Here is a 264,997-nt window from a genome sequence, read left to right as displayed (position 1 = left end):
CCCAAGCGCATCCCGCCCCCACGCCTCGTGGGGCTGCCCTTGCAGCCGCGGGGTCACGGTTGTGTTAAGCTAGACCGCTCCTCCCACGCCTCGTGCGGACTCGGAAACCACTCCGCCCGCTCTGAATTGGGGTATCTGGTGCGGCAGAAACAAAGGCGGAGGCGGAGCGTCCCCGGGGAGGGGGCTGGCTCTCCGGGCGGAGCTGGGTGCGCCGCAGGCCGCCACCAGGAAAAGGGGATCCTAACACGCCCCCTCCGGTGCGCTTAGCACATCTCATGTTATGCTGAAGGCGACCACGTGCACTTTGAACTCTATCCCTCTTGACCGCGGTCTCCAGGGCTTTCCACCCAGGCACCCACTGCGGTTGCATCCTGAAGCCAGGTGTTCAGAACACCTGACGGCTAACGCCACTCCTTACGTTTTACAGTGGGGGCACCTGGGTGACTCTGTGGGTTGAGCTTCCCAGCTCGGTTCCCGCCCAGGTCACGATCTCAGGGTGTGAGATCCAGCCCTGCGAAGGCTCGACGAGGAGCCTGTCTGCCCCTCTCCCTCCAAAAATGTAAATAAAATCTTTAGGGGGAAAAAATGTTTTAGGGGAGCCTGGGTGGCTCAGTGGGTTAAAGCCCTTGCCTTTGGCTCAGGTCATGATCTCAGGGTCTTGGGATCTAGCCCACATGGTGGGGGTGGCGGGTTCTCTGCTCAGCAGGGAGCCTGCTTCCTCCTCTCTCTCTGCTGCCTCTCTGCCTATTTGTGATCTCTCTCTGTCAAATAAATAAAATAAAATCTTTTAAAAACGTTTTTTTAAATGTGGTAAAATATACATCACAAAAAAGTGACCATGTTAACCACTTTTAAGCGTAGGATTGGGTGGAATTAAACGCATTCACGGTGTGGTGCAACTGTCACCACCGTCCACCTCCGGACGGTCTTCATCTTCTCAAGCCAAAAGGCTACCCTTTAAGCACTAACTCCCCATTCTCCCTCTCCGTCCCCAGGGACCTTTATTCTACCTGGTACCGGATGTAAGTGGATGGTAGGACATTTGCCCTTGGTTTGTGGTTCATTTCACCCCATACAGTGTTTTCAAGGTCGACCCTCCTGGTAGCATATGTAAGTTTCCATTCTTTTTCAAACTGAATAATATTGGTATGTGTATATACTACATTTTGTTTATTCATTCATCCACTAGTGGACATTGGAGTTGGGTTCCAGCTTTTCAGCTATTGTGAATAATGCTGCTTTGAACCCTGGGGTACAAATACCTGTGAGATTCTCAGCTTTCCTTTCTTTCAGCCATCTACCTAAGAGCGGGAATTGCTAGATCATACGTAATTCTATGTTTTCCTTTTCGAAGAACCACTGTTCTTTCTTTTCTTTCGCTAGATCCTGAGTCACTTCAACATTCCCACCAGCAACGCCCACGGCTCCCAGATTGCCCACAGCCTCAGCAACACTCGTTCTTTTCTGGCTTTTGTGTTTGTTTCTGTATTTTTAGAGTAGCTGTCCAAAAGAGTATCTCATGGTGGTTTCCATTTGCATTTCCCTAAGGAATAGTGGTGATGAGCATCTTTTCATGTGCTTAGTGGCCATGCCTCTGTTTCCTTTGGAGAAATGTCTATATGAGTTCCTTGACCACTTTTAATTTGGTTGTTTGTTGTTGCTGTTTGTCAATAAGTTTTAGGGGTTCCTTATGTATTGTGGATATTAATTCCTTATCAGATATATGATTTGCAAATATTTTCCCTTTCTGTGGATGATCTCTTACATTTTTTTAGAGAGATTTTATTTATTTGAGAGAAAGAGAGAGAGAAAACTTGAGGACAGGTAAGGGTAGAGGGAGAAGCAGACTCCCTGCTGAGCAGGGAGCTGGGAACTCCATCCCAGGACCCCAGGATCATGACCTGAACTGAAGGCAGCCACTTAACCGACTGAGCCACTCCAGGCGCCCCTGTCCCTGTCCTTTTTTTTTTTTTTAAAGATTTTATTTATTTATTTGACAGAGAGAGATCACAAGTAGGCAGAGAGGCAGGCAGAGAGAGAGGAAGGGAAGCAGTCCCCCTGCTGAGCAGAGAGCCCGATGTGGGACTCGATCCCAGGACCCTGAGATCATGACCTGAGCCGAAGGCAGCGGCTTAACCCACTGAGCCACCCAGGCGCCCCTGTCCCTGTCCTTTTGAATCTTTGTAAATTCATTCTCTTTTCAGAAAGTTCTTTGACCCGTTGCCCACTGGCTTCTCACATATACATTCATTTCACACACTCATTCACCCAAAAAATGTTCCAGTGCATTCCATACACCATGCTCTGGGCTGAGCACTGGAGGCATAATCCCAGGAGAAAAGATCCCTGCCCCCAGAGGAGCTCACAGTTGAGTGGGGTAGGTGAACAAAACAAGAAACAATTCTGCATTTCACTCCATGACAATAATGTAATTTGGGGTTGGGGAAAGTGGCTGAGAAAGTGGCACCTAAACTGGGATTTGACTGGTGAGAGGGCCTGCTTCAGGGCAGAGTGATCTGGCAGAGGCAACCCAGCTTTGAGGCTGGGAGGCCTAAGGCCAGATATGGTTCAAGGCTCACACTGCACAGCGATCCAAAGAAAAGTCCAAAGACTTTTCTTGCTGTGGGGCTGCCACTAGATAAAGGACTCCTCCTTCCTCCCCCACACAGCTCTCACCACATCCTGCCTTCCACCCACAGACAGGCACCCTCTGACCCAGTCTCTGTCATCCCTCTGTCATCTGATGAGGGCAGTTGATCTCCTGGGCTATCCCCTTGTCCTTTGCCTGGTCACTTTCAACACAGAGTGATTTTCTTTTTCCCTACTGAGATATAATTCACATACTATACAATTTTTTGGTGTAGTCACAGACTTCTGCCCCCATCACCACCTTCTTAGTTTAGAACATTGTCCTTGCCCACAAAAAGAAACCCCTTGCCCATTATCAGTCCAGAGTGATCTTTCAAAAACTGCAAATCAGATCACAAAACTACCCTGCTTTGAATTCTTTGGGGGCTCTCACTGGAGTTTAAGGTAAGTCATTTCTTTGCCATCATGGGACTCCTGTGTACCTCCCATCTTCTCAGGATCTCTTCACCCGCTTCCCAGCAGCACTGACCTCCTTTCTGCTCTTTTCCATCACAGGCCTTTGCAAATGGGGATTCCTCTGCCCAGAGCATTCTCCCCCAGATGCCATCAGCAGCAGCTCCTCCTTTAGGTGTCTTGCCATCAAATTCCTCTCTTTGAATCAGTCATACCTTTTCTATACCCTGTGATCATCTTGTTTATTTATGTGATGACTTTTTCTTGGCTGCTCCCCACACCAGAATGTTGGTTGCCTTGCTAGCACGGGGACAGAGTGCCTGGCACGTAATAGGCATCAACAAATGAGTGTTGGACAAGAGAAGGATTAAGGAGAAGAGGGAGAAGGACATGTGAAGACCAGTGCCCGGGAGTGGATGAAGGTGCCATTCGCTGAGATGGGGAGGGCTGGAGGCAGGCAGAAAGGAGGGGGCATGTCAGTAACTCCATTTTGAACATGCTCAATTCCAGATCCTCCAAGATAGCCAAGTGGAAATGTCATAGGAGCAGCAGGAGTTTTATGAGTTTAAAGCCAACAAGAGTCGTCGAGGCTGGATATAAAAATCTGGATGTCACTGGATGTAGACAGTATTTAAAACCTTAGGGATGAATAAAGGTGCTTACCCTTGAGAATGGTATTCCATTCCAACATCAGGCATCGCATGAGCTCAAGATTGGGAGGTTGCGTCAATGAAAGAAAAGGAAGAAAGAAAAAGGAGGGAAGGGAGGGAGGGAGGAAAGGAGGAAGGAAAAAAGGAGGGAAAGGAAAGGAAGACAGCAAAGGAGGCTGAAAATGAGTGGCTAGAGAGATGGGGAAAGCCTGGGAAGTACAGGGTTCTGGGTGGAAAAGTGCAGCCCACAGCATCGAATTCTAGTGAGAAGACTCAGATGATAGAGAAACAGAGACCCTGGAATCTGGCAACACGGAAGTCACTGATCCCTTTAGCAAGAGCAGGCTAGGTTGAGCAGAAGGGGTAGAAATGCCTGGGTGGCACAGTTGGTTAAACGACTGCCTCCGGCTCAGGGCGTGATCCTGGAGTCCCTGGATCGAGTCCCACATCAGGCTCCCAGCTCCATGGGGAGTCTGCTTCGCTCTCTGACCTTCTCCTCGCTCATTCTCTCTCTCACTATCTCTCTCTCTCTCAAATTAAAAAAAAAAAAAAAAAGAGAAAGCAGAGCAGGGTGCACAGGAGAGTAAGGGAGGGCACCCGCAACACCCACATACTCCCAGAGCCACTGGTTTGTGGTAATTTCACTGCTTGTGGTTATAGCAGTAACAGGAAAACAATACAGGAAGGTATTCCAGGAAATAAAGAGGGTAATTCATTTTCTTGCAAATCAAGGAGAAAAATCTTGTGATTATATCTATGGATGTGCAGAAAGGCACTTGATAAAGAAAAGGAAAGGAAAGAAATGAAGGTACTTGATAGAACCCTCTATCTTTTCATTTTTTAAAGATTTTAGATATCTATTTAACAGAGAGAACAGCAAACACAAGCACGAGGAGTGGGAGAGGGAGAAGCAGACTTTCTGCTGAGCAGGGAGCCCGACACAGGGCTCCATCCCAGGATCATGACCTGAGCCAAAGGCAGACGTTTAACAGCTGAGCTACCCAGGTAACCCTCCTCTACCTTTTCTTAATAAGCTAAAAAGGAGTAGAAGAATATAGTTAAATAGGATAAAGCCTACTTCTCAGAATCCAAAAATTTTTTTTAAGATTTTATTTATTTATTTGACAGAGATCACAACTAGGCAGAGAGGCAGGCAGAGAGAGAGGGGAAGAAGCAGGCTCCCCACTGAGCAGAGAGCCTGATGTGGGGCTCGATCCTCGACCCTGGGATCATGACCTCAGCCGAAGACAGAGTCTCTAACCCACTGAGTCACCCAGGTGCCCCAGAACCCAAAATTATAAAACAAATTAAATGATATATCCAATTTGTTTCTGCTGAAATTTGGACAAGACAGGGGTTCCCCCTTCTCTTTAAGATTGTGTTGGGGACGGTCACCTGGGTGGTTCAGTAGGTTAAAGCCTCTGCCTTCGGCTGAGGTCATGATCCCAGGACCCACATCAAGCTCTCTGCTCAGTGGGGAGCCTGCTTTTTCCTCTCTCTCTCTGCCTCCCTCTCTGTCTGTTTGTGATCTCTGTCTGTCAAATAAATAAATAAAATCTTTTTTTTTTTTTTAGATTTTATTTATTTATTTATTTATTTATTTGACAGACAGAGAACACAAGCAGGCAGAGAGGCAGGCAGAGAGAGAGGAGGAAGCAGGCTCCCTGATGAGCAGAGAGCCCGACGTGGGGCTCGATCCCAGGACCCTGAGATCATGACCTGAGCCGAAGGCAGTGGCTTAACCCACTGAGTCACCCAGGTGCCCCCCTAAATAAATAAGATCTTAAAAAAAAAAAAAAAGATTGTGTTGGGGGGCACCTGGGTGGCTCAGTCATTAAGCGTCTGCCCTCAGCTCAGGTCATGATCCCAGCGTCCTGGGATAGAGCCCTGCATCAAGCTCCCTACTCAGCAGGGAGTCTCCCTCTCCCCCTCCACCTCCCCCTGCTTGTGTGCACACACTCTTTCTTTCTCTCTCTGTCTGTCAAATAAATAAATAACCTAAATTTAAAATCTAAAAATCTGAAATCTAAAATAAGTAAAAAATGCATAAATAAAAATCTTTAAAATAACAAAACACCAAAATACTTCTCTGATGCCTTGAAAATATCATAACAAATATTTAAATAAAAAACAATATATTAGAAGGAAAAAAAAAAGAGTAATATTTATATAACTTTGGAGTGGAAAAAACCCTGCTAAGTAAGTCTGGAAACCAGAAAGCCAAAAGGGAAAGATACATTTGACTGCACACAAATTTTATTTTATTTTATTTTTTTTTTAAAGATTTTATTTATTTATTTGACAGAGAGAGATCACAAGTAGACAGAGAGGCAGGCAGAGAGAGAGGAGGAAGCAGGCCCCCTGCTGAGCAGAGAGCCCGATGCGGGACTCGATCCCAGGACCCTGGGATCATGACCTTAGCCGAAGGCAGCGGCTTAACCCACTGAGCCACCCAGGCGCCCCACAAATTTTATTTTATTTTATTTTATTTTATTATTTTTCTTAAAGATTTTATTTTTTTAAAGATTTTTATTTATTTATTTGACAGACAGATCACAAGTAGGCAGAAAGGCAGGCAGCGAGAGAGGGAAGCAGGCTCCCCACCGAGCAGAGAGCCCGACGTGGGGCTCCATCCCAGAACCCTGGGATCATGACCTGAGCTGAACGCAGAGGCATTAACCCTGAGCCACCCAGGCGCCCCACAATTTTATTTATTTATCTGACAGAGACACAGAGAGAATGGGAAATGCTGAACAGGGAGCCCAATGTAGGACTCGATCCCAGGACCCCAGGATCATGACCTGAGCCGAAGGCAGATGCTTAAGGACTGAGCCACCCAGGTGCCCCTCTGCACAAATTTTAAAGTTTCCTAGAAAAAGTCTAAAAAATATATATAAAGCAAATGATAACCTGAGAAAATAGTTACAAAATATGCGAAAGACAAAGAGTCAACAACCTTAATATGCAATTGAGGCCTGAAACCATAAAATTCCTACAAGAAAGCATAGGCAATCATATCTTTGACATCGGCCAGAGAAATATTTTTTGAGATATGTCTCCTCAGGCAAGGAAAACAAAAGCAAAACGAAATGACTGGAACTATACCCAAATAAAAAGCTTTTGCAGGGGGTTGTCTGGCTGGCTCAGTGGGCAGTACATTCGACTCTTCTTGGGGCTGTGAGATCAAGCACCACATTGGGTGTAGAGTTTTCTTTAAAATGTATATATAAATAAATAAAATCTGGGGGCCCCGGGTGGTTCAGTTGTTAAGCATCTGCCTTAGGCTCAGGTCATGATCTCAGGGTCCTGGGATCGAGCCCCGCACTGGGCTCTCTGCTCAGCACGAAGCCTGCTTCTCCCTCTCCCACTCCCCCTGCTTGTGTTCTCTCTCTGGCTGTGTCTCTCTCTGTCAGATAAATAAATAAATAAACCTTTAAAAAAAAAGTAAAATCTTAAAAGAAATAAATAAAGGAAAATTTTTAAAAAAAAGAAAAAAGAGAAAAAGCTTCTGCACAAGAAGAGAAACCATCAACAAAATACCAGTGTGTAATCTACTCAATGAAAGAAGATATTTGCAAATGATATAACCACTAAAGGGTTAATAGCCAAAATTTACAAAGAACTTATACAACCCAACACCAGCAATAATCATCATCATCATCATCCCATTAAAAGATGGGCAGTGGGGGCACCTGGGTGGCTGAGTTGTTAAGTGTCTGCCTTTGGCTCAGGTCATGATCCCAGGGTCCTGGGATCAAGCCCCACATGGGACTCCTTGCTCCTCAGGAAGCCTGCTTCTCCCACTTCCTCTACTTGTGTTTCCTCTGTGTGTGTGTGTGTCTCTCTCTGTCAAATAAATAAATAAAATCCTTTTAAAAAAAAAAAAAAAGATGGGCAGTGGACTTGAATAGACATTTTTCCAAAGAGGACATATAAATGGGCAACAGACACATGAGAAGAACTCAGCATCGCTTACCATCTGGGAAATGCAAATCTTAACCACCGCGAGCTATCGTCTCACACCCGTCAGAATAAAAAGACAAGAAATAAGTGCTGGTGAGGATGTAGAGGAAAAGGAACCCTCATGCACTGTTGGGGAGAATGCAAACTGGTGTAGTCACTATGGAAAACAGTATGGAGTTTCCCCAAAAAGTTAAAAATAGGGCGCCTGGGTGGCTCAGTGGGTTAAGCTGCTGCCTTCGGCTCAGGTCATGATCTCAGGGTCCTGGGATCGAGTCCCGCATTGGGCTCTCTGCTCAGCAGGGAGCCTGCTTCCCTCTCTCTCTCTCTCTGCCTGCCTCTCCACCTACTTGTGATTTCTCTCTGTCAAATAAATAAAATCTTAAAAAAAAAAAGTTAAAAATAGAAGTGCCATATGACCCAGTAATTCCACTACTTGGTATTATCCCAAAGAAAACAAAAATACCAGTTCAGTAAGATATGTGCGCCTTTATGTTTTTTGCAGCTTTGCTTGTCATAGCTAAGATATGGAAGCAACCCAATCACCAACAGATAAATGGATAGAGAAGAGTGATTGATCTATCTATCTATCTATCTAATGGAATATCACTCAGCCAAACGAAATGATGAAATCTTGCTATTTGTGACAACATGGATGGACCTAAAGGGTACAATGCTAAGTGAAATAACCAGAGAGAGAAAGACAAACACCATATGATTTCACTCATATGCGGAACTGAAGAAACAAATGAACAAAGAAAAACAAAAGAGATGAACAATAAAGATTCTTTTTTTCTTAAGATTTTATTTATTAATTTGAGAGAGAGACAATGAGAAAGAGCATGAGCAAGGAGAAGGTCAGAGGGAGAAGCAGACTCCCCATGGAGCTGGGAGCCCGATGCGGGACTCGATCCCAGAACTCCGGGATCATGACCTGAGCCGAAGGCAGTCGTCCAACCAACTGAGCCACCCAGGCATCCCTAAAGATTCTTTTTTAAAAATTTATCTGAGAGAGTGAGAGAGAGCACAAGCAAGGAGGAGGGCAGAGAGAGAGGGAGAAGCAGGCTTCCTGCTGAGCAGGGAGCCTGAAGTGAGGCTCCATCCCAGGACTCTGGGATCATGACCTGAACCAAAGCCAGACACTTAACAAATCAGCCACCCAGGCACCCAGATTCTTTTTTTTTTTTTTAAAGATTTTATTTATTTGAAAGAGAGAGCATGAGAGGGTGGAAGGTCAGAGGGAGAAGCAGACTCCCCATGGAGTTGGGAGCCTGATGCAGGACTTGATCCCAGGACTCTGGGATCATGACCTGAGCAGAAGGCAGTCACTCAACCAGTTGAGCCACCCAGGCACCCCAGCACCCAGATTCTTAAATACAGAGAACAAAATGGTGGTTTCCAGAGGGCAGGTAGGTGGAAGATAGGAGAAATTAGATAAAGATTAAGAGCATACTTATCACGATGAGCTCTAATGCATAGAATTATTGAATCATTAAAAAAAAAAAAAAGAAGGGGTACCTGGGTGGCTCAGTGGGTTAAGCCGCTGCCTTCGGCTCAGGTCATGATCCCAGGGTCCTGGGATCGAGCCCCGCATCGGGCTCTCTGCTCAGCAGGGAGCCTGCTTCCTCCTCTCTCTCTGCCTGCCTCTCTGCCTGCTTGTGATCTCTCTCTGTCAAATAAATAAATAAAATCTTTAAAAAAAAAAAAAAAAAAGAAATGTGGGGCGACTGGGTGGCTCAGTCAGTTACACGTCTGACTCTTGGTCTCAGCTCAAGTTTTGATCTCAGGGTTATGAGCTCAAGCCCCATATCGGGCTCCGTGCTGGGCATGGAGCTTACTTAAAAAAAAAAAATCGTGAAAGACAGTTAAAAGCCCTAATATGCAATTTTTAACAGTCAAGCAAGAAAAACAAGACACATAAATGGCCCAAAGTTCTCACAAGTAGCCAGAGAAATTCAAATTAAAGTAGCAAAAGGGTTGGCCAAAATGAAAGAGCAGTTCATATCCAAAATCCCTGATCTTCAACCCCAACTTCACAGAGTCTTGAAAACCAGAGAGATGTTTGGCTTTGCTAAGTCTGAGGCCAATTCATTCAGCAGCATGACTTTAACCTCAACTAATTTGAGGATATTTGCAGTCTTTTTTTTCTTTTTAAGATCTTATTTATTTATTTATTTGATAGAGCTAGAGAGCACAAGTAGGGGGAACAGTAGAGGGAGAGGGAGAAGCAGGCTCTCCACCGAGCTGGGAGCCCAATGTGAGACTCCATCCCAGGACCCTGAGATCATGACCCAAGCCACAGGCAGATGCTTAACCAACTGAGCCACCCAGGTGCCCTGAGGCTATTTGCAGTCTTGACTCATTTTTTTTTTATAATAATTGGTTGTGGATATTTTTTTTAAAGATTTTATTTATTTATTTGACAGAGAGAGATCACAAGTAGACTGAGAGGCAGGCAGAGAGAGAGAGAGAGAGAGAGAGAAAGAGAGAAAGGGAAGCAGGCTCCCTGCTGAGCAGAGAGCCCGATGCGGGACTTGATCCCAGGACCCTGAGATCATGACCTGAGCCGAAGGCAGCAGCTTAACCCACTGACCCACCCAGGCGCCCCCGTCTTGACTCATCTTATTTGGTGAGAATATTTTTTATATTCTGCTGCAGAAGCATTAACAAAAGCATCCGATTAGGATGGGCTGCCTCAGAGCCTGCTTGGCAGGGAGGGGAGGGGGTGTCATATAATTTCCTAAAGTCGGAAAGGTACTGTGTTGTGAAACCCATGTAAGGATTTTGAGTAAGTGCTTACAGCTTTGTAATCTTCAGGTGCTCACTTCAGCAGCACATATACAGCTTTGTAATCTTCAGGAAACAGAGTGACAGAAGCATGCACTGGCCAATTTTCAAATATTAAAACAACCTTGCATTCCTGAAATAAATCCTGCTTTGTCATGACATGTTACCCTTTCATGTAACATTGGGTTCAATTTGCTAATACCTGACAGGGATGTTTAAGGCCATATTCACCTGGCCTAGTGGTCTCTGACTTTCTTTTGTAATCTCTTTGCCAGCTTTCTGTCCTGGGCTATGCTGGCCTCAGAAAAGGAACTGAATGGTCAGTGTTTCCTCCCTCTCCTTTACTCTCTGTGTTCATGAGACACCGTCTGGGTCTGGATTTTTCTTCCCGGAAAGGTTTGGATAAGAAATTCCATTTCTTTGCCTGTGTTTCTTTTTTCCAGCATACCACAAGGCGACATAGATATCCTCCTGTCTGACCCTGGGTCAGAATTTGTGTCCCATGCTCCGCCCCAGCCAGCCACAGGCAGGGAGATGGCTTTGCTGGGATTGAGTTAGACAAGTCAGGATTGATCCCTGGACTTGAGCAAGGGGCTCCCTCTGCAAGGGTGGGACCCAAACAGTCAGGGTTCTGGTGGCAGAGGAGCCAGGGACAGGGATGACGCAGGGGAAAGGAAGGACATTTGAAAGATGGAAGACCCAGAAGAGACTAAAATAAATTCAGAGAGTAAAGAGTAAGTTTGCTATTCACCATTAGTAGAAATAGGGCTCACAGCATCTGGGTGGCTCAGGTCATGATCTCAGGGTCCTAGGATCAAGTCCTGCATTGGGCTCCCCACTCAGCGGGAAGCCTGTTTCTCCCTCTCCCTCTCCTGCTCTCTGTCAAATAAATAAATTGAATGTTAAAAAAAAAATAGAAATAGGGCTCAGAGCAGGGGGTGCTCACAAGTCAAAAACCAAGTTACTTTTTTCCCATTGGAGTTGCACTTGCCCCACTTGAGCTCACCCTCTCCCCTTACACACACGCTGGGGTGGATGGCAGTATTGGTGAAGGCTGCGACCACTGTTGACCATCCACTTGGGAATATGAGACAGAAGACCATACAGGATAGGGATGAGGCTTGACTAATGCGGCTGGAGGTAGGGAGGAGCAGGCTCTCCCTGGGGTGGTGTGGAATGGCCTGAAGGCTCAGAGAGTCCCAGGCATGCGGTGCAGATGAGTACAATGAACCCACCAGTCCTAACTGAAGGACTGTGACCTTGGCCTCCAGGCCACAGCAGATAAGCTCACACCATAGTATGGAGTGCCAGCCTTGATTTGAAGATACCTTGACCTGCCATTCATTGTTCAAGAATAAATTCTAGGGGCGCCTGGGTGGCTCAGTGGGTTAGGCCGCTGCCTTCGGCTCAGGTCATGATCTTGGGGTCCTGGGATCGAGCCCCGCATCGGGCTCCTTGCTCAGCGGGGAGTCTGCTTCTCTTTCTGCCTCTGCCTGCTTGTGATCTCTCTCTCTCTCTTTCTCTGTCAAATAAATAAATAAAACCTTAAAAAAAAAAAAGAATAAATTCTAGATTCTCAGGGTTTATGGTCTCAAAGGAAACAGTACTCTGCCTGCTTGCTAATTTGCCTGTATTCTGTTTTGTGCCAGAAAGGAGTTAGGATGCATTAGGCAGGATGGGCTAGGAAATGCTGCAGTAACGTCCCCACATCTCAGGAGTTTTACATGACAAACTTGATTTCTCACAGCTCAGACCACACGGCTCATTCATTAAGTAAGTCACATGGCCAAACCTTTCTTCAAGAGGCCAGGAAATGAAACTTCCCCATGGTCCTAGAAAAAGAACCGAAATCTCCATGAACAATAGGAATGACCATCCTGGGGGGGGGGGTCTGTGTTTATATACACACCTAGAAGAGGCAATGCCTCTTGCTGTAAAAATAGAGCACCTGCTTGGTAGAATCGACAAGTTTCATTTAGCCTTTGCAGGCTTTACCTCTGCCAGGATCTGCCCAGTCAATGAATCAATCAATCAGTCAACCAGGGGAGGGCCATTAGCATCCCCAGAAAGACTGGCCCCATCAGTAACCCTGCACCAAAGCCCTTCCCTTTTCCCCTTCCACATCCTTCCTCTGGGTTTTCCCCAGTCAGGGCTGACTCTGCCAACTGATAAGATGGAATTGTTGGGGGAGGGAGGGTCCGCCTGGGTGGCTCATTCTGTTAACCAATTAAGAGACTGCCTCGGGCTCAGGTCATGATCTCCGTGCCCTGGGTCAGGCATCCTGCTCAGCAGGAAGTCTGCTTCTCCCTCTGCCTGCTGCTGCCCCAGCTTGCGTCCTCTCTCTCTCTCTCTCTCTCTCACACACACACACACACACACACACACACAATACACATAGTTGTTGTGCCCTGGCATTTGGCAGATAATTGTGTGATTACAGAGTCAAATGAGTCTGAGTTAGGTAAGACATCGCTTGGCCCTGAGCTAGAAGGAAAGACACAGGCAGTCGGTGGTTAAGTTCAAGGGCAGGACAGAGTCACTCTCAGTGGGAGGGAGGGCTGTGGGGAACTTCCCAGATGAGCAGAAAGAAGCACTGCTGGGGAATGACAGTCAGGAGCTGGGGGCCTGGGTTCCAGGAAGAAAATGGAGAGCGCACAAAGTTCAGGCAGCTGGGTTCAAGGGCTGTTTCCGAGTCAGCACCCTCCCCTTCCTGGGTGCTTCGCATCTCTGTCCCTTGGGGCCTCTTAGCAGTCCCAAATCTGCAAGGAACAGGCTCAGAGAGATGCGCAGAGATCCAGCAAGCGGGCAGAGCGGACCTGGACTCCAGGCCGGGTCCAAGTCCCGCGTCAAGCGCTCCCAACACTCCAGCTTGTCCGACAGCTGAGGGCACCTGGCCCCTGGCCCCTGCAAGCTCCAGGGAAAGCAGTGGGAGGCGCACTTCGGGGGCACGGGGCATCGCGGGGAGAGGACTTGGGCTCCTTCCTGGTGAGAGTCAGCCACCCCAGAGAGGCGGCTGCCGCCTCTCGAGCGGAAGCGTGCAGAGCACGCCCAGCCCCAGAAGCGCCGAGGAGGGTGTCCCGCTCCGGGAGGGACCAGCGGCTCCGGCATCGCGTGACCAGCAGGGGGCGCGCGATCCCCTTCCGAAACCCGGGAAGGCGGACGAGAGGGCGGTGCCTGGGGAGGTGAGTTCAGCCCTCCTGAGTAAGGTCCTCCGCTTGCTGGCTAGCTGGCTCCTGCATTGAAAAAAGGGCTTGGAAACGGTTCTTACCTGTTCCTTCTGTGGCATTGCACCCGGGCAGGGTGAGGACTCCGGATTTTCGTTTTAAACCCTGCTCTTTAAACACTAAACACACTGTTTGACACATGGGCAAGCTCGTAATCATTTGACGGAGAGTGCCTGCTCTGTAGCTGATTTGACCTGGGTCCCCCAGAAAGCAGAGCCTGGGGTGGGGGAGTTGCTTTGGGAGATGACACGGTAAGGAGCGCGACCGGGAGAGGAGAGAGAGCTAACACAACTCCGCATTGCCGAGGTGGTCCTTCCCCGCTCCGCCTCCCAGGACATTCCCGGCCACTTTCCAGAATGTCTCAGAACTACCCTCCTGAGGAGGAGAGAAGAATTTATCCATTGCCTACCAAGACCCCCTCCTCTAGCACAGGCCTGCGGGAGAGTCTGTCCAGTTCATGGGTGCAAAGCCTGGTCAGGACACTCTCCCAGCTGGAGCTGGATTCTGGATAAGAGGGCTGAAGGGGGGCACATGACCTCAGAACCCCACCCGAGAAAGGGACACAAAGGGTACAAGGGGACCCTAAGGAAGTCATTCACAGTAACTACCCAGACTCTTCATCTCAGGACTGTTTATACTAAGGTGTGTGTCTAAGATTCTGGGAAGTGGGATTGCTTGGTGAAAGGGGAAAGGCACCTGCAATTTTGCTACATGTTGTCAGATCTTGATATGATGGGGTTGTACCATTTGGCACCAACAACTTAGTGAGCTGCTTCCCCACAGCCTTGCCAACAGAGTATGTGGCAGACCTTTGTGTGTTTGCTGATCTGACAGGTGAGACATCACATCTTAGTGCATTTTTATTTAGTATTTCTATTATCATGAGCAACACTGAGCATCCCACCTTATACACAAGGCTTTTCATTGCAGTATTATTTGTAATAGGAGAAGACAGGGAACACAAAAGCACAATGAGATATCACCGCCTCATGACCATCAGAACGACTATTAAAAAACAAAACAGGGCACCTGGGTGGCTCTATCGGTTAAGGGTCTACCTTTAGCTCGGGTCATGATTCAGGGTCCTGGGATTGAGCCCCACATCGGGCTCCCTGCTCAGCAGGAAGCCTGCTTCTCCCTCTGCCTGGTGCCACCCCCTGCTTGTTCTCCATCAAATAAATAAAATATCTTTTTAAAAAATGGTAATTTGCATGAAAGCTGGATTTTTTTTAATGTGGTGTAGCGTATGGGAAATATAATGCAGACATAAAAAGCATTCTGACATTCTGACACATGCTACAATATGTAGGAACCTTCAAAAGGACAGGTACTGTATGATTCCTCTTATATGAGACACCTGGAGTAGTCAAAATCATAGAAAGTAGAGCCGTGGTTGCCAGGGGCTGGGGAGAGGGTGGTGGACTGGGAAGTTGATGCTGAATGGGGACAGAATTTCAGTTTTGCAAGATGAAAAGTGTTCTGGGATGGGCAGTGGGGATGGTTGTCAAAGAATGTGTGAAAGGACCTCTTGCCACTGAGTAGTACACTGAAAAATGGTTAAGATGGTAAATTGTTATGTGAACTTCACAATGTTTTAAAAAGAAACCAAAAACAGACAAGAAACTTTGAATTCATAGAGGAATAGATCAAGCTACATTCACCCAGGGTACAATGCTGCTATTTAAAAGAAAGAAAGAAAGAAAGAAAGAAAGAAAGAAAGAAAGAAAGAAAAGAGTGAGGAGTGGGCACCTGGTGGCTCAGTCTGTTAAGTGCCTGCCTTTGGCTCAGGTCATGATCCCATGGTCCTGGGATGGAGCCCTGCATTGGGCTCCCTGCTCAGCAGAAAGCCTGCTCTCCCTCTCCTTCTGCTGCTCTGCCTGTCTGCACTCTGTCAAATGAATAGATAAAATCTTTTTAAAAAATGTTTACCTAGTGAGCATCCTATCAGGCTAGATGGGACAGAGGTGCAGCTGGACTTCTCCATATTCACTTTTTTTTTTTAACGTTTTATTTATTTGAGAGAGAGTAATAAGCTGGGGGGAGAGGGGAAGTGGAGAGGCAGACAGAGAGGGAGAAGCAGACTCCCTGCTGAGCAGGAAGCCCAATGTGGGGCTGGATCCCAGGACCCTGAGATCATGACCTGAGCCAAAGTCAGATGCTTAAGCACCTAAGCCCCATCTCCGTACCTATCTTGTTTTATACATCTGCATTCAGAAACATGTAAATGTGCACACAATTTTTTTAAACCTTAATTAGTATAGAGTTTGTTGGATTTTCTCTGCAATCTCCATAAGCACAGCCTTAGAGGGTCTAATGTTTTTTTGTTTTTTGTTTTTGTTTTTTTGAGAGAGGGTGCAAAAGGAGGAGGGGCAGAGGGAGTAAGAATCGCAAGCAGACTCCACACTGACCGCACAGCCTGACACAGGACTTGACCTCACCCCCCCGATCATGATCTGAGCTGAAACCAAGAGTCAGACGCTTAACCAACTGCACTACCCAGGTACCCCTCTAAGATTTTATTTTTAAGTAATCTTTACACCCAACCTGGGGCCCAAACTCACAATCCCTGAGATCAGGAGTTGCATGTCTACTGACTGAGCCAGCCAAGTGCCCCCAAAGAGAGTTGGTGATCTTTGAGATTTCTCATACATTAAAAAACAAAACAAACAATCCCCTCCACCCCATGAAGAAACGAGTATGAACTTAGCTTTGAAAAAACCAGAACACTCACACATTGCTAGTGAGAATGTAAATGGCGTGGTCGCCTCTGAAACAGTCTGGCTTCCTCAAAAATTGAAACAGAGTTAACATACCCAAGAGAAATGAAAACACATGTCCACACAAGGGCTTTAACACAAATGTTCATAGCAGCTTTATTTAGATTAACCCCAAACTGGGAACAACCCAAATTTCCGCCAGTAGAGGAATGGATACATTGTGGTATTTCCACAGGATGGCATACTACTCCCTAGTAGAAAGGCTAGCCGATGTGTCTAACGACATAGATAAATCTTGAAATACTTGGGAAGAGAGAGAAATTAGACTTTCAAAAGTACATCCTGTATGATTCCATTTGCAGAAAATTCTGGAAACTGAAAAGTCATCTATAATGATAAAAAGGAGATCAGTGGTGCCTTGGGGAGGGGGAGAAGGGCAGGGGTGCCCCTTAAGGGGCATGAAGAAACTTTGGGGGTGTGATGAATATGTTCATTGTCTTGATTGCGGATGGTCTCATGGGTATAGAGATACATAAGAACTTGTTAAATTATACACTTTGGGTTTCTTAAAAAATATTTATATTTTTAAGATTTTTTTTTTTACTTTTTATTTATTTGTCATAGAGAGAGAAGCGAGAGCAAGCACAGGCAGACAGAGTGGCAGGCAGAGGCAGAGGGAGAAGCAGGCTCCCTGCCAAGCAAGGAGCCCGATGTGGGACTCGATCCCAGGACACTGGGATCATGACCTGAGCCGAAGGCAGCTGCTTAACCAACTGAGCCACCCAGGCGTCCCAAAAAATATTTATATTTTTAGAGCACAGGTGCGGGAGGAAGGGCAGAGGGGGAGGGTGAGATTCTTAGGCAGACTTCCCACTGAGCGTGGAGTCCAGCGTTGGGCTCGATCACACAATCCTGAGACAGTGAGCTGAGCAGAAATCAAGACTCAGACATTCAACTGACTGAGCCAGCCAGGCGTCCCTAAATTATACACTTTGAGTATTTGCAGTTAATTGTTCACAAAATAGGACGAGACGATAAATAGTACTTAAAAATTTTAAAACAGGGGCGCCTGGGTGGCTCAGTGGGTTAAGCCTCTGCCTTCAGCTCAGGTTGTGATCTCAGGGTCCTGGGATTGAGCCCCACATCGGGCTCTCTGCTCAGCAGGGAGCCTGCTTCCTCCTCTCTCTCTGCTGCCTCTCTGCCTACTTGTGATCTCACTCTCTGTCAAATAAATAAATAAAATCTTAAAAAAAAATTTTAAAACAATGTAAGTTCTTGGACGATCTCTCTTTTTTCAAGATTTTATTAAGTAATCCCTACACCCAGCGTGGGGCTCGAACCCCGAGGTCCAGAGTCACATGCCTCACCGGCTATGCCAGCCAGGCGTCCCAATATCTTCTATATAGTCAGAAATTCCTTTCTATTTCTCGGTTTTTGTTAAGAATTCTTTTCAGGTGGAGGGGTACCTGGGTGGCTCAGTGGGTTAAGCCTCTGCCTTTGGCTCAGGTCATGATCCCACGGTCCTGCTCCCACGATCTCTCTGCTCAGCAGGAAGCCTGCTCCCCCCACCCCCCAGTCTGCCTTTCTGCCTACTTGTGATCTCTGTCTGTGAAATAAATAAAATCTTTAAAAAAAATAATTTTTTTCAGGTGGAATATCAAATACTTTTTTGGCATCTACTATATGGTTTTCCTCATTTAATCTGTTTTATTTATAGATTCTCTAGCACTAATTCATCTCTGTATTCCTGGGATAGATGCAACTTGATCATGATACACCGTTCTTTTAATATGCTGCTGAAATTGATTTGCTAATAATTTGCAGGGTTTTTTTTTTTTTTTTGCCGTTATCTTTTTATTACTAGCTAATTTAATTGCTTCCGTTGTCCTGGTGAGAATGGCCCGTGTCCCTTTCTTTGGGACACAGTTTACTCTCAGCTATACTGGTGTGTGCTAAGGAACGTGTTCTCCTCCAGTTCTCTGGAAAAGTTTGTTCTTTTATGGTTGAGATGATGGGTTCCTTGCCAGTTTGGTGGACTCCGCGTAGGAAGCCAGCTGGGCTCGGTATTTTCTTTGTGGGGAGATTTGTAAGACTAATCAGATTTCTTTAACAATTCCAGGGAAAATTCAGGCTTCTCTTTTTTTCCTTTTGAAAAAAAAAAATATATATATTAAGATTTTATTCACTTATTTGACAGGCATAGGTCACAGGTAAGCAGAGCGGCAGGCAGAGAGAGAGAGAGAGGAGGAAGCAGGCTCCCTGCTGAGCAGAGAGCCCGATGCGGGGCTGGATCCCAGGACCCTAGGATCATGACCTGAGCCGAAGGCAGAAGCTTTAACCCACTGCGCCACCCAGGTGCCCTGATCCTTTTGAAAATATTTTATTACAGAAAATATCCACCATACAAGTAGAAAGAATGGTATGGTAAGCCCTCAACCAGCTTCGAAAATCAAGCTTATAACCCTATCTTTTCATCTGTACCCCCACCCACTTCCCCTGCCCACATCCTAGATCACCTGGAAATAAATTCCAGACGTCCTATCATTTCATCTGAGGGTATTCCACTAATTTTCTCCAAGAGATAAGGATTTTATTATTTTACTGTTTTTAAAAATATTTTTTATTAAAGATTTTTAAAAATTTATTTATTTGACAGAGAGAGATCACAAGTAGACAGAGAGGCAGGCAGAGAGAGAGAGAGGAGGAAGCAGGCTCCCTGCTGAGCAGAGAGCCCAATGCGGGACTCGATCCCAGGACCCTGAGATCACGACCTGAGCCGAAGGCAGCAGCTTAACCCACTGAGCCACCCAGGCGCCCTGTTTTTAAAAATATTTTATTTGAGAGAACACAAGCAAGGGGGAGGGGAAATGAGAAAGGCAGGCTCTCCACTGAGCAAGGAGCCTGATGTGGGGCTCGATCCCAGCACCCTGAGACCATGAACTGAGCCAAAGGCAGACCGAGTCACCAAGGTGCCCCAGAAGATAAGGATTTCAAAAACACAAAACGTAACCCTTATATACAAACTGAACAATTCTGTGGTATCATCAGTCTGTTTTTATCTATCCCCAGTTGTCTCATGGGTTGGGGGTTGGGGTTGGTGGTTTTGTTCATTTCAGTTAGTTTATTTGAAAACCTGGAGCCAATTAATGCCCATACATTGTGACCAGTCAATGTGCATCTTCAGAGGCCTGCCCAGCATGTGAGGGTTCATGCTCCCCAGGCGCATGTTTTCATTTCTCTGGCCATGCACAGGCCTCCTCCATGGTCCTCCACACCACCAAGCCACTGACTGGCCCTGCACTTTCCCCAGGAGAATAGTGCACCTGCTGGCATAGCCCCACGACATGGGTGTCAAAAGTCCATACCCAGCCCACCCCCAGTGAGCCCACAGAATCCCCGAGACATTACTTTGTCCCCGGACTTCAGTTCAGCTCTGGCTGATCAGAACTAGGACAGGGACCAGTTGAAAACGGACTGAGTAGGTGATACTACGGTATCGCTAAATATATTAGGAGGGGACAAAAAGCAACAGACAGGACATTGGTGGTGGTTCCCAAGGGGTAAGGGGCCAAGGCTCCTGCTCTGTGGCTCCAGGGACAGCAGTGCCAGGGGCAGCCCTAGCCCACTGTGGTCCCCAGGGTCCCCTGCGAGGCCTCCTCTCTCCCTGACATTGCTGTTCCTGGTGACCATGCAAGTTCTGTGGGCCTTTGCTCCCTCCTCAGTCCCCTCTGGTTGCCACAGACTTCTGTGGTATACTGTCCCATGTGTGTGCAGATTGCACAAGGGACATTCTGGGCACAGGCTTCTGAGTGTGCTCCTTCTTATTCTGGACAAGCCTGAGGGCGGACAGCAGGCCAGGTGCTGCTGGCGGATGGCCTCCCAGACTGCTTGGGGGAGGAGGAGTGGCCCCCGGAGCAGCAGAGGGCACTGCTAGGAGTGGCCTTCCGAGCAGCAGAGGAGACATGCCTGCGTCCAAACTGATGGGTGAGGCAAGAGCTAGGGTAAAGTGACAACTATGGGGCACGGAGCCAGAAGGAAGCAGGACAAGTAGAAATTTCGCTGGTGTGAGGCTGTGGCCACTTCCAGACACCAGGCAAGCAGCTGGTTGTATGGGAAACACCCAGCTTAGGCTGGGTCCCCTTTGGAAGGCGGGGTGGGGTGGGGTGGTGTACAGTCCTATCCTAGCCAACATGAGGCCAGTGCACTGGCCCCCCTGGACACAGGACTGCTGTCTGTGCTCGTGCAGTGGTCATGTCTGCTCCTCTCCCCTGTAATCCTACACATATTCTCGAAAGCACGTCTGTCTGGGAATTGCAGGCTGTCTTCCGGACAGATACTATTTTTCAGATAGGCTGATTCTCCTCTTCGAGGTTGTGCGGCTGTTCATGATCCTCTGGCTAATATTCCATTCTGGACCCCAATCTCTACACACCACGTGTTCCTCCTTTTTCTGGCCGTAAGATACATGGGACAAAAAACTGACCGTCTCCAGAACTTTTCCACGTACCGTCCAGTGGTTTTAACTACATTCACACTATTGTGCAACCATCGCCACGATCCATCCCCGGATCTCTCTTCTTCTGGTTCATATGGAACGGCCGGGCATTTTTACCGACTGCTGTTACAGCCCAGCTGCCCTCCGTTGCCTGGACTGGTGGCGTGGGTTGAGAGGCAGGTCCTGGGGCTACTCACTGCTTCCTGCTGATTCTGCTTCTGATTCTGGCATTTGCCTCCTGTTATGGACACAGTCCCCAACTCCCCCAAATTCATATGGCGAAACCCTACCCCCCAACGTGATGGCATTGAGAGGTGAGGCCTCGGGAGTTCAGGGTTTGAGCAGGTCCTGACATGGAGCCCTTGTGATGGGATTAGGAGCTGTCAGAGAGCTTGCTTCCCTCCTCCGCCGGGTGAGGACACAGGGGAAGAGGTTCGTCTGCAAGAAAGCCCTCACCCTGTCACACTGGCACCCTGATCATGAACTTCTCGCCTATTTTGGTCGCATAAAAGCCACCCAGGCTGTGGAATTTTGACAGCGGCCTGAACAGAGACGCACCCAAAGGGGCTGAATTTGTTCCCTCACAGTCACACTTCTCAGAGTCTCATACTGGCCGGCCTCCGTGTTAGGCTGTGTAGGCAGGACTCCACATATTCAGGGCTGCACAGACTGCAGTTTTACATGTTTCTCTGTAACTTACTCTGTTGTCAAACCTGCCGCTCTACTGCAGTGGTGTTCACTACACTTCAGTGTGGGGTTCTCCCTGCCTTTCCCTAGAATGCGTCTAAATCCTGACCTGTAACGAAGGCACGTTAACAGCGAGCCAGTCAGATCTCTGCAGGTGGGTCTCTCTCGTCCTTACTCCCCAAACCCTTCTACTGCTCACTCTCTGCCTCCTTCAGCTGCTCATTTATTTTGCCCCTATGGACATCATGGCGTTGCCAGAGAGCTCTGAGAAGCAACAACCCCCCAGCGGCCGCCCCAATCTTGCTGCGAAGTATGGTTAAGAATGCCCTTCTAGGGGCGCCTGAGTGGCTCAGTGGGTTAAAGCCTCTGCCTTCGGCTCAGGTCATGATCCCAGGTCCTGGGATCGAGCCCTACATCGGGCTCTCTGCTCAGCCGGGAGCCTGCTTCCTCCTCTCTCTCTGCCTGCCTCTCTGCCTATGTGATCTGTCTGTCAAATAAATAAATAAAATCTTTAAAAAAAAAAAAAAAAAGAATGCCCTTCTAGGGCGCCTGGGTTCAGCCTCTGCCTTTGGCTCCGGTCATGATCTCAGGGTCCTGGGATCGAGTCCCGCATCAGGCTCTCTGCTCGGCGGGGAGCCTGCTTCCCCCTCTCTCTGCCTACTTGTGATCTGTCAAATAAATAAATAAAATCTTTTAATAATAATAATTAAAAAAAGAATGCCCTTCTTGGGTGCCTGGGTGCCTCAGCGGGTTAAGCCTCTGCCTTTGGCTCAGGGTCCTGGGATTGAGCCCCACATTGGGCTCTCTGCTTGGCAGGGAGTCTGCTTCCTCCTCTCTCTCTGCCTGCCTCTCTGCCTACTTGTGATTTCTCTCTGTCAAACAAATAAACTCTTTTTTTTAAAAAAATGAAAATCTGCTTAAAAAAAAAAAAAAAAAGAATGCCCTTCTATCTTCTGTTAAGTATCACGTCACCATCATCCAAACAGTTAAATGCCATTTGAAGGGCGTCTGGGTGCCTCAGTCAGTTGGGTGTCTGCCTTTGGCTCGGGTCATGATCCTGGGGTCCTGGGATCAAGTCCCACATGGGGCTCCCTGCTCAAGTCCCAGTCTGCTTCTCCCTCTGCCTGCCGCTCCCCATGCTTGTGCTCTTTCTCTCCAAAAATAAATAAATAAGTAAATAAAAAGAAAGGAAGGAAGGAAGCCATTCGAGAATCTCACCATTTCCAATGACACTAGGAAACCTCATTCCACGGCTGCATCTCCTGTTAACTCTGGCCCACAGGGGTCAACCACCAACAGCTTCTCCATGACTCAATGGCCCCCTCACTGTCTCGTCCCCTACTGCCTTAGCAGAGAGAGAATCCTCTGGGCAGCTGCCAAAGAACAAAAAGTATCTGACTTTGGCTCAGGTCATGATCTCAGGATCCTGGGATCAAGCCCTGCATTGGGCTCCCTGTTCAGCAGGCAGTCTGCTTCTCCCTCTCCCTCTGCCCTCCCCACTGCTAGTGCTCATGCTCTCAAATAAATTTTCAAAAAAAATTTTTTAAAGAATTTTTTAAAAAAGATTTTATTTGTCAGAAAGAGTGTGCACAAGAAGGGGGAGAGGTAGGCAGAGGGAAAAGCAGGCTGGGACTTGATCCCAGGACTCTGATCATGACCTGAGCCGAAGGCATTCGCTTAACTGACTGACTGAGCCACTCGGGCATCCCAAATTTTAAAAAAATCTTTAAAAAAAGGGGAAAAAATGGTGAATCTTCCAGTTTAATGTAACAAACTCATTCTCAGATCCTCACTCCCTTAAGGCTTCTCAGATCCCCACTCCACTTCTTCAAAACTCGCCCAAGGCAATCCTGGCATCTCCAGCTCATTGACTGAGGCCACCATTGTGTCCAAACTCCTGGAGTCATTAGAATAAGCTCCGGGTGTTCTTGGCAGGACTTTAGGTCTTGAGTCATGGGAAATGCCCCCATATCAATCAACTCACTGCCCAATATTAGATATCCCACCCCCATCAATACCCTTAAGATCCACTCCTGCATGTGCTCCCCTAGGTCCTGTGGTTAGACCTGTCCTGCATCTTTTTGGGGGACTGAACTATTTCCTCCTAGATCACGGATTGTGCTTCCCTGCTGAGGCTAGGCTGAGACCCAATTCTAGTTGCTGATCCAGAGGCAATGAGCGGAGGTGATCTCAAGAGAGTGATTAGCATCATTTCATAAGACACTGAGCCCAAGTGAGATCTCTACATGGCCTCCATGCAAAACAAGGCTACTTTTCTTTATCAAGGGGAAGGGAGCAGCAGCTGCTGGCCAGGAGGATTCAGGGGCTCTGGAGCTCCAGATTCTTAGGTATGTCCACCCAAACATCCCCATGATCCCCTCAGGATCCTGTCTTCCCTCGCTACCCCTCCAACCCCCAGTTCGATGCCTTGACTTTATAGCACAGGAGAATTGTTGAGAAAGATGGGTCTTGTCTGCAACTCTGCTGCCCTTATGATTCCATCGTGGGCCTCACTGTCAGCACGTTCTGCTTCCTCACTGCAAAAGTGAGCATTTCCTTATGTTGCTTCAGGAGACTTTTTGGCTTTCCTATCATGGGCTCCGTCGATGGGGTTCACCTGAACCTGACGTTCTTTCTGGAAAGTTTCTAAAGCAGGTATAGAAAAATAGCCACCTCCATAATCCTTGTAGCTACAGCTGCCTTTCTTTCAAGTGCCAAAGCCACTTCATAAGCCCAGCTCTCCCTTCAACTTCTATCTCATTCCAGTCTACCAAAGGTAAGAGTAAGAGTAAGAGTCTTACACTCCAGGCCAATGGTGGTGAGAGGTCACTGTTGCCTTCTGAATGGTGGATGCCATAGTTCTAGACTCCTATCCTTAGTCTCCCTTCTAGGGCTACTTCCCACTGTTTTAGCTTCATTCCCATAAAAGCAGAGCCTGAGCCTTGAACATGGGTGCAGCTCATTTTGGTAGATGAATCCAGGAAATGGGAAAGAGGGAGTGAGGAGAATGACACAGGGTGGAAGGAAAATTCGACACTGTGTATTTTGGCTCCTGTCCCTTATGGGCTGAAAGCATTCACTCACCTGCACTACAGCCTAGGCCTGCTGGGTTGAGAGAGCTCCTAAGGCTGAGGAGAAAGCCATAGTAGATGCTGGAAATGAGGCACTGCCAGTGTCCACAGAGCCATCTACCCTAGCTGTGGCTGGGGTCAGAGTGGGCTGATCGGGCAGAACCAAAAGTTCCAAAACATCTAGTATACCTTTCTTGCCTTAGAGGGGATCAGAAATCTGGGACAATGCCGAAGGCCAAACACCATTGGCTCCCTGGGACTCAGGTGCCTGCCACTGTAGACCTCTGTGCATTCTAGAAATATGTAGAGTGGGCCTACTCAGTGTTCTACACTGAGATACAGGAAAGAACAGAATGAAAAGCCCTACAGAGCATACGTCCTAGTGGTGTGGGATGGGGGTGTGGAGGAGACTGACAATAAAACAGACAGCGTGCCAAGTGGTTACAGATGTTAGAAAACAAAACAGGAAAGGAGGACCCGTTGTCCTGCTTTGGTTGGGATGGGGGAGAAGATGGACTCCTCTAAATAGAGTCATTAGGGAAAACCTCATTGAAAAGGTGACACTGAAGCAGACACCTGAAGGAAGTGAAGAGAGTAAGCCAGACACTGAGGAATGCGGAGGGAGGAGGGAAATAGTGCCCAGGAGCTCGTAGTGCCCAGGAGCTCGTAGTGCCTTGGAAGCCAGGTGAAGACAGTGTTTCCAGGAGGAGGAGCAGGAAATGTGGCTGATGGACCAAGACGGAGGATGGAGAATTGGCCAAAGTCACTAACACTGGAGGACGATGGCATCTGTGAGGAGAGCACGCTGGGGGGAGTGGAGGGTGAGACACCCAAACTAGAGAGGGATTAAGAGAGAAGAGGGAGGGGAGGAATTGAGGACAGTGAATACAAGTAACTTTCTGGAGATTAGTGACAAAGGGAAGCAGAGAAATGGGGCAGTAGCTGCAAAGTCTTGTTGGGTCAAGAAAGGACAGGTTTTCCAAGATGGAAGATCTACCAGGTTCTCTACTCCCATTTCCCTTCATCTTTCCTCTGGCTGTCGACAAATCTGTGGCCTTTTTGACCTCCCTCTTCAAGCCCAAAAATATTTTTGCAAAGCTCTGATCCCCAGAGAGTGCTGAGCTGTAGGAGGGGAAAGCCACAAAGAGTCCTTTGTTCCTGCTTTCTGCTCTGTCACATCCCTCCCTGGGGCAATGAGCTTGGCTGCCTTCGTCAGGGGGTGAAATTCCACAGCAGAAAGAACAAAGTCAGATATCTCAAAATATCACCCTGCTCCATTTATTTCGGGCCCTTTAGCCACTTGGATGCCTTTCACTAAACATGGGGCTGCCTGCCTGCCTGCGTTCCCGATACTCTATTTATTTTCAAGGAGTCTGGCCAAATATTCCCTAAACTTTAGGCATTCTTGGATCGCCGTTATGATTTTGGCTATTTTCCCATACCTCATACAGTTTTTACTCCATGTTTTTATATAAAGCACTTTCCTTGAAATTTTGTTGTGGTGGTGGTGGTAAAATTTGCCTAACATAAAACTCATTAAAGCACACAATTTGGGGGCGCCTGGGTGGCTCAGTGGGTTAAAGCCTCTGCCTTCGGCTCAGGTCATGATCTTTTTTTATTTTATTTTTTAAAAAGATTTTATTTATTTATTTGACAGAGAGAGATCACAAGTAGGCAGAGAGGCAGGCAGAGAGAGAGAGGGAGAAGCAGGCTTCCCGCCAAGCAGAGAGCCCGATGTGGGGCTTGATCCCAGGACCCTGAGATCATGACCTGAGCCGAAGGCAGAGGCTTAACCCACTGAGCCACCCAGGCGGTCAATAAAATCTTTTTTTAAAAAAAGCATACAATTCGGTGGCTTTTAGAACATTCACAATGTTGTGCCACCATTACCAAACAGTTCCAAACCCTTTTTCATCACTCTAAAAGGGAACACTGCACCTGCAAAGCAGTCCCTCCTTCCTTCCCACTGCCCCCAGTCCTTGGTAATCACCAACCTGCTTCCTGCCTCTATGGATTTGCCTATTACAGGTATTTTATTTAAACAGAATCATGTATGGGTGATTCTCAGCATCTGAGCATAGGCTGAGCATCTGCCTTTGGCTCAGGTCATGATCCCAGAGTCCTAGGATTGAGCCCCACATTGGGCTCCCTCCTCAATGGGGAGTCTGCTTCTCCCTCTCCCTCTGCCCCTCCCCATGCCCTGCTCATGTAGTCTTTAAAAAAGATAAAAATAAACAGAAACATGAAATTCATGATCCTTTGTGTCTAACTTCTTTCACTTGTCTGGTTTCTCCATTAGTCCCTTCGCTCAGGTTTGATTTTTTTTCTAGTCTATCATTTTGATTCCCTTCTCATTCCCTTTTTTGTGTATATTTTTTCTTATTTTATTTTAAAGATTTTATTTACTTATTTTTTATGATTCAGTTGAAATAGAAAGAAAGCAGAAGGGGGGAGAGGCAGAGTGAGAGGGAGAAGCAGACTCCCTGCTTGAGGGTGGTGGGGAGGCTTGACTCAAGGACCCTGAGATCATGATCTAAGCCAAAGGCAGCTGCTTAGCTGACTGAACCACTCAAATGCCCCAAGAATTTATTTTTAAGTAGTCTCTACTCCCAATGCAGGGCTCAAACTCCCCACCCTGAGATCAAGTGTCACTTGCTCTTCCAACTAAGCCCATCAGGCCCCCCTGCTTTCCTAGTTGTTTTAAAAGGGGAATTTATTTCACCCTCATAACTATTTTAAGTACTTTAATCTATGTTAATGTAAATATATAATTATTAAAATACAAAAAAGCATTGCGAAGAAGAAATGTTTCTCAACTTTGTGTCTAATGACATGCTTTGTGTTGTTTCGCTGCTTGAATAAGGCCACAATTTCATACAAAGTAGTTGTTTAGTAATCCCTAGTTTACTCCTGAAACAAAATTGGGCTGAGGCAGGATACCCACTTCTCTCACAACTGTCAAATGGCCCTCGGGAGATGGGTCCCCCCCACCCCTGGTCTCAAGTTTCACTGGATGCAGAAATGCACTGTCTCTATTCCAGGGAAAAGGTTAGATATTGCAAGGACAAATGTCATCACAAGTACAATACACTTCCCAAAGCACCTTATGTAATACCTCGTGTGTATGGAGGTTGGGGAAATGGGCTCCCCACGTCCTGGGAAAGAACACTGATCCAGAAGGGATCTAGGAGGATATCCAAATCAGACACCCGCAACAAGCAAGGAGTGAAGCAACCAGCAGGGGACAGCCACACTTCAGCTCAGGAAACTGCTGGCTGGACAGAATGGAGGTCCAGGTGGTGGCCAAGTCTCTTTTTCAGAACACAGGATATCTGGATATTGAATGTGAAATCTCCGAATTCTTAAGCGTTGGCAACGAATGCAAAATATTTAAGCAACGTGGGTGGAGCAAATCCTATCTGTGTACAGGTTTTGCCCTGGAGAGTGCTTGTTTGTACTCTGGGGGAGACTACGGAGGAGAAAAAGGCCTGTAATAGAGAAGCGACTCCCCAAATACCACACAGCCAGGTGGGAGCGGCTGCGCTCACGTTCGAGAAAGCCGAGTCAAACACACTGACTTTGGACTGAGGCTGAAACCCCCCCACCCCGGCCCGCGCCGCGCCTCTAGGTCAGGGGGGAGCCAGGAGCAAGGTCCCCGACCCCGTCCGCCTCCCAGCCTCACCGCACCCTCCATCACCGAGCGCCCAAGCTTTCGTGGCCTCCCCGACTTGGGACAAGACCTCCCTCGGTCGCTTGGGACAAAAATGCCACTGCCTGCCCCGGCTAGCCGTCCTCGCTCCCCTTCCCCTCTCCTCTGCAAGTCCGGCTCCCACCCCGCATTCCCAGCGAGCGGACAGCGCAAACACCTTCCGCCAAGGCCCTATCGCGCCCTCCCGAGCCCTTCTGCTGGCTGAGTCACCCGTCCACACTGGTCACTAAGTGACGGTCCCTACCCGCGAGTCGGGAGCCCTGGACAGGCCCACTCCGCCGCCCACGAACTCGCCCCGACAAGGAGAGAAGTGCGCGTGCGCCGCCTGGGCTTTATTGCGTCACCGCGACTCCAGAGCGCGCGGCTCGATCATGAGCACGCCGCTCGCGCCTTCGCGTTTGCGCATCTTCCTCTGCCAGGCGCGCGCCGCCGCCGCCGCCGGGCTGGAATCGGTGTCCAGCTTCTTCTCCAGCAGGTGCATGCGCGCCGTGGTCTCAGTCAGCATGTCCATGAGCAGTTCCTGCTGCAGCTTCAAGTAGTTGTTCTCCTCCAGCAGTACCTGGCTCTTGACCCGCTGCACCGGCGGCTCCCAGCCCGAGATGGTCGGCGGGGACAGCGGCGGCCCCGACCGCAGGGGGAGCCCCTCGGCGGTCCAGCGACCGCCGCGGAACACAAAGTCCTCGTCGCTCAGGCGCGTGCGCGGCGCGCCGTAGCTGAGGCCCAGCTCGGCCTGGCGCGTCCGGTGGTCCAGCAGGTAGAAGGTGGACATGGAGGAGATGCGGCGTAGCGGCGGGCGCCGCGGCGAGAAGCGCCGCGAGAAGTGGTCGACCCAGAACTGCCGCAACTGCTCCCACAGGCGGCCGGCGTGGCCCGACGCCGGGCACCTGAAGGCCTCCAGGTCGAGGGCCTAGTGGGCCTTGTCGGGCGTGCGGGTGCCCGGTGCCGAACCTCGAGGACTTGGGCGACCGGGGCTGCGCCCTTGCCTTTGGAGACCCGGTGTCCAGAATGATGAAGGCGAGCCAGGGGCACTGCTGGGGAGCAAGAGTGCGGGTGAGCAGCCTGCTTGGACAGGCTGTCCCGTCAAACCGCGAGAACCGGTGGACAGAGCTTAGCTTTGAGGCTGGCACCAGGGCTAACCAGTTGCTGGTCGCCCAGGAGCCCATCCCTGCACGCTGCCGCTGACAGTAGTCTCTGAAACGACCTTCCCCAAAGACCGCTCTGAGTCTGGCGCAGGGGATGCATTTGCGTATGAATGACCGCATCCCTGCCTTTCTGAGCCTTGGGCGGGCTGTTGGAAGGGATCGTGGGCCCAGGAGAAGGAACGGTGGAGCCGCTACTTAAAAGTTGAGCAGGGCTTTGCTGGGTGAATTGGGGGTAGATAAGAGAGAGAGCCTCTAGGCAGTGTTAAGAGCCAGGCACAGCCTGAATTTCCCAGATGTGAGGAAGAGCTTGGAGTAGGGCTGGTGTGTGGGACTCTGCTGGGAATACAAGAGGAAGCCAGAAAGGAGACCAGGGCCTAAACTTCATCCTGGTACTGCTGCATTACAAAGCCAGGGCTAGCTCTGGATTCAGAAAAGTATTCAGTAGGATGTGTAAAATAGCCAGTGGCATAACGGGCTGTGGGCCAGGCCTCGTTTGGGCACGGGTTCTTAGTCTTTGCCCATCCTCAAGATGCTACTCGTCCGGCTTGGAACGCAGATGTGTGTGTAGATGACAGTAGTTCAGTATAATCAGTGACATCCTAGGGGCACGTGCCACGGAGTAGGACCTATGCTTAGGATTCAAGGTCATAGCGGTTAGGTAGACTACTTGTGACTTTTCTCCCAAGCAGACATCCTCAAGCAAGCTGAAGGACAGATAACAAGTCTCATTCTCTGTCTCCCCCAAAACCTGAAAGTGCTGACTCTATTCTATGGGAAAAGGGCTATATGTTCTCTCTTAAATTCCTCTTCTCCCCCATGGAAGGTGAAGAGGGAAAGAACACTCTGTCATGCCTACATCAATCTAGTACATGCATATTCCTCTTGCACATAGCTAGGCTGAGCGGATGGTACTATCACCTAGATCTGACTCACGGCGACATCTCTGAAACCCCTAAGAGGGCCCAAGTGGGTGCAGCCAGGCCCACCCTTAATGCTGCATCTCCTAAAGGGCCTTTTCCCAGGAAACCTCACTGCAGGTTGTGCCTCACCTGGAGGGTGTGTTGGAGGTGCTGAGCTGCTGTCCCAGGCCTGGCCCCATCTCTGAACCCCTCAGCTGCTGTCCACCAGCTATGACTCACAATGCCTCCAGGCCGGACTAGCCCAGGACAGAAGGGGTGCCCAGAGTCTAGCTATATAACAGACTCTGGGCTCTCGGCTCTCCCCATATTCATTCAACACATGTATTGAGTGTTTGCTGTGTTCCAGGTACAGCTCTGCAGAGCTGGAGATAGGAATTTGATGTAAGGGAACGAACAAGGTAGTCCCTCCTGAAGCTTGCCTAGGGTGTCATGGGTCAGGTTCCCAGAAGCAGAGCCAGAGATGAGAATTCTTGTTTGAGTGATTTACTGAGGAAGTGCTCTCAGGAGAAGGGTGTGAGGGAAACAGGGCAGGGCAGGGCGGGAAGCAAACGAAAACAAGCAGGAGAGTGGCCTCAAGTGGAAACTAGCTTCAGACCTGTCCCACAGGTAACTGCATAAATTACACCACAGAGTTAGGCCCCCTTGCCACAGGAATGCCAGTCTTTCTCACCCACTCCCTTCTCTTCCACCCCTCATTTCCCATCAGTTACTGGTGGAGAAGCTGTGAGCGTCAGCCAACACTTAAGGCACATATGGGGTGGGTGCATCACCAGGAAAAGGGATCTGGGGCCCCAACTGCATAGAGGAGGGAGGAAGAGAATAAATAATAAATATAAATAGAAGGGGCCCCTGGGTGGCTCAGCAGGTTAAGTTTCTGCCTTTGGCTCAGGTCGTGATCTCTGGGTTCTGGTATCAAGGCCTCTGTCTTGGGCTCTCTGCTCAGCGGGAAGTCTGCTTCTTCCTCTGCCTCTGCCCCCCCCACACCATGCTCGCTCTCTCTCAAATGAATAAATGAAGTCTTTAAAAAATGAAAGTAAATAAATGAATAAGAATTTGACTTTGATATACAGAATATAAAAATAGAGAAATACAAAAAGTGACGTTAGCACGTCATATTCAGTGAAGGTGCCAGACATTCAGGCTAAGACCTAAATGATGAGGGGACTACAGGAAGATTGGGGGCTGGAGGCAGAAATGAAATGGGCCTGTTGGAGGGACAAGCATCTTGTGTTGAGAAAATGGGAAGTAACAAAGTCAACTGTACCTGCCAAGCACATCAGGTTGACTGCCGTCACCTCAACTTGGCATTCCTGACCCCAAAGTCCTTCCCAGTTAATTCAGCATGGCCCTCCAAGGAGTCAGAACCAGCTCCAGAGGAGCGCATATCCCAGAGTAGAGCCAGATGTATTTGTAGCACTGCCTCCTGGGAATTTTTTTTCTTGAACAGTCTTTGAAGGTATCACTGACGAGGGTACCTGGCTGGCTCAGTCAGAAGAGCATGCAGCTCAGTTTTGGAGTTGTGAGTTCAAGCCCCATGTTGGGTGTAGAGATTACTTGAAAAAATAAAATCTGGGGCGCCTGGGTGGCTCAGTGGGTTAAGCCTCTGCCTTTGGCTCAGGTCATGATCTCGGGGTCCTGGGATCGAGTCCCGCATCGGGCTCTCAGCTCAGTGGGGAGCCTGCTTCCCCCACCTTCTCTGTCTGCCCCTCTGCCTACTTCTGATCTCTGTCTGTCAAATAAATAAATAAAATCTTAAAAAAAAAAAGAAAGAAAAAATAAAATCTTCTTTTTAAGAGTTTATTTGAGAGAAAGGGAGAGCTCAAGTGATCTAGCAATGGGGAGGGGCTAGGACAAGCAGATTCTGCTCTGAACGTAGAGTCCAACACAGGGCTCAATCCCATGACCCTGAGATGACAACCTGAGCCGTAACCAAGAGTCGGAGGCCCAACCAACTGAGCCACACAGGCGCCCCCCCAAAAGTAAAATCTTAAAAGAGAAAAAAACCTTTTTTTGGAAATTTAATTGACAATAAATAACCTTTATTTCAAAGAAATTTCAAGTAACAGGTGTCTGGGTGGCTCAGTTGGTTGGGGGGCTGCCTTTGGCTCAGGTCATGATCTCAGGGTTCTGGGATCACGCCCCATGTCAGGCTCTTTGCTCAATGGGGAGCCTGTTTCTCCCTCTCCCTCTGCCTGCCACTCTGCCTACTTGTGCTCTCTCTCTCAAATAAATTTAAAAAAATTTTTTTAAGATTTTTTATAGTTTATTTATCTGACAAACAGAGATCACAAGTAGGCAGAGAGACAGGCAGAGAGAGAGGGAAGCAGGCTCCCTGCTGAGCAGAAAGCCCGATGCGGGGCTCAATCCTAGGACCCTGAGATGGTGACCTGAACCAAAGGCAGAGGCTTAACCCACTGAACCACGCAGGTGCCCCTAAAAAAAATTTTTTTAAGTAAGCTATATGCCCAGTGTGGGGCTTGAACTCATGACCTTGAGATCAAGAGTCACAAGCTGTACCATGCTTTACCAACTGAGCCAGCGAGGCACCCCATAGACAACGTATTTATAATGTACAGTTTGGTATGTCTTTATAACTTGATGTATGAAGTCATCACCCAAATCAAGATAATGAATACATCCATTACCTTCAGAAGTTTTCTCAGCGCTCATCACTACATAATCGTTTACATTTTCTAGAGTTTTATATAAATAGAATAATTTAGTATGTCCTTTTTTGGGCACCAACTTCTTGCAGCATAATTGAGATTTATCCATGGGATTGCATTCATCAACAATTTCTTATTGATGAGTATTTCCCATTGTATGGAAATACCACAGTTTGTTTTCACATCTATTTGATGGAAAATTGGGTTGCTTCCAGTTTGGGGGCTTTTACGAATAAAGCTATTATGAATACATGTGTAGAAGTCTTGGTGCAGCCATATGCTTTCATTTCTCTTGAATAAACACTTAGGAGTGGAATGGCTGGGTCATATGGTAGGTGTGTGTTTACCTCTTTACAAAGCTACTGGACTTTTTCTAGAATGGTTGCACCCCATTCCCAACAGCCATGAAAGAGTTTCTGTTCTTCCCCATACTTGTCAACACTTTGTATGGTAAACCTTTTTAATCCTTGTCATCCTAGTGGGTATGTCTAAATTGTGGTTTTAATATTTCCGTAATATCTAATGATGTTGGTCGTGTCTTCATGTGCTTCTTTGTTACCCTCTTTGGTAAATTAAGGTCTTTTGCCATTCTTTCTTCTTTTGTTTTAACTGGATTGTTTGTCTTTTTGAGTATAAGAAGTTCTGTAATGCTAGATAAAAGTGGATATGTGGATATGATGGATATGTTTTGCAAAAATTTTCTCCCATTCTGTGGGTTTGCCTGTCAAAGTGAAAGTTCTTAATTTTGATAAAGTCCAGCTTATCAATTTTTTCTCCTGTAATTCCTGCTTTTTGTTTCATATCTAGGAAGTCTTTGCCAAACCTAAGATCACTAAGATTTTCTCCTCTGTTTTCTTCTAGAAGTTACATGGTTTTAGCTTTACATTTAGGTTTGTACTACATTTTGAGTTAATTTTTTAAAAATATTTTATTTTATTTATTTATTTATTTTTAAAGATTTTATTTATTCATTTGACAGAGAGAGATCACAAGCAGGCAGAGAGAGAGAGAAGGAAGCAGGCTCCCGGCTGAGCAGAGAGCCCGATGCGGGGCTCGATCCCAGGACCCTGATATCATGACCTGAGCCGAAGGCAGCGGCTCAACCCACTGAGCCACCCAGGCACCCCTAAAAATATTTTATTTATGAGAGAGAGAGAGGGGGCATGAGTGGGTGGGGGGGCGGGTCAGAGGCAGAGGGAGAAGCAGACTCCCCAATGAGCAGGGAGACTGACATGGGGTTGGATCCCAGGACCCTGAGATCATGACTGGACCTGAAGGCAGACCCTTAACCAACTGAGCCACCCCAGGGCCCCTTGAGTTAATTTTTTGGAGATTAATTTCTTTTTTTTTTTTTTTAAAGATTTTATTTATTTATTTGACAGAGAGATCACAGTAGGCAGAGAGGCAGGCAGAGAGAGGGGAAGGGAAGCAGGCCCCCTGCTGAGCAGAGAGCCCGATGCGGGACTCGATCCCAGGACCCTGAGATCATGACCTGAGCCGAAGGCAGCGGCTTAACCCACTGAGCCACCCAGGCGCCCGGAGATTAATTTCTTAATCTTCAAGTGGGAAGGGCAGAGGGAAAGGGAGAGAGGATCACAAGCATACTCCGCACTGAACTCGGAACCTGACATGGGGCTTGATCTCATGGCCCTGAGATCACGACCTGAGCTGAAACCAAGAGTTGGATGCTTAATAACTGACTACACTAACCAGTTCCCCCTTTTTGAGTTAATTTTTGTTTATAGTGTGAGGTGAGAATTGATTTTTTTTCATACAGATGTCTATTTGACCTCACACCAATTATAGTAAAGACTAGGCTTTCTCCAGAGTTGCAGTCATTCTTCCTATGACTGAGTGTTTCTGGGCTCTCTGCTCCTTTCCATTGATCTCTTTATCTATTCTCGCACCACATCACATTTTCTTAATTATTGTAGCTTACAGAATGTCTTAACATCTGGTAGTATCTGCCAGCAATATTCTTTTTTTAAAGATTTTAGGGCGCCTGGGTGGCTCAGTGGGTTAAGCCGCTGCCTTTGGCTCAGGTCATGATCTCAGGGTCCTGGGATCGAGTTCCGCATCGGGCTCTCTGCTCAGCAGGGAGCCTGCTTCCTCCTCTCTCTCTGCCTGCCTCTCTGCCTACTGTGATCTCTGTCTGTCAAATAAATAAATAAAATCTTTAAAAAAAAATAAAGATTTTTAAAAATTTATTTATTTTTAACAGGGATCACAAGTAGGCAGAGAGGCAGGCGGAGAGAGAGAGGAGGAAACAGTCTCCCTGCTGAGCAGAGACCCCCCCCCCCGATGTGGGGCTCGATCCCAGAACCCTGGGACCATGACCTGAGCCGAAGGCAGCGGCTTAACCCACTGAGCCACCCAGGAGCCCCCCAGCACTATTCTTTAAAGATTACTTTGGTTTTCTAGGTCCTTTGCAATTCCATATAATTGAATTTCCATCCTAATTTTAGAATTTGAATGTCAGTTTCCACAAATAAACCCTTGTGTTCACTGTTCAAAGCTCTCTCTTCCTATCACGAGGACAAACGAGGACACTTGAAAGCTCAGATCAGCCCTCAGAAGGTTGTCTGATGGACGCGGAATCAGAGCCCAGGAATATTTTAATCGAGCCAGTGATTCATTCTCTCTGTCTCTCTCTCCAAATTGTGTGTCTGTTATTAAGGCTCATTTTCATTAAGAATTTCAGTATTTCAGATGGGTAATGCATGGCCATAGTCTACAGTAACTTTCATTTCCCTTATTTCCTTATGAAAAAGGGAACGCTATAAAACCCAAGGAAGTCTTTGTTTGATTATTCGATTAGGAGAAATTTAGAAAGATAAAGAACAATTAACACCTTAACCCCTTTTACAAGAAGACCTCGGTTCTGAGGAATTAAGAAACTTTGTGTTGATGTTAACACTGAAAAAGAGAGACCTCAAGCCCTTTAGGAAAGGAGTGCCAGGTACTGACAGGTCTGAGTTTAAGGACATAAAGTTCATTCTAAGGGGACAGAGGAAAGGAGAAAAGGATGTAAAAATGAATTTTCATTTCCTCACACCACATGCAAATGCCATAGGAACTGTGAATGTCCATGATCCCTTCTCTTGGCAACCAAGATGAATACTGCCAAAGCCAAGAGGTAAACTTGTTTTGCCCCATGGCTATTTCACTTGGTTTCTGAGTCACTGTTAGTGACATTTACCCTTTCCTGAAACAACGAGATGTTCTCTGTGCTAAGATAGTGAATTGAAAAAAAAAAAAAAAGAATTCTGCTTATATATAAAACATGGCAGAAGTCATTTGTATAGTACGGGTGAGCCTGAAGTGGCTAGGTAGGTTAACAGTTGAACTCTTGGTTTCAGCTCAAGTTGTGATCTCAGGGTTGTGGAATTGAGCCCCACATTGGGCTCTGCTATGGATGGGGAGTCTACTTGAGATTCTTTTCTTTCCCTCTGTCCATCCCCTCCCCACAGGTGCCCTCTCTCTCGCTCTTAAATTTTTTTAAAAAGATTTTATTTATTTGACAGACAGAGATCACAGTAGGCAGAGAGGCAGGCAGAGAGAGAGGAGGAAGCAGGCTCCCCGCTGAGCAGAGCGCCTGATGTGGGGCTCGATCCCAGGACCCTGAGATCATGACCAGAGCCGAAGGCAGAGGCTTTAACCCACTGAGCCACCCAGGTGCCCCTTAAATTTTTTAAAATTAACATATGACTTTTTATTTGTTTCAGGGGTACAGGTCGGTGATTCATCAGTCTTACACAATTCACAGCACTTGCCATACCACATATGCTCCCCAATGTCCATCACCCAACCACCCCATCCCTCCCACCTCTCTCCCCTCCAGCAACCCTCAGTCTGTTTTCTGAGATTAAGAGTCTCTTATGGTTTGCCTCTCTCCCTGGTCCCATCTTGCTTCATTTTTCCCTCCATTCCCCCCACAACCCTGCGCCCTGCCTCTCAAATTCCTCATATCAGAGAGATCATATGAAAATTGTCTTTCTCTGATTGACTTATTTCGCTTAGCATAATACCCTCTAGTTCCATCCTCGTCGTTGGAAATGGCAAGATTTCATTTCTTTTGATGGCTGGATAGTATTCCATTGTATGTATATATCACCTCTTCTTTTTTTTTTTTTTTAAGATTTTATTTATTTATTTGACAGAGAGAGATCACAAGTAGACAGAGAGGCAGGCAGAGAGAGGGAGGGAAGCAGGCTCCCTGCTGAGCAGAGAGCCCGATGCGGGACTCGATCCCAGGATCCTGAGATCATGACCTGAGCCGAAGGCAGCGGCTTAACCCACTGAGCCACCCAGGCGCCCTATATCACCTCTTCTTTATCCATTCATCTGTTGATGTACATCTAGGTTCTTTCCATAGTTTGGCTATTGTGGACATTGCTGCTATAAACATTCGGGTGCATGTGCCCCTTCAGATCCCTACATTTGTATCTTTAGGGTAAATGCCCAGTAGTGTGATTGCTGGGTCATAGGGTAGCTCTATTTTCAACTTTTTGAGGAACGACCATACTGTTTTCCAGAGTGGCTGCACCAGCTTGCATTCCCACCAACAGTGTAGGAGGGTTCCCCTTTCTCTGCATCCTCGCCAATATCTGTCATTTCCTGACTTGTTAATTTGAGTCATTCTGACTGGTGTGAGGTGGTCTCTCATTGTGGTTTTGATTTGTATTTCCCTGATGCCGAGTGATGTGGAGCACTTTTTCATGTGTCAGCTGGCCGTCTGGATGTCTTCTTTTCAGAAATGTCTGTTCATGTCTTCTGCCCATTTAAAAAAAAATTTATTTTATTTGTTCGAGAAAGAGACAGAGTATGAGAGGGGAGAAGGTCAGAGGAAGAAGCAGATTCTGCATAGAGCTGGGAGCACAGCGCAGGACTCGATCCCAGGACTCCAGGATCATGACTGAGCCATCCAGGAGCCCTCTGCCCATTTCTTTTTTTTTTTTTTTTCAATTTATTTATTTTCAGAAAAACAGTATTCATTATTTTTTCACCACACCCAGTGCTCCATGCAAGCCGTGCCCTCTATTATACCCACCACCTGGTACCCCAACCTCCTACCCCCCCGCCACTTCAAACCCCTCAGATTGTTTTTCAGAGTCCATAGTGTCTCATGGTTCACCTCCCCTTCCAATTTACCCAAATTGCCTACTCCTCTCTAACGCCCCTTGTCCTCCATGCTATTTGTTATGCTCCACAAATAATTGAAACCATATGATAATTGACTGAGCTCATTTCCTTTTTTTTTCCCAATTTATTTATTTTCAGAAAAACAGTATTCATTATTTTTTCACCACACCCAGTGCTCCATGCAAGCTGTGCCCTCTATAATACCCACCATCTGGTACCCCAACCTCCCACCCCCCCGCCACTTCAAACCCCTCAGATTGTTTTTCAGAGTCCATAGTCTCTCATGGTTCACCTCCCCTTCCAATTTACCCAAATTCCCTACTCCTCTCTAACACCCCTTGTCCTCCATGCTATTGGTTATGCTCCACAAATGAGTGAAACCATATGATAATTGACTCTCTCTGCTTGACTGATTTCACTCAGCATAATCTCTTCCAGTCCCGTCCATGTTGCTACAAAAGTTGGATATTCGTCCTTTCTGATGGAGGCATAATACTCCATAGTGTATATGGACCACATCTTCCTTATCCATTCATCCGTTGAAGGGCATCTTGGTTCTTTCCATAGTTTGGCGACTGTGGCCATTGCTGCTATAAACATTGGGGTACAGATGGCCCTTCTTTTCATGGCATCTGTATCTTTGGGGTAAATACCCAGGAGTGCAATTGCAGGGTCGTAGGGAAGCTCTATTTTTAATTTCTTGAGGAATCTCCACACTGTTCTCCAAAGAGGCTGCACCAACTTGCATTCCCACCAACAGTGTAAGAGTGTTCCCCTTTCTCCACATCCTCTCCAACACATGTTGTTTCCTGTTTTGTTAATTTTGGCCATTCTAACTGGTGTAAGGTGAAATCTCAATGTGGTTTTAATTTGAATCTCCCTGAGGGCTAATGATGATGAGCATTTTTTCATGTGTCTGATAGCCATTTGTATTTCTTGATTGGAGAAGTGTCTGTTCATATCTTCTGCCCATTTTTTGGTGTGTTTTTCTGTTTCGTGTGGGTTGAGTTTGAGGAGTTCATTATAGATCCTGGATATCAACCTTTTGTCTGTACTGTCATGGTCCTCTCAATTGATGCAGAAAAAGCATTTGACAAAATCCAACATCCGTTCCTGATTAAAACGCTTCAAAGTATAGGGATAGAGGGAACATTCCTGAACCTCATCAAATCTATCTATGAAAGACCCACAGCAAATATCATCCTCAATGGGAAAAAGCTTGCAGCCTTCCCATTGAGATCAGGAACAAGACAAGGATGCCCACTTTCACCACTCTTGTTCAACATAGTATTAGAAGTCCTAGCAACAGCAATCAGACAACAGAGAGAAATAAAAGGTATCCAAGTTGGTAATGAAGAAGTCAAACTCTTTCTCTTCGCAGATGACATGATTCTTTATATGGAAAACCCAAAAGACTCCACCCCCAAACTACTAGAACTCATACAGCAATTCAGCAGCGTGGCAGGATACAAAGTCAATGTGCAGAAATCAGTGGCTTTCTTATACACTAACAATGAAAATACAGAAAGGGAAATTAGAGAATCGATTCCATTTACTATAGCACCAAGAACCATAAGATACCTGGGAATAAACCTAACTAAAGAGGTAAAGGATCTATACTTGAGGAACTATAGAACACTCATGAAAGAAATTGAAGAAGACACAAAAAGATGGAAGACCATTCCATGCTCTTGGATCGGAAGAATAAACATTGTTAAAATGTCTATACTGCCTAGAGCAATCTATACTTTTTTTTTCCAATTTATTTATTTTCAGAAAAACAGTATTCATTATTTTTTCACCACACCCAGTGCTCCATGCAAGCTGTGCCCTCTATAATACCCACCACCTGGTACCCCAACCTCCCACCCCCCCGCCACTTCAAACCCCTCAGACTGTTTTTCAGAGTCCATAGTCTCTCATGGTTCATCTCCCCTTCCAATTTACCCAAAAGCACATACCCTCCCCAATGTCCATAACCTTCCCCCCTTCTCCCAACCCCCTAATGCCATTCCGATCAAAATTCCACCGGCAGGGCGCCTGGGTGGCTCAGTGGGTTAAGCCGCTGCCTTCGGCTCAGGTCATGATCCCAGAGTCCTGGGATCGAATCCCACATCGGGCTCTCTGCTCAGCAGGGAGCCTGCTTCCTCCTCTCTCTCTCTGCCTGCCTCTCCATCTACTTGTGATTTCTCTCTGTCAAATAAATAAATAAAATCTTTAAAAAAAAAAAATTCCACCGGCATTCTTCAAAGAGCTGGAGCAAATAATCCTAAAATTTGTATGGAATCAGAAGAGACCCCGAATCGCTAAGGAAATGTTGAAAAACAAAAATAAAGCTGGCGGCATCACCTTACCTGATTTCAAGCTTTATTACAAAGCTGTGATCACCAAGACAGCATGGTACTGGCATAAAAACAGACACATAGACCAGTGGAACAGAGTAGAGAGCCCTGATATGGACCCTCAACTCTATGGTCAATTAATCTTCGACAAAACAGGAAAAAATATACAGTGGAAAAAAGACAGTCTCTTCAATAAATGGTGCTGGGAAAACTGGACAGCTATATGTAGAAGAATGAAACTCGACCATTCTCTTACACCGTACACAAAGATCAACTCAAAATGGATAAAAGACCTCAACGTGAGACAGGAATCTATCAGAATCTTAGAGGAGAACATAGGCAGTAATCTCTTTGATATCAGCCTCTGCCCATTTCTTGATTGGCAAATATTTTTTTTTAAAGCCATTCAGATAGTATAGAGCACGGAGAACACAGTTATAAAGAAGGCACATGCTTCACTCTGCCTTTTTAGGAAGAGCAAATTAAACAGGAAAGGAAGTCCACCTGTCACCCTTCCCTTGGCCTTTTTCTTCCCTAGCTTCTCCTTCAGCTGTCCTCTGGCACTTGGCGGAGACAGCCTTGGGGAGTGGGGAGGTGGGGCAGCACTCATATAGACCCCCGGTAGTGGTCCAGAGGTGGCTACTCCCTTTGCCCCTCTTCCCCATGCCTCTCCAAAGCCATCGTATCTTAAAATTAGTTCCATGCATGTTCTTTGGAATCTGTAAGCACTTTATGAAAAAAAATGTTTAAATTTTCTGTTTTAATTTTTAAAAAAATCTGGAAAAAAAAATGTCATGCATATTCTCTCCGCTCTAGGTAACCACCTTGTAACCAGGAAGTATCACTGAACGGGAGAGTCTGCATCTGGGTTCGAGTGGTGGAGGTTAAGGAGAGGGGAAGGCGAGCAGGCAGGCGTGGGAACGCCAAGCTCCAACGGTGAGTGGAGTTCAACCTAAGAGTCAAAAGTAGACTGAGCAGGCGCGTCATGTCTCAGCGCACAGAGCACTTACCTGTGGCGCCCCAAACCACCTGCCTTGGGGCACTGGAGCCAGATTGGGCACGCAGCTCTTATTTCCAGCAGGGAAAAAAAAAATTTTTTTTGGTTATCCTACTTAAATGTGAATTTGAATATTTTTGGTTACTAGGTAATTTATACATTTATTATACTTTTATACTCAAAAGTTGGAAATGTTGGAGCGCCTGGGTGACTCAGTGGGTTAGGCCTCTGCCTTCGGCTCAGGTCATGATCTCAGGGTCCTGGGATCCAGCCCGCATCTGGCTCTCTGCTCAGCGGGGAGCCTGCTTCTCCCTCTCTCTCTGCCTGCCTTTCTGCCTACTTGTGATTTCAATCTCTGTCAAATAAATAAATAAAATCTTTTTTTTAAAGTTGGAAATGAATGTATGGTAAGTTTATGGGTTTGTTGTTGTTGTTGTTGTTGAGTGATTTTATTTATTTATCTGTCAGAGAGTGAGAGCAAGCACAAGTAGAGGGAGTGGCAGGCAAAGGGAGAAGCAGGCTTCCCGCTGAACAGGGAGCTACAAGGGGTACTCGATCCCAAAACGTAGGATCATGACCTGAGCCAAAGGCATATGCTTAACCAACTGAGCCACCCAGGTGTCCCGGGAAGTTTATGTTTATAGGCATTTGAACAAGATTGTGAGGTGAGTTAATATTTTGGAATAGCCCTTGTATAGTTTGCCCTAAATAGTTCCCTTTTACACAGGTCCCTGTTACCACTTAAATGAAAGTGAGGCTTTTGTGGAAAACAAAGCAACTTTCTGGGCTTTCAACTTCCATATCAGCCTCTGAACAATTTCATTGGATTGTGAAATCCTGACTTTTTTTTAAGTTGTAAAGCTGAAAAATATACAAGGAGGGACACCTGGATGCCTCAGTCGGTTAAGCAACTGACTCTTGATTTCAGCTTGGGTCCTGATCTTAGGGTTGTGAGATCAAGCCCTGCATTGGGCTCTATACCAGGCGTGGAACCTACTTAAGATTCTCTCTCCCTTTCCCTCTCCCCTTCCCTCCATCCTCCCTCCCTCTCACATATGCTCTCTCTTCCCCCAAAATAAAATTAAATTAAAAGTAAAATCGGGCGCCTGGGTGGCTCAGTGAGTTAAGCTGCTGCTTTCAGCTCAGGTCATGATCTCAGGGTCCTGGGATGGAGTACCGCATCGGGCTCTCTGCTCAGCAGGGAGCCTGCTTCCTCCTCTCTCTCTCTGCCTGCCTCTCTGCCTACTTGTGATCTGTCTCTGTCAAATAAATAAATAAATAAAAGTAAAATAAAAATCATACATAGAACACCTGTATACCCTTTATCCGGATTCCCCTATAGTCAACACTTTACACTATTTCCTTGATCATTTCTGAACCATTTACATATATCATGAGATTTTGTCCCTAAATACTTCAAATACTTCAATCTTGTATGGTCTTATATGACCACAGTACAGATATCAACCCAATGAATTCATTTCACTACAAATTACTTTAATCGTCCATCCATGTTTCAATATAATCTGCCTCCTTATAATGCCAGTAATGGCACTTGGCACTAGGACAATAATGCTAGTAGTGTTTTTCAGTGCAGGAGACCAGCTAGAGACAGGTGTTGCATTTAAGTATTGTGAGGGAGCTCTCTATACTGTGGAGTTAGACACTCTAAGACCATGTAAGTATCCTGCTCCTCATCAAAATTTCCTTCAAAAAAAAAAAAATTTCCTTCCATGTTTAGCCTCTGGTGGCGATTCTTACCTCAGCTAATCTTTACCATTATACTTGCAAAGTGATGCTTTTCCAATGCTAGCACTATCTTCATATTTGTCACTTAGCTCTCAGCATTCTACTATATGCAAGAGGTCTCCTTTCTCTATCAGTATCATGAGATCATAGAAAATCTATATACTCTCTGTACTGCCCCCCCCCCAATTCCTGACACAGGGTTTCTAAAACCCTTTAATTTCCTATGTGGTAACAGGACTAGGTGCATCTTTTGCTGTCATATTTGATCTTTGACCCTTCTTTCGGATACAGACCTTCCAAATCTCTTGGAATTTTCCCAGGTAATAGCTATGTCTTTTGTTCTAATGAAGTAGATGTTGGTGGGATCCTGCATGGAGGCTGGTCACCAGAAAGACCAAGCCATGATTAGAAGCTTGGCACTTTCAGCTCCATCCCCCATTCTTCAGAGGGGGCAGAGAGGCTGGAAATAGAGTTAACTCCCATACTTTTAGGGGTTCAGAGAGCTTCCAGGTTGATGAGCACATCTGTGTGCAGGAAGGATGGCATATCCCCAAAACTACAATGTGGAAGTGCCTTTGCTTGGGACCCTCCCAGACCTCGTCCGATGTATCCTTTTAACTGGTTGTTCCTCTGTATCCTTGATCACATACTTTCATAAGGTGGTAAACATAAATATTTCCCCGAGTTCTTCAAGCTGTTCTAGCAAATAAATCAAATCCAAGAGGAGGTCGTGAGAGCCTCTGATCTGGAACCAGTTGGACAGATGTTGTGAGTAACCTGGGGACCCACTACTTGTGACTGGCATCTGAAGTGTGGTCAGTCTCATGGACTGAGCCTTGCATCGGGGGGATCTGATGCTAGCTATCTCCAGGCAGATGGTGTCAGGACTTAGTTAAATTGCAGGGCACCCAGCTGGTGTCACAGAATTGCTACATGTGGGAAAAATTCCCACATATCTGGTGTCAGAAGGGTTGTGAGTATGGTACTGGTGTGAGTAAAGGGGAAACATTGGAGTGTAGGGTAGTTTTTGTTGTTGTTGTTTGTTTGTTTGTTTATCTATTTTTAGGTTATCTCTACACCCAATGTGGGACTTGGAACCCATGACCCTGAGATCAAGAGTTGCATGCTTGTCCCAGCTGAGCCAGCCAAGTACCCACTAGGTATTTTTCTTTACATTTTATTAATTTGTTTTTTCTTTTTAAAAATTTGTTGACATTTTAATTTTTCACTGGCTTATAATTATTTTGAATTCCAAATGGCTGTGCTCTCCCCCTTGAGATTCTGATGTAATGTTCTAAGGGTACAGCTTGGGCACTAGGATTTTTTTTTTTACAAGATTTTACTTATTTGTTTGACAGAGAGAGAGAGCACAAGCAGGGGGAGAGGCCAAAGGAAAGGGAGAAGCAGACTCCCTATAGAGCAGGAGAAGCCCGATATGGGACTCGATCCTAGGACTGTGGGATCATGACCTGCGCTGAAGGCAGTGACTTAACCAACTGAGCCACCCAGGTGCCCGGGCACTAGGATTTTTATAAACTTTCCAAGTTTTTCTAATGGCAGACATGGCCCTTGCAATGCGAAACATAGAGACCAATGCAAGAAAACAGGAAGAAAGCAATGTCAAGGGAAGACATACAGAGGGAAAAAAATCTTCAACTAAAAGTATATGGCAAAGTGTGGAGATCAACAATTCTCTCTCCAGGAAACAATGATAAAGTTGGAGGAAAAACATAAATCCAAAAAACCATTTAGGGGCACCTGGGTAACTCAGTCATTAAGCTTCTGTCTTCAGCTCATGCCATGATCCCAGGGTCCTGGGATCAAGCCCCACATCGGGCTGCCTGTTTCTCCCCTTCCCACTCCCCCTGCTTGTGTTCCCTCTCTCACTGTGTGTCTCTCTCTCTCAAATAAATAAATAAAATCTTTTATTTATTTATTTTTTAAAAAGATCTTATTTATTTATTTGACAGAGAGAGATCACAAGTAGACAGAGAGGCAGGCAGAGAGAGAGGAGGAAGCAGGATCCACACTGAGCAGAGAGCCTGATGAGGGGCTTGATCCCAAGACCCTGGGATCATGACCTGAGCCAAAGGCAGAGGCTTAACTCACTGAGCCACCCTGGAACCCAAATAAAATCTTTTTAAAAAGAAAAAGAAAAAAAAAACCATGTAGGGTTCTGGAAATAGACAAAAAGCAAAGGACAAATTGAGGGGCATTTGTCCATGAAAAACCACTGAACTCTGGGTGAGAACAGAGTCTGTGGTATTCTTGCCCGGGGCTGCTTGAATTCCCCCAGCCTGGGCAGCAGAAAGGCAGCCGACCATGACTGGGCGGACTGCACCATCCAACAGCTTTGCTGCCAGAAGGGGCTCACTGCATTTGGAACAAACCACAGTGAGATGCTCCTACATACCCACTAGAAGGGCTACCAACAACAAACACAGACAATAGCAAGTGCTGGCGATGCTGCAGAGAACCAAAACCTTCCGGCATGGGACTGTGAAATAGCACAACTACTTTGGAAAACAATTGGGGAATCTTCTTTTTTTTTTTTTTCTTAAAGATTTTATTTATTTATCTGTCAGAGAGAGAGGGAGAGAGAGCGAGCACAGGCAGACAGAGAGGCAGGCAGAGGGAGAAGCAGGCTCCCTGCCGAGCAAGGAGCCCGATGTGGGCTCCCTGCCGAGCAAGGAGCCCGATGTGGGACTCGATCCCAGGATACTGGGATCATGACCTGAGCCGAAGGCAGCTGCTCAACAGAGCCACCCAGGCGTCCCACAATTGGGGACTCTTCTAAAGCTAAACACAGATCTACCGCAGAGATAGGCAGTTCTACTCCTACAGAGTACCCAAGAGAAATAGAGATGTTTGTATAAAAACTTATATACAGGGGCGCCTGGATGGTTCAATCTTTAAGCGTCTGCCTTTGACTCCGGTCGTGATCCCAGGGTCCAAGGTCGTGATTCCAGCGTCGAGGGATTGAAACCCATGTCGGGCTCCCTGCTCAGCGGGAAGCCTGCTTCTCCCTCTCCCACTCCCCCTGCTGGTGTTCCCTCTCTTCCTGGCTCTCTCTCTCTGTCAAATAGATAAATAAAATCTTAAAAAAAAAAAAAAAAAAAAAGCTCATATACAGATGTTCATGACAACATTACCTACGATAGCCCCAAACTGAAAAGAATCTAAAGGCCAATCAGCTGTTCAATGGATAGACAAATTGTGGCCTAGCCTTGCAACAGAATATTTTATTTTATTTTTTAACATATAATGTATTATAAGCCCCAGGGGTACAGGTGTGTGAATCGTCAGGCTTACACATTTCACAGCACTCACCATAGCACATACCCTCCCCAATGTCCATAACCCAACCACCCTCTCCCTACCCCCCCACAACCCTCAGTTTGTTTTGAGTTAAGAGTCTCCTATGGTTTGTTTCCCTCTTGATCCCATCTTGTTTCGTTTTTTCCCTCCTTACCCCCCACGACCTCCCGCCCTGCCTCCCAAATTCCTTATATCAGAGAGATCATATGATAATTGTCTTTCTCTGACTGACTTGTTTCACTTAGCAGAACACCCTCTAGTTCCATCCATGTCGTCTCGCAATGGAATATTATGCAGCAATGATCAGGAATGCATTCCTATACATGCTGCTAACATGTATGGGAAGACGACTACATATTGTATGATCCCATTTATTTTTAAAATTTCTATTACTTTATTTTTTTAAATTTAAATCCTATTAGCCAACATCTAGTACATCGTTAGTCTCAGATGTAGTATTCAATAATTTATCAGTTGCATAAAACACCCAGTGCTCATCACATCACATCACATCACACACCCTCCTTAATGCCCATCACGCAATTACCCCATTCCCCTCAGTATGATTCCATTTATGTGACCTCTCTAGAAAATGGAGATCAATAGAGGGAGAAAGCCATTTAGCAGTTGCCTGGGGTTGACTGGGAGTTGACTGCAAATATGGACAAAGGCTCACATATCCTGAACTTGGATTGTGGTAATGGCTGTAGAATTCTCTACATTTACTAAAAATTATTGAATCATTTACTGACAATAGGCAAACTTTATGGTATGTAAATTATATATCAATAAAGTTAAAAAAAACCTATGTGAGGGTAGAATAAATAGATTTCTTAAAAATATTTATTTACTTGAGAGAAAGCTAGCAAGCATGAGTGGAGGAAGCAGCAGAGGGAAAGGGAGAAGCAGGCTTCCCACTGAGCAGGGAGCCTGATGCGAGGCTTAATCCCAGGACTCTGAGATCATGACCCAAGCAGAAGGCAGATGCCCAACAGAACAGACTGAGTCACCCAGGTGTCCCAGAAGATTTTTCTGGTATGTAAGATTTCAACAAAACCTTACTCCATAGTCTTGGGAAGCACCAGGAAGATGAAACTACCAATCATGGTAGTAAACCACCAAGAAAAATGGAAGATGTCAGGTTATTCAGAGAACATTAAAAGAGATGTCTGTACAAAGAGTCCATAGCTATTTTATACCATAGAGCCCCAAATTCGAAACTGCCCAGATAACTGTTACTTGGTGAATGGGTAAACAGATAGGCATCCTCATATGATAGAATGCTACTTAGCAAGCAAAAGGAACAAATTTGTGATAAATGTTACTGTATAAATGAGGATCCTGGAAGACTTTGTTGAGTGAAAGAAGCCAGACACAAAACACTATATACTCTATGGTTCTATTAATATGAAGCTCTAGAAAAGAGAACTCTGTAGTAACAAATCAAGTCAGCATTTGCCTGAGGCCAGCAGTAGGGATGGGTTGGGAATTGCTATGAGGGAATGGTAGTGTAATAAAAATTGGTCTTTGTTCTGGGTTCCTGGTGCACAGCTCCTAAAATCCTTGGAATTTCCTGAACGACAGGAGCATCTTTTTTATTTTTATTTTTTAAGATTTTATTTATTTATTTGACATGGAGACAGAGATCACAAGTAGGCAGAGAAGCAGGCAGAGAGGGGTTGGGGAAGCAGGCTCCCTGGTGAGCGGAGAGCCGATGTGGGACTCGATCCCAGGACCCGGAGACTATGACCTAAGCCAAAGACAGAGGCTTAACCCTGAGCCACCCAGGCGCCCCTTATTTTTATTTTTTAAAAGATTTTATTTATTTTGAGAGAGCGAGAGAGCAAGAGCGGGGAGGTACAGAGGCGGAGGGAGAGAGAGACACTTTCAAGCACACGCCACACTGAATGTAGAGCCTGACGCTGGGCATGATCTCAGGACCCTGAGATTACGACCTGAGCCAAAATCAAGAATCGGACATCTAACCTACTGTGCCACCCAAGTGCCCCAGGAGTGTCTTTTGTTATCCATAAGGACCCCCTTTCGGCCACACCTGAGTTTATGCTATTCAGGTGATTATTGGTGGACCCCTAGAGAGCTTCCTGTTGGAGGCTGGTTACTAGCCTCACCAGTAGGAAAGAACTAAAGAGGAATGTACAGTGCTCCCTCTGGCTGTGTGCCCCCTTTTTCTTTCAAGCAAGGGAAGGAGGGGATAAGCAAGAGTGAGGGCTGCTTTGCAGATAGGTAGAGGGCAAGTTAAGTTATAAGAAGCAATTGGGGGGCACCTGGGTGGCTCAGTGGGTTAAAGCCTCTGCCTTCGGCTCAGGTCATGATCTCAGGGTCCTGGGATCGAGCCCCGCATCGGACTCTCTGCTCAGCAGGGAGCCTGCTTCCTCCTCTCTCTCTGCCTGCCTCTCTGCCTACTTGTGATCTGTCTCTCAAATAAATAAATAAATAAAATCTTTAAAAAAAAAAAAGAAGCAATTGGATAGGAAGGAGGGATTGGTCAACAATTTCGTTTACAATGAGTTTTAAACATTTTATTAAATTTTTTTAGAATTTATTTGCCACAGAGAGAGAGAGAGAGAGAGCAAGCGCATAGCATAGGGAGCAGCAGGCAGAGGAAAAGGGAGAAGAAGTCTCCCCACCGAGCAGGGATCCCACTGTGGGCTCCATCCTGGGTCCCGGGTATCCTGACCTGAGCCAAAGGCAGATGCTTAATGACTGAGCCACCCAGACATCCCTAAACATTTTATTTTTTAAAACTAAACACAAAAGCAGACATTTATTGATTTTTAAGTAAGCTCTACACCTAGTGTTGGGGCTTAAACTCATAAGCCCGAGATTAAGAGTGACAAACTTTACCAACTGAGCCAGGCAGGCGCCCCCCATTTATGTGATTCTTCACTGAAAAAATAACATACACACATTATGAAAAAGCCTCCTTTTCACTTTTCACTCACGGAACCCATATATTGCACAGGAAGTACCTGAACCTAAAGTCAGAAAATGAGCAAATCCACAAGTGTGGTTATGGCAAAATCAACAAGGGCCAATTGCCCTGACAGATAACCCTTGGATTTCTCCATCTCTTGGTAAGTATGGCATTATCTGCATGGGGGATCTGATTGATGAGATCTTCACTGCTGGAAAACATTTTGGAGAGGCAAACAACTTCCTAAGGCCCATCAGAAGATCATTTCCACGAGCGGAATCAAGAAAAAGACCACCCATTTTGTAAAAGGTGGAGATACTGGCAGCATGGAAGACCAGACTTGCAGGCTTAGTAGAGGGATGAACTGAGCAATTATTTTTGTAATCTGGTCAGTTAATCAACAGTGACTGCTTTTAAATTGGGGGCGGGCGGAATATATTCAATGAGGTTTGTCCTTTGCCGCCGCCTCCTTCTTCTTTTTAAGATTTTACTTATTTCTTTAGAGAAAAAGACAGCACAATTTTGGGGGGGGGGCGGCAGAGGGAGAGGCGGAAGCAGGCACCCGGCTGAGCAGGGAGCTCTACTTGGGTCTCCATCCCAGGGTCCTGGGATCATGATCTTTTTTTTTTAAAGAACGTATTTTTTTTTTTTTTTAAAGATTTTATTTATTTGAGAGAGAGAGAGAGACAGTGAGAGAGAGCACGAGCGAGGAGAAGGTCAGAGAGCGAAGCAGACTCCCCATGGAGCTGGGAGCCCGATGCGGGACTCGATCCCAGGACTCCAGGATCACGCCCTGAGCTGAAGGCAGTCGTCCAACCAACTGAGCCACCCAGGCATCCCTGGGATCATGATCTTAACTGACTGAGCCACCCACGTGCCCCTTACTTCTTCCTCTGAAGAACATTATGCTTTAGCCAAAAAAACCCCAAGCAGGATTCTTAGCAAGATCTCCAGTCTTGCTCTGTCTTTGGCCCAGAGAGGATCCCCAAGATCAGCCAAGCTTGAATTCCCTCTTTTGGGGGGGCTATCCAGTTCACCTCCAGTCACCCAGGCTCACACTCCCAGTGTTGGCTTTGATTCCTCTCTTTCCCTATCCTCCTGAGTCCAATGGACCATTCTTCAAGCATCAACATTTAATGCTTTTGTTTCTATACATGCTGCCTTTCCCTAACACTGCCTTTAAATCAGCTCCAAGAAGAGGCTTCCTAACTGTCTTCATAGTCTCTCTGTCTTTCAGAACTCCCTGGAATAATACTGAAATAATCTAAAATCCAAACCATCTCCCTGCAGACTCCTTGGCTAGGCCTTCAAGGGTTAGCCCCAATCCTAGAGCTGACATCCCATTGCTTTCTTAAACACCTTTCTCCAGCCAAAGAAATAAAATCTTTTAAAACACTCCAGCCTAGGGGTGCCTAGGTGGCTCAGACGGGTAAAGCCTCTGCCTTCAGCTCACGTCATGATCCCAGAGTCCTGGGATCGAGCCCCACATCAGGCTCTCTGCTCAGTGGGGAGACTGCTTCCCTCTCTCTCTCTGCCTACTTGTGATCTCTGTCAAATAAATAAATATAAAATAAATATAATCTAAAAAACAAAGCAAAAAAAACCACTCCAGCCTAAACACACACTACCCATTTTCCTTTGTTCGCATATGCCGTTGCCTCATCTGAGGAAGACTTCAACTCTCTTCCAGCTCTCCATCTACAGAAATCCTGCACACCTTACCAGGTCCAGCTCAAGTCTTCTTCTTTCCCTGTCCATTCTAGATGAAAGCGGTTCCAACTCAAAGCTACATTACTTTCTCTTTCTTTAAAAAAAATTTTTTTTAAAGATTTTTATTTATTTGAGAGATAGAGCAAGAGAGATCACAGAGAGAGAGGGAGAAGCAGACTCACTGCTGAGCAGGGAGTGGGATCATGACCTGAGCGGAAGGCAAACTCTTTTAACAACTGAGCCACCCAGGCACCCCTTCCCTTCTCTTTACTTTTTGGCCCCTTTACTGGAGTAGCTCTTTTGCTTGCATACAGTTTCTATAACTACATTTTAAGCTCATTGTTTGGAACACGTGGCATAAGGAATATCATAAGTAAAATTCTCTTCCATAGATCTGGGGGTTGAACTGGAGAATACTAAACTCAGGCAGACATCAAACTCTGTCTCCTCTTTTGTCCTCACAAGCGCCAGGAGGGAATAATGCTGGTTCTTAGGATAGGATATTCCGTTTCCTAAATCAGAGGGAAAGAGACTTAACCGTGGCTGATTGTAGTTTTTTCCATCTTAAGATTCAGCCTTTGGGTCTCCAAACAAACGGAAGACCGAGACCAGGACCTATAAAGGCCGAGAGAAACCATTTTCTGAGGTTCTCAGCATATTAATACTGAAGATGTGTCTGAGGTGGGTTACAAAAACTGTGATGTGTCTGACATCTTCCCATCCTATTCCCCGAACGCCGTCAGTCTGTCTCCGGGCCCTTACGTGTAATCTTATTCAAGGAGACATCCTAAACTGAAAAAGGAAATAACCTTGGGTTATAGTATTCTGGACTCTGTGCTGGGTAAGGCGGCGGCAGGCTGCTGCGCCCAGAGAGATGACTCTGCAGGAACGGTGGCGCCGGGTTACATGCACAGCGCTGCGCAGTCAACTCCAGGCCAGGCCAGAGGAGCCCGCGCCAGGTTCCGTCCCGGGTCCGCGTATGCCGCCTCCGGGAACCGGCCCCTCCCGATGGCCCAGCGGAGCTCCCACCCGGTCTGCCGGCTGCCATTCGCCCCTAAGCCAAGGGAACGGGATGCCCATGCCGGGGGCATGGTCCAAGCTCCGGCGGCGTAGGAACCGAACAGCTGGGGATGAAGGGCCGGGCAGCGGGCCCACTAAGGCACCAGGGCAACCGGGCGCCGGAATGCCGGCCGGGCCAGCCCCGCCCCAGGGCGCGCGCGCTCGAGGTTCCCGATTCAGGGGCGGCCCACCTCCTTCCCTCCTGTCCAATCAACAGCCACTTCCTGCCTCATTCCCAGCCAATCCTCACACTCCACGAAGAATAGCCCTAGGGGGCGTATGGGAAGGTGCATAGAGCGATGGCCGCATCGGCCAACCAAAGACCGGAGCTTGTGCGAGGGGGCGGGACTTGGCGCCGGCCCTAGCTACTCAGGAGCGAGGGGCGGACGCAGGGCCGGGCTTCGCGCGGTGGGGCTCGCTCGCGCGGCAGCGGCTGTAGCCGAGGCCTCTTGGTTCTGCGGCACGTGACGGTCGGGCAGCCTCTGCCGCTGTCTCCACTGCAGCGCGGGGCCAGGTGTGCGGGCGGGTGGAGACGCTGGCACCGCCGGCGGTCCCGTAAAACTCGAGGTGAGGCAGGAGGCCCACGCGTGTCCTCGGGCCTGTGAGGACCACGGGGGGCCTGGGTGCGGGGCGCGGCGGCGAAGGGCCGGGCGTGGCCAGGGCGAGGGGGTCGGGCTGGGTTTGAGGGCCCAGGCCCCAGCAGACGCGCCGGCGGTGAGGGACGAGGCCCGAATCTGGGCTGCTCGGCGTGGGGAGCCAGGCCCTGGCAGCGCCGCCGGGGGCGGGAGGCGTGGCAGGTGCCCTAGAGGCTCCCTTGACCTCTGGGTGGCTAACTTCTTCCTATGGCTTTGCTTCTAGGGCTTTCTGAGGCCTTTTACTGGCTACCTGGGAAGCCGCGAGGTGGGTCGGAGTCAGCGGGGGAAGGTCTGGAGTGGGATCGGGCCTAGTCGGCGCTCCTAGCAGTGGGAGAAGGGGGTCTCAGACCGGGAGGGAACGTCTGGGATTAGCCTTACAGGTTCGGTAGGGGAAGATAAACCCGCGAAGCGAAGACTAAACCCTAGCACCCCCGAAGAGTGGAGAATGTGCTAGAACACGCCTTGGTTGAAAAACTTCAGTCCTAACATTTACACCTGTTTGGGGGTGGGGAGGGATCCAGTCGGAAATTCAGGGGACGTTATTAAAAAGCAGGAAAGCACCCAAAAGCTCACCGAGGGCAGGGCGCTTTATGGTGGAGGAAACGGGAGACCCAGAGCTATGAAATGACTGGCCCAAGGTCATGCCCATTAATTTTATGATCTCGTTTGGGATTATAGCTGAGGGCAGGGCAGTTTTGGTGGAGGGGTTGAGGGTATAACAGTCCTGTTTCAAGCCCTTTGGACCATTTGTTGTTGTGTGAACTTAGGCAGTTCACTTACTGTTTGCGTCCTAGTTCTCCACAAATAACGGATGTGATAATACCTGATGAAGTTGTTGTTAGAATTAAATTGGGTGTACAGTAAGGTCGGGAAGTCTGACACATAGTGTTAGACGAATAATGATTGCAGTGTTGCTATAATCCCAATTCATTTGGTCCACTGCACTCCCATGCTGCGTTTCGAGTTAGGTCCTGTTTCCCAGTATCTGAAGTCACCTTTATGTCTTTATTTTCAATTCAAACTTGAATTAACGTACAGTGCAGTGTTGGTTTCTGCCTGAAGCTACGTTTACAGTAACGGGAGGGAGAACTGGATCTAGTGGGTCTGCTGCTGGGAATGGCACACCTGAATGCCCGGTTGAGGGAAGTTAAACTGAGCTGAATATTAAAAGCTTGCGAGAGGACAAAGGTGAGCCACGGTTAAGTCTCTTTACCTCTGATTTAGGAAACGGAATATTTTGCATAATTTTTGTAATGAGTAGAGGAGTTGTGTTGAGTTTTGAGGTCCTACTGTATCTTAGCTTTTCCCCCATCGTTCGCGGGTCATGAATAGAATCACTGCCATGTTGTACACTTGCTGTAATTATACTCAGAGCAGACTTGGAACAGAGGTGAAGCACTGTGTGGGAGTTCTTTGCACCAGCCAGGGTGCACAAGCCAGCAGGCCTGGTAACTGAATCACGAGAAGGCTGGAGTGAACAGTGTATTGGAGTGAATGAGTCCCACAACGGCAGATTTTCTGACCTATCTGAAAATGGGTGTTAGCATCCTGCTCCACCTAACTATCTTAATTGGTCAGGCAGTTCAGCTGACATTATCTTCCAAGAACCATGAGAGGTAAACGGTTGGGCAGAAGCTGTTGCTGCCCTTTTAGCAATCATGCTGTTGCATCCTTTCATGAGAGTTCACTTTGCCCTGCAAGATAGCTTCAGGCGTGAAGTGACAGTTGGTAAGCAGAAGGCAGAGTCTTGAATTCCAGGCCCAGCATGGTAACTAACTTACTTAGGAGCCACCTTGGTTTCCCCATCTTCAAGGTAGAAATGGGAAGTCTCCTGACTGCCTCACCATTGGGGGGAGGGTTACTGGGAGGGACAAATAAGATAGTGAACAGGGAACTGCTTTGAATAACGTGCTACACTCCTGGCAGAAGAACTGGCAGTCCATAACAACTCCTAGGAAAAATAAAAGGGCCCGCACATCGTTGTAACTTATATAGCTTACTGTAGGACTTCATTGGGAAAGTGCTGCTGGTTGGTCAATTTTTTAACTGCAACAGACGTAAACTAAGCTTAACTTTGAGCTGTGAAACCGATTTGGAGAATTTTGGTTTTATTTTGTTTTTCTTTTTTGTAAAGAATTTAGAGGATCGGGCGCCTGGGTGGTTCAGTTGTTAGGCAGTGGTCTTCGATTTGGATCCTGACAGCAGGGTCCTGGGATCGAGGCCCCCGTCGGGCTCCCCGCTCAGTGGGAAGCCTGCTTCTCCCTCTGCCTGCTGCTCCCCCTGCTTGTGCTCCCTCTCTGTGTCTCTCTCTGTCAAATAAATAAAATCTTGAAAAAAAAAATGTAGAGGATCTTCAGTAATGTATTTTGAGTATTCACATGTTAAACCTACTTAGGTTATAGGAAAAAAGAAAGTGGTGGTATAGAAAAACCAATTATGTTCCCATCAATGAAAAACAAAATTCAAAACTCGAAACAAGGTACATACATACATATATATGTATATATGTGTGTGTGTGTATATGTATGTATATATATGGGGATGTGTGTGTGTGTGTGTGTGTATATATATATATATATATATTTTTTTTTTTTTTTTTTAAGATTTTATGTGAGAGTGATCACGAGTAGGGGGAAGGGTAGAGGGAGAAGCAGACTCCCCGGGGAGCCAGATGTGGGACTCCATACCAGGACCCTGGGATTATGACCTGAGCCAAAGGCTGACATTTAGCTGACTGAACCACCCAGGCACCCATATAGATATATTTTTAAATGGATAAGCATTCACAATAAAGATCATGTTTTATGTAGCCCCCCCCAATGCTTTTACTTTTTGACTAGATGCATGTGTAATACAGTCAGAAGGTATAGAGTAGTAAATTGGTTCATCAGTGACTGGAATCAAATCCCTTTTAACTGGTTCCTCTCCAATCGAAGACTTAAAATTTCTTGCTTGCCTTAAAACTTCGAGTTTTAGAACCTTTAAAACTTACGTGGTATCACTAGGCCATATGTAGTAATAGTAGAAATCCCTGCTAGGGTTATGCATATATCCTGCAAGCCAGGCACGTGCATTTTGTTTATACAACGACCCTAAGAAGTATATAGTGTTCTTATTCTCATTTAAGAGATGAAGAAACCGATGCCCCAAAGCTAGGAGTTCACTCACTGTACCAAGTTATTGGATAGTCCAGGAGGGATTGTGACTTCAGAGTACCTGCTCACAAACACTGCTGTGTGTCTAACTGTGACCTCGGACAGTTTCTGTAATTTCTCTTAGCTTTAGTTTTCTCCTGTGTCAGCTGAGGGTGATCAGACCTCCTGGGGTTCTTGTAGGGATTAAATTAGACAACCTGAGATATTTAAACCCCATAAGACCAACATTTTGAAAGGCTGTATTAATAGATGAGTGGATAGCCTGCATGAAAGAAAGACTGTCTCATTTCTTACATGCTTTCTTAAAAAATAAATTGTTTTTGTTTCTGTTTTTGAACAACCAAGAACATTAGGTAGGTCATTTCTTCTGTTCCTCTTTCTAATTTCTTATGGATTAAAGGAATTATTTGAAATAGTTTAACTTCTTTTAAGAGACAAGTCCCACAAAGAAAACCCAGAACCAAATGGCTTTACTGGTTAAATCTACCAAATACTTAAATAAGAATTAACATTAGTCATTCACAGACTCTTCCAAAAATAGAAGAGAGCACACTTCCCACTCATTCTGTGAGGCCAGTATTATACTGATACCAAAACCAGAGACTTCACAATAAAACTGTAGACCTGGGTCTTTATGAAAATAGATACAAAAACCCTCAAAATGCTAGCAAATAGAATCCAGCAACATATAGAAGGACTATACCCCATGACCAACTGGGATTTATCTCAGGAATGCAAGGTTGGTTCAGCATACAATAATGAATGTAACACTCTACATTAAAAAAGGACAAAACCCACATCTCATAGACACAGAAAAAAGCTTTTGACAAAATGCTCCCTTTCATGATAAAAATAAACAAACTGGGGAACGTGGGTGGCTCAGTTAGTTAAGCGACTGCCTTCAGCTCAGGTCATGATCCTGGAATCCCCGGATCAAGTCCCACATTGGGCTCCCTGCTTGGTTGGAGTCTGCTTCTCCCTCTGGCCCTCCCCTGTCTCATGCTCTCTCTCTCTCTCTCTCATTCTCTCTCAAGTAAATAAAATCTTTATTTAAAAAAATAATAAACTGGGAAAAGAAAGAACTTCCTCAGCTTGATGAAGTGACAAATAATCCCTTCCGTGGGATTTCTTCTGTTCTTTCTAATTTCACATGGATTACAGGAATTAGGGTTGAAATTTCCTAACTTCTTTTAAGAAACAAAGTCCCACAAATAAAAGCCCACAACCAAATGCCTTTATTGGTAAAGTCATTCAGAAACCTAGGGAGGAATTAATACCAATCCTTCCACAAACTCTGAAAAATAGGAGAGGGGCGCCTGGGTGGTTCAGTGGGTTAAGCCTCTGCCTTCAGCTCAGGTCATGATCTCAGGGTCCTGGGATCGAGCCCCGCATCGGGCTCTCTGCTCAGCGGGAAGCCTGCTTCCCCTTCTCTCTCTGCCTGCCTGTCTACTTGTGATCTCTCTCTCTTTAAAATAAATAAAATCTTTTATTAAAAAAAAAAGAAAGAAAAATAGGAGAGAGAGAATACTTCTCAACCCATTTAGTAAGGTCAATATTCCCTAAATACCAAAACCAGACAAGGCCTTCACAAGAAAAAAACCATACACCTATATATATTTTTTAATAATAATTTTTAATTAACATATAATGTATTATGAGTCCTAGGGGTACAGTTCTGTGAGTTAGGCTTACACACTTCACAGCACTCCACCATAGCATATACCCTCCCCAATGTCCATAACCCAGCCACCGTATCCCTATTTCTCTTCCCCCATACACACACACACACACACACACACACACACAAACACACACATATTTTTTTAAAAACGTAAGCTCTGCGCCCAGCATGGAGCTTGAACCCATGACCCATGATCAAGAGTTGCATGCTCTACTGACTTAGCAGCCAGGTGCCCCAGACCAATATTTCCTATGAAAAAAATAGACTTAAAAAGGTAAAATAAAGAAATTTTAAATTTAATAAACTCAAAAAATAAGGCTCCATTTGTTTTAAATACCTTTTTTTCTACACAGACCCTTATTGAGAATACAGTTTTGTGCCTTACAGGGTACAAATTTACTCTTTCTTTAGTGTGCCCATTCCTAAAGTTGATCTAAGTGGTTATCTGAATTTGCTGAAATTGAATGCAGAATTGTCTGTTTCTGTTAAATCAGATATTACGTGTTCAGGTGAAGTCTCCTATTCAATGTATGTAGCAAAATAGTTGGGATTGTCTTTTTTTAAAATGTGCTGAGAACAGAGTTACAATTAACCAAGAAATAAATGGAATTTTGGAGAATTTTTGAACAAAAATAATCAGTGACAAAGCAGGAAAAAAATCACAGATAAACATGGACATTTCTGTCTACGAATGCTGAAATTGTAGAGACACCACTGCAAGGAAGAGTTAAGAAATCATACAGTGTGGTTAGAGGAAAGCAAGTTTTTCTGGCCATGCAAAAATACTCAGCTTTGCTGAAAAACGTTGTAGGAGGAGGCAGGTGTATTAGACCTGTGGGTCTTGTATGATAATTGTATGATAATTGAACTAATTCAATTGGTTGTACTAATTGTGCCATCAGAGAACGAACTATTTGCTTATATCTACCTATAAAGTCCTGGACTCTGATAGACTTTGTATTATCTTTTTCTATTTTCATAGCAGGCCTTCTCACCAGTAGTACTATTACCTGCAGCTGTAAAACAGGGAAAGAAGACTCCTGGGAGTTCAGTAAGCTGAGCAGGCCCACAGGGAGGAGCAGGGGAGTCTGGGGCCCAGGCTTCTCTGGGTTATACCAACCACATGTGCCGTACTACCTTGGGTTATCAGGAATTACTTTTCTGAATCGTCCATTTTAGATAGGAAATTTCTAACTCTAGAAGTCAAAATGAATTCACTCTTCTAGAAGTTAAAAAGTGTGGACTGCAGTATTAAAAGTGAGTAGATTAGGTGCTCTTGAAGATTCCTGTCCCTGAGATTTTGAGAGCTGTACTTACCGCTCTGTCCTTGGGAAATTGGGAAGCAAGCCAGAAGTCAAGTATATTTTAAATGTATAGTATAAATGTGTGTGTTTGTCCATGTGAACCCAGAGGGTGGAGATACTCTGGCATGGATATAGGTAGATAATTACATTTAATTACCAAAAACAAAACCGTTATTAATTGGAAGGAAAAGAGAAAGACTTGACCTCTTCAAGTGCAAATTTCTAATCCAGCTCATTTTTCTGAGTCTTCCTTTATAATTTTATGCTTTACAGAAGGAGGTCAGTTTAAAGCTGGTTTCTGGACAACTTTGCTCAAGTCTGAAGTGCCATCTTAGTTGATCCAGTATACGTCATTTAAAAACATTTAATTTCAGGGGCACCTGGGTGGCTCAATCAGTTAAGTGTCTGCCTTCAGCTCGGGTCATGATCCCAGGGCCCTGGAATCAAACCCCACATTGGGCTCCCTGCTCAGTGGGGAGCCTGCTTCTCCCTCTCCCTCTGCCTGCTGCTCTGCCTACTTCTGCTCTCTGTCGCTCTGTCAAATAAATAAATAAATGAATAAATAAATAAATATATTTTTTAAAGATTTTATTTATTTATTTGACAGAGAGAGAGCACAAGCAGGCAGAGAGAGAGGAAGCAGGCTCCCTGCTGAGCAGAGAGCCCGATGCAGGCCTCGATCCCAGGACCCTGAGATCATGACCTGAGCCGAAGGCAGCAGCTTAACCCACTGAGCCACCCAGGCGCCCAATAAATAAAAATATTTTTAAAAAGACCATTTAATTTTGAACTAATTATAGACCTGTAAGAAGTTGCAAAAATAGTACAGAGCAGTCTCTGGCAACCATCATGCAACTTCCCCCAATTGTAGCATCTTTTTTATTTTTATTATTTTTTTTTAAATTATTATTATTTTTTTTTGAAGTAGGTTCCATGACCAGGGTGGAGCCCAGTGCTGGGCTTGAACTCACAACCCTGAGATCAAAACCTGAACCAGGATCCAGGGTCAGACACCTAACTGAGCCACCCAGGCATCCCATGAGTGGTAGTTTCTTACATATCTATAGTTCAGTCTGAATCCAGGAAATTGACATTGGTACAATCTACAGACCTTACTTAGAGTTTACCAGGATTTACATGCACTTGTGTGTGTATACAGTTCTATGCAGTTTTATCATGTTGGGAATTCATTTTTGAAATTGTTGCTTTTTTGGCATTGTTTTTGTGGAAAGAGAATACTAGCATGAGTCTTAAGTGGTACTAACCTGTGCATTTTTGGCAAGTTAGATGAAGAAAAGATAAGGTTATAGTATTATGAGTTTATTTTGATACTGACCCCAAAGCCCCCCCAAATTGATTTGTAGAACTACTACTACAGTATATTCATTAGTCTGAAAACACAGGCAAGTACACATAATGTCATCAAGGTCACTTTTAATCAGTAAAATATTTTTATGCTTCCAGATTTTTAAAACTCCCCTTGCCCCTTATGTTTTCAGACTTTATGGACACCATATTACAGATTGAGTTCCTGATTGACTTGCTTTTTTTTTTTCATATTTGATACCTCCTTGGCACTCGTGGAATTGGATACCATCAACAAACATTGGTTTAGTGTCTTACTCTAGCCAAGTTTTCTGATGGGCATCAGATGCATTTTTTCCTTTAACCCGTTTTTTTTTTTTTTAAAGATTTTATTTATTCATCAGAGAAAGAGAGGGAGAGAGAGCGAGCACAGGCAGAGGCAGAGGGAGAAGCAGGCTCCCTGCCAAGCAAGGAGCCCGATGTGGGACTCGATCCCAGGACGCTGGGATCATGACCTGAGCCGAAGGCAGCTGCTTAACCAACTGAGCCACCCAGGCGTCCCTCCTTTAACCCGTTTTTAATATATAATTCCTAGTCTGAGCCTGTGACTGCCAGAAAACACTCTTGAACTCTGCCACCCAGCTTTTATCTGAAGTCCAGTTGATTGACTGATGAGGACTTGAAAGATATGCAGTCTGTCGATTTCTCTAGAATCTAGGTATTGTAGGTTTTATTTTTATTATTTTATTTTTACTTTTTTTTATTTTTTATTTTTTAAAGATTTTATTTGTTTATTTGTCAGACAGAGAGAGAGAGAGAGACACACCACAGGCAGACAGAGTGGCAGGCAGAGGCAGAGGGAGAAGCAGGTTCCCTGCCAAGCAGGGAGCCTGATGTGGGACTTGATCCCAGAATGCTGGGATCATGACCTGAGCTGAAGGCAGCTGCTTAACCAACTGAGCCACCCAGGCGTCCCTACTATTTTATTTTTTAAAGATTTATTTATTTGAGGGGCGCCTGGGTGGCTCATTGGGTTAAAGCCTCTGCCTTCGGCTCAGGTCATGATCTCAGGGTCCTGGGATCGAGCCCCACATAGCAGCAGGGAGCCTGCTTCCTCCTTTCTCTCTGCCTGCTTCTCTGCCTGCTTGTGATCTCTGTCTGTCAAATAAATAAATAAAATCTTAAAAAAAAAAGATTTATTTATTCAAAAGAATGCATGTTCTCTTGTGAGCATGGGGTGGGGCAAAAGGAGAGGGAGAGAGTCTCAAGCAGAATCCTGCTGAATGGGGAGCCTGGTCCCGCCCTCGATCTCACCACCCTGAGATCAGAACCCCAGCCGAAATCAAGAATCAGATGCTTAACCCTGAGCCACCCAACTGTCCCGTAGGTTTTGTTTTAGATCAAGTTCTGGATCAGTAGAAATCAGAACTTGGGCCATATGGAGTTGGCCCCCACAGTTACTGGTTTTACTGACTTATATCCTTTGCTTAAAGGATATCAAAAGACAGAACCACACAGAACTCCCATTTGTATATAACTGAATGGTATTTTTGAGACAAGGTGTCTACTTCAGTAGATTCATAAATGTTGAAAGATTTTCATATTTGTGCTTTTGTTTTCTGATTGCAGGCTGTCCTGGGGGTCCATGCCTGTAGTGATTTTAATTTGGCTAAGATAGGATTTTAAACGGCCCACTGTGAGACTCATAGCACCGACTAGCCTAGCTACAGGTGGTTCATCCACCCAGCTTTTACGTCCTGGCTCAGAGGGGCTTTGCTGTAGAGTTTAAGGTAAGAGTCTTGCAGTGATAAAAAATTATGAGAGACAGGGAGAGAAGTTGGCCCCTGAAAGAAGACCAAAAATGAAGTGTTCTAAGAATATAATGGTTTAAAGTCAAAGGTGGGGGGCTGTCATGGCATGCAGGAATGTGGGAGGCCTTGCTATCAAAGAGCTGATAGATGTTGGCATGAACTGTGAAATAGAAGAGAATTTTAGCAAATGTGGTCAATGTTTCTTTATTACAGGAGAATGTTTCTCGGTTTAAAGGTAATTGCTTTATGCACTTTTACTCCTCAACCTTCTAAATCTACGAACCACTTGCTCTGTGGCTCTGGGGAAATTGGGGTGTGTGTGTGCTGTTTGTTTCCTAAATTAAGCATTCTTGTTTTGTTGTTGAACTCCTTGTTATAGATTTCCTATCGATAATCTTAGAAACAGGAAAGCAAAGTGACAGTAGAAGTGTGCTCTCTGCTTAGGATTCTGTCAGCGTAAAGACAAATGAAGACTTTAAAGGGAGAAGAAAAACCCCCTGAATTCTTCCTAGATGTTAAAATATGTGAAAAATCACTTTGTGTCTTTCAGACAAAAGCATTTGTGGAATTACCAAGTAGGGTGCACTGCACCGGGCTGCAGGAGCCTTGGCTTCTGATCCTGATTCTGCCAATAACTGATTTTTGGCTGGTCGGTCTCTGGACCTCATTCTTGTGCAAAAAGGAGAGCTAGACTAGATTACTGTGGTATATTTCAGCTCCAGGATTTTTTTTGAAGGGGTGGGAGATGAACCATTTGAGGCATAATTGTGGAACATCTTTTTTTTTTTTTTTTAAAGATTTTATTTATTTATTTGACAGAGCAAGATCACAAGCAGGCAGAGAGAGAGGAGGAAGTAGGCTCCCTGCTGAGCAGAGAGCCCGATGTGGGCCTCGATCCCAGGACCCTGAGATCATGACCTGAGCCGAAGGCAGCGGCTTAACCACTGAGCCACCCAGGCGCCCTTTTTTTTTAAATTAATTTTTAGAAAAGGTTTAGGTTTACAGAGAAATTATGAAGACTGCATAGAGGATTCCTATATGATGCACATCCAGTTTCCCCTACTGTTAACAACTTAAAATTAGTATGGAACATTTGATTATAATTAATGAACCAATCTTGATACATAAATACTAACTAAACTTTTCTTTAATTCATGTTTCCCTTGTTTTTACTCACTGTCCCTTTTCTGTTCCAGGATACATTGCATTTAGTCAGATTTCCTTAGGCTCTACTTGGCTGCAACCGTTCTTTAGACTTTCCTTAGTTTTGACGGCCATGACATTTTTGAGGACTAGTAGTTAGGATGTTTTGTAGAATGTCCTCCTGTTGTTGGGATTTTGTTTGGTGCTTTTCTCATGATTGGTGCTTTTCTCATGATTATGCTAGGGATATGGATTTTGGGGAGGAAGACTGCAGAGGTTTTAAAGTCCTTTTTTCATCACATTGTGTCAAGGGTACATACTATCAACATGACCTCTCACTGTTGATGTTGACCTTGGTCACCTGGGTGAGATAGCTTTTGCCAGGCTTCTACAGTGAAACGTTTCTCTCTCTCTTGGTTTTCCCGTACTGTGCTCTTGGGAGGACATCACTGTGTAGCCGCCTACATGTAAGGAGTGGGGGATTAGGCTCTCCTTCCTTGAAGGAGGAGTAGCTGCATAGATCAGTTGGAATATTTCTGCATGGGAAATTTGTCTCTTCTGCCCCATTTCTTTCTTTACCCGTATATTTGTATCAGATAGACATTTACTTTATACTTGGGGTATTATCTAATACTACTTATTTTGTTGACTCACACTGTTCCCACTTTGGCCACTGCGCACTCTTGTGTTCCTTTAACACCACCCCGCCAATCATGATGGGTGTTTTATTTTTGTCTCCTTTTTTGAACACTTCTCTGGCACTGTGAGATGTTCCAGGCTCATCTTATTTATTTCCTACCCCAATCCTAGAGTTGGCCACTTCTCTAAAGTGCCCTGTTTCCTTTAATTGGAAGTGGTATTAAAAATCAAGATCTTAGGGCACCTGGGTGGCTCAGTGGGTTAAAGATTCTGCCTTCAGCTCGGGTCATGATCTCGGGGTCCTGGGATCGAACCCCGTGTTGGGTTCTTTGCTCAGCGGGGGAGCCTGATTCCCTTCCTCTCTCTCTGCCTGCCCCTCTGCCTACTTGTGATCTCTGTCAAATAAATAAATAAAATCTTAAAAAAAGAAATCAAGATCTTGGGGTTCCTGGGTGGCTCAGGGGGTTAAGCCTCTGCCTTTGGCTCAGGTCATGATCCCAGGGTTCTGGGATCAAGCCCCACATGGGCTCTGTGCTCAGCAGGGAGCCTGCTTCCCCCTCTCTCTCTCTGCCTGCCTCTATTCCTACTTGTGATCTCTCTCTCTCATATAAATAAATAAACTCTTAAAAAAAAATCAAGATCTTGGTACTAGGTATATTTATTGCTACTGAGGTGTAGTTTCTTCTAGGCCTTCACAGGTGACACAGCAGGGAAACGTGTGCGTACTAACAGGCATATGTGCGCATATCTAGAAATACTACTACATATAACCCTCTGTGAATTAGCTGCAGCATGAGTTTACACCGATGTCTCCAGCCCTCTCCCATTACTATAGGACTGTTCCAGCCTCTTGCCCTTGCTTATTGGTTAGTGCGCACACCTAACAGTGTAAAGGTGGCTCCCACCTTCCACCACCCCTATACTTACTTGCTCAGTTCCCATGTCTGTATACAGCAGTATCAGGATTGTCAACCTGTACACCCCTGGGAACGAACTTACCAGCTGGCAAAGTGCTTTTGCACAGTCTAGTTTACAGACTCCGAAGTTACGTAGGTCAGCATCCTCCCTCTACCCCTTCCAGTGAGGTGGTTTAATGTATGTGTAACATTGTCACATACTACGTGCTGTCCTTGGGTCACTTGACCTCCTAAATGATTTTCTAAGATTTTCATCCAGTGAGATTCACTCTCTGTGCTTTGACATTTCATGGGTTTTGACAAGTGCAATTACGTATCCATAATTCTAGCAACCTACAGAGTAGTCTCACTGCCTGAATTATCCCCCTCTGCTGATGCATTCATCCTGACCATGTCCCCCGAACCTCTGGTGACCACTGAGTTTTTTACTGTATTGGAGTTTTGCTTTTTGCAGAATGTCATATTGCAATTATACAACATTTCTCCCTTTTGGACTGGCTTCTTTCACTTAGCAATATGCATTTAAAATTCATCCAAGTCTTTTTGTGGCTTGATAACTCATTTCTTTGAGTTGCTGAATAATATTGCATTGCAGTTTGTTTATTCATACAGCTATTGAAAGGTATTTTCGGTCCTTCCAAGTTTGGGGTGGTTATAGATAAAGCTGCTAGAAACACTGTTGTGGAGGGTTTTGTACATATGTAATCCTTCAGATCAGTTGGGCAAGTATGTAGGAACATGATTGCCGAATAGATGGTAAGACTCCGTTTAGTTTTGTAAGAAATTGCCACACTGTCTTCCAGAGGGGGTATGCTGTTTTGTATTTTCACCAGCAATAAATGAGAGCTCCTGTTGCTTCACACCTTTGCCAGTGTTTGGATCTTGGCCATTTTATTTATTTATTTATTTAAAATATTTTATTTATTTATTCGACAGAGAGAGATCACAAGTAGGCAGAGAGATAGAGAGAGAGGAGGAAGCAGGCTCCCTGCTGAGCAGAGAGCCCAATGTGGGACTCAATCCCAGGACTCTTGAGAACATGACCTGAGCCAAAGGCGGCGGCTTAACCCACTGAGCCACCCAGATGCCCGGATCTTGGCCATTTTAATATGTGCGTGGTGGTATCTTGTTTTAATTTGCAAGTAGCCAGTGGCAGATGATACTGAGCATCTTTTCATGTTTATTTTTCATCTCAGTATCTTTGGTGAGCTATCTTCAGAATTTTTGTCCATTCTGTAACTGGATGGTTGGTTTTCTCATCGGTGAGTGTGAGTTCTTTGTACAGTTTGGAAACCAGTCTGTTATCAGATGTGCGTTTTCTAAGCATTTTCTCCTTGTCTGATTTGTCTTTTAATTCTCTTAAGTCTTTCACAGAGTTGAAGTTTTTAATTTAATAAATATGGCTTACTGATTTTTCTTTCCATATATCTTGCTTTCGATGTTGTATGTAAAACCTTATTGTGAGACCCAAGATCACCGAAATTTTCTCTTATGTTTTCTTCTAGAAAGCAACATCCTGTGTAAATACCCACTCAGTCATTGCTACCTTTTGGACTCCATTCCATGTAGGGGGGCTGAAAGAAGATGGGGATGATTCTCTGTCTTAGTAATGTTGGATTTTCATTAACAAAGCAGAGAATTAAGGTCACCTTAAAATTTATTGTTGAATTCTTTGTGAATATGGACAAATCTCTAACAAAACTTGGAACATTTAAGTTGACTTACTAGTGGTTCTTGGAACTAGAATGGGCCTATTGGTTGTAGCATTTGGGGGGGGATATTGGCAAACACTGTAACAATACTGGTGTAACAGTACTGGTGTTAACACAGCATATGTGGAGCTGGCAGAGGGTAAGGCTCATTAAGATAAGAGCTCTGAGAGGTGTGGTTTGGCAGAACTTCACAGGTTCCACGGCCTTCTGGATAATGTGAAGGGAACAGGTGAATTCCTGCACACTTCTCTACCTAAAAAACCAGGTTCTGCACCCCAGAGTGTAGAGGAAACGGCAGTGGGTGAGAAGTGCATTTTCTGAAGCTTCCTAGAGACTTCCTGTGTTGTTCCTGACATAACAGGTAGCTAGCCTTCTGCTCTGTGAAAAGGGTTTTCCTTATAGTGGGACCACTCTGTCTCCCCGACACAGATGCCTCCCCCTAACACCCCCACCGTAGGCCCACAGCCTGGCTCGCTAGTCCGCAGTCGCTCTGCCTCACTAACCTTATCTGAACCTCCCCATTCCAGATCACTCCTAAAGGCACCTCCTGCCTGGTCCTCTTCCTGTCTTTTCTTCCATTATGCCTTCTCAGTATGCAACTACATAGTAGCATTCTGTCTAGTGTAATAGAAATACAGGATTTGAATTCTTTGAGTCTCAGTTATTAGTTGTGATAATAAGTAGATTATTGTGATTTCACTAAGTCTTGCTTCCTAACTCATAAAATAAAACAAGAGTAATACCTCACGGGAGATTTATATGAACAGTGTGTATGAAAGTGCTTTATAAACTGGAAAACCAAGCCCGCATGGATAAACCCTAAGCAGTGGTTCTCAAAGTGTGGTTCCTGGAACTTGTTGGAAAAGTAAAAATCCAGGCCTGGACTGCATCAGAAACTCGGACAGAGTCCAGCAGTCGTCTTCAGCAAGCCCTGTGTGATGCTGACAGATATTTAAGTTTGAGAAACACAGCTCTGCATTATACTTAAAAACTGAAGGAGAGCTGTTTTGGTCGGCCTGGGCTGCTGAATAGAATACCACGGCAGGGGCTTAAATCATAGGAAATGATTTTCTCTCAATTCTGGAGGCTGGAAGTCCCAGATCAAGGTGTTGTCGGGATTGGTTTCTGGTGAGGACGTTTCTCCAGCTTGCAGAGAACTGCCCTCTGACTGTGTCCTCGCGGACTCCTCGGGACATGAACACTCCTAGTGTCCTACGTGGGTACCAGTTTCGCTGGATTTGGGCCCTGTGCACCCTGTGACCTCTTAACCTTAAGTCCTCTCTTAAATGTCTTGTGTCTAGATACAGTCACCTTGGGAATTAGGGCTTCAACATGCACATTTGGGCGGGAGAATCTAATTCAGTCTATAGCAGCAATATATCAACACATTAAAACTTATTGAGAAAAAAACCAATCAGTCCTGTCTTTTTTAAAGGCAAGTATTTAGCCCACCAGACCATCTTCCTGATTAGCTTTTCTCCTTGGACAATGTGTGTTCCAGCACCAGTACTCAGTTCTAAGTAATCCATTGCTTTTGTACTTTTAATTACTACTAGTCTCAGCACATTTTATTTACTTTCAAAAAGTCTTAGCTGTATATTGTTTTAGCTGTGTTTGGGGCTAGTTTGGTTTTGTAGCTTATACCTGGGACTCTAATCCCCATTTATAGCTTTTCTCTTTTCTTTTTTTCTTTTTTTAAGATTTTTATTTATTTAGGGGCATCTGAGTGGGTTGGTCTGATTCTGATTCTTTTTTTTTTTTTTTTTAAGATTTTATTTATTTATTTGAGAGAGAGAGACAGTGAGAGAGAGCATGAGCGAGGAGAAGGTCAGAGAGCGAAGCAGACTCCCCATGGAGCTGGGAGCCCGATGCGGGACTCGATCCCGGGACTCCAGGATCACGCCCTGAGCCGAAGGCAGTCGTCCAACCAACTGCGCCACCCAGGCGTCCCTGATTCTGATTCTTGATCTCGGCTCAGGTCATGACCTTAGGGGTCTTGAGATAAAGCCCTGCGTGTGGCTCCATGCTCAGTGTGGAGTCTGCTTGAGATTCTCACTTTCTCTTTCAAAATACACAAAATCTTTAAAAAGAAAAAAACCTGTACACAAGTAGGGGGGAGGGGCAGAAGGAGAGGGACATGTATACTCCACACTGAGCTTGGAGCCTGAGGCTGGCCTCCGTTCCAGGACCCTGAAATCATGACCTGAGCCAAAGTCAGACACTTAACCGACTGAGCCACCCAGGTGCCCCTATAACATTGTTTCCGTGGGCATTGTTTCTGCTTGGGAATTAGATAAAATTGATTTAGGTAGAAGGGTTGAATCAGCCTGTTTAGTTTCAGAGAGCAAGTTGTAAATCAAATAGCAATATTGCTATGCCATTCCAGAAAACAGAGGTCTTTCCAGTGAATAAATGAGAGATTACTTGTGTTTTTAAAGTATGTAAGAAACTGAAGCAGATTGTTGACATTAAGAATTTTTTCTAAAGGGGCGCCTGGGTGTCTCAGTTGTAAGTGTCTGCCTTTGGCTCAGGCCATGATCCCAGGGTCCTGGGATCAAGCCCCACATCAGGCTCCCTGCTTGGCAGGAAGCTTGCTTCTCTCTCTCCCGCTTCCCTTCCTTGTATTCCCTCTCTCATTGTCTCTCTCTCTCTCTCTGTCAAATAAATAAATAAGATCTTAAAAAAAAAAACATATTTTTCTAAAAACCAGTCCTAGAGAAGGTTGTGAATGATTTTATTTAGCACTTTTATTTTCCACAGTAAATGCTAAGCGTTTAGGAATCCAGTCTCTACCTTCTTTCATTCTGTGAACACAGTCCTAAGATGCATAAATAAAGAAATACCACTAAATGATGCATGAAAATATAGTTATTTGTGTTGAGTTACTCACTATAAAGGGTTAGAGAGTTTATAAGGAATTTGGCATTAAACTGAGCATGAGAATAAATTGATTTACATTTTTCTAGAAACTCAGTTGGTCAAAATGGCAGTGTTGGTTGTGAATTGGGGCCATTTGAAGTTTCTGAAGGAGCTCCTTCAGTTTTTTTTCTTCTTTATTCTTTTTGGATTTTGCCTGAGAAATAAAGGTCTTCATTGTAAACAAAAGACCAAAAATGTTAAGCTCAGGTTTTTTTCCTTATGTCTTTTGTTGTTGTTGTTGCCTTAAAAACACATAAGATTTACTGTCTTTTTTTAAAAATCAGTTTTTGTTGTTTGTGGTGATTTACTGTCTTAACCATCATTAAATGTACAGTTCTGTGGCATAAATTACATTCACATTCTTGTGCAATCATCCCCTCCATCCGTCTTTAAAACCCTTATTCATCTTGCAGAACTTGAACTGTACTACGTACTATTGAATCATGTTGTCCATCCATGTGACTCAGCTTTTATATCTTTAGATTTGTGGTCCCTTGGAAAGAGGACCCACTACCACCCATGACAGCCTAACACAATACACAAGGCACTTAAGTGTTTAAAAGAATAAGAGATAAGAGTAGCTAGTCCTTGGTTTAATATTTTTGTTCAGTCTTAAAACACCAACTTAAAACCATATCTAAACTTGGTGATCTTTGAACAATAACCATATCTATATTAAATCATCAATGTGAGGCTATTTAGCCCTTCTGTTGCCATGTCATTGTAAATTGTAAATTAATATGTTAAAAAAGCTTTTGTCCATCATTGAACTTTTAAAAAAAAATTTTTTTTAAAGATTTATTTATTTATTCATTTGACGGAGATTACAAATAGGCAGAGAGGCAATTGGGGGTGGGGGAAGCAGGCTCCCCACTGAGCAGAGTTGGATGTGGGGCTCTATCCCAGGACCCTGGGATCATGACCTGAGCCGAAGGCAGAGGCTTAAACCACTGAGCCACCCAGGCACCCCCATCGAACTGTTTTTTAAATGCAAGAAGTGAGTTGGAAATTGCATTCTGACAACCTGGGTCTGGGTAGCCAATGTGATAATTCTATATGTGGACAATCATTTTGAGTTTCATTTGGAAATTTTTGTGAAATTCAGTCTTTTAACTGATTTTAGGAAAACCCCCTTCATCTCTCTGGGCTCGGTTTCTTTATCTGTAAAATGAAATAGTCACAGTAAAGTTTTTTTTCTGATTTGAAGACCTTAATTTTAAATAAGAGAGGCGTCAGTGATCTTTAAAAAATATTTAAAAGGAAGCAATAACATTTCACTGATTTTACTTTTTTTTAATATGTAGAACATGGAAGCGAAGTGGTTGCTGTGTATGTTACTGGTCCTTGGAACTGGCATTGTTCGGGCTCATGAAGGACACGATGATGATATGATTGATATTGAGGACGACCTCGATGATGTTATTGAAGAGGTAGAAGACTCCAAATCGAAACCAGATACCAGCGCTCCTCCATCTCCAAAGGTTTGAAGTGGTCTTTGAATCTATTTGTTTGACCTCTTGAGGTAGTCAAAGGATGAAGGTAAATTTGGCTCCTTTTCTAAGGGCAAGCAAAGTTGGCTAAAATAGCAGCTTTTCTTATTTGTTGCCAATGATAAATTATATATTGAATCATGAGGCAGCTATAAAAGTTTAGGATAACTGAAAGCAAATCTTACTAAGAAGGGAATCCTGCTGAAAATTGCAATTCTTGATACATTTTTAAATTTAACACAGGTTACCTATAAAGCTCCGGTTCCAACAGGGGAAGTGTATTTTGCTGATTCTTTTGACAGAGGAACCCTGTCAGGGTAAGTGTTTCTTGGGGAAAAATGTCTTGTAGGCAAGCATCATGTAAGTAAGATGTGATAGTGGATTCCTTTTCAGATAGCATTTTATATAGTAAAATGTCTTAACTATAACTATTTTATGTCCCCAGTGTTTGTCATCATTTAGATGGAATTTAGAACGTGTCCATTTAGAAAAGTTTTTTAGAATATGTGGGTCTAATTTCCATTTCTCTTTTCCCCTTGATCTTATATATTGTTGTTTTGAACTGAGAAGTTTTTTTCTCTTAAGTCTTAAAAGTGGAGGAATGCCTTGGTGACTTTAGTTAAGCATCTGACTCTTGGTTTCAGCTCAGGTTCTGATCTCGCATTCATGGGGTCAAGCCCCACGTCAGATTCTATGCTCAGTGAATAGTCTGCTTCAGATTCTCTCTCGCCCTCCCTCCCACACATCCGCACTCACTCAGTAACTAAAAATCTTTTAAAAAAAAAAAAAAGGTGGAATTATTTCATGGGTTTGGTACTTTTTCTTACAGGTTTGTGAGTTGAATAGTATGTATTTCTGTGTGGCAGATTTAAAAGTTGAAAGTACTAGAGTGGGAGCACCTGGCTGGCTTAGTGGGTTAAGCCTCTGCCTTCAGCTCAGGTCATGATCTCAGGGTCCTGGGATCGAGCCCCACATCAGGATCTTTGCTCAGCAGGGAGCCTGCTTCCCCCTCTCTCTGCCTGCTTCTCTGCCTGTTTGTGATCTCTGTCTGTCAAATAAATAAATAAAATCTTAAAAAAAAAAAAGGAAAATACTAGAGTGATTAAGAAGACTTGGTAGATGCTGCTTGTGTTAGTATTTACATTGTTTCTTTTCATAGGCCAGCTGGCATTTAAATCTTAATTTGGGGAAAAAAAAATAAATCTTAATTCGGGGCTTTGTCCTAATTACAGGTGGATTTTATCCAAAGCCAAGAAGGATGACACTGATGATGAAATTGCCAAATACGATGGTGAGAGTTCCATTTGATTTACATAGAGTAGCAGACTCAGGCTTCACGTGTGGTTTCTATAGTGTGTCTTAAGGCAGGTCTGAAAACAGTATGTATACATTTTAAGATTTTTCCCTTAGAAGCTTAGCTGTCTGTGTGTTCATAGGGTTAGACCTGTAGACTGCTTTACACCATAAAATGGAGAAGTAATGTGTCACCTGTGCTGCTGTCTGTGTTAAATGGAAGGTCTTTCTAGGTGTAGATGAAGTGAATAAGCTACAGGTTTAAAAACCATATCCTAATACTTATCACATGTGTGTGGTTAATGGGCTAGCTCTCATAGGTAAATGGAGTAGGTTAAAAATTTGCCGGTATGATAGATGTGCATGACTTGGAGTTTTGCTTGTTACCATTTAAGAGATCTTCAAAGGCATGATTAGTGAGTGGATTTTTTTTTTTTTTTTTCTGATGTCTTGCAGGAAAGTGGGAGGTAGATGAAATGAAGGAAACGAAGCTCCCAGGTGATAAAGGGCTTGTGTTGATGTCTCGGGCCAAGCATCATGCCATCTCTGCGAAACTGAACAAGCCCTTTTTGTTTGATACCAAGCCTCTCATTGTTCAGTGAGTCAAACGTTTGCTTGATAAAAACTTCCCAGATCTTGGGAAATTATGAGAATAATTACATATCACAGTGACAGGTTTGCAGTATATTTAAGCATCCTGTAATAAAGTACTTTTTTCCTGCCCAGTAAATTCTTTTGAAACAGATTGACTTACTTTTCTCCTGATAGCAAATGATCAGAATTTTGTCAAAAGTGTATACTGGGAATCTGCATTAAGGTTTTATTTTATTTTACTAATGTTTTGGGGGTGATTGAACAGCCATTCAAAAGCAAAAGAAAATGAGGAGCACTCAGTAGAGCATGAGACTGTTGATCTTGGGGTGTGAATTGGTGCCCCTATGGGGTATAAAAATTACTTTAAAAAAAGTTCTTCAATAGGATGAAATTTTTCTTAAGCATAAACATATGACCTGTGATGAAACATGTGACCAAGACTAGTCAAAGAAATTTGATCTTTCAAAATGCCTTATGGTTTTCTCTTTGAAATCAGGTATGAGGTTAATTTCCAAAATGGAATAGAATGTGGTGGTGCCTACGTGAAACTGCTTTCCAAAACCCCAGAACTCAACCTGGTACGTCCTTCCTGTTTCCTTATATGGCCACCCAAAATTGTCTTTTAAGAATCTTAGAGAAAAGGAAAGAGAATCTTGGAAGACCTGGGAAAATGAAGGCCTCTCCTACTGTTGAAATATTTAGAGGATTGGGAATATTGACTTCGATGCTTCTTTTTTATTTGAGATGTGAATTTCAAAGCCATTGTGCCTTATCCCTGACTTCTGCTCTGTGTAATTTTTAGTTTTGGCAAACTTATTTCTTTGTTTTGTGTAAGAAGCAGTAACTATCTAGATACATGCATTACTCTGTTTTGTTTTTGTTTTTAAGTACTTTCATATATCCTCATGTAAGTTTCCCCAGGTAATTTCTGGTTATTCCTTTTCAGTGGTATCTATATAAGCCTTACAAATGAATCAGCTTTTTCTTTAAGGTGCTAGAAATTTATCTGGGATTTTATTAGAGGAAATAACACATTTTGAAAGTTTGCTTTTGAACACTTTGATTGAGTCACTTAAAAATAATTCATTTTTGTTTCTGTAGGATCAGTTCCACGACAAGACCCCTTATACGATTATGTTTGGTCCAGATAAATGTGGAGAAGACTATAAATTGCATTTCATCTTCCGCCACAAAAACCCCAAAACGGGTATATATGAAGAAAAGCATGCTAAGAGGCCAGATGCAGATCTGAAGACCTATTTTACTGATAAGAAGACACATCTTTATACATTAAGTAAGAAAACATATTAATTTGGGGGTATTATGGCACCGTACACTTATCATCTGTTTAATTTAAAGATAACATATCTGGAGAAGATGGAAGTCTGCAAGTAAGAGTCTCTGTTGACTTAATATCGTAGTGGTGAAAATAACTTAATTTTTCAGCAGCAAAAAAACGCTGCTTTTCCCATAGGTTGAATTGAAAAGTGGGGTTTGAGACCATCTTAAGAGTAAGCCTGTATGTTCCATAAAGAGCTTTGCTGATTCTCCTCATGTTCTCTCATTGTGTATTTTCTTGTTGATAACATGTTGAATAATGGGTTACAATAGAAATACATGTTGTTGTTGTTTTCAAATTATCTTTCAGTTAAAGTTTGGATGCTCCAATACCTGGATGGTTGAGGTTTTTGTGTGTGTGTGTGTTTTTAAGATTTTATTTGTCAGAGAGAGAGCACAGGCAGGGGAATGGTAGGGCAGAATGAGAAGCAGACTCCCTGCTGAGCAAAAAGCACAGTATGGGCTCAATCCCAGGATCCTGGGATCAAGATGCTTAACCAACTGAGCCACCCGGGCTTCCCTAGACAGTTGGACATTGGAATGCATTTTTTATTTTATTATTGAAGATGTATTTGCTTATTTTTGAGAGACCATGCAAGGGAGGGGAAGGGCAGAGGAGGAGAGAGAGAGAAATCCTCTGCACTGAGCTCAGAGCCTGGAATGGACTCGAGACCAGGTCCAGAGCTGAAACCAAGAGCCAGCTGCTTAACCTGAGCCACCCAGGGGCCCCTGGAATGCGTTTTTTATTTTAATGAAGCTTTTCCTGCTGGTTTAAGAATATATACACAGGCCTCTTTTCCTAAAGAATATAGTAACCTTTTTTCTTTTCTTTTTTTTTTAATTTATTTTTTTAAGATTTTTATTTATTTGACAGAGAGAGACACAGTGAGAGAGGGAGAAGCAGGCTTCCCACTGAGCAGGGAGCCCATTGTGTGGCTCGATCCCAAGACCCTGGGATCATGACCTGAGCCAAAAGCAGATGCTTAACAACTGAGCCATTCAGGGCTCTTTTTTTTCTTTATAACAGAAGTAATACATACTCCATAAAAATTCAAAAGCTAGAAATAAGCAAAATAAATTACATTTAAAATTATTTGAAATATCAACATTGTAATATGTATTTGACCGTGTCGTATAAACACTTGTAGTGTTTTATTAAAAGTTGAATGCTAGGGTGCCTGGTTGGCTCAGTTGGTTGAGCAGCTGGCTCTTGATGTCAGCTCAGGCCATGATCTGGGGTCGTGGGATTAAACCCCAAGTCTGACTCCATGCTCAGTGGGGAGTCTGCTTCAGAATTCTCTTTCCCTTTCCCTCTGCCCCTCTCCTTGCACACATGCATGTGCTTTCTCTCTTAAAAAAAAAAAAAAACAAGGTTGAACGTGCTATATTCCACTTACTCTCTTCTCAAAGGTGTAAGAGTATCTCTGTGAGAGCACATGTGACTGACAATGTTGCTGGCCTTCATTATCACTGAGGCCAGTGGCAAAGGTGCTCCCTGCTTTCCACAGTATTCTGGATGTGCTGGGACCTAGTCAGTTGCCAGTGAGACATTTAGGTATGGGATCCAGGCTTTAGAGGAAGTCTCACTTCAGATATGTTTATGGATTTAAAGTTCCACTGGACTCAAGAGTACAACCATAAGTAGACATGTGGTTTAATATATAAAATCAAACTCTTGTTTGATTTTATGTATAGATAACATAGATGTAACATAGATGGTAACATAGATGGTAGTAGTACCAGTTCAAAAAATGAGGAAATGGGCTTTTTCTTGTTGGGTGGTGGTTATAATAAATAAACTTATTTGCCTGTTGATTGGTGTGTAACCATTTGTGTCAGACCATTATTGCATGAGTTTATATTCCTTTGGTGTTTTGATGTTTTTAATGTCCATAAGTGAAGTCTTCTGCAACTTTAAATTTTATGTGTCATTTACTTTAGTTTTAAAATCCCGAGGAACTAGCATTTATGATTTACAGATAAGGAAGAGAGGGTTAACTACATAAGGCTCCAAGACCGTCTTCTGAGTCTGACACCCTGAGGTCATTACTCTGTGCTTCCATTTCCTATTAGAAATAGGATCTTCTGGGGCACCTGGGTGGCTCAGTGGGTTGAGGCCTCTGCCTTTGGCTCGGGTCATGATCCCAGGGTCCTGGGATTGGGCCCTGCATCGGGCTCTCTGCTCACCGGGGAGCCTGCTTCCTCCTCTCTCTCTCTGCCTGCTTGTGATCTCTCTCTGTCAAATAAATGAATAAAATCTTAAAAAAAAAAAAAAAAAAAGAAAGAAAGAAAGAAGGAAATAGGATCTTCTGCTGTGCTAAAGAGAACTTGGGAAATGAGTGGTTGATTTATTTTTTTAAATTGCATTTAATTTTTTTCAGTCTTGAATCCAGATAATAGTTTTGAAATATTAGTGGACCAGTCTGTTGTGAATAGTGGAAATTTGCTAAATGACATGACTCCTCCTGTAAATCCTTCACGTGAGATTGAGGACCCAGAAGACCAGAAGCCTGAGGATTGGGATGAAAGACCAAAAATACCAGATCCTGATGCTGTCAAACCGGATGACTGGTGAGTCTTCACAGTGCAGCATTTCATATGTTCCACGTGGCTTAAGCAACTGATGTTGGCTAAGATCTCATAATTTTAATAATCTATGGTGCTCTCTAAATGGTAGGAAAAATGGAGACCACTATAGCTGAAAAGGGGCCATAGTGATCATCTCGATTGCCTAATACCATTTTACAAGCCACAAAATGCTGAAATTGATGATTGAGTTTGCCTGTGGGAACATGGTGGGTTTGTAGCAGAACCTTTCTTCGCTTGGCCTTTCCAGGGCTTTTATGAATTCACATTTAAAAGTCTTGAAATTTTATGGGGCGCCTGGGTGGCTTAGTGGGTTAAGCCTTTGCCTCAGCTAAGGTCATGATCTCAGGGTCTTGGGATCGAGCCCCACATTGGGCTCTCTGCTCAGCAGGGAGCCTGCTTTCCCCTTCTTTCTCTCTCTGCCAAATGAATAAACAAATTTAAAAAAAACCTTTAAAAGTCTAAATTTTATTTAATTTATTTTTAAAAAGATTTTGGGGGCACCTGGGTGGCTTAGTTAAGCATCTGCCTTTGGCTCAGGTCACGATCTGAGGGTCCCAGGATCAAACCCTGCATCGGGCTCTCTGCTTGATTTTATTTCTTTTATTTTAATTAATTAATTAATTAATTTGAGAGAGAGAGAATGCATGTATGCGCATGCACGAGTGGGGAGGAGGGGTCGGGGGAGAGGGAGAGGCAGACTCTGCTGAGTAGGGAGTGTGAAGTGGGACTCCATCCCAGGATCCTGAGGTCATGACCTGAGCCAAAGGCAGAAGCTTAACCAACTGAGCCATGCTGGTGCCCTAAATTTTAAACTTTAATTTGTATAATAACCTTTTTCCCATTTAAACAACACTCAAGACTCCTCTGCTCTGTATTGGGCAGTGGAAGACAAAGCCACAGGGATACCAGCTGCCCACACAGCTCCCAGTAGAGTTGTGAGGCAGGCAGACAAGGTCAGTGTGCATGTGGTGAGTGATCTGGTAGTAGGTGTTAGTGAGTGACGAGAGCACCAGCTATGCCTAGTCCAGGGCCAGTTTCTTGAGCAAGGAGGTCAGACTGAGACTTGGAGGTGGGGTAAGGAGTCAGGCAAATGGTGAAGATGGGGAATGGTACTCCCAGCTGAGGAAAAACAGCCTATGCAGTAAGTAGAGGGGTAGGAGTGAGATTGGCATGTGTGAGTGAACTTGAGTATATGCTGTATAGCCTTTCTTGTTGGGTACAAATTGGAGAGTGATGAAAAGTGAAAACAGGCAAGGTTATACTCTAATGTGTGGCCATGTTGGGACTACGATCCAGTGACTTTTAGAAATGTCAGAAAGTGACAAAGAGCAGTTAAATTCTAGCTGATGTTTTTCCTTCCTTAAGGTATGTGTACCTGAATTTTTATGCTGCACTAGAATAAACACTGAATAAACGCGTAGACCTGGACTCTGCCTATTCCAGTATCGTACTCCTTAACTAGCTGTTTTATTTTGGGAGTGGGAGTGTGAATGTTCAGCTTCATTAAAAGGGCCAGCTGAATGTTGTACAGTGTTCTGCAGTGTTCTCATGCAATTAAAAACAAGCATGGGTCAAAAGCATAATCTTGGCAGAGGATAGAAGATGTCTTTGCTTACCAGTTAATATGGGCTCTGTTTCATAATGCCTGCATAAAACTTTGAAATTAGTTACTTCTTGATGAACTTTTCTTTTTTTCTTTCTTTCTTTCTTTTTTTTTTTTTTTTGATGAACTTTTCTTTTAAGAGTAAATGTTTGAGGGGTGCCTGGGTGGCTCAGTGGGTTAAGACACTGCCTTCGGGGGGAAAAAAAAAAAGAGAGACACTGCCTTCGGCTCAGGTCATGATCTCAGGGTCCTGGGATTGAGTCCCACATGGGGCTCTCTGCTCAGCAGGGAGCCTGCTTCCTCCTCTTTCTCTCTCTGCCTGCCTCTCTGCCTATTTGTGATCTCTCTCTGTCAAATAGATAAAATCTTAAAAAAAAAGAGTAAATGTTTGAGGGGCACCTGGGTGGCTCAGTGGGTTAAAGCCTCTGCCTTCGGCTCAGGTCATGATCCCAGGGTTCTGGGATCGAGCCCCACATCAGGCTCTTTGCTCGGCAGGGGGCCTGCTTCCCTCTCTCTGCCTGTCTCTCTGCCTACTTGTGATCTCTGTCTGTCTGTGAAATAAATAAATAAAATCTTAAAAAAAAAAAAAAGTAAATGAGTTACTGTTCACATACTAAAATCCACCCTCTTTCTGTCTCCCTGGGTTAACCTGTTCCGGATATAGCTACTAACCTATTAGATTAACCTATTCTGGACATCCATATACTGTAATATATGACCTTTTGTATCTGGCTTCTGTGCTTGGCATAATGACTTCAGGGTTCATCCATGTTGAAGTGTGTGTCGATACTTCATTTCTTTTTCTGAGCTAGTAATACTCCGTCATGTAGATACCACCGCACTTTATCCAGGCCCTAGTTGACTGACGTTTAGGTGGTTTTTTTAGCAATGGTTATGAATCATGCTGCCATATATGAACAGTCATTACAGGTGTTTGGGTGGTTCCACGTTTTCATTGTCTTAGAGTGGAATTGCTGCCGTTTTCCTTTCCCGCCGGTGACATTACAAGATCTCCACATCCTCACCAACACTTGTTTTTAGCAGTCATTCTTATAGCCATCCTAGTGGGTGTGAAGTGATATTTTATTGTGGCTTTGATTTTCATTTTCCCAATGGCTAACGATGTTAAACGTCGTTTCATGTGCTTATTGGCCCTTTGTGTATCTTTGGAGAAATGTCTTTTCACTTCCTGTGCCAGTGTTTAAGTTGGGTTGTCTTTTTTATGGAATTGTAAGAGCTCTCTATGTATTCTGAATATTAGACCATTGTCAGATGAATGAATTACTCCTGTCTGTTTTCCAGAAGGAGTTATTTTAAATCTTGAGAGTAAGCATGACCAAAATATTTCCAGATTGCCCCTGTTTCAGATTTATAATGTGGGATCACACTGTGACTCTTTGGCCAGTGTTGTGTCCTGACTGGCTTTTTGTGTTGTGTGTAAGGGATGAAGATGCACCTGCTAAAATTCCAGATGAGGACGCTTCAAAGCCTGAAGGCTGGTTAGATGATGAGCCCGAATATGTACCTGATCCAGACGCAGAGAAGCCAGAGGACTGGTAAGACCTTTAACTTCTTAAGTTGCCTGCTCTTTTATTGACATAAAAGTTACTGATTCAAGATAGCCAGGTGTCCAATTTAAGTGTAGGGCTCAACAGATTTAATTATGTGGTGGTTTTGAAGGCATCTGTCCTGAAAAACTCTTGTTACTGGAAATGCAGGTACAAAATGATACTCTGGTGACACAGTGTGACCCTAGAAGCATTACTGCAGGACTTCAGGGGAGTCTTGGCGCAGCCGTCCTAGTCCTGCATCACAGAATCTGTTTGTAATTGGTTTCTACCTCCACAGGGATGAAGACATGGATGGAGAATGGGAGGCTCCTCAGATTGCCAACCCCAAGTGTGAGTCGGCCCCTGGGTGTGGTGTCTGGCAGCGACCTATGATTGACAACCCTAATTATAAGGGCAAATGGAAGCCTCCCATGATTGACAATCCTAACTACCAGGTGTGTGCCTCCTCATGGTTGAGTTGCCTCATTGATCTGTTTGTTTGGAGAGAAGTTTTGTCTATAGGGAGGCGGCGTGGTTGATCACTATATTCAAACAATTGAATTAAAGACAAACTTCAGGGGCGCCTGGGTGGCTCAGTCAGTTGAGTCCGACTCTTGATTTGGGCTTAGGTCTCAAGAGTCAGGGTGGTGCATGAGGCTCCCCGCACAGCTTAAAAAAAAAAAAGGCAAAAAAACCCAAACTTCAGAATTGAGAGAGAGCTTTTATGTTAAGCGTTGAAAAAAATAAACCTAGGGACTGGAAAGAGGTTTCATGATTGCTTTGTAGCTTGTGTTTAAAATCAGAAAAGAAAAACAGAAACTTGTGATTTAGGCAGCCTGCTGTCGTGTGGTAGGGGCGTCGCAGCCACTGGATCCAAACTGGCGATTGGTGGGATGGCGATCGGTGGCATAGACCGTGGAGACGGGAGGGGCTCCCTGACTGCGAATCCGCTCAGTGCATCACTCCGGTATCTCAGCTGTGAAAAGGCTGAGAGGTGCAAACAAAATGCTAGGCATACAGATGATGACCACTGAGACCCTGGTCTCCTCAGTTTCTGTCTTAGATGACTTGTCATCGTTAATTTTGACTTTGTCCCCCTTTATTATATCTTATTTTTCACAAAATATTTATTTATTTCGGAGAGGGAGGAGCAGGCGAGCAAGCATGCAGTGGGAGGGGTAGGAGAGGGAGAGAGAGTGTTAAGCCAACTGCACTCTGAGCATGGAGCCTGACATCAGGCTCAGTCTCAAGACCCCGAGATCACAACCTGAGCCTGAATCAAGAGTCAGGTGTTCAGCCGACTGAACCACCCAGGCATCCCTGGCCTCCATTATAATGTAAGGTATGAGTGTATGTCTCTGTGCCTATACTGTGTGTATACATTTCTGTTTGTAAGTGTATTTTCAGTTGTGCAGTCAAGCAATAAAATAAATTAAAATAGCCCTTTAAGTAAAATGTCCCTTTAGAAATACAAATCAAAACCACAGTGAGATACCACCTCACAGCAGTCAGAATGGCTGAAATTAACAAGTCAGGAAATGACAGATGCTGGTGAGGATGTGAAGAAAGGGGAACCCTCCTACACTGTTGGTGGGAATGCAGGCTGGTGCAGCCACTCTCTAAAACAGTATGGAGGTTCCTCAAAAAGTTGAAAATAGAGCTACCCTATGACCTAGCAATCACACTACTGGGTATTTACCCTAAAGATACAAATGTGGGGATCTGAAGGGGCACGTGCACCCGAACGTTTATAGCAGCAATGTCCACAATAGCCAAACTATGGAAAGAACCTAGATGTCCATCAACAGATGAATGGATAAAGATGTGGTATACACACACAGACACACAATATAAAGCCATTAAAAGAAATGAAATCTTGGCCATTTGCAAAGGTGTAGATGGAACTAGAGGGTATTATGCTAAGGTGAATTAAGTCAATCAGAGAAAGACAATTATATGATCTCTGATACGAAGAATTTGAGAGGCAGGGCAGGGGGTTGTGGGGGGTAGGGAGGGAAAAAATGAAACAAGATGGGGTCAGGAGGGAGACTAACCATAAGAGACTCTTAATCTCAGGAAACAGACTGAGGGTTGCTGGAGGGGAGGGGGGTGGTTAGGGATAGACATTGGGGAGGGTATGTGCTCTATGGTGAGTGATGAGAAATATGTGAGCCTGATGATTCACAGACCTGTACCCCTGCAAATAATACATAATATGTTAATTTTAAAAAAAGTGGGGGAGAGAAAAAAAAAAAACCCAGCCCTTTAGCTCTTCTTTGGATGGTCATTTGGGTGGATTGCTTTCCACCCATGTTTGCTCTCAGAGTCTTTGCTGCAGTGTTCAACCCTGCGCATGTCTGGGTATGTGTGGTAACTATTCTTCTAGCTAGTTATCAAGAAGTACATTTGCTGGTTGAAGGTCACATACATTGCAGATCACCACTGAGCAAGCCTGTGCTTGTTCAAGGCTGTTCGTTGATAAGAGTTTGTTGGAATATGCCAGGCAGAGCAGGTGTTGGTTTGGGTCAAGGTCAGGGCTGAAGTTAGAAATTGAAAGTAGTTGGGAGTCCAGACATCTTCATCGTTTATTCCCTGGTACTCAGTTAACATTTTGCAAAGTCAGCACTTACCTTCGTTGATCATGCAGAATTCATCTTAATTCTTATTTAGGTTCACCATACATTTGTGTTGTTCATTATCTGAAATGTTTTAAAAACTGTACTTTTTTCTCCAGGGAATCTGGAAGCCCCGGAAAATACCAAATCCGGATTTCTTTGAAGATCTGGAACCTTTCAAAATGACTCCTTTTAGTGCTATTGGTTTGGAACTGTGGTCCATGACCTCAGACATTTTTTTTGACAACTTCATTGTTTGTGGGGATCGAAGAGTAGTTGATGATTGGGCCAACGATGGATGGGGTCTGAAGAAAGCTGCTGACGGGGCTGCCGAGGTTTGTTTTCACTTGCTTCTCATGCATTTATATCTGTTATTGCTGGTGACAAATCGTTTCTTTTATGGCAGCCTATCTTATAAGATTTGTCTTTTCCCCTATTTGAGAATATTGGCATAAAATATGTGACCAGATGCTTGCTAAAGACAAAATACTGGGTGTTTGGACATGATTTCATTAGTCTAATGTAATGGCTTTTTAGATTCCCTATTTGTGTTATGGGTAGGGTATGTTTTGTTTTGTTTTTAATTAAGGTGATAAAACATGATTTAAGAAATTAGAAATTAGGGTATTTTAATGCATTCTTAAATGTTGAATCTTGATTTACCAGCACACATAATTTTCCCCCAGTTTGGCCACATGACCAAGCTGTGAGTAGGAGAGCCAGAGATTACTGAGATCAAGAAATTCTTCATTCACTGGCCCTGAGGTTAAGGGGGCCTCTAGCAGGTGATTAAGAAACCTGCATTCACATCTCTGAAAGGGAAATCACCTTGATGATAAGAGTAGGGGAGGAAATGGAGGCTTTTCTCTTACTTCCTTTTCAGGTTGTATGATTATCTTGGCTTGAACTCTTTTTGACAGAGGAGGAGCCTGAGTAGTGACATGCAGAAATTAAAAGTGAAACAGTGCAGCCCATATTTGGTGTCAAAACCAAGGACCTGAAATCTGTCCTGTCCTGTTTTTCAGCCAGGTGTAGTGGGGCAGATGATTGAGGCCGCAGAGGAACGCCCATGGCTCTGGGTGGTCTACATTTTGACTGTAGCTCTCCCCGTGTTTCTTGTTATCCTCTTCTGCTGCTCTGGAAAGGTATGAGCTTTTCTGTTAGTCACTTTTAAAAAAGAACTCTTTTTATATTAGTATAAGATCTATTGCCTGAGGTTTTCTCAGTAATGACTGGGCCACATCTGAAACCTTATTCACTGCTCTCACTGGGCATTTATGATGCCCAGATGAGAGCAGGTTTACAGGCCTTCAGTTTCTACTGGTGTTTTAGCCTGCTGTATTACTCTTCCCTACTATTTGGCAGAAGTTTTCTAGAAAACAAAAATAAAAAACCCAACAACTTAGATACAAAACCAGCCATCTGGGCCCAAACCTGCTTTTCCTCCTTGGTGTAGTTGTTTGTATCCATATGCTTCATAATTCAGTCTTTGATATTTTTTCATTATCCATTCTTCCCTCATTATCCCTACCCTTCCCCCCAAAAAACACGTGGAGATAATACAGCCTTATTTTAAAGTTTTTCTTGTTTAGTCTTTGTTATATGCAATCCAGAAACCAGGAGAGAATATTCTGTTTAGGCACTGTACTTCTATTAAATGAGGATTGTGTTTCACCTTGCATTTGATATGTTTTGTAACCTGATCCCCAAAAGTTCCTTTTTCAGCCTTCTCCCCCACCAAGCTTCTGTCTGTGTGTCTGTGCCTCAGTCATCTTGAGTGTTTAGATCTGCATAATCCTGCCTCACCCCTTTATTCTTACTCTTCCTTCTGCCTTTGACCCCCACACACACTCACCGAAGAGAAAGCTCACAGGGTGGGAATACTTTATACTTTTATTTATCTTAATACTTTTATTTATCTATGCCAGTGTAGGGCCTCATGCAGAACTTTGCTCATACGCATTCAATAATGACATGATAATGTACATAAAAACCTGAACAAAACTGTTGCACTTTGGGGACTGTTTCAGAAACAGTCCAGTCCCGTGGAGTATAAGAAGACCGATGCTCCTCAACCAGATGTGAAGGAGGAAGAAGAAGAAAAGGAAGAGGAAAAGGACAAGGGAGATGAAGAGGAAGAGGGTGAAGAAAAGCTTGGTAAGTAGACCCCAGAATATCTGCTTTAAGCAAGACCCTAAGGTGTTTCAAACTCAGAAAAGAGTGACGAAAAAGATTGCCCTAGACCAGAAGTGTGTTCTAAGGCTGCTAGTCTAGTCAAAAACAAGTACGAGGTTTTGCTCATTTTGTTGTTCTTTTGGTCTCTCAGAAGAGAAGCAGAAAAGTGATGCTGAAGAAGACGGAGGCACTGCCAGTCAGGAGGAGGACGACAGGAAACCTAAAGTAGAGGTAACAGCAGGGGGGAGTACATTTTCCAGCCCAAGCAGCTCAGGGAAGGTGCATTTAAGTAGGGGCTTATTTTCAGAGGATAATTTTCATGGGCTGTGGCAGTAAGAAAGAAATCCATGAGGATTAATTTTTTAAAAGTAGAATTCTTAGCAACATAGGGAAGCATTTCCTTGGATCATTTTATTTTATTTTTTAAGATTTTATTTATTTATTTGACAGGCAGCGATTACAAGTAGGCAGAGAGGCAGGCAGAGAGAGAGAGGAGGAAGCAGGCTCCTCACTGAGCAGAGAACCCGACATGGGGCTCGATCCCAGGACCCTGGGATCATGACCTGAGCTGAAGGCAGAGGCTCTAACCCACTGAGCCACCCAGGCGCCCCTCCTTGGATCATTTTAAACTACATCTGAATCTCAGAAGTATTTTTCTCTGCTGTAATTGATTTTCTGGAGTAAGCAGAAGGTTTCAGGGGAAAACCAATAACGTGTTTGCGAAGGTGGTAACTTCAGATTCAGGTTATTATCCAACACTGTCTCCTTTCTCTTTCCTCTCTGTGCCCTGAAAAAGTTTTTCCTTCCCTGGTGGTCTAGTGGTTAGGAGGGGGAAAAAAGTATTTCTTGAACAATGATTTTATTGTATTCTAACATTTTTGTCCCTGTTGTTCATGGATTTGTTCATTCAGCAAGTATTTATGGAGTGCCCATTATGGGCCTCACATTGTCCATGAACAAAGACAAAGATACCCTTCCTTTGGGGAGTCTAAATTCCAGTGGGAGGAAACTGACAATAAGCAGTAGGCATTATAATGAAGTAAATATGTTAGGAAGTGATAGGCTGTGAAAAATAAAAGTAGAACAGGAAAAGGTATTGGAAGTACTGGAGGTGGGCTGGGGTGCAGTGTTAGAAATGGTAGGCCGGGGCGCCTGGGTGGTTCAGTAGGTTAAGCCACTGCCTTCAGCTCAGGTCATGATCTCAGGGTCCTGGGATCGAGTCCCGCATCGGGCTCTCTGCTCAGCAGGGAGCCTGCTTCCTCCTCTCTCTCTGCCTACTTGTGATCTCTCTCTCTCTCTCTCTCTGTCAAATAAATAAATAAATAAATAAATCTTAAAAAAAAAAAAAGAAAAAGAAATGGTAGGCCTTGTTGAAGAGGTGACCCTGGGGCCGACTTAAAGAGATAAAGGACTTTGCTGAAGAGATGTCCATGGGAAGAAATATTCCTACAGAGACAACAGCCAGCCCAGAGGCCTGAAGTAGTAGTCTAGAAGACCATGTGGGTCAGTAGAGTCGGGGGTGGGGAAGGCTCCAGATAAGGTGGGGCATCCTAGGTGGTGGTGTGGGCTTGGCTTCTCCTTGTGAAATGGGCAGCCATTGCAGGCTTTGGGGCACAGGAGTAACAGGATCTGATTACACGGGCTGCTGTGTTTTCTACAGACCGGGGAGAATCAATGAGACCAGTTGGGAGGCTGCTGTGATAATGCAGGCAAGATAATGGTGGCTATGAGCAGGGGTAGAGGAGAGTGTGAGAACTCACTGGGCTCCTGGGTACAGATTTTGGGTGGATTGAATAGTAGGATGTATGAGGGAAAGAATAATCTACATCTTTCTTGGGGCCCTTTTGCAAGCACTGCTCTGTTTCAGTCTGCTCCTTCCTCGAAAACCCTACCCAGTTTCCATTTCAGCGTCTCCAACTGCCCCTCCAATGATAAAGGTCAATGCTGTTGATACCTTCTGTGGCTATATTCTTCTCAGTTACAATGTAGACTTTGAACTAGATGTACTTTTTTCAGGTAGGGACCAGTCTCACACATGTATTTTATATTCTCCAATCTTCCTCACAAAATAGAAGTCGCTCTGTAGAGTACAAGGAGCCCTGGGCTTACAGTCTTGAGTGCTGTGTGGGGGCTGCGGGGACAGTCCTCCATCCCCTGAGATCCTAGCGTTCTCAGCCTCAGAATGGGGCTAATGTGCCCACAGGCCAATAGGTTATTCAGGATTGAGCAAGATCACGTGGGAAAGCAGGGCATCTGGTTCCTTTTAAAGAAAATTTTGATGGGTTAGATTGAGGAAAGTGGATGTTTACAGAAAACAGTACAGACAAAATTAGAGCATGCAGAACCCTGCTGCCTTTGAGAAAACCATTGTTTCTGGTACATTTTCTTCTAATCGTTTTTCTTCTCTTGTTTTTGCTGCAGATGGGTTACCCTCAGCCTGGCTGATCTTGAAAGCTTGGTGAAGTTTTCACTTATTTAAAGCATTGCTAATTATAGTGAATTTCTTATTTTTTCAACCAACAGGAGGATGAAATTTTGAACAGATCACCAAGAAACAGAAAGCCACGAAGAGAGTGAAACAATCTTAAGAACTTGATCTGTGATTTCCTCTCCCTCCCCTTTCCCTGCAAGCGTGGTCCTAGGCGAGGGCCTGGCACACCTTAGGTTGAAACTCAGAAAACCTCCAGACGTCACCATCAACAGGCTCCAGTCGAACACTAGCCCGTGTAATTGTAAACATCTAAGCAGTCAGTAATTGCAGTTGTGACATAAAGGACCCTGTGTCTGTAGAAAGAAAGCATATAACATTAATGGTTGTGAAATGTAACATGAAGCAACTAACTTGTATTTTGTTTTCGTTTTTGTTTTTAAACATCTTTGTTTTTTAAAATAGAGTGATAGAACTTTGCCAGTCTTTAAAATCTTGGCTTAATTTAATATATTAATCTGTCCGGGCAGAAATAACACCAACCTTTAGAAATGCTAGGGGGATGAATTGCAGTTTTTAGAACCAAATTTGTTTTTTAAGTTTGGTATTACAAAACATTCAAGTGTTCTCTGTCCCTTAAAATTGATAATCATGTTGAAAGTGCAGTCGTTTGTGGTTATAATCTTGTTTTGCTTGCTTCCATCGCCCAGTTCCTCCTAAGGAAACTGAAGATGGAAGCCCAAATTTATGTAAAGGTTCTGTTTCAGTTGTATTAAAAATAGACATACAGAAAGAAGAAATTTTTCTTCTTGATGTTGGTTAGACCATACAGTGCGTGTGTTCTGTTGCCCTTGGAACAGCTCCGTTCCCAGACAGCTTTGCAGTCAGTGGAGGACGTGGCATAAGGTGGCACGAGGGCAGTCATGCTTCCCAAACTGGGGGAGTCTGGGCGCCAGCCATCCGGAGCAGGGGGCTGTTTAAGGAATGCTCCCAGGGCATGGGGGCTCCCAAGTAGATGCAGATGTTTTCATCACTTCCACTGTGTTGACACTGTTTCCTTCCCTGTTGCCCCAGATCCCCAGCTTTTTCCTCTGCTATGCATTTTCTTCACAGCGCAGCTTGCAGTCCGTCGCTGAAAATGATTATACGCTCCGCATAGTGTTAAGCTTTATTGTGATTAAGTGTTTCTTCTTCCTTTTTTAAGCAGACCCACACCTTTCCAGGGTCAAAGTACAGGATAGAATACTGTCTTTCATCTTTATCCATTTCTTTTTACTCTGTGTAAAGACTTGAGAAGTCTAAGCCAGAGGTGAGCCAATTCAGAATTGACTGTAATTGAACACAGGCTAAAAGTATTTATGGGAGGAGTGACATACAGCATGAATTATCTGATTTTTTTTTTTTTTCTTTTTAGCTGCTAACTTTTTAAGTCTTCATTTGCAGTTCATGTAACATTTGTGTCTTAAATTACATGATAAAGCAGTCCTGTTGAAAAAAAAATTTTTTTGTTTGGGTATGTGGCTTGTAGAATTCTTTAAAAAGTGATCTTAGATTTGTTTATTTCATGTGGAATGCAGATGGGTGCTATCAGAGCCTCTCCCCCATCACTCTAGTGTAATATCATTATTACACCACACTGAAATGTATTCAGAATTGTTTTAGCTTTATTCTTTCTTCAGAGGTGTTTCAAATGTACCGATGACACTGTTTCTTGCACTGAATATATAAACACTCCAAAGTGTTTATATTGGGGAGATTTGGGGAGGAAGTATATTCGTAAAAGATGAAGGCTGTTATCTGTTTATTTTGTTTATCAATTTTTTACTGGTTCACTGAAATTCTTAGGAGGGTGGGATGAATTTTTCTTGCTGTTCCGTGCTTTATCCTTTTCATCTGTTATGTGGTCACAGTGACCTTAGCTATGTAGCAGACTTTCCCAAATGTATTGAGTGCAAATAAACAGTTACTTAGCAAGACCTGAAAATATGTCTGCAGGTTTCTCCTTGAAGCAAATGTGTGGGATTATTGCATTTCCAGAAACCTGCCTTCCTATCTCACCTAACAGTTTCTTCCAGCTGATCTGTGGAATGACAAGTACAAGCTAGAAGATTCATTTTGCTTTTCTGGGATTATTTAGTAGCAAAGTTTGTTTAAAAAGGGGGGGGGGAGGAAAAAAAATCTTTTCTTGGTTTTCTCTTTGTTGAAGGTGCACCCTTCCGATTAAATGTCTGACACATTAATGAATGACCAGCAGTATTTAGCTCTTAAAATGCACTTAAATTAATAGTTTTCTGTGCTGGCTGTCTTGTCACAGTGTTGTAAAATCCCAATCCATCAGATGTGTTCCTCAATTTCTCTTATCCACAAAATACTCTCCATTTTTCTCAAATTGTCACGTCACTAAATGGTATTACATTAAAGCCCTGTGTTAAGTGTCTGCTTTTGACTGAACTTCTTCATGGTAACTTCTAAGTCAAGTGTTACGCTGCAGAAAATGTGGATGGTTGAGTAATTACTTAATGTCACCGTGTGGATTTGATCCAGTCAATTCAGTGTAGATTGGGCATTCTTTCTCTGCTGGATTGCGGGTCAGCATTTCCTGTTGTAGAGTAAGGATAGCAGCTCAGAAATGGGGGAGGGGGCAGTAACTTGTAGATAATTTTTTTTTAAGATTTTACTTATTTATTTGACAGACCACAAGCAGCAGGTGGGGTGGGAGAGGGAGAAGCAGGGTCTCTGCCGAGCAAGGAGGCAGACACTGGGCTTGATACCAGGACCCTGGGATCATGACCTGAGCTGAAGGCAGAGCTATAACTGACTGAGCCAGGAAAGCCCCACGGTTTTTTTTTTTTTTTTTAAGATTTTTATGATAACATTCTTTGATGTATGGGAGCCATTGAACTCTTAATTTTTATTAGAGAATGTCTGTTCAGAATCAGACTTACCTTTCGCATACTATTTCAAGGATGTTTTTGAAGTTAGATCAAAACTTCTTAAATACGTGCTAAGGCTTTTGGATTCCTCGCTGGAAGGGAAGTATACAGAATGTAGTACTCTTAGTGACTATTCTCTCCCCTATTAGAAAGTAGTTTAATTCTTTTTTTTTTTTTTAAGATTTTATTTATTTATTTGACAGACAGAGATCACAAGTAGGCAGACAAGCAGGCAGATAGAGAGGAAGGGAAACAGGCCCCCCGCTGAGCAGAGAGCCCGATGTGGGACTCGATCCCAGGACCCTGAGATCATGACCTGAGCCAAAGGCAGCGGCTTAACCCACTGAGCCACCCAGGCACCTGAAAGTAGTTTAATTCTAATGTAAAGTATATGTTTGAAGACTGGAGGGAAAAAACCCAGAACCATTTATGTGGCCTTCATGAGCTCTGGACACTTTTGACTTGAGCGTCTTGTATTTATTTTACAGCATTGGTATAAAAACCTACTACGTGAGTAAGAACTTTTTTTTCCCTTCTGATTTTAAAATAAAATATTTTTGTGGGCCCTAGCAAAAAAGTTACTGTAACAAATGTTTGAACTGGTGGTGGTCCTGGCCCCTCCTGTTTAACTTTTTAGCAGTTAGGTTGCCCATGACTGTTCCCTACCTCTTGGGCCAACGTAGTCTTAGTCACCTAGTTTTAGTACTGAGTCACTGCTCCTGTTCCCCACCCCTTATGCCTACTGGTTATAATACTAAACGTAATTGTCTCTGTTGGATTTTGTTGAGTGACTCAATCTTACCTAAGCCACCATCCTTTAATGGCCCGCCAGGCTCCTTGTTTTTTGGCTGAAGCTTCAGCCTTTACAGTTCTAGTCCCCAGTAATGGAGCCAGAATCCTCTTAACATCTGCTGCGGCTTTTTTTTTTTTTAAGTTTTTTAAGTAGTGCTTTTGAAACTTGCTCAAACTTTTATATCAAGTGGAAACTGACAGTGATTCAGAATGGTGCAAGAGGAAGCTTCTTCCAGCTCACTCGTGGACAATTCCGACCAATGATGAGGCTGGACGTAAGGAATGCGGTGGAAAAACAGCTGACATTGAAAAAGCGTGGCTACTTTTGAATTGATGGAAACAACTCAAAAAGGCTGCAGGGGAAGAAACTGGTGAAGCGCTGTAGTGCCAGGCGAGCGTCTGGGTCAGGCAGTTAACGATACGCTGCACCGGATGGCCCCTTTCCTCCGCGGGCCCGGAAGGGCCTGCCGTAGAAGGGTGGCGTTTAGGACCGGCTCCCGTCGGTCACACTTGGCCTTACGCCCGGCACTCAAGCCCGCCCAGGGGCTTCCCTCCGCCCCTCACTTGAGAGTTCCTTTTAAACTCGGCTCGGGAGCCCCAACGCGCTTCTTGCGTGCTCGCCCCCACCCCTCGGGCGGCCCGCTCTGCCTGCTCTGATTGGCCACCGTGCCTGCTCATCAGCCGTGACGCCGGGGTCGCCCGCCGGGGCCCCGCCCTCTTCCGAGAGCCCTGAAAACAATTTTAAGATGGCGGCGACGGCGGCGCGGAAAACAATGGGGTCGGGGCGGCGGGGACAGGCCGAAGCCTGAGGTGAGCAGCGAGCGCCGGCCCGGGTTGGGCCGAGCGGGGCCTGAGGAAGACCCGCCGCCGCGCGCGAGCCCGCTCCGCAGCCCGCGGGGCCATGGCGCGGCCGTGAGGCGGCCGGGCCGCCGGCGGGGAGCGGAGCCCGCAGTGCCAGCCGGCCCCGAGAGGCCCGCCCCGGGCCCGGCCCGTGCAGCCCGCGGCCCATGGTGCTGCCCACCTGCCCCATGGCGGAGTTCGCGCTGCCGCGGCACAGCGCGGTCATGGAGCGCCTCCGCCGGCGCATCGAGCTGTGCCGGCGCCACCACAGCACCTGCGAGGCCCGCTACGAGGCCGTGTCGCCCGAGCGTCTGGAGCTCGAGCGCCAGCACACCTTCGCCCTGCACCAGCGCTGCATCCAGGCCAAAGCCAAGCGCGCCGGCAAGCACCGGCAGCCGCCCGCCTCGGCCGCTGCCCCGGCCCCGGCGCCCGCCGCCGCCCCGGCGTCCGCCGCGCCGGCCTCGGCTCCGCGACTCGACGCCGCCGACGGCCCAGAGCACGGCCGCCCCGTCGCGGTGAGTAGGGCGTGGGGAGCACCCTCTGTCCCCTGTTCTAGGGGAGACGCTGCCCCTGACGCCGCCCGGCCGCCTTGTGGCTTCCCCGGTGCCGGCAGCTCCTCGGGTCCGGCTCGGGGGAGGCTGACACGGCAGGGACGGAGCGGTTGTCATCTGCGGGAAACGGCACTGTGGCATTTACTTTGGGAGAATATGACCGTAAGGACCTGACTTAATTAAGGCCCCGGCTTGGGAGGCTGGGAACGGTGGCTGAAAGGTTATTCTTCCGGGCTTGATTCCGAATGTTTGGTAACTTTTTGGGGGGAGCAGGCTGGCACAGAGTTGCTTCTGATAGTGGCCTCATTTATCCTGCGAATATTTATAAGGTCCCTGCTCTTTGAAGAGCCAGGGCTTGCATATGGAAATAAGCCGATCCGCGGTTGTCCAAATTAAACGGTTCTGAACGGAAAAATCCAAAAATCTTGGGAGATCACCGCAAAAGGCATAATACCGCTCACCGAGTTGCGAAGAAAGTATTGCTTGCTTGTTGAGGCAGCCCCGAAATGTGTGAACTTGTAATTCCAGTAATATTGTCGACAGCTCCCGTTTTCATTGATAAACCTCTTAAAAATCTCCGATGATGTTAGAGAATTTGTTGGTTAGAGGTTCACCTCCGTGAAACTGATTTATAAAAGGAAGATTATTTATTTATTTACTTATTTGGTGGTGGTTTTCCTGGTGATTTAAAGTTTAAAACAAGTGTTACCGGTCTAGTTTGTTCTGTGTGTTTTTTAAATTTGTGCCTTTATTACCTCTCACTAGGCTATTACTGTGCTGGTCCCTTACTAGTCTTTGGTCCTTCTTCCTCTCTAAATGCTCTGCCCCCACGGGTCCTATGTTCTGGTGAGTTCTTTTCCTCATTCTTTCCTACACTGGGCTGCTGGACATTTTCATTGCTTATCCTATCGGCTAGTCCAGGCTTCTGAACCTCACTTTTTCCATCTGCAAACTGTGGATGTCGTTTAGCTTCTTATCCTCCAGGGTTCTTACAAGACTCCAATGAGTGCGGGTGTGAAAATATTTCCTATTTCTTAAACAGAGAGGCTGCTGCCTGCAGGGCCTTTCTCCCCTTTCAGAATCCTGCCCTCATCCTTTGGCTCATCTTCCTCTTCTTTAAAGCTTAGTTTCTGACCACCCTAGCGCACCATCAGAGTCTTCTTTGTGAAAACATTCGGAAAAGGTATGGCAGATAGTGGTACTGCTTTAGGTCCTGTCTTGCCAAGTCCACTGTAAGCCCTGGGAGGCAGGGAGGAGTTCGGCTCAGTCCTGTGCACATCTTAGGCCTTTCTCACATGCTGAGTGATTGATACTCAGCTTTGTAGTCCTTTACTCAGTCATCTATCCTTCTACACGCTAACCCTGAAAAGTAAAATGGCTTAATTTCATGAGCCACCTTTACTTACAACTCTTGTTTTAAGGAAAGCCTGTAAGAGTAGTGGATGATCATTCCAATTTAAGTAAACAACGAAAGCTCATAAAAATCCTAGTTTTATACTCAAACAGTTGCCTTGAACACTGTAGAAGGTGTATGAGTACTGATTCAATTTGTTTAAAGAGAGTAAGAGCTTAGACTCTCTATGTTATTTTTAGTGCTGATTTACTGGAAAGAAGTGAGGCACGCTGTTTGAAGAGAAATTAATTCTGAGTGTGTTAGAACTTGAATATGGCTTGTCATTCATTCCTTCGGGCATTAGAGCCTAAGCAGGTGGACCGTGGTAATGTTGATGTCTTATCACATTAAACTTTGACCCAAGGATTTCATGAGTTTAAACTTCAGAGTGGAACTGCTCTTCCGCCTCCCTCTTAGAGAGCGGGACCCTTTTCACTTCAGTCTACAACTGATTCTAGCTGAGCTCTTTGGCCTTGGAATGGGGTCGCAGTAACAGAGTAGGTCCGTGTCACTAAGAAAACAGTGGTGTTTTCCATTTTAATGGCTTACTCAGTTCTGAGAGGAGAGCATCCTTCCCCAGATAGGACTTTGGCTTGGAGAGAGAGTACAGCTTTCCACAGAGAAGTGGAGTGGAGAAGGTGCCTCTTAGTCATTGTTATTTTGGACAGTTCTATATGTGTACTTGATCTGATTAATATCCCTTACATAGGGAATATTATTAGTTCTCCCCCCCCCCAGTTGTACTATACTGATAGGCAGTTGTTTCATCAGCAACCGTTTGTAAAACTGAAAAGGGATCAGATTTATAGAGTTCAACCTTCAGGTTTTTTCCTTTCTTAGGATGTCCCACCACCAGCAGTCTTAACCTTATTCTGTTTATTCTGTTAAAGATGGAATAGAAACGGTGCCTCAGACTTTTTTCTATTCTGGTTGTCAAGGAATGACCTTACTGGGTTTTCTTTATACTGTATGTGTATTAAAGACCAGATTAGTTTTTCTTTTTAAAATTTATTTATTTGAGAGAGAGAGCGAGCAGAGGGAGGGGCAGAGGAAGAGAGAGAGTCCCAAGGAGACTCTATGCCAACTGCATAGCCCAGTGCAGGGTTTGATCCCAGGACCCTGAGATCATGACCTGAGCTGAAATCAAGAGTCAGATGCTCAACCGACTGAGCCACCCAGGTGCCCCCAGTATTGCTTTCTAACGACAGTTAAGACTGACTTCTTTTGGAATACCTGGGTGGCATTCGGTTAAGCATCTGCCTTCTGCTTAGGTCACAATCCCCAGGTCCTGGAATCAAGTGCGGTGTCGGGCTCCTTGCTTAGTGAGGACCCTGTTTCTCCCTCTGCCTGCCTTGTGCCCTTGTGCACTCTCTCACTGACAAATAAAATCTTTTTTTTTTAAGATTTTATTTATTTATTTGACAGAGAACACAAGTAGGCAGAGGGGCAGGTCCCCTTGCCAAACAGAGAGCCCGATGGGGGGGCTCGATCCCAGGACCCTGGGACCACGACCTGAGCCGAGGGCAGAGGCCCTAACTCACTGAGCCACCAAGGTGCCCCCCCCAAAAATTGACTTTTTATTAGGAATGCTAGATTATAGAGAATTATCTACCCATTTTATACAAGTGTTCTGTAATGAAAATCGTTTTATGCAGTAGCTTGAGCATTTTCTTTTAGTAAAATGCCATAAAGGTTTATGCTTCATCCCTTTATCCACTGTTGTTACATTTTTGCTGCTTATTCCTGAAGTAGTTGTGAAAGCTTGGAGAAATTTGGTAGTTGCCTGCCAACCATTCATGGAAGTTGCCTTCCCTGCTTAGTTTAGGTATAAGAACTTTACCTTTCTCTCCCTCTTTTTTAATTTTTTATTTGTACATAATTTAAAACTTAGAGAAAAGTTACACAAATACTACAAAGACCATTTGTACATCCTTCACTTAGATTCTGCCCATACCACCATTGTGTCCCATTTGCTTTATCATTTGCCCACATGCTCTTTCTCCTGTCTACATCCATCCCTCCATCTCTGTCTTTCTCTCTCTCTCTTTTTTTTTTTTTTAAAGATTTTATTTATTTATTTGACAGAGAGAGATCACAAGTAGGCAGAGAGGCAGGCAGAGAGAGAGGAGGAAGCAGGCTCCCTGCCAAGCAGAGAGCCCGATGCGGGACTCGATCCTAGGACCCTGAGATCATGACCTGAGCCGAAGGCAGCGGCTTAACCCACTGAGCCACCCAGGCGCCACTTTCTCTCTCTCTTAAAACACCTTTGTTCCCTGAACTACGTGAGCACTACCTGCAAATCTCACAGCTTTCTACTCGCAGACACCCCAGTGTGTGTTTTTAAGAGATAAGAAACATATACAGCATTTTAGTAATGATTTTGTAGACCAAACTGTGTTAGAATTATGCAAGTAACAAATTACTTCCAGGGAATAGATGTTTCTGAACGTAAAATAGACATCTTACTGTAATCATCATGTGGGATAGTTTTAGAGAAGAGATGACTAATATGGCTTTAGGATCCCATTTCTTCCTATAACATCCGGGACCTTGTCCTGGCCCTCTTTCCTTTTTTATCTTTGGTCCCCTTTCCCGCTGGCCCTTCCCTTCAGCTTGAAAACATAAGCAATTATTCTCCTTTCTTTTGTCTTTTCTCACCCTCAAAATAGTATTCCATCTTTTTCCTTCCCTTTGCCCTTTCCCCTTGAACTTCCCATTTACTCATTAGCCCATTGTAATCTGCCTTTTCCCTCTTCTTCTCTTCCGAAATTGCCCCTTTAAAGGGCACCAAAGATGGAATTGCCAAATTCAGTGGCTTCTTAGTCATCATTCTTTTTGACTACTTCCTCCTTCTCAAGGCTCTTCTTTTAGTTTCTGCTCTCTTCTTTTTTTTTTTTTTTTTTAAGATTCCATTTATCCACTTGACAGAGATATCACAAGCAGGCCTAGAGGCAGGCGGACGGGGGGTGGGGAAGCAGGCTCCCCGCTAAGCAGAGACCCCTGTGCGGGACTCGATTCCAGGACCCTGGGATCATGACCTCAGCCAAAGGCAGCAGCTTAACCCACTGAGCCACCCAGGCACCGCTCTGTTCTCTTCTGATTCTCTTAACAGCTTTCTGGTCTTTTTCTCAGTCTCCTGCTTTCCCTTAATAATCCATGCAACGAGTACTTGAGTGCCTACTGTGGGCCAGAGGGGATTTTAGGCACTAGGAATACAGCAGTGAACAAGACAAATTAAAACTCTGGCTTCATGGAGAAAGAGATAGATAATTTTTTTTTTTTGAGATAGATAATTTTAAAAACTAATTTTTATAATATTATAATGCTAAGAAAAAATGAGAGGAGTATTGTGCTACTGGTTGACCTACAGTAGCAGCTTTAGATAAGATGCTCTGTCTTTATCTGGGCCTGATTGACAGGGGATCATCAGTCAGCTGGAAGTCTCAGAAAAGAACATTCCAGTTAGAGAAAACCACCAGCACCAGGTCTTTGAGGCAGGAACCTTCTGAGAAAGGAAGTCATTGTGGCTGGAGAGATGGCAGGTAGGTAGCTAGTGTGAGAGGTGGGTAAGAAGGGCCAGATCAAGTGCACTGGGAAGCAGTTAGCAGGGTTTTAAGCAGAAGCATGACTTATGTTTTAAAAGCCATTCTGGTGCTATGGAGAATGCTTGGGGTTGGTGTGCACAGGAGTGGATACAATTAAGGCTTTCGCGGTGGTCTGGACTGAGGCTGGATGTGGCAGTGGTGATGGAGAGGAGGAGTTGGGTTTTGTATAGCTCCCAAAGGCAGAGGTGACAGGGCTCAGTGATGGGCCAGATGGAGTAGACTGGGGGGTCGGGGGGAGGAGAAAGGGAGAATTCTGAGTTTTTTGGCTTGAGAAGCTTTCTTGGCGTGCCTTTTAGATACTAGTATTTCCTGGGTTACTCTGCTCTCTACTTTTTCCACACAGTCCTGTTTTCCTGGGTCATGTCATTGTTTGTTTCATGGCTCCGTCTACCACCTATAATAGTAAGAGTCTGCAGATCTCCAGATCTTTCTTCCAAGTTTCAGATCCATATTTCCAGCTGTCTACCAGACCTTTCCACTTTTATTTCCCACATATCCAAAATGGACTCTCCCTTTTTCCTGCCAATCTTATATTCCTTCTGAGTATTTTCCCTAGGCCAGTCATCCGAAGTAGAAACCTGTGAATTGCCCACTCCTTTCCTGCAGTTGCCACTTTCCATTGGTCTCTTCAGCCATTTGAGCCCCTGCTAAGAGCCAGGAATCATGGTCATACTGGACCTAGGTCTGATAGCCTCAGGGGGAGTAGGTGGCAAGCTAGTTTTTGCACAGCTGTGTTGAGGGCTGCAAAGCCTGGGGGAATACTGGGGAAGGGCTGCCTCTTGGATGAAGCTTGGAAGGCTTTAAAGACTTGACTTTTAGGGGCGCCTGAGTGGCTCAGTGGATTAAGCTTCTGCCTTTGGCTCAGGTCATGATCCCAGAGCCTGCCTCCTCCTCTCTCTCTGCCTGTCTCTCTGCCTACTTGTAATTTGTCTGTCAAATAAATAAATAAAATTGAAAAAAAAAAAAGACATTTAAATGTCTTAAGATTTTGCTAGATGCTTTGCCTAAAAGGTGTTCTGTGGAGCATTAATCTTACAGAATATTAAAAGAGTTCTAGAGGTGGAGAAACAAATTTAAACAGTTTCCTTTATTAGTTTTCCAAGCCTTTATTTTTTTTTAAAGATTTTATTTATTTATTTGACAGACAGAGATCACAAATAGGCAGAGAGGCAGGCAGAGAGAGAGAGGAGGAAGCAGGCTCCCTGCCGAGCAGAGAGCCCGATGCGGGACTCGATCCTAGGACCCTGAGATCATGACCCGAGCCGAAGGCAGCGGCTTAACCCACTGAGCCACCCAGGTGCCTCAGTTTTCCAAGCCTTTAAATACAACTAATATACATGGGGACTTGAACTCTTATCACAGGGCACCTAATAGGATTTTGATCCCTTTGGGAAACTAAGCAAAAGCACAAAATTGTGACAGTAAGTAGTTCTTTGAATTTGGGACTTCAAGTGTTAGAAGCTAGAAGGTGAAACTAGAAAGGTAGTCATATCCTGAAAAGCTGTGTATTTGATACTGGGTATTTGAACTAAATAATTCTTTACAACACTGCAAACCCTTTCAACACATTTTTTGTTAAAAGATCTTATTTATTTGACAGATCACAAGTAGGCAGAGAGGCAGGCAGAGAGAGAGGGGGAAGCAGTCTCCATGCTGAGTAGAGAGCCTGATGTGGGGCTTGATTCCAGGACCCTGGGATCATGACCTGAGCCGAAGGCAGAGGCTCTAACCCACTGAGCCACCCAGGCGCCCCCCCTTAACACATTTTCATGTGGACATCTAAAATTTCATCCCAGGTATTTAAGCTTACCAAAAACCATAACGCAGGGGCGCCTGGGTGGCTCAGTGGGTTAATCCTCTGCCTCAGCACAGGTCAGGATCCCAGGGTCCTGGGATCAAACCCCACATCGGGCTCTCTGCTCAGCAGGGAGCCTGCTTCCCCCCACTCTCCCTGCCTCTCTGCCTACTTGTGATCTCTCTGTCAAATAAATAAATAAAATCTTTAAAAATTTTTTAAAAAAAATCATAATGCGTTCATTGTGTTGATCAACTCTATGCTTAATTACTGTAACTCAGTTTAAGTGAAATATATGAAATAAGTATATGTAACAGTCTTTTTTTTTTTTTTTTAAGATTTTATTTATTTATTTGACAGACAGAGATCACAAGTAGGCAGAGAGGCAGGCAGAGAGAGAGGGGGAAGCAGGCTTCCTGCCGAGCAGAGAGCCCAATGCGGGGCTCAATCCCAGGACCCTGAGAACATGACCTGAGCTGAAGGCAGAGGCTTTAACCCACTGAGCCACCCAGGCACCCCCATAGTTTTATTCTAACATAATGTGTGTGTGTGTGTGTTTAGGTCTTTTTATTTTCATTCTAGCAAATTTCTCGGCAATAATAAAGGCATCAAAATTGAAACTGAAAACTTTTCAATTTACTTTGACCATAAAGCTCTATGGGTATTTTTGCTCTCTTTTAAGAAAGGTTGAGTGAGTGCTGTGAAGTGTGTAAACCTGGCGATTCACAGACCTGTACTCCTCGGGATTAAAAATACATTATATGTTTATAAAAAAATAAAATTAATTAAAAAAAAAAACGTTGATTTAAGGGCGCATGGGTGGCTCAGTGGGTTAAAGCCTCTGCCTTCTGCTCGGGTTGTGGTCTCAGGTTCCTGGGATGGAGCCCCCACATCAGGCTCTCTGCTCAGCAGGGAGCCTGCTTCCTTCTCTCTTTCTGCCTGTCTCTCTGCCTACCTGTGATCTCTGTCTATCAAATAAATAAATACAATCTTTTAAAAAAAAGGTTGATTTATACAAAAGAAAAAATATGTAGTATTTATAAGTTTCTGTGTGTTACATATTTTCTTATTTCAGTAAGTTGAGTTAGACTTAGTGCACAACAAACAACAAATACATTATAAATTTTTGTAAATAATCGTTAAGCAAAAAGAGCACAAGTTTATTAGAAATGCCTCACTTAAGGGTCCCTGGGTGGCTCAGTCGGTTGAGGGTCCTACTTCTGGATTTGGCTCAGGTCATGATCTCAGACTGAGCCCCAAGCGCTCAGTTCTGAGTCCAGTTGGGATTCTTTCCCTCTTCCTCCCCCTCCCCCACTCTGCTTTCTCAACCCTTCTCTTGCATGAAGTATCTCTCTTTTTCAAATAAGTAAATAAAATTAAAAAAAAAAAAAAAAGGAAAGAAAAAAGAAGTACCTCCCTTTGTGAGATGAATGAGTCTTTCCCCTTCCGCATTTTGTTCATGGAACCAGGAGTGAATATTGTTGATAAAATAAGAGTTTTCAATTCTGTCCCTATTTTTTGTTTTTATAAATATAAGCTCCAGAAATCCTTATTCACATTAATGCAAAAGCAAGGAAGAAATTTAGTTCTAGCATTGTTACACATTTTTTTTGAAGCCTGAGTTGTATACCAAAAATCACATGGTGATCAATCATCAAAAATTAGTTTACTAATTAACCTCAGGAATTGGTTATGTACTCTTTCAATGTTATTGAAAACAAAGAATTAGAAGCCATCTCGGATCTAGAGAGTGTAATGCGAAATAAGTGAAATAAGGCAGAGAAAGACAATCATATGATTTCACTCTTATGTAGAATTTATGTATTTTTTAAAGATTTTCTTTATTTGAGAGAGAGAGCAGGGGAAGGGGCAGAGGGAGAAGAAGAAGCAGACTCCCCGCTGAGCCCGGAGCCCAACATGGGGCTCAGTCCCAGGACCCTGGGATCATGACCTGAGCTAAAGGCAGACACTTAACCAACTGAACCGCCCAGGCCCCTCATATGGGGAATTTAAGAAAGAAAACAAGCAAAAGAGAAAAAAGACAAATCAAGAAACAGATTCCTAATTATAGAGAACAAACTGATGATTACCAGAGGGGTGAATCAGGTGTCAGGGATTAAAGAGAGCACTGTGGGTGATGCATGGAAGTGTTAAATCACTACATTGTGCACCTGAAACTAGTATTACACTGTATGTTAACTAACTGGAATTTATTTTTATTTTTTTTAAGATTTTATTTATTTATTTGACAGAGAGAGATCACAAGCAGGCAGAGAGGCAGGCAGAGAGAGAGGAGGAAGCAGGCTCCCTGCTGAGCAGAGAGCCGGATGCGGGCCTCGATCCCAGGACCCTGAGATCATGACCTGAGCCGAAGGCAGCGGCTTAACCCACTGAGCCACCCAGGCGCCCAACTAACTGGAATTTAAATAAAAACTTAAAATTAGAATCCATCTGCTTATGAAAGGATTAATCTCAGTCAGTCACTTACTCATTTACTGAGAAATATACAAAAGGCTTTATCAAGTCTTATCAATTGATTACCGATTATACCTGTTTTTCTTTTCTTAGAGGTACCTTGTTTAACCCAATATTCTCAAAATAGGTTGGGCCAATCAAAATACTGTTCATTTCTACACTTTTGTCAATACAGTGTTTTTGATAAAATACTTCTGTTGGCTTTGAATATATTTTCATCAACTGTGACTATAGTTTGTTTAATATCTGAAAAGTTTGGACAGTCTCTGCCATGTAACCTAACTGGCAAAACCAGTCTTTATTGTTAGATTTATTAGCCACATCAGGCTCAGCTTTCTATCAGAAAAGGTTTGACTTTATTTTTCAAATACTCATCCCCATGACTTCCGTCTCACTTCTGATTTCTAAGGGGGAGAGTTAAAGAGCATGGAGCCTTGTGGTGAATTTTGTTATCTGCATCAAATACCACTCATTGCCTTCACATTTCTTACCCTATTCTGTCTGCTTTCTTGTGGAGCATTCCTGCAAAGAGCTGATTTGATTACTTGAGGATGGAGGAGTAATGTCTTTAAATGGAAAATGCTACAACTACAGCTACCCGGTCTATGGTGTGTCTGAATTTAAAGCATTCTAACTCAAAGACCAGATGTTCGCCATGTTAAGTGCTCAAGGCCCTGAGATCCATGGAGAACTATTGTGTCTGTCAGAGCAGAGCAGCAGCAGAGACTTGGCACATGGTAAACATTTGGAGCAGCATTGGTGCTACCAGGCCTAGTGGAGCAACTTGTCATCGGTGTGGCATCCAGTACCATGGGAATGAAGCCCAGGTGACGCCCTCCCAAGATCCCCCAGATACTTTGAATGCAGTTCTTTGAAATGGCCTAAATTCTCTTGGTATCATCACATGTATCTTTCCCGAGTCTTGTAACATCTGTAGCTCCTCATTCAGAATTCTGCTCATACATCATCTTTTCCAGGACTCCTCTCATGTCCCTCCTCAAGCTGGGCCAGGTGCTCAAACTCTGTCAGGAAAATCATGTTCAACTTTAGTTAGTGTGTTTGCTGCTCTCCAGTAGACTCTGAGCCACCTGCCAGCAAGACCAAGAGTCTAGAACCATACCTGCCACATATTCAGCAAGTGTTTATTCAGTGGATGACACTGCAGCTGGAACTCTGAAGTCATAAGCTGTATGTTTTCAAGCTGGGATCATTTCAGAAGTGGAGTTGGCAGAAGTAAGACCTGTAGCCCCCAGTTTGCACTCCCATGTTCAATGCAGCATTGTTCACAGTAACCAAGAGGTAGAAGCAACCTAAGTGTCCCATCAGGACATGAATGGATGAAGAAAATGTGGTGTGTACGTACAGTGAAATGTTATTCACCCTTAAAAAGGAAAGGAAGTCCTGTCATATGCTACAACATGGATGAACCTTGAGGACATTATCCTAAGTGAAATAGACCAGTCGCCAAAAAAGGCAAATACTGCATGATTCCACTTACATGAGATATCTAAAATAGTCACTCTTAGGAATAGAAAATGGGATGGTAGTTGCCAGGGGCTGAAGGAATGGGGGTTGGGGGAGCTGTTCATTGGATGCGGAGTTTCAGTTTTGCAAGATGAAAAAGTTCTAGAGATCAGTTGCACAGCATGTACCATATACTTAAAAAAGGTTAAGATGGTATATTTTATGGTACAGTTTTTTTAAATATCAGCTACAAGATAAAAGCTGTGATTTTACACACTATATACCTTGGAAACTTCTTAGAAATATTAATGGATTCTTAATTAAATTTATATCAGTGAAATTAGACCAGTTTCATTCAAAAATCAATCAGAGAGGGGCACCTCAGTGGCTTAGTCTGTTAAGTGTCTGCCTTTGGCTCAGGTGGTGATCCCAGGGTCCTGGGATGAGCCCTGTATCAGGCCCCCTGCTCAGTGGGGAGTCTGCTTTTCCCTCTCCCTCTGTCCTTCCCCCCCCCCCTTCTTGTGTGTACTCTCTCTGTCTCTTATGCGCTCAAATAAATAAAATTTAAAAAAATCAGAGAAAGATGTAATAGATTCTGTGATTCTCTGCTTAAATATAAAACAGTGAAAAACTTCATGTTTTGTGTATCTATTTTGCATCTCTATTTCTGTATAGTTATGAATAAAAATTTGTTAATCTAAACAAAACTAAAACAAACAAACAAACACCCCCCCCACACACACACACTCCAGTATGTCTTCCCTATGGCTCAGGGAAGGAAGGTGCTGTAAATGAGAAAGAAGGTAGTTAAACATTTGCATGCAAAAGGGATGAAGCTGGTTATGGGCCTGGATCCAAAAACCTGAATGCAGTGACACTTTTGGCCTAAAGTAATTACATGACTTTAGGTATGGTATTTTGTCTCTCTTCTCTCCAACCCCCTTGTCTTTAAAAGATATTAAGGAACAAAAAAACCTAACAGACCAGAGATTGTAAATTAAGTGGAAACATTTACTTCTAAGCAGAGAACACAATCTAGCATGGTTTGGGCTCTGGGGTGTGTGGTTCAGGGGAGGAAAAATAGGGTGGTTCTTTTAAAGCCAGAGGACCACAGACCATCTCTTCCCTTGCTAGAAAAGCAAAGACTGTGTTGCTGACTGGCTAATGATAATCAGCACCTTTCCATTAAGGAAGCCCTGGGTTGCCCACAGGTGGGCTGCTGTGTGAAGGGGCTGTCAGCCTAGGATTCAGCCTTTGGCCAATTCTGCTACTTAGATCATGATGTGCCTGTCTTTGGATCATGGCATCCAGTCACATTTGCTTTGATCTAAGTAGTCAAGGGGCTCAGGTCAAAAAAAAATTTTAAAAGGATCAGACTCTCTCTCTCTCTCTCTTTTTTTTTTTTTAAGATTTTATTTATTTATTTGACAACGTAAGCAGGCAGAGGGAGAAGCAGGCTCCCCGCTGAGCAAGGAGCCAATGCGGGACTCGATCCTAGAACCCTGTGATCATGACCAGAGCCAAAGGCAGATGCTTAACTGACTGAGCCACCCAGGCGTCCCAAGAACGCTCCAGATTCTTTCAATATTTTGTCATTCTGTCCTCACAATGGTCTCATAAGGTGGATATTATTGCCGCCAATTTTACTTGTAAGGAAACTAAGATTCATAGGTTAAGTTGTCAGGATTGCCAGCTCAGAGGTAAGACAAGGATTCAAACCAGAGTCCAGTACCAGAGCTCTTTCTCTTTCCACTGTGCCATGTCGGTTCTGCAGATGCCATACATGCGAAAGAACTTTTCAAAGATCGGAAGCCTTTTTAGAAACACATTACTGGTTAATACATGATTTACGAGAGCACAGTTAATACATTATTTAGTATAGTAAAGACACTTTCTGTGGCCGGGGACATATGAGAATTGGGGCACTTTTAAAATATACATCTCCTTGCCTTCTGATGCCCTCCCTCCTCTGTCTGTCCCCTGACTTTTATCTTTAGTCATGGCTAAAATGAGTTGCTATTATTGGGGTGCCTGGGTGGCTCATTTGTGTCTGAGTCTTAGTTTCAGCTCAGGTCATGATCTCAGGTTTGTAGGATCGAGTCTGGAGTGGAGCTCTGTGATCTGCAGGGAGTCTGCTTGAGATTCTACCCTTTCTCCTTGCCACAACTCCCCCCGCCCCGCCACACTCTCTGTTTCTCTCTCAAGTAAATAAATCTTTAATATGAGTTGCTATTATTGATGGGAGAATGTCCTATCCCTTAATTGTGTGTGTGTGGGGGGGTCAGTTAAATGTTTGGTCTCAGTTCTTCACTCTGTAGGTCATTTTTTTTTTTTAAGATTTTATTTATTTATTTGACAGAGTTCACAAGTAGGCAGAGACACAGGCAGAGAGAGAGGAGAAAGTAGGCTCCCTGCTGAGCAGAGAGCCCGATGCGGGCTCCTTCCCAGGACCCTGGGATCATGACCTGAGCCGAAGGCAGGGGCTTTTAACTCACTGAGCCACCCAGGCACCCCTGTAAGTCATATTATATACCCACACCTTTGACATAGCTTTGTAGCAGACAGAGTATACTTCTTCATCCCTTGATTTGGGGGCTTGGACATGTGAATTATTTTTGGCCAATGAGATATTATTGAGAGAGATTAAGAAGATGCATTGTATTTATGGAACAAGAATTTTAAAAATTCAGAAAGCAAAATCTTGGAAATGTTTTTAAAATATGAAGTTTATGTGTGAACTATGCATATGAAATAGGAGTAATTTTCCCAAAAAGTAAAGAAAAAGATAAAACAGATGGAAAATAAAAAAGAAAATTAGACAACCACTGTAGGAAGTCCAACATCTATCTGAATAATAGAAATAACAGGAAGTGAGGAAACAGGTGGGAAATGATTAATAAAATAACTTGAGATCTGAAGAACAGGAGTTGCCAGATTCAAAGGGCACGCTGTGTGGGGAAGCACTGGGGAAGAAAATAGCCCCATACCAGTCCCTGGGTGTAAAGAAAAGATTCTACAGGTTGCCGAGGTAGGGTACTAGGTCACATACCAAGAATCAGAATTGGAAGGGGCGCCTGGGTGGCTCAGTGGGTTAAAGCCTCTGCTTTTGGCTCAGGTCATGATCTCAGGGTCCTGGGACCGAGCCCCACATCGGGCTTCTGCTAAGCAGGGAGCCTGCTTCCCCATCTCTCTCTCTCTTCCTACCTCTCTGCCTACTTGTGATCTCTGTCAAATAAATAAATAAAATCTTAAAAAAGAAAAAAGAGAATCAGAATGGCTTTGCATTTCATGACAGCAACATATGAAGCCAAAAGACATTAGTACAGTGCCTTAAGAATTCTGAAGGCAGGGCGCCTGGGTAGCTCAGTGGGTTAAGCCGCTGCCTTCGGCTCAGGTCATGATCTCAGGGTCCTGGGATCAAGGCCCATATCAGGCTCTCTGCTCAGCGGGGAGCCTGCTTCCTCCTCTCTCTCTGCCTGCCTCTCTGCCTGCTTGTGATCTCGCTCTGTCAAATAAAATAAAATCTTAAAAAAAAAAAAAAAGAATTCTGAAGGCAAATGATTACAAGAACTCTAAACCTAGCCAAAATATATAAGAATGAGTATAGGATAGTCATTTTTAAAGATAAAGATTTTTCAGAATTTAACTGCCACACACCCTTTCTCAAGGGTGCAGAAAAGACAAGACTCAACATAGAAGAAAACGAGGAGGGAATCCCTTGGAGGATGAGGGAGCACTCCTGGGATGCCAGCTCTGGGGCTGATGTGGACAGGGCTGAGCCATCCCGCAGTGCTGTAATCCCAGAGACAGCTGGGCATCACAAAACTCTCCCCCGCCAACTTCCATCGGGCCATCTTCTTAAACCCCAGACAGAATGCCCAGGACGGCTTGGTCCAGATTCTCATGAGGATTGGCTTGTCTTGAACATGTGCTCCTGAGGGTCTCTCCCCTGATGCTCTGCTGGTGCATTTGTGTCCCTCACAGAAGTTCTCAGCTTTTCTCTGAGAGCGGGAGGCAGCCCCTTCCCTCTGGCCGTACTTCTGCCGCGTGTCCAGTGCCCGGTCCACACCTCAGTCTTGCTAAGCACTCCAGTGTGAAGAGCCCCATGTTGCCCAAGCCTCACTCGTGACCTTGCTTGCAACTTACTCAGAAGGGGCCTTGTCACCTCCCAGGGAAGGGGAAGCCAGACCACGACCTGACCCGGAGACTCTTCTCACCTCCTCTTGGACTCTCTGTCCAGCGGGGGCAGTGCTGCCCTCTTCTTGCACAGCTGGTGTGTGCAGGAGACTGGGGCAGCGATCATTTGGGGATAGATGACATGAGGGTGGTAGAGCTGTAGACAAAATCAGATAACACGAAATCAGGACATTCGTTCTCTCTTGTGGATTGAAGAAGGAGGGTGCAGGAATTTATAAGGAGAGCTTCTGAGGCTTAATGTGTGTATGAATCACTTGGAGTTGCTTTTAAAATGCAGATTTATAGGGATGCCTGGGTGGCTCAGTCAGTTAAGCATCTGCCTTCAGCTCGGGACACGATCCTAGAGTACTAGGATCGAGTCCCACAAAGGGCTCCCTGCTCAGTGGGGATCCTGTTTCTCCCCTCCCTCTGCTTGCTGCTCAGCCTACTTGTGCTCTCTGTCAAATGAATAAATTAAAAACAAATCTTTAATAAGATTTTTTAAATCTTATTTAAAAAATGCAGATTTCTAAGAGGGGGCAATGACATAGATGCAGCATTATGTAACCTTTCAGGTGATGCCAGTTCTGTTGGTCCTGGGACCACACATTAAGTGCCAAGGTCTGAAGTGTTTCTTAACTTGAGCAGTTGGAAAATGGTATTTGTTTTATTACTGTTCTTTGCACTGTGATGTGTGCATATGTGCATGATACCCTTCATAAGAGCAAGAAAAAAGTTCATTGCTAAAGAAAACTATGAGAAGGATGTGTTGAGCAATACGCCTGGAGACATAAGCAAGTCAAATCATAAAAGCCTTACGTACTGAATTAAAGTTCTCGAGAGAAACAGAACCCTTGTGTGTGTGAGAGAGAGATACTGATCGGCTGGTTGATTATAGTAAGTTTTTTGTGCAGTTGTGGAGGCTAGCAAGTGCTAAGATCTGCAGTTGGCAACCTGGAGACCCGAGAGAGCCAGTGGTCTAATTCCAGTCCAGATGTTGACAGGCTTGAGACCCCACAAAGAGCCAGTGTTTCCTGTTTAGTCCAGAGGCAGGAAAATCCTCATGTCTCAGCTCCAGGCAAGCAGACAGGAAGAGTTCCCTCTTACCTCCATCTTGTTCTGGTAGGCTGAGTGGGGTCCATCCGAATCAGGGAGGGCAGTCTGCTTTACTCAAGCTACTGACGCAGACATTAATTTCATCTGGAAGCCCCCTCAAAGATGCACCCAGAGGGCGCCTGGGTGGCTCAGTGGGTTAAGCCGCTGCCTTCGGCTCAGGTCATGATCTCGGGGTCCTGGGATCGAGTCCCGCATCGGGCTCTCTGCTCAGCAGGGAGCCTGCTTCCATCTCTCTCTCTCTCTCTCTGCCTGCCTCTCTATCTACTTGTGATCTCGCTCTATCAAATAAATAAATAAAATCTTTAAAAAAAAAAAAAAAAGGTGCACCCAGAGTTATGTTTGGCCAGATAGACATTTGGACACTTCGTGGTTCAGTCACGTTGATGCCCGGAATCAACCATTGTGTATACCATGGCAGGGAGCTTGAATTTGATTCTTCTCTGTGTACTGTGGAGAGCCAGTTAAAGAATTTAAATAACGGTGAACCGTTGAGTAAATTTGTGCCTTAGATAATCTTTGCGTTGGTGTGGAGGATGGTGTGGAGGATGAATTGAGCGTAGGTAGTAGAGAAGGGCTGTTTCATTGGTTTTGACAAGATATGATTAGGAGAAGCTAGAAAGTGGCAATGTGGGCCAAGGAGATGATAAAATGAATAGGATAGGGTGATTGGTTGATGGAATTGGAGGATCGGGGGATGTATCAAGAGGTTCTGATTTCGGGCACCTGGGTGGCTCAATGGGTTAAGCCTCTGTCTTCAGCTCGGGCCACGGTCTCAGGGTCCTGAGATCGAGCCCCTCATCGGGCTCTCTGTTCAGCAGGAAGCCTGCTTCCCCTTCTCTCTCTGTCTGCCTCTCAGCCTACTTGTGATCTCTCTGTCAAATAAATAAATAAAATCTTTAAAAAAAAAAAGGGTTCTGATTTCTAAGATTCCCCTTCCTGATCCTGGATCAGGAGAAACCCTTCCTGGGCCAGGAGTTGCTGGGAAGTTGCATTTAGCCACGGGTGCCTCATTAGTGACCTTGCCAGGGCATTTGTCGGGGCTGGGGTAGGGGCATCAGATGTGGAGCTAGTCCCTAGCTCCAGATATGCAGAGGGCTTGAGCTGCAGCCCCTTTGGAGCTTTGCCTAAGGTGCACTAATGATGTTGCACTGATCCATTTATAATTTCCACCTCAACTTGACTGAGGTTGTCTCTTTCACCTCTCAGTTTCATTTGAGAAAGTTGAGAATCTATGTTGTAAGTTAGGTTGTGTGGTACGATGTGATCCCATGCGTGCAGCCTGTCTAAGGCGTTATGTGGAGAGTTAAGAATTTACATGTGTTCTGGGTACTGTGCCAGCCTTTCGTGTGGCAGGCCGCCAGCCACTCCCAGGACTGTGAAACGGCAGGGGGATGTTTATAGCTTATACCCCGCGGTGTTCTCTGCTGTGCCTTCAAGGCTTGTTAAGATGTGAGCAGCTGTCACTCCCAAGTTCAGTCCACACCCGCACACCCGCACACCCGCACACCCACACACACACTCTTCTGCATTGCTTCTGAGCTATAGTTAACCACGATCCTCCTCCTCTTTGCTCTGCTTACTCTCTCCAAGCCTTGTTTCCCTCCTCTGGGAAATGGTGACGACAACACCTGCTTTGCAGGGTTGCTGTGCCTGGAGCAGAAAAGGTGCTTCATAAATGGTTGTTTTGGGGGCGCCCAGTGGGGCTCAGTGGGTTAAGCGTCTGCCTTCTGCTCAGGTCATGATCCCAGGGTCCTGGGATCAAGTCCTGCATCAAGCTCCCCACTCAGCGGGGGGTCTCCCTTTCCCTCTCCCCCTCCCACTGCTTGTGTGCACGCTCTCTCTCTCTCTCTCTCTCTTTCTCTCTCTGTCAAGTAAATAAATAAATTCCTTTTTTAAAAAATGGTTGCTCTTGTTGGTTTAGGAGATTTTTTAAAATTAATTTTCAGTAAAACTTGGGTCTTGAACTCACAACTCTGAGATCAAGATGTGATATTGAGGAAAAAAAATAATTATATGCTTAGCTGACTGAGCTACCCTGGGTATTTGCTTTTTTAAGTAATATATCCAACTCAGACTCACAATCCTGAGATCAAGACTTCTCACTGAGCCAGGCAGATGCCCCCAGGAGATTTCTTTTTTTCTTTTTTTTTTTTTTTAAAGATTTTATTTATTTATTTGACAGAGAGAGATCACAAGTAGGCAGAGAGGCAGGCAGAGAGAGAGAGGAGGAAGCAGGCTCCCTGCTGAGCAGAGAGCCCGATGCGGGACTCGATCCCAGGACCCTGAGATCATGACCAGAGCCGAAGGCAGTGGCTTAACCCACTGAGCCACCCAGGTGCCCCCAGGAGATTTCTTTTTAAATGTTTGCTGATGTGTTGTTTTTGATCTCCTGATTACCTCTGTTAATCAGGTATGAGCCTTTGCCAGAAACCATGGACTATTCGTTTGGTTGGCAAACTAGCCGGGTCCCAACCACAAGGCAGAACTTAGAGAGCTGCTGACCGAACACTGGTGGTGATGAGTCAGGTGCCATCTGGTGCTGCAGAGACAGGTGAACAAGGGAGTGGCCATCCTCCAGGAGCTGACAGAGACAGATGCAGAGGCCAGTCATCACTGAGCTGTGTCATATGTGCCACACCAGAGGATGGTACAAAAAGCTAGGGCAGACTCTTCTGGGAGTCTGGGGAAGACTTTGAGATGTGCTGCCTGCTATCTAGTGCAGGGAGGTGCCCACAGAGCTCCCTGTGCTCCTGGAAAAGCCACCTCTCTGCCTCCCTCCATCCTTAACGCCACAGACTTGTGGCCTCCCCCGCTCACCAGCCTCAGAGTCCATTGGGACTGTGCTGGGGAGCCTTAGCTCTCTGCTGCCACCTGCCCTCATTCACTGCACGCTAGCCAGGGAGCCTGCCAGCGACACTCTTCTCCCAGAGACCCCTCAGGCCAAGGGCTCTCAGCAAACCTCTCCAGCTCTGCCTTCTGCACACATCCAGAACTGGCCACTTCTCACCACCTCTGCCACTAGCACTTGGGTTTTCTTACCTAGAATATTGCTTCCTAATCAGTTTCCCTCTAGGCCAGAACCTTCCTACAGTCTGTTGGCTGTGCAGAAGGTGGAATGAACTCGTTCCCCTGCTCAGTTTTCTGTCTCACCTGAGGGAAAAGCCCACCCTTAGCCAGGGCCACAGACCCTGTGCAGTCTGGCATGCCTGGCCTTCAGGCTGTCTCGCTTTCATTCTCTTCCCTCTTCCAGGTCCCCTCTCCCACCATCTTTTCATGTACCCCACCTGTGTCCCCTAGGCATACTCCCACTTGGCCTCTGTGCCTCCTCTTCCCTCAGCCTGGACCCTCTTCTGAAGATGTTGCCATGGCTCATTCTCTCATCTCATGCTGACTTTGGCTCAAACTTCTCATGCTGTGTAAGGCCTTACCTGAGTATCTTTTTAAAATTGTAAGCCCCACAAACTCCCTTTCTATGCTTTATTTACTTGGAAACACAAGCCAACTAATAGGTTCCAGGAGAGCAAGGGGGTTGTCTGTTCTTTGCTGTAGTCCAGGACCCAGATAGTGGCTGATTGAGCTCTCAGTAACTTTTTGTAGAATACATTGAATAAGATCATGAGGGGCACTTGGGTGGTTCAGTCGGTTAGGCGTCTGCCTTCGGCTCAGGTCATGATCCCAGGGTCCTGGGATCAAGTCCCGCATCGGGCTTCTCAGCGAGGAGCCTCCTTCTCCCTCTCCCTCTGCAGCTTCCCCTGCTTGTGTTCCGTCTCTAACATACACTCTTTCTGTCAAATAAATAGAAGAAAAAAAAAGAATAAGATCATGAAAAGGAGTTGGGGAGAAACAGGAAGGTCAGGGTTGAGTACTTCCAGTGAAGAAGCCAGCTGTGCAGAGACACAAGGGGGCCTGGCGTGTTGAAGTTCAGCGTTCCTGATCAGGAGGGCAGGCTGCAAGGAGGAGCAAGGAGCTGAATGTATGGTGAGGCCCCCACTGCCTAAATCAGGCAGCAGGTTCAGGGTGCTTTCTTTTATCTTAGTACTGTCCTGAAAACTTATATTCAAGGCCTGTTTCTAGAGCCATGTCATTTGGTACAGTAGCCACCAGCTACGGGGGCCTGTTAAGTGCTTGCAGAGTGCCTAGTCCAAATTGTATTGTGCCAAAAATTGGATTTTGAAAACTTCTTAATGAAAACCATTCCTCTAAAAATAAAAAAGAAAGAAAGAAAATCACTGCTCTAGGGGGCGCCTAGTTTAGTCGCTAAGTGTCTGCCTTCGGTTTAGGTCATGATCCCAGGATCCTGGGATTGAGCCCCACATCGGGCTCCTTGCTCAGCAGGAAGCCTGCTTCTCCCACTCCCCCTACTCGTGTTTCTCTCTGTCAAATAAATAAAATCTTAAAAAAGAAACTACTGCTCTAAACAAAACATTGATTTTGTTTGTTTACAAATGAAAAATTATTTAAAGGTTTTACTTTAGAGAGTGTGTATGTGAGTTGGGGGAGGGGAGGGCAAAAGGGGAAGGAGAGAGAATCTGAAACAGACTCTGTGCTGAGCTCAGAGCTGAACATGGGGCTCCATCCCAGGACCCTGAGATCAGGACCTGAGCTGAAACCAAGAGTCGGACACTTAGCTGACTGAGCCACCCAGGCATCTCCATGTTGAAGTTATTTTTGAGCTGGGAAGGGCATTTTTTTTTTTCTTTTTAAGTAAGCTTATACCCATTGTGGGGCTTGAACTCATGACCTCCAGATCAAAAGGCACATGTTGCACTGACTGAGGCAACCAGGTGCCCTGGAGGAATTTTTTTTTTTTTAAAGATTTTATTTATTTACTTGACAGAGACAGAGAGATCACAAGTAGGCAGAGAGGCAGGCAGAGAGAAAGGAGGAAGCAGGCTCCCTGCCTTGCAGAGAGCCCGATGCGGGGCTCGATCCCAGGACCCTGAGATCACAACCTGAGCAGAAGGCAGAGGCTTTAACCCACTGAGCCACCCAGGTGCCCCCTGGAGGGGGATGATTTGAAGAGAATTCTCAGATGAGGCAGGTCCAGAAGGAGTAAGAAGGTGCAGCTGAAAGCGGTTAATACTTGCAAGGAGAGATGTTTTCCTCTCAGAGAGGAGGGAGAGAAGAGAAAAGTGAAGACTTTAAGAAGTTTTGAGATGAAAAAGAGGCACATTTGATGGGGCCACATAAGTTGGACTTTGGGAAATTACTTTGAATTAAATAAATCTGTTCAGATCTTGGTTTCGTGCTCACTTTTGCAAATGCTTTGACTGCTTTAAACCTTGGTGCCTTGATCTTGAAATTGGGGTAATGGTACAGCATGGACCCCAGAGGTTGTCATGAAGATTAAGTGAACTAGAACTGTCTCCATTATTGGGCACAGATAGCCCATGAAACTGAAAGACAGATGTGCTGGCGGCCAAAGAACAGTAGAGTGTCCATGAAGGGGATCATTGGGGCAGGAGGGAGGCTTCATCTAGAAATGGTTGTTGGGCACCTGTAACTTGCTGGTGCTGGGGGTGGAGAGGGTAACATTCTTGTCCTCCACCAGATGGGGCAAGATGCAGAGAAGTAGGTCAGTGTGTATTTTCAGTGTGGTTCCATGCTTTACCTTGAACGTGGAGTATACTTTTTATATAAAATCCTTTGTTAGAGCACTAAGGATGGAATAAGGAACTTGACCAGGTGTGGGGTAAGTGGCCAGGGAAAAAAATACTACAGAGGAGTTGATGGTTGTGCTAAATCCTTAAAGTTTAGTAGGAGATCACCAGGCTAGAGGTATATTCTCAGCCCTGAAAGAAGTTCACTGTAAGTTGGGGCCCAACAGGAATGGCAGGGGATTAAGTGGAAAGGCTCATTGGGATCAGATCAAACAGGCTGTTGGTGCCAGAATAAGGAATTTGAGCTTGATCTGTAAGTGAGGGGGGAATAAGGGATGTAAAGTGGTTCAGATACGTGTTTTATAGAGATCGCTCGGTAACAACATAAGGGGTGGGTTGCAACAGAGAGAGAATAGAAATAGATCAGATCAGCATGAAGTTATTTCAGTAATCTATTTTTTAAAAAACAAGGCATTCAACTAAGAGGGAGGTGTGGTGGTGATGTGGAGAGATCTCCCTGGAGATTGATTTAGGAGGTATGTCAGGAGAGGACAAGGATTGAGGTGTGCACTGAGTGAGGGAGCTTGAGAGGAAGAGCCAGGTATGGAGGACATCCTGTTGGATATCCGTGTGGAGATTCCTGGTTACAGTCAAATACATGAGTTTAGAGCACAGGAGAGAGAGCTGGGCACAAAGATGAAGACCCCAGGAGCACCTGGGTGGCTCAGTGGGTTAAGCATCTGCCTTCAGCTCGGGTCGTGATCTCAGGGTCCTGGAATCTCACTGGGCTCTGTGTTGAGTGGGGAGTCTGCTTGTCCCTCCCCCCACCACTGCTTGTGTGCTCCCCCTCTCTCAAATAAATAAATAAGCAAATAAAATGTTAAAAAAAAAAAAAAAAGATGAAGATCCAGGAAATGTTCACTCAGTAAATATTTGAGAGACCACTCTGTGCCAGGTTGTCGGGCTGTGGCCAAGGCCCTGAGTGTGGATGGGGTACCTGGGAGAAGACAGCAGTGGAAAGGGGGAAAGGGGAAGCAGCAGCCTGCAAAGAGCCTTGGAGGCAGGTCCAGAGAACGGTCTCTTGGGCCTTAAGGGAGGAACATGTTTAGAGAAGAGAGGCATGGTCATCAGAGTTCAAGTGCCTCAGAAGGGTCAAGCAGATATAGTTTAAAAGTGTCCTTTGGGGACGCCTGGGTGGCTCAGTTGATTAAGCGGCTGCCTTCGGCTCAGGTCATGATCCCAGCGTCCTGGGATTGAGTCCCACGTCGGGCTCCTTGCTCGGCGGGCAGCCTGCTTCTCCCTCTGTCTCTGCCTGCCATTCTGTCTGCCTGTGCTCGCTCTCCCCCCCCCCCCCGACAAATAAATAAAATCTTTTAAAAAAAAAAAAAGTGTCCTTTGGATTTAAGATCCAGGAGGTCACCTTGGCACATATGGCAAAGTAGAGACCCATCTTTGAGGAAGCTCCAAAGTGAAGGAAGGGGATTGGCTGAAGGGTGAGAATGTTACCAGCTGCCTGGTTAAGCAGTAGGAATATGCCTCACAGCTCCCCCAGGAAGTGACTGTCCTCCTCACACCACCCCCCGCCAGCCCCTCTTTAGATGAGGAACCAGAGCTTCTCGAGATGCTGTTAATTTGCATGTGAGCACACAGCTGTTAGGCAACCAGAGCAGGATCTGAACCCAGTTTAGCTATCCCCTTAACCCAGAGCCAAATGTAGAGTAGGATGGGGGCTATAAGATGGGGGTACTGAGCATTGCAAATAAATGCTTGGCGGGGGAGACCTGGTAAACAGGGAGATGGATGGAATGGGAATGGGATAGAGAACCCAGGTGGAGGGCGCAGCTTGGGAAGGGAAGAGTATCATCCTTACGTGCACAGCCTCAAGCACAGCCCCTCAGTAAGTCAGGATCACCTTGTGCAGGAGAAGATCTTGGTGTTTATGCTTTCAGTTGTTTGTGGTGCATCTTTTTCATATTTATCTGGGAATGCCTGATTGCACAGTATCACAGAGTTCCAGAGGATTTTATAGATCTGGTCTAATAGATAATTATCTGCTATTCTTTTTTTTTTTTTTTAAGATTATATTTATTTATTTGTCATCGAGAGAGAGAGAACACACACAAGTGAGGGGGGCGGGTGGCAGGCAGAGCAGGCAGAGGCAGAAGCAGGCTTCCCGCTGAGCAAGGAGCCCAAGGTGGGGCTCAATCCCAGGACCCTGGGATCATGACCTGAGCTAAAGGCAGCTGCTGCTTAGCCAGCTGAGCCACCCAGTCGCCCCTTATCTGCTGTTCTTTAAGTGAGCTCAAGTATTATTCCAAAATAACCCTTCTTTGACCCTCTCTGGCTACCTGGTCTCTCTCCCTTACTTAAAAAAATAATAATTAACTTATTTATTTACTTATTTATTATTTCCTGAGAGAGAGAAAGAGTGCATGAGCTGGGTGGGGTGGGGCAGAGGGAGAGGAAGAGAGAATCTCAAGCGGACTCCCCACCGATCATGGAGCCCGATGTGGGACTTGGTCTCGTGATCCCGAGATCTGACCTGAACCGAAATCAAGAGTTGGATACAACCAGCCGAGCCACCCAGGTGCCCTTTCCTCACTTTTTTTGACCTTTATTGAGATCCAACTTCCATACTATACATTTCACCCATTTAAATTCATTTCCCATATATAGGTTCCATAGTGTAGTGGTTAGCACATCTGCCTTACATTTCCCACGTACATTTCGGTGGTTTTACATTTATCCACAGAATTGTCTGACCATCAACACAGATTTTAGAACATTACCTCACCCCAGAAAGCCCCACAGTCCTAGCTGTCATCCATCAATGCCTCCCCCCCCAATTCCCATCCAAGCAATAGGTTAATCTACTGTGTCTGTCTATCTCCCTTTTAAAATTAAACTTGGGGGAGGAGTCCCGGGTGGCTCGGTCATTAAGCATCTGTCTTCCAACTCAGGTCATGATCCCAGGGTCCTAGGATCGAGCCCCACATTGGGATCCCTGCTTGGTGGGAAGCCTGCTTCTCCCTCTCCCACTCCCCCTGCTTGTGTTCCTCTCTGACTCTCTCTGTGTCAATAAATAAATAAAATATTTTAAAAATAAATTAAACTTGGGAAAGAAGAATTCATACTCTTTTTACTTGCTTCCCAGTTACTTCGAAAGTCAAGGGTTTTTACTCCAGTCAGCCTTCTGGAACTGCTTTGGACAGTGGCATCAGTGAGTGACCTTTTGGACATGTTCTGACCAAGTGGACATGTTCAGCTTTTATCCTTCGGGACCTTTTGGATGTATTTAACCCAGCATTCTCCCTTGTGCTCCGTCTTCATTATGTCACTCTTCTGAGTGATTGGATCTGTGCTCATGGTTTCAGCTACACACGTTGCTGGTGACAGTCTTCCCCCTGGACTCATCATCAGTGTTATTCACTGCCTCTTGGACATTACCTGAATGGTCTAGTCATCTCCTCATGGCTAAAACTAAATTGTCACCTTCCCCCACCAAAACCCTGCCTTGCCTTTGTTCTCTGTCTTACCTGTGTGCCCAAACTAGAGAAAAACTCCTTTCTTCCTCAACCCCAATATAAGATCAGTCTTCAGGCTGAATTCCGCCTCCCAACTCTGAAATCCTCTCTTCTTCCTCATGCCCGCTCTCCGGCCCTCATCTCTTTCACGGACTACTTCTGTATTCTCCTCCTTGGTGATTGCTCTGGCTGTGGCCTCCCTCCCTAAAATGTATTTGCCACAGAGGCATTAGAGATAACTTACAAAAATGCAGGTCCAAAAAAAAAACAATAATAATAATGCAAGTCTGACTTCATCTGCTACATCACATTTAAGTATTTATGTGTAAAAAAAAAAAAATCTGAATCCGATCAAGCTTCTGTCAGTTTACTGGAAATACAGAGGATAGAAGAACTTATAAATGACACCTTTGGGTGAGCATACAATTAGCCAACTATGGAAATGGAAAATGCTACAGGACAAGGGACTAGGTGTCTTGGATAAATAAATGGCAAAATTAAGAAAGGGAGAAAGAATTGTTATGTACTAGAAGTCCTAACAGCATGTCAACCAGATGCAGTGTTTTGGATCCTGACTTGAATAAACCAAACTGTAGCCACAACTTGATTTTTTTTTTTTTGACATTCACTAATGATTTTGTGGTTATTTTTCAAAGAACTTTCATATTTTAGTGATGCATGCTGAACTATATAAAGAGAAATGATGTGATTGCTGTTAGCCCTGCGGTAGGGTATGAATGAGACAAAATGGGCTGGGCGTTGTTTCACTTGGGCAGTGAGTGCATGGAGGGTCATTCTACTTTCTCCCTATTTTAGTGTGTGTTTGAAGTTTGCCATAATAAAGGAGTTATTTTCTTAGTCTCGGAAAGATCTTAAGACAGGGAAACTTGAACACCGCTGGCCTACAGAATGATAATAAGGACTTAAAATTTTTTAAAATTGTACTAAAATAAAACAAGGGGTGCCTGGATGGCACAGCTGATTAAGCATCCGACTTGATTTCAGCTCAGGTCGTGATCTCAGAGGGATGTGGCATCAAGTCCCGTGTTGGGCTCCACACTCAGGATGGAGCCTGCTTGGGATTCTTTCTCTCCCTCTCCCTCTTAAAAAAAACAAAAAAACAAAAAAACAAAAACACACGTGTATGTGTGTGTGTGTGTGTAAATTTACCAGCTTAACCATTTTTAAGTATACACACTCGTATTAAGTACATTCATGTTCTTTGTGCAACCACTACCACCATCCGTCTCCATAGCTCTTTTCATCTTGCAGAACAGAAACATTGGCTGCCTACTTCCCTCTCCCCACAGCCCCAGACACCACCATTGTCCTTTCTGTCTCTGAATTTGATGACTCTAGGTACCATGCATAAGTGGAATTCTACAGTATTTGTCTTTTTGTGATGGGTTTTTATCACCTGACATAATGTCCTCAGGGTTATGCTGTATTGTAGCACATGTGTGAATGTCTCTCTTTTTAAGGCTAAATAATAATCCATTGTATGGAGTTTATTCATTCATCCACTGGTGAACTCTTGGGTTGCTTTTACCTTTCCGCTACAGTGATTTCGCAGCTATGAACACGGTCTACAAATTGTCTGTTCAAGTCCTTGCTTTCAGTGCTTTTGGAAATGGAATTCTTTTAGAAATGATATTGCTGACTAATATGGTATATCTAGGTTTTTATTTTTTGAGGAACCACCAAACTGTTTTCCAGCAGACGCAGTATTTTCATTCCCACCGACAGTGCACAAGGGTTCCAGTTTCTCCATGTCCTTGCCAACACTTGTTATTTCGGTTTGTTTGTTTGTTTGCTTTGAATCGTAGCCATCCTAATGTGTTTGAGGTGGTGATAATAATTATTAAAGTTGGGGAGCTTGGGTGGCTCAGTTGTTAAGCATCTGCCTTCACTTCGGGTCATGATCCCAGGGTCTGGGATCCAGCCCTGCCTCAAACTCCTTGCTTCTCCCTCTCCCACTCCCCTGCTTGTGTTCCCTTTCTCGCTCTCTCTGTGTCAAATAAGTAAATAAAATCTTTAAAAAAATAATTATTAATCTTTTAGGTGTGATAATGGTATTGGGATATCATACACCCATGTATATTTTTAAGAGTTTTTACTTTTCAGAGATACATACTGAAGTATTTGTGAGTTGAATGGTATTATGCCTAGGATTTGTTTCTTAAATAATCCAATTTGGGGGGGTGGGGAATAGGGAGGTGGAAATGCAACAAAATGGCCAAATACTAAGAGTCGTTTAAGTTGGGTGAGGGGCGCATGAGGGTTCAGTGTACTGTACTCTCTCGTTTTGTGTATTTTTTGAAATCTCACATTATTAAATAACATTTCGGAGCCATTGGTGTCCGTTCCCAGCCTGACTTTCAGCACTTCCTGTTATGCCATTTACACTTGAGCAACATTAAACTACGACTCATTTTTTCTGCTTGCCTCCCTTCTGTCCACTCCTCCTCTCAGTGTTTGTTTGCATATCCTTGCCTATGCCTCTCAGCCTGGAATGCCTGCCCCCACTTCTGGATGACTTCTTTGTTCTTTCAGTACCTAACTCGGGTGCCCCCCTCTCCTTCCACCCGTAATACTCTGTCCTGCCTCCATCGCTCCACCATCTCATCCCAGCTAGTGGGAGCAGGAACCATGCCTTATTTGTCTTTTTTATCCCAAGACCCAGTGCCCTGCCTAGAATACAGTAAAAACCAAGTGCTTATCTGAATTTACAGTTATTTTGTGCTCAAGTTGTGTAGGGCAGTGTCTGGCAAATAGTAGGATCTTGTGAATGAGCAGTGCATGGGGATACCTCTGGGAAAAGTGGTGGAAGGATACATAGGACCTCTCTGTACTCTCTTTCCAATGTCCTGTGAACCTCGATACTTTTTAAAATTTTTTAAATTTGAGTATAGTTGATACAGGAACCTATAATTCGTTAAAAATAAAACATTAAAGAAATTATGGTAAAAATGTCTGGACCCCTGAGTATAAAGTTTTCTGGAAAATGCATTTCTCGGAACTTTCCATTTTCAGCATGTTCTTCTAGGTGGATTCAGTGGGAAAGAGTAGTGTTTACTGATCTCTATAGTATTTACCATCCTTCAAAATTGCTGGTGATTCCAAACTATGAAGACAAATAATATCTTAAAAGTGGGAATCTTGGGGGTACCTGGGTGGCTCAGTGGGTTAAGCCTCTGCCTTCGGCTTAGGTCATGATCTCAGTGTCTTGGGATCGAGCCCCCGCATTGGGCTCTCTGCTCAGCAAGGAGCCTGCTTCCCGCTCCCCCCTGCCTATTTGTGATCTCTCTCTCTCTCTCTCTCAAATAAATAAAAAGAAGCCTTTAAGAAAAAATGGGAATCTTGGGGTGCCTGGTGGCTCAGTCACTGAGTGTCTGCCTTCAGCTCAGGTCGTGATCCTGGCATCCTGGATCAAGCCCTGCATCTGGCTTCCTGCTCAGCGGGAAGCCTGCTTCTTCCTCTCCCACTCCCCCTGCTTGTATTCCCTCTTTTGCTGTGTTTCTCTCTCTGTCAAATAAATAAATAAAATCTTAAAAAAAAAAAAAAAGTGGGAATCTTTAGAAGCAGGTTATATTTGGTTCTGTGATATTTTTCCTTTTCTTTAGTGTGTATGTGTGATTTCCTCACTGCATGGCCTGTCACAACACCTTGATGGGCTTCTTCATGCTTGGCAGAGAGCTTGGCACAGAGCTTGCAGCTCTGACTCACTCCCTGCTGCCTGGGTTTCATACCAGACGCCTTGCTCAGCCTCACAGGTGGCAGCAGAGTTGACCTGGACCCTGTCAGACCAGGAGGGAGGTGGGGCTGCCAGGAGGGAGGGTCGGCAGCAGACCCTTCCCTTCCTTTGAGCCCCAGTGCATCCCGCCTTGGGAAGCATCATGCAATCTGACTTTTCATCTGCTGGAAGGCAGGACCAGTGATCCTTCTTCACAGCATGCCTTTGAAGGTTGCGTGAGATTCTGACAGCATGAGGAATTGATTCTGACACCATGAGGAATAGCTAGGGGCAGGTACTGAGCAGTCAGCAAGGCCACTGAGGAAGTAATGATTGGCCCTGTGGCATTTGGCTCAGACTCATGCCTTCCCGAGGTTGCTACTCAACACGGATTTACCGCATTGTCCCTCAAATCAATGAAATCTTGAATGGTGCCTGAAAGTAGGTTGACTTTACCTGGAGATGGTCTTTTCCACCAACAGTCAGGGTTCCTGAGTATCCATACAGAGTACAGAAAGAACATAGGGGAGAAGGAAAAGTGAGCATGGTATTAGGTTGAATTGCTGCCTTTAAAAGTCAAGGATTTGTATGTTTCAGCCTACACTTTGGCAGCACTCCAGGGAGCTGTAGCACTGGTGTACAGCATGGGTGTGGTGGGAAAGTTGGTGGAGAGTTAAAACTAGTGTCGAAGCCAGGAGGACTGTGGAGCTGAGCTCAGGGTGACCAAGACCTAAGGGCAACGAGGTGCCATTGAAGAGCTTTCAGGAGGAGAGGGACAGGATCAGATTTGCCCTTCAATGCAGTCACTCTGACCGTAGTGCGGAATGTAGTTGAGGGCAGAGATTGCAAGGAGCCTGGCTGTAGATGTGGTTGAAATGATTCAAGCAAGAGAAGTTAGTGTGTAGATAGATCCAAGAATGCTGAGGAGGTGGGCTCAGCAGGACAAGGGTGTTGATTGGATGCAGGGAGTGGAAAAAAAGGGGCTAGAGCTGGTCTCTGGTTCTGGCTTATATGACTAGGTGGATGGTAGTGACACTGTTGGGGACAGGAACAGAGAAAGGAAAATGGGACATGGGGAGAGGCTGCTTCAGGTTGGGACAGATTAAGTCTGGATTATCTGTGGTACACCCTGCACATCAGGTGGGTTGTTGGACAGGCAGGGGTCTGGAGCTCTGTCAACATGGTGGGTAGGAGCACATTCATTCACAAATACTTATTGAGTGCCAGGCACTGTTCTAGGTAGTGGGTCTCTGCTTTTCATTCTAATGGGGGAAGCTCGGCTTATTCACGTGAGTGCCTCCATGGGGGACTTAACAAGGACATAGGTTGGAGAGATGGAAAATAGTCATTCTATGACTTTTAGGAGGTGAGGGGCCCAAATTATATGCTCCTAGGGAGATGGGGAAGAAGTGTTTTGGGAAAAGAGAACAAGTGCAAAGGCCCTGAGGCAGACAGCACATTTGAGGAACTGTAAGAAGGCTGGTGTGACTCAGTGTGCTGTACTGTGGGGAGCATGGAAAAGGAGGTTGGATAGAGGGTGAGGGCTGATAGATCAGCACTTGATCCCTGGCAGTTGGGTCTATTCTGAGTGTGATGTTCAGTCATAGGAATTTGAAGCCATGGGAGTAGATAAGATCAGGATGTGTATAGAATAAAAGAGGGGACAGTTGGGTGGCTCATTTGGGTGTCCGATCCTTGGCTTGGCTCAGGTCATGATCTCATGAGTCATGGAAGTGAGCCCCTTGTTGGGCTCTGTGCTCAGTGAAGAGTCTGCTTGGGCTTTCTCTCTCCACTTGCCCCTACCCCCTGCTCATACACTCGCATGCACACTCTCTCAAATGAATCAATAAATCTTTTTTAAAAATTAAAAAAAAGAGGACTCCCATACTTATTTGAAGGGGAGACCTATCTCAAAGGAGACTAGAAGAAACAACCAGAAAAGTAGAAGAGAAAGCAAGATAGTGTGGTAAAGAAATAGGAGGATAGAGAACTTGAAAATGCAGGGAATTATTAAGAGGCAGATGATGGAGGGAAAGACTGAAATTGTGGACTGCATTTAACAGCACCAAGGTCTTTGCTGGCCTCAGGGAAAGCAGCCCTAAAGTCTCCCTTCGACTCATCCCCACCCAGCATCCCCAGAGGATGGAACCCATATTGCAGTGGGTCAGGGTACTGACTCTCCAGGTGGGGGGTGGGGGGTGGTGTTTGGCTGATAGGAGGTTGACTGAAGAAACGAGGACCTGAGAAGGAGCAGGAAGCACTGGTGCTGCCCCAGGTGACTGCCCACATGTAAGGAATATGGAGGAGAGAGCCACCCCTGTCTTGAGCAGCCACACGTGTTTGTTAGCTCAGTGCAAGAGTACAGGTGTTAGCCTGTGGTTAGTCTGACCAGAAAGTGCACTGGAACTTCAGTGGCGGGTGGCAGAGGCCTGCAGGGTCCTTTTGGTGGAAGACTTGGTGAGCATGCAGGGCCTCCAGCTTAGCATCAGGCACTTGGTACCGTTTAACAAAACCCCCTTGCAAAGGAAATGAACACCAGATCATGTTGTCCAGGACCAGATCCTCCTGGAACCCTGATGGTTAGGACGGGAGCCTCTGCACTGAGCACCCACAAGTACCAGATCTGCTGAGAGCAAGCCCGTGTGTTTATCCATGGCAGCCAGTTTGGGATGCCTTATGTCTCTTACACTATTTATTCTTATATAATTTATAATCCGTTCAGGGTGTCTGCCCACTCTGTTGTAAAATCCTAGAGGTTAGTCTCCATGGTTTACCCATCTTTGTCTTCCTCTGCAGTGCCCTGCACATATCAGGCATTCCTGCAAATGCTCCAAATTGAAAAATCTGCCAGGGCCAACACATTCCACACTCCTCACCCCTGCCTACATCATCCCAGGTACACTTTGTGAGCAGTTGAGAAAATGACTGTTTCCTTTGGCCGAAAGTAATGGGATTGCAAAATTGAGTTGTTCCTTTGGAACTTGTCTGCAGCTGTTTGCATGCAGATATTGAAAGAGGGAGTGGTGGCTTTTATAATTGTTCAGGCAAAGAAAGATTCTGTTTCTAATCTGGGACAACCAGCTGACTCATCAAGTGTCCTGACTTTCTAGATTTCCATCTTCCTCCTTAGGAGAGTGGAAAACTGAGCTCCCAGGTTCACAGATGGCCCCAAGCTGACAGTGAGGAACAAATGATTTTCCAAAAAGAAATAATAGAAAGATTAAAAAAATCCAAGGAAAATGAACTCTTTTTGATTTCCTTTTGACGGATTAAATGGCTATGAATTGACTTCCCCAAAGGAAACTTCCCAACAGTAGATCTTAGAAAGGTCCATGTTAAGAGCATGGGTCCCTTCCCCGCTCCCGCCCCTAGGTGGCAGCAGGAAGCAGAAGAACCCACATGAAAGGAAGGCCGCTGTCTTCTTGTAGGGTCCTAGGATCCGCTTACACCTCTGCCCTACTGTTCCGCCTATTGAGTATCCCTAAGCGTTTAGGAGCTAACTTAGGTACCCAGACACGGATTTAGAGAAATACAGACTCGGCCAGGATTTATAGAGCCCTGTGCAGTGGGCTTTAACAGGAAAGAAAGTGGGAAATCTTGAAGTGGGGATAAACAAAGGCAAGGGAGCAATGGAATTGGAACTCCAGATTGAGAAAACTGCCCTCCTTGTTTCCTTGCTCGTTGCACATTTTTATCTAGGCAGGAGTCTGGGTCAGAGTGCTCACGCACGCAGGCTCCTCAGGCTGCTGCGCTGGGTCTGGGTCGCCCTTCTCTGTAGCTGGAGGACAGCGGTCTGGAGTTCTAGGTGCTACCACTCCTCTGGTGGCTATTTAAAGATACAATGAAAGCTACCATTTGGAACTATGTAAATAGCGTGGTGTGGATGCTTAGGGTCAGTGGGAGGAAGGGTGAAGGGCAAAAATGTAACCAAAGTAAGCCTGGAAAGGAGCAGCACCCTGTTAAGAGCTAAGTGTAGGCACCTCCACTTGGAGGAGTCCTGTCCCGGGACTGAAAACGAGGCTGAGGAAGGAGTGGAACGACACCACCTTCTCTCCTCCCCACTCTTGTTGTAGCGTTCTCTTCATGAAACCCCTGCATCTGGAGCCCTGTCTCAGGGCACAATTGCTCAACTGTTTTCTGGAGGGCCTCTGTCTTCTTCTGTAGCCGTGCCTGCTTGGGTCCTGTGGCACATGAATTCCACTGCAACCACCACTTTTGTCTTGATCTGCACATAGCCCTTGTCCCCCCGCACAAGGTGGACAGTTAGGAACGTTAGCTGAACAAACCCTCTGAGGAGAAGAGGGGGAAGCAAGGACAGCAGTGTAAGGCAGACTGGCTGTGCTCAAGGGAATGCTTCTGATAAGAAGTGGGGTTTGTTGAGGCTCATGACTGGGCACAGGGGATTGGAAGCTGCTTGGCCTGCCGCAGGGAGGAGGATGGGCACATGGGAGCAACCCTGCCTGGGGAGAAGGGATGGGGCCAGGCAATGGCTCCTCGAGAGGCTGCGCAGGGCAGGAAGCGTGGCCTGGTGCTCGTGAGCTGCCCCCACTGAGGCCTGAGAAGGAGCCCCTAGCAACCAGGGCTCCTTCCTGCGGAAAGCGATAGAAATCCGCGTTAAATCAGCTTAAACACAGGAGGAATTCTTTGGTTCCCCAAAGTGAAAAGTCCAGGGGCAATGGTCTCCTGTACAACCCGGACTTAGGTAGCACCCTGGAGAATGGATCTGTATCTTCTGGTTCTTTCTCATTGGCTCCATTCTTGGGCACACTCTCCGACTAGACGACTATGGGCAGCATCAGGCTTGCGTCCTGTGGGAAGAGAGGGCCCCAGAAGCCAGGAACCCATGTGCTGACGCAGGCTCGCTTTCCTGGAGCGCAGGTAGTGCTTGGGAGTCAGGCCCAGCCGAGGGACCTGGGAGAAGGGAAGTGGGGGTGGAGGGAGCATGAGCTGGACAAGCACAGTTATTAGTGCTGTGGATGTGGGCCCAGACTGACGTCACCAGCAGGCGTGGAGGGGCCTCCTACATGATGCTGTGTCTTAAGTCCCTCTTGTCTGTGTTTTGCAGCATCTCCACGATACGGTAAAGAGGAACCTCGATAGCACCACCTCTCCTCAGAATGGCGAGCAGCAGAATGGCTATGGAGACCTCTTTCCTGGACACAAGAAGACCCGGCGTGAGGCTCCTCTGGGTGTAGCCGTTGCTTCCAATGGCCTGCCCCCGGCCTCCCCCCTGGGACAGCCTGACAAGCCCGGCACTGAGGCACTGCAGGCTGGCAGCAAGCACTCCCTGGGGCTGGACTCCCTCAGCAAGAAGTGTCTGGCAGATGCGAGCCTCCACTTGAACGGGGGAAGCAACCCTGGGGAGCCCTTTACTCTGAGCCTGAATAAAGAGCTGAAGCAAGAGCCCGTCGATGACTTGCCTTGCATGATCGCAGGGGCCGGGGGCTCCATATCTCAGAGCAACCTCATGCCTGACCTCAACCTTAACGAGCAGGAGTGGAAGGAGCTTATCGAGGAGCTGAACAGGTCAGTGCCCGATGAAGACATGAAGGATCTGTTTAATGAGGACTTTGAAGAAAAGAAAGACCCAGAGTCATCTGGGTCGGCCACACAGACCCCATTGGCACAGGACATTAATATTAAGACAGAATTCTCTCCGGCAGCCTTCGAACAAGAACAGTTAGGCTCTCCACAAGTGAGGGCTGGGTCTGCAGGACAGACCTTTATGGGGCCTTCAGCTGGCCCTGGCAGCACAGAGTCACCCAGCCTGGGTGGCGCTCAACCTCTGTTCCACACCTCTAGTCAGCCCGGGGCCGACAACCCCAGTCCCTCCCTGATGCCGGCATCAGTGCAGGCCCAGAATGCCCCAAGAGCCCTCTCTGGTGTGGTGTTGCCCAGCCAGGGCCCGGGAGGGGCCTCGGAGCTGTCCTCTGCCCACCAGCTGCAGCAGATCGCTGCAAAGCAGAAGCGCGAGCAGATGCTCCAAAACCCACAGCCGGCCACCTCCGCACCAGCCCCAGGCCAGATGTCCCCATGGCAGCAGACAGGCCCCTCCCACAGCCCCCTGAACGTCCCTTATCCCTTGGAGAAGCCTGCCAGCCCTCCTGGCTACAAGCAAGACTTTACCAGCCCCAAACTGCTCATGATGCCGGGAGTGAACAAGAGCTCCCCGCGGCCCGGAGGCCCCTACCTCCAGGCTGGCCACGTGAACCTGCTGAGTCACCCACCGTCAAGTAACCTGAATCAGAGCACCGTGCCTAGCCAGGGCTCGGTGCTGGACTACGGCAACACCAAACCCCTGTCTCATTACAAAGCCGACTGCGGGCAAGGCGGCCCTGCGTCCGGCCAGAGCAAGACCGCCGTCATGGCTTACCTTCCTCAGCAGCTGCCTCATCTGAGCAATGAGCAGAACTCCTTGTTTCTGATGAAACCAAAGCCAGGAAACATGCCCTTCCGGTCACTGGTTCCTCCTAACCAGGTGAGCTCACGGCTTCCCTCTCTGTCACTGTGTACCCCTGCGGTCAGCGAGAGGGAGACAGGGAGCAGCTGCCCTTGGCCTTTGAGTCCCTGGTGGGAGAAAATCGGCTGAGCAAAGTGGGCTCGATTTTGAATAAGCAAAAATAAGGTAGAATTCCCTGGTGTGACTTGGTTTAAAGTATCCATACGTTTGAGACATCACCGGGAACCTGGGCGGAGGCATTGAGTTCTCCTGCCTGCCATGCAGCGTAAATTCAGTCAGGTGTGGTCTGTGCTCTGCAGGTAGCGGTCACACTTGATGTGCTTCTTAGAGGCTTTGCCTTTTTTTATTTTAAACCACCTTTCAGATCTTCACAAAGTATCTTAAGATTTAAACCCCGTGCAGCCTGGCAGAGTCACGTAGCTCTGAAGGGTGGAGAATGGTCAAGCACCAGTCTTACAATGATCACTGTTTGCATTTCTCCTCATGGTCAAATGTGTTCGAAGATGTCTCTTCCCTGGCAACCTTCTCATGGTGATAGCGTGTTCCCCCAACTTCCTCCAGGCCAGAGGGGAGCGCACTTGTTTTCTCCCTCCACGGTGTGTCCCAGACTGTCCTTCGTGTCCGGACATGTAGCTCTCTTGATACTTGTTACCAGTCATGTGGCCACAGTTTTGAGGCATGCCCTGATGTTGGTGTACCTCGTTGTCTCTGGGTCTTCATGACTATAAGGAAGCCTGCAGCCAGTACCCTTGCGGCTTCCGGTGTGGATTTATGAAATTTTAAAAATTAAAATCCCAGTGTTGGTAATGATAAAAATTGGGAAGTCAATGTCCCTCTGGTGAGGAGGGTGTGTACATAGGCCTGGTGCTGGTGGGAAGTAATTTGGCATTAGATAATCTTCTTAAGCCATAAAAATGTTCGTAATCATCAACACATTATACCCCTGCAAGAAACAATTCCTAAAAAAATAGGAAAGTTAGATACAGGATATTCATTGCTTCGTTATTTCTAATTGCCCCAAACTGGAAGCAGGTTGGGCATCTCCCAGCAGGAGTGCATGCATGTAAATGTTGATGCTGTTGCTGCCGCTGCCAGCCAGGAAGCTCTGCACAGCCCCTGGGAGCATCCTTAAGAGCATGACAACTGCCAGTGCTTAGCGCCTCACAAAGCACTGGGAGCCTGAGCCTGGAGACTTGGGGTGGGGGGCTGGTGAGCAAATTACCTCGGTGCATCTGCTTGAAGATTAGACTCTTGTAAGAATGAAATGTCCAGGCTCATCAGGACTGGAAAGTTGAGATCCTTTAAATGATCATTGCTTTTTCCCTTTATCCCTTTTCAAGTTAAATTTTCCCCTTTTTTTCTTTATTTTTTTTTTCCCAAGATTTTGTTTATTTATTTGACAGAGATCACAAGTAGGAAGAGAGGCAGGCGGGAGAGGGGGGTGGAGCAGGCTTCCCGCTGAGCAGGGGGCCTAATGCAGGGCTCAATCCCAGGACCCTGAGATCATGACCTGAACCAAAGGCAGAGGGTTAACCCACTGAGCCACCCAGGCGCCCGTATTTCCCCCCTTTTAAATGTAAGTCATGACGGGATAATACTGTGGAGCCCCTGACAGGACTCTCACTTCTACCCTTTGTGTTAATTGAGAATATTTATTCAAGTTTTCACTGATATTCAGTATTTTGTGAGCATATCTGACAGAAGCCCAGCAGTCTGGTCCCAGGAAAATGCTCTACACAGACAGACACGTGGTACGGCTTCAGGCAGTTCAGGGACAGTCCCATGGCCAGGGATGTGAGGTTGGCCCACTTGAAACATCTTGTCTCCATCCGGCAGAGCCTTCCTCCTTTGGGGGCCCATCTATACTCACGCATTCCAGAAAGTGAGGATTTAGAAGCTCCGGCTGCCGACGGGGAGTCATGCGTGTGAATAGACGGGCTTAGATGTCAAGTCTTGTCTTTACCACTGGTTACGCTGCTTCTTGCTGTGCGGGGATACGCGAGTGTCCGCCTCTCCACCTGGCCCTGGAGGACATGTGCCCTTGGCTCTACAGTGACTGGGTAGAGGGCGGTGGGTAGAAGCTTATAGACTCCACTGTGTGCCCCCGATCTGAAACCCCCCTTCTCTGCGCTCACAGGAGCAGAACCCACCCAGTGTCCCTGTCGCTGCCCCAGCTGGTGGCGTGGGGAGCCAGCCACCCGCTGCATCCTCGGCCAGCACGCGCAGCAGCGCCCCCTATCTCAGCAGCCAGCAGCAGGCGGCAGTCATGAAGCAGCATCACTTGCTTTTGGACCAGCAGAAACAGAGGGAGCAGCAGCAAAAACATCTGCAGCAACAGCAGTTCTTACAAAGGCAGCAGCACCTTCTGGCGGAACAGGTAAAGCGAGAGGGGAGGACGACCCTTGCCAGCTGCATCTTCACCTGCCTTCAGTGTCACTGCTCGGCCGTCAGCCCCGCTGTGTGTGCGTGCGCGTGTGTATGGGCCTGCTGTGTGTCTTTTGCCCTTTCTAAATTTTTTATTATTATTTTTTTAAGATTATTTATTTATTCATTTGGCAGAGAGCACAAGTAGACAGAGCAACAGGCAGAGAGAGAGGAGGAAGCAGGCTCCCCGCTGAGCAGAGAGCCCGACATTGGGCTCGATCTCAGGACCCCGGGATCATGACCCAAGCCGAAGGCAGAGGCTTTAACCCACTGAGCCACCCAGGCGCCCCTAAATTTTTTTTTTTTAACACGATTTTTTTTTTTTTTAAGATTTTTATTTATTTATTTGACAGAAAGAGATCACAAGTAGGCAGAGAGGCAGGCAGAGAGAAAGAGAGGGAAGCAGGCTCCCCGCTGAGCAGAGAGCCCGATGCGGGACTCGATCCCAGGACCCTGAGATCATGACCTGAGCCGAAGGCAGCGGCTTAACCCACTGAGCCACCCAGGCGCCCCCCCCCTAAATTTTTTTTTAAAGATTGATTTATTTATTTTAGAGCGAGAGACTCAAGCAGACTCCCCTTGAGCGACTGAGCCACCCAGGTGCCCCCCCCCTTTGCCCTTTTCAACCCCTTCTCAGGAGTGTGGCGTTTCTCAGGCAGTGGTGGCTTGTGTCAGAAGCAGCTTTCATATCACTTGGTGGGGATTCATGAAGGCAAATCTGTGGCTTAAACTATATTTGTTAGGGATGTTTATCCATGTCCTGTGTCTGCAGCTGCCAGAGCAGTGAGCTCCTTGGTCTCCTTGTTCAATGTGGGATCCACTTTTGTTGTAAGCGTAGCTTGTGATGAGCCAGAATATGACACAGGGAAATGGAAATGTCCCTGTGGCCCTCAAGTTCTATAATCAGGCCTACCAAGCCCCACCCACCCACCCCACATCCTGCAGTTCACCTGCTCAGTCCTCAAGTCTGGTGGGCAGACACCAAGGTGACAACAGTGCTCAGGATTTCAGATTCCATCTTTAAAGTCATAAGAGAAGAAGCAGCTACCCAGAAGACAAAGGTGATTGAGAATGACTTTAAAGCCCACATCTCTGCCTCAGTTCTGCCATTTTTTAAAAATAACAGCTTTATTGGGACTTGAGTCATGTGGCCTTGAATCCACCCATTTAAAATGTACAATTCAATGGTTTTCACTATATTCACACAGGAGTGCAACCATCACCGCAGTCGATTTCAGCCATTTTCAGCCCCTAAAAAGAAGCCATATGCCCATTAAAAGCTACTGCCTACTGGGGCGCCTGGGTGGCTCAGAGGGTTAAGCCTCTGCCTTCGGCTCAGGTCATGATCTCAGAGTCCTGGGATCAAGCCCCACATGAGGCTCTCTGCTCAGCAGGGAACCCGCTTCCCCCTCTGTCTCTGCCTGCCTCTCTGCCTACTTGTGATCTTTCTGTCAAATAAATAAATAAAATCTTAAAAAAAAAAAAAAAAAACTACCACCTGTGTTGTGGTTCACACCAGTTTTTCCCTTCTTCCCGTGGCTGAGCAGTCCTCTTGTGTGGATAAGCTCTATTTGATTTATCCATTCACCGATTGGTGACATTTGGGTTGTTCCTCCTTCTTACGGTTGGAGGTTTTCAGCTCTGTTGAGTGTATTGCAAGAATCACTGGGTCCTGTGCTAGCTCTTACTTGGTGCCCTGTGAGGAGCTGCCAGACTGTTCTCCCAAGCGGCCATGTCATTTTACATGCCCACAGTGGCATGAGAGCACCAGTCTCTCTTCAGCTTTCCCGTACTTGTCTTTTTGGTTCTCGCCATCCTGGTGGGTGTGAAGTGGTATGGCATTGTGGCTTTGATTCGCATTTGCCTGATCTGCCCTCCCAGCTTTGGGAGAGGGACAGCGGGAGAGAGATAATCTTAAGCAGGCCCCATGCCCAGCTCCGAGCCTGATAAAGGGCTCCATCTCATGGTCTTGAGACCATGACCTGAGCCGAAACCCAGAGTGGGATACCCAACTGACTGAGCGACCCAGGCGCTCCCCGCCCAACTTTTTTTAAACCAACACACCACCGTTGTTTTTGTTTTCTTTTTAAAATCATTGCTCCTTAGATCTGTGCCATTGTTCTGTTTCACACAGTTTATTAAAAATCCCCCAAATGAAACCACAAGCATTGTGTCCACAGGAACACATCCATGAGTAACAAACATAGGGGTGTGCTTTTTTCTGCTCTGACTCTATTGTTTTTGTTTTATGTGGGTCTTGTTGTTTTGTTCTTCCATCCTTGGCATTTTCTAGGAGAAGCAGCAGTTTCAGCGGCACCTGACACGCCCACCTCCCCAGTACCAGGACCCATCCCAGAGCACCTTCCCCCAGCAGGTTGGACAGTTCCCAGGTGAGGGGACCGCGGAGGCAGCTCAGGCAGCACAGGACGCAGTGGGTGGCTCTTGCTGTCTGCATGGCTTCCTGCTAGGGGCTAACTAGATCAACTGGCTTGTGTAAACATCAGTGTGCCAGTGGAGCCTGCAGGCCCAGGGTCAGGGGGAAAGGGTCGCAGGGGCAGACCACTTTAGCGGGCACTCTGGCCACGCCGTCTTTTCAAGTAAAATTATTTCTGGCTGGAGGATAGCTAATCAACAGGAAATGGGTTCTGTAATTCTTAAGAAAGTTTCTGCTGTGATGTGCCTTCAAAAAGGGACCCTCTTATTTTCCAGTTAAGGAGCGACTTGGGGTATTTTGTGTGGCCTTTTTGCTGCTTCTCTTTCTTCCTGTCGGCTCACTTTGGTGTCACAGGCAGATAGCACTCTGAGGTCTCAGCTGTCATATCTTAGATATGCTCAGGAACCTGACAGCTTTTGCTTGGGCCATCCCTCCAGGAGTATGAGAGGACCTCACACCCTCCCTCTTTCACCCCGACGGTGCCAGCAGCTCATACACTCCTCACCTGAGTGATCTGAGTAACTGCTGCCTGGGCCTGGAACCACTGTTGCCATCTACTTGCCCTGTTGTCCTGCATTCCTGCCCTTGACATGGCCCCCTCAGCTTCCCTGAGTCTGGCCACAGCTCTCTGTCCAGTTGTATCCCCAGCCTGTGGGGATACCCTCCCCATACCCCCAGCCACAGAGCTCCCCACACAGACCACCTCTCGTAACTCTGGCATTTTCACACTCTCTTCTCTGTCTAGAATACTCCGTTTCTCCAAACTGTTGAAATCAGTTTTTCAATTCAAACCTTTGAAAACCCGATGTCTTTGTCACCATTTTTCTGAAGCCGTCCCCAGATCTTCCAAGGCACTGAGCCTCTGGTCCCCTGCCCTGCCAGCTGTTGTTACCACCCTGTCATACCTCAGAGCCTTTGCCTCCCCGAGGCAGACCCTGGGCCATATCTGTCTTGGAGTCTGCCGTGCTGGCGTGGGGCTCCCGCGGAGCAGAAACAGAGTGGGCCTTTGACGGGTGAATCATTGAGTCTCCTGGCTTCCCCCGCCCTGGGCTTTGGCCTCCTCCTCTGAGCTGGTCTTAAATTCATTACTGCTCCAGACCGGCCTCCATTCCACCCTGTGGGAAACCTGCTCCCCTTTGGCCCACAGGGCCGTCGTCTTTGAGGGTCCACTGACCTTAAGATACCTGGTGTTCTGATTTGGCCTTTAACGCCAGAGAACAGTGCCTGCAGCTGGGGTCCTAGAGCCTCTCGGTGGCAGTGGGCCCAGAAATGCCAGCTCGGTTGACTGGCTCTTCTCTGCCTTCTAGGGTCCTCTGGTGCTGTGCCTGGCATGAACAACTTGGGGCCATCTAACTCCAGCTGTCCTCGAGGGTTCCCTCAGACTGGGAATCTGATGCCAATGGGCCCTGGACACACTTCGGTTTCCTCTCTCCCTTCAAACTCAGGCCCGCAGGACCGGGGTGTGGCTCAGTTCACTGGTTCCCAAAGCCTGCCGCAGGGCGGTCTCTACGGCATGGCCTCCGGCATCACCCAGATCGTTGCCCAGCCGCCGCCACAGGCCACCAATGGACATGCCCACATCGCACGGCAGACCGGCATGGGCCAGAACACCTCGGTCTCCGCTGCCTACGGGCAGAACTCTCTGGGGAACTCCAGCCTCTCCCAGCAGCACAATAAGGGGACTATGAACTCTGGCTTAAGCAAGCCACAGGTCCCAAGGGTGTCAGCCACTGTGGGAGGCCAGAACGCCTCGTGGCCACATCAGGGCCTGCCCAACTTGAGTGGCCAGACCCCGGGGAGCAGCACCGTGAGCCCCTTCACGGCAGCCTCCAGTTTCCACATGCAGCAGGCCCACATGAAAATGTCCAGCCCCCAGTTCTCCCAGGCGATGCCCAGCAGGCCCATGGCCCCCATGAGCTCGGCAGCCGCAGCGGGGTCCATGCTGCCCCCAGTGAGTGCGCAGCAGAGGACCAGTGCCCCTGCCCCAGCACCTCCCCAGGGAGCCCCACAGCCAGGCTTGCCGGGCCTGAGCCCCGGTGGGCCTGAGCTGGGGGCCTTCAGCCAGAGCCCGGCACCACCCATGGGAGGCCGGGCGGGACTGCACTGCACTCAGGCATACCCTGTGCGGACCGCGGGCCAGGAGCTGCCCTTTGCTTACAGCGGGCAGCCAGGGGCCAGTGGGCTGGCCAGCATGGCTGGAGATGCCGACCTGATTGACTCCCTGCTGAAAAACAGGACTTCGGAAGAGTGGATGAATGATTTGGACGACCTTTTAGGGCCTCAGTAACTGGAGGGTTTGCAGTGTTCTCAGTGTTCGTATAGCCTGTATTTTTGTTCTCAGATTCAAGAAATATCAACTACTTTGGACCAAAAGCTCGTGGCCCAGAGAACAGGGCTGAGGGGTGGGATTGGAGCCCCAGGGCAAGGCGGGCCCTGGCCAGGGTCTGCGAGGACCCCCCCCCACACCTCCAGCTCCCAGCCAGCAGTTGCGGTCCGTCGGGCTGGCCCCAGCCCCTCTGCTGGCATCCACTGCCTGGTGTCGGGACAGCAGGACAGGGTTCTGCAGGTGGTTTTCTATCTGAATGACCAAAAAACCCCCAAGAATAATGATGGTGAAACCCCACGATGTGTGCCATCGTGTTGACTTAATCCAAGATTTCGCCACTTGCCCCAAGGCTGGGGACAGGTTTCGTTGCAACTTTGTATAGCAGAACCATTCGCAATTTGTAGCATAGAAAAGATTTTAAAAACTGTTTTTAAAGATTTGAGGACCGATTAGGATAGGTGGTGGTTTAAACTGATTGGCATTGGGAACTGAGGGTTTCCTTGTGGTCAAGAGCCTTTCTTATTCCTGCTCTTTGTCTGCTTTTCAGGGGATAGGGAGGGTCCCTGGGAGGTCATTTCCGTCAGCGCAGCCTGTGACTGTATGTGCCAAAAAGGAACAGGATGCCGCGAGGTGGCAGAGCTGGGAACACAGATGTGGCCTCTCCAGCCACTTGCCTTCTTCCTCCTCCCACAGTGCTGCACCCTCTGGGTCGACACTCATGACTTGCCAGCCCCCAGGCTATGTGCTGAAATGGAATGTTTGGGGTGCCTGTGTCTGTGTCTTTGCCCTCCTTCTGCAGTTTCTCTGAAAACTAGGATTTGCTGTATCAGGAAGGTGATCCTAGCTGAGCTGTGCACAGAGGTCCTCACCTAGTCTCCAGTTCCCGTGACCTTCCTGCCACCCCTCTTTGTCTCTCCAGCCCAAATGGAAAACCTCTTGAAGGCAGTGTACCAGATCGGTGGGGAGTCACTAAAATCCCTTAGGGAGCCCCAGCATTGTAGGTGGGAGGGGGTCCCCTCCCCAGAAGGCAAGGGTGCGGGGGAAGGAGGTAAAACCGGGAGTGTGGGGGCCCCGAAGGTGGAGGGGTGCAGGCCAGGCTGGAGGAGAGAATTCCACTTGGTTTCACCACTTTGGCCACTCTCCCATGCCAGATGACTTGCACTTTTTGAAGAGAATGGCTTTATAACACTAATACATCCTCCTCGGGTTTTGAGCGGATGTCTCTCTGAAGGTCTATGGACTTGACTAAGCTAAAAGTCCACAAAACAGGATTCCCTGTGGGCTGTTTCTGGACAACAGAGATGGAGAGAGCACTTGGGTTAGAATGAAAGCAGAGTGGTAAGTGCAGGGTGAGACCCTTTTAAAGTGTCGGGGAGCAGAGAGGACGCTGAGAAGAGTGGCTTCCATGCAGAGTGGTCTCGAAACAAACTGAAACCCCGTGTTTATTTCCCTGGAGTCTCAAAGTAGATGATTCAAGGAGTGTCCTATGTAAAGAATTGAGCCAGGGAAGATAATCTGTGTGGGCAGCCCAAGTGGCTTTTGAGGGGACGAAGGGTTGTGCACACAGGGGTAATTATTCTGCACCAGCAGTGCCTTTGCTGGGGGTACTTGGACCCTCAGATCCTCTTCTCTATAATAGCCATTTGCCACCTTGGGTGGTGTCTGGGCCATTTCCCCTTTAAATGCCCTCCCTTGCCCTCCCAGATGCTGAATTTAGCTTTCAAAGAAGGGAATGAATCATAATGCCAGTGAAGACTCCACCCTCTGCGTGAGTTCCCCAATCTGAAGGGGAAGAGGGTGACTTCAGCGGGTTTTCTACCAAAAATAGAGGGCTGAAGGCTGGTGATGGGTCCTGTTCCTCTCCTGGTCTGCCTCTAGCTGCTCACCTCTGTCCCCTCCTGGGGAGGGCTGCCCCTGCCTTAGTCCTTGGGCCGCCAGACAGACAGCAGGCTTCTTGCTGCAGTGTCAGAGCAATAAAATGTGATGCTTGGGGTCCCCCCAGGGAGCTGCCCGTGGCTTTATTTATGAATCTGGTTTTTGGGGAGTCAGGGGAAGAGACGTCTCTGCTTCAGTGCAAATCCCCTCTTCCAGGAGCCATGACTCAAAAGAAGGGTGCTCGGACTTTGTTATACACATTTGCTTTGTGTAAATAAATGTTTACAATTTTATATTAAAGAGGAAATAAGCGTTAGAGTTTCTGACTGTATATTTTTTACTTTTATAGATTTTAAAACTATGATCCTTTATATATGTGTTTTGGGGGAGTATGATAAGTTTTATGGCAAACAGTTGGTATTGTTAACTTTTTATTGTCATCAAAGTACATAAAAATCCCATTAATTCCCTTATTCTTCTACTGCCCTTAACTCTGGTATACACCAAAAAGAAATCTTTACTTTCCTTCTTTTATCATTATAAAATAATAAAAGTATTTTGCTAGTATGGAAACCACCTGTGTCTTGGACCTCACATGGCCGCGCCAGCAGGGTGGGTGGGGGATTGACGTGTGACTTCTTGGGTAGTTGGTGTCCATCCGGGATGGAGCTGCTTGCCCACTGAGTGGTGGTGGAAGGAGGGACATTTGGTCTGGTTTACCTCAGAGTAACTTTTATTACCTGATGACAGGTAGGAGGGTGGAACTTGGGGCCACCAGCCTCTCCCCTCTTGTGGACCTCCCCACCCCATCCTTCTGTCTAATGGGAGGGAGGAAGTTGGACCCAGTGACTTGGGTACTTTAGGTCCTCAACAGTTGAGATATTTTACTGGAAGCCCTGAGACTTACCCTCCAAGCACCCCACCCCCCCAGGTCCTATCTGGTGTCCTCCCCTGCCTTTTTTTTAGAAGAACATATGCTCCAGCCCACCCACCCACTGTTGTCACTGTCCACTGTGGGGGTCATCACATGATGGACCCACCCTTCCCCTTTTGTCTTCACAGTGGTAATGCACCTGCCCCTCTTCCCTCTTGGCTGTGCTTGTGTTTCCAAGGGAACTGGTTGGCTGAATGGCTGCCCTAAGCCCAGCCCCAGAGGCTAGCCAGTGCCTACAGACCTTCTCAGGGAGGTTGGGAAAGATGATCTTTGGACCCTCACCCAGAGCAGAACCTGACATAGGAAAGGTTAGGGTTCCAAGCTGTCGGTCAACAAAGAACTCTGGAGACCTCTCTGGTGCAAAAAGGTGATTTTATTAAAGCACAGGGACAGGACCCGTGGGGAGAAAGCTGCACTGAGGTTGTGAGGTGCCAGCCCATTATACGCTTTCAGGTTGGGAGCGGGGGAGGGGGTAGTGTTAAGTGACCAAGGAATTTCAGAAGCAAGGTATCCAAGACCTTGAGAGGGCTAGCTGTTGTTGGGACATAAAACCTGAGTCACGAGACCCTTCAAATGTTTATCGGTGGGCTATATGTTTGGGGGATGATTACCAATACATATTTTGGGGTGTTTAGAGATCAAGGAAGTTTCCAAAAGAATTTTTATATGTGAAAGTAGACTCACAGGGTCCTGGGCGTTGGGATAAGATTGCCTTTTGCCCTTAGCAAAGTATTAGCATAGAGGCCCTTGCGTCCCTAGAAGAATGTCACTCTGCCTGTTTCAGGGCCTTGTCAGTGGGCTATAGCTAATAAGGATATTTAATAATTTTTCTTCTGCCTTTGTTTCCCACATTAGAAACCGCAGGACAAAGGCAGAACTCACCCATCCGCCTTCATATCTGTGTCCTGGAATGCTATCTTTGAGGGAGCTGGCCTGCGTGAGGGGAAGGGAAGGACACGCTGTGTGCTGCAAAACCATAGTGACAACAGCTAGAGCCAGAGCTGTTGGCCCCGGGGGTGGGAGAGGGCGGTCCAGTGTCTTCCCTGCTCCAGGCCACAGGTCCCGGCCAGCCTGTGGGCATGGAAGGAACAGAAGCCACAAGGCAACAGCCCGGGGACTAGTAGCTCGACAAGGCCTGTGCAGGAGGCTCCATTTGTTCTGTCCCTGGAAAGCAGAACTTTTCAAGATTGCCAAAGGAAAAGCTGGCATTCTATACTCAAGTCACAGATGTGGTAGCTTCCCTTGACACAGCCAAGGTAAGTGCTTGCTGAACTATCTTTGGATCTTTCCTTCCTGACACACCATCACCGGCTGTCTTATCTTGAATGTCAAGGTTTCAGATGGGTTCTGTATTTTCTTAAATACCTAGCTGCTTCTCTGCACTGTGGGGGGCAGAGCCCAACCACTTACTGTCATCTTCAAGGTCAAGAGCTTCAGCTAGCCCATTACTGTGTCATGTTATTCTCGGTGGATGGAGAATCGGGGCAGGGGGTGGGCGGCTAGACCCTGAGTAGTGAAAAAAAAATTTTTTTAACCCCATCTATTAGTTATATCGGCCACCCCCATGCCATTTCTTCTTTTTGATATTTGCTTGTGCAGTAAAAGAGACTTTGCTTAAATCCTGCACACTAGAGTTCATGTACCTCTCTGTATTGGTGATGGCCAGATAGGCCTACCAGCCAAGTGTGTTCCACAAAGGGAGCCCGAGGATATCCATAGACCAGAAAAAGGGCACCCTGAGGGACACCACCCCTTGAGCAAAGGAGAGACCAAGTCCCAAACTGCAGCTACAGGGAACATCCGCCAGCCTCTGCTATCCCACTCCGCCCTTCCCTGTGCTGGAAAAGGGGGCTTATGAACGGACTAGCTAGGGGCCAGGGGGCGTCTCTGCAGGATCCTGGCAGCATGCCTCTGACTCACCCAGGAGCTCGAGCATCATCACTGCTCAGTGTGCAGCCTGCTAGCAACAGAGACCAATGCCCAGCCTCTGAGTCAGCCCACGTCTGGAGGCCAGCTAGCCACTTGGTACTACGTCTGTCCCTCCCACGCCAGGAAAGGATGGTGAGTCACCTTTTTTTTTCCTTTTTTTTTTTGTTTTGTTTTGTTTTCTGCATCTTGGTTTAGCTAGAACCTCAGATGTACCGAACAAACAAAAAACCTACCAAAAACTCTGAAAAGAGGACAAAGGTCACAAAAGTGTGCTGAGTCGCAATGGACACAAAACCCACATGTCACAGGAATGAATGAATCCCTTTATGTGAAATGTCCAGAAAAGGCAAACCAGTAAAGACAGAAAAGATTCAGGTGGCCTGGGGCTGGGCTTGTTGGGATGATGAATTTGCTGTAACACCAAATCATGGTGATCCTTCACACAGCTGGGCGAATTTACTAAAAGTCGTTGAGTTGGACATTTAAGATGGGTGAATTTTATGGTATATAAATTCTATACCTCAGCAAAGTTGCCATTCTCAATACTTAGATACGGTTCCCCCAGCTTCCCCATCCTTTATAGCAACAGTATAATAGTTTTTTAAAAGATTTTATTTATTTATTCACGAGAGAGAGAGAGAGAGCGCATAGAGGGAGAGGAAGAAGAAGAAGCAGGCTCTCCACTGAGCAAGGAGCCTGATAGGGAACTCGATCCCAGGACCCTGGAATCATGACCTGAGCTGAAGGCAGACACTTAACTGACAGCCACCCAGAGGCCCCAACAGTATAATTATTAAATACAGGAAATTAGGGGCACCTGGATGGCTCAGTTGGTTAAGTATCTGACTCTCGAACTCAGCTCAGGTCTTGATCTCAGGGACAGGAGTTCAGAACCGCCCCCCTCCCCGCCCAAATATAAAATAAAACAAAAATTTAAAATAGGAACTTAATACTGAAACGAAGACTGTCAACTAATCCACAGATCTTATTCAGCTGTTGAGAGTTGTCCTGTAATGCCTGTTTTTCTAGTCTGGGATCCCATCCAGAATCACACTGCATTTGAGGTGTCCAGCCTCCTTCGTCTCCCATGATCTGTGAGGCTTCCTCGGTCTTCGTCACTGTGGTCATTGGCAGCAGCCATTCATTCACATGTCTGGGAACAGATGCTGCATCTGGGGGTGGCTCTGGCTGGCCTGCCACTGAGGGTCAAAAGTGTTTGACCCACCACTACAGAGTCTGTCCTATGTCACCTTGGAGGGAGCATCTCTGCACAGCAGTGCCATCACGGGGTGCACGGCATAGGATCCACTGTGTCATCACCTCCAGACACCCGGGAGCTGCTCTCCAGGAGCACAGTACAGGTCAGAGGTCAGCTCAGTGACAGGGCCTTGCAAGGAGAGGGCGCCATCCTCTAGGAAGGGGTATGTACCCCAGATCAGTGACTGGGGGACATGGGCCTCTACTAGATAAGAGACATGGAGGGGGAACTGAGAGCGGAGGTCAAGGAGACCTTGCTTGCTCTCACTCCGGAGACCCCCCTGGGAGGTCCTTCCACTTAAGACTGTGTGCGACCAGGGACCCTGGCTCCTGAAGGGACAACATAGCCACCAGAAGACAAAGCAGGACTGTTAGGCTCAAAGCTCCCGGCCACCTGGGCCTTGGAGCTCCTTGTGCCCAGAAATCTGGCAGGAGGAGAGGACCCTGACCATCAAGGGAGGAGGGTGAAGTTCCATACTGGGGAGAGACAATGCATGCCACCCCACCGCCTCGCTGGTGCGCCTCTTCGTACAGTTTTAGTGGCAAGGGGACAAGGCGGCCACCAAGCATTGCTAGTGCTGAGTGACCAGGAGCTCCACCCTCTCCCGGGGAATGGGTTTGGGTGGCCCCTCCAGATCCGCTGACATGTAATCAGACATACACTTAACTGGATGAAGAGGACCCGATTTGCACAAGGTGCGGATTCTAGGTGACGCTGTGGCGCCCCCCAGTGCTGCCCCTTAGGGGGCTGCGGGATTCTCCCTGGGAATGGGCTGGGCCAGGGGCTGCACAAGCGGCTGCCCTTGACATGCGCTACTCCCCTCCACAAGGCCGCCTGCGTTCAATGCTGCCCCCGCCCTGGACCGCCCCGAAGGCCAGCGCAGCTGCAGGGCCCCCTCGGCAGGGCGGCGGGCTGGGGCTCGGCGGCGCCCTGTCCCAGCTCAGCGGGCCCCTGCCCCTCTCGCCTCCCTCACCTCTGTTACAAGCATGCACATTCCGGGACCCAGTCCCCAAATCCGGGACCGCAGTCCCCACACGCTCGGTTTCTGAGCAACCTGCTCAACGCAAACCGGAGCTCATCAGCATTTCAAAGGCTTTTTTCCTGTCCCCCAAACTGGGGGTCCCACCCTCTTTCAGTCTCCCTGCAGAGCCTGTGGGGATGAAAAGATGTCCTTTCTCACCTCTGGGCCTATCTCACTGCATGGGGCGTCTGGAAAATAAGCAATTTCAGTGTCTTTCTTTCTGATTTTAAGCTCTTCTAAAATTGTCAGGAAGAGGGGGCGCCTGGCTGGCTCCGTGGGCAGAGCATGCAACTCTCGATCTTGGGGTCCTGAGTTCAGGTCCCACTTTATGGGTGCAAACAGCACTTAAAAAGTAAGTACCAAAAAAAAAAAAAAAAAGTAAGTACAGGGCGCCTGGGTGGCTCAGTTGGTTGAGCTACTGCCTTCAGCTCAGGTCACGATCCCGGAGTCCAGGGATGGAGTCCCCCATCCCGGTTCCTTGCTTAGTGGACAGTCTGCTTCTCCCTCTCCTTCTGCCCCTCCCCACTGTTCATTCTCTCCATATCCCCCTCCATTTCATAAATAAATAAATAAAATATTTAAAAGAAAATAAGTAAATACACAGGTAGAGAATTTCAGTGAATGTCACCAAAAAGTCTCATTGGCCATGATATTTAAATCAGTATGTATATCATATTGTTACTGGACAGAGAACCTGGCCGGAACTCAGATTTCGCTGCTCAATGCCTGAAAATCAATGTGGGAAAGGAAAGGCTTTATTCAGGAAGCCGGCAACCTACAAAGACGATGGACTAATGTCTTAGAGACCATCCTCCACACCCAACCCCGCCCAAGGGAAGCTGGAAGGTTTTAAAGGGGGAAGGACGGAAAAAGGGGATGGGGGGGGGTGTTGCACAGGAGAAGCAGGTGATCAGGAAGTTAGTCATAGGTTAGGTAGGTTAGTTAAGTCCTGCCTTTAAAAACCTTTCCTTTTCTAGGGCACTTTGGGGCTCCCCTCTACCTGCTAGATGGGGATGCTGCCCGATTCATGAATCATTTAATATTAAAGCCAGTGAGATCTTCACATTTCCTTGTTTGAATTTTGTTTTCTTTTTTTAAACAACATTTTTTTTTTTTAAGATTTTATTTCTTTATTTGAGAAAGAGAGAGCATGATGGGGGAGGAGGGTCAGAAGGAGAAGCTGACTCCTCGCTGAGCTCATTCCTGAGACTCTGGGATCATGACCTGAGCCGAAGGCAAATGCTTGACTGAGCCACCCAGGAGCCCCTCAACATATGTATGCATATATATATATATATATATATATGTATATATGTATACATATATATATGCACAACTGTTTCCCAGTTCTCTCCATCAGGAGGGTGTAGATGCAGAAAATGACACCCTGGCCAACCATGGACAACATGGACATCCCAATAAATAACAACAAATAAGTATAACCCTTGAGTAAAATATGAATTTTTTAATTTTAGAATTTATGAATTCATAATGATTCAAATACGTACTCAAATGGACGAGAAGGTAACACTCTTTTTCACCAATGTAGAAAGAACAGAATTAGAAAATGACCATTGGGCTAGTAAGTGACTTGGGCAAGGATCCCTAATGGTGGTTAAAATCAGTCTGGGAAAGTTTGAGGAGTAACAGGATTTTTTTTCCTCAGAGCCTCAAGGTGTAACCCAACAAAGAGGTTTCAATGGGAAAAAGAGTTATGTTTTGTCAAAGATCAACAAAGCCAGGGTCAAGGTGCGGGAGGTAAAAACAGACCGGGGACTCCCACAGAGTCGGGGACTGAGAAACCGCAAGAAGCAACTAAGACGGTTGGTCATTGTCATTGTCAAAGTCATGAGGTGCTTCGTGAAGTCAGGCTTCTCCCTCCCTCTGAGACAGGGAGACAGAGGCCCCAGCCTTCCCGAGGACGCCATTTCAGAGGGACATTTCAGAGAAGGGACTTAAACAGTTTAAGGTTTTTCTACAAAGGCTCTAAGAATGGGAGGTCAGGAGCCCATCTTCTGGGGCTGGCTGGAACAAACAGTCAATTCTTTCATCAACCTTTAACTTTGCCAGACTGGCACTCAAGCGGGCTGGGTCATCCCAGTGGCCTTAGGCTTAGGTCTTGGGCTGCCAGAAGCTGCAGGAGAATTTGGGCAAAGTCTGTTAGTGCAAGGGATGTGGACAGAGTGGTGTGCGGAGAGTTCTTGTAGATGTCGCTTCACAGCAGAAAAGCCAGCAGACCTCATGTTAACAGCACAGTTCAAACATTTCCAGGAACAAGCCTTGCTTGGTGGAGCATGCGACTCTTGATCTCTGCGTTGTAGAAATTACTTGAAGTCTTCAGGGGAAGAATAAAAAAAAAAAACCAAAACACGAAACCTATCTTCAGGAACAAGACAGACTGACATCATGTATCTTCCTGACAGTTCCTCGAGAGGAACACAGTGCCTTTCCCCTGACTCTCTTGCTCAAAGCGCATGATCAATCGTCATCAGCAGAAACCTCAGATAAACCCAAATCAGTGGATTTCTGCAAAATAACTGGTCTCACGAAAGATAAACCTATGTGAACTGATGAACGTTTCCAGACTAAAGGGAACTGAACACCCTTGACAGTGAAACACAGCGCCGAATCCTGGCATTTCTTTTGCCATAAGGACAGGCATATCTCATGGAAGTCTGTTGATTCAATAATGATAGTGTCTTTTTTAGTTTTTGTTTTATTTATGTTTTTTAAAGATTTTATTTATTTATTTGAAAGAGATCACAAGCAGGCAGAGAGGCAGGCAGAGAGAGAGGAGGAAGCAGGCTCCCTGCTGAGCAGAGAGCCCGATGTGGGGCTCGATCCCAGGACCCTGAGACCATGACCTGAGCAGAAGGCAGCGGCTTAACCCACTGAGCCACCCAGGCGCCCCTTTGTTTTATTTTTTAAAAAAGATTTTATTTCTTTGAGAGTGAGAACATGATTGGGAAGAGGGACAAGCAGACTCCCTGCTGACTGGGGCTCAATCCCAGGACCATGGGATCATGACCTGAGCTGAAGGCAGATGCTTCACCGACTGAGCTACCCAGGGGTCCTCATGGATAAACTTGGATAAACTTCTTACAGTAAAGTTCAGAGCTTGCACGCACTGCAAGCCACTGTAAGGACTCTGAAGACACCAGACTCTGGTCAAAGGGAGTCCCTCCCCTAGCCAGTTCTGGCCAGCAGCTGAAAGAGGTGTTAGGGTTGCCGTGGTAGATGACCCAGGCACTCCCATGTGCCCAGGACCCCATTCAGCCAATACCAAGCCTCTCTTCCCTTGTCTGTTGGTCCTCTGTTTTGACTTGTTCGGCCCCATCGAACCAGCTGAGATGACAGGCTGCTCTGGCCACATTCTCACTTTGTGCCCCAGTTTCCTGTGGCCCCATGGTCAAGTTTTGCTTCATTTTCAGAATGATGTACATTTCCTGGGGCCTCACTCTAGGGCCCTGGAGAGGGTGGGCGCCAGGCTCCAAGTGGGGCTTTCTACAGATATAGGCCATCTTTTTCTCTATCACAGATACTTCTAGCCCCAGGGGATATACTGGGCCCAGTGACCAAAGAGGAGGGTGCTTGCTCCTTAGTCCTTGCTGTAGAGCCTCATCCTTACCTTAGGTCCTGCTCACAGCTGGCAGCCTTCTGTGACATCCAGTAAATGTGTCCCAGCGGGATCCCCCAGTGTGGAATATACTGCATCCCAAACCCAGAGAGACCTACCACATCTCTGTTCCTTTTCCCATTGGTGGGAATAATATCCTGTACTTACGGAATGCCCGACAGGTCACTGAGGGAACGAGTCCCTGACACCCCCGCTCCCAGTATGTGTGTCTTACCAAGGCCACCCATGTCCTCGGCATTTCCTGCTCCTCTGATCAATCACATGACATAAGCTGTATACTGGATGCACGTGGTTTGGGGGGAATGCCCAGAGCATCGAGGTCCACTCCGAGAGTGGGACAGTTCCAATAGTTCTGGGGTGAGAGAACACATTGTCCATCCCTTGCAAATGCAAACTGCTTCCGATCCTCCTTCCCCATGGGAATGGAAATGAGTGCAGCCAGCGGCTGCACATCAGCTACTCCAGTCTGCTGATACGCTCTGATAAGTATGTCACATCTGTCACCGCTGCTGCTGGGAGGGCAGGTTCCTCTGCTTTCTGCAGAGGCCAGCCTGGTGAATAACCTGGGGATGTGATGAGAGCCACCGCCCTCCAACTGTTAAAGGCTTTCAGCATGGCAATTTCTTCCCAGAGGCAATCTCGTTCTTGGTTTTTCCTCCTACTCTATAGGAGTAGTATAGGTATATAGGTACCAGTGTATGAATCTGCTTGTGTCAGAGGCTCCCCAAGGCCAGCCTGGGTCCCATGATGTGCTGGGAGAACCCCCAGGACTCAGCAGTAATGTTGTTCATAGTACAACTTCTTGCACTCAGTAGAAGGCCATGCTGGATTCCGGCCAATGGGTGCAGGGCGAAACCAGCAAAGGGGAGAAGGCACATGGGGTGAAGACTAGGGAAGCAGATACTAGCTTCTGGAGTCATGCAGGACATGCTTCATTCCTCCAGCAATAAGATGTGATGACACGTGTGAATTATGGCCAACTGGGAAAGCTCATCAGAGACTCAGCACCCCAAGGTTTTTACTAGGGGGCCGGTCATGTAGGTCTCATCCGTCTAGCATGAACCACAGTGCCAGACTCCCCAAAGGAGAGTAGATGCTCCCCATAAACCCAAATAGGTTAGGCACGGTTGAGCCATTAATCTCAGTTAATGGTGGGAACTCTCCCAACATCTTAAGTTAGCAGACATCAGCCAAGGGCCAGCCCCACGAGGACAACAGTGACAGCCACATTGTGCAAACTCTGTTTTTGCACAATGCCAACCGCCCAGTACAACCAGCTAATGATACAGCTAGAAACCAGGGAAATGACCCAGGGCCCTCAAGCCCGGCTCATTCACTGTGAAATGGAACTTGGCTAAGACTCCTTTTGGAAGGCCCAGAACACACTTGAGTTTGTTACCTGACTCTCCTTGGCCGCTGTGGTCTGGGATGGGTGATAAGAGATGCCATGATAGAACAGGGTGCCTGGGGAACAAATGGAAATGATAGAGGCAGAAAATCTAGAGCACAACACACACCTGGCAAAGGCCATGTGTCAGTGACTGCCATGATGGTTTGCAGGATCAAAATGGCAGGGTCTAGGGCACCCGGGTAGGTCAATTGGTTAAGTATCTGCCTTCAGCTCAGTTCATGATCTCAGGGTCCTGGGATTGAGTCCAGCATCGGGTTTCCTACTCGGTGGAGAGTCTGCTTCTCCCTCTCCTTCTGCCTCCCCCTCTCTCTCTCAAGTAAAATCTTAAAAAAAAAAAAAAAAAGGGTCTAGAGCGATCACTCATAGAAAGTGGGGTACCTAGTGATAAGAGTAACAGGCAGCTGATGGGGGATACACTGGGAGATCCAGAACAAACAAGCAGAAAAGCCAAGTTAGCCGAGCCAGTGGGAACACATGGTCCCTTGCCCATTTCCAAACCTAAATCAGTTCTCAGACCCAGAACCCCACTGACTGAAGCAGAGGCTAGATGTCCTTGTGAAAACCTTGCGATATTATGGCCAGTGCCCCCCCAACCCTCCCCTAAAGGGAACTGCCCTGTGTACTCAGGTCACCATGGGCTCATTATCAGTTCAGTGGTTTCTGGGGGGCAGATGTGGGGGGGGGATGGAAGCACAGCCAGGCCAGCTGGGCAGTCCTCTGTTTCCTCATTCGTGGCTCCGTTTCTTTGATCGCCCACTCCACACCGAGCCTGGGGGCCAGGCAGAGCACAGGGATCTCCTCTCAGGCCCTCCTGGAAGGGTGCAGAGATAGAAAACCCAACTAGGAAAATGGAGAGGGACAAAGGAAGCCAGGGAAGGGTCTCAGGAGTCCTGGCGGTGCCTAAGGGGCCCCAGCGCTTAAAGGGCATCAGGCTGAGGAAGACCCAGTTCAGAGCCATGAATCAGTGAGGGACTCTGCTGGTGGAGTGTCAGCTGGGGGCAGGCTGGGCTGAAAGTCTAGAGCAAGAAGTGCCAGCATCAGTGGTCCGTCCTTCCTTCCTTTCTTCCTTACTTCCTTCCTCCTAAAGCTTACAATGGTGACCTATGGGATTCATGTCCCTTCTGACGTGAAGGGCACACGGCACTTCTGTGGCATTCTTGTCAAAACTGAGTCTGAACTCAGTCTAACACGTGACAACATTAGACAAACCAAATACGGACTGGCAGTCCTCAACAGTGCCAAGATCGTAAAAAGAAAGAGACAAGCTGAGGGACCGTCCAGTTGTCCCAGCCTGGAGTAAGCTAAAGACACGTGGTCCTCCATTGGATCCTGGACCAGTAAAATGACATTATGGGACAACTATTGAAATCTGGATAAGGTCTATTGATTAAGAGTCCTGGATCAATATTACAAAATTACCTTGTTGTAATCATTATGCCGTTGTTACATAACATGCTACCATTTGAGGAAGCTCGGTCAAGCACATACACACATTCTTTGTATTATGCATAAAAACAACTGTATGGAGGTATATAGCTAGCACTTGAAAAACAGGGGTTTGAACCGCACAGGTTCACTTAGATGCAGATTTTTTTTGATAAATACAGTACAGTTCTGTAAATGTATTTTCTCTTTCTTACGATTTTCTCTCTCTCTCTCTTTTTTTTAAGATTTTATTTTTAGGGGTGCCTGGGTGGCTCAGTTATTAAGCGTCTGCCTTCGGCTCAGGTCATGATCCCAGGGTTCTGGGATCGAGCCCCACATTGGGCTCCCTGCTCGGAAGGAAGCCTGCTTCTCCCTCTCCCACTCCCCCTGCTTGTGTTCACTCTTCCATTGTGTTTCTCTCTGTCAAATAAATAAAATCTTCAAGAAAAAAAAAAGATTTTTTTTTTTTAAAGATTTATTTATTTATTTATTTTATATTTTCTAAGAATAACTCCACAACCCAGCTGGCCTCTTTCCTTGCTGCCAGTGGGAACGATAAATAAAAAACGATAAATAAAAAAAAGATTTTTTTTTTAAAGATTTATTTATTTATTTATTTGACAGAGAGAAATCACAAGTAGGCAGAGAGGCAGGCAGAGAGAGAGAGAGAGGGAAGCAGGCTCCCTGCTGAGCAGAGAGCCCGATGCGGGACTCGATCCCAGCACCAAAAAATAAATCCATGACCTGAGCCGAAGGCAGCGGCTTAACCCACTGAGCCACCCAGGCGCCCCAAAAGATTTTATTTTTAAGTAATCTCTACACCCAACATGGGGCTTGAACTCACATCCCTGAAATCCCAAGTCACATGCTCTATGGAGTAAGCCAGCCAGGCGCCCCCTTGTGATTTTCTTAATAATTTTCTCTAGCTAACTTTATTGTAAGGCTACAGTATATACCACATGTAAAACCAAAATACAAAATACCTGTTAATTGATTACATTATGGGTAGGGCTTCTGGTCTACTATAGGCTGTTAAAGTTTTGAGGGAATTATACTCAGATGTTTGACTGTTGGTGCGTTTATTGTTCAGGCATCAACTAACTTCTGTATAACCACAAAGGGTACCATTCAGTGACTTTTAGTGAATGTACTGAGCTGTGCAAACATAATCTGGTTTTAGAACGTCTCCATCCCACCCCGAGCCCTGGACTCCCAGTGATCTACTCTCTGCATCTTTTGATTTGCTTTTTCTGGACATTTCATGTAAAGATCATATAATATATGGCCTTCTGTGTTTGTTATCACTTAGTATAATGGTTTTGAGGCCTTTGTCCCATTTTGGTGGAACAGTTGGTGTATGTTAAATAAGGTCTGTAGAATGACCAGTGATAGGTTTGTATCCATATTAATTTTTCAGAGTACATAATGGAATTATGCCTTATCAGATTTTAACATTAAGGGAAGCTGGGTGAAGGGTATCTGGGAACTGTGTACTATTTTTGCAATGCTTTTGGTAAGTAAAATAATTTTTTTAAAAAAGATTTTCTCTATTTATCTGACAGACAGAGATCACAAGTAGGCAGAGAGGCAGAGAGAGAGGAGGAAGCAGGCTCCATGCTGAGCAGAGAGCCCGATGTGGGGCTCGATCCCAGGACCTTGGGATCATGACCTGAGCTGAAGGCAGCGGCCTAACCCACTGAGCCACCCAGGCGCCCCAGTAAAATAATTTTAACATCTTTTTTTAAAAGTTTATTTATTTAAGTTATCTCCATACCCAGTGTGGGTCTTGAGTTCACAACCCCAGGATTTAGAGTCATGAGCTCCAGTCGACTAAGTCAGCCAGTCCCAGCAGCCCCTCTCTCGCTCCCCTCAACCCCGCTCCCCTTTTATTATTACTTTTTAAATTTAGCTTAGCGTCTGAGTTCTTCACGCTTACCACGGTCTGTTGTTCTGAAGTTGTGGTTTCTTCTCAACAAAATGGCTCTGTCGGCTCTTCCTTTCCTCAGAGGTCCTTGATGAGCTCAGCTTCCAGAATGTTCCTCAGGGCCCCTGTAGGAGAGGTAGCACAGAGGGAGTGGTCCAGGGTCACAGAGGTGGTTCCTGCAGGGGCTCAGGGAGGGGCTTTTCCACTTCCTTCATGATATGAGCACCTTAGGGCTGCCCAGGAGGGTGGCCATGCCCAGAGGGGCCTCCGGCGACACCTCGGTCAGCCAGAGCAGGCCTAGCCCAGGCAAGGCCCTGAGAGGCTGGGTGAGGGCAGGAAGGGAGGTACAGATGGGAAGGCCTGGGGAGAGCTCCAGGGGTGGAGACCCCAGTTATGGCCTGGACCTCTGCCCAAGGACTTCCTCAGAAGCTGCTTGGGCTAGGCCTCAGCTTCCTGTTGCCAGGGCAGGGGATCGGCTTGGAGGGGAGGATGTCTGGGCCTTAGAGGAAATGAGGCTTTGGCAGAAGGGATCCCCTGAAATGTGTGGAGACCCACAGACACACACGTGAGCTCCCACACACAACAGGCACAGAGGCCCCAAGGGACACACACTATGCCTGCCCACAGACACGCATGGTCCTCGCAGTCGGCCCTGAGGGGGTGGGAGAGGAGGCCAGAGCAGGGGGCTGTGGTCAGGACCGCTTTCAGGGAGGAAGGGGGCTGAGTGGCAGAGAGAGAGTGAGGGAGCTGGAGGACACGTCTCCACCCCTGAGCGCCCACTCCTGTAATTGGCAGAGCTGTCTAAAGCAGGGCACTGGCATGGAGCCCCCACCCCTGTCGCCAGGGAGCCTGCAGCACCCCCTGGGGAGCAGCTGGTTCCTGGGGGCCCTGATGGCAAAGGGCATTCCTTGAGCACTGGCCAGGCTAGGAGAGGGGTGAAAGGGGCTCACGGGGAGCCCAGCAGACTACGAAGCTCTCAGGCTATAACCCATGCTTGGGGGGCAGCAAGGAAAGAGGCCAGCTGGGTTGTGGAGTTATTCTTAGAAAATATACCGTAAGCCCTAAGGGACAAGTGTGGGAGTGTCATCAGCAGTCCTGTTCTCGGGCTGTTGAACACAGTGGCCCCTGGGAGCAGGATCCCACAATCCCCAGGGGCAGGGCATGAGTTAGAAGCTAGGAAGGAATGTAACCTCAGTCCTCCCTTTCTGCACCTGGAGATTGCTAGCACGAACATCCGCTCCTCCCTTATCCCTGCATGCCCATGCCTAGGGAAGAACGCAAGCCCACTTCCAGATATTTGCCCCTTTGTACCCCTTTCCCACACTTGGAGGCGTCTGTCCTTGCTTTTCTGATTAAAAAGATAATAATAAAATAAAATAAAATAAAAGCTCTGTGTGGGATTCAGCGGCGGATGCTCCCCCTAGCAGAGGCAGCCCTGCATGGAGGCTCAGGTTGGTGACTGAGAATTTTATTGCAGTGCGCAATGACATTTGGCGCTTGTTTGGACATCTTCAGGATCTGGTAAGAGTCCTCGTCTGCACTTCACTCCTCAAGCCCTAGAGAGGGAAAGGACGTCCGCTCATCCAGGTAGGAACTACAGGCACTCGATGTCTGTGATGGAGTAACCATTGACCTCATTTTTTCTCTATTTTGTGCAGTATTTATTTTCTATTTGTCCTGATCTACTTTTCTGTCTGTTATAAACCTGTCAGTCATGGGAACATATTTAAGGAAGGAACAGGTTCTCATAAAAAACAGCTACATATACTGCTACATTCTATAGGATGTGAAGAAATGAAGAATCGACACAGCTGTTGTCTGTAATATATCAACATTGCCTAGGGCACCTGCCTGAAGGCTCTTTCGGTTGAAGACTGAGAACACATGGGCTGGGGCATCTGGGTGGCTCAGTGGGTTGAGCCGCTGCCTTCGGCTCAGGTCATGATCTCAGGGTCCTGGAATCGAGCCCCGCATCGGGCTCTCTGCTCAGCCGGGAGCCTGTTTCCTTCTCTCTCTGCCTGCCTCTCTGCCTGCTTGTGATTTCTCTCTGTCAAATAAATAAATAAAATCTTTAAAAAGAAAAAAAAAAAAGACTGAGAACACACGGGCAAAAGGCTAAAAGATGCTTTGGGTCCTCTTACAATTTCTCATTCGGATCCATAGAATCTTTACCTGATTGCTATCTACTCTTTGCAGAAGAAAAACAGCTAAAACTAGTTGGCAGGACTTTATTCCTCCCCCTTTCTTTTTTTTTTTTTTTAAGATTTTATTTATTTATTTGACAGAGAGAGATCACAAGTAGGCAGAGAGGCAGGCAGAGAGAGAGGAGGAAGCAGGCTCCCTGCTGAGCAGAGAGCCTGATGCGGGACTCGATCCCAGGACCCTGAGATTATGACCCGAGCCGAAGGCAGCGGCTTAAACCACTGAGCCACCCAGGCGCCCCTATTCCTCCCCCTTTCAAATCTGGCCCCCACCGTCCCCAGTCGCAACTACAGCCCCTAGCACCCCACCAGAGGCTCCAACATTATCCCCTAATAAATTGCCTCATCCTCCGCCCTCTCTGAGGGCAGAAAATAAAGCTGTCGGAGGGTGCCTCCTTTTCCATTAAAAACAAAAAAAAAGTTATAGAAAGCCCCAAAACAAGAAGGCTTTATTGGAGCATTTTCTGTCCTTTAAGCCCAGGCCTGGCTCTCAGTCCGATTGGGCCACGGCAAGGGGGATCTCACCTGTAATAACTGGTCTATGCTTTACAAGAGAGAGAAAAGGAGCAAATCGGTTCGTAGGTATCCCATTGGCAGCTATTTTAACCATCGCTGCTGTTTCGGCCATTGCTGCCGCATCTTTTCTGTCTCCAAACTGCATGACAAATGCATTCATATATGCAAAACACCACATCTAATTTAGAAGAACAGGTCAAGATTGAGCCACACATTTTAGTTAGATGGCAGGTTCTCAAGGCCGCTGATGTCTGGCTAGGAGGGGCTAGATCCCAAGCACTCTGGACCAGATCCCAGCGAACTTCTGACTCTTTCCTCCCGCTGTGTTACTTCAATTCCCTATAAAAAGACTGGGGGGGGGCAAGTGAAGACTCCTCTTCATCAAGCCTTTTCCTCCTCTTTGAATCTCTCCATTGAAAATTTGAAACTTAGGTTATAAGCACAACTACAGGGAAGTCAACAGGCTATCATGAAGAATGTCAGGGACGTTTCTGTGTGCTCAGTCCAGGAAAAAAAAATTGGTTCCCTGGGTTCAATTTCTACTCTCGGTTTGACATGGGCATACTGCTTTTAATGATCTTCTTTCTCGTTATAGTTGACAAGGCAAGGGGGAACTGTGGATTTATTCTTAGAAAATATATTGTAAGCCCTAAGGGGTGAGTGTCAGCTGCGGTCCTGTTCTCAGCTGTTGAATGCAGTGGCCCAGTGGGAATAGGATCCCATGATCCCCAGGGACAGCGCATGAGTTAGGAGCTAGGAAGGAATGTGACTTCAGCCTCCCCTTTCTGTACCTGGAGATTGCTAGCATGAACATCTGCTCCTCCCTTATCCCAGTACTGACTCCCTGAGTGCCTATGCCTAGGGAAGATATTTGCCGCTTTGTACTCCTTTCCATGGTTGGAGACATCTGTCCTTGCTTTCTGATAAAAAAAAAACAAAAATAAAAACTCTGTGCGGGATTCAGCGGCAGCTGCTCTCCCTGGCAGAGGCGGCCCAGCACAGCTGCTCAGGCTGGTGACTGAGAACTTCATTTCCATACGCCACAACTCTAGGTGGCAAGGACAGAGCTCCTGGGGTCCCAGGACGCTGACATGTGGAGACTCCCCCAGAGCAACCAGGCAGAGGGTGGCAGGGTTTCACAACGGCCCAGGACTAAATGCAGAGGCAGTTGCCCCAAGGACCTGGCCACTTCATCCCTCCTGCAGCCGGGCCTGCCTGTGTGTTCGGCCTTGTCAGCTCCTGCCCATGTGCCCCTATCAGGCTGGGCTCTGCCACTGTTGACCAAACCCAGCTCCAATCAGCCCTAGCCAAAGGAAGAAGTGGCTGCCTATGAAATGGCAAGGCTGCCTGGCTAGAGAGTTGCTCTGGGCAAGTTGGCCCTGGGGCTCCAGGACTTCAGCCACCTCCTTCCTCCCAGTGTGGCCTCGTGTTTGCTCTCTCCTCCTCGGGGTGGCCAGTGGCCATAAAGGGCCCTCAGAAATCTTCCTCCCCCCAATGAGTTCCATTTCCCAAAGTTCTAAGGAAGTTTCCAGAACTGCATCTCACCCTCTTGAATTAGCCTCGGCCAGCACAGTCAGTTCTGACTCACATGTCCATCCCTCAGGCCTGGGAGGGGTGGCAGGCAGCTCTGTCCACACCATAGGACCTGGGAAGATGAAGGGTTGGGATCCCCCAAGGCGGGGGGACGCTGGGCAGGTGGGAACAGCCGGTGAACATTCTAGGGTCAGAGCCCCAGGAGAGGATGGGCTCAAGGATCCTGAGGGGTCTGACCCACCGTGCCAGGCTAGCAGGGTCGTCTTCAGGTGGTCTGTGTGCACAGAGCCCAGGTAGCTGTGAAGCTGGCAGACATCAGGTTTCCTGAGGGGAGCAGGGAAGTGCCCAGTGTGGTCTGGGTGCGGGGACAGTCCTGCATCAGGGTCTATGTTCCATCACAGCCCTGGTTGGGCGGGGGGGGGGGGGGAACAGGTATGTGAGCATGTATGGGTGGGGGTGGGGTGGGGCTGGGAACCCTCGAGGAGCCCGTGACCTGTGCCCCGATGAGAGACGACCGAGGCAGGGCAGGGCTCAGAAGGTGGCACAGGGTGGATTTGAGAATGAGAAGGACTTGATTGTCAGTGGAAAGTGATAGCCGAAGGAGGGAGTTGGCGGGGGAGGGGGGCATTGGGGAGGACCCTCTGGTTTCCTGGGACCAGACTCAGGACAAGGGGAGGTCCGGAGAGCCAACGGAGACTGCTGCAGGTGCAGGGCCTGGAGGACGCTGGGTGGACAAGGGAGCCAGGCCCACGCAAGGCTGCAGGAGGCTCAGGCAGATGCCTGGGGCTCTGCCAGCACAACGCTAGGCACAGAAGAGGCAAGAATGACCGGGAAGGGGCGCCTGGTGGGGCCTCAGTCCATTAAGCCTCTGACTCTTGGCTTTGGCTCAGGTCATGATCTCAGGATCATGGGATTGAGCCCCACATAGGGCTCCGCACTCAGTGTGGAGTCCACTTGTCCCTCTCCTTCTGCTCTCCCTCTCTCAAATAAATAAGTAAAATCTTAAACAAAACAAAACAAAACAAAGATTGGCAGGAAGTGGCCAGGCTGCCCCCAGGCCGCTGCTCCATCCTTCCCTGGGCTCCGTCTGGCCCTGGTTTCCGCCTGCTCAGGCTTCTGCCCTTTCACTGGCTGTGGGCTTTCACGCCCTCCCTCAGGCCCCCTCCCCTGAGAAGGGGCGGGGAGAAGGGCCAGTCTTCCTTTCCTGGCCAACCTCTTGAGAGAGCCAGCAGACTGGAGCCCAGAAGAGCTCTGCAGTGACTCTCTTCACACACCAGCCTGGGCCCGTAGAGCTGCCAGCACCATGCAGGACGAGGTGGCTCTTCTGGCCACTGTCACTCTCCTGGGAGTCCTGCTGCAAGGTGAGGTGGCTCCTGTTTGGGGAGGTGGATGGGCTCTGGACTCCTGCAGCCTGCCTCTGCCCTCCAGACCCTGGGGAGGGGCTGGAGGGCCCGGGGAGGGCGGGCGGATGGTAGGGGCAGAGGCAAAGTCTGGAGCACCCAGAGTCCTGGGGCCCCAGCTCTTCTGGCCTCAGTTGAAGACTGAGAAGCGTGCATGGTTCTGGCTGTGGGTCTTGAAGAGGGGCAGCCGTGGGCCTGGTGCAGCCCTGCTCCAATGGATCCTGCCCTTGTCCTCTCCCTCCCTTTTCCTCTCCCACTGTCCTCTTGCTGGGGTTCCCAGGAGAACCCAGCTCTGCCTTCAAAGGCATCCTCTCTATGCTGGGATCCGCATAGAGCTGGACAGGGTTGGAACCTGCTCCCTGAGCCCCCAAAGGGGCCTCTGTGTTGGCCTTTTAGGCTAGCCCTAGAGGACACATTCCCAAGCTAGGCATCCTTGCCACTTGGGACACCGTGACCCCACGCTGTAGGGGTTAGGACAAGGCATAGCCTGGGCAGGGGCCCTGCTGGGGGGCTGAATTGATCTGCTTCATGAGCAAGCTTGTCTCTTAGCCCTCCTCATGCAGCCACCGGGCCTCCTCCAGGTCCTACACTGATGATACGCATGTCCTCGGCACCCACAGGGCACCTGGGAAGGTATAGGGCACCAAGGGCACCAAGGCCACAGGAGTTGCTGGAAGACAGCTGGGGACAACCAGCACCAGGGCTGTGTGTGTGTGTGTGGGGGGGCCCTGTGTATGCAGATCCTCTGGGGCCAGCCGACCCTCCACAGCCACCCATGCTGAAATGGAGGGAGACAGAGCCCCAGGAGGTCCGGGTGGAACTAGAAGGGTCCCAGCAGCAACCACCTGGGGGGAGGGGAGGGCATGTCTGTCAGATTTAGGTTGGGGTACAGAGAAACTAAGGCAGGAGCCTGGCCTGATGTAGGGTCAAGAGATCCTCCCAGCCTAGTGGGCCCTGTAGGTGGGGGCCAGAAACTGTAGACCGCAGAGTGTATCCTCTCCTGTACCTGGAAGGATGAGCCACCTCTGCTCTCAAGACCTCTTCAGGGACCCCCAAGGTCAAGGTCCGTGTCTCAAGAGTAGGAGCTAGACATTTGCCTGTGTTTTGCAAGTCAAAGGATTCCGGAGCCAAGTCCTGAGCTTCCGGTCCCTCCCCGGTACAGATGTGTCTGGGGAGGTGGGGTGGGGGTGGGGGGACAGGGCCTCTTGGCATCCCAGGCCCTCACACTGCCCTCCCTCTTAAGCATCTTAGATACAGGGCGGGCCCAGAAACAAGGGGTGGGGGCGAGAGAGCCCCTTGGCTGGCCTTTATTTTCCAGGAGAGCTTTAAAGGGGAGTCGTGACAAGGTGGGCGTGGAGAGGGCGGAGAAAAGGTGGGAACGGACTGAGGGTGCGGGCCTCCGGGCAGCGAGACCTGACTCCCGCCCCTTCTCGCCCCCAGTCTATTTCTCCCTGCAGGTGATCTCCGCGCGCAGAGCCTTCCGCGTGTCTCCGCCGCTCACCACCGGGCCGCCGGAGTTCGAACGCGTCTACCGAGCCCAGTGAGACTTAGCGGGAGGGCGCGGGGCCGGAAGTGAGCGACCCCGGGCGGCGGCAGGGTCCGAGCACCCCCCCCCACGCCTCCGTCGGCGCCCTCATGCCATCCGCCCCCACCGCAGGGTGAATTGCAGCGAGTACTTCCCGCTGTTCCTGGCCACGCTCTGGGTCGCCGGCATCTTCTTTCACGAAGGTCTGCGCTCCGGACAGGCGCACCCGCCCCGTCTGTCCCGCAGCCCCGGGTCCCGCGCCCGTCGGCTCACCTTGCCCCGCCCGCCCTCCCCCAGGTACGGCGGCCCTGTGCGGCTTGGTCTACCTTTTCGCACGCCTCCGCTACTTTCAGGGCTACGCGCGCTCGGCGCAGCAAAGGTGAGGACCCGGGCGGGGATCGTGGGAGGGCGCCAGGGGCGGAGAAAGCGGGGACCGGACGGGGCGGGTCGGGGGGGCTTGTGGGAGGGGTCTGATGGCCCGGTAGGGGGGCGGGGCCGCCGGCGCTCCGCCCCCGCTGAGCCCCCCAACCCCGCTGAGCCCCGCCCGCAGGTTGACCCCATTGTACGCGAGCGCGCGCGCGCTCTGGCTGCTCGTAGCGCTCGCAGCGCTCGGCCTGCTCGTCCACTTTCTCCCCCACGCGCTGCGCGCTGCGCTCCTGGGACGGCTCGGGAAGCTGCTGCCTAGGGCCTGAGATGGAGGACGCCTGGTCAGCGGAACCGGAGAAGGGCCGGAGCTTCCGGGAGGACATGGGAGGGGTGCTCGCCCCATCTCTGTCTCCAATTAAAGTGTCGATGGCTGGACCACGGACGCATTATCTGGGTCGGAGGGGTTCGCGCGCCGCGTGCCGTGGAGCCCAGCCCCGAGCCGCGGCGGCCGGTGGGCTTCCCGGAGGGTGGGGTGCTGCGGAAGGACAGGGCCCTCTTTGGCCCTGGGGCAGCCCTTTTCGCCAGGGTTCACCCCACGGCTCCTCTTCCCTGCGTTCAACGCTTTCCTCGCCTGTCCCCTCCTCTAAGGCTTGCTGCCTCTTCACTGTCCCCCTGCCGCCCTCTTCCTCGTCCCCTGGCTTTCACAGCTGACACCAGGGCCATTTTCCGGTCAGCACTCGGTGCCTGGCGTCCAGCACGGTGTAGATGTTCAGACACCCTGGCGCGCAGCCGTGGGAGTGACTACCAGTGCAGGCAACGTAGCTGTGACAGGCGCTCTGGGGGGCTGGGGAGGGACGCCCGGGTGCCTTGGGTGACCAAACCTGGTCAAGGCCTGCTGGCCAGACAGCGTCCCTAAAGAGGAGATTTTTTAGCCCAGTCTACAGAAGAGAGGAGCTTTCCAGGCAGGGCAGCCGCGCGTGCACAGGCTCCAACGTGGACGGGAGACCCTAAAATATGTCAGATACGGGGGTGGGGGGCGTGGCGGGATGAGCGGGGCCTTGGGGACTGAAGACTGGAGCAGGGCTGGGACTCACGAAGTGGGAGATCCGGGATGCCTCGCGTTTGAGAGGAGCAAGCACTTGCGGCGGGTTGATGGGTGTTGGGGGCGTGCCTGGCTGGGGGCGGGGGCAGTCGTCCGGAAGCGGAGGCGGCTTTGGGCTCCCGGCCGGGGATTCCGCGCCGCCTCCACCCTCGAGTCACCGCTCCCGAGGCCCGGGCCCTCAGGGAAGTGCGGCTGAGGTCGTGCGGAGCTGCGCGGCCCGGCGGGCTGAGGTGGCCGCGCCCCGCCTCCCGCCACCGGCTGGAGCTCTGGGAACGCGCACTCACACAGGAGGCACGCGCTTCATTAACCCTTTATTACAAGTCACGCTCTTATAGAAGTATATGTGGACTTACGTGAAAAAATCAAATGTATCCAAGAATAAAAAACACAGCACATAAAGTAGTATATGCATTCCAGTGTTCGCGCCGGAGACAGCGGGCGCCCAGGAAAAAGCTCTTCTAAAACGGCCTGGCTCGAGCCGGCCGGGGATGCGAACGGTTCCGGGCGGCACGGGCCGGCCTCAGGCACAGTGTGGGGGCCGCCTGCCTCCTCCCGCGGCCGGGCGGGCGGGGGCAGCACCAGCTCCTGGGGCCTCCGGGCCAGCGGGGATCCCAGGCCTGCGGAGCGGGGCGCCGGGCAGAACCCCTCAGGCGTGGGGCGGCGGCGGCACCGGGCCCTCCGGGGCAGCAGCGACAACATCCCGGGTCTCCCAGCGGGCTTCAGGGCCGGCCAGAGTGCACCCTCAGAAGCCCTCGGCTTAGTCGGCCTTTTTCAGGAAGATCTAGAAGAGCAGGGCTCGGGGTCAGCGAGGTGCGGGAGGCCTCCGCCCTCAGCCCTGGTCTGGCTCCCAGACCTGCCTGGCTTACCTCGCTCAAAATGACCCACACTGGGGAGTCCGTCTGGATGGAGAGCCGCAGTGCTTCCAGGGGGCCAAAGGCAGGGTCCACCTCGCCCTCTGCCACACCCTTGGAGAAGGAGCCTGAGGGAGGGCAGCGCTGAGCCTCGAGCCCCAGACCCGCTTGGCCCAGCCCCATTCCCCCAACCCCCGCCTCCGCCTGCCTGCCCCCCACTCACCTATCTGGAGGTAGCCGTCAGGGCTCCGAGGGTACCGGAGGGTGGCTGAGCGGCCCTCCTGCAGGGCCTCCTTGTCTGACTGCGGGTTCTGGGGGGCAACAGAAAGGAGCTGAAGCCAGTGGTGGTGGGAGGGGCCGGGCTTCCAGCACATCCTTCCCCTGCCACACTCACATCAAAGGGCAGCACCTCCACTGACGTGTTGAAGAGCTTGTCCTCTGGGTGCTCGATGTTCCCACTGCGGAAGAAGAACCTGCGGCCAGACAGGCCTGTGAGTTGCTGCCACGGTGAGGGAGGGGTGGGAGAGGGGGAGAGGTGGTGGTGCAGCCCTGGCCCCCATCTGGCACAGAAAAGGCCAGGCCTAGCCCAGGAGGGTGGCAGGTGAGCCCTGGGGCGCTGAGCCAGGGGGGGACCACCCCGGGGGCAGACGTTGGTTTGTGCAAGACGAAGGTAATGGGCCACTGTCACAGAGCTACTGTGGGCACTGACTTATTCTTAGTACCTACCATGCTGAACCTTCCTGTTCAGATAAGGACACTGAGGAAGGTGAGGTTAAGTCATTTGCTGGGGGCCCAAGAGGGGCACATGGTGAGGCCTATCCCCTGGTGTTCTCCCTGCGCCTCCCCCGGGGTGGACCTATGGGTGCCAGCACTGACCGCTCAAGGCGCAGAGGCTGGAAGAAGCGGAAGCGGATGAAGTCCCCCGCCGCAGGCGTGAAGGCCCAGAAGAAATCCTCGCGCAGGTAGGCCTTCTCCAGGGTGAAGTGCTGGTATGTCTTGAGGCTTGTGCTCACCTCGGCCGGTGGGTTCACGTGCTCCTTCTTCAGTGCCTGCTTCCCAAAGTCCTTGTCCTGCCCCCGAGGAGGGACGGCAGACTTAGAGAGGGCCCCCTCTTGAGGGGGACTTGCCCTGCCACCCCCAGCCAGGCCCAAGGGTGGCACAGCCCACCTTCAGTTTCTGGATCTTGCCAGCCAGTGAGGAGTGCGTGCCCACGTGCTGGAAGAGGGATGGCTTGAAGCGGATCCGCAGGTTGGCCTTCTGCCGGTCACAGTGCTTCTGCAGAGGGATAGGGATATCTGAGGGCCCAGCTTGGCTGTCTCCTGTGTCAGTCCATGCTGGAGGCTGCGTGCCTCCCCCTGCCCTTCCCCGCCCTTGGTGCTGCCCTTGCTCACCGCATCCTTCTCGGGGTTGCAGACCTTCACCCACAGAATGTGGTCCAGGAGCCAGTCAATGGGCTTGTCCCGGTAGAACATGAGGATGAACTCCACAATCAGGCTCAGGTCCAGCGACTTGAACATCTTCCCTGGGGGTGGGAAAGGGGGAAGGGGTGCTGGGTGGGCGTGGAGGGGTCACTAAGAAGGCTCCCACAGCAAGCCCCATGGCCAGCTGCAGGCAGGGGCGGGCACAGAGGGGATAGACAGGTGTGGTGAACCCCGACATCCTGAGGTAGAGGGCGAGGGGAAACAGGCCAGCTGGGGCTGCAGGGGACACTCCTGGCAAAGCTCGCAAGCATGACGTTCTGTGGTCCCAGGGCTGCAGGGTCAAGGACAGAGAGGCCAAGTTCGGCTAGACTGAGGGCCCCTGGTCAGGTCCGTGGCATGGCGGGGCGAGGGGGGGCCCACCAATGAAGCCCAGCTGGGAAAACTCCAGGATCATCCAGTCCTCTGAAGGCTGCTGGAGTGCAAAGTTCTTCATGGTGCTCAGGTAGTTGGGCTTGGCGACAATGTCATCCTCCAGCTGCACAGGGGTGGGTAGAAGGGGGGCTGGACTCAGGATGGGCACTGGGGTGGGGCTGGGCTCACCACCAGGGGCCAGGGCTGATGAGGGGCAAAACAGGGTCTCAGGGCTGACCTGCACGTAGTAGATGCCTTTGGACTGCGCATACATCATGAGGAAGCAGTAATCGAGGTTTTGTTTGGTCCTCCACCTGCAGGGGAGGGGCAGGGGCTCAGGAGTTCAGACCCACCACCCCAACCCCATGCAGAGGTTCTCTGATGGAGAAACGGAGGCACTGCCAGGAAGTGCCTGGGACTTGGGCACCCACAGACCGGGTTCTCAGCACCAGTGAGCAGGTGGTCGGGGTGCACGGGGAAGGGGGGAGTTCTCGTACCTGACTCTCTCCTTGGGGTCCCCAAAGGACTCTCGGAGGCGGGAGAAGTCAGGGTAGAAGTGGGGGGAAGGGGAGATGACTTCCAGGAGCCCGGAATGGATCTCCGTGGGGAACCTGGGGGGACGGAAGGCCAGTGGGTGGGCAGTCTCTAGGCACAGCAGTTGGGGCAGCGCTGAGCTAGCTGGACCCGGTCCCTCTGTTCAAGCCCCCCAGGCAGCCATCACCCAACAGCACACCCACCCTAAGGAGGAGTGAGGCTCCAGGGGGCTGGGCCACCTCTACACACCCACTGTCTTTCAGAGAAGAGAGGTAGCCTCCTTTCCCACATCAGAAGCCAGGATCATGTAGGGGAAGTAGGCACCTGCCTGCCCCACACTCTGCAGAGCCCCTCCCTCCCACCAGTTTTATGGGTCTGTCAGTACTCACAAGGCTTTGATGTTCTCTGTCACCACCGAGGTGTACTGTGGGTCAGTCTGTGGGGAGACCAAGTACCCTCCCTAAGACTGACTGCCACCCCAAATGCCCTGGGAGAAGGGTTGGGGGAAGGGCGCGGGTTTCAGATGACCCCATGCACAGAGGGAGTGAACCCCCCATCCTGAGGGCCCAGTAAGTCTGGGCCTGGGGGCCACAGGTGTGGCCTGTGTACACGGGGCCCTGGGGGTGGGTTAGCCTAGGTAACTGGCGTCTCCACCAGGGGGCGCTGAAATGGTTTTTGTTGTTTTTGGTGTTTTTTTTAGCTTTTCATAAATTTGTGAATGAAACTGACAATCGAACCTCTGGCAATGTTTTCCTCCAGAATGTTGCTCGGTTTTCATTTCTCCTCCTTGTTATTTCGTGCCCTGTGTTCCCCGAATGCTCCACCCGCCCCCCACCCCGCCCCCCAGCCCACTCGCCTCGGCGATCAGCACCACGATGACCGAGTCCTCCTTCTCCTGCGGGCTCAGCTCCGAGATGAGCGAGTGCAGCGTGTCCGTCAGGTACGAGTGCACCTCGCGCCGCACGCTGGGGATGCCCATCACCACCGACACTGCAGAGGCGCGAGGAGTCGGTACCGGCGGGATGGTGGGGCCCGCCCCCCACCGCCCAGCCCCTGCCGGGACCTGCCCCTACCTCCGGTGCGGCCCTGGCCCACGCGCACGGCGGGTTGCAGGCTGCTTTCCTTGGCCAGCAGGTGAGGCAGGTGGTGGAAGACGGTGGGGAGGTGCAGCACGTGCTTGTGGGAGACATTCCACGGCTTCAGTCGTGGATCCTCTGAGCGGGTCGGGGAGGGATGGGTCAGACGAGGCGGCCCGCCATCCGTCCCGCCTCCCCAGACGCCGCGGGCGCCGCTCCCGCGCTCACCAGTTAGGCGGCCCCAGGTGCGATTGCCCTCCCCCTCTCGCAGCGCCTGCCTCTCCGATACGGCCCTCTTGATCTCGTCCAGCACCAAGTTGAGCTCCTTGGAGCGCTTGAGGCTCTCCTGCTCAGCCGCATGCAGCCGGTCACGCAGCGCCAGGAACTCCCGCTGGTACACGTCCACCACATCGCCTGTGGGGAGTTCGCACGCTGTCACCAGGGGGCAGCCGAGCGCTGACCTACTGGCCGGGGAGTGTGCCCGCGCGCGCATTTTTGTGCCCATCCGTGCGATGGTCCACCTACATCTGTTCTTGTGCCTGTGCACATGCCAGCCCCGTGTGTGTGCGCGTGCGCGCAGGGGGAGTGTGTATAAGGGTCCCTTTGAGGTCACACTGACACACTGCGGGGAGAAAAATCCTCCCTGGCAGGATCAGTACTCTCCCCCTCCCCCATTATCTTCACTTTTGAGGGGACAGCTGAAGGAGAGCTTCGGGGTTACTTCCAGCCCCAGGTGGGGCAGTCCTTAGACTGAATTATCACCCAGTGGCTCCCCAACCCCCTCTTGGTTCTTTCTGCAGTATCCAGTCCTTCCAGGAGGGTCGATGCCCAGGGTATCCCCCAGGGCACAAGGACGCAGCCCTTCTTCAAAAGGCTTCTTAGCTCCCTGGCCTGTCCCCTTGCCCCCCTCGGCTTCTGCCCTTTCCTCCCCACTGGTGTTCACAGAGGAGGTCACAGGCAGCCCCAAGTCCCTCTGGGAGTGGCCCTCCCTGGGTTCTCATTATGTCCTCCAAGTAGCAATGGGCCCCAGTGCTCATTCTGCACTAAGCACCAGCTCTGGATTCTCTGTCGCCCTCCAGCCCCACGGGGTAGCTGCTGCAGTTTAGGGCCTCCCTGTGCTCCAAGGAATAGACAAAATTGAGGAACTACTCCCAGGTCACTCAGTGAGTCAGCAGCTGCAAGGGGACACAGCTCCGAATGCCCATGGGCCTGGCTCTCTGGAGACCTGTACTAAGCACGTGTCCCCCTCACCCAGGAGGACCTGTGTCCCAACCTCCAGCCGGGTCCCAGCTGCGGGCATTATGGGTGCAGGCAGGGTGGGAGCACCCCCAGGGTGCTGACAGTGGAAAGGGATTCCCAGGATGCCAAGCACCTGGCCCCACTGGTCTGGCAGGGACCAGTGAGCAAGAACGAGACAAACAACAATCCGCCCCCCCCCGCCACCACCAGTGGCCAGTGCAGGCGTGTCCTGTGGGGCTGTGCACTCAAGGACTGTTCTCAGCTTGCTTCTGCTCTATTTGTCATCCCTACACCGGCTTTTCCTGGTCTCCTATTTGTGTCTTCGCGTGTGCACTCTCTTCTGCCTGGGAGCTCCTTTTCTTTTCTGGGTCTAATGAAAACCCATGAAGCCTTCGAGGCCTAGTTTCAAAGTCCAGTGTTCAAGTCCAGGAAACCTTCCAGATCTCCCCTCTCAACCCTAGGCAGCTCTTCTGTTTCTTGATTTACCCGTGGGGTCCCAGCCCCCAGAATGCCCCAGGATAGTGGCCACCCCCACCCAGCAATGTGCACCAAAGGTCATGACCAAGGCAAATTTCTGTCATCTCGGGATACCCCTCCCCCCTTAAGCTGCAAGGGGCAGAGGTCTAAGAGCTAAATCCAAGGGGAAGAGGAAGGGGGTGGAGGGTGTGCAGAGGGAGGGGGAGGCTGGGGAGGTGAGCCAAGCGGGCCCTCCCTAAGGCACTCCAGACTCATCTGCTGGCCCCACAGGGACAGCCCTGCAGGAGGAGGGAGGGGAGAGTCAGGTTACAAGATCTGTGAGGCTCTGTGCTGGGTTCAGTGGCCGGGTTACCCTGGAAACCTGACCCCTTGAACAGGAGCCAACCACCCCCATCAAGCACTCACCCACCCTGCCCAGAGTGGGGTGGCACCAGGCACCACGAGCTTCTTCCTCTGGGGCAGCGGTCCCACAGGAAACGGGGACTGGAATGCTCAGGGCCCGGGAGGGAGTTCAGAGCTGCTCTGTGAAGTTAGGGGAGGGAGGACGCCTCCCAGGCCTTCTCTCTTGTGTAGACTAAGCTTTGTTCCACCTTCACCTGCCAGGGCAGACAAGCCAGATGGGCAGCCTGGCCACCGAGGCCTGGGTCCAGCCTGCTCCCTACCCTGGCCTCCCTTCCTAGGGGCCTCCCCAACCCCGGGTCCTGAACTTCCTCTGCTTACCAGAAGGCAATAGGCCCACACCAACCCTTCTGTTCTTTCCCTCCACACCACAGGCCCTGTCCCTCAGCATCCCACCCTGCTCCTGCCCTGCCTACAAGGTCCCCAACTGGACCATCGTCCCTGGTGTCCCTGGTCCTGGGTCCACTGTCTTTGCCTCTCAAAGCTGGAAACTCAAGCTCTGTCCCCCTGGGCTGAGCCTTAGGTGGCAGGGCTCTGCAAAGCCATCCTGGCACCCCTACGACCTTTTCAGGCTGGGTGGCTGGACTGCCACGGTGAACAGGCTAGGGAGGTGGCTCAAGGGAGGGGAGGGGCAAAGGGACAGAAGTTCCTGGGAGCTAGGGCTGAGGGCACTTTGGCTTTTCTCTCTGCACACCTTCCTAGCCCAGGGAGGAAGGGTGGAGGCCTGGCCCAGGTGCAGCTGGCCCTACGGAAGGACAGCAGCTGGGGCCCCACAAGGGCGCCTTTCCCACTCCTCCTTCCACCCAAAGGCAAAGTAATCAGGACACCTGAGAACCAAGGACCACAGTCCTCCCCTGGTTCCCCCTTGATTGAAGAAACAGATTTAAGCCAGGCACAGGCCATGTGGCATGTACTTAGGGAAGGAAAACAGGCTCAGAGGGGCACAGGCAGGTGTCAGGACCAGTGAATGGGTGGGGTTAATGTGCAGGTGAGCCCAGGGTGGTCTCGTCTCCAGGCCTCACAAACCCCCTCACAGGGGGCAAGGAGGGTGCCAGTGGTTGCTGACATCCGGGCTGCTGGGATGCTGGGCAGGGCTGAGGCCAGCCCCACAGGGTCTGCTGTTCTCCCTGGGGATGGGCCTGCAGCAGGTGCTTGGCTCAGGGCCAGAGCCCAAGTGCTAGTGGAGCTGTTGCACAAATCTGGTCAAGGCTGGTTATGAAAGTGGGCCCCAAACCCGGATGCAGGGTCCAGCTGGCCAAGGCCTGGGTATCCTTCCTGGCCCTTGGCCCTAGGCTTCCAGGAAGCCACCTGCTCCTGTTGCCTCCTTCCTCTTTGGCTCTCAGCCTACCTTTCTTACTGATCCGGGTTCTTCTGCCCTTCCCCCTCTGTACTGGTGCCTGGGCTAGCCCTAGTTCTAAACCCCTCACTTTACTGCAGCCAGAAGCTGGGGTCAGGCCCAGTCTCCCCACGTGCAGGTGTCTACACGTACAAAGGAGAAGGGTTTGCCTAAGAGCCCAGATTCAGGCTCTTCTTGAGGCCTCCAAAGACCTGGCTTTGCCGGGCCCCCTAAAAGAGGAAGAGCCTTTGACAGAGAAGTGCCTAGTCACCCTGTCACCGTGCCTCACAGGCTTTTGGGCTTCTGTGAGGACCCCTGCCTCTGAGCCCCACATGTCTTTGGCTTGGAGTGCCAGCCTCCTGGATGGCCCCCTCGGAGATGGTGGGCCCTGGATGGAGCTTCTGGTGTCCGCTGTCCCTCTGCTGCTCCTGGAGGTCAGTTCCCTGGGCCAGCCAGGCTCCCAGAGAAGGGGTTGTGTGGGGGGACACCTGCACTGCAACTCCTGATCTCAGGATGAGGGCACGTGGCTGTTGCAGGAGGCACACAGAACCGCGACCTGGCTGAGGATGGGGTGCAAGGGCTCATCAGCCCACTCACGGGCAAACAGGTGTGTCCCAGCGCATTGGATCCAGGCCCACCCTGGTCTCCATGCCACCCTGCTTATGTGGCTACTGTCCCAAAGGTCTCACATGCTTTTCTCCTGATGACACACCCACCTACAGAGGACTCTGCCCCATCCGTGCCTTCTCCCAGGTGACACACCCAACCTACAGACTTCTGGAGAACTCTGCCCCAGCCATGCCCTCACTGTGCCAGGCCCCAGGATCTCCCTTCAGGGCCCCTGGAGCCTTAAGGCCCTGACCCAAACAGGCCAGTGGACTGCAGCAGGCTGGGGACTGGTTAGGCAGGAGAGACAGGTGGGGGTCGTTGGGGCTTGGAGGGTCAGGAAGTTTCCAGAGCCTCCCTCAGGCGTCCCTCCTCCAGGTTCATGTAGCATGGGGTTGAGAAAAGAGGGAAGCAGGAGGTAGGAGGGAGGCAGAGGGTCAGCTGGCCCCAGCCCATCCCGCTTAGACTTCCCGCAGGAAGGCCAGGAGGCAGGAAGGAAGCAGCTTTTCCCGGAGGCTCCTATGCTGCAGGCCAGGAAGAATGAGGCCTGTGAGGGCCTCCTCAGCCCCAGCTGTCCCAGTCCCAACCAACATCAAGCGACTTCAGCCAGAGCTGCTGCCTGCCCCTGCCCCCATCCCCAGGTGTGCAGACCAAGCTCAGAGGAGTGGTGGTAGTCTGGCCAGCCTGTCCAAACTTCAGGTGGAGGGGTGGAGGTCTGATGAGACCACACGAAATAAGTTAACGGGTAGCCAGGCTCGGCGGGCTACTCACCAGGCCAGCAGCCACGGGAGTTCTCCCCCAGCACCCAGGTCCCGGCCGAGGAATCCTGGCGCCAGACGTCATGAAGGAGGGCAGCGGAGGCCCCAGAGAGCGGCCCCCCACCTTACGCTGCGTTGGAGAGGTGGTGTGGGGTGGAGGGTGCTGCCGGGCTGCCCCCTCGCACCTGTCTCAGGGACACTGCACCTGCTCCTGCCCAGGTGCCTGGAGAAGGTACCTTGGGGCCACCTGGCCACGACCATCTCCTGACCTTGTGTCTCTGTCCCTCTCTGGAAACTCCAAGGTCCCCAGGTCGCCCGCGGGAGCGACCAGCCCTAGGACGGGCGCAGCCGTACTCACCGAGGCCGGTCCCGCGGTCCGGAGCGCCGCCCCGGGCCCCCGCCGACCGCTCGGCCCCGGCGGCCCAGCCCAGGCCGGAGGAGATTTCGCTATTCCCGCAGCAAACAAGTGGGGGCGAGGATGGGAGGGGCGTACTCCCGCGCCGCCCGGGCGGGGAAGGGGCGCCTGCGTCGGCTTCCGGCCGCCTCCCGCGGCCGCCGGCCGGCCCCCGCTCCGGCCGCCGGCGCCCAGGTGAGCCCAGGTGCGGGACGCGGCGCGGGGCCCGGCGGGGGAGGGGCTCACCTTTCTGGCCGCTGAGCGCCGCGTACCAGGAGAGCGAGAGGAAGGCGCACAGGCAGAAGAGCAGCAGCGTCAGGAAGGTGCCATTGCGGAGCCTCATCTCCTCGGGTGCGCGGCGGGCGCCGGCGGGGCCGAGGCCGCATGGCCCGGGGAGCCGGGGCCGGGGCGCGGGGGGCCGGGAGGCGGTGGGGGGGCCCCGGCCCCGGGGCGGGATGGGGCTGGGGGCCCGGGGCCGGGCGGGGGCGCGGGCGGGCGGCGCCGGGGACACGGGCCGGGCGCTGCGCTGACGGTTCCTCGCCGGCGCGGGGCGGGCGGCGCGGGCGGCCTCGACTGGGCGGCTGGGCCGGGCCGGGATGGGCTCGGCGAGGCTGGGCGGCGAGAGCCGCGGCCCGGCCTGGATCCGGGGCCGCCGCGGAGTCGGCAGCGCAGGGCGGGGCGGCCCAGATTTAAAGGGGCCGCATCACCCGCTGCCGCCGCCAGCACCGCGAGGGGGCGGGGTGGGGTAGCGGCTCCCGGGATCCCGCCCGCGCGGCCCGGGACCGTGGCTCCCTGCGTGGGCTAGCGCGGCCCCAGGGTCGGGCCGCCTCGGGTAGGTCGAGGCCGGGGCCTCGTGAGTGCAGGTCGGCTGCGGGGGAGGTGGCGAGCCGGGGGTGGGGAGCGGCGGCCTGGACCCCGGTTTCTTAACCTCTCCATTAGGACCCACTGCCCCTCTCTAGCTGAGCCCCGGACCCCACGTCCCCTTTACCCCGGGACAATGGGGCGGGCAGGAGGGGGTGAGGTGCAGCTGGAGCTGGCCGTGCCTAGAGCTGGGAGGCCGGCCCGAGTGGCCGCTGCCTGCACCGCGCCCCGGGCGCTTCCCCTTCGAGAATCTTTCTCAGTCGGCGGGATGAGGGCGCGCGCGGGGCTGCCGGAGGCGCTCCTGCTCCGCAGAGTGCGGGCAGCGGGCCGTTTTTCCGAGCAAAAGAGCCGCTGTTACGCGGGTGTTGGGCACGGTGGCCAGTCCAGAGGGGGGCTGGCTCCCGGGGTGGCGCGGGTAGGTGGGAGGCAGAGGGAACCTCAGGGTGAGGCGGGCCACAGCCCCACGCGGTCCCTCGCCTCTCCCCTCACCGCGGGGCGCTCCGGCCTCCTTCTTTCCCCAGCCCTCGGTGAAACCGGGGAGGGTGCAAACTGCAAACGGTGAAAGGATTCGTCCTCCTGAGGTTCGGGCCGGGCATTTGGGGAGCCCCCTTTTTCAGTTCCTAGAGTCCTGGTTCCCAGCATTGCTCGCAGGCTCCGCCCGGTGGAAGAGGCTTCAGACCAGGAGTCGCTGGGGGTTTGTTTTTCCTTCCAGACCGGGTCCACATCTGGGGATAGGATGTGCTCCGGGGAGCACGGGAGGGTCTAGGCAGGAGCCTCGGTAGAGGTATTTATGTCGGGAGCAAGTAAGGAGAGAGAGTCTAAGCAGATTCCACGCTGAGCGGGAGCCGGTTGTCCCTGGGCCCCATCGCGGGACCCCAAGAGCATGACCTGAGCCCTTAACCGACTGAGCCACCCAGTGGCCCCCTAATGAACTTTATGAACTGACACGAGGTCTTGTTGGATTCTTTTCCTTCTTCTTTTTTAAAGTTTTATTTATTGGAGAGAGCGAGACAGATAGGGCAAGAGCAGGGAGGAGGGGGAGAAGAAGGCTTCACCGGCAGCAGGAAGCTCCACGCAGGACTCCATCCCAGGACTCTGGGATCATGACCCAAGAGGAAGGCCGTTGCCCAACCAACTGAGCCACCCAGGTGCCCCCCGCCTTTTTTTATTCCAGAGAGAAAGAGAACTCTGGGACACATGAGCAGGGGGAGGGGCAAAGGAAGGGGTCTGAGAGGGAGAAGCAGACATCCAGCCGGAACCCAGGACCCTGGGATCATGACCCAAAGAGCCGAAGGCAGGCTCTTTACCCACTGAGCCATTGTTGGAGTCTTTTTTTTTTTTTTAAGATTTTTTATTTGACAGATAGAGATCACAAGTAGGCAGAGAGGCAGGCAGAGAGGACTCTGGGATCATGACCTGAGCAGAAGGCAGAGGCTTTAACCCACTGAGCCACCCAGGCGCCCCTGCTGGAGTCTTCTGAAGGAAACTGTGTTCCTGTGTTTTTACAGGGCATCTACTGGTTGTGGCAAGGGATAAAGGTTTTTCATCTGGACTGTGATACAGGGGTTTTTAAATTTTTCTAAATGTCTATTTAAGTTTAAACGCGAGTTGATTTAAGGAAAATCATTAAACCAATAAAAATTAAAGAGATGGCCTGTCTGTGACAAAAGTTTGGGAAACTCATCTGAGTCCCCTCCCACGGACACTCTGGCTTTGGGGAGGAGGAACCAGAATTAGGGGTGCCCCAGGGATGGAGACAGAATCCTGGGGATTGCAAGACCTCTATCAAGAATGGGACTATCCAGGGCCATGGTGGGGGAAAAGGGTGGTGATTGACTTTGGGAAGTGTAAGGTCTGGAGTGAAGGGGAGTGGGAGAGGGGCTAGCGGCTCTAGGCTGGAGGGGGCCACACACCTGAGCCGGTGGTTGGGCAGCCACAGGGGTCCAAGCTATGGCGTTTTGGGAGCAGTCTTCCCCAGGAGGGATTCCCCACACACCTGCCAGTTTGTCAATGCTATGCCCGAATGTGCTGCTGGGATTGTAAGCTGAGGGAGAGAAGGGACATCCCCAAGAAAGCCGGTGCTGCCACCAGAAGGGGGCTGGAAGTGGGGTGGTCCTGGCAAGAGACCAGAAGCTTGCAGAAGTAACATCCCCGGGAGGGGAGGCCGGGTGTTCCTTAATTCATTTGTTCCTGGATTCATTCATTCATTCATTCTGCCCACTGTGGTGGGGGTCTTGCCGTCCCAGCTCTTGGAAGACTCCTACCTTTCTCCTTTGAAACGGGAGCATTTGCTGGGCCCCCATGCAGTTTTCCACTGCTCTCTGTGCCCTTGAAATAATTCATTCCCCAGGGACTGTCCACAGCCAGACTCCCTCCAGGCCCTTTCAGGTCTGGGGAGCAGGACCCCCTCACCCAAGGGTTCAGCTTCTGTGCCGGGGTTGGCAACTCTGATCCCCATCCAGGAGAAAGCAGGGAGCCAAACGGGTACAGAAAAGTCCTGCTCTCTCCCCAGACTCCAAGCTGTTTGTCCTTCTTCCCTTGTCTTGCCTCCTACAGAGTGAAAACTCCCCCATATTGGAATCACCTGCCAACCCTCAGCCCACTTTGCCTTCCTGGAGATTTTCTGGCATGGCCCTTGGCAATGGCTCGTCTTTCCATCCTTCTCTCCTGGGCTTCTCAACCTGTGGTCCAGGGACCTGGAACTGGGGAGATCTAGGAGATAAGATGACAAAAAAAAAATCCATCTTAAATGTTTATTAATCTGTAACTGCAACGCAGCATTTCCTCCAGTTATGAACAGAGGCGAGGGAAGTTGGGCAGAATGAGTGGTATTTGAGACCACTGAACAGAAATTTCAGGGATTTTCAGACTGCGGGTGTCGCAGGTGCCTCTGAAGAGCAGTGACACACTTCTGCTTGGTGATTCTGGTGTTTATCAGCCCTGCCTCTCTATGTTTTAATGGAATGAGTTAATAAAGAATCACAGGTGCAGCACCTGGCTCGGTTGGTAAAGCACAGGACCCTTGATCTCAGGGTCATGAGCTTAGGCTCATGAATTCAAGCCCCCTTCCAACGTGGGACTCAAATTCAGGACCCTGAGATCAAGAGTTCATGGACCAAGCCAGCCGGGCAGGCACCTCCCACATTTGTGTTTTTATATATGTATATTTTAAAATATTTTATTTACTTATTTGACAGAGAGAGATCACAAGTAGGCAGAGAGGCAGGAAGAGAGAGAGGAGGAAGCAGGCTCCGTGCTGAGCAGAGAGCCTGATGCGGGGCTCGATACCAGGACCCTGGGATCATGATCTGAGCCGAAGGCAGAGGCTTTAACCCATTGAGCCACCCAGGCGCCCCGTGTTTTTATATTTTGATAATTGCATTTCAATATTAGTACTCCTTGTGTAATGCAATATATTTTAAGCATTTCAAAACATGGTTCTAAGCATGTTTCGTCCTTTCCAGGTGCTAAGGGAATCTCCTGCCCCCCTGAGAGTTTGGAAGTCCTGCCCTAAGCCTCACCTTGGCCCTCAGCGGTCCCTTCTTTCCTTGGACACCTCATTTCCATTTTCATTCATAACCAATGTTCTGAGTGTTCGCCGTGTGTCAGACATGCCTGAGTCACCAATGATACCAGGGACACTAGCCGGGACATTACCCAGCCGGCATCCTGTCTCTGGCCACTCCACCCAGTCCTGGAAAGGTAAAGTCCATGGAGCTCAGAAAGCTTACAGTGGGGGAAGTTTCTTTGTCTGAAGATAGTGGGCCTTCCTGGGGAGATGAGGTTAGTGATATGCCCCAGGGGAGAAGGAGGACTGGCCCCAGCAGAGGGGGTCAGCTGGATCAGCCATGGAAGGAGTCCCTACAGCTCAGTGAGAGAAGGGGTGGGTGGGGAGCAAGTCCTTGCACACCTTGTCAGGGGTTGGGGGTTTTACCCTTGGAGCTACCTTGGGGAGCATCCAAACCAGGGACTGAGATGGTCATACTGACATTTTGAAAAGATCACTACAGCAAGAGGGGAGAGATGTGTGGAAGGGGCCAGAGGGAGGAAGAAAGGAAGCAGGGAGATGAGCAAAGGGCCCTTGTAGGTGAAGGAGTCCAGAATACATCCCTGGGGCATGAAAATTGTATCGAGCTGAAAACATCTGAAAATAGGCTTTTCCTTGAACTCCCTTATATGCCTGAAAGCAAGGCCTCCCAAAATAACTCAGTTGTTCTAAATCCCCTTCAGAGTGGCTGTTATAACGTGATAAGCCCATTGTTACAAAACCATCAATTAATACCTCTCATCCGTTATCCTGAGCAGCCATTTATCTTTCCTAGAAGTCTTTTGTTTCCATCGTAAGTACCATCTCCTCCTCTGCTTTCCCTATTAAGTTGGGCTATCAGCCCCCAAATTCTAACTGCCTAGTACTGAAATAAAATTCTGACTTTTCTCTTGCTAATCTTTTTTTTTTTTTTTTTTTTGGTCAATTTAATTTACAGGCCCTAGGTACTGAACCTAAAAGCGTAGTGGTAGAGGTAGATGCCCTGATGCAGGCATCTGGGAGCAAGACGGTCTGGAATGGGGGACAGGGTTTTGGAGATGAAGTCGATAGGTGCAGGACAACCTTCAGGGGATTGTATATTGTTGAGGTCGAGAGCGTGGACTAGAGAGGCAGCCTGCCTGGGTTCATAATCCTGATTCTGGGCAAGTTACTGAATCTTTTCTCTGCCTCTTTCCCTGGGGTGAAAAGTGGGGATAATAATCAGTCAGGATAGGCTTCATAACCGCACATTTCCATGATTTAATAACGGTATATTTCTCAAAGCCAGGCATCTCTCACGGGTCGTAGGGGAACTCTGGTTGTGGTAGTTCCTGCCCAGGCTGTCAGGTGCGACCGTCTGAACATTATGGGCTTCCCCGACAGGGACAGAAGATTTGACATTGGCAAATAAACACATGCTCTGGCCTATAAGTCTTATGGGGCTCTTGTCTCAGGTCCTGGGCTGGAACGAACGGTGTGACGTTACCTCAGGGGAGCAGGTAAGTTCATACATAAAATATTCAGACTGCTTCCTGGCAAAAGAGAAGCACTTGGTGAGTGTTTTACTGTGATTATCTGAATGTATGACCAACAGGAACCTGCCAGGGGTCTGGAGGCACCACAGGGTCACAGCTGAGCCCCGGGCTGCTGGCCGGCGTTGTGCAGAGGATCCTTGTCATTGGGGGCCCCGGGGCAGGCGTGACGGGTGGTCGGTAGTACTTGAACTTACCACTGACTGAAACCCAAATCAACTGGATCAAGGCATCTCGTGATACAGCGTCAGGCCTGCCGGGGACCAAGGAACTCCGAGGCCGAGGTCAGGGTTGGTGGCCAGCTAGGGTTACCCACCCAGCCCTGACCCGGGATGCCACAGTGCTCTGGTTGGCCAAGCTTGGGCATGTCCCTGTCCCACGCTCCACTTAGCCCTTGGAGATAAATGAATCCTTAAGGGACAATTTCCATCCTTAAAGGAAATTAGAAATGCATGTGAAATGCAACAGTGAGGGCTGTAAACTTCCTTCTCTCACCCGAACTTTTTTTTTTTTTTTTTAAGATTTTATTTATTTATCTGACAGAGATCACAAGTAGGCAGAGAGGCAGGCAGAGAGAGAGAGGAGGAAGCATGCTCCCGGCTGAACAGAGAGCCCGATGCAGGGCTTGACTCCAGGACCCCGGGACCTGAGCTGAAGGCAGAGGCTTTAACCCACTGAGCCACCCAGGCGCCCCTCACCCAAACTTTTATCAAGGGGAACTTCAGCCCCCGCCCCCACCCCTCTGCCTCCAGCTGCAGCCACCTGCTCTGCCAGGCCCAGATGCCTCCTCTGGTCTCTGTCTTGGATCAGCCTGGGATGCCTAAACCTGTCTAGGGTTGCTGCACTGTCTCATCATGGTCCGCTCCCCCATACCACCAAGCCTCTCCACGGATGATTCCAGAACCATCTGCCTTCAGGCTGGCCCCCTGGGGGCCCACAACAGTGCGCAAAAGAATGGGAGAGGCTTGCAAGGTCTGGCTCCATCGGATCTCTGGATCTCCGTCCGTGACACTGGTGACCCTTGTCTGAGCCTCCACCCAGGCGTGGGTAGGTTCTGAGTAATCAATGGCCTTAGGGGACCACCAGATCTGATGTGTGTGCAGTGGGGTTGCTCTCCTTGGTGCTGTAGGTGGGGAAAACCAGTGCCGTTGCTGGCATCTCCACAGGGGAAGGACCTACCCAGGGCTAAGGGCCCAGGGACACAGAATTGAGAGAGGGTTGGCCAATGGGCAACAGCAGTGAGGACGAGGTCCAGTCCAGCCTCTACCCAGGTGGCCTGTGGCTCCCTCCAGGGACTCCCACCTTGGGCCAAGCTCTGGCTGCACATTTGTTCCTGGCCAGGCACGCGGCAGGCATGTGGCTCAGCTAGCGAGGTCCCTAGTACCGCCTAGCCTGGGCACTGAGCTTGCTTGCTTTCTTCTTTTTTTCAGATTTTATGTATTTATTTGAGAGACAGCAAGCAAGCACAAGTCAGGGGAGCAGCAGAGGGAGAGAGGGAAGCAGGATCCCCACTGAGCAGGGAGCCTGATACAGGACTTGAACCCAGGACACCAAGATCATGACCTGAGCCAAAGGCAGATGCTGAACCGACTGAGCCACCCAGGTGTCCACGAGCTTTCTGACAAGTATTTAAACATACGGCCCGAATTGGGCCTTGGCGTGCTTCCTTTCCCTCATTCAGTGTTGATGAGAATGGCCTCCGCAGGCTGCTGCCCACGGAGGAGCACTGTCACGTGCAGAGGGTGTCCCTTAGTGGCCCCTCTGGGACAAGTGTCCCGCCCCCATGGGATGGCATGCAGGCAGCTGAGCCCAGACTGACGCTCCTGTCCTCCAGCTACATGCCCGGCAACTTAGCATTCCCGAACTTTCCAATCATGACGCCTTGCGGCTTTACTGCGTTTCCCTGATGGTGCACACCCTGAGCCCCTTTTCTTTCTTTCTTTTTTTTTTTTTAAAAACATTTATATATTTATTTTTGAGACAGCAGGTGGGGGGGAGGGCAAAGGGAGAGGGAGAGAAAGAGATTCCCAAGCCAACTCTGCTGAGTGTGGAGCGCAACCTGGGGCTCGATCTCTCGACCCGAGAGCACGACCTGAGCCGAAACCGAGAGTTGGAGGCTTAACCAACTGCACCACTCCTGTACCCAGAGCTCTTTTTCTTTTCTTTTCTTTTTTTTTTTTTTTTTTAAATTTCGTTTATTTGACAGACAGAGATCACAAGTAGGCAGAGAGGCAGGCAGAGAGAGAGAGAGGGAAGCAGGGCCCCCGCTGAGCAGAGAGCCCCATGTGGGACTCGATCCCAGGACCCCGGGATCACGACCCGAGCCGAAGGCAGCGGCCCAACCCACTGAGCCACCCAGGCGCCCCAGAGCTCTTTTTCTTTAAGAACACCCCCAAACCCACCCCGCCCTCACCCTGCCACAGCCCCCCACACCTCTTGGCTGGGCTGTGGACTTTTGCAGGAGGGGTTAAAAGGAGGTAACATCCAGTGCGTTTTCCCAAGGGGGTGCTCAGGAAAGGCCTCCCCCCATGGAGGAGATGCCAATGCAGGAGGAGGAGGGAGAGTTCCAGATAGGGAGGAGCCTGGGGAAAGTCATCAGGTAGAACGAGTTGGCAGGATCCGGAGCCAAGGAGGGGGTGTTCCTCCCTTGTGGAGGACGGTGTGGAGCTCCCACCCACGAAGCATACTGTTCCTCCACGGAGAAATAAGACTCAGCCCTCGGACCCCGAGCTGGGTTCTGGAGGAACCTAATCCCCTGTGAGCCTCAGTTTCCTCAAGGTGGCCCAGAGCATTGTGGCCGGAGTCCTGCCATGGCCTTGTCTCTGGTTGCCCCAGCACCCACCTGTAGGCTTGACTCCATACCCCAAAGAAAATACACTGAACATCAGAAATCCGTGGTCAAGGGATGGGATTACTTTTGTAAGGGAGGAGGCCTTGGGGGTTTACAACCTAGAGAGGGCAATGAACCCAGTCAGATGACCCCCCGGCCACCCCTGCTCCTCCCCCAGAAACTCCTGACTCATGTCTCTCTCTGCTCCGCACCTCAAACCCTACTGTAGTCTCCTTCCTGACATCCCAGCTGATGTCCCCAAAGGCAGCCAAATCCCAGCCAGCTCCCTGGGAGGAGCCCCATTTCTAGTCCCATTTCAGAGATGGGGAAACTGAGCGGCTTCTCGTATGCCTGAAGGTGACAGAACTGGTGGACGGTGGGTCTTCTGATTCATGTCCCAGTGGGCACAGGGGAGGTTCATGGAGTCCTGGGAGGGGACGGCAGCAGATCTCAGAAGGGGGCCTGGGACCCCAGGGACAGGGTCTGGCTGGCTCTGGTCTCCCTGCTGCCACTGGGGCCTCTGTGGGCTCTGGAGTACTGCTCCCTACTCCCCACCTCGGCGGCGTGGCTGCCTGTTAAAATGTCACCGAGCTAGGTGGCAGTGGGGCGGGGATCCCCCCTGTTATGATGGGTGGTCATGGGACACTGACTCATTGCTGGTCAGACCACCTGACCTCTCCCCGCAGGCGAGAGGGCCCTGCCAGGGGGTTCCCCAGCTGCAGCCTTGTTTACTTCTCACTGGCCTTGGGGGAGGAGAGGAGGGCAGGGCCAGGGCCAGGGCTCTGCTCAGCAGGAGGGCATCCTGGGAAGGCCAGAGCAGGGACTCTCCAGGGGTGGGGGCCTCCAGGTTGGCTTCCCTGGGGCCATTTCCTGCCACCCTCTTTCCCCCTAAGCTCTCCATCCGTCCTCGAAAACCCACCACAGTCCCCAAAATGGGGCCAAAAGTTCAGAAAGCAAAGGAGGTTCTGGCGGCAAGTGTCTATTCCCCCTGCTTATTTGGACAGGGCCTGCACCTCGAGCCCTTCCTGAGACCCGAGGTTCCCAGGGCCCCCGGGCTTTCCTTCTGCACCCCCTCACTCCGATGAAGCCACTGAAACTTGGGGGGAGTGGGAAGCTGGGCTCTGGGTCAAGGCTGCCCTGGGACACCTGTGGGCCGCGGCAGCCTCTGCCCAGAGCTGATCCTTGTCCATCCTCTGACCCTGGGGCAGTGGGCATCAGGTGCCTTTCTCAGGCTCACAGCAGGGATGCAGGGAAGGGCCTGCGAGGATATGTCATTTTTAAAGGGGTGTGCCTACTCTGGAGCTCCTTGGGAAGGACCATCTACACCTGTGGACAGGTCCCTGCTGTGTTCCCATAAGCAAATCACCTTCACACCTGACAGCCAAGTCCACCCACCCTTCCCTTCTGGGTTTCCCATCCCTTGAGGTTTTTGCCTGCTCCCCCAAACCCCACCATGAGAGGACATGACTCAGCAAGTCTGCCTTCTACTCACAGGACCCCACCTGGGAGACTGCATAGGGTGACCTACCCTTCTTGCCCACCTCCTTGGAAGACCCTCCCCCCACCTTCCTCCAGACCTTGTGAACGGTGGGTTTGGTTCCATAAAACCATGTTTCTTGGTTATTAGTTGGACAGCTGTTGGTCTGACTCCTGGAATGCCCATGTGGCCAACAGGCCCGAGGCCACGCCAGCCCTTTGGGCACCACCTGTGGAGCTGAACTCTATGCTGACCGGCTGGGGTCGGGCTGCCCTTGGGGAGTCTCTTGGGCTATAGTGAACACCTGAGGACCACTGAGGCACCAGGACCAGGTGGAGGTAGGAGACCCCGTGCTCCTGAGGCACCTCTCAGCCTTACCCACCAGGAGCTCCTCTGATGCTCAGGCCCGACTGCGGGTATGTCCCTCACTCCAATAAGGGGCCATCATGGAAGATGCTGGAGGCGCTGGAGCGGGATGCCAACTGAAAGCCGACTTCTTCCAATGGATGGGAGGCTGTGAAGAGTGAAGTGTCCCGCACAGGACCTGGGGAGCCAGTTAGTTCTGGCCTGGGGATTCGGGCCGCTGCGCTGGGCATCTCCGGCGGCCTGTGTTCTGCTTTGCTGAGTCACGGTCAGGCCCAGGCCTGGGAGGGTTCCGGGGCGGGACCCCCGTGGGTGCTTTCCCGCAGGTGAGGAGGTCGGAGCCCAACCTTAGAGGTCGGAGTCCCGGGAGGGCCTCTTGGGGTCCCGGGGGCACTGAGGACAGTAAGGAGGGGGTCGGCTGTAGGGAGGTGCGGGACACCGTGAGGGGATAGCGGGGGTGGGAGGGCGACACACGGGAGGGGGCAGCGGGCTCGGGGCCTCGGCAGGGCGGCTCGCGCAGGGCGGCGCGGAGGGGCGGGGCGCGGAGACCGGGCCCAGGAGGCCGGGCCGGGCGGGGCTTCCCGCGATCCTTATAAAAGCGCTCGCCCGGCGTCATCGCGGCCCGGTTAGTCCTCAACCTCCGGACCGGCAGTGATGGCGTCGCTCACCGTGAAGGCCTACCTTCTGGGCAAGGAGGAGGCGGCCCGCGAGATCCGCCGCTTCAGCTTCTGCTTCAGCGCCGAGGCCGAGGCGGAGGGCGCGGCCGGGCCCGGGCCCTGCGAGCGTCTGCTGAGCCGGGTGGCCGCCCTGTTCCCGGTGCTGCGACCCGGCGGCTTCCAGACGCACTACCGCGGTGAGCGGGCCGGGCGCCCTCGGGGGGCTGCGGGGAGCCGTGACGCCGGCTGGCCGGGCAGCACGGGGCGGGGCAGGCGGCTGCCTCTGCTCCTCCGGCCTGGGGGCGCCCGCGGGGTGGGGGTGGGCCTGGGCCTCCCGGCGGGGGCCGGGGCCGCAGACCCGGGGGCGCCGGCCCCTCCCCCCTCCCTGCCGTGACGTCGCAGGTCGGGGCCCGGGCGCACTGGGGCGTCCTCGCCTGCCGGCGGCGGGCACTCGGATTACGCTGACCGATTGCTGCGGCCGAGTAGGGGCTGCCTCGGGCCCGGGAAGAGCCGGCCGGCCGCGGAGGAAGGGCTGGCGGAGGAGGCGGGCCAACCAGCACAGGGGCGCGTGCAGGCGGCTAGTGCGGGCGGACGAGGCAGCCGGGGGCGGCGCCGGCGGCGGGGAGGAGCGGGCGGGAGCGGCCTAGGAGCGCCCTAGGAGGGCCCGAGGCCGACTTGGGTGCGGACGTTCTCCAGCCGGCCGTGGGACCCAGTCGGGCGGTCCTGCAGCAGCGTCAGCGGAGATGCCCGGGAACGCGCTCCATCTCTTGCGGCGCCGGTGTGGGCCCTGGCCTCTGGGGGTGGGGGCGGGGGAGACGGTAGGGGCCGGTCGGGGGCGGGCAGCCAAGGCCGGCCCCGGGGAGGGGCAGTGCCGGGCCCTCCCTAGGAGCGCTGCCAGCTGGCCCGCCGGGTTCCTGGCTTGTTTGTTTTTGTGACAGCTTCATGGAGCTTTAATCTACTTCCCGTGTAACTCCCCCATTGCGGGAACAGTTCTAGAGCCTTTTACATCATCTGAGAAAGGGCCTAAGGTTTAGCTAAGGCATAGGTAGCTCTCCTCCTCCTCTGCTCTAAGCAACCGCTAATATTTTTCTTGATGGATTTCCTTATTCTGGACGTTTCCTGTGGACAAGGAGCCCTCTATTTTCCTTCTCTTTTGCAACCGGCTTGTACTCAGCGTAACATTTTCGAGGTTTAGGGATGTTGTAGCTGTATCTTGTGCCGAATAACAGGCCATTCTACGCACATAACCACGTTTTGTTCGTCCGCTCCTTAGCTGGTGGGGGTTTGGGTTATCACGTTTTGACGCTGTGCTTGTTCTTATGGCAGATGTTGTGTCCTGGGCCCACAGAGCTGGCCCAGCCTGCAGGTGCCGGGCCTAGTTTGGCCTGCATGGTGGGACTTCAGCACCGTTTGCAAAACTGAAAATCAGAGTACATTACAAATCCTGTAACTTTATTGGGGGCGGAAGCAGGCAGGTGGACTCCTCTTCTTGGCTTTCTTAAAAAGCCAAAGGCCCAAGGCCTTTGGAGGGGCTGGGCCCCCAGGAATCCGTCACGGGTAGGGGTCTGCTACAGTTGAAGATGGGTCTTGGCCTGGCCAGACATGGACCGAGGCAGTGCCTGCTTAAGGGGCTGCTGGCTCAGAGGCAGAGTGGCAGCTGCAGTACGCACCCCCAACTGCCCCCCGCCCTCAGCACCCCCCATTCGCTGGCACATGCTCTTTCTCCCGTGGGAACCCAGGGCCCATGTTGGAGAGCTTACCTTCCAGGCAGTGTCACAGTGAGTGGGCAGTCTGGCCTCCGCCCCACCGGGCACTGGCTCACTCAGGTGTGCCTCAGTTCCTAGGCCTGCATATGCCCCTCTAGTACCAGCCTGCGTCCTTCTCAGCAGCTTGGGTCCAATTGAGAAGCCTCTGGTGCTCAAATGCTGTCTTGTAAACAATCTAGATGAGGACGGAGACTTGGTGGCCTTTTCCAGTGACGAGGAACTGACCATGGCACTGTCCTATGTGAAGGATGACATCTTCCGTATTTATATTAAAGGTAAAGGCTTGTTCTGGGGGCCCCCTGAAGCCGGGTGCTTCTTGCTGAATAAAACCTGATTGAAGTTCTTGAGCAATCCCCTCTGAGGAGCAGGGAAGGTCCTGGGGTTCTTTAAGAGCTAGACTCCGTCCTCTCTGTGCTTGGCCTGAGAGAGGAGTCCCACAGGGGCTGGGCCTGGAGATCTCTGGGTTCACTCTTGATGCTGCCCCAGCCAGGTGCCACAGGCAGCTTTGGGGATGCAGTGGGGCTTATTTTAATGGGAGGGGGCAGCACTCCCTGCGGCCTCTTGCTTGCCTGGGCCCCCTGTACTGGGTACCAGGCACAGGACTGCGAGCCTCATGGCAGGTTCTTGGGTCCCCCTGCTGCTGTCACTTGAACAGCCGGGTTGCACAGGGACCCCGTGTCTGGAGAGCAGGGCCAGGGGTCCGCTCACTGCAAGCCCCCCACCCCCCAGTGGGGATGAGCGGGAACTGTGGGGTCCCACCTTCTGGCTCTCTGCCCTCCCTGCAGAGAAGAAGGAGTGTCGGCGGGACCACCGCCCCCCGTGTGCTCAGGAGATGCCCCGCGGCCTGGTGCACCCCAACGTGATCTGTGATGGTTGCAATGGGCCGGTGGTAGGGACCCGCTACAAGTGCAGTGTCTGCCCGGACTACGACCTGTGTGCCGCCTGCGAGGGGAAGGGCCTACACCGGGAGCACAGCAAGCTGGTTCTCCCTGCTGCCTTCGGCCCCTTACCTGAGGTGAGCAGGGCTGCACTGCAGGCGGGGTGGGGGGCACGGAGGGCTAGGGGCTGGAGGTGGGGGAGTCCTCTGCTCTGGTGTCACTGGGCCCCTCTGTTCCTCCCCGCCCCCAGGGCTTCTCACACAGCCGCTGGCTGCGGAAGCTGAAACACGGGTACTTTGGGTGGCCCGGCTGGGAGATGGGCCCACCAGGGAACTGGAGCCCGCGTCCTCCCCGGGCAGGGGACGCCCGGCCCAGCTCTGCGGCAGAACCAGGTGAGGCTTGCGTCTGCTGGCTTCTGACGGGGGAGGTGGTCAGCTGGCGGCCTGGGGGCCTTCCCCATGTCCTGCAGTCTTGCATGGCTGTGGTGGTATCCCTTAGCTCACAGAGCCCTGGGGAGTGGGGAGCGTCCCCCTTTCTCTTCCTTGCACACAGAGTGCCCGAGGCTGCTCATTTGCCTGTACTAGCTGAGTGCTCAGCCCTAAACTACACCCTCATCAAGTTTTTTTTTTTTTAAGATTTTATTTATTTATTTGACAAGCTTCTGATTTTTAAAGTGAGCTCTACACCCAGTGTGGGGTTTGAACTCCCAACCCTGAGCTCTGAGAGTTGTATGCTCTCCTGACTGAGGCGGCCAGGGGCCCCTGCTCAAGTATTCTGGAGCACAGTCCGGAAGTGAAGAGCTTTAACATCTGGCTTGTGTTCCAGAATTCTGGATTTTGGTTTTATTCTGATCTTATTAACTTACTGTCTTCTGATGTCCTCTTTCTTTGGAACAAAGGTGGGGATGTTTGATCCTGACGGGGTTTGAGCTAGAACGTGGTCAGTATTGTAAAGCGCAAGAAGCAAATCCCCCGTGGGCTGAGCACCAGGGGCACACAGGAGCCCGGAGCAGTAGAGAGTTTGGGAAGGCTGCCAGGACAAGACCCCCTGGGGATGGGGGGCACCTGTGAGGAAGGTGATAGGATCATAACAGGTATTGTTTGTACATTTTTTGTTTTTTTTTTTTTTTTTGAAACTGAAGCTGCTGGTTCGTCGGAGGATCCCAGTGTGAATTTCCTTAAGAACGTAGGGGAGAGTGTGGCGGCTGCCCTGAGCCCTCTGGGTAAGTGGTGGCCTCTGTCCTTTGAGAGCAGCAGTGTTTTACTTGGTGAGGGGGTGGCTGTTGGGTTGCTTTTCACCACCTGGGTCGCAGTGGAGGAATGGGGACTTCCAGGCCCTGAGGGCTAGCCAGCATTTGTCACCTCATGCCAGTCTTCACCGTGCGCTGCACCACAGGCCACTCAAAGTTGAATTCCCTGACACTTTCTGGAACTTTCCCTGTGGAGTGAAGTGGAATCCACAAGTGTTAGGTTGGGATGATTCCAGTAGCCTCTGCTACAGGGCTGGGCCCTGCAGCAGTGGGAGTCCACTAGGACTAGGATTTCTGGTTCAAGGGTGCAGTGGACCCATGATCTCTGACTAGAGTCGAGCTCCGCTTTGTGACTGCCATGGCAGCGAGTGTCCAAGTGTGAGTGGATGCTGATGGGAAGGGGAGGCAGGCCTGTTCTTGCCCCCAGCTTGAGGGCATTTCAGCTCCCCCTCCTTTGGGCGGGGACGGTGCTCAGTGGGGACCTCCTGGTGTTGCTCCTCCGTGAACCTGTGCGGACTGCAGTTTCACACTGGAGTTAAAGGCTCTGGAGAGCAAGGAAAAGAACGGATGTTTTTAATGCTTTCTAGCAGGATAGCAGAGGGGCGGTGACCAGGTTCTCATCAGGAGACAAGCTGATGCTGAAGCCCAGCTGCCACTTGAGATGCTGTGACAGGAGGCATGATTTAGGGGGACGGGAAGCTTCTCTTTGGAAGCTGGTAAATGGCCAGTGGTTCTCAAGGCTGGCTGAGCCTCTGAATCACCAACAAGGGGGTGTTTTGTTTGTTTTTTGGTATGTTTTGGCGTATGGAAACTTACCTAAAATTATTCTGAAGAACAGAGTCTTTCGCTAAAACAACAAATCGGACAAGCTGGGGAGTCCCAAACCCCATTCTAGATCCAGGTAGGGAATCTTGAAACTGTAGAGTCCCAGGTCCACCTTCTGGATTCTGGCAAATTGGTTGTGGGTCAGGCCTGGCAGCTGTGAGTTTCAAAGGCTTGCCAGGGACTTTGAGTTCCACTTGCTGTCCATCGTGAGGCCCATCTGAGTGTGTGGCCTGTTTCAGAACTTGACCCGATTTCCCACTTAGGACAGAGGGGAATAATTTTGGCCACGCTCAGAGGTGTAGGATAAGGGTAAAGGCCTTTTCAGGTCTTGCAGAGCGGATGGGAGTTGCTATGTACCCACTAGGGAGGAGCCTGAAGCTCTCGCACAAGGACAGTTTCAGTACCTATGCCTCTGAATGGTTTCAGTTGAGGAAAGCCACTTGCGGAATTGATTAAACTCAATAGAACTCTGGGTATTTTCCTTCTTAGGAGGTCCTGACAGCTAGGATGACTCCTATGCTAATGGCCTAGAAGGGACTCTTCCCAGAGCAGGGGCCCAGAGGGACAGCCAGTAACACCTCCCAGAGGGTGGACTATATGAGTGACTCAGCAATTTTAAAGCACAGCCCCGAGGCCTTGTTTGGTAGGTGCCCTGAGAGCCAGCTGAGCAGGTCCGCTGCTGAGGCCCGGGACCGCTCCCAGCCCGAGTTTGCAGTCACTGACCTCTGCGACCCAAAACCGCAGGTCCTTTCCTTGTCCCAGGGTCTTCAGAAGACCCTCCCCTTCACAGGCTCTGGGGAGGCAGGCCACAACCAGTGGTACAGTCTGTAAGCCCCTAGGTCTCAGGTTATCATCTGTTGGAGAAATTGGGGTTCTAGAATCTCTCTGGTTCATTTACGAAGTCCTGTCATTTGTCCACATAGAAAACTGAGACTGTGTATGGGTGTTTATTGTATGTCCTTCCAACTTTTCTGTTTGCTTGAACTTTTTTTTTTTAAAGATTTATTAAAAAAAAAAAAGATTTATTTAGAGCACGTGTGAGGGAGGGGCAGAGGGAGAGAGAATCTCAAGTAGACTTCCCAGTGAGTGCAGAGCCCGATGTGGGTCTCTAGCTCATGACCCTGAGATCATGACCTGAGTTGAAACTAAGTGCCCAAAAGCTCAACTGACTAAGCCACTCAGACACCCACGCTTGAACCATTCATGATGAAAAGTTGGGGGAGCATAGAAGGAGAAAAAGGACTTAAATATTCAGATGAGGGTATTGGTAGCTAAGCCCGCTTTTATCTCTCTTGGCTTCTCACGCTGTACCAAAGTAGCAGTAGAGGGATTAAACACAGGAATATAAAGCAACATGGACAAAGAAAAGGGGGAAAAAGTGCTAGAGAAGGTAAGAAGACCTCACGCTTTGAATGGTGGGAAAAGAGTTTAAGGGTGGTGACCAGCAGCGTGGAAACCCACGTGCCTGCTCAGGGGTCCTCCTGGGGCCTGTCAGGAAAGGCCAAGGAACTGGGTAGGGGGTGGTGTGGGTGGTTGAAGGCCACTCTTAAGGATCACGTCGAGATCACTGGCTGGTCCTTGCCCACGCACGCATGAGACCTGGTGCTTTGTTGCTGGAGTATTTGACACAGGGAAGCTTCAGCCCTAGGGACACAGGGCAGGGTGAGGCACCAGCCTGAAATGGGGCCCCGTGAATGGGCAGTGGACCTGGCTGGGGCGTCCCTGCTCAGTAGAGGCCAGACAGGCCAGAGCCAGGTCCCACAGCTTTGCCACCTGGGATCCCGCTGCCTGGCCAGGCACTCAGCCCCCCTCCAGAGGGAGATGAGTGATGGCTCTGGCCCTCTGAGAGGGCCTTGGTAGGGTCCAAAGGCCACGGTCTCCAGCCTTTTGGGCACTTCCTGCACATGGACGAGAAGGAACTTGGGGTCGGGCTTTACAGGAAAGAGAATGTCAGCGTCCAGCTTTTCCATCCTTGAAAAAAGAACAAGATACAACTGGTATCTTAAGAACAGATAAACAGTTCAAGAACATCTTTTTTTTTTTTTTTTTTTTTTAGAAATTAAGAAAAATAGCCAGAAAAAGAACTTAAAAGAAGGCTTAGATTCAAGGTCACTTTAAGGAAATACTCCAAAAACAAAATAGAGGTGAGAAGAGAAAAAAGGTGAGAAGAATCAAGGATTAATTCCCAGAGGCCCAGGGTAGGACAGCTAATAGGAATTCTGTGAAGGGAGCAGACAAAACTGAAGGAAGGAAATGAACAAAGAATATAAGACCATCTTGGCCCAGAGGACATTAACCTCTAGATTGAAAAGGACTCCAAGTGCCCTGGACAGTGACCAGAAAAGATTCCACTCCAGACCTCATTGTCCTGGAACAGAGCCCTCTGGAGAACGGGAGGCTCTGGAAATGCTCCGGGTTACTGTAAGAGCTTGAGAGTTCCGGGGGCTAGTTCCGGGGGCCGACACCAGAAGACTGAGGATCAGCCAGTGACTGTGAACGTCTAAACAGAACTGGCTTCTCAACCTCGAGTGCCATTCCCAGCTGAAACGCTCACGTATGAGGGCAGAGCAAAGCTGGATGTAGTGGCGTTCACCTGATCGCTGTGTGTGGTTTTCACTGAAGAGTTTCTGAAAGGACAGGGGAAGGGGAGCTAAATGTTGATCTAGAACAAGAGGCAGTGAACTCAAGCCATCAGAAAAAAGGCGGCGTGGGGTGAAAGCTGTCTTTGGGGAGTGGGCAGGCTGTGTGTTGGGGCCAGGAATCTTTGCTTGAGCCTTCTGGAATGGTCAGAGTCTAAGCTGGGGGCATGTGGCCGTCTGATTAATTAAAAACAGCATCAGTGACTCTGCCCTCCGTCCCCTCAGTGGGCATGTGCACCCTTGTGAGGGGCTACAGGCGACCTGCTGGCTGGCCCAGGCTTTCCTCCTAGTGGGCTTCCCACAAGGCCAAGCAGGATTCTTGGGTTTCCTGTCACTGCGCCGCAACCCCCCACCCAACGTGTGAGGCTTCATGTGGTCCTGGGTGCGGTGGCTGGGGCTCTCTGGCCACAGCTGGTATGTGGCTCCGTTTCTAGCCCGCTGCCCACATGGGGCAAACGGGCTCTTTATGGGCTTTCTGGCTCCAGTGCTGACCTGGGATGTTCACTGAGATTAAGGTTGCATTAACTTGGAAGAAGAGGAAGGGCCAGTAAGGTGCACAAGTCAGCAGACATGTGCCGGGAGCCAAGGTTTGGGGCCAGGATATTGGCAGCAGTTAGCCCTTGGGGATCCTGAAGGTCAGGTGAACGGCCATCTGCCTTGTGGCAGCAGGGAGCTGGCCTTCCTGCTCTGGCTGTGCTATCCTGTGCCACCCCCCACACTGTGGCTCCCCCCAGTATGCTGGGTCCCCTCCCCACTACTCTGTGGGGCCCCCTCCTACGCTGTGGGGCCCCCTCCCCACTATGCTGTGTCCCCAGCCAGGAGGCCCTCCGGAGACCTCACAGGTGTTTGCTTCCTCCTCGGTCTCCGCAGGCATCGAAGTGGATATTGATGTGGAACACGGGGGGAAAAGAAGCCGCCTTACCCCCGTCTCTCCAGGCAGCTCCAGCACTGAGGAGAAGTGCGGCTCTCAGCCAAGCAGCTGCTCTTCAGACCCCAGCAAACCAGATGGGGACCCGGAGGGCGCGGCGCAGTCCTTGGCGGAGCAGATGGACAAGGTTGCCCTGGAGTCAGGGCTGCCCGAGGCAAGTGCTTCTTACCTCGACCCCCGACGCGCACACAGTCCACCAGACGGCAGAGGGCCGTCTAGGACATTTGTGTTGTTCTGCAAACCCGCTGCTTGAACATTCCTTACCATTTGCAGGAGTGGAGGCTGGGGGCAGGTGGGCTTGGTGCGGGGGTCCTTTGTGCTCACAGGGTTTCTGTTCCAGGAGCAGATGGAGTCGGATAACTGCTCGGGAGGAGACGAAGACTGGACCCATTTGTCTTCAAAGGAAGTAGACCCGTCTACAGGGGAACTCCAGTCTCTACAGATGCCTGAATCTGAAGGGCCAGGCTCTCTAGACTCTTCTCAGGAAGGGCCCACAGGACTGAAGGAAGCTGCATTGTACCCACATCTGCCACCAGGCAAGTGGCTTCAAGCAATTGTTTCTGCCTTTTTCTCTCTGAACATTCTCTCCCCTCCTTTTAGCGTCCGGACCCAGAATCATGAAGGCCATGGGACTTAGAGGCCACCTCCATTTTCCCTGAGGAAGGTGTTGACCTCTGGGCGGGGTCCATGGCCAGGGTCCCTTTGGAGCTAGGCAGGACGCCCAGCAACGTGGAGAGGTGGTGTGTGCACGGCAGTAAGGCCCGGTGGGGACTGTGGCAGCCTGGAACACAGCTGAGTAGCAGGGGACAGCTGATCCCTTGCTCAGGCTTGTTATTCATTAGAGAGTATGAGCAGGGGGAGGGGCAAAGGGAGAAGCAGGCTCCCTGCTATGCAGGGAACCCAATGCGGGCCTCGATCCTTGGACCCTGAGATCATGACCTGAGCTGAAGGCAGACAGTTAACCGACTGAGCCCCTAGGCAGGTGCCCTGATTTTTTCATTTGGTTAATGGTTGGGAAGAGGTCAAGATGTGAAAACTGGAAGAAGGTCAGATGTCAGTATTCGGGTCGGAAGTTGCCGTGGATTACAGCTGCGGCCTTCTGTTCAGACTCTGCGGTGTTTGCTGTATTGGCAGAAGCGAATTAGGAGTCCATACAGCCTTGCAGAGCTGCTCAAAATCCTCACCTTCTGGCCTCTTCTGGAACGCGCTTGTCTGGCTGTCTGGGAGGGTCACTATGCTGGGCAGAGGGCTCGTGGAAGGGCTGGTTCCTTGGGCGCTGGCTGGCTGCCCCCCTCATGGCTTCTGTCCTCCTCCTGGCAGAGGCTGACCCCCGGCTCATCGAGTCCCTGTCCCAGATGCTGTCCATGGGCTTCTCCGACGAAGGCGGCTGGCTCACCAGGCTCCTGCAGACCAAGAACTATGACATTGGGGCGGCGCTGGACACTATCCAGTATTCGAAGCACCCGTTGTGACGGCTTCTGCCCCCGGTCCCGTCCCCCTTCTTGTCTCCTGGTCGTGTTGAGCTAGTGTAGAACAGCGGGGCCCCTCTCAGGGCCAGTTTCTCTGCATTCTTCTTCCAGAATCTGGGGGTGGGGATGCACCAAGCCATCCAGGGCAGTAGCGCAAGTGATGGGAGGGGGAGGCCCATGTGTGTGGCTGCCGATGTCAGAGAAGCGTCTGCCGGCTCCTGTGGGTGGACAAAGAGTCCTTGCTGGGAGGATGCCGAGGCCCGATGGCCTTCTACTGCTCTCCCCCCACCAGGATCACACCAGCAGTCCAGGATGTCTTGCCTAATGGTCTTACACTTTTTCTTTTTTAATGACGGTAATAGTAAGCTGACCTGTAGTTGATTTTCACTGGTAACCTGATCGGCTCCAAGTTCAGAGCCAGGACAGCAGACATTGCGTCAGGTGGGGCAGGAGTGAGGATGGGGAGGACAGGGCAGACAGGGCAGTCCAAGCTTGGGCTTCTTCAATCTACAACTGAGGAGGGGTTGAGAGAGGGAGGCTGGTGCTCACAGAATACCGCCTGTTCCATAACCACTCTAATTCTCTCACTTTTGAATGTGTCTGTTGCTTTCACAGTAAGAAAACCCGTTTGTAACCATTCTGTTGCTGTGTTGCAAACAATCTGTAATTAAATGGTATAAGCACTTTAATCAAAGATGTTGCAACCAGAGACAACTTGATAGTTTGTTCTTGTTGACGGTCTGTATAAATCATCTCTGGTCCTTTTTTTTTTTTAAAGATTTTGAGAAAGTGAGAGGGAGGGAGGGATGGAGGCATGACCAAGGGGAGGGGCAGAAGGAGAAGCAGACTCTCCCTTCCCTGCCCCCCTCAACCCCCAGGCAGGGAGCCAGATGCAGGACTTGACCCCAGGACCATCATGACCTGAGCTGAAGGCACAGACTTTACCAACTGAGCCTCCCAGGTACTGCCGCCCCCCCATCCTATTTAGAAGCTAAATTTTTTTTTTTTTTGGACAGTGGGCACGAGGTCCAGGGGATAAGGGCTCATGTAACATGTGTCCGGGTGGGTAACCTTGTTTAAGTTACTTCACAGATCATCCTCAAAGTCCTCACCAGTTTTAAAAAGGTCACATAGTCGCACAAGTGGGGGCTCCTGTACCCCTGTGACCAAGGGACTGCCCTTTGCCAGAGGACCAGTGTCCTGTGGTTGTCTGGAGGGCTTTACACAGGGCCTCTGAGACCCCGACATGAAAGTATGTGCAGGCCAGGGAAGTTTGGGTGTACCGAGTGGCCTGCTGGGGTGTCCTTCCCTTGGGGTCTGGACCCATAGGTTCCCCTGCTCAGCCAGTGCTGCCTCAGCATGCTTGGGGTCTCTCTGTAGGGCCAGTGAGGGCTCCATGTCTGCACGTGGGCCATTTCCAGGTGGCAGAAGGAATCGTTCCCACTTGGAAGATGTAACTCTGACCTGTGGGGCCAGATGTGGAGGACCCACCCGAGGAACAGAAAGCTCCCCAGTTCCCCAGTCCTTGTGACTGCCACCTTCTTTAACCTTCCCGGCCAGGCCAGCTTCGTCCTGCAATGGAAATGACAGGAGAGAACCATGTCCACTATTCCAAACAAGTGCCAGTGGCCTGGCAAGACCAGGGGAGGGGAGGGAAAGATCCCCACGCCTGCACTGCTGCTTTATCCTCTCCGCCTCGGGGCTCCCACACGTCTCACTCTCTGTTCTACCTATTTTCCCTGCTTGGGCCGGCAGGCTGGGGACCTGCTCTCATCTGGTGGATTAGCAAAGCAGGGCAAACGAATGCCCTCACCACCTCCTCCAGATTTCACGACCGGGCTTTCCTCAAGAGAATATTCCAACGGAAGCCTTAGAATCAGGTGCCTGAGACCATCTAGAAAGGGCCGAAGAGCTTCTGTCCTGTCTGCTCAGTGCCAGGCAGATGGGAAAGTCTCCGGAACCATGGGGAGGGTTTGGAGCTGTGGAAGTGGCTGCAGAGGACCCCAGGAGGAAGCAACCGCAGCACCGGGTCCTGACTGCCTATGGAGGAAGGCTCACAATGACAGGCAAGACTCTGCATCACAACCCCAGGGCGGTGTGGAAGAGGCTCGTGGTGCTGTTCCAGACGGGAGTGCCCCTGACCTGCCAGGACTCTGCTCAACTCTGGCGCAGCCTGAGTTTCTCTCCTTCAAAACAAACTGTGCCCGTGTGAGCCTTCCCTGTGAGAACGCAGTTGAATGTTAACCTTGGGCCTGGCCCATCAGTAACTGCCATTATTCTATTACTCAGAGCTTCAGGGCCACACAGCTAGAGGCAACATCAAAGTCTGACCTTTGCACTACCAGTTGAAGCTGGACAGGCTGGCCTTGGCCTTTTTGGGGGATGGCAGAGGCCAATGCCCAGCAGAGAGCCTTGGCCTCTGTGCATTCTGTGGCCTTAAATGTGCAGTGGGGTCTGGCCTGCCAGGAGGGAAGCCTCTAGAATGAGCAGCGGTGTGGGGATGGGGTGGGGTGGAGTGTGGGGTGCAGGACAGGAGGACCCTGAGCTTGCCTCCTACCACAGACACACCGAGGCAACAACTGCACATATTGCAACTAACTGAAGATGCTGTGAAGGCAGCAGGACTGACTGTCCACGGCTGGCTGTAGCAAGGTCACATCACAAACGGTAGGAGGGGTGGACGTGTGGTCAGGAACCAAACCCCTGGAGTGACTGGCCACAGACGAGAAGAGCCTCACAAGCTCTGAGAACATGGGGTCAGACCCCAAGCTGGGCATCCCCGGCCTTGGGGACCTGCACTGGGCAAACCAGTCCCTGCATCACATCTGGCTTTGAAAATCTGGGGCCTAACACCCAGAGCTGGAGGGTGACAGGACACTAAGTCCCTGCCCTTAAAAAGCCAACATGCTGGGGCGCCTGGGTGGCTCAGTGGGTTAAGCCTCTGCCTTCAGCTCAGGTCATGATCTCAGGGTCCTGGGATCGAGTCCTGCATCAGGCTCTCTGCTCGGCGGGGAGCCTGCTTCCCTTCCTCTCTCTCTGCTGCCTCTCTGCCTATTTGTGTTCTGTCAAATGAATAAAATCTTAAAAAAACAAAAACAACCCAACATGCTGAAGAGCCCAGCCCAGCACCACACGGAAATAGCAGTCAGCAAAAGCACCTGGTATGCATGTGAAGGTTTAATGACTAATTTTAGGATGTGTGTTGGCAGGCTAGGGAGCTACAGGTTTCCTCTGGAATAACAGTACTGGGGGCGGTTATTTCACTTGCCCTCCCCTGGCCTGGATGAGTGGGTGCTTGCGGGAGCCAGCTCCATCCCCATGCCAGCTCCAGGCGGGCGCTCTGCTCCAGCACCCCTTCGGTCTTGTTCCACCCAACCTCCCTGCCTGCAGAGTGGCTCCTGCGCTGGGGGTGGGGGCAGGGACCAGTGTGCCAGCCTGCCCTCCTGGCTAGCTATGAAGGGGGCAAGCCCGGTGCTCTACTGCCCCCACCGCTATTGTGGGGCTGACTCAGGCCCTGCTCCTGAGAACCCCTGGTGGCTGCAGCTGGGCCTCTAAGGGGCCGGGAACAGACTGTGCCCGTGTAGCTGCAGCAGGGAAGCAGGGTACTGCGGCCAGCCCCACCTGCAAGCATGCCCATAGCGGCCACAGTTAAGACACAACAGGGGCACACCGCTCACAGGGGACACCCCTAGCACCATGACATGGTTCTGCTGACCGTGCGGGACTGTGCTACAGAGCAGCACAGGAACGCTTCTCCATGAAGCCACTATTTGCAAGAGCAGGAGAGAGCTGACCTACCTAATCTATAGAAACAAATAGAATCAGACAAAATGAGGAGACAGAGGACCATGTCCCAAATGAAAGAATGGGACAAAATCACAGAAAAAGAGCTAAACAAAATGGAAATAAGCAGTATGCTGGATAAACAGTTCAAAACAATGGTAAGAAATGGTTGCTGAACTTGAAAGGTAAGTGGGCAAACTGAGACTGTCAACAAAGAGATAAGAATGATAAAAAATACACCAGAAGGAACTGGTGGCAGATTAGAGGATGCGGAAGACTGATTCAGACAGGATCGTGGAAAGCACCATGCTGAACAGCAAAAATAATGAAAAAATGAGACCAGGTGAGAGGACCTCTAAGATATCAGCAAACTTCACAGCATTCACATTCCAGGGGTCTCAAAAGAAGAAGAAAGACCCAGCAGAAAATTTATCTGAAGAAACAATAGCTAAAATCCTCCTTAATCTGGGGAAGGAAACCGGTATCAGGACTAGGAAGTACAGAAAGCCCCGAACAGGATTCCCACACAGGACATAATGAAGATGGCAAAATCAAAGAGAAGATTTTTTTCCTTTTTTTAAAGATTCTATTTATTTGACAGACAGAGATCACAAGTAGGCAGAGAGGCAGGCAGAGAGAGAGAGAGAGGGAAGCAGGCCCCCTGCTGAGCAGAGAGCCCGATGCGGGGCTCGATCCCAGGACCCTGAGATCATGACCTGAGCTGAAGGCAGAGGCTTAACCTGCTGAGCCACCCAGGTGCCCCTCAAAGAGAAGATCTTAAAAGCAATCAGAGCAAAGCAAACATACATACAAGGGAAATGCCATAAGACTATATGCTGATTTTCAGCAGAAACTCTGCAGGCCAGAAAAGAGTGGCATGACACACTCAAAGTGCTGAAAGGAAAACCCCACAGTCAGGAATATTCTACCTGGTAAGGCCGTCATTCAGAATTTTAAACATGCTAAACAGTTCCCCAGACAAAATTCAAAGGATCACCACTAAATCAACCTTTACAAGAAATATTAAAGGAACTTTAACAAGAAAGAAAAGCCCATAAGTGGAAGAAAATTATGAAGGGAAAAAATCTGACAGGGGAAAGCAAACATCTAGGAAAGGTAGTGGGTTAATCACTTATAAAGCCCCTATGGAGATTAAAATGCAAAAGTAGCAAAATCAATGATCTCTACAGATAGTAGTCAAGGCACACACACAAGAAAGATAGAAAATATATACATAAAGTGTGGAGGGGGAAGTAACAATTTATGGCTCTTTGAATGTGTTTGAACTTACGCAGCCATTAACTTAATACAGACTGTGATAGGTACAACTCTTGTTCTGTATGAACCCAAAGGTAATCACAAATCAAAAATCTAGGATAGTTAAAAAAAACTACAAAAAACTGGGGCGCCTGGGTGACTCAGGTTAAGTGCCCAGCTCTTGATTCCGGCTCAGGTGGTGAGGGCAGGGTTTCGGGACTGAGCCCTGTGTTGGGCTCCACCGCCCTCAGCAGGGAGTCGGCTCGAGATTCTCTCTCCCTCTGCCCCCAACCCCCGACACTCTCTCTGTAAAATAAATAAAAATCCTAAAAAGAAGAAAAAAAAAGCTATGACAGATGCACAAAGAATAGAAAGGAACCTAAGCACAACACTAAGGAAAGGAACAGAGAAGAACCATGAAAACAACCAGGAATAACAAAATGGCAGTAAACACACACTATCAATGATTATCTTAAATGGTCTCAGAGCTCCAGTCAAAAGGTATGGGGTGACTGAATGGATAAAAAGGCAAGACCCATCTATGTGCTGCCTACAAGAGTCACTTCAGACCTAAAGACAGACTGAAAGCGAAGGGACAGGAAAAGATACACCATGCAAATGGAAGTGAAAAGAAAGCTGCAGTAGCAATACCTCATCAGAAAAAGTAGACTTAAGGACTGTACGGGCATTACAGTGATAAAGGGATCAGCCCAACAAAAGGAGGTAACAGCTGTAAGTATCCATGCTCCCCAAATCCGAGGAACACCTAAACCTGTAAGTATTAACAGACGAAGGGGAGAAGTTGACTGTAATAGAATAATTGTAGGGGACTTTAATGTCTCTATTACATCGAAGGACAGATCATGCACATGGAAAATCAATAAGGAAATGGTGGCTTTGAAAGACACAGATGTACTTAGCAGATACATACAGAACATTGCATCTAAGAAAAGCAGAATACATATTCTTTTCAAGTATACAAGGAACTATCTCCAAGAGAGGTCACATGTTAGGCTACGAGACAAGTCTCAATAAATTTAAGAAGACTGACATCACATCAAACCTCTTTTCCAACCACACTCTATAAAATAAAATCAATGACCAGAAAAGAACTGGAAAAAACACAAACATATGGAGGCTAACAACATGTTACTGAACAACCAGTGGCTCAACCATGAAATTAAAGAGGAAAAAAAAAATACACGGAGAGAAAAGAAAATGAAACACAATGGTCCAAAATCTTTAGGATGCAGGAAAATCAGTTTTAAGATGGAAGTTTATAGCAATACAGGCCTCCCTCAAAAATAATAAAAATATCAGGAGATGCCTGGGTGGCCAGTCAGCTAAGCATCTGCCTTTAGCTCAGGTCATGATCCCAGGGTCCTGGGATGGAGCCTTGCATCATGCTCTCTGCTCAGTGAGGAGCCTGCTTCTCCCTCTCCATCTGCCCCTGTTCCATGGTCTCCCTCAAATACATAATACAATCTTTTAAAAAAGGAGAATGATAAACATCTCAAATAATCTAATCTTACACCTAAAGGAACTAGAAAGTAAAAGGACAAAGCCCAAAGTTAGTAGAAGGAAGGACTCAAAAACAGAGCAGCAATAAAGGAAAAAGAGACTAAGAAAACAACAGGAAAGACAAGTGAAACCAAGAGCTGGTTCTCTGAAAATAAAAGTGGTACACCTTTAGCTAGACTCATCAAGTAAACTCAAATACGTAAGATCAGAAATGAAAGAGATGAGGTAGCAACCATCATCACAGAAACACAGGACTCTGAGACTACCATTAAAAAATTATATGACAATAAGTTGGACAGCCTAGAAGCATTACATAAATTCCTAGAAACAAATCTTTCAAAAATGAATCAGGAAGAAATAGAAAATTTGAACAGACCAATTAGTAGTGATGAAATAGAATTTGTAACAAAAAAAATTCCCAACAAACCAAAGTCCAGGATCAGAAGGCTTCACAGGTGAACTCTAGCAAAATTTAAAGACTTAATACTTATTTTCTTTACACTACTCCAAAAAATAGAAGAGGAAAGAAAATTTCTAAATTCATTTTATGAGCCTTCTACCAGCATCACCCTGATACCAAAACCAGAAAAGGCACTATGTAAAAAGAAAATTATGGACCAAAATCCCTGATGAACATAGATGCAAAAATCGTCAACAAGATCTCAGTAACCCAAATTCAGCAACATGTTAGAAGGATCATTCAGCACAATCAAGCAGAATTGATTCCAGTTATACCAGTGTCGTTCAATATTTGCAAATCAATGGGACATGTCACATCAACAAGACTAACGATAAAAACCATAGAGTCAACCCAACAGATGCATAAAAAGCATCTGTCCAAATACAGCATCTACTCAGGATAAAAAACAAAACAAAACAAAACAAAACAAAAAAACAAAAAACACACAAAAACAAAAACAACTCTCAACAAATGGGTTTAGAGGAAACATACTTCAACATAATAACAGCCACAGAAGTCAAATCCATAGTTAACACCATACCAAATGGCACAAAAGTGAAAGCGTTTCCTCTAAGAACTCAGGAACAAGACAAGGATGTCCACTCTCACTACTTCTATCCAACACAGTACTAGAAGTCTTATCACAGCAGTCAGACAAGGAAAAGAAATAAAAGGCATCTGAATTGGTAAGGAAGAAGTAAATTCCCTATTTACAGGTGACATGATACTTTATACAGAGAACCCTAAGGATTCCACCTAAAAACTTCTAGAACTGATAAATGAATTCAGTGAAGTTACAAAATGAATATACAGAAATCTGTTGTGTTTCTACATACTAATAACGAAATAGCAAAAAAAAACAAAAAAAAAAAAAAACAAAAATAAAAAACAAAAAGGGAGGCCTGGCTCACTTGCTTAAGCGTCTGCCTTCGGCTCAGGTCATGATCCCAGGATCCTGGGATCAATTCCTGCACTGGGCAGGGAGCCTGCTTTTCCCTCTCCCCACCCACCTCGTGTTCTCTCTTAAATAAATAAATAAAATTTTTAAAAAAGAGTAAAATACTTAGGAATAAATTTAACCAAGGAGGTGAAAGGTCTATACTCTGAAAACTAAGATGGTGATGAAAGAAACTGAAGATGACACAAACAAATGGAAAGATAAACCATGCTCATGGATGGGAAGGGCCAATATAGTTAAAATGTCCATACTACCCTAAGCATTCTATGAAATTCAGTGCAATCCACAAGAAAATACCAATACTATTTTTCACAGAACTAGAACAGATAATCCTTAAATTTGTATGGAATCCAAAAGAACTTGAATAGCAAAAACGAACTTGAGAAAGAAAAAAACCTATCCCGGATTTCAAGATATAGTACAAAGGTATCGTAATCAAAACAGTATGGTACTGGCATAAAAAACTGACACATAGATCAATGGAACATAATAGAAAGTTCAGAATTAAACCCACAATTATATGGCCAGATAATAAAGGACGAAAGAGGCAAGAATATACAATGGGCCAAAGAGAGTCTCTTCAATGAAAGGTGGTGAGAAAACGGGACTGCTTTCTTACATGATATGAGAAAATAAATTCAAAATGGATTAAAGACCTAAATGTGAGAAATGAAACCATGAAACTCCTAAAAGAAAACATAGCCAGTAAGCTGCTGGACATTAGCCTTAGCAACATATTTATGGTTATGTCTTCTCAGACAAGGCAAACAAAAGCAAAAACAAAATACTGGGAGTACATAAAAATAAAAAGCTTTTGCATAGTGAAGTGAAGCATAATGAAGCCATTAACAAAATGAATGGAAGAAGATATTTACAATGTACCTGAAAACATCCTTAATATATAAAGAACATATAAACACCAAAGCCCCAAATAATCCAATTAAATAAAAAATGGGCAGACGACCTGAACAGACATTTTCCCAAAGAGATACAGATAGGTAACAGACACATGAAAAGATGTTCAACATCACTCACCATCAGGGAACTGCAAATCAAAACCACGAGATTATCCTCACACCTGTCAGAATGGGTAGTACCAAAAAGACAAGAAATAACAAGTATTGGGGAAGATGTGGAGAAAGGGAACTCTTGTGCAGTGTTGGTGGAAATGTACATTGGTGCAGCCATTGTGGAAAACTGTATGGAATTTCTTCCAAAAATTAAAAATAGAAAATCATATAATCCAGTAATTTCATTACCCATGAGAGCAATGATACTAGTTTGAAAAGATCTATGCACCCCTATGTTTGCTGCAACATTATTTACAACAGCCAAGATAGGGACGCAGCACAAGTGTCCACTGATGGGTGAATGGAAAAAGAAGATGTGGTGTGTACCTACATAATGGAATATTACTCAGGCATAAAGAAGAACTCCTAAGTACAGAGAACCAGTGGTGGCCCAAGGGGAAGGGGACGAAGGGATGGGCAAAACAAGGAAGGGTATTGAGTGGTACAAACTTCTGGTAAAAAATAAGGGAGGAGATGAAAAATATAGCATAGGGCATAGAGTCAGTAATATTGTAACAACGTGTGCTGACGGACGATGATTGGCCTGGTGAGCACGGACTCAAGTACTAAACTGCCAGATCACTGTGTTGTGCCCCTGGAAGTAATATACCATCATCTGTCAACCATACTTCAAAAAATGAAAATAAAAACAAGACGGGGTGGGGCGCCTGGGTGCCTCAGTGGGTTAAAGCCTCTGCCCTCAGCTCAGGTCATGATCTGAGGGTCCTGGGATCGAGCCCTGAACTGGGCTTTCTGCTCAGCAGGGAGCCTGCTTTCTCCTCTCTCTCTGCCTACTTGCGATCTCTGTTAAATTAAAAAACAAACAAAAAAAAGAGCAGGTCCTAGTTGAGGACAGCGCCTTGATGCGCAAGGACCACCTGGGTGGATGACAATGAGGCTGAGAACAGCTCTTCAGAAGTCCGGGGCAGGTCCCATGCTGGACAGTCAGACAAAGACCCGCCCCGGCACGTCAAGGGAAGAGAATGGTCCTGACTCAGAAAAGCCCTACTGCTCAAACTTGGTTGATTCCAAGGCAACAAGCTGTCCTTGTGCCCAGGAGCTCACATCACTGAGACTGGGCATGGCAGGGAGATGGTCAGGCCAGAGAACGAGGATGGCTTAAGTCAGAGCAGACAACACTCAGGTAGTTAGCAATTCTATGTGTGTTTCATGGTTACTGGGACCAGAAGAGAAACACTGTACTCAATCACTGACCTTCTGGGGCTCCAAGGTAACCTCAGAATCATCCAGGCTCTGGACATCAGGGCTGGGTGGAGGCTGGACTGTGCTCTGGCTCCATTTCCTGGTGGAGAGAAAGCACTGTCAAGAATCCAGTCCTGTCACCATACTTGGGGTCATCCCAGCACAAGTAGGGGCCTGTCCTCCCATACAGCTTCCCACCCAGGTGGCTGCTCAACTTCTGATCGGCTGTCAAGAGCAGGCTGCCCGATGACACCCAAGGAAGCCCACTTCTCTGCCCTAGAGCTTGTAGTTGCTAGGAAGTTCTTACTTTGAACTGGAATCTAACTCCCAATATCACTTGTCCTGCAGGGGCAACCCTGGCTCTAGACCAGGTACTGTCTCCGAAGACTCATGGAAACTAGAGGAGCACAAAAGGTCAGGTCTTCCCCGCTGTGGGCTACAAGCTCCCAGAACCACAATCCACCCTGGCCACAATGCACTTTGTGTGCAGTCACACGGATGTGAGCGCCATAAAAGGCGCCGGTACTGGCATCCTACCCGACCCTGACCACCACACGGCAGCACCTGGGACCCCGCAAGGCCAAGAAGGGCTTGGTGGTGACGGCACCTCCCTCCAGGCTGCTCCACGCTGCTGACCGCCAGAGGCCAACTCGTCACTCCCTGTGAGGCACCGTGGGGACAGGGCAGTGGCTGGATCAGTGATGAGCTCAGCACCTTTTTTTAGGCAGGCCTGTATTGAAGGAAGGCTCTGGCTTCTCTGTCCTGGACGAGGGTGGGCTCTCGAAACACATGCCTCCTTCCACCCCCAGCCCTTTTGAGTCTTTTTCCAGATACTTCAGCCAGCGGTTCTCTGAGGACTGGGGTTTTTCCTGCAGGATTGGGAAGCAAGTTTATTCTCAGGACCCATATCCACTCTGGCACCAGGAAAGGCATTTGTGTGTGTGTGTGGGGGGAGTGATAATGGAGAGATGGACGTCCTATGGCACACTGGGAGCTGTGCACTGGCACAGAGCGTGGGAAAGCTGCTGGACACGACTCATCAAGGAACTTTCCAAATGTCCACGCTCCCCAATCTAGTGGTTTCAAAGGAAGACAAAAGCACAAAAAGGCTCATCCAAGTGACACAAATCAGACTGAAAACTTACCACAGCGAAAATCTGGAAATAATCTACATGCTCATTCATCATGGGGTAAATATCAGTACCTCCACTATATTCTGTAGATATCGGGCATCACTGCAGACTCTACAGCAAGGGAACGACACGTAGGAAAACTCCGGGACGCAAACTAGGATTTTTCATAATCGTGATGATATGAGATGGAGTCCCTCAGCAGACAAAACCAGAAACAGAACACCAACTATATGAGGGTTGTTGTGTTAAAGTGGTGTATGAGCAACACTCCCGTTTATAATAAAAATATGGAAAGCCAGCAGAGGGAGGGCATTGCCAACCGATTCTGTGAGCAGAGGCAGGCTTTGTCCTCTGGTGGGCGGGGAGCCTCCGACAACTGTTCCCATGCCCCTGGCCCTGGCAGGAAGTGTTCCGTGTACCCACGGCACCCTGGGTGTACCCATGGTGTCACCTCAGTCACTCAAGCTCTGACACACACCACCCACCCACCATGGCCTGAGCACCTACTTTACTGGGCACTGGGGCAGAAAACTGGATGGGAGCCCCATAGGGAGGCTCTGTCTGGAGAAAGGGAACATGAAAGCCAGGGACTCTGCAACAGCATCTTTCCCCTAGCTGAGGTGTGCCCAGAGCACATGGGGCCAAGGGAAGAAACACGAGCAGGTGAAGTTCAGGCAAAGTTCAGAGAGCTCCCAGCCAAAGACAATGCCCTTTTCAGAGTCCTGTAATTACCACTACACAGGGCTGTCTCCAGCCTTACCAAAGGGATGGGTTTACTTTGTGTTCCCTGCAGCTTTAAGCCAGTGTGTGTTACAGACAGCATTTGTTGCACAAAAGACCAACAAGAGAACCCCCTCTGGGACATACTTACCTGCACACTCTCACGCTCAGCCTGCCTGGGCCCTGCATTTTCCTCTTCATCAACATTTCCAGGTTCTTCCAGAGACCTCAGTGAAAAATTATACATGTGTCCTTAGTGAAATGACCCGGTAGACGAAGGGCAAGGAGATAGGGATGCCAGGATGTGCATACTTGACAATGGATATCAAGGACTGCTCTAGGGATCTTAGGATCTTATGTCTGTTGTTTTGATGTAATCTGGTGATACTCAAACAGTTTAGAAGGGCCTGCCAGGAGGGACCATTTGTTGTTCAGATTTAGGCTGGTCAAGCCGTCCATCAACAAAAAAGGTGACACGGGCAGAAAGGGTGAACTCGTCACCTAGACAGACCCATGTTTGCATCCTGGCTTTGCCAGCGACTGGCTGTCACTGTGACAGTGTGACTTTGGGTTCGTCAGGGTACTCCAGTTCCCTCTCCACAAACACAAGATGGCAGCATGGGTGACTGAAGATGAAAGAGATGACGTGTGCCGGTGCCTTGCTGGGGGTCTGGGATACAGAGTAATGTCAGCGGAAGCCTTATAGTAGAGTCCCTCCTGTCAGCAAAGGCGAGGAGGTGTCCGCTGCACAGTTCTAAAAGTATGTCTTCAGAGTTCTACCCTTACGAATGAGGACAGACATTGTGTGTGTGTCACAGTGACTTCTGCCAGCCTCCCAGGGGCAGCAGGGTCCTCTCGACACATAGAGAGTGGGGGGGGCCAGGGCCTCCATGGCCTCTGAGGGGCATGACTGGCCAGGAGAACACTTACTGTGCCAGCGCCGGAGGCTAGAGCAAAGCCACGCACCACCCCCCCTCAAGTTGGACCGGGTGGTTACATTGCACCATCAGACAGGGCCTCTCTCCGGTGAGCGGCTGAGTGTGGGCCTCTGGTCTTCAGTTTCTCCACTGGTACGCAGACATCCACGATCTTCACAGAGCGATTATAAAGAGGCAACGGGAGCATGCACGTGCAACACCTACCCAGCCACGGGGCTGATACTCTGGCGTTCACTTGAGCCGTGTCCTACCAGCTACCGGCCAGACCTCTGCTCACCTTTCTGATTCAGGGACTCAACTCCAACAAAGGACAGTTCTCAGCTGAAGTCTGAAGATAACAGTCTGTCTTCTCGCTTTAAAGTTACCACCGAGAAGTTGGGCCTCTGCTGTTACTTTGTAGGCAATCTCTCTTCTCTCCAGCTACTTTTTAGCTCTTCCCTTTGTCTTCTGTGTTCTGTAATTTTATCATGTTCCTGTGTCTAAGGGCAGATTTTTTTTAACCTTGAAAATTAACTTAAGGTAGGACATACACTAAAATTTAAGTGTATAGTTAGATGAGTCTTGATGAATTATATCTTTGAAACTATTATCCAATTAAGATCGAAAAAAAAATTTTAATTGAGATATAATGGACAACATAGGGAAAATTTTCATCACCCCCAGAAATTCTCATATGTGTCTTTAGAGGCAATTCTCCTCTCCCCCAGAAAACCACTGATCCCTACAATATGTAGTCTTTTGTGTCTGGCTTTTCTCTCTTAGCAATGTTGCTGAGATTTGCCCTTGTTATTTTGAATACTATAGCATCCCACTGCAGGAACATACCTGTAATTTGTTTATCCATTTACCTTCTGATTTATCTCTACGTCTAGCCTTTCACCAATAGCACACTGTCTCAATTACTGTAGCATTATAGTAGATCTTGAAACCAGGCTGCACAAGTCCTCCAGCTCTGTCTTGGTAATTCTAGGTACTCTATTTCTTCTTTTTTAAAGATTTTATTTATTTATTTGATAGTGGGAGAGAGATCACAAGTAGGCAGGCAGAGAGAGAGGGAAGCAGGCTCCCCGCTAAGCAGAGAGCCCAACGTGGGGCTTGATCCCAGGACCCCGAGACCACAACCCGAGCTGAAGGCAGAGGCTTAACCCACTGAGCCACCCAGGTGCCCCAAGGTACTGTATTCAATTTTTGCAAAAAATAAAAAAAAAAAAAAGAAGCCCACTGGAATTTTGACTTGGATCAGGGTATTAAGATAAACTGAAATCTTCATGATATTGAGTTTTCCAATCCATGAACATGTTATATCTTTTTGTTAATTTAGCTCTTCTTTAATTTCTCTCAGCAATGTTTTGTAGTTTTTACTGAACAGATCTTGCATATATTTTGTTATATTTATCCCTACATATCTAATTTTTTGATGCTGTTCTAAATTGTATTTGATTTAAAAAATAATTTTCCGGGGTGCCTGGGTGGCTCAGTTGGTTAAGTCTTTGATTTTCACTGATTGTCTCTTCAGCTACATTTAATGCTAAAACTGTCCACTGAATTTTTAATTTCAATGCTTATACTTTTCATTTCTATAAACTCTTTTTGGTTGTTTGTCACCTACTTGGGCATTTTTATTTTTATTTATTTTTTTTAAAGATTTTATTTATTTATTTGACAGAGAAAGATCACAAGTAGACAGAGAGAGGAGGAGGAAGCAGGCTCCCCGCTGAGCAGAGAGCCCGATGCGGGACTCAATCCCAGGACCCTGAGATCCTGACCTGAGCCGAAGGCAGCTAATTAACCAACTGAGCCACCCAGGCGCCCTACTTGGGCATTTTTAAAAGTCCTTTGCTTCTTTTTTTTTGCACTCTATCCCCAATGTCGGGCTTGAATTCACGACCCTGAGATCAAGACTTGCATGCTCTACAGACTGAACCAGCCAGGTGGCCTGAAGTCCTTTGCTTTTTATATTATCAACCCTGTCTTTTATCTCATTAAATGTATCAAATATACATTCTGTAGTCTGAAGTCTCTGTGGGTCTCACTTTTCTGTTGTTTCTGTTCTCTTTTGCTCATGATGACATAACTCCTTGAGTGTTTAATGATTTTTTAACTCTGAGTATATGCTTCCTGGAACTTTATCTGCAGAAATTCTTTCAGGCCTGGGTTGAAGATGTATGCTCCAAAGGTGCTGCATTTACCTTTGCTTCCTTGGACGATTTAAAAATAAATTCTCAGCTTGAGGCTTTTCACACAGAGCATGTAAAAGGCTGAAAAGCCACGTGACCGCTTTCTTGTGTTTATAAATTCCTAGAGAGATAGTTCCCTTCCCTATGCCAAGGCCAATATGTTCCCCATTGCTGAGAGGGTGTATTTCTAATTCATTTGCTCATCCACTGAGGGTGTAGTTTTTTGGGAACTCGGCTTTAGGTGGCAGTCTCCTACTGACCCTCCCACATTGACCAGGCCATAGGCCTTGTCTTTGTCCCCCACACCCTTCCTAGCCATCTAAACGGGAGCTCCGGAGCAGCTCAGGCACTTACTCTCTGGACTTTGGCTTTTGCTTTATTTTTGACTTCTGATTTTTTGTTTACTTCCCTGCCATTTCATCAGGGTACTCAAAATACTACAGTTAGCATTTTTAGTTATTTTCAGTGGGAAGACCCTTCAGGGGAACTAATCATCACATGGAAATCTAAGGGATTTCTCCATCTTCTACTTCCACTAACCACTCAAGGGGAATGCAGACCAAGACAACATAACCATGCCCTTCTCAAACAACTATACCTGAATGCCATCTCTGAAATCTGTCCCTGCAGCAGATTTAATTTTTGGACATGGCGTCTACAGTCAGCACCGGAGCCCTCACCATAAGTCTGAAAAACAAAAAAAAATAGTAAGTTTAAGAAACGTGGATGGAACGCTGAGAAACAGATCCATTAGTGATGTACCTCAGGAAGTGGAAAGCTGTACTTTGCAAGGCCCAGAAGCAACATGCGGAAATCCTGATGACTGACCACTGTTTCTGGAGTGATTTATTTACAAACTAACTAAAGTTTGTAAATAATAATAAATAAAAATTTATTTATTTGTAGTTTATTTACAAACTAAACTCAGGAACTAATAGTTCTGGGCTATCTGGCTGCCTTTTTTTTTTTTTTTTTAAGATTTTATTTATTTATTTGAAGAGAGAGAGACAGCGCGAGCAAGAGAGCCTAAGAGGGGAGAAGGTCAGAGGGAGAAGCAGACTCCCCATGGAGCTGGGAACCCAATGCAGGTCTCGATCCCAGAACTCTGGGATCATGACTTGAGCTGAAGGCAGTCCCTAAGCAACTGAGCCACCCAGGCGCCCCTCTGGCTATCCTTCTAAAGCACTCAGAACTCTGCATATCAAAGACACACTCAGCCCCAAACCCCACACTAAATGGCTACTGAATGTAACAAGAAATTTGGAAGAGAAGTAACATGAGCCACAAGTAAACATACAATATGATACTTACTATTCACTGATAAAGGAACATAAATCAAAATACAATGAAGTACCTTTTTTTCCCCCCACCTAGCAATCATTTGTTTAACATTTATTGCAGACCTATTATGTGCCAGGCCCCTGGACCAGGTAAGGACAATACAATACAGGAGTGGACAAAAATCACTGTCATCGTGGAGTGTACATTCCAGTGCGAGGAGACAGACAATAAGCACATAACTCTGTGGCCATCAGATGATGAGAAGTACGACCCAGGAAAATAAGGCAACGAAAGGGGTAGAGTGGAGACAGAGTAGACAATTTTATATAGGGTTTTCAGAGAACAGATCACTAGGCTGACATCTGAGCGCACATCAGGAAAATATGAGGGCCAGAGTCATGTAGGCACCTGGGGGTAGGATTCAGCAGAAGCAATGAAAAGGACACAAGAGCAAGGGCCCTGTGCCTGGCACTTTGGGGGAACCATAAGGCAGCCACATGGCTAGAGCTGAGTGGGAAAATGGCAGGAGGTGAGGTTTTAGTGTAGTCCCTACCACAGGCCAAGCTGGCTTTGTGGGCACGAGACCTGTTTTGTTGTTGCCATCTTGAAAACATTTTTTTTAAATCTGAAATTCTTAAAAATCTTACCTTTGAACTTGTGTTGCATTAAATGAAGTCTCATGGGACAATGGGTCGCGTCGGTAAGCAGGGATACACACGCTATGCCCCCCCACCACGGTTCTCTGCTGCACCATTCGCACACAGCATGCTCAATGACCCCAGAGCACAGGATTCCAGGGGACTCACAACAAACATGTGGGAGTGTTCACGGAGAGTCTGAGCGTAGACGCTAAGTGTTTGCTGTCTACACCTGAGTAAGGGGGGCACCCACAGCCTGAGAAGCCAGGCTTTCCACAGAACAAGAACCTGCTTCAGATGCAGATAAAAGGCAAGGGTGTTCTAAACATACACAGATGACTAAGGAACCCTGTCATATCTTTTCTTATTCCGGTTACTTGCCTAGACAGATGATCACTGATGCTGAAAAGGAGGACACTGAAGGAAAAGGCAAGAAAGGGAGAGACCCTCGTTCCTTTCCCTCTCAGTCCTTCCTTAAATATCAGGGAGCTGATGAGGGGGAGTGTGGGCAGAATGTGTGCATATCATTAGGTAGAAAAAAGCTGAATTAATTTTGTGCAGCATTTCCACTGTTTTGGGAACAGTGAAATACATAGGCATGTATGAGATCCAAAACCCAAGGAGGACAATCTGGATGATCCTGCATATACAGTAAACACTCTTATGTTATTTGGCTCACGGCTAAATGCTCTTTGCATTTTAAACTGGTGTTGCGGGGCACCTGGGTGGCTCAGTGGGTTAAGCCTCTGCCTTTGGCTCAGGTCATGGTCCCAGGGTCCTGGGATTGAGTCCCACATTGGGCTCTCCGCTCAGTAGGGAGCCTGCTTCTCTCTATCTCTGCCTGCCTCTCTGCCTACTTGTGATCTCTGTCAAATAATTAAATAAGATCTTAAGAAAAAACCAAACCAGTGTTGCACAATACCAATGGTAAAATTCATGCTAATAATTTAAAATACTGGTTTTTCTTAACTTAGGAAGACATGCCACAGTAAATTAAAAACATTATGAGTCGTCAAGAGAGATCAGGAAAGAAAGGAAAAACTTACTATTTTAGTACCTTTCATGGCTTTTTTTTCTGCTTTTGAACAAGGGGACTTCCATTCTCATTTTGTACCAGGCACACTTGGCCCTGTCTGTAGGACCAGGGATTTTTTTTTTTTTTAAAGATTTTATTTTATTTATTTGAGAGAGAGAGACAGTGAGTGAGAGAATGAGCGAGGAGAAGGTCAGAGAGCGAAGCAGACTCCCCATGGAGCTGGGAGCCTGATGTGGGACTCGATCCCGGAACTCCAGGATCACGCCCTGAGCCGGAGGCAGTTGTTTAACCAACTGCGCCACCCAGGCGTCCCAAGGACCAGGGATTTTGCTCTAACCTGGAAGGCTGGGGAGAGTGGCTTGGCCCTGCACATGTTTTAGCAGGACCTGAGGCTGCAGTGCTGAGGGCAGGCTGTGCGCAGCAACAGGGCAGGCGGCAGGGGTGTCGCCGACAGTGGTGTTGCTCCACCACTGGAGTAGCAAGTGGTCAGTCTGGATGTATCCGCAAAGCAGAGCTGACAAAATCTGCTGATGGACTGGACAAAAAGTATTTTTTTTAAAAAAAAAAAAAAAGAGGAGTCAATGATACCCTCCAGGTTTTAAGCCCAAACAACTAACGCATACGTGAGGGGGAGGACTGTGGGAGAGCAGGCGGGTGGGGGCTGGTGAGGCCTTCTGTTTGGAAAGGGGTCTCTGGATGCCTATCTGAGAACCAGTAGAGTGCTTAATGGGAGGTTCAGAGTTGGGCGTGGGGTCCGAGACAGACATCCCAGAATTGTCAGATGACCTCCTCTCAGAGCGCGAAGGGAGTGAGGCCAATAAACTGAGAGCCAGAGCATTTCTCTAGAGAAGAATGTGTATTCTGTTGCTTTGGGATGAAATGTTCTGAATATATCTGTGATGTCCATCTCATCCAGTGTATCATTTAAGGCCTTTATTTCCCTGTTGATCTTTTGCTTGGATGATCTGTCCATTTCAGTGAGGGGAGTGTTAAAGTCCCCTACTATTATTGCATTATTGTTGATGTGTTTCTTTGATTTTGTTATTAATTGGTTTATATAGTTGGCTGCGCCCACGTTGGGGGCATAGAAATTTAAAATTGTTAGATCTTCTTGTTGGACAGACCCTTTGATTATGTTATAGTGTCCTTCCTCATCTCTTATTATAGTCTTTGGCTTAAAATCTAATTGATCTGATATAAGGATTGCCACTCTTGCTTTTTTCTGATGTCCATTAGCATGGTAAATTCTTTTCCACCCCCTCACTTTAAGTCTGGAGGTGTCTTCGGGTTTAAAATGAGTTTCTTGGAGGCAACATATAGATGGGTTTTGTTTTTTTATCCATTCTGATACCCTGTGTCTTTTGATTGGGGCATTTAGCCCATTAACATTCAGGGTAACTATTGAGAGATATGATTTTAGTGCCATTGTATTGCCTGTAAGGTGACTGTTACTGTATATTGTCTCTGTTCCTTTCTGATCTACCACTTGTAGGCTCTCTCTTTGCTTAGAGGACCCCTTTCAGTATTTCCTGTAGAGCTGGTTTGGTGTTTGCAAATTCTTTCAGTTTTTGTTTGTCCTGGAAGCTTTTAATCTCTCCTTCTATTTTCAATGATAGCCTAGCTGGATATAGTATTCTTGGCTGCATGTTTTTCTCGTTTAGTGCCCTGAAAATATCATACCAGCTCTTTCTGGCCTGCCAGGTCTCTGTGGATAAGTCAGCTGCCAATCTAATACTTTTACCATTGTATGTTACAGACTTCTTTTCCCGGGCTGCTTTCAGGATTTTCTCTTTGTCACTAAGGCTTGTAAATTTTACTATTAGGTGACGGGGTGTGGGCCTATTCTTATTGATTTTGAGGGGCGTTCTCTGAACCTCCTGAATTTTGATGCTCGTTCCCTTTGCCATATTGGGGAAATTCTCCCCAATAATTCTCTCCAGTATACCTTCTGCTCCCCTCTCTCTTTTTTCTTCTTCTGGAATCCCAATTATTCTAATGTTGTTTCGTCTTATGGTGTCACTTATCTCTCGAATTCTCCCCTCATGGTCCAGTAGCTGTTTGTCCCTCTTTTGCTCAGCTTCTTTATTCTCTGTCATTTGGTCTTCTATATCGCTAATTCTTTCTTCTGCCTCATTTATCCTAGCAGTGAGAGCCTCCATTTTTGATTGAACTTCATTAATAGCTTTTTTGATTTCAACTTGGTTAGATTTTAGTTCTTTTATTTCTCCAGAAAGGGCTTTTATATCTCTGGAGAGGGTTTCTCTAATATCTTCCATGCCTTTTTCAAGCCCGGCTATAACCTTGAGAACTGTCATTTTGAACTCTAGATCTGACATATTACCAATGTCTGTATTGATTAGGTCCCTAGCCTTCGGTACTGCCTCTTGTTCTTTTTTTTGTTGTGAATTTTTCCGCCTTGTCATTTTGTCCAGCTAAGAGTATATGAAGGAGCAAGTAAAATACTAAAAGGGTGGCAACAATCCCAGGAAAATATGCTTTAACCAAATCAGAAGAGATCCCAAATTGTGAGGGGGGATTTCTCCCCCCTCACGATTGGGTGAGGGATCTCCTCTGATTGGGATCTCCTTTGATTGGGATCTCCCAATCTCTTCTGATTGGGATCTCTTCTGATTTGGGGATAAAAAGAGGTTCAAAAAGAAAGAAAGAAAAAAAAGAAAAAAAGAATAAAAAAAAGAGATTGAATTAAAAATTCAATCAAGAATTTAAAAAATAATTAAGAAAAAAAAGATTGAAGAGATTAGGATCTCTTCTGATTTGGGGATAAAAAGAGGTTCAAAAATAAAGAAAGAAAAAAAAGAAAAAAAAAGAATTAAAAGAAAATGAATAAAGAAAAGTATAAAAAAGAAAAATATATATATATTAGATAATCTAGTTAAAAAATGTTAAAAAAGAAAAGGGTAAAAGTTATAAAAAATTTTAGCAGAAGAAGAGAAAAAAAATGCAAAAGAAAAAAATTAAATTAACTGAAAGACTAAAAAATCACAGGGAGAAAGCCATGAGTTCCGTGGTTTGTTTTCTCCTCCTCTGGAATTCTGCTGCTCTCCTTGGTATTGAAACTGCACTCCTTGGTAGGTGAACTTGGTCTTGCCTGGATTTCTTGTTGATCTTCTGGGGGAGGGGCCTGGTGAAGTGATTCTCAAGTGTCTTTGCCCCAGGCGGAATTGCACCGCCCTTACCAGGGGCCGGGCTGAGTGATCTGCTCGGCTTTGCTTTCAGGAGCTTTTGTTCCCCGAGCGCTTTCCGTAGAGTTCCGGAGGACGGGAACACAAATGGCGGCCTCCTGGTCTGCAGCCCGGAGGAGCCGAGAGCCCGGGGCCCCGCTCCCCAGTGCTCCCTCAGCGAACAGCTCCTAGTAACTCGCGTCTGCCCAACCTCCGGCCGCGCTCCGAGCTCACCGAGCCTGCGGCCGGTTCAAGGCAACACCGAGCTGCGAGCTTACTGTCGGCTCTGTCTCTGCAGCCGGCTTTCCCGTTCCAATATCCGCAAGCTCTGCGACACTCAGACACCCCTGATCCTTCTGTGACCCCGCGGGACCTGAGGTCACGCCGACCCCGCGTGGGCTTCGCCCCGGTTTAGCGTCCGGAGCGATGTCCCTCAGCGGAACAGACTTTTAAAAGTCCCGATTTTGTGCTCCGTTGCTCCGCCGCTTGCCGGGAGCCGGCCCCTCCCCCCGGGGTCTATCTTCCCGTCGCTTTGGATTCACTTCTCCGCCAGTCCTACCTTTCAGAAAGTGGTTGTTTTTCTGTTTCTAGAATTGCTGTTCTTCTTCTCCTCGATCTGCCGATGGATTTGCAGGTGTTTGCAATCTTTAGATAAGCTCTCTAGCTGATCTCCCGCTAGCTGAGGTAGTCCCAGCCTGCTACTTCTCCGCCATCTTGACTCCTCCTCTGCCAGAGCATTTCTCAAACTGAGAAGTTGGCTAACTTAGAAAGAGCTAGCCAAGAGAACTGAAACCCAGCCAGAGAGACAGCAGGAGAACTAGGAGTGGGATGACTGGAAGCCCAAGTGAACACAGTATTTGAGGGGGAGGAAATGACAAACTGTGACAGATGCTGCCAATAGGTCAAGTCCCCGGAGGCCTGAGAACTCACTACTGTTCTTAGCAAATGGAGAGCACCGCTGACTTTGACAGGAGCCCTTTTACTGCATTGTGGGGAATAAAAGCCCAGCTGGGGCAAGTTCAAGTCAGAGGGGGAGAGGGGAACTGAAGAACGAAATGAAAAAGCTTTGCAAGATGTTACTTGACATCCAGCATAAATGGCAGGGACCACAGCCGAATGCTAAAATCCTTCTCCCCTCATCTAGGCACAAACTGGACAACGTTTTCTAGTCTTCCCTGCAGTCAGGGGTGGCCATGAGACAAGGTTCTTTCTAGTGGGATGTGAGCCACTTCCAAGCCTGACCCCTCAAAGCCTCCTGTGTAGTTCCTTCCTGTTCTTGGCCCTTGGTGGCCGCAGGTAGCAGGGGACAGGCCTTGGGGAATAAGAGGACCTTGAGATGAAGGGGGCCTGGGTCCCTGCATGACGGCACCAAGGATGGCCATGCTGTTGCTCTCAGTCCCTCCCAGGATTGAGCAAGAGAGACAACTCTGTCAGGCTACCACGGTTTTGTTGTCTGTGTGTCACTGTGGCCTAGTCCACAGGAAGCCAGGTTCAACTGCTCAGGCACAGAGGCGTGAGAGGAGCTCCCCTCCAGAATTTGGAAATATATGCTGACATGGAAAACAAGCAGCGGTCACTAGCTCACGAGCCCGCTCCTTGCCTTCGGGGTGGGCCTCAGCAGCTACACTGCTGACCGATGACCTGTTCGTCCCTACTCCCACTATCCCAGTTGGCTTGACCAGATGTGGCCATCTGGGTCAATGGAGCCGATCAGATTGCTTCTTCCAGTTTATTAATTGGGACTCAGCCACTCTAGTTGGCTTGAAGTGAGAGTCTGTGGTCTGTGGGTAGAGTATGTCACCGTGAACTATCTGGGGAGAGAGAGGAAAGGAAGGAGAGGAGGCAGGGAACAGGGAAGGAAGATAGAGGGAGAATCTGGGTGCAAGGAAACAAGGGGAAGAAAAAATGATGCCTACGTCATCTGCAGCTTTGTAGTTTCTGGGGCTGGTCCTTTAAGGGCTCAGGGAAGAAACTCCTCCCTTGCAAGCTCCAAGGTACCCCGGTACCTTGCCAGTCCTTTTTTTTTTTTTTTTTTTTTTTTAAATTTTGCTGAAGCCATCCTGAAGTGTTCTTTTTGTGTTTTGTTTTGTTTTCTATTTGAAACTAAAAGAACCTTGGTCAAAAGATATCCTTTGAAATAGCAATTTAACTTCTAGGAATTTGTCCTAAGGAAATAATTGGTCTCGTCAAGAAAGAGGTCTTTGTAGGAAGCTTCACTGCAGAGCTGTTCATAACAATGAAAACGAAAATCAGCCTAAATGCCAATCACTGTGGGCTTGGTCATTTTCTGATTCAACAAATATTTACTGGGTGAGCACTTATCATGCCAGGCACTGTGCTACGTTAGAAGGTGTATCAGTAAACAAACCCGGGGAAGTTTGAACTGCCAGGAGATAAACGATACTCAAGTAAACACACTTGGACATAATATCTAAACCAGGAAAATGAGAAGAGCTGGGGGAAGCCCCAGCAACTCGCACAAAGGCTGTGAGAGTACGGACGGCGCTGGACTGTTTCAAGGTCTGAAAGGAAAAGCCTTACGGCTGGAGGAGGAGAATGAGAAGCTGAGGCGGGAGAAGTGGCATCAAGGGCCAGAGAAGGTGAGCGAGGGGGTCGGTGAGGCAAAGGGTGCAGGACAGTTGGTGGTAGTGAAGAGATGAGGTGGCGCAACAGGAACTCACCTGAAAAGGACTGAAGTGGCCTCAGTGAGAGATTTTACTCCGAGCTTCCTTCAGTCCATACACTCTCTCTCGAGTGTCTCCTATCAGCCTCCACTTCCTGACTGTGCCCACCTCACTCGAATGCTGTGCGCACTGACACACACCCACCGGCTGGGTCTGATGGCCTGGTCATCTCCTTACAGGCCCTGCCTTCTTCCTCAGTCTAGTTTAATTATTTATTTTTATTTTTAAAAAGATTTTATTTATTTATTTGACAGAGAGATCACAAGTAGGCAGAGAGGCAGGCAGAGAAAGAGGAAGGGAAGCAGGCTCGCTGCTTCGCAGACAGCCCAATGTGGGGCTCGATCCCAGGACCCTGGGATCATGACCTGAGCCGAAGGCACATGCCTTAACCTACTGAGCCACCCAGGCGCCCCTCAGTCTAGTTTTAAATGACCTGTGTGTGTACGTCAGATTCTCTTCCACATGAGCAGATCTGTGAGGGCAAGAACGACAAAGTTTGGCCTTCCCTTATTTCTCCTGTGCCTGCACACAGAGGGTGCTCAGTAAATACTTGCTAACTGAATAAACAATGAAGGGAATTTTCCAGCCACTGCTCCATCCAGTTCACTTCCTGAAGGAACAGGAACCCACGGGGCGAAAGTTCTAGGTCTAGGGAACTTGGTCCCAATACTGGAATCCTGGGGCTCCACAGTAACACGCTTCTGTAGGGCTGGGTCCCACCCGCTTTCTGGCATGGCTGTTAGAACCCCTGTTTCTCAAGACTCACCCGCAAAAATGACTGCTTCTCTCCACAAGCTTTGCATGTCCACTTCACACCCTTTTTCTCCTACAATGAAATTAAAGAAATTCGGCTTAGATGATTATTTAAAACAGGTGGAGCTGAATCATAATGATTTTTAAAGATCAATGAAGAATAGAAGCCTAAAAACAAACCACCATTTATGCAAAAAAAAAAAAAAAAGCTACTAAAAGCTACTATATTATAAAGGTGGCATTTTAGAAATGAGGAAAAAACAGACTATTTAATAAATGGTGCTGGAAAAACTGGCTGTCCATATGCAACAAAGTCAAGTAGATCTCTACTACTTCCACAACCTTTAATTTCAATTCTTGAAAAGTTTAACTAGATGGGTTCTCTCTTAACATGAAAAAACACCTTACATTCAGCTCTAAAACTGGAAAATCACTATCAACACTCCCATGAAAATCAAGAACAGGCCAAAAATCCCCATTACTATTCAATTGTTGTTATTTTTCTGCTAATGGAATTGGGAAAGAAAAAGTAATGAGATATGAAAACCGGAGAGGAAGAAAAATTATCGTTATAGATATGATTTTTTAAAAATATTTTATTTATTTATTTGACAGACAGAGATCACAAGTAGGCAGAGAGGCAGGCAGAGAGGGAGGGAGAAGCAGGCTCCCCGCTGAGCAGAGAGCCTGATGTGGAACTTGATCCTAGGACCCTGAGATCATGACCTGAGCTGAAGACAGAAGCTTAAACCACTGGGCCACCCAGGTGCCCCAGATATGATTTTTCTACCTGAAAACTCAAGAAAATCAAATGAAAAACTACTAAAAACAGTAAGACAATTTAATAGAGTGGGGCTGAGTACAAAGTTAATAGAGCCTTTACATAAGTGAATACCTAGTTAGAAAAGGTAATGCAAAAGTCCATTTATAATAGCAAGAAAAAGTGTTATCAAGGGACACAAAGTTGCTTTAAAAAAATGGAATGAAGCTGCATGCTTAACATCAAGATGCCTGGGTTGATTTATGAAAATTAATATGAGTATGATCCTAATACAATGAGTCTTCTTGGGGAAGTACCCAAAAGGATTCTAAGGAGGACAGCAGCATCTAAAGCACCTACTACAAATTTTTGTGGGCATATCCGCCAATTCAGCACTTCTGATTCTCTAGCACCTATCTTCAAACACCATAAAAATACCTCTTTCTCCAGGTACATCTGGAGGTAAGAAATGCACTTAAAAAGAAAAAAAGGTCTGGAAGGACACACAAGTGGCTAGTTCTAGGGGTGTGGAGTCTGGAGAGAGACAGTATGGGGTAACAAGATCTTTGCATTCATACAGCCCTAGATCTGCCATTTATTAGACACCTTGACTTCTCTGGATTTCTGTATTCTCCTCTCTGTAAAACCAGAATGATCCTAATCCAGAGGGTGCTGAAATTAAATGGGATGTGTGAAATGGTCCCATCTGCAATTACTCTTAACTCTTTTCTCGCTTTAGTTTCAAATCATTTTTCATAGCTGAAAATGACCGTGAGAAGGCGCACTACATATGTGTAATAACTGAAAAATGGAAACGATTTCCACTGAATCTCAACTCCTAAAACACAGTGCAAAAAAGTAAGTAAAAACAGTTTCTGAGCCCCCCGGTAGCCCTTGGGGGGTCTTAGCAAGCTTACAGGTGCATACTGAGCATCTGACTTTTAAACATTCATTTTGAGTGAGTTTGATGCTGTCCTTTTCCAGGACACAGCAGACGAGCAGGTAAGCAGGGGGAAGTGAGAACTGTCAAGAAGTAGGAAAGCTGGACGGCAGTATCAGGTGACAGCGAGCAGGAAGATGAAATGCAATCCTGGAGAAAACAGGTTAAGTGACATCCCCTCTCCTGCGTCTTGACAGTCAAGGAAGCAGTACGTTTTGGAAATACCGAGTATCCTGTTTAAAACGCTCCCTGCGAGGGTTGTTCATTGTCTGGGGAACAGCCCCTCATCACCGGGAGGGAGACACCCCGGAACTAAGGGCTGGACGGCAAGGCACGCCCAGTCGTGTCTCAGTCTCAAAAGCTGTCATCCCTCTCCTAGTGAAATGAAGAGCGAGCCACTCCGGGAGGGGCTATCCTCCACCTGCTTTCCCCTACTATCCGCAAGAAGCCACGAGACCGCCTCCGCAGAAACCATTATCCCCGGTTTCTACGCATCTTATAACCACCACGCCGGAAACTTAAAAAAAAAGAAAAAAAAAAAAAAAAAGAAAAGAAAAAAGCCCGGAACGACGTTCTGGCGGGACAGCAAAACCCAGTCCTCAGGGCCAGTCACCGTCACGAGTCCGGGCGTCCGGGAGACCCAAGCAACCACGCGAGACTGCGCCCGCGCCTGGCGGCCGCGAGGAACACAAAGAAGACCCGGCCCCCCGCGGCCCCGCCAAGTCCTGCCCGCCCTCCCCGCACCCGGAGGAGGGGGAGGCCGGTGCCCGCTCCACCTGGTGCGCCTGGAAGAGGCTACAGCTGCAGCACCGCAGCACCCGAACCCGCTGTGGGGGAGCCATTGCGGACGCCGTCGCCGCTGCGCAAGCGCCCTACACTCCTGTCGGTTCCGGCTTCGTCCTCCGCGCGCGTTTGGGGTCCTTTAGACGCCGGCGGGCCTCGCGTGCGCGTGCGCGTGCGCTCTGCGCTTCGGCCCGCCCCTGCACCGCCCAGTTCCCCTCCACGCGTTCGGGCCTCTCTAGCCCGCCGAGCGTCTCGGCGGTCGGCCGGGATCCTTGTGCCTGCCCGGGCGAGGCCGTTGGGCATCGCAAGGGGTTTGGGTCAGCCGGGTCACCACCGACTTGCTGCCTGGAGGAGGCCTGCTCCCGTCTCTCTCTAAGCCCGCGTCTTCGCCGGGGCTTGCTGGGAAGATTGAAGTTGCAAAGGCCGGGCCTCCAGCGCGGCTCCGGGTCCGGCTTCTGCCGGCGCTGTTTTCTCTGCGGCTTGAGTCGTCGACCGGGAGCGGGTGGGCTCTTCCCCGCCGCGGCCCAAACCCTGGGGATCGGGGTTGGAATTCGAAGGACCTCTGGGCGGAGGCGGCCTTTGGTAACCTTTGAGCCCAAGCCCGAGGGCTGCGGAACCGAGGATCCTGGGAGGGTGGCTCATTAGCCCCACGCTTTCCGGAGACGGGAAGCTGCTGTGGACGAAACCAGTCCCCCGGGAAAGCCCCGCCGCGACCCCCTCAAAGTTGGAGGGGCAGGACCCCTTCTGTCCCAGCCCAGCTGAGACGTTCCATCACCACACCCTGACAAGGGTCTGGTGGGAGGAACCCTTCTTAACGGATCCCGGTAGAAGGGTAAAATGGAAAACCATCTAAGAAAACAATCTGACTCACCCAGATTTATTATTTATGGACTAGTGTTCACTGACGTAGAACAGGAAAATGGAAGTAGACGTGCTAAACAGACCATCGTGCAGGTCCGTTGCAGACAATCTGAGTTTCCCCGTGCAGATGCTGCATGTGTATTGATGGGAAGCAAAGAAGTTACAGACAGTACATAATTACAATTAGGTAAAACCAGGCATTATTTATTTCCAGGGGTGGGGAGGGGGTTACTGTTATAGAAGATTTAAAATTGTTTATATTTTCCAAATTTTGCACAGTAGCATATATTAGGGAAAAAAACAAAGACAAATTAGGTTAAAAAAATTGTTTGAGGGGCGCCTGGGTGGTTCAGTCGGTTACACATCCTACTTCTGGTCAGGTCATGATCCTGAGGTCCTGCGATCCAGCGTCCCCCTCCTTTTGCCACGCCCCCCCATACTCAATTTTTGGGAGCTCTCTCAAATAAATAGATAAAATCTTTAAAAAAATGTTTAAAAGGCTGGATTTACAAACAGACTGTGACCAGACCACACATGAAAACCAACCCCAACCCTCCAAGCCAACCTACAACCTCTAGGACTGACAGGGCTTGATCAATAAGGGCCAATTTCCTTATATTTTGCACTTCGTCTTCATCTCAGGACCAACCAGAGAAAGCCAGTTACGCTCCTCACACCAACACATAAGAAATTCTTCCAGTTAGCCATCTTCCCCTTTCAGGCCAACAGCCTCTAATCAGCACACCCCCTGAAGCCTTCCCTTGTTTTCACGCTTAAGGCTTTCCCACTCCTCTACCTTGAGTCTGTGCCAAATGCAAGGGATGATGGGTGGCTCCTTTTCTAGCAAGCTCTAGATACACAGTCCCTGTTCTCATTTGGGTGGTCTTTGTTTATTCCCACCCGTTTGAGTTATTGTGGCTAAAAGCAGAAGGCAGCTGAAAATGTGTTTTATGCTTAATGAAAAGAGCAGAACAATTTCATGGGACACCTTGATGGCTCAGCTGGCAAAGCAGTGCAGCGTCTTTATGACTTGATTTCGGCTCTGGTCACAATCTCCGGAACTGTGAGATCCAGTGAGCATAGCGTCTGCTTGAGATTCTTCCTCTCCTGTTTGAGATTTCTCCTGTTCCTTCTGCTCCTCTGCCTCCTTGCCCCCACACCCAGGCACGTGCACTCTCTCTAAAATCTTAAGTTATTTTTATATGCAGTATGGGTTCAGGTTTGAAAAAGATAAAAAAATAAACACAAAAATACTGAGTAATCTTCGGGTGCCTGGGTGGCTCAGTCAGTTAAGTGTCAGGGTCATGATCCCAGGATCCTGGGAATGAGTCCCCCAGTTGGGCTCCCAGCTCTGTGGGGAGCCTGCTTCTCCCTCATTGATAAATAAATAAAATCTTAAAAAAAATACAGAGTAGGGGTGCCTGGGTGGCTCAGTGGATTAAGCCTCTGCCTTTGGTTCAGGTCACGATCTCGGGGTCCTGGGACCGAGCCCCGCATGGGGCTCTCTGCTCAGTGGGGAGACTGCTTCTCCCTCTCTGCCTACTTGTGATCCCTCTCTGTTAAATAAATAATAAAATCTTTTTAAAAAAATACTGAGTGGGGTGCCTGGGTGGCTCAGTGGGTTAAAGCCTCTGCCTTCCGCTCAGGTCATGATCCCAGGGTCCTAGGATAGAGCCCCGCATCGGGCTTTCTGCTCAGCGGGAAGCCTGCCTCCTCCTCTCTCTCCACCTGCCTCTCTGCCTACTTGTGATCTCTGTCAAATAAATAAATAAAATCTTTAAAAAAAATACTGAGTAATCTCAAATACTAGGAAAAATCATTTTTCTACTTTTCCTTTCACAACAAATATATAAATTTTAAAACTTCATATAGTTTTCTTGGGAATTATAAAATTGACGTGGTTTGGTACAACATCAGCTGGTAAGCAGCTTTAAAATATAATTACATTCACTTACCCAAGGAAAATATTTTTAAAGCTTTACTTGTATTACCCATCTATTTTTCAGTGTTACTGTTCTAGTTGTCATTTTGAATGTCATTGGAGGTTGAATGATTAATAGATGAAAGTACTATTGTACATTTTTATATCATTTATCATATGAAAGGCTAGATTCCTGTTTTATATTTTTCTGTTTCTTTGGGATATTCTTACATTTAGACTTCCACATGATATATAAAATATATATCCAAATTTCACATTATTTAAATCTACTTGATTACAATTTAAGACTTAAGCTGCCAACTTTGTAGAATTTTTATGTTTATCTTTACTTAATTTCATTATGGCCAAGAATATGGTCTTTCTGGTTTGAGCCCTTTGAAATTACTTTATGGCAAAGCATGTAGTCAGTTTGTGTAAATACTAGAAAGGAAGTTACATTGATTGACATTTTTTGTTGTTGTGAAGAAAGCCAAGTTATTCAGTTTCCTTGCTGTTGTTTTGCTGCGTTTACTGAGACGAGACCCAGCAGCTGTGAACAAGGTAAAATCATGGAGACTGTTATTTAAACAACCAGCCATAAAATCTAAAGATAGAAAGTAGATTAGCGGTTGCTTAGGGCTGGGGGTGGAAATAGGGATTTGCTGCACATGGGTAGGAGGGTATGTCTCAGGTGATGGAAGTATTCTAAAATTGCATGGTGGTGATAGTCACACTATAAATTTACTCAAAATCATTGAATTATAACTCAAAATAAGTGAATTTTATGACATGTAAATTATGCCTCAATAAAGCTATTAAATTCAAAAACAAAAACAGAGGCGCCTGGGTGGCTCACTTGGTTAAGTAATCTACTCGAGCTGAGCTAGGGTCTTGATTTCAGGGTCGGGAGTTCAAACCCCACACTGGGCTCCAGGCTGGGCATGAAGCCTACTTACAAAACAACAACAACAACAATAACAAAAACAGAGGAAAAAGCCTCCCAGCCTCAGATCTGTAAATATTTTTTTTAAGGTTTTATTTGCTTGTCAGAGAGAGAGTGAGCCAGCAGAGGAAGCTGCAGGTAAAGGGAGAAGCAGGCTCCAGGCTGAGCAGGGAGCCCGATGCCGGGCTCTATTCCAGGACCCTGGGACCATGACCTGAGCTGAAGGCAGACGCTTAACCAACTAAGCCACCAAGGTGTCCCTCAGATGTATCTTTTGGTAGAAGAGCTGCCCCATGTGGTGGGGACGGGGGGCGGGGGGGGGGGGAGGCTGAACGTTAGACACTGAAGATCAGCTTCTGCTGCAAAGCTAGGGGGTGCTCTTGGCTCAGTCTGTCACCTGTGGCCCCACAACACCTTGCTACAGCCCAAGTCCAGGCCCAGGCCCACACCTGCACACTCGGCCCAGGCTGTTTGTACCTGTGGAGCTTGGGACCTCCCCCGTCGGCAGACGTCACCTCGAGCTCTTCTGGGCCTGGAGCAGCACCTTCTGTGTTGTCCTTCTCCCTGGGGGCCCTGAAGCCCCACCCCTGTGGGGGTCTGAGTGGCTAGAACCCCTGGAACATGTCCTGGGCCCCCACCTGGGAGGAAGCCAGAAGCCAAGCAGTAGCTGAGGCCACATGAAGGCTCTGTACACAGTGTGGTATTGAGTTCTTTTGGGGGTTTATTAAGGCATTGCGCACAGTGTGATTTTCTGCCAACCGAAATGAATACAAGGAAATCTAGCAGGACCTGAGGGATGTGCTTGTAAGGTAAACGGTAAGGCTGACGAGCTGAGAGAGGATACAGAGTAATGCTCTCACGGTCCGCTCTGGTGCACCCCAGGGGCTGAGCCAGGGGCTCAGGCTCCAGGCTCCTAGAGAGCACCAGGACCCCCACCCCCTCACCCCAAGTGTGGAAGGTGCGGTGTGGCCTGGCCACAGAACGGGGCACAGAGGCACTGGGCAAGCAGGCCAGGATGGGTGGCCTCTGACACGACGACACAGGGACCAAGGCAGGTCCCGCCAGGCAGGCAGGAAGAAGAGGCTGGGAGCCTCTGTCTGGGCCCTACTGTGGCTACTCTGCCTTTTTTTCCATTTACAGCTCACTGCATCCAGGGAGAACAGGAGAGGTGTGTCCTGAGAGAGCAAACAGAACAGGAGGGAGGAGGGGGTGGGGAGGAGAGACAGGCCAGGTCCCTGTCAGCCTGAAACTCCAGACTGTTCGAGGTCACTGGATGTGCTGAACTGTCTCTCCACCTTCTTTTGGTCCTTGATCTTGAGTCCAATGTCCACCCTCTTCTCAAAGAAGTTCACCAGGACGGACTCTGTCAGGATGGAGGCCAAGATCTGCTCGAAGGAGATGCACCAGTCCGTGTCGACAGTGCCCCCGCCACGGGTGGGGGCTGGGGGGCCGCGGGCCTCTGCGCCCACCAGCACCGTGTCGTCGGCCAGGTCCTCACACTGCAGGGAGCCTGTGCTGACCACCGAGTATGAGGACATAGACATGTCGTCTTTGGTTTCATCGTCGGACAGCAGCTGGGACGGGGAGCCCCGGCCCTCGCCACTACCCGCGTCACCCACCACCTGGGTCTCCTGGGGAGCCTTCCCGAGGTGGGTGTCCCCACCGGCTTTGGCCTGGGGGTCCCCTGCAGCTGGGGGCTGAAGCTCCAGGGCTGGGTCCTGTGTGGGGTCAGGGGCTGGTGGCTCGTCCTCCTCAGTGGCACCGGCCCTGGGCTTCCTGCCTGGTGGGGCGGAAAACTTCTTCCCCACCTCGCCGATGCGGAGCAGCAGGCTGGCCACGGTGGCGATGGCGTGGTACAGGGCCTGCTCCATGGGGTCCTCACTGAACATATTGTACAGCGTCTTGCACAGCTCAATGAACTGTTCCTTTGCCGGGGAGACACAGAGGAAGGACACGGAGATGGTGAAAGATGGGTTAGTCTGGCCTGGAATCGGCCAGACTGCCAGTGCTGCGCTGTCCTGTTCATGGTCTCCAAGACCTGTGCCTTGTGCCCTTTTCACAGACTGGGACATGGAAGTGCAGAGAGGGAAAGTGCCTTGACTAGTATCACAGCCTTAGAAGAGCGTTCTCTCCCAGTTGCCTTTCTTTCAGCATGGAGAGTGACTGAAAGCCTCTCCCTATCCCTATAGCAATGCTGCGGGCAGAGCCAGGCCGATTTCTATCAGGACCTTCCAAATTCAGCGGCTACAAGGACTTCTTCAGTGTGTTTTGCAATCACTTTGAGTTTTTTGTATCTATGACCAGGATGGAGGGTGAGGACAAAGCAAGCAGAGCCTGGGTCGGGTGAGGGGGTGCAGAGGTCTGACACTACACACTCAGGCCTCCTGCCTTGCTCCACGGGGGACCCCACTCTTCGGGACACAGGTAAGAGAATGCCCAGACTGCAGGGGGCCCCTCTGGACAGGGCAGGGCTGTGGTTGGGCTGTAGCCCCGGCTCTGAGACCCTTGGCCAGATGCTGGGCTCCCGACCCAGAGGCCAGCAACTGAAAAAGGGGCCATGGGCAGAGATGGCCTGGGTGGGCACGGCACTGAGGAGGAGCCTGGGAGGAACAGGGGCACTGTGAGGCTGTCTTATAAAAGGGGTTGTGTGGGTCTCTGTGTGTCAGAGGCTAAACTTCCCTACTGCTTCTCTGGTGTGTAGATACTGATGAAATGTGAATAGATCATTGCCACGATACACCATCCACGATAAAGCCCCAAAGAACTGGCCCCTGTCCTTCTGGAATCCTCCCTGATGGCTGTCTGACTGGCAGGTACAGCAGGTAGGCAGGAGAACTTCCGCCCTCCAGGGAGTGTTGGGAGGGAGGGAGGGGAACTGCTGGGTTAGGGGGAACCCAGCCTGGAAAGTGTCTGTTGTGGGCTCTCAGTGGGCCTACCTGGTTCATTTTGGGGAGATCCTTAATTGTCTCCTTCTGAACCTCCTTCTCTTTGGCCCACATGCGAAGGTAGTGCCGATAGTCGGGAGGGCTGGTCCCCTTCTCCTCTGTGAGTTGGAAGAAAAAAAATCTGTCAAATTAGAGAAAGAGCTGGGAGGCAGTAGCAGGTAGTGAGTGGGTTACGGTGTTGTCTGGCACGGGGTTACCTGGGCCCTTTTACAAAACACCCTGGTTTTTGGGGAGGTGGTGTTGGAAAGAACACTCCAGAACACCTGATGTCTTCCCCGAGTTCTTATGCTAAAGTAAGGCCTGAGCTGATGAAGATGGCCCCACCCTGTCTCCCCCAAGATGGCGAAGGAGGGATGATGTGGAGGGTGGGGAGAGGCTGGCAGGAGAGGGAGGGAGACTGGATATGTAGAGAGGTCCTGAAAGAAAGCAGGTGCCCTGAAAGGAGGTGGCGATGGGCGTGGGGGGTGGCAGCTACGAGAGATTCAGGCCTGGGGCTGATGAGAGTGGCTTCCACCCGCAGCAGGCTTCCCTGGGTGGGGGTCCCACCCACAGGGAGGACGGCCCAGCCCCAGGGCCCTGGGATCTGGATCAGCACCGCGAAAAACGGCCTGCCTCTACCTCCTCTTTTTTCTTGGCCATCTTCATTTCCGCCTCTGTCTTGCTCTTCCTGCCGTAGAGTCTCTGGACGACCAGAAAAGAGAAAGCACACAGGGAACACTCCTGTTTGCAATCGCAAACCAAGCAGGCCCGCGAGCAGCCCGCTCTGGCCTCCTGCAGGAGCAGTGGGCCCAGCGCCAACTCACGCTCTTCACCTGCTCACAGGGACCGACGCGCCACCAGGCCCGCCTTCCTCTCTGCCAAGGAACACGAGTCTCAGACCGCGGGGAGAAAAGCCCAAGAACTAATTTCTGTAGTGTCTGCTGAAAAGGGTCAAACTAAGAGTGGTCCTGATCATCAGGTCAACCCTCCACCAACCAGCACACTGACTGGAATTCCGTCCTGGGCACCCTGTTTCTCAAAGAGACACATTTGCTGGAGTTGGCCCACACTGTCTGCTATGGGGCCCATGAACGTGGGGAGGAGCTGGCGGCCCAGCTCTCCCAGACCTGGGGGTGGCAAGGCCACCAGGGGTCCCTCAGTGGGTGGCAGCCTCCCAGCGCAGTTAGCAGCAGAAAGCCTCTGGGCTCAGGCTTCTCACTGTGGAGTGGATACCCACTGCCTGGGGCTGCGTGGGGTCTAAGGACAGGGCTCTTTACCCCCAGGCCCCGGCCTTAACTAGAAGCCCCTGGGAAAGGCCAGAAGTGCCTGTGATTTTCCTAGATTCTCCTGGTAACAGAAGACGCATCTGCTTCTTTGCTTTGTGTACCTGAAATCAAGGTCCTCAGGCTTCCCATCAAGTTCAAATTAAGCCTTTGACACCACCGGCAGGCCTGCCTTGGCTATCCTGATATGCACTGTGTTTCATCTCTCTCTTGGCTCTGTGTCATCCTTGCTGGGCAGTATCTACCATGAGAACTGACAGGCTGGGGTTTTGGCTGGTGAACCCCAGGCCCGGAACGCCCCATCACCCTGGATATGATGCTCTCAATGGGCTTTACGTGTAGCAGGGAACACCTTCAAAAAGGCACCCCACAAATCTCTCTCTCCTTAACAGAAGAGCTGTGGAGGCCATGAGAAAGTTTTCCACAGCCCTCCTCCCTTGCTTGCCTGTCCGTTTCCCACGGTTGCCATGATGGCGTTTGGACTTTCTCCCTTGAGCCTGACGATAGAATGCTGTTTGCGTGTGGCTGGGGAGAGGATGCGTAGTACTGTGCTGTATGCCCTCACTTGCTATGCCCCTCGACTAGCACAGAGGCCACCTCCCTCCTCCCCAGTATGCTGCAGCTTGGTCCTGGGTCCTCCTCAGACCTCATTCTCACAGGAGGCATCCCTGGACCAAGGAGGGACCAAGCGTGTCCAGGCCTCCCGACCATGTGTGGTGGGGGTTGGGGGTGTTAGGCAGACACAGCCCAGCACAAAGCAGGTGCCCCTGGCCCCCAGGGACTGACCTTGAGCCTCCCAGGGCAGGAAAAGGTCCAGATCTGAGGCCAGAGGAGATGCTGGAAGGGAGAGCGGAGGAGTAGAGGAGAGAGGGAGGGAGAGACCACGGTCCAGGAAGGCAGAGACAAGAGAAACAGGAGTGAGAACACCCCGGGGGCCCTCCCAGAGAAAGGCTCCCCAATCCCACCGAGGGCTGCGGACCACCTGTGCAGGTCCCACAGCACGTCTGCCCCACAGCAGGGCCGGAAGCTCCCCCCTCATCACTGGGTCCAGTGGCACTCACCTTCTGAGGAGCTGTCTTCCGTGAAGTAGTGGGTCGCTTCCAGGGCTGACTCAGCCTCCTCGGGGCTCAGGGCTGTGCTCAGAGAGAAAGGGGAGTGAGAGCACAGTGAGGTGCGCCGCCACAGGGCCCCGAGATATGGTATGGGCAGAGCGGTAACAAGGACCACGGATCTTGGGTATTGCTCCTTTCTTGACTTCCCACGTTGTGTCTCAGAACATTACACGTGGCTCATCCGAATACCCCGTCATTCGTAGCTGGGAGTCCTGCCAACAGCCAGCCTCCCTCCCACCCTGCTGGTGTGGTGCAGAGCGTCCTGAGGGGACCAGGCCCCTGTCGGCAGCTGCATGGGGACCAGCCACATGCAAGGGACTTGCTCTTCTCGCTCTACGCATCTTGGGCATCGTTCCCCACTGGTATGTTGTGGGTGATGATGTGGTCCCCAGGGTTTGGGAGCCACGTGGTTCTGTGTGTGTGTGGGGGGGGACTCGTTCTCCCCACCCCCTGTGCAGACAGGAATGCAATGACAGGGGTTGAACAGGTGGCACTGGGAGGAGGTGGCAGGGTGTGGGCTCTGGGAGCCCTGGATGGAGCAGGGCAGACACAGGTGGCTTGCGAGTGGGTGAAGATGGTCCCATGTGCCCTCACCCGGAGGAGCCTGGCCCAGTGGGTTCTACCCAGCCCAGGCCCTTCCCTCCACAGGGTCAGAGATGGCTGGCACCAACCTTCCCTGGAGGCATGCCTGAGGCCACTGTTCGTGTTGAATTACAGGCAAAAACCAGCCACAGGTGAGAACACCTAGGTCCAGGCCTGCGGCTTCCAGCTCTGGCCACCCAGAACCAACCCCCAGGCGCTCTAGAACCGCATTCTGGGCCGATGAAGTGATAGCCTTGGGGGCGCATGCAGCACTGTGTTCTAAACACCACTGTGCCACCCGCTCCACGCAGCCCTGTGGCAGCTGATGAGCAGCGGCAGGGACCTGGCGGCTCCACCCCTGGGCTGGAATTCACACCAGCCTGAGTCTTCGTTTCCTGGTGGAAACAAGCAACCTCATCTTGGAGAACTCTCCGTGCTGGGCAGGGTGAGCCGGGCCATGCAGTGGGAACCGACAGACTACGGGGTTTGGCCTGAGAACTTGCTGCCTGTCATCCTTCTCCGCCTGTGGGTGCTGGTGACCCTGGGAAGCTCAGGCACAGTGCAGAGAGCCCAGGGAGAGCAGCTCCTACTATAGGCTACACAGCAGGGTCGCCACCCCATGCGTGAGAGGCCCTGACTGGTTAGGAGGCCCTCACCTGGGGGCAGGTGCAGCTTGTAGAGGGCCTTGAGCTTGTCGGTCAGGTCCCCATGGTACATCCCACCTGCAAAGGGAAGCCAGTGAGGAGGCCTGCCAACAAGAGGGCACCAAAGCCCCCCAGCCAGTCCCCATTGGAGCCCCTGCCCTTTGAGTGGGTTCTGGTACATCCCTCCTTCCAGCCTCTCTCCTGGAGAGCTCTCTGGAGGGAGCCCCAGGGCCCCCACTTGCCCTGAGCTTTGCCCTTCTCAGAGTTGGCAGACCCATCCCAAGCAGCTATGGCCCGAGGGAGGGGAAGTGGTGGGGAGGACCCCACTAGACGCCCGCATGTCCCTAGTGGGAAAACTGCCCTTTCCATATCAAGGCTGCTGCTGCAGTGGGAGAACTGGTGGGGCTGGCATCTGGAGGTTTCTGGGGGCAGGGCCCTGAAGCTACTCACTCATCCCCATCACAAACTCCTTGAAGTTGATCAGAGAGTCCCTGTTTTCGTCTAGGAGCCGGAACATACGCCCTGCCAAGACTGGCGTGTGGGCGCCACAGGCCCAGGGCGTCAGGCTGGTGAAGAGCTCCCGGAACTGGCTGGCGTCAATGCGGTACTGCTCCAGGTAGGGCAGGCTGGGGTCCCGACGCACAGCGGTGGGCCGGCTGCCCCCCCAGTACTGACTTGCCAGGTGCTTGGCCTGCAGGGGACACAGCCTGGTGAGATGGCTGGGCCCCCCAGCGCCCCGGCGCTCAGGACTGCCCAGCTGGTCCACGTGTCCTACCCACTCTTTCGGAGCCTGCAGAGTCCTGGGCCGGGGAGCACCAGCCCGACACAGCATCTCACAGAACTGCCCACACAGGCCCCATCGGCCTCTCATGGACGGATGCAGGAGCGGAAACACAGCCCTAAGGCTGCTGGCTACAGCAGGCCACAGCGGGTGGGAGGCAGCACCGACTGGACCGTTGTGACTATAAGGCTCAGGTCTGAGTGCCAAACTAGAGGCCGCCGGGAACCGACAACAGGTGGTCCGGACTTAGCTGTTTCTGCCTGCCCTTCACAACCTCTCCCCTTCCTTTAACAGCATGTGAGAGTTTTGGGGGGAGCCCCTCCTGCCCCATCCTCAGGCTGTGAGCTGGGCACACGGCCTAGATTTGGCTCGACAAACACCCTCCTGTAGCCACAGCACCAACCTGAGTTAGTCCAACAATTAACCCTGGACTTCTTGTTAAAACCACTTGGAAAGAAAAGGCTTTCCCCTTGAGAGAACAGGATGAGCCTGGAGCTGCAGACGACAGTCCTGCCATTCTGTAGGAAGAGCAGTCCAGAGAACATCTGAAGTGGGGGAGCTGGGCAGCATGTTTAAGCACCTGGATCTAGCCATGCATGAAGCTATGCATTCCTAGACTTTCCAGTAACATGAACCAATAGATCTCCTCTCACGTAACTGTAAGCTGACTTGAGTGGATTTTCTGCCTCTTAAGAAAGTATCCTGCCTAAACTCCCTGAAGGAATAAATTCTGCCCTAGGAAGTCTGTGGTAACTACATTTGAGGATGCTTGTAAATTGACTTCTCGGGGCACCTGGTGGCTCAGTCGGTTAAGTGTCTGCTTTCAACTGAGGTCATGATCCCAGGGTTCTGGGATGGAGTCCCACGTTGGGCTCCCTGCTTGTCCCTACTTGTGGGAAGCCTGCTTCTCCTTCTCTTCCCCACTCATGCTCTCTCGAATAAAATCTTAAAGATTTTTTATTTATTTATTTGAGAGAGAGAGACAGTGAGAGAGAGCATGAGCGAGGAGAAGGTCAGAGAGCGAAGCAGACTCCGCATGGAGCTGGGAGCCTGATGTGGGACTCGATCCCGGGACTCCAGGATCACGCCCTGAGCCGAAGGCAGTCGTCCAACCAACTGAGCCACCCAGGCGTCCCTCGAATAAAATCTTAAAAAAAAAATAGATTTGTCCTTTGGCAGGAGGTTGCTGCACTGAGGACGCACTTAGGAGACTTAGGGGACGCACTTAGGCTGGGGCACTGGGCCTGCCCTTGGTCTTGGCTGTCACCTTAAACACCATGTAGAGGTCCTCCAGCTCTTCAATTGAGAAACCAATGTCCCCAGGTATGGCTCGGACCTAGAAAAAAAGGGCAACAGGATGTACTGACGGATTCTTAAGTTCCAGGTCTCTAAGAGAACCCCCAGCGGACAAAGGCTAAGACAAACCACCCTGCCAGGGTGCTGCCAGTTGGCTAAGCCCAGGATGGCAGTCCCCTCAGGGAAGGAGGTGTGGACCATACGCTTATCCCTGGTCACCCATCCCACCACTCAGTCCACACTCCCAAGTTCCTTCGCGGTGAGTGCTGCAGGGGCCTTTCTGTCCCAAAGATCCAGTCAGGGACACGGGGTGAGGGCAATGATGCAGTGACCGCTGTCTGGATCCTTGGAAAGACTCTGGCACGGGCTCTCTGGAAGGTGTCCTAGAACTTCCTGGTAATGGATCTCTCCAGAGTTGGGGAGGACAAAGGCTTGTAGTAGAGGCACAGTGGGTTGGGTAAGTGGAGGGTGGCTGAGTGTGATTACCCAGTGGCATGGGGGAAGCCAGGCTGGAGGACTCAGCCCACAGGAGGATGACCCTTGGCTTTTGGGTGCTGGGGTGTCAAAGAAACTTGCGGTGACAGCCCAGGAGCAGAAAATAGCTACCATGCCCCTCTCACTTCCTCAAATTTGCACCTTCATTCCCAGATTCCAGTCCCACATGAGGCAGCACTAAGGGACTCTGTCCCACACCCTCTGGGGAGGAGCAGCCCACCCAGGTCATGCCCACCGCCCCCAGCACCAACAACCCGCAGCCATCAGAGCCCAGCCCTGTCCATACCACGCTGCGCTTGGCCGTGTCCTCCAAGGACTGGATCACTTTCAGCCTCTGTTTAAACCGCATCTGTTCGATGTCATCGGCCCTCAGGCTGCTGAATTTCTACCGGCCAGAGGTGACTCAGTGAGAGGAGGCAGAACCACAGAGCAGAGAAATGCCCTGGGCCATGGCCACCCACACCCACACGCCTGGATGGAGCAGATCAGCCTGAGAGCCCCAGAGAGTGCTGACCTCATAGGACACCTTCAGGAGGTCGAAGATGTCCACTTCGGCTGGCGGGTCATCTCCACTAGTCAGCAGGGCATGGAGGTGTGGGATAGGAGGAGAAACACTCTGCTTGTTGACCACATTATCTAGGTATCTGCAGGGATTGAAGGACAGAAGCCTGGACCCCCACAGGCAACAGGGGTGTCTTACCTACTAAGTGATGTGGAGAACCTAACCTGCATAGACTCCCCATCAGTAAGAGAGGTGCCCTGGCAAGTTGGGAATCCCCCTGGAGGCAGTGAGAGGCCTCACCCCTCATAGGCCTGAGCACTAACTCTAGGAAGCCAGGTTGTCCTCTGGGGGTTCCTTGGGTCAGGACCCTGTTTAAGCCTAGACCCAACCACACCACAAGAGAGGTCTGTCCCAGTGGAAGGGACGACAGGGCTCTGGGTTGGCTCGATGGGCAGGCGGCAGAACCCCTGGCAGGCTGGTGTTGCTGGGAGTGTTCCACGCCAGGCAAATAGTACACATGGCGAGCAGGGCCCTACAGAACTCAGGGCCTGGGCCAGTGTGAGGCCGGGGCGGGGCGGGGGTCCTGGATGCTGGGGGCACGGGGAGTCCCAAGGCCAGATTCTGAGGTGAATGAGCTCTATGGGATGCTGCTGGCTGGGGCCAGCGCAGGCAAAACTGTGATGAAGCAGGCCCAGGGCCCAGGGTAGGGGGACTGTGGGCTAGCACGGAGATGAAGGGAGGGGCCGGATCCCAGAGAATGTGCAAGGGTGGAATGTGGGGACTCAGGGGGCATGTGGCGGCCAGGAGACAGGTATGTATGAGTCCATTCAGCTGTGCAGGCAAGCCTAGCGTGAGCCTCTCCATCTGGGTGACCGTGAGGGGGGACTGATGCGGAACAGGGAAAGCAGCATCAGGACTGCTTTGGGAGGAGAGCAGATGCAGGGTGTCCACCCGTGGCTGGAGGCCATGCTGTTCCAGCCCACTTTATCTGCTCCCAGAGCTATCACACCCCAGGGCTCTTGGTCGCCATGTTCCCACCAGAAAGGAGGCTCCCCACTGCCCCGGGCCAAAGTGTGCTCAGTGGGCTCGCTGGTGCATGCTGAGTGAAGAGTGCCCAGAGCTGCTGGGGGGCTGGGCTCTGCCATCTGCGGGGGTGCTGGCCAACAGCCCGGCAGGATGAGGGAGGCCGGCTCGGTCACCTGCCCAGGACGGTCATGGCCTCGCCCTCATCGCCGCAGCCCAGCAGCTGCTCCATGTTGGCATCCAGGATGGCCAAGGCCACCTGCAGGATCACCTTGATGCCCTCGTAGAAGAAGCAGTCAACGATGACCACAGCGCTCTCAAAGGGCATGACACTGAGGAAGAGGGTCAGGAACCAGGAGAGAGAGATGCTGGAGATCACCCCCAGGTCCTGCATCTTCTCTGAGAGCTGGGGCAAGAAGTCTCTTGTGAGCTCCTCAAAGATGCCTTGGTCCACCAGGGCTCCTAGGGAGAGGACAAGGGAGTCTGAAGGCCAAGCTCATGCCGCTGGCTTGGGCCCCAGGGGATGCAGGGAGCCCACTGGATCCCCGGCCAGCTCCGCTCACACGCAGGGCCGGAGGGGATGGGCTGGAGGGAACAAGAGGGAAAGAGCATGAGGGCTTCCCTTCCTCGGCGTCCAAACTACTGTGGGAGAACATTTGCTCCCACTGTGCTTGAATTTGCTTTGGGGGAAACACAAATCCCTCCCTTCTAGAAGTGCCAGGAGTAAGCAGGAGCCCTGGGGGCTACTGCATGTCATGCCCTGAAACTTGTGAACCCCAGTGGGGGAGGCCCCCCAAACCAAATGGTAGGGGAAGGGCATCTTCAAATAGCAGACCGAGTCAGGTCTGTAATTAAACACTTTGCCAGTGCATTTCCACTTAATCATACAGACTCTTCAGGCTGTCGCTCATGGTCGTCAGGCTGGGTGACAGGTGCGCAGGGAGGTACTACCCCTTCTCACTGTAAGCTTGAAAATTCAGCACAATGAAAACCCTTACACTGAGTTAGATGGTGGAGAACGGAGGCCCAGGCTGACCTCTGAAAACCACTGAATGTGTAATAGCTTCTCTCCCTGCCAGCAGCTTCTGGGGAGCTGCCTGGAGTCTGGGCAAGGTGGCCGGGGGTCTGCGTGGCCTCTGCCTTCCAGCTATGTGGTCATTTCTCAGCCTTATCTGGGGAATGGAGCCGTGAGGGTCTGCAGCCTGCTGCACATTATTGAGGACCCCCGAGAGCTCACTTGTGCTGAGTGCTCAGTGCGGGGGCTGGCCCAGGGGCACCACCCCCACGGGGAGCCTTGGGCACTCACCCACCACCCTGGTGTTGTAATAATCAGGCAGCATGCGCTCACAGAGGGCCACCAGCAGCCAGAAGGCCTCCTCCTCGCTGCCGTAGAGCAGGAGCACAGAGGTGACAATGTTCATGGCCTGTGGGCACAGAGACAGCAAAGGGGAGGCTCACGGAGCTGGGCTGCCTTGTAAAACTGCCCCATCCCCCCAAGGGCCTGCATGGGCTCACTTTCCACGCAAGTCCGACTAAGGACAAATGACAACAGCAGGCAGTTTGCCAAAAGGCCATTTGCAGGAAACCAATTTGGCAAGAACCATTAGCCAGATCCCTCCAATCGGGCCAGTGGGCGCTTGGAAAGCTGAGAGGGAGGGAATGAGCATGTGGCTCTTCTTCAGAGAGGTTTCTGGGGTCAGAGGTGTGACACAGGGACAGGAGGATCGGTGAGTGAGCTCCACGTGACAGCCACACGGCTGAGGTCGAATGGGGCTGCACACAGTCTGCACCGATAGCAAGGCTACTCAGAACAAGCTTCCATCTTAAAAATTCTCTCAAGCCAGCACGTGGACTTTCCCTGTCCCAGTAACAGGTCATGCAGAAAGAACACTGGCCATTGCGAAAGGGGCTTCTGAGGGGGCAGCATGCTTCTTGGAAACCCAGATGCAGTCTCAGGGAAACAACACCATCGGACGGGGCCAGGAAAATGGCCTCCCCAGAGGTAAAATCATATGCTGCCAGAAGTGCACCTCGAAACCACGAAGAGAGGGCACCTCACACCATTAGGGTGGCTACGGACCAAAGACCAGAAAGCCAGCGTGGTGAGCACGTGGGGCAAGTGGAACCTTGTGCATCACGGTGGGGGGTGGGGCATGTAAGATGGTGTCGTCGCTGTGGAAAGCACTATAGCTATTCCAAAAACAAAACAAAAACAAAAACATTAAAGGTCAAATTACCATATGGTCCAGCAACTACACTTCTGGGTATGGACTCAAGAGAAGTGAAAGCAGGGAGAGGAACAGGCACCGCAAGGGCCCGCTCATGGCGGCGGTAATCACAGGAGCCCGAGGAAGAAGATACCATGTGCCCAGCTGAAGACGCAGGAGAGCGAGTGTGGCCTATACACGAAGTGCAGTATGATTCGAGAAATTCTGACACGGGACCCAACAGGAATGAGCCCCGAGGATGCTGCACTAATGGAGCTGACTGGCCCCCAAAAGGTGAATCCCACACGACTCAGTTTGGGGGAGGTACTTAAGGTGTGCAAAGCCATACAGACGGAAGGCAGTATGGGGATTGCAGGGGAGTCGTTGGTAGACAACAGACAACCAAATGCTCCGGGACCCAGACCCAAGCCTGCAGAAGGCATCCCTGCCAAGGGGCGAAGTAAACAGGTAAGAGTGGCTCCCATTACACCACTCTCAATGGTCAGGCTCTTCTGGGGGACACAGGGCACACTCTGGCCTCTGCTGAGTGAGCCAATGGCGGGAGGTGTGGCCCCAGGGCCCGGCTCACCCCCTCTACCTGACAGTAGCCGATGGTGGGGTTTCGGAAAGCATAGGCAGTTAGCACCCGCCGGAGGGCAGCGATGCCCAGCTCGTTCTGGAAGGCGGGGTGCTCGGGCATGGAGCGGTGGAGGTCTCGCTCGATCTCCTCTGTGGCCAGGCTGTACTTCCCCATGGACTTCTCCACCAACTCGGCGTAGTAGCCCGGGTGAGTCACCATCTCGTTCCAGGCCCCTGAGGAGACAGAGCTGGCAGCTGTCTCCCGCCTCCTCCCCTCCTGCTGGGGCCATGGGGACAGTGACAGGGCAGGCTGGGCGTGTCAGTGCACCACAGAAGAGAAGAGGAACTCTGGGGCCCATCAGGAGGTGTGAGGCAAGGGTCCCTTGGTGGCAGCTCCTGGGAGGGGTCTCCCCACCACAGTTTGAGCGGTCTTCTCAAGAAACCGTCCAGGTGGCTAAGGGCGTGCATGCTAACAGAGCCTCACCCGAGGAGAGGAGGTCTGGCGGGGGTGGGAAGACACCATCTGGGTGACAGAGCTCCACCCTCCATGTCTGCGCCCCACGACAGTGCCCCAAGCTCAGGCCCCTCACAGCTCAGAGCCCCATTTCGGCCTTGGAAAAGGGCTGGCAGCTCCAGCCTGATGGACACAGAAGGCTGGCCCGGGGCCCGTGGGGCTCTCACATGGCGGTGCTGGGGGCCAGGCCAATGCCGGGCAGCTCACCAGAGAAGAGGAGCCACAGCTCCCCACGGAGGCTCTCGGGGATGCCCTTCAGCACCAGCTCCCGAGTCTTGGCTGTGCGGTACATGCACACGCCACGGCCATACTCGAAGAAGTGAATGTCCCATGATTCCTCTTTCATCTTCTCCTTGGCCTGGGGGAGAAGCAAATGCTCTGGGCGTGTGGGCCAGGGCCCTCCGCCATCTACTGCACATGGCAGAAGGGCCCACACCAGGCAGCAGGGACACGAGCCTCCACGTGGAGGCCTCGAGCCGAGGTCGGGCAGGGTGCCCCTGAACACTGTCCCTCAGGGCCCAAGGACCTGCGGTGGCGTGCAGGACAAAGCCTCCTCCCAGGCCCGGGTCCCGTGTGGTGATGGGGTCCATGCTCCGGGCTTACCCCCTTGGCCCCCAGGTCCTCCATGGGAGAGTTTCCCTGGAAGAGTTTAAGCAGCCCCTGGGATGCGGTCGGTGCCTCCTGCACACTGGAGCCCTGGCGGCCTCCCAGGGGGGTGGTGGGGCTGGGCTGATCTGTGGCCTCTGCTGGAGCCAGAGGGTGCTGAAAAACACAACACGGGGAGGGACAAGAAGTACCCAGTGAGTGGGCTGCCCAGCGCAGGGTATCTGATGTGTTTGCTCATCGGCTGTTTGAGCTCTTGGCCCTGGGCCGCGGGGAGCCGCTCATGTTGGGCCTGCAGGGACAGGGCAGTGAACCCCACAGAGCCCAAGGGCTGGGCTGCACAATGGAGCAGAGGCAGGGTGACCTGAGGGCCCGGCCTGCCCATTATGGGTCGACAGAGGCAATCGGTGCTGCAGGAGCTCCTGATGACTGCCGGGCCAGGCCAGGAACACTCTTCTGCCCCCTCTCCCTCGGGTGACCTGTCCACTGGGCCCTCAAGGGCCCTTCCAAGAAGAAGGGGCTACCAAGAGGGCTGCTTGTTGTTCCTACAGCGGCCACACAACCCCTTGGCCCTGGACACTCGTGTTGGCTGGGCACTGGGTACTGTGGCATCTGGCGTACTAGAACTGGGTGTGTTCTAGTACACAGAGAGGGTATGGGCCCTCTCTGCCTTGGGTGCCACTAGCTACTTCCCCTATGGGGCCTAGCCATAAACAGGGCCTCAGAGGGCTATAGGCCCCTCCCTGGGGTGGAGGCCCAGGGGTCTGTTTTCACACCACATAGCCAGCCAAGGAGCTGAGAAAGGGAGCCCTGCGTGGCCCAGCGAACGTACCAGGATGGGCGGCAGCATGGGGCTGGCAGAGGGAAGGGAGGATTCAGGGACAAAGGTCTATAGGGGAGCCCTGACTTCTAGGGCTCTTCCCCTGGTTTTCTGGAACCAGTCCCCTGGCAAACACATCTCCTCAGGGGAGTGCTGGCAGCCAAGACCCTTCAGGCCCAGTGTGGGTGATACCTGACATCCACTCCCTGCTTGTCCACTGTCCCTGCAGCCTGACTTCCAGGGGAGCTCGGTGCGGGCAACACCCAATGCAGGGAGCTTGCCTCGTCCCCTGGCCCAGGGGGTCACGCGGGCCAGAGCTGGCGCCTTCTGCCTGTTCTCCCCTCAGCTCCCTCCCTGAGCACCCACCGACAAGAACAACACTGCTCTGAGGTGGGCACTCGTCACTGGCTCCCCACCATCCATTTCCCCTCCTGCGTGCAGCCAGTTCCCCGTTTTTATGTGGGGGCACACTTCTCTCCACTCTTGACCTCATACTTTGTGGGCTCCACTGAGAACCGGGGTGATAGCCCTGTACTAATGATGAGCTTTTCCCACCCCTAGGCCCAGAGGGTGGTTGGAGGCACTATGTTACCCAGTCACTACCAAGGACATGCATAGGTGACTCTGCAGGGAATGCTGGGTGAGCCAAGGAGGATCCTGGTCCCATACACGGCCTGGGAACTAGGCCTTCCTGGTGAAAAGCCCCGTCCAGCAAGGAAAGGCCCCTCTGAAGACAGGAGGCCGACTGCGAGGACTTTGTGGCTTGTGGACCTGTAACCCTCCCCTGCCTTTGCATGTCATGTTCCAGTCCCCCAAGTGGCAGGGACAGGGGAGGCTGGCTGGCTTCCTGTGGGACCTCACCCTCTCTGTGTTCCTTGTAAGAGAGCCCTCTTCTTGGCTGTGATGACAAGTGATGCAGGGAATATGTGTTAAACCTACCGAACTATAGTCTTTGACTATATATGGCATATTATATGTCAGTTTTATCCTAGAGATGCTGTTTTTAATAAAAGGTGGGAAAAAAAAGAAAGGAAAAAAAAGAAGCAAACTCTGCTATGTCCCATCCACAGTCCATCTCTCTGTCCCCCGCTGGTGTTTCGGAAGTGGATTTTGGGTCTGCTCAGTCTGTGGGACACAACCCCAGTCCAGACCGACATGGAGATTCTGCTTCCTGTCCGAGGTTCTCCAAAGGGACCAGGGCACAGATGGACTTGCAGGCCCCAGAGTACCTCAGGGAATCAGACTTTCAGTGCTGGTGAAGGGCCTGGACTCCAGGATGTGGCCTTGGCCATACCATCCTGTGACAGCCATGTGTGAGACGGGGAGCTCACGGGCCACCTGGGAGCCCTTGTTTTCCTGGGGCAGCTCCTCCCATGCCTGCAGGTGACCACCTCACACATCTGTCTAGTGCCAACCTCCTGAACCACCTGCCTGCCTCGTTTCCTGCTCAACAGAACCTCTGGCCTCCTGTTTGACCGAATGAACAAGCGTGAGCACCGAGGTCCGTCATGGCCACGGCCATCAGCCAGCCTTCCTTCCTGTATCCACAGCCCACAGTCCCATCATTCTACCTCCAAGACCTCCCTCTAGGCAACTATCCACCCCCCCAACAGTGGGCCCATGGACTTGATCCAGGCTGCGCCGTCTCTACAAGCCCTCCTTGCTTGGTGGGCTTGTAGGTGTATGGGTTATACTTCAACTGAAGTGACCCCTGTTCTTCCCAGCTGACCTTTATACAAACTCCTCAAAAGAACTGTTTAGACTGTTAGACTGTTTCCTTTCCCCCAGTCCATCAGAAAGCACACCTCCATGTTCTACTATCTAATACCTAGTACCCGGGTCCTTTCTTCCTAGACTCTGTCATTTCCCTCCCATAGGCAATACTGAAATCAGCAAGTGAGCTTTTCCCCATCCCTGCTTTCCCTGTCGACATATAGTAATATGCTTTCACTCTCAGGGAAGGAGGCAATTGATGAACTTATTTTATTTTCCATGCCTTTGAAAAAAAAGATTTTATTTATTTGAGAGAGAGAGAGAGAGAGAGAGAGAGAGGAGGGAGAAAGAGGCAGAAGGACAGGAAGAAGCAGAATCCCTGCTGAGCAGGGAAACTGATGCAAGACTTGATCCCAGGACCCTGAGAAAATGACCTGAGTTGAAGGCAGATGCTTAACCGATGGAGCCACCCAGGTGCCCCATAAAGCTGTTAGATTTCTTAAATTCATGTTCTTTACTTATTATTACCTGTGGTCTTCACTCCTGAATCTTAGTTTGCCAATATAAAATTCTTCACTTGTGCTTTTTAAAAATTGTGTTATCTTTATTTTTTTTTAAAGATTTTATTTATTTATTTGACAAAGAGAGATCACAAGTAGGCAGAGAGGCAGGCAGAGAGAGAGGAGTAAGCAGGCTCCCTGCTGACCAGAGAGCACAATGCGGGGCTCAATCCCATGACCTGGGATCATGACCTGAGCTGAAGGCGGAGGCTTTAACCCACTGAGCCACCCAGGCGCCCCTTGTGTTATCTTTAAAATGTTATTCTGGGGTTATTCTAGGGCACTTGGATGGCTCAGTGAGGAGCCTCTGCTTTCGGCTCAGGTCATGATCTCAGAGTCCTGGGACTGAGCCCGCTTTGGGCTCTCTGCTCAGCGGGGAGCCTGCTTCCCCCTCTCTCTGCCTGCCTCTCTGCCTACTTGTGATCTCTGTCAAATAAATGAATAAATAAAATCTTTAAAAAATGTTATTCTGGGGGCGCCTGGGTGGCTGTTAATTGAGCATCTGACTTGATTTGGCTCAGGTCATGGTTTCAGGGTCCTGGGATCGAGCCCCACGTCAGGCACTGCATGGAGTCGGCTTGAGATTCTCTCTACCCACCTATGCCACTCCCTCTAGCTCACATGCTCTCTCTCTCAAATAAAAAAAGAAGTCTTAAGGAAAAAAGACATCTCTGATGCTTATTTTTAAGAAAATTAAAAATAAAATGTTACTCTATATAAAATGTTGCTATCTGAAAGTCTGAACCCACTCTAATTTTCTTCCTTCATAAATGACTTGGGTCTTTTTTTGACTGGTTGTCCCCCAAATTTTTTTCTTTTTAATCTTTAAATAGTTTTTACTGCATTCTATAATAATATTGACTATTCCCCCTATGATGCTTTCGTACGGGGTGTGATCATAATCCTCTGTTGCTTGGGTTTAAATGACGTGAATCCTTCTGTACTTTTGGGAGGATCATGTACATGTTGGGGAGATGACATTAAAAGCACAAGAAATAAAAGAAAAATAGATAAACTGGACTACATGAAAATGTAAAATTTCTGTACATCAAAGGACACAATCATCAAAATGAGAAGACAATCCATGGGAATGAGAGAAAATATTTGCAAATTATATCTCTGATGGGTTAATATCCAGAACATACAGAGATTTTCTACAGCTTGACAACAAACAACCCAACTTAAAAAAAAAAGGTGAGGGACTTGAATAGACATTTCTCCAAACAAGCTGGACAAATGGCCAAGAGGACATGAAAAGATACTCAATATCACTGATCACTGGGGAAACACAAATCAAAACCACAGTGACATACCACTTTATACCCATTAAAATGGTTATTATAAAAAACCTGGAAGGTAACCAGCATTGGCAAGGATGGGGAGGAACTGGAACCCTTGTGCATTGCTGGTGGGAGCATAAAATGATGCTGCTGCTGTGGAGAAAGGTGTGGAAATTCCTCAAAATACTCAACACTGAATTACCCATTGACCTCTTCTCAGCAATTCCACTTCCCGGTATCTCCCTCTCAGAACTGAAAGCAGGGTCTTGAAGAGATACGTGTACACCTACATTCACAGCAGCATTATACAACAGGCCAAAGACAGAAGCAACCCAAGAGTCCATCGAAAGAGGGACAGCTGCTGCCTGGGTGGCTCAGTGGGTTTAGTGTCAGACTCCTGATTTCAGCTCAGGTCATGATCTCAGGTTTATAAGATCAAGGCCCGTACTGGGCTCCATGCTAAATGTGGAGCCTACTTAAGATTCTCTCTTTCCCTCTACCCCCACCTAAGGCTCCCGCTCACACACTCTCTTTTTTTTTTTTTTTAAAAAAAAAGGGTGAATGGAAAAACAAATATGGTATATATCTACAATGGGATATTATTCAGCCTTAAAAAGGAAGGAAATTCTGACATTGCCATCAGGAGGACGAACCTTGAGGACGTGACACTAATAAGATCAGCCAACCACGGAAGGACAGATACCATAGGATTCCTCTTCTATGAGGCCCCTAGAGTGGTCAGAGTCATAGAAGTAGAAAGGGGAGTGGTGGTTCCCAGGGGCAGAGGGGAGGGGGACCGTGGATAGTGTTTCAGTTCTGCAAGATGGAAAGAGTGCTGGGGACGGACGGTGGTGGTGGGCGCACTGCACAAGAAGTGAATGGACATCACGCCACTGAACTATACACTTCAAAAAGGGTAAGGTGGCGAGTTTTAGGTTACGTGTCTTTTACCACAAAAAAAAAAAAAAAAAAAAAAAAGACCTCCTGAATTTGATCACTTCTCCTGAGCGCCTCTGCTGCTACCCTTGACCAAGGCTCTATCATTCCACGTCCTGATTACTTGAGCAGCCTTCAACTCCTGTCTCCTTCTACCCAGACCCCTCTTGAGCCTAGCACTGCCCGAGAGAAACAGGATGAGAGCAGCCTGGGTGGTTCGGCCGGTTGGGGATCTGCCTTTGGCTCAGGTTGTGATCCCAGGGTCCTGGGATTGAGCCCCTCTCTGGGCTGCCTGCTCAGTGGGGGGCCCGATTCTCCCTCTCCTCCCTGCTTGTAGTCTTACTATCTCTGTTTCTGTCTGTCTTAAATAAATAAAATCTTTAAAAGAAAAAAGAAGAATGAGAAAAGCATATGTAATTTAACGTGTTCTAGCAGCCACGTTAAAACGCAGGAGAGAAACTGGTGAGATGAATTTTAAGTAACCGATTTCATTTGATCTGCTAGAGCCAATATACGCTTACTACGACATGGAATTACTATAGAAAGTTACTGAGATCCAAGGGCTCCAGAGCCGCATGTGGTTTCCGTACAGAGTAGCTGCGCCTCTAACCCATTCCCAATCTGACAGGCCAGACTCACTCTATGAAAGCACACACAGATCCTGTCGCTCTGGCCAGAAGTCCCCAGCGGCTTCCCATCTCAGGGTCAGAGCTGAAGTGCCCACAAGGCCTACAGGCTTCTGTGCTCGGGCTTCCTGCTTCCTCTTTGACCTCACCTTCCACACTGGCCTTTGCTCGCCTCTGTAGCCGGTGCCAAGCCCAGTCCCACCTCTGGGCCTTTGCACCTGCTATTCCCTCTGCCTCCAACGCCCCTTCCCCAGGTATTTCATGGCTTGTTCCCTTGCTTCTTTCAAGCTTGATCGGAGCCCCTCCGTTTCCCAATCCCTTTATCCTGTTCTACTTTTATCCATAGATCTTACTACCACCTGCCGTATCTCAGATGTTTGCTTACTGTCTGTCTCTCTCACTAGAATACAAGCTCTGTCTAAACTGTTCGCTGCTCTATTCCCAGTGCCTGGGGAGATGCAGTAAAAACGTGTTAGCAGAGGGTGCCTGGGTGGTTCAGTGGGTTAAGCATCCGACTCTTGGTTTCAGCTCAGGTTGTGATCTCCGGGTCATGGGAATGAGCCTCACATCAGGCTCCCCACTCAGCGCAGAGTCTGCTTGTCCCTCTCCCTCTGTTCCCCATCCCAACCCCTGCTCGTGCTCTCTCTCTCTTTCAAAATAAATAAATAAAATCTTAAAAAAAAATACCAACCCAAAACGATGTTGGGTGTATGGTGAGCGTTTAGAAGGGGCCCAGGGTCTGTGCTTACTCTGTTCTGGTGGGCCCCGTCATTTGTCGTGTTGGGCCTCCTGAAGGCCTCGACATTCTTGTGTCCCTTTTCACCCAACCTAAACTCACTCTCTTGAAATCCCAGGTCAAGCCTACCTTCCTGTAAGAGACCGTTCTCAATGTCTCCAGTGAACAGTCTGTCTGGCCCCTCCGCATCCCTTCCCTTCCTACTTAACAGCTTACTGAGCATTGACCATGGGGATAGAAAATACAAAGACTTCCATGGGCCAGACCAGGTGGAGTTCTGGGGAGCTGTCAGGCACGTGCCACCGCTCAGGTCCAATGCCACCCAGAGGGAATGTGGACCCCGTAATGCCAACGCTGATTTTTCCAGAGAAGCCAGCTATGTGGATCCTTATAAGGACTCTTCTACTCATGAAGTGGTTTCACAAACTCAGACCGACCCACAGCACACATACCTTGTCATACCAGGAAGTGATTAGATATGGCCACGGCTGTGCCAACCTCAGCGAGCTCCCTCTGGTCCCAGATGGACATGAGGGTCATCACTGTTATGGATTGAAGCACATCACACTGCCTAAATCTCTAAGTTCACAATTATACCACAAACTGAACATCACAAGTGACCTGATCACGTTTGGAGGATACTAGAAATGCAGCTCCTCATTCTAACAACTGGTGAGTAAAAGCAGGGATAAAAGATTTCCTCTGCCTTTCCTAGGTGAATTGTGCCTCAAGTAGTGAAGTAGTTGATGAGGGGGATTCTGCCTAGGGACGGATTCCAGCTCATAAACAGAAGGACTGACACCAGCAGACTGCTGCCCTCTTGCAACCCCTGATGAATTACCACATCTATGCAAAGCCCATCAGGGGTTGGAAACAGCATGTGACAAGAAGAGCGGGTGTTGGATATAGCTCCTCAAGCCCACCTACAAGCAGACCTGCCCCCTAAACGCACAACAAGTGAATCTGAATCTGATCTGGGTTTTGCTATTCAACCACCAACCTACAGGAGACAAAGACTGAGAAACATGCTAAACGCCTCCAGAGAGATGCTGTCAGGAAGAACCAGACCGTGAGGCCCTCTACAGCACAAATGACCCCGTTCCTTCCATAAGATACTGCAAGAAGAAAGAGAGAGAGAGAGAGAGCAAACATCTCCAAAAATTTCAAAAGGAATTTGAAAGACATATCAGATGCCTACAAATGACCTATGTGCATTTCAAGGCCAATGGTGCTCAACTGGTAAAAAGTAGGCCTGCGTTTGTGGAAATGTGAACACAAGTACTGCTACCTCTGAGCAGCCCAGTTCTGAGCACGCAGGCCCCCTGTTTCGGATAAACACAGTGCTGTAAATGTGTCTTCCTTCCCTTATGATTTTCTTAATCTCATTCTTTTTGCTATTGTAAGAATACGGTATATAATACATGTAATATACCAAATCCAGGTTAATCAACTGCTAATGCTTAGTAAGGCTTCCAGTCCAGCGTGGGTTGTTAGTAGTTAAGTTCTGGAGGAATCACAAGTTCTACGCGGATTTCTGACTGTGTGAGTTGGCACCCCTTACCTTTGCATTGTTCAAAGGTCAACTGTATTTGATGTCAAGGAATTACTGTTAATTTCATTGGCATAATAATGACATTGAAGTTAAGTCTTCAAAAAGGAGGTCTCCCCACCCCGCCAAAGAAAACTAAAAAAAAAAGAGAAAAGAAAAAAATCTTTTCCTGTGAAAATCCCTGAAAGGTTCAAGATTGACAAGAGAAATACCAGTAAATAAACCCAAGCTGGCTAGGCCTCGACAGTGTGGCAGAAGTTCCTAACAGATGGACATGAGGTTGGCTGGCCAAGCCAGAGGTGGTTTCTTACACGGATGGGGTTTGAGCCGGGCCGGTGACACTTAGGGAGGACTGCAGGGGCAGAGACAGGTATGGCTAGAACACCGGAGTCAGGCTAGCTTAGGCTCACCATCCTGCACCCAGAGGGAGTCCTCCAACCTGAGGCCCATGGCAGGCAGCAGCATGGAGGCTGATGGCTGCCCGGTCTCTTTTCCTCGCCCTGACCACCCCAGCCCAGCACCCCCGGGGACCCCCTGACCTCTGGGGCCGGGTCCACGGTGCTGGCTTTCCTTCCCCCACCGCTGCCTCCTGGCTGCTTGGACGGCATCTTCTGGAGGAAGTCAGAGATCCTCTGCACTAAGAAATCACGGTCTTTCAGGTTGGCGAATAGGAAGGTCATTTTGCTCTTGGTGCTGATGGACAGAGGGCTGGGCAGGACACTGGAGCTGTCAGCTTTTTCGACAATGGTCACCTGAAAAGGCAAATTAAGCACCGGGTGTCAGTGTCTGGGGATGGGAAGCTGATTGGCTCTGTGCATGTGGGAGCACAGTGGCCTCCCATGGTTGTGTCTGGGCCAGGGGCACTGGTTGGGCCCCACTGTGTTCCTGTGTTGAGTCTGCTGCTTGCTACTGGGCAACTGTGAGCAAGTCATGTGCATGCGCAGCCTGGTGTGCCCCCATGGATGGGCGAGGTGAGCTCGCCAGCCCTGCTGCCAGTCCATTTGGCTTCCCAGAGACATCCAGTTATTCTCTGAAGCACGGGGAGCAGCCCTGCCCACGCACTGGCCTAAGCATGGGCTGCCGTGGCATAGGCCGACAGGTGCAGCCCGAGGCCTGGTTCTAACCTTGAGACATGTGCACAGCATCACAGGCATGGGGGTTGCAGAACGGGCTTTCATGGGATGCCTCTGCATAGCCTGCAGCCCAGAGGGGACAGACAGACAACAGACATGCAGGGGCTGGCCTGACAGACAAGGACAGGCTGGAGAAGCTGATGCAAAAGTGAGCAGGGGTGGGGCACCTGAGTGTGTGCAGGTGTGTGTGTGTACATGTGTGTACGTGTGTGTGTGTGCACAGGTCTGCATGCATGGGAGCTGAGATCTAAGGGGCCAATGGTTCACTGAAGGTGCGCAGGTCACAGCCGGGCACCAACAGGCACTGACTGATGTTCTGAATTCCACGGACTGCTGTCAGGATAGGGGAACTAGAGGGGGCAGGGGCAGGTAGCACCCTCCTGGGACGGGGCAGCTGTGGGAAAGGGATGTGCCACCGGTGGGGCGTGGGAACAAGGCCAGGTCAGCATCCAGGCAAGCTCCTGCTTTTCAGCTGAGCGGATGGACGGAAGGAATGCTGGTTCCCTAGGCGGCGATGAGAAGAGCACATCTTGGGGCATGATGTCCAGAGCCCGTGGGAGGTGGGTGTGAAGCCTGCTCTGATGGGGAGGCCCTGGGAAGGCCCCTGGTGGGCACACTGAGGATCATCAGCTCCAGGCCTCAGTCCCAACCCCAGAGCCCAAGTTAGTCCTGCTCCCTGCCTCAGCCAGAGCTCTCTGCCATCAGAAACGGCAGGGTCAGCAGGAGAAACAGAGCTGAGGACTACGGAGACCTCTGCACCCACCCCCAGGCCTTGGCCCAGGACAGACTCATGGCCCAGCAGGAACAGGAGATGTAGGGTCAGGGGTGCCCTGAGCCCTCAGCCAGGAGCTTCTAGAGCTGTGGCTCTTTCCAGTCCTGGGGAAAACGGGCAGCACACAGGAACCCCCTCTCACTGACCCCATACCTATCACCGCTGTACCTACAACTGGAGGGCTTTGTAAATGCAAGGGGAAATCTCAAAACTCCAGGTCATTAATAAAATCAAGATACTGGGGGCGCCTGGGGGGCTCAGTGGGTTAAAGCCTCTGCCTTCAGCTCAGGTAATGATCCCAGGGTCCTGGGATCGAGCCCCACATCGGGCTCTCTGCTCAGCAGGGAGCCTGCTTCCCTTCCTCTCTCTCTGCCTGCCTCTCTGCCTACTAGTGATCTCTGTTTGTCAAATAAATAAATAAAATCTTAAAAAAAATAATAAAATCAGGATACTGTGATTTAGATTATAACTTAAGCACCTCACTGTGCTTCACAGAGCTGAACAGCCAATCTGCCCTGCTGGGCCATGAGGAAAAGGAGGCCTGGGGACCTTCGGGTTGGGGGGTGGTCTGTCAGTGCTTCTCATCTGGGCGGGAGCCCTCTCCCTCACTGTCCACACCCCTCACTGTGGCATAGGACAAACGGCCTTGCTTCCATCAAGGTCACTGTGGAAGCCTAAGAAACCTGAGGAAAGAATGACAGGTTAGAGCTGACCTCCTTCCTGCAGCAAATGAGAGCTGTCCCCTACCTGTGTGAGTGGTGAGAGCCGACCCCTGGGACAGGTGACAGCTGACTCCTGCCTGTGACTGGTGAGATCTGTCCCCATCCCTGACAGGTGAGAGCTGACAGCTGAGAGCCATCCCCAACCTGACAGGTGAGAGTGGACTTCCAGTAGCCCTGCTGGAGTCTGAGTCACAGCCAAGACAAGTGTCGGGAGAGGAACAGTGAGGTGGCCTCTGAGAGTGACATGGTGGCGCTGGTCAGGGTCAAAGTCCTCCCAGTCCAGCCAAAGTGGGGCTTTGCTAAAGTCCAACTGCTGGGCCAGGAAGGCAGGACTCGGGGACACTCCCCCACAGGAAGCCTCTGGGATCTGATAGGGGAGGCACAGGTCTTTCCTGAAGTTAGCTGAGCTCTCCTGGCATGCCAGACCCCAGCCTGTCTCCCCAAGAGGAGAGGTGACCCCCCGGGGAGCATCCAACTCACCCCACGCCTGGAGGGACCTGACATGAGGCAGGGGCTCAGGAAAGCTGCTGACTCACTATGTGCTCCCCACGTGCCCACCACCAAACCCCAGAGGGCTGCCTGGGCTGGCAACCCCCACCAGGTGCCCCGGGGAGTCAGGAGAGAGCTGGCTGAGGGGGCTGGGGGCTCACCTCCCGCAGGGGTATGATGAGGTGGCAGGCGTCCTCCTCCTTGCTGGCGAAGCAGATGTAGTTGCTGGAGATGAACATCTGGCCAGGGATGTGCAGCTTGTTGAATGGGGTCCACAGGGTACAGCCTGTGTGGCCATCCAGGCGCTCGTCCCTGGGCAGCCGGAATGTGGCCCGGTAGCACTCGTTCTTGGCTCGGGCGTCCAGGTCTCTGGGGAAGCACAGCAGGGTAAGAGAGGGAAGGGGAGAGTAGTCAGGGCCAGTGGGCCTGCAAGGCTGCTGCCATGTGGGATCGGGCTCTTTGGGGTCCTCCCGTGAGCAAGTCATGCCCAGGGATCTCAGAGCTCAATGGACCACACTTGGCAGATGACCAGATACCACAATACACATCTGTAAGACCAGCAGAGATTGGTCAGCAAACAGCATGCCCTGGAGCCCCGAGGGCTATGGAGGACAGCCAGAGGCTTGACAGGGTTTGACAAGTCACCTGCTAGGTGCTGAGGGCAGACGGGGCCCAGGGCCTAGAGGCACCCCACACCTATCCACGCCTCTGCCCTGAGGCTGCTGCTGCCACCATGGAAGACCTGGCCCCATGGAGACACCCAGATGAGCACCTCCTGAGCTCAAACCCATGGTACTACGGATGGACACCAAGGCACGCCTGCCCGATGACCTTGAGAGGTGGCCACCTGGCACCCTGCTCTTGGCCCACTTGGTAGCTCTTTCCTTGTAAGCATCTCTCCCCACAGTGCCACAGGGGCTGCTGGCCGCCTGAGCAGGGCCTGGCGGGCACAGCCTGATGGACACTGTTAAGTCCTAGCCCTTGCTCATTTCCTTTCTGGAAGGTTCTAAAAGCACCCCGTCACTGGCATAAGGAGAGTGACAACCTTGGATGATGCCCTCCTGTAACTATGGGCAACCAGTCCTTTCTGGGCCCTCCCACCCGTGGGGGCTGCGCACCGCTTCAGAGCTGAGATGTTTCTGTGTGGCCGGGTGGGCCGGGGCAGCGCCTTCTCCTCCAAGAAGCCCTCGCTGTCCAGCAGCTGCCGCATGGCCAGGTTGGCCAGCTGCTCCATGAGCTTGAAGGTCTCACCGATGTTGAGGAACATAGAGAAGAAGAGCTCCTGGTCCCGTGTGTCCACACGGATGCTCTCAGGGAAGAGCAGAGTGGCATTCTTCTCCAGCCTCGTGACGTCCACCCACTGCACCACCAGGCTCACTGGACACCAGCAGGGACACAGGCTGGTGGGTCACATGGGCCAGAGAGTGGAACAGCTCCGGCGCCTGAAACCCACCAGGAGAACCGTACCCGAGGGTATCACGGACCGTAGTGGGGCCCCTGCCCCTCCCCCATGCCTGAGCCTGGCTGTGCTGGGACAGGGGTTCCTGCAGGAGGGCTGGGCCATAGGGGTCTCCTCTGGACCCCCGGCCAAACTAGCACCCCACACTGAGAACATCCTGAGGAATATCTGCCCCACAAATGGCTGAGGGGTGACAAAGGGCACAGGAAGGTGAGCCAAAGGGGACCCTGCCCCGTGAGGAGGTGCCAGGTAGGAGGAGGGCAGGGGAAGGGTGTACGACAGGTGTGTGCACAGTGGGGCAAGGCCTCGCTGTGCTCGGAAGCGCTGAAGCCCTGGGAGCTCTTTCTGGGGGTGGTGTGGCTGCCCTGGGGACTGTGCCTTATACCCCAAGGCCAGGGCTTCCCCCAGCAAGGCCCTTCCACCACGTTCTGCCGCTCAGGGATGGCAGCGGACCTAGAATGTTCTGACTTCAATGAGAGCAGAGAGCCCCTGACCCATCATTCTGGGAAGAACCCATCGGTAGGTGCAGGTGGGCCAGGTGCCTGCCTGCATCAGGTCGGAGCCTCCTTGCTGTGAACTATGGAAGTGCACTGAGTTTTGGGGAGACCCTCCGGGGAGGAGGGTGGTGTGTGGGTACAGAATATCAGGGGGCCATGGCGGGGGAAAGCCACTCAGGAGCTCCGGCGGGTGGGAGAGGGAGGGACGGCTGGGGGGCAGGGTTCTGGGGGCCACTCACCTTCCTTCCCCAGCAGGAATGAGTAGAAGCACAGGTGGTTGACGCTCAGGTAGAGCCAGCCCTGCCGGGGCACACGGCCCTTCCAGTAGCTGCAGGAATAGTAGTTGACCAGCTTCTCCCCCTCGGGCATCCCGAACTGCTTCCGCATCTTCAGCTCAGCCTCCTTGAACTTCCCAGGGTCCTCATCTCCCTGCGGCTGCAGGTTCTTGTTCTCTTCTGCGATGATGCCCTGCAGGGGGACAAGGGGACTGATTCTGGCAGGCCCTGGCAGTGGGGGAGGCGTGGGTGGCAGGTGCCTCAACCCAGGACTCCTGGACGCTGGCCCCAGGGCCACAGGCTGGCGAGGCTGAGGCACGTGGTGGGACAGATGCCAGGCAGGTTCCCTCAACCCTGAGCTGATAATCCCTCCAGCATGGCTGACCGGAAGTAGGGACTCTTCAAATAAACATTTATTTCTATGTAAACTTTCTGGAAAATTTAATAAATGTGGTAAAAAACACCGAGTACAACAGTGTATTCAGTAAACACGGAGCCTCCCTCTTGCCCACTCTAATGGTTCCCTTCCGACATGTGGGCACCAACGTTCCTTTGCGCAAACACATGGTTTTCTCTTTCCCTCTTTCTTTACCCAAATGGCATCCAGTTGTGGCAACGTTCTGTGAAGTGCTTTTCTCATGAAAAGGATGCTCTGTATTTCTTTGACTTTCTCCCCACTCCCTCAATATACCAGGGGCTCCTGCTTCTTGACCCCACCCCCAGAGCAGCTGCAGGCCCCTCCCAGCTCAGGACATATCCATGCTGTGCTCTGCTGGCATCTTCCCTGGTCTCAGGATGCCCAGAGGTATCACCCTGGGCCACAGAGCCAGCCCAAGACCTCTTGAGGTAAAAGATGTTCTTAGCACCCTTGGCTCAAAACATACATGCAAATTTTCCAGAAGGATGATTCCTTAATAAATGAAGGTAATTCAAGGCCAGTGTTTGGGGCCTGGCCTACTGCTCCCACCAGGCCTCCTGGTGGCCTCTTGCCCCTCCATCCAGGGGCAGGGCGGATAGCCAGGGGCCTGGGTGAGGGCCAGAGGTTGCAAAGCACCTGCCTTGTTACTAAGGCCCCACCTTTGTCTTCTGCTGCCCTCAGTTCCACCTGCTGGGAGGCTAGGGAAGCAGGCCCACCAGTGGAGTGCAGATGGGCCTTCACCCACACCCTGCTGCATCAGTCACCTTCCTGGGTCTCAGTCGGAAGCTCCCTCTTCCCTTCTCCCCGCAGCTGGGACCCCAAAGCAGGGCATAGAGGGGCTGACCTCTCCTGCTCTGCCTTTCCCTCTGCGAACTCCTGGGGCTCCTCTTCCCAAAGCCTTGCCCTTTAGGAACAGTGTGGCAGGAGGAACGGTCCCTACGAATGGGAATGAGCTGGCCTGGCTCACAAAGCTGGGATTTGGTTTTTTGGCTGACTGAACGGGACTGCAGAAATTACTCGGTTGATTTTAAATGACTGAGTCTATTTCTTTAATAGTTTCAGACATATTCAGCTTTCTTACTGCTTCCTGAATCCCAGTTTCAGTTATATTACATGGTAGGCCAAATAAGAGCTTCCCCGAGATGTCCACAGCCCAAACCCCAGAGCCAGGGCACAGGTTACCTTATGTGGCAAAAAGAGCTCTGCGGATGTACTAACGTATGTATTCTGACCCAGGGAGAAGGCCCTGGATGATTCAGGTGAGCCCAGTATATCATCACCAGGGTCCTTGTCAAGACACAGGAGGGTCAGAGCCGTGGAGGGAATGAGAGGACAGGAGTGGGGAGAGAGAGGACGTGATCTAGGGTGCCATGCTGCTGGCATGCAGATGAGGGAAGGGGCTCAGAACTGAGGAAGACCGGCGGCCCTGTAAAAGGAACTGGTGGGGAAACAGGTCCTCCCCGCCCTGAGCCTCCAGAAGGAGCCCCATCTGCCCACACCTGGTGTTTAGCCGAGACCTGCTGAATTCTGCTGACTTCCAGAACTCCCAGCTAATGGACCTGTGTGGAGCCTGAAGTGTATGGGAACTTGTGGCAAGCAGTAATGGAAATGAATGCATCCTATTGTGAGAAAGTATCCGTGCTGTCTAAACTCTTGGATTTCCTGGCTCGGAGCTGTTCATGGCATTTTTCTCTTTTCTAAAACTCTGCTTTTTTATAGGTGCTCCTCCTAGTTCCCTCCCAACCTTGCTCGTTTGAGGCTTCCTGCTTTGGTCCTGCATCCCATTTGCCACAAGTCTGCTTATGTCTTAGGTCATTCCCTGGACCTGTTATCTTTCTGCACCGTTCTCTCGTTTCCTACGGAGTTAACTTCTGCCCTTTACTAATTCCTTCAGATTTCCTCATTTTGGGCTTAGACACGCTAACTTACTGAACTTATTGAGCTTGGGTCATGAAATTCCACCCTCTCTTCTCCTCCCAAGATTTAAGCCTTCGAATGTCCCGCTGTGTCCTCCTTTTGCTGCAGCCTACAAATTTGGAGATGCCGTGGCATTCTAAGGATCATTCAGTTCTAAATGTTTTCTAACACGCATTTCTTCTTTAAGCCATGCGTCATGGAGAAATTATTTTTTCCACTCTGTTGGTGACTTTGTTTGGGTCTGGCGTGCAAGAAGCATACAATAATGTTGCTTTACTGTTTTTGTTATTATTATTCTTGCCCAGCTTACTCACTGGGAGAAGGGAGACTTGCCTCTGCTCTCCTTGCCTTTTCTCGTGGAGCTACAAAGGTGACGTGGGTCCTGCTTGGAGCCTCAAAGTGCACAAGGAAGAGCCAAGGAGCTTGTGCCGTCTGCCTGCGTCTAGAAGGTTCTGGAATAAGGAAGTCATGGAGACCTGCCCAAAGCCACCCTGCATGGCTAAACTTGGACCCAGTAAGAGCCCTCCAAGAAACCTAATCTAAGGCAAAATCACAGGACAGAAAGGCGATGACGCACAGTCCCGTGTGCTCAGGTAGAGGCTCGTTACCACATGAATGAGCCCCTGAAGAGAAACTGAAGCATTCCTGTGGGTTTTGACACACAGCTCCAGTTTTTACTACTATAACACACCCCACGCAGTGTACCGCGTGTGACTGAACTGGATGAGCTGGGTGCAGGACTCGGTAGGAAGTGCTCGATAAATGCCAGGCCAGCAAGCCGCTCGGCTCTGACTCTGCGGAATGGACTGCGGCCACTTCCCCTCCCCGCCTCAGCCTGGAGGTATTGTTTCTGCTCCCAGCACTGCAGGGAGCATCCTGGGACCCATGTGTTGCCCTGCACATGTGCCTATGCTGTGGGACCAACACCAGGCAAGCCTCTGAGCTGCATCAGAGGCTCACGCAGTTGTAATTTCCTAAGAGAAATGTACCTCCGGCTAGCCTGGTACTTCTAGCATTTCCCTGTTCTGTGAGCCACGGGACTGACCGTCAGCGATGCATGCCCCCTGCTTGCTCTAAGATCCTCTGCAGGGGACAGAAAGTCGTGGCTAAGTGCAGGCTGACACCGGGCCGCCCCGAGAGGGGAGGCCCTGCCTGGCAATGAGTTCAATCAAACGCCCCTTCCTGGAGCAGAATGGGAGCACACGGTTGCCTTCACTGCTATTAAAGAGAAATGAGGGCCACACCACGCTGTCTGACGAGTAAATGAAATGACACAGGCCAACACTGCCCGCCTCGAGCCGGGCATGGGAACCAGAAGTGGAAAAGGTGGACCTTACGTGGATCTTGCCCTTGACAAAGGTGGTGATGTCTTCCTCATTGTCGAAGATGGACAGTGTCTGGAGTAAGTTATTTTCCAGCCATTCCCAGTGCTTGGTGATCTCTCTGCGGGAAGAACCTGGGGGAGGTTTGGTGGAGTAAAGAGGAAAATCATTACACTCACCGGGCCTTAAACACAAGTTCAGAGGCTAACATGGATGACCTAATTTGCTCTACCCAAGAGACTACAATCTTGAGGATGCTTTCTCTTTTCCTTCCTCCAGCGTTCTGTATGGGTACATGAATGGTCCCAGTGAATGCGAAAATAACTCGGGCAGAATGGCAGTCATGTGCAAGGTAAGGCCTGCACCTCCTCTAACACCACAAAAGAGTGGCCACTATTCCCCATATGCCCTTCCAGAGGCAGTCTGTAGGTCTGTGGGTCTGCTAGGTTGTCACGGTTTTCCTTCAGGATAGAAGATTTCCTGTGGTCTCTGGTATGCAGGGGGACTAACCAGACACATACTTGGTGTAAAGGACTGAAGTCCTCCAGACAGTTCCTTCTTGTAGGACTCCAGCCCCCTGGCCGGCTGGTCTCCTGCTGCGCATGCTAGAGGCTCTCAACCCTTCTCTGAAGCCAGATGCAGCCACCCAGGTCTTCGCCTGCAGCCTCTCCTCCCCATCCCGCTCACATCCCAGCCCTGCTTCTGCCTCCTCCAGGAAGCCCCGCCTGACCCCGTCAGCTTCTGGCTGGGCCCCTGTGTCTGTCCCGCCTCGGAGGTGGTCCTGTGCTCCTCAGGAAGGGGCCCTGCGGGGCACAGCAAGTCCACTGGTAATGGAAAAACTCAGAGAAGGCAGTTCACCACCACTCCCAAAGGGCGGGGTGGCTGTTTTCTCTGCCCCCACCCCTGAAACTGGGAAAAGGCCCCCCTCCCCCCGGAGGACAAGCAAAGGGTGAGTGAACTCTCTGCCTGGCCTGCCTTCCCCTGCCTCTCTGGGGTTTTGCTTGTGCCTGGCAGGGGCCTTTGCACTCAAGAGCTGTTTTCTGAAGGAGTGAACACAAGAAGGGGGAGGGCCCTGCCTCCTCCCAACTGACCCGGGGTGGGACAGTCTATGGACTGAAATTGCCAAGAAGGCCCAGCTGATCCCCTGTGACATATGTCACATGGAGGGAGCCCGAGCAAAGACACAAGATCAACACAGCTGTGGACCACAGACATTTTTGCTAGGCTGCCTGATTCTCTGGTAGCCCTTCCTTCCCTACCTGGCAACACTTCACCTGCTGGAGACTTCTGAGCCCACCCTGGCCAGGTCGAGTTGGTCCCCACCATCTCCTCTATCCAGGGCACTTGCTCATTGCTCAGGCACATATCACAGCCCAGCTGTGTCTTGGTGAGGGGTAATTGTTTCTTTACCTTTACCCAAGGCGCTCACTACTCTATAACCATTCTGAATTAGGGCCCTCCCCCTCCCCTGTGGGCCAGCGTGAGGCTAACTCTGTGAAGGCGATTAAAATCCAGGATCATATGATTTACAGCGAGCCACAACACACAATCAACGGGGACCCTGGCAAGCCCCTTCAATCATCCATAAATGACCTTTCCCCCCATTTTGCTTTGGGCTTCTCATGTGGCCTCGTTTCCCTGGTGTACAAAGGCCAAGGTCTAGCTGCTGGGAGAAGGTCTAGCTGCTGGGAGAAGGGGTTTCCCTCTTCTTCTGCCAAGATCCCACGTTTGAATTGGGAAGTTAAATCTGCAAGCAATGCAACTCAAGCGTGTCATTCTCTTTTACACTCGCGTTCCTGGCAACCTCAAACAGAAAAAATCTTGTCCACACTACTCGTGTGGATCTGTGTGCATTTAAAAGAATTATTAGTTAGCAGCAACTCAGCCTTCATTTAGCACTAACTGAACACAAACTATGCCATCTCTGTGTGTTAGATTCAAAGACTATAAAGAATGTTAACTGCTAATTATTATAAAGTCCTATTTTGGCTTTCAGACCCTTTCGTGATATCTCTTGTTTATTTCCTAGAGAATCTTGGAGACAGGGCCATTATTTTCATTTCACAGGAAGAAACTGAGGCACAGAGAGGTTAAGTAAATGGCCCAGTGTCACAGAGCTGGGAAGTAAGCAAAGTACGATCCTAACCGAGGCTGCCTAAAGAGAGCTGAGTCGAGGGGGAGAGCCCGTGAGCCTGCAGTGTATGAGATGCTGGTAAAGACACGGCAAGTCCAGGGGAGCAAGAAGGAAAGATGGATGTTTGGGTCTGGGGAATCTGGTTTTCCATAGGAGCTGACACCCGGGCGGGGTCTCAACAGAGTGGTAGGTAGGTGGATGTGGGGGGGACACCAGGCACAGGGACCAGGACAGGTGTGGCCGGGAACTTCGGGTCCCGTGAGGTCTGTCTGCAGGCTCACACCCGGCTACAGGCTGAGGGGAGGACAGGAATGGAGGCGGGCTGATCCCGAAAGGTCTTCAGGGGCAGGCTAAGGAGTCAGGATTCACTGGGCTGGTGTAGGCATGACCAAACCTGGTTTGGCAAAGCTGGAGGGGAGGGGCGTGCCCAGTAGAGGTCTGGGAGGCCTGATAGAAGCTGCAGCAGCTGGGAGCGTGTGGCCTGAGGCTAAGGACTAAGGCTCTCCAGCGTGGCCTCCCACCTCCCTCACTGCCTCCAGATCTGTTCCCTGAGAAAGAATATCAGAGAGAGAGGAAAATCTCAAGGGCCCATTTTAGACTCACGTCTCTCGCTCTAGCCCAGGCACACACCAATCTCCCTGGGCCCCACCCCCTGGAAACCCCTCTCTCCTGCAGGCTCTGGAACCAGGAGTACCGGGGTCCTGCCATGCCTCACTTGGCTGTGGGCAAACCCAGACTTGGATTCATATACAGGGGAAAGGGCACCTCCATTTAGACCCACCCCCAACCACAGAGGAGGCTGACTTCCAAAGCCAGGATCCCAGCTGTGGATGCTCTTGTCACCTTTCTCAGGTCTCCTAACCCCCTCGGGGCCACTGCTTCCTCATCTTCAAAATAGAACCCCCCCCCCCCCAAAGTTCCACCTTCTGGAGTTCTTGGGAGATTTTCTAAGTGCCTGGCCTGCAGGAAGTGCTATCTGAGTGTATCCGTGAATGTGTCCAAGTGACCTCAGCAAGGCCAGTACAGGCTGACAGGGACCTCTTCCCAGACCCTGGGAGGGTGGTGTGTGTCTCTGCCCGGGAGGACAGCCACCGCTGTCATTATTGGCAGCAGCTGCATTCCATCACGTCTGCTGGAACATGGAACAGGCCAGGACGGATCCCAGGGGAGCTGTGGGGAGGGCTATGCTCCCGAAAACCTGGGGTCACACAACGTCTCCATCAACCGATTAGTCCATGACTGTGTTTCAGGCAGCCTTCTCTTTAAAGGTGCCTTATTTCATATATATTAATTCCCTCCCATCGCACTTGAGGCCAGCGGCACCAGCTGTAACTCAGGCCTGAACGGAGCCCCCCAAACATGTCCTCTCTCCATGGGGCCCATCACCACGTTTGTGCTGAGGGACACAACTGGTATCTTGGCACCCCCTTTGGGGCCACTGGCAACAGCAAAAACACCCACAAAACCTACAAAATGCCCAAAGTATGGCCCAAAGACCGCAGAAAGGACCCCTGTTTTATCATCTGACAACTGCTAGAAGGCAGAAGGATGTATTGTCCCCCTTGGGCTGGGAACCTGAGTGTCGGGCAACTCAAGATGCTCATTGCACATTTCCATGACTGTCCACAGGGTGCCCATCACCATCTGAGCTGCCTTCCTAAGCAGGATGCCTGCCTGGCCATGTGGGCTGAAGGAAAGGCAGCACTGGGTTCTCCAGAGGCAACATCCAGCCCAGGAATGCAGGCTGTGTCCCCTTCCTCCCGGGGTCCCCCTACTCGTCCACAGCAGGCCCTACCCAGCACCTACCACACGCCACTGTCCAGTAGACCTGCGAGTCCTGGGTCTGGTGCAGGATTCGGTAAGGGGCCACGCGGGCACTGGAGTCCAACACCACATCCAGGGTGCCCACAAGAAGACCTGGGGGCAGAGCAGAGAGAAGAGGGTGAGGGAGGGCCACGCTCACAGCTGAGCCCTGGAGGCTGCCCAAAACGGTGGCACCGTCCTCAATGCCCCAGCCCAGACGGAGACACAGCTGGCACCCCCACCCCATCCACCAAAGGACTTCTTTTTCCTCTAAGGCCTATGGAAAAATCCCCTCCCACTTCTTCCTGGCAGCTTCTGCTCACTCCCCGGACTCACAAACACTTGGAGGCAGGGGCTGAGGCAGGTTTTAGGGGGCCTTCCTTATAAGCTTAAACCATTCTGGAAGGCCCTTTTTAGGAAAAATTAGGTTGTTCTTTAATTTTTAAGTTTATTTTAAATATTTTCAAATTTTTTAAAAAAGTTCTCAAAGATGAGAAAGTACAACTCGCAAATTAAAGACAAAAACAACACCATGGATATCACAAAATCCAGACAAAGAGTACAGTGTGTTTTATTAACTTCCAGACACATCTCTTAAGGTACATTTTCCCGACATTTTTGGCCATATACTCTGCCAGGTTTTTTAAAAAAAGTAAGACGATGATTTTATAATATCATTTTCCGTTATCAATAACAGGAAGATAATGTAGTTTTTTCTCCGCCAAGTAATCACAAATTTTTATTCTGGGAAGTGTTAAGGAAGTTCCTTGTGGCTTCAAAAGTCATGACTGAAAAGGACACAGCAATTTTTAAAACTGTCCAATTTGGGAAAACACTTATCCAGTGTTTTCCACCTCTGAAGCATTTTAGGGCATTTCAGATTTTCCTTCTCCTCACGTACAGCCTTTGTCAATGACACGATCTCCCCAACAAATCAGCTGTCTGCCTTTTACCACTGTGTTTGATTCTCTCCTCTTCGTTAAGTGAATTATCAAGCTCTCTGAAAATCTGTTCTCTGTTCCTATTTGGAATTTATGTTTTCCTCTTTGATGAAGTGCTGCTTTTGGTATGCTCTGGAAATAGTCTGTTACCATTTTCCTGCTGATGTCAGAATAATTTTTACTGATTGTATTAACTTGAATAGAACACTTTCATTTCATATTCCATTTTTAGTTATTTTTCCCCTTCCCCAGTCTTGAACAAATAAAATTACTGATTACAAAAGAAGGTACCCATTGCATACACCCAAGTTAGGAGCCTGTAATCTTGCCTATTTTACTGAAATGTTCTAAAATGTCTCTCTACGTAGTTGTTAAAGTGGCATATATTCAAGCTTTACCAGTGTGTGGAATAAACTTTTTTCATGGTTCCTGTTGGGGTTTCTCTTCTGGTCTTGGAAACTTTATTTCAATGCTTATTCTGTTGGCATATTCATGTTTCGAGACCTGAAAGCTTTTTTATGGGCAGATCATCTCATCATACTCAGACTCTTCCTCCTTCTTCTCCCCCACCCTTTTTTTTTTTTTTTTAAAGATTTTATTTATTTATTTGACAGAGGGAGAGAGAGCACAAGCAGGGGAAGCAGTAGGCAGAGGGAGAAGCAGGCTCCCCACTGAGCAAGGAGGCTGATGTGAAGCTCGATCCCAGGACCCCAGGATCACGACTGGAGCCAAAGGCAGACGCTTAGCTGGCTGAGCCACCCAGGCCCCTCTTTTTTTTTTTTAAAAAAAGATTTTTATTTATTTATTTGACAGAGAGAGATCACAAGCAGGCAGAGAGGCAGGGAGAGAGAGAGGAGGAAGCAAGCTCCCTGCTGAGCAGAGAGCCCGATGCGGGACTTGATCCCAGGACCCTGAGATCATGACCTGAGCCGAAGGCAGCGGCTTAACCCACTGAGCCACCCAGGTGCCCCACCCAGGCCCCTCTTATACTCAGATTCTTCACTGAAGGATCCAGGCTCGCATCTGTTTTTCAAAGCCATCCTGAACAAAACCATATCACTAACTGTTCCTCCCTTGGGGAAGATGGGGTTCAGGAGGCCATGATGCCTATGATGGCACAGGGAAGGCCAGGCAGAGGCCTGGGCAGGACTCACCAAACCTAACTGGAATGGGAAGTTGAAGGAGTGGTTCCTGGGGTGGGGTAGGGGAGGCCCATCCTGGCGGACACAGAGAGATGCGTGAGGTGGGAAGGGCCTTCTGTGCACAGAGGGTCCCAGCCACCCTCTGAGATGATCCTCAGAAGCACAGAAAACCGAACAAGCCGGTGGGAGCACACTGACCAGACTGGACACACTGATACGCTGGTGCAACGAAACAAAAGGTTCTGGGCACTATGCCTCGTCTTCCTGCCCTGGCTTGCAGTAGCTTCTGAGGCTGACCACTGTTCAGACTGTCCAGAGGGGCTGCTGTCTCACCTCCGCTGAGCAGCGAGTCCAGGATGCAGGTCCAGCGCTGGCTCTTAGGATTCCTGAGGCTGTGGGGAGGCAGCCCCAGGCAGTGAAGGGAACAGTTTTTTTTAGGAAAGGGACTGTGTCTTCCACATTAGGAGGTGTGGCTCCAGAGAGGGTGGCAGAGGACGTCCATGGGAAACTTCTGCCTGCATCTGGCAGGACTGCTAATGTTTCAAATCAGGATGTTTCACAGAAATTGCTGTTGGTAACTTGTACGATGCGCCCACAGTCTTCCATGGCCACAGTGGGCCACTGACTGGTCTGGCCCCCAGTCTGCCCCAGCTCAGTGCTGGGGGTGGGGTGGGGGGTGGGGGTGCAGCCACAAAGGGCTTGGAGCAGGAGGGACCTCAGACCACACCTGCAGAGGGCACGCCCCATGGGCCTTCCCTGGATCCCAGGTGTCACACGACTTCATGAGGTGCCTGTCCACCGTTACCGGTACTGCCCAGGTGGACAAAGTGCACCCTGGCTGGCTCACCAGAACAGCCGACTCTGGTAATTAGGCACGGCCTGTGTCTGCCGCTCCAGGTCACCAAGAAGCAGGAAAAGTGGGCGAGGAGTGATCGACCGGAAGGATGGAGGCTGAGGCCAGCAGCAGCTCGGGGGACCTCTGATCTCGCTCAATGGGCAATTTTGGGGGGAAGGAACGAGGCAAAAGAGAATGTGTGCTTCTGTCACTTGGCCGCTCAGAGGCACTTGGGGAAACAGAGGCAGAGGACGAAGCCCGAGGAGGCGTCGCCGCCTTTCAGCTGTGAATCCCACTCCAGGAGGCTGCACACGCCTGGGCTAAGCCCCGGGGAGCTCACGGGCGCCGCGTCCGGGCAGAGGCCGCTGCCAGCCTTCCCCTGGGCGCCCTGGGTCGGCCGAAGTCACCCACCCCCCTCCCACCTTCGCCTTCCCCGGGTCCTAGGCCCGCGCCCCCGGCGCGCCCCCGCCCCCGTCCCCGCCCCCACTGCCAAGCAGACACCCCCTCGGCCCTCCCCAGCTGCGCCCCGCGCCCGTCTCGGCCCTCCGCCGCCGCCGGCGCGCCCTCCCCGCCCGGCCCGCCGCCACAGGCCCGACCGCCGCGCGCCCCTCACCCGTGAGGCCGCCACCCTTGCCGTGGCCGCGGCGCCGCTGCAGCACGAAGAAGGGGTTGGCCCGCTCCGTCACCCACAGAGCGTTGGCCACCAGCACCTCCTCCGGGCCCAGCCACATCGTGGGGCCGCTCGCACCGGGCCGAGGCCGGCCAGGCGGAAGCGCCGCCGCCGTCGCCGCCGCCGCGGGAGCCGAGCAGGCGGGGCGGGGCGGGCGGGCCGAGCGGGCGACGCCCCCTGGCGGACGCGCGGATCAACACACGCGGGTTCCGGGCCCGCCGGGCGCGCGCACCTCCCGGGGCCCCGCCCGCCCCGCCCGCCCCGCCCGCCCCGCCCGCCCCAACCCCCCAACCCCCCAACCCCCAGCTCCCCGGCCCCCCCGTACCCCCCCGCCCCGCCCCCGGCCTCCAGTCCTTGGCTGTCGTGGCCCGGCCGTGTCCACCGCCCTCTCGCCCAGGCCCGGCCGCTGCAGACTCATCTAGGAGCGACGGGCCAGCCCCGGGGACACGGGCCAGAATGGCTGAGTGCCCAGGCCAGAGGAACGGGTCGTGCAGAGAGCCGGGCCCCTGGCGTTTTGTGAAAACCAGTCCAGGGGCTTGTGGGGATGGAGGAAATGTAAAGAAATAGCCTTTGTAAAAATACTTTCGGCTGATTGTGCTGTGCACCCCAGGGCGTGTTGACTTTGCAAAGGGCTGCTGGGGACGGGTGGAGAAGATTGTCGTCATTCTCAGAGTTCTGACACTCGGGCGGGAGACTAGGAGAACCGCCCGGAGCGCGGAAGCTGGCAGGATCCTCAGAAATCCCTGCAGTCCACTTACCTGACAGATGGGGACACTGGGACTGGGTGGTGTAGGGTTCGGGGACAGGGCTGGCCCTGGGACTTTGGGTTTTTTTGCATAGGCAAGGGCAGCATTCATCCCCCCCCCCCACCCCGGGGATGGAGGTCCCTGCTCTTCCAGCGCTAAACCCCCAACACTGATCCTTTTGAGGGAAAGGGGGAGCTGCGAACTCCCTCTGGGGCAATCCAGAACGTCCACGGGCCTGTTGGGTGGCAGGATCAGGCTGCTGGCCTGAGCCTGCCAGGACCCCGAAGGAGGGCAGAGGGAAAGGGGCACTTTGGGATCATCCCGGGAGTATAAACTGGCTGCCCATTGGGTTTCTGTCACCGGTATTCAAGAATCCAATATGATAGATGGAGGTAAAGTAGGCATTTTCATGGTGGACAGCCAGAGTAATCAAAAGTCCTCTGAAATATTGCTTGAGACTGAATTGAGATGCAGAGGCCATTTTTCCCCTAAGACCTTGGAAGCTTACATTGATAGTGTGCTCTCTGGGGAGTAATCTACCCTCAGGAATTTGGAGTACTTGTTAACACCCTGGGAGGTGGTAAATGGTTATTTTGTTCTTTCTCAGGCTTGAGCATGCATCAGAATCAAACAAGTCTTGGTAAAACACACATGGTTGGGCCCCACCTCAGAGTGTTTGCATTTCTAGCAAGTTCCTAGGTGATGTTGATGCTGCTGACGTGGAGACCACCTTTTGATAACTATGCTTTATAAGAAGGAAAAGAACAAACATTGAGCACTTAGGCTGTGCTAAGCCTACTTTATTTTTCCCCTTCTTCTAAGATATAATTCATGTTGCATAAAAGTCATCCTTTAAAGTGCACAGTTCAGTATTAGTATATTCACAGAGTTGTGCAATCATTACCACTAATTCCATCACTCTAAAAAGAAACCTCTTAGGGATGCCCGGGTAGCTCAGTCAGTTAAGCTGCTGCCTTCAGCTCAGGTCATGATCCTAGAGTCCTGGGATCAAGTCCTGCATGGGGATCCTTGCTCAGTCAGGGAGCCTGATTCTCCCTTTTCCATGCTCTGCCTGCTGCTCCCCCTACTTGTGTGATCTCTCTCTCTCTCTGGCAAATAAATAAATAAAATCTTAAAGAAAAAGAAACCTCTTACCTATTAGTAATCACTTTCCATTCCCCAAACCCCTCCACCCCTGGCAACCATGAATCTCTTTCTGTCTCTCTGGATTTGCCCACTCTGGACATGTCCTAAACATGAAATCATACACACTATGTGGCCTTTGTGTCTGGTTTCTTCCACTTACTGGAATGTGTTCAATGTTCATGTTGTAGCAGGTATCAGTCCTCATTCCTTTTTAAGGCTGAATAATATTCCATTGTAGAAACACTCCCCATTGTGTTGAGGTGCACAGTTGCGCATTCAGGTTGTTTCCCCTTTTTGGCAATTATGAACAATGCTTTTGTGTGAACATGTTTTCAGTTCTCTTGGCTATGTTTCTAGGAGGGGAACTGTTGGGTCCTGTGGTAAAGTTGTGTAACTCTTTTTCTTTTTAAGTAGGTTCCATGCCTGGTGTGGTGTGGAGCCCAACATGGGGCTTGAACTCACAGCCCTGAGTTCAAGACCTGAAATGAGATCAAGAATCAGATGCTTAACCAACTGAGCCACCCAGGCGCCCTTATGTTTAACTTTTTTGAGAAATCACCACACTGTTCTCCAAAGCTGCTGCACCATTGCACATTCCCACCAATGAAGGCTGAAGGTTGCAGTTTCTCCGTATCTCCATTTTTTATTGCTTATCTTTTTTTTTTTTAACATAGCCACTTTAGTGAAGTAGTATCTTATGTGGTTTAGATCTGCCTTTCCCTAATGACTTATGATGCTGGGTATCTTTTCATGTGCTTGATGGTCATTTGTATATCTTCAGTAGAGAAATGCCTATTCATATGCTTTGCCCATTTTTCAACTGGGTTGCCTTTTTATTGTTGAATTATAAGATTTATTTATAATTCTATTTTTTTAAAAAATATTTATTTGACAGAGAGCACAAGTGGGGTAAGGAGCAGAGGGAGAAGCAGACTCTCTGCTGAGCAGGGAACCCAACGTGGGACTGGATCCTGGGGTTCCAGGATCATGACCTAAGCTGAAGACAGACACCTAAATAACTGAGCCACCCAGGTGCCCCATATATATTCTAAATACTAGACTGTTACTGGATAAGTGATATTAAGCCTACTTCTTAAACTCTAATCTCCACATGTTAACGTTATGAGGTATTTTATGATCCCTACATGACAGACGATACAACTGAAGAAATTACCTGCCGAGTTCATACTAGCGAGTGGCAGAGGCGGTAGCGATGTCCAGACCTTTTTGGGAACCAACTCTTTTCTACACATGTTGGACATTTGCTGCTTTTGTCCCAGCATCCACTTCTTTCGTACATCATGATTTTGTTGAGGAAAACCACCTTTAGAACTCTCAGCTCCCATCTTTCCGGGAAAGCCACATTCACTCCATGGCTACAGAAGTGAAGCACATGCTGGCCTCAGCCACTGGCACACATCAGTTCTGTGACCACAGTGGCTGGTTCAGTGAGAGGGCCACAGGCCTCCAACCAAGCCAGTCAGCTCAAGGAGATGCCCATTCCAGTCTGGGTTACCTCCAGGAGCCCAGCTCCCATGCTGATGGGGCTACTGCCACCCTACGCCCGAGCCTGGAGCCTCCCTGGGGGGAACTAGCAAGTGTATCCTGGTGTCCGTGTTTGAGGGCCAACCCGTGCCGCAAGGGACATGAGGACAGCCCTGGCATTTTAGCTTTTGGGAGCCACTAAGGTCCCCTTTTGCTCAAGACAGTTTGGGTGGGGTTTCTGTCACTTGCAACCAAGGGGGTCCTCATGGATACAGATTACCATATGGCCAAAGAAGCTTTGTCAATAGGTTTTTATTGGAACGGTTATATTAGCAAATCCCCACACATACAGGTATACACTATCAGCATGTAGGTATAGACCATACCATTTCACTACTTAATTATACTTACATTAACCATATGGACCTAGGCATTGTGCTGCCCAGGACATTTCAAAGGGCTGATAAGATCTGCTTGCCAAGAAATCAGCTTATATTCTATTTGCAGGTATCTGTGTTTCTAGACAAGGTAACCCCCCTTCAGTGAGCCCCCAAACTAAGCAAGTGATCGATTTTGCTTTTTTGGCTATTTGATGTGTGTTCTTTCTGGCACAAGCTATCCACCGGTGAATGAAAATTCAAGTGCATAGTATCCCTTTCATCCCTCAAGGTAGAAGGGAAGTCATTTGCCACATTTAAATATATCCCAAGCCTCCCCCACCCCCAAATTACCTGTGCTACGGTTAGAAAAATAGTTCTGTATGCCATCCTCTGAGATGTTGTGCATAGTTAGCAGGAACTCAGAACGAGAGGAGCTCTTTGAATGACCCAAATGTGAAAGGGGTAACTTGAATATTTTAGATGAGTACAAAAGCTGCTGAGGGTCAAAAACAATTGTGACGTGTGGAGCCTACGGCGGTTTGGACCAACTCCTGCTCTCATACAGAAACAGGACTGTTCTAGCAGGTGAGGGCCGTTCCCTGTACCCCAAATATTATTTCCTAGCTTGGGGTCTTTTTCCTGTTTCTGTGATTGCAACGGTCAGGTTTCCTTAGACAGACTCATGGCCACTTGCGAGTGGACCTTGCTTCTCATTCTCAGTTTTAGACTTAGCTTTCCATTCTGCCAAGGATGGAAAGCTTTCCAGCACCAGCCAAGGGCTCCCCTCTCCAGCTGGGTCAGCTGACCAGGGAGACGAAGGACACAGCACCCTCTCCAGGACGGTATGTGTCATTACAGGTGGGGTACCCAGTAAAGGTGCTAGGACCCTGACACTGGCCACAGCTAGTGACTTGGTCCACACAGCATGCTGGCAGTCAGTAGGCAGTTAACCTGCTTAGGAACAGTGTACTTGAGTGAAGGGAAAGAAATGGCCTGGGTGTTAAGAGTCTACCTATCCCCCATCCCCACCTTTTGTTTTTACAAACACCTCCCTCAGTACCTACCGGTCACTAGAATAGTTCTTTAATATCGCACAGTGTGAATACCTTTGGATTTAATTGTGGATGAAGGATAAATCTGAAAACATATTAGAATTCACTTTGCATTGGGTTAAATTTGTAAAAATATAGCTCAGAACACTCATCTGTAGCTTTTGACAGTTGCCAGTAGGTCTAAAGAGAGCTGGAGAGAGAGAGGGTGATAGTCCGCCTAGGGGATAGGTTGCTGATGAAGGCCAGCTGGGCTTGTCAGATGACCGACTGACATGACATGCGTCTTCCCTGCATGCCTGCTCACCCAAGTGGATGACGGTGGACTGGTGGGAAATGAGCCTGGTTTCGGGCCAGCACTCCACTGGGTGGGGGCCCCTTGAAGTTGTGTCGCAGGGGATTAAGGATCCACTGCAGCTGAGAAAAGGCTAATGACATTCTCCAGCTCTCGGCTTTTCCACCCAAGGACAATGCGTGT

General features: G+C 49.3%; 8 protein-coding genes and 1 long non-coding RNA gene across 14 annotated transcripts; 4 read left to right on the top strand and 5 right to left on the bottom strand.

The window, feature by feature from the left end:
* Positions 1 to 18,203: 18,203 nt before the first annotated feature.
* LOC122915805 lies at positions 18,204 to 22,830 on the bottom strand. The gene is made up of 2 exons (XR_006386092.1): positions 22,781 to 22,830; positions 18,204 to 18,525 (listed from the first exon to the last, which is right to left on the bottom strand). It is a non-coding gene; the product is annotated as an uncharacterized LOC122915805 (long non-coding RNA).
* Positions 22,831 to 28,682: 5,852 nt separating this feature from the next.
* CBY3 (chibby family member 3) lies at positions 28,683 to 30,583 on the bottom strand. Its single transcript, XM_044262542.1, is given in 2 exon segments — positions 28,683 to 29,373; positions 30,534 to 30,583. Coding segments are annotated over 2 exon segments (741 nt in total).
* Positions 30,584 to 52,743: 22,160 nt separating this feature from the next.
* CANX (calnexin) lies at positions 52,744 to 89,655 on the top strand. 2 transcript variants are annotated; one of them, XM_044262531.1, is made up of 16 exons: positions 52,744 to 52,889; positions 62,032 to 62,192; positions 70,848 to 71,024; positions 71,277 to 71,350; positions 72,266 to 72,324; positions 72,783 to 72,924; positions 73,417 to 73,498; positions 74,022 to 74,214; positions 76,640 to 76,829; positions 79,893 to 80,006; positions 80,299 to 80,455; positions 82,735 to 82,950; positions 83,641 to 83,760; positions 84,646 to 84,772; positions 84,942 to 85,021; positions 87,314 to 89,655. In XM_044262531.1, exons 3-16 carry the CDS (start codon positions 70,851 to 70,853, stop codon positions 87,365 to 87,367), a joined length of 1,782 nt encoding a protein of 593 aa, XP_044118466.1. In that variant the 5' UTR covers positions 52,744 to 52,889; positions 62,032 to 62,192; positions 70,848 to 70,850; the 3' UTR covers positions 87,368 to 89,655. The 2 variants fall into 2 exon arrangements, with proteins under 2 accessions (XP_044118466.1, XP_044118458.1); XM_044262523.1 differs by lacking the exon at positions 62,032 to 62,192.
* Positions 89,656 to 91,726: 2,071 nt separating this feature from the next.
* On the top strand, positions 91,727 to 137,307 carry MAML1 (mastermind like transcriptional coactivator 1). Its single transcript, XM_044262518.1, has 5 exons — positions 91,727 to 92,298; positions 126,281 to 127,693; positions 129,813 to 130,052; positions 132,393 to 132,489; positions 133,841 to 137,307. Exons 1-5 carry the CDS (start codon positions 91,951 to 91,953, stop codon positions 134,818 to 134,820), a joined length of 3,078 nt encoding a protein of 1,025 aa, XP_044118453.1. The 5' UTR covers positions 91,727 to 91,950; the 3' UTR covers positions 134,821 to 137,307.
* An 18,429-nt stretch (positions 137,308 to 155,736) lies between these two features.
* On the top strand, positions 155,737 to 158,141 carry LTC4S (leukotriene C4 synthase). Its single transcript, XM_044239819.1, has 5 exons — positions 155,737 to 155,884; positions 157,364 to 157,463; positions 157,581 to 157,651; positions 157,746 to 157,827; positions 157,999 to 158,141. Exons 1-5 carry the CDS (start codon positions 155,827 to 155,829, stop codon positions 158,138 to 158,140), a joined length of 453 nt encoding a protein of 150 aa, XP_044095754.1. The 5' UTR covers positions 155,737 to 155,826; the 3' UTR covers position 158,141.
* A 1,073-nt stretch (positions 158,142 to 159,214) lies between these two features.
* Positions 159,215 to 168,825, bottom strand: MGAT4B (alpha-1,3-mannosyl-glycoprotein 4-beta-N-acetylglucosaminyltransferase B). The gene is made up of 15 exons (XM_044262508.1): positions 168,665 to 168,825; positions 163,438 to 163,623; positions 163,207 to 163,347; positions 162,990 to 163,123; positions 162,523 to 162,569; positions 162,097 to 162,210; positions 161,838 to 161,913; positions 161,609 to 161,723; positions 161,159 to 161,289; positions 160,935 to 161,042; positions 160,644 to 160,837; positions 160,162 to 160,240; positions 159,991 to 160,078; positions 159,783 to 159,895; positions 159,215 to 159,697 (listed from the first exon to the last, which is right to left on the bottom strand). The coding sequence occupies exons 1-15, from the start codon at positions 168,759 to 168,761 to the stop codon at positions 159,674 to 159,676; spliced, it is 1,647 nt and encodes a 548-aa protein (XP_044118443.1). The 5' UTR covers positions 168,762 to 168,825; the 3' UTR covers positions 159,215 to 159,673.
* Positions 168,826 to 179,643: 10,818 nt separating this feature from the next.
* SQSTM1 (sequestosome 1) lies at positions 179,644 to 189,507 on the top strand. Its single transcript, XM_044262464.1, has 8 exons — positions 179,644 to 179,860; positions 181,609 to 181,704; positions 182,215 to 182,444; positions 182,558 to 182,699; positions 183,449 to 183,529; positions 187,891 to 188,102; positions 188,289 to 188,484; positions 189,269 to 189,507. The coding sequence occupies exons 1-8, from the start codon at positions 179,662 to 179,664 to the stop codon at positions 189,418 to 189,420; spliced, it is 1,308 nt and encodes a 435-aa protein (XP_044118399.1). The 5' UTR covers positions 179,644 to 179,661; the 3' UTR covers positions 189,421 to 189,507.
* LOC122915734 (MRN complex interacting protein) lies at positions 184,012 to 216,823 on the bottom strand. 4 transcript variants are annotated; one of them, XM_044262489.1, is made up of 7 exons: positions 216,688 to 216,823; positions 214,225 to 214,284; positions 205,236 to 205,324; positions 201,674 to 201,749; positions 200,384 to 200,538; positions 199,682 to 199,769; positions 184,012 to 184,100 (listed from the first exon to the last, which is right to left on the bottom strand). In XM_044262489.1, the coding sequence occupies exons 1-7, from the start codon at positions 216,751 to 216,753 to the stop codon at positions 184,092 to 184,094; spliced, it is 543 nt and encodes a 180-aa protein (XP_044118424.1). In that variant the 5' UTR covers positions 216,754 to 216,823; the 3' UTR covers positions 184,012 to 184,091. The 4 variants fall into 4 exon arrangements, with proteins under 4 accessions (XP_044118424.1, XP_044118411.1, XP_044118415.1 ...); XM_044262476.1 differs by lacking the exon at positions 184,012 to 184,100 and adding an exon at positions 190,366 to 190,989; XM_044262498.1 differs by lacking the exon at positions 184,012 to 184,100 and adding an exon at positions 198,442 to 198,474.
* A 4,299-nt stretch (positions 216,824 to 221,122) lies between these two features.
* TBC1D9B (TBC1 domain family member 9B) lies at positions 221,123 to 259,818 on the bottom strand. Of its 2 annotated transcripts, XM_044262450.1 has the most exons (22): positions 259,657 to 259,818; positions 256,129 to 256,239; positions 252,204 to 252,322; positions 248,496 to 248,724; positions 247,419 to 247,677; positions 246,462 to 246,669; positions 243,724 to 243,936; positions 234,965 to 235,123; positions 234,569 to 234,719; positions 233,867 to 234,081; positions 232,368 to 232,485; positions 231,238 to 231,523; positions 230,051 to 230,180; positions 229,823 to 229,921; positions 229,013 to 229,081; positions 227,415 to 227,655; positions 226,977 to 227,042; positions 225,688 to 225,759; positions 225,413 to 225,463; positions 223,983 to 224,045; positions 223,356 to 223,462; positions 221,123 to 222,344 (listed from the first exon to the last, which is right to left on the bottom strand). In XM_044262450.1, the coding sequence occupies exons 1-22, from the start codon at positions 259,772 to 259,774 to the stop codon at positions 221,658 to 221,660; spliced, it is 3,771 nt and encodes a 1,256-aa protein (XP_044118385.1). In that variant the 5' UTR covers positions 259,775 to 259,818; the 3' UTR covers positions 221,123 to 221,657. The 2 variants fall into 2 exon arrangements, with proteins under 2 accessions (XP_044118385.1, XP_044118390.1); XM_044262455.1 differs by lacking the exon at positions 225,413 to 225,463 and having other exon boundaries at positions 259,657 to 259,817.
* Between the last annotated feature and the right edge of the window lie 5,179 nt (positions 259,819 to 264,997).

Source organism: Neovison vison, chromosome 1, assembly GCF_020171115.1.
Source record: "Neovison vison isolate M4711 chromosome 1, ASM_NN_V1, whole genome shotgun sequence".
Classification (NCBI taxonomy): Eukaryota; Metazoa; Chordata; class Mammalia; order Carnivora; family Mustelidae; genus Neogale; species Neogale vison.
Note: the sequence above shows the minus strand (reverse complement) of the source record. Positions and strands in the feature narration are given on the sequence as shown.

What these genes read in the sequence shown, in the direction of transcription:
- CANX (XM_044262523.1), top strand. Translation starts at nt 70,851, where the DNA reads ATGGAAGCGAAGTGGTTGCTGTGTATGTTACTGGTCCTTGGAACTGGC. An exon ending in GACACATCTTTATACATTAA is followed by an intron (nt 74,215 to 76,639) that starts GTAAGAAAACAT and finishes AATTTTTTTCAG; the next exon opens with TCTTGAATCCAGATAATAGT. An exon ending in GCTGTCAAACCGGATGACTG is followed by an intron (nt 76,830 to 79,892) that starts GTGAGTCTTCAC and finishes GTTGTGTGTAAG; the next exon opens with GGATGAAGATGCACCTGCTA.
- MAML1 (XM_044262518.1), top strand. Translation starts at nt 91,951, where the DNA reads ATGGTGCTGCCCACCTGCCCCATGGCGGAGTTCGCGCTGCCGCGGCAC. An exon ending in CACTGGTTCCTCCTAACCAG is followed by an intron (nt 127,694 to 129,812) that starts GTGAGCTCACGG and finishes CTGCGCTCACAG; the next exon opens with GAGCAGAACCCACCCAGTGT. An exon ending in GCAGGTTGGACAGTTCCCAG is followed by an intron (nt 132,490 to 133,840) that starts GTGAGGGGACCG and finishes TCTGCCTTCTAG; the next exon opens with GGTCCTCTGGTGCTGTGCCT.
- LTC4S (XM_044239819.1), top strand. Translation starts at nt 155,827, where the DNA reads ATGCAGGACGAGGTGGCTCTTCTGGCCACTGTCACTCTCCTGGGAGTC. An exon ending in CCTGGGAGTCCTGCTGCAAG is followed by an intron (nt 155,885 to 157,363) that starts GTGAGGTGGCTC and finishes TCTCGCCCCCAG; the next exon opens with TCTATTTCTCCCTGCAGGTG. An exon ending in CGGCATCTTCTTTCACGAAG is followed by an intron (nt 157,652 to 157,745) that starts GTCTGCGCTCCG and finishes GCCCTCCCCCAG; the next exon opens with GTACGGCGGCCCTGTGCGGC.
- LOC122915734 (XM_044262476.1), bottom strand. Translation starts at nt 216,753, where the DNA reads ATGGCTCCCCCACAGCGGGTTCGGGTGCTGCGGTGCTGCAGCTGTAGC. An exon ending in GCCTCTTCCAGGCGCACCAG is followed by an intron (nt 214,285 to 216,687) that starts GTGGAGCGGGCA and finishes ATTTCATTGTAG; the next exon opens with GAGAAAAAGGGTGTGAAGTG. An exon ending in ACAGGCCTGCCTAAAAAAAG is followed by an intron (nt 199,770 to 200,383) that starts GTGCTGAGCTCA and finishes TCTCTCCACCAG; the next exon opens with GAAATGGAGCCAGAGCACAG.
- MGAT4B (XM_044262508.1), bottom strand. Translation starts at nt 168,761, where the DNA reads ATGAGGCTCCGCAATGGCACCTTCCTGACGCTGCTGCTCTTCTGCCTG. An exon ending in ACAGAGAACATCAAAGCCTT is followed by an intron (nt 162,211 to 162,522) that starts GTGAGTACTGAC and finishes CCGTCCCCCCAG; the next exon opens with GTTCCCCACGGAGATCCATT. An exon ending in TTCCCAGCTGGGCTTCATTG is followed by an intron (nt 161,290 to 161,608) that starts GTGGGCCCCCCC and finishes TCCCACCCCCAG; the next exon opens with GGAAGATGTTCAAGTCGCTG.
- TBC1D9B (XM_044262450.1), bottom strand. Translation starts at nt 259,774, where the DNA reads ATGTGGCTGGGCCCGGAGGAGGTGCTGGTGGCCAACGCTCTGTGGGTG. An exon ending in ACACGGCCAAGCGCAGCGTG is followed by an intron (nt 229,082 to 229,822) that starts GTATGGACAGGG and finishes CTTTTTTTCTAG; the next exon opens with GTCCGAGCCATACCTGGGGA. An exon ending in TGGCCAAGAAAAAAGAGGAG is followed by an intron (nt 223,463 to 223,982) that starts GTAGAGGCAGGC and finishes TCCAACTCACAG; the next exon opens with AGGAGAAGGGGACCAGCCCT.
- SQSTM1 (XM_044262464.1), top strand. Translation starts at nt 179,662, where the DNA reads ATGGCGTCGCTCACCGTGAAGGCCTACCTTCTGGGCAAGGAGGAGGCG. An exon ending in CTTCCGTATTTATATTAAAG is followed by an intron (nt 181,705 to 182,214) that starts GTAAAGGCTTGT and finishes CCCTCCCTGCAG; the next exon opens with AGAAGAAGGAGTGTCGGCGG. An exon ending in GTACCCACATCTGCCACCAG is followed by an intron (nt 188,485 to 189,268) that starts GCAAGTGGCTTC and finishes TCCTCCTGGCAG; the next exon opens with AGGCTGACCCCCGGCTCATC.